General features: G+C 45.6%; 14 protein-coding genes, 1 long non-coding RNA gene and 1 pseudogene across 49 annotated transcripts; 9 read left to right on the forward strand and 7 right to left on the reverse strand.

The window, feature by feature from the left end:
* The first annotated feature begins 10,955 nt into the window (after window positions 1-10,955).
* On the forward strand, window positions 10,956-12,016 carry Sdhaf1 (succinate dehydrogenase complex assembly factor 1). The gene has a single exon (XM_004858956.4). The coding sequence runs from the start codon at window positions 11,077-11,079 to the stop codon at window positions 11,431-11,433; it is 357 nt and encodes a 118-aa protein (XP_004859013.1). The 5' UTR covers window positions 10,956-11,076; the 3' UTR covers window positions 11,434-12,016.
* An 8,583-nt stretch (window positions 12,017-20,599) lies between these two features.
* On the reverse strand, window positions 20,600-24,377 carry Syne4 (spectrin repeat containing nuclear envelope family member 4). 3 transcript variants are annotated; one of them, XM_087191309.1, is made up of 8 exons: window positions 24,240-24,377; window positions 23,936-24,074; window positions 23,182-23,325; window positions 22,824-23,018; window positions 22,501-22,749; window positions 21,672-21,743; window positions 20,914-20,972; window positions 20,600-20,821 (listed from the first exon to the last, which is right to left on the reverse strand). In XM_087191309.1, exons 1-8 carry the CDS (start codon window positions 24,365-24,367, stop codon window positions 20,638-20,640), a joined length of 1,170 nt encoding a protein of 389 aa, XP_087047435.1. In that variant the 5' UTR covers window positions 24,368-24,377; the 3' UTR covers window positions 20,600-20,637. The 3 variants fall into 3 exon arrangements, with proteins under 3 accessions (XP_087047435.1, XP_087047437.1, XP_087047436.1); XM_087191311.1 differs by having other exon boundaries at window positions 21,672-21,769; window positions 22,479-22,749; XM_087191310.1 differs by lacking the exon at window positions 23,182-23,325.
* A 524-nt stretch (window positions 24,378-24,901) lies between these two features.
* On the reverse strand, window positions 24,902-30,515 carry Alkbh6 (alkB homolog 6, nucleotide demethylase). Of its 17 annotated transcripts, none has more exons than XM_087191340.1 (7): window positions 30,258-30,515; window positions 29,400-29,478; window positions 29,032-29,100; window positions 27,304-27,364; window positions 26,800-26,951; window positions 26,461-26,577; window positions 24,902-25,422 (listed from the first exon to the last, which is right to left on the reverse strand). In XM_087191340.1, the coding sequence occupies exons 2-7, from the start codon at window positions 29,451-29,453 to the stop codon at window positions 25,159-25,161; spliced, it is 717 nt and encodes a 238-aa protein (XP_087047466.1). In that variant the 5' UTR covers window positions 29,454-29,478; window positions 30,258-30,515; the 3' UTR covers window positions 24,902-25,158. The 17 variants fall into 17 exon arrangements, with proteins under 17 accessions (XP_087047466.1, XP_087047460.1, XP_004859024.1 ...); XM_087191334.1 differs by having other exon boundaries at window positions 29,376-29,478; XM_004858967.4 differs by having other exon boundaries at window positions 30,187-30,289.
* A 136-nt stretch (window positions 30,516-30,651) lies between these two features.
* Window positions 30,652-45,089, reverse strand: Clip3 (CAP-Gly domain containing linker protein 3). Of its 2 annotated transcripts, none has more exons than XM_087191244.1 (14): window positions 44,924-45,089; window positions 44,391-44,616; window positions 41,202-41,341; window positions 41,023-41,116; window positions 40,484-40,645; window positions 39,936-40,054; window positions 38,684-38,920; window positions 35,317-35,452; window positions 35,065-35,193; window positions 33,682-33,825; window positions 33,490-33,613; window positions 33,222-33,286; window positions 32,663-32,735; window positions 30,652-32,206 (listed from the first exon to the last, which is right to left on the reverse strand). In XM_087191244.1, the coding sequence occupies exons 2-14, from the start codon at window positions 44,554-44,556 to the stop codon at window positions 32,152-32,154; spliced, it is 1,644 nt and encodes a 547-aa protein (XP_087047370.1). In that variant the 5' UTR covers window positions 44,557-44,616; window positions 44,924-45,089; the 3' UTR covers window positions 30,652-32,151. The 2 variants fall into 2 exon arrangements, with proteins under 2 accessions (XP_087047370.1, XP_004859026.1); XM_004858969.4 differs by having other exon boundaries at window positions 44,391-44,569; window positions 44,924-45,082.
* LOC110344708 (uncharacterized) lies at window positions 35,360-38,067 on the forward strand. Its single transcript, XR_002387448.2, has 3 exons — window positions 35,360-35,485; window positions 36,589-36,653; window positions 37,722-38,067. It is a non-coding gene; the product is annotated as an uncharacterized LOC110344708 (long non-coding RNA).
* A 169-nt stretch (window positions 45,090-45,258) lies between the features above and the next one.
* On the reverse strand, window positions 45,259-60,635 carry Thap8 (THAP domain containing 8). 3 transcript variants are annotated; one of them, XM_087191331.1, is made up of 4 exons: window positions 60,393-60,635; window positions 49,886-50,081; window positions 49,011-49,406; window positions 45,259-47,722 (listed from the first exon to the last, which is right to left on the reverse strand). In XM_087191331.1, the coding sequence occupies exons 1-4, from the start codon at window positions 60,461-60,463 to the stop codon at window positions 47,582-47,584; spliced, it is 804 nt and encodes a 267-aa protein (XP_087047457.1). In that variant the 5' UTR covers window positions 60,464-60,635; the 3' UTR covers window positions 45,259-47,581. The 3 variants fall into 3 exon arrangements, with proteins under 3 accessions (XP_087047457.1, XP_004859027.1, XP_021095197.1); XM_004858970.4 differs by lacking the exon at window positions 60,393-60,635 and adding an exon at window positions 58,691-58,940; XM_021239538.2 differs by lacking the exon at window positions 60,393-60,635 and adding an exon at window positions 58,705-58,934.
* On the forward strand, window positions 59,331-101,795 carry Wdr62 (WD repeat domain 62). 2 transcript variants are annotated; one of them, XM_013077385.3, is made up of 31 exons: window positions 59,331-59,665; window positions 62,521-62,612; window positions 63,774-63,836; window positions 69,382-69,439; window positions 69,659-69,829; window positions 70,860-70,997; window positions 71,354-71,536; window positions 72,397-72,557; window positions 74,346-74,535; window positions 78,799-78,936; window positions 79,551-79,729; window positions 81,115-81,206; window positions 82,593-82,718; window positions 84,708-84,775; window positions 84,857-84,978; window positions 85,603-85,678; window positions 86,910-87,021; window positions 87,110-87,173; window positions 87,730-87,858; window positions 88,875-89,005; window positions 91,776-91,828; window positions 95,365-95,583; window positions 97,471-97,598; window positions 97,936-98,039; window positions 98,744-98,878; window positions 99,188-99,299; window positions 99,421-99,562; window positions 99,643-99,703; window positions 99,848-100,534; window positions 101,258-101,397; window positions 101,488-101,795. In XM_013077385.3, exons 1-31 carry the CDS (start codon window positions 59,489-59,491, stop codon window positions 101,749-101,751), a joined length of 4,515 nt encoding a protein of 1,504 aa, XP_012932839.1. In that variant the 5' UTR covers window positions 59,331-59,488; the 3' UTR covers window positions 101,752-101,795. The 2 variants fall into 2 exon arrangements, with proteins under 2 accessions (XP_012932839.1, XP_021095083.1); XM_021239424.2 differs by having other exon boundaries at window positions 74,361-74,535.
* A 151-nt stretch (window positions 101,796-101,946) lies between these two features.
* Window positions 101,947-109,345, forward strand: Ovol3 (ovo like zinc finger 3). Its single transcript, XM_021239547.2, has 4 exons — window positions 101,947-107,282; window positions 107,362-107,426; window positions 108,381-108,582; window positions 109,087-109,345. The coding sequence occupies exons 1-4, from the start codon at window positions 107,189-107,191 to the stop codon at window positions 109,293-109,295; spliced, it is 570 nt and encodes a 189-aa protein (XP_021095206.1). The 5' UTR covers window positions 101,947-107,188; the 3' UTR covers window positions 109,296-109,345.
* On the reverse strand, window positions 109,344-110,832 carry Polr2i (RNA polymerase II subunit I). 2 transcript variants are annotated; one of them, XM_004858973.3, is made up of 6 exons: window positions 110,643-110,832; window positions 110,514-110,568; window positions 109,989-110,062; window positions 109,835-109,909; window positions 109,679-109,730; window positions 109,344-109,450 (listed from the first exon to the last, which is right to left on the reverse strand). In XM_004858973.3, exons 1-6 carry the CDS (start codon window positions 110,699-110,701, stop codon window positions 109,388-109,390), a joined length of 378 nt encoding a protein of 125 aa, XP_004859030.1. In that variant the 5' UTR covers window positions 110,702-110,832; the 3' UTR covers window positions 109,344-109,387. The 2 variants fall into 2 exon arrangements, with proteins under 2 accessions (XP_004859030.1, XP_012932908.1); XM_013077454.3 differs by having other exon boundaries at window positions 110,514-110,594; window positions 110,643-110,781.
* Window positions 110,833-110,969: 137 nt separating this feature from the next.
* Tbcb (tubulin folding cofactor B) lies at window positions 110,970-119,587 on the forward strand. Of its 4 annotated transcripts, none has more exons than XM_021239539.2 (6): window positions 110,970-111,217; window positions 111,862-111,940; window positions 115,537-115,633; window positions 116,483-116,674; window positions 119,098-119,170; window positions 119,307-119,587. In XM_021239539.2, the coding sequence occupies exons 1-6, from the start codon at window positions 110,970-110,972 to the stop codon at window positions 119,419-119,421; spliced, it is 804 nt and encodes a 267-aa protein (XP_021095198.1). In that variant the 3' UTR covers window positions 119,422-119,587. The 4 variants fall into 4 exon arrangements, with proteins under 4 accessions (XP_021095198.1, XP_021095199.1, XP_021095201.1 ...); XM_021239542.2 differs by having other exon boundaries at window positions 111,028-111,217; window positions 111,862-112,005; XM_004858974.4 differs by lacking the exon at window positions 110,970-111,217 and adding an exon at window positions 111,277-111,482 and having other exon boundaries at window positions 111,862-112,005.
* An 11,923-nt stretch (window positions 119,588-131,510) lies between these two features.
* On the forward strand, window positions 131,511-163,993 carry Capns1 (calpain small subunit 1). 5 transcript variants are annotated; one of them, XM_087191327.1, is made up of 12 exons: window positions 132,786-132,950; window positions 133,616-133,696; window positions 134,005-134,208; window positions 135,290-135,323; window positions 135,615-135,704; window positions 135,851-135,908; window positions 136,006-136,070; window positions 137,865-137,933; window positions 138,036-138,114; window positions 138,251-138,367; window positions 139,430-139,488; window positions 139,615-140,129. In XM_087191327.1, the coding sequence occupies exons 3-12, from the start codon at window positions 134,015-134,017 to the stop codon at window positions 139,639-139,641; spliced, it is 792 nt and encodes a 263-aa protein (XP_087047453.1). In that variant the 5' UTR covers window positions 132,786-132,950; window positions 133,616-133,696; window positions 134,005-134,014; the 3' UTR covers window positions 139,642-140,129. The 5 variants fall into 5 exon arrangements, with proteins under 5 accessions (XP_021095202.1, XP_087047451.1, XP_004859034.2 ...); XM_087191326.1 differs by having other exon boundaries at window positions 132,788-132,950; window positions 133,620-133,696; XM_021239543.2 differs by lacking the exons at window positions 132,786-132,950; window positions 133,616-133,696 and adding an exon at window positions 131,511-131,659.
* On the reverse strand, window positions 141,389-143,092 carry Cox7a1 (cytochrome c oxidase subunit 7A1). 2 transcript variants are annotated; one of them, XM_004858978.4, is made up of 4 exons: window positions 142,932-143,092; window positions 141,957-142,043; window positions 141,758-141,842; window positions 141,389-141,514 (listed from the first exon to the last, which is right to left on the reverse strand). In XM_004858978.4, exons 1-4 carry the CDS (start codon window positions 142,944-142,946, stop codon window positions 141,459-141,461), a joined length of 243 nt encoding a protein of 80 aa, XP_004859035.1. In that variant the 5' UTR covers window positions 142,947-143,092; the 3' UTR covers window positions 141,389-141,458. The 2 variants fall into 2 exon arrangements, with proteins under 2 accessions (XP_004859035.1, XP_087047477.1); XM_087191351.1 differs by having other exon boundaries at window positions 141,389-141,665.
* On the reverse strand, window positions 147,079-194,588 carry Znf565 (zinc finger protein 565). Of its 3 annotated transcripts, XM_087191286.1 has the most exons (7): window positions 194,440-194,588; window positions 194,174-194,285; window positions 177,870-177,940; window positions 173,974-174,061; window positions 167,410-167,536; window positions 166,666-166,761; window positions 147,079-161,243 (listed from the first exon to the last, which is right to left on the reverse strand). In XM_087191286.1, the coding sequence occupies exons 4-7, from the start codon at window positions 173,989-173,991 to the stop codon at window positions 159,976-159,978; spliced, it is 1,509 nt and encodes a 502-aa protein (XP_087047412.1). In that variant the 5' UTR covers window positions 173,992-174,061; window positions 177,870-177,940; window positions 194,174-194,285; window positions 194,440-194,588; the 3' UTR covers window positions 147,079-159,975. The 3 variants fall into 3 exon arrangements, with proteins under 3 accessions (XP_087047412.1, XP_087047413.1, XP_087047411.1); XM_087191287.1 differs by lacking the exons at window positions 173,974-174,061; window positions 194,440-194,588 and having other exon boundaries at window positions 194,174-194,375; XM_087191285.1 differs by lacking the exons at window positions 177,870-177,940; window positions 194,174-194,285; window positions 194,440-194,588 and having other exon boundaries at window positions 173,974-177,093.
* Window positions 187,895-193,762, forward strand: LOC147824008 (uncharacterized). The gene is made up of 3 exons (XM_087190849.1): window positions 187,895-187,900; window positions 190,571-191,700; window positions 192,193-193,762. The coding sequence occupies exons 1-3, from the start codon at window positions 187,895-187,897 to the stop codon at window positions 192,332-192,334; spliced, it is 1,278 nt and encodes a 425-aa protein (XP_087046975.1). The 3' UTR covers window positions 192,335-193,762.
* A 25,509-nt stretch (window positions 194,589-220,097) lies between the features above and the next one.
* On the forward strand, window positions 220,098-222,320 carry Znf146 (zinc finger protein 146). The gene has a single exon (XM_087191328.1). The coding sequence runs from the start codon at window positions 220,098-220,100 to the stop codon at window positions 220,974-220,976; it is 879 nt and encodes a 292-aa protein (XP_087047454.1). The 3' UTR covers window positions 220,977-222,320.
* Window positions 222,321-222,665: 345 nt separating this feature from the next.
* LOC147824009 (DNA replication complex GINS protein SLD5 pseudogene) lies at window positions 222,666-238,278 on the forward strand (annotated as a pseudogene). Its single transcript, XR_015443102.1, has one exon. The product of XR_015443102.1 is annotated as a DNA replication complex GINS protein SLD5 pseudogene (transcript).
* Window positions 238,279-241,266: the final 2,988 nt, after the last annotated feature.

Consider the following 241,266-nt stretch of genomic DNA (forward strand, 5'->3'; position numbering starts at 1 on the left):
CCAGAGAAGGAGTCAGAACCCCTGACTCCTTACATAGTACCCAAGGTCACCTCTCCATGTCCTACCCAGACACACCCAGAAATGTGTTTTACTAATTAATCCACTAGGAGGCTTCCAAGCCAATCAAGTTGACACAGTTAAGTTTTAACCACCACTCCCACTGTGAATGCCCCAGTTCCCCTACTGCCTGGTTGGTTTTTGTAGCACAGCTCATCCCAACCTTGAGCCCTTCAACCTGGATTTGATCCCATTTCTATGGGCACATGGTTGCTCCAAGGCTTTTACCCTCTCAGCCAGTGGCTTGAGGCTGGACATGAACCCAAGAGACCTCCAACTACATCTAGGTCAGATTCCCAAGGCCCCACACAGGCCCAGTATCCTTCATTGTTCCCAATACTCCCAGGTAACTTGTAGTGAGCTCTTTCCCATGGATGCCCCCTTTATTAATTCTCCTCCTGGCCCTCAAAGATGCCCACTTCAATTTTCTAGTGGCCCCATTCTTCCTCACCAGTGCCTACTGACCTCCCCTTCCCACTGATTTGCTTCTTGAGCGCCCCCCCCAACTCTCCACTTGCCTGTTATTAACCATCACTGAGATTCTAATTACCCTTCCACTGACCTTCTATTGAGTCTTCAGTGATCATCCTATAAACTCCCTGACAGAATCCCCTTTGACCCACAGGCTCAAGCTAATTGAATTTTCCATTTCCCCCCACAGATCCTATCACTGGTGTATTGATTGCCCATTAACCCCATTTACTGTCCTTTGGACACCCCCCGCCCCGCCACTGCCATTGATTTGTACTGAGCAGTCTGTTGACCTTCCCTGTGATTTAGTGGTTGGCCCATTAGTGTCCCCATTTACCCTTCTGGGCATCTTTCTACTGAGCTGTCCTACCATCCACTGATCCTCCCTTTGAACTTCCTATTGTTCTTGACTCCTTCACTGCTTTCCTAGGCCTTTCTATGACCCCCATAATTGAGTCCTTCTTTGACCATTTTCTTACCCACTGAACTTTCCAAAGTGTGTCCCATTAATCCACTGACCCACCGCCCATTGCCACATAAAGCCTTGATCCTTGGTGATCCTTGGACTTGTCACATGTTCCAAGCTTCTTCCATTTTCTACCACTTCCTCCATTTGCCAACTTATTGATCCTCCTATAATAGTCAGAGACCACCCTCGAGACAAAGGGCAGGTGCACTCCTGGGTCCTTAACCTGTTACCCATTAAAAGCATGGTTAGTGTTTTCTTCTGAGGCAGTTAAGGACTTAAAAGCTGCTTTTGCTTAAAAAAAAAAAAGACAGTGACTCACTTGGGCCCAATGAGTAACTAAAAGTAGAACAAAGCTTGACCCTCATTTTGTCTGTCTTCCTTACTACCTTAAAACTTTGGGTCAGATCTCTGCTCAGCTCTACATATAGACATGTTAATCATTTAGAGTGTCTGCCTAAAAACTGGCCATACAAGGTTGATACATTTACATAACCTATCTCATTCTTCCTCAAGAAAGAGAACCTCAGAGTAAGAGATTTACAGGAACACCCGAGTACTAGTGGGCATACAGAAGCCTCTAGTCATTGCCCTGACCCCCATAGTCATCTTGGATTCCAGCAGAGCCTCTGCAAAATTGAGACTCCTGTGCGCCCACACAGGAGCAATCATCTCATGATGACTAGGCTGCCCCTCAAGCAATGGGACTTCTCTGGAGCCACCTTGCAAACCCAGAGCTGAGAATGATCACCCAGACCCTAGGACACCCCAGCAAAGCCATAAAAGCTGCTGCCTTCCCTTTGTTGATGGGTCAGTCTGATCTCCATCAGAGTTGTGTGTAGGGGACAGGGGAAGGGGACGTTACCAGAACCTCTGCAGTGAGTCCTGGTCTCCTGCGAGCCACAGCAGCACACGACGAATTACAGGAAAGGTAGAAAAATGAGACTGAGAAGAAGCAAGCTGAGCTCTTGGTCTGATCAGTGCTGCTCTGGGCAGCAAAGACAAAGCCCCCACCTTACCACACCTTTTATTCAGTACATCGGGAGAAACAAATGTAACAAATGACTTGCAGAGCGTTCAATAGTTCACATTGGGATAAACAAGGTGTAACGGAAGGCTTGCAGAGAGTTCAGTACATCTCTGGCAAACAAGATGTTAATCAGTCCAAGAACAATGAGGAACTGAGCAGATGTTTGTTCTCCCAGGGTGTTTCTTGTCCTGGAGAATCACAGCATCACTGGATCACTGAAGTCTCAGTTGTGACCAGAGGCCAAACTGGAGTTATTCTGTAGCTGCCCTAGAATTATGTAGCATTGCTCCCAACAGTTGTGTTCCCTTTAGCTCCTCAAACAGAAGTCCCTGTTCCATTTTCTCTTACTTTCTACTCTGCCCAGTGAATCAGCCTGTGCCTCTCACTAACATGTCCTGAAATTACATCAAGGACCTGCCCCGGCCAAGTTGAGGTCCCCATCTCCTCTTCAAAAGGACGTCCTTAAGCTCATCTAATGACATTCACAGTGTTCCCTCACTGAACTTCCACTGACCTCACATGAACTATGACTACTCAATACCCCATTAATCCCCTCTACACTAAATCTTTTCCTGACTCTCCACTGAGCTTCAACTGAGCTCTCCATTACCATATATAATGACCACCCCCATTAACCAACCTCCGATGTCTCCCTGATCCCTCTTCTGATCCTTTCTGCTGACCCTTCCATGCTAAATCGGTAAGTTGCTCAGGCTGGATTGGAATTTGCAATCTTCCTGCCTCAGCCTCCCAGAGTGCACCCTCTTCCCCTGATATTCTCTCCACCTGAAGGTAGACAGAATTTAGGATCTGCATCCATCTCTAGTGGCAGCTGCCTCTCTGCCTATCTCTGGGTGCCAGCTCTGTGAGGAGCAGACCTCCACCTCTCCTGATCTGGGACAGCTGGGACAGCCCATCATGTGTGACATTACCAAGGCCCTCCAGGGGACTGTGTGGACTCTGCAGCCTCAGCAGCACCAATCACTTCCTTGCCTGAGGCCTGGAAGGTGCCAGGTTGCCTATCTGGGCCTGGTCTGTTGGCCCCTCTGCTCCAGATATTGCCTGGTGGCCTTGTCTGCCCAATTCACAGGGGACACACTGCTGGTTGCTGACTATAGCTGCCCTGGAGTCATGTTACACAAAACCAGACCCTGGCTATGTTCCTCAACTAGTGCCTGGATGACATGTACTGCCATTGCTGCGTCCACCGACCCTTTTCCTAAGCTCTGGTCTCCTACGCTGTTGTTTGTCAGACCCTGGACATAACCTTCAACCCTGGAGAACGTCTGACTTCCACCTTGAGTGTGTGAGGCTGCCAGATAGAGATCAGAAGAGCAGCCAGGGTCCAAATGTGGCTGAACCAACTAGAGCAGTTTGGCCCTAGGCAGGAGGGTACAGAAAGGGCATGGTTGGCCCTGGAGGGACCTAGAACCAGGCTTGGAGTGGCCAGACTTGGAGAGGCAGCAGTTGAATTAACACAGTCTTCAGCAGGACAGGATGGGGCATATCCGTAACTCCTCCACTCTGGGAGGCTGAGGCTGGAGGACTGCACATTCTAGTCCAGCCTGAGCAGCTTACTGATTTACCAAGACTGTTTCAAAATTTTAAAAAATTTAAAAAGGAGCTGGGGAAGCAGCTCAGTGCAAAAGCTCTGGGTTTTATCCCCACTGTCTGTTGGTCTCCTCCTGCCTGTCTCTAGCTACAGTTCTCTGTGTTCCTGGTTCTCTTCCCAGCACACCCGTACCCCATGTTGCTCTCCCCACCCCAGCTCTGCCTCCCCCAGATGCCCATCCGCATCTCGCCAGCACTGCCCTCTCGGTCCCTCGCCATCTGTGACACCGCCCCCCCCCGTCTCTCCATCTCTGCCCACCCCAGCGTCGCGGTGCCCGCTGTACCCGCACTCCGCCGAGCGCAGCGCTGCGCGGGTGGCAGCCACTGCTGTGAAGGCGGCGAGTGTGACCGGGATTGCGTGCTGAGCCTCACCGCCGGCGAGATTGAGGCCGAGGGCGGCTGCTTCCGCGTGGGCGGATGCCGACCGCTGGGCTCCGTCTGCTACCCTGGGCCTGGCCGCCTACGCCGCTGCCGCTGCGGCCAGAGTTAGGGTGGGGATACCGTGACCCGCGCGGGCGCCGGCGCAGGTGCAGCCTCGGAGAAGACGGAGTCGCTGCCTGACGGCCGCGCGCTCTCACTGCCCAAGGGACCTTGGATCTTGTAGGTTCCCTCAGCCTGGCCCTACAGCCTGGCGGTGGTCCACGACGGGTCAGGGCCGCTCGGTCTGCACCTCAACCTTGCTGAGGGCATGAGCTGCAGCTCGACTGTTCTGTCAGCCTCGTAACAGATCACTCACGACCTCTGGACAACGGCCAGGCCCTGACCTTTTCCTAGTTTCCTGTGTGTAAAATGAGCGTGTCTGTCGCCAGCGTTTATAAGATGATGCAAGTATATGACAAAGTAGAAAAGGATCTGGGAGTACTACAAGGGCTAAAGAGTAGCTGTTAGTGTCTGTATTCTCATGTACTATAGAGGATTGCAGAATATATCACTCAAGAATCTTTCAAATTGGGAGCAGTGGCACAGCCCTGCAATCCCAGAGCTCTGGGAGGCTGAGGCAGGAGGATTAAAAGCTTGAGGCCAGCTCAGGCAATTGATTTAGTAAGACTGTGTCTTAAAATAAAAAATACAAGAAAAGGGCTAGGCATGTAGCTCAGTGTGAAAGTCCTGAGTTCAGTCACTAGTACTGCCACCAGAAAAAAAAAGACCAAAAAAAAAAAAAAATATATATATATATATATATATATATATATATATATCAGTAGTTACATTTCAGGCACCATCTCATTTAATCCTTTCAGCAACTGTATCACTGAGCTAATTCTGCAGAACAACCTCAGAATCTTAGGGACTTACTCCAACCAGTCTGTCTATGAGTTGACTGGCACTTGACTGATTTTGGTTGGGGCTGCAAAGGACTTACCATATGCCCAGCATTGTTCCAAGCACTTGTTAATTCATCTAATTCTCCCAACAGCCCTATGAGGTAGATATTCTTATCCTCCCATTCTACCCACAGATAAACTGAAGTTCGGAAAAGCTAAGTCCTTCCCCCAAGTGTCACTGCTCATTTGTGGCACAATAAGGAGTGTTATGGTTTAGATCTAAAATATCCCTGCAAAGTCTTATGTGTTCAGAAGTGGGGTTTTTGGAAGGTGATTGACTCACGGAGGTGCTATACTTACCAGTGTATTAATCCATTGATGAGTTCATAACCGAATGTGCTTTTAGGAGGTGGGGCCTGGTCAAAAGAGGTGGGTCACTGGGGCTGTGACCTGAAAGGGTGTATTCTTGTCCTTGGCTCCTCCCTTCTCTATCTCCCTCTGTTTTCTAGCTGCCATCAGCTGAGCAGCTTTCCTCCACCATGCCTTTCCACCATGCCATTATTGCCTTATAGCCAGCCCACCATTCATAGACTGAACCCTCTGAAACCATGAACCAAACAAACTTCTCCTTCTTTAAGTTGTGAGTATGGGGTATTTTGTCCCAGAAACAGGAAAGTGACTAATATATGGTGGTAAATCCATGTTGCCAGGAGGGATGGGAGCAGGATCAAGGTTCTCAGCCCCAGTCCTGACTCTTCTCTTCCTCAGCAGGTGGATGGTAAACTCTGCCAGCTGCCCAGGGCTGGGGTCACAATGGGGGTCCCTGTGTGGCCAAGCACACAGCCTGTGGCTGCATGTCATAAATGACTAGGGTAGCCAGATGCACCTATCTGTGCCTTCCACCCTCTGAGGCCAGCTAGCAGGGCTCTATGACCACTTTGGTGGGAAAATTGGCCCACCTGACCTGCCTCTGGACACCAGGTCCTGGCCCAAGCCCCTGTTCACTACCCCCTCCCGGCCCACTGTCCCACCCTGACCATGGCTTTACCATTGGCTAAAGCTGTCCAGAAACTTCCAGGCTCCCAAGCTGTGTAGACTTCTACAGGTACCAAACTGTCAGGAGCAATGCTACATAATTTCAGGGAAAAATCATTTGGTTAGCCTAGTTCTCTTGCCTACAGCCCAGCTACAGAATAACTCCAGTTTGGCCTATGGTCACAACTGAGACTTCAGTGATCCAGTGATGCTGTGATTCTCCAGGACAAGAAACATCCTGGGAGTTGAAAACACCCTGGGAGGAACAAACATCTGCTCAGTTCCTCATTGTTCTTGGACTGATTAACATCTTGTTTGCCGGAGATGTACTGAACTCTCTGCAAGCCTTCAGTTACACCTTGTTTATCCCAATGTGAACTGTTGAACTCTCTGCAAGTCATTTGTTACATTTGTTTCTCCTGATGTACTGAATAAAAGGTGTGGTAAGCTGGGGGCTTTGTCTTTGCTGCCCTGAGCAGCACTGATCAGACCCAAAGCTCAGCTTCTTCTCAGTCTCATTTTTCTACCTTTCCTGTAATTTGCCGTGTGCTGCCATGGCTCACAGGAGACCAGGACTCACTGCAGAGGTTCTGGTAACATCCCCTTCCCCTGTCCCCTACACCAAACAACCCCTTTGGCCACTGCCTGGGTCATACCAGCCCTAAGCCTATCCTTAGTTTTTGGAATTTTTTTGGTATCAGGATCAAACTCGGGTCCTTGCGCTTGGGAGGCAAGCAGCGGAACCACTGAGCTAAATCCCCGGCCCAAGCCTATCCTTAGGACACAGCTACGGAATATATGTCATCCCACAGCCAGCACTTTGGCCTCTATGATGCCTTCACAACCTTTCAGGAGGCCTCAAAACTTTATGATGAATGTCCTGGCTGGGTCTGGAATGCATCCAGGGATGGTTATGAGTTGGTAGCAAGAAGTCCCTCCCCTGATCAGGGTCAGGGCAGAATTCCTAACATAGGTGGAACCGACTGAGAAGAGTGTATAGTATGAGAATTCAAGACAGGGAACTGGAAAAATAGAGAAGTGGGAAGATATTAAGGGGAGCTAGCCTGACTAGGGGCAGAAGGCAATAGGATTAGAAAGGGAAATCTTGCTGGGAGGATACTGGGGATTTAACCCAGGGCCTTCACACTGAGCTACATCCCCAGCCTGTATTTATTTATTTTTTTTGAGATAGAGTCTAAGTCACTAAGTTGCCCAGCCTAGGCTCAAACTTATAATCCTCCTGCCTCAGCCTTCCAGAGTGCTGGGATTACAGGTTTATGCCACCAGACTAGGCTGGAAAGGGAAATCTGAGTACTCACTTTTGCCATCTGCCTACAGCACTGACCTTGCCATCCCAATGTCACTACTTCACCTGACCTGCCCACTTCGATGTCACTATAGCACTTATGCATGAGCTTGTGAGGGGGACTGTATTCTTCCTGCTAATCCCACTCAGTGTGCACGTGACCCCAATCTCACTTCTGATGGCACAGATTGTGTCTCAGGACCACTGTGGCTGCTTCCACAACAATGCTATATCTGCCGCCACCTGCCTCGAAAGCACAAGGTCCCAGTTCGATCTCCAGTACCAAAAAAACCACCAAAACAAAAAAACAATGCTACATCCTAGTGAGGGCTGTGGTAGGAGGAAAATCTATTCCATGTCACCAGAGATTCCCTGAATCATGACAGTATCACTGAGCATTGTCAGTAGTAAATGAAAGAAAATGAAGCCAACTATTTTAAATACAAATGGAATTTATTTAAAACACATAGAATTTAGTAAATTTTACTTATCTGTAAAGTAGAAGCCTTCGGGCATGGCTGGATTCAGGAACTTAGATATGGCACTAGCACTGGGTTTCTTCCATTCTTCATCCCAGCCTTTTTCTTTTTCTGTGTTAGCTTCTATATTAGGTAGGCTCTGGGTCCAAATGCTGTAACAGAGGCTCAAAATTTACATGGCTTACATTTGGCAGAAGTTTATTTCTGTCTCATGAACAGTCCAAGTATAAGCAGTTTGGTTCCTCTGACATAGGGTCCTTTGATCAAGTGGCTCTGCCTCCCAGGTTATATCACCCTCATCTGTTCCCTGACACATCCACATTCAAGCAAGCTGGAAGGGAGGAAAGGGAGGAGAAGGTGGTCAGGCCTCCCTCCCTTCTTTAAAGGCACAATCCAGGAGTGGCACACATCTCTTCCACACACTTGCCAAAGGCCAAAACTTTCTGGAAAAGATGCCATCTGGCTACAAAGGGAGCTGGAAGGTGTATCTTTAGCTGTGTAGCCATGTGTGCAGCTAAAAATTATACTTCTAGGGAAGGAGTGGAGAGTGGCTATTTGAAGGCAGCCTCATTCCCAAAGCACCTGTTTGTAGTGGAGCCTCCCACTGCTCCAGGTTTACCAAGCACAGTTTAGCCTCCCCAGAGAGAAAGCAGTACTTCTTTCTCGAGAGTTTTATCTTATTTTTAGTACCGGAAATCGAACTCAGGGCCTCGAACTTCCCAGGCAGGCACTGTGCCACTGAGCTACATCCCTGGTCCTTTTGAGTTTTAGAAGAAATCCCAGAGCTGATACTCACTGTCCCAATGGAGGGCATTTTTCACCCTTAAACCAATCACAAGGACCAGGAGATAAGATACCCCAATTTATCTCTGATTGGCCAGGTCAGGGGCACATGCCCAAAGCTGGGGGCAGAGGGTGGGTATATCATCCAGGAAACCCATAGCCTGAGAGTGGGGCTAGAAAGGTAAACTGAGTGGCCATTATCAGAAAACCACAGTGGACCCTGGATAGGGGGGACAGTGTGGCCTTTGAGGATTTGTAGCCCATTGTATGCATTGGAAAGTAAATAGACTCTCAGGCTGATTAACATAGCTGTCTGGGAGATTAAGGGCTATTTGGTAGGAAAAACATGGGTAGTTTGTTTGTTTGTTTGTTTTGGTACTGGGGATCAAACTCAGGACCTTGTCATTTCAAGGCAAGCGGCGGAACCACTGAGCTAAATCCCCAGCGCTAACATGGGTGTTTAAACCCCAGAGTGACCCTGGGAATGGAGAGATGGCCACTCCAACAGGAACAGGTCAGAAGAACAGATACATCTGCCCCTGCACTCTACCCCACTGCTGGAGTTGCCAATGCCGGTCATAATCAGAATCTTAAGACTACTTAGACCTGAGAGTGACTCAGATTTTAAAACGAGCCTTAAAATAATCACTACTTAAATATGAATGAATTGCATAAAATAAATTCGATAGCAGTAGATTAAAATATCAGTTGTATCTCACTATACTGTATATCTTATATTAACATACTATGTCACACACTTTTATAAAATAAACAATAGAACATTAAAGCATGTGGAATTGTACCTGGTATATAGTAAGTTCTTAGCAAACAATTACTAGATTATGAAGGCATAGGTGAGAGGGTTGCAACAGATCCTGAAGCCCTCTCTCCCTTTTAAGAAAGTGTTTATTATGGAAAATTTCAAGCATCACAAAAAGAATAGTATTATGAAATCCCATGAACCCACCCATCACAGTTACAAATGTTCCGTCATTCATTATTAAGATCTTATTCCTCTAGCAAAGAACTGAGCATGTATTTCATCTGCTAGAGATTTACAGTGATTCCCCACAGCTTTTTTTTTTAGACAAGGTCTTGTTCTGTAATTCAGCTGGCCTAGAACTCACTACGTAGCCCAGGCTGGCCGCGAACTTGCAGTGATCCTCATGCCTCACCCTCCCAAGTGCTGGGATTACAGGTGTGCACTACCATTTCTGCCTCCCCCAACCTTTCTTGACTCCCACACTCCAACCCTAATCCCCACCCTAAACCAGCTGCTCCTTGTTACCTGAGAACAAATGCCCAGTTCTGCTGTCCACCATGTGTGTTGAGATGTGGTTAGATGCTGACAGAGGGCTTTGGAGTTATCCAGCAGTCCCCTTTGCTCTAGGCACCAATGGGACCCCAGAGGGCCATATCCCTGTGGTCCTCCCAGGCAGTACTAGGACATCTCCAGGCAGCCTGGAGACTACCGGGAACCTGTGGCTGATGATTTGAAGCGTGGCCCGAAGGGTACCCAGCTAGTCAGCATGCTCAGAATGTGTAAGGGACTCTGAATTTTAACAACTGGTAAGGACTCTCCTCCTGCTGCCCCAGGACTCCACTCCCACCTGCAGAGGGTGCAGCCAATCCAAATCCTTGAGCCACATGCCACCTTTGGGGGCTTGGTGCCCTCACCCTCGATCTGCTTATCTTCCCTGTAGCACAGAGAAGGGTGGCCAACTGGCCAACATTTCACTCTATGACCCTCTCCTGTGTGTCCCCAGGGCTGGCACTCTCCTCAGGTGGTTTTAATACATGATAAACATAGGCTTGTAGCCAGGCACCGTGGCATGTGCCTGCAGTCCTAGCATTCAGAAGGCTGAAGCAGGAGGATCGCAAGTTCAAGGCCAGCCTGGGCAACATAGCAAGATCTTGTCTCCTTAACAAACAAAACAAGATCTGGGCATAGTGGTCCATGCCTATAATGTCAACTCTGTGGGAGGCTGAGGGTGGAGGATCGCAAATTCGAGCCCAGCCTGCACAACTGAGCAAATCTGTCTCTCTCCCTCTCTCCCTCTCAAAAAAAAAAGGGGGACTGGGGATGTAGTTCAGTGTGAAGGCCCTGGGTTCACACCCCAATAACCCCCCAAAAAGTGCCTGACCTGTCCTGTCTCCCATTGTCCTCGCACTCTTGGGGACACAGGGCCCGAACTTCTAGCTTTCTCCTCCCAAGACCCAGAAGTTAGGTCAAGATTGACAGTCTCCTCCAACCCAAGGCCTAAAAGCTCGAGCGGCAATCAGCTCCCACTCCCCTACCCCACTCAGGACCCAGTGGCGTGAGTCTACCAGGACTGCCGACTACTCAAGGGTACAGACCGTCCCTTTCCGGTGGACCGGGTCGCAGCGACTCCGACGTCCGTGACGCAAGTGCAGCGACGACCAATCGGAAGTGGCAACGTTGGATGGCTGGAGGCGGGGCTTTTGAAAGGCGCGGGGCGGAAGTGGCTGTTGCATTTTGGCTGCCACAACTGCGCGGCGGTGCAGCAACCTGCGGGACGTCTGCTACGCCTGCCCGCGGCCCAGCTGCTGCCATGACCCGGCCCAGCCGGCTGCAGAAACAAATTCTGAGCCTGTACCGCGAGCTGCTGCGCGCCGGGCGCGGGAAGCCGGGCGCCGAGGCGCGGGTGCGGGCCGAGTTCCGGCAGCACGCTAGTCTCCCGCGCTCCGACGTTCTTCGCATCGAGTATCTGTACCGCCGCGGGCGGCGGCAGCTCCAGCTGCTGCGTTCCGGCCACGCCACGGCCATGGGTGCCTTCGTGCGTCCGCGAAGCCAGACTGAGGAGCCCGGAGGCGCGGCTGCCCCGGGGACCCCGCTTGACGATTGTGATGGTCCTGGGAACCCACACAACGGTATGGGGACACCGGAGACCCGACCCGATGTACAGTGACGGGCAGAAGAGCTCACTCGGTGACCCAGGAGCTCCCGCTTGACAGTTTGGGGAGGACCGGGACCTCATCCTCCGCACGTTGTGGGGACAGCCACGTGGTGCACGGGAAGAGATGCCCGACCTTTCCTAAGTATAGTGACAGGTCAGACCCCGCCCCTCCTCCGCCGCAAGGGCTTAGAGCGGCCTGGGAGGCCAGTAAGGCTTGACAGTGTCAAGCTGAGATCTACTTACCCAAAGGCATGAGGAGCCCAGACTTCCCCCACACCATGGCCAGAGAGAGCTTGACATCCTTCTCTTGACCTCTGAAAACACCCACCCCGGATTCTCAAGGACTGCTCCTTGCTGTATTTAACTCTAAGAAGAGCAGACTTGATGAATGGTGAGAGGCCTGGAATCCCCATTGGAAGCCCCCCTCCATCCATTTGACATCAGGACCATGAAGAGGGCATTAGGAATCTGTCACCCCAGGTGACCGATAAAGACTCCCTGCTTCATGATCCTAAGGGGCAGCCCTGCCTCCTGGGCTCCTTCCCTTTCCATTGAACAAAGGGAATAAAATTGAGGCCGTGCTTATTTCTCTGTTGATGGTCTGAAAGATTTTATGTATTTGAGGAGTTTTAAAGACACACACTGAGAAGTGGCCCTCTGAGAGATAATGGATGTAGAGAGCTTTTTTTCCTCTGGAGCCCTTCCTTGGGCAGATCAATGGAGAAGACCCACCCTAGCTTTAACCCAAAGAGACCCCACTTGTTTATTGGGGAGAAATGAGGTAGGAGAGGAAAGGATGGAGCTGGTGACCCCTGAGGCAATAGTAAGGGATCTCAAAACTCTCCACCTTCCTCAATGCTGACAGGAATTTCAGCCCCAGCTACACACTGGGAGTTTTGTCAGTAAGGCCCAGGGGCATGGAGCAGAGAGGTGGACCCACAGACCGTCCTCATATTAATCTTCCCTGATTGACAGAGTACTGCATTTTTATATTTGGACCCTCGTTAGTAAAGTACATGGAAAACAGATAAATCTTGGTAGATACAGTTTGGGGGAGTAAAGGAGCCCAGACCTTGGACTGAATGAAGGACAGACAGAAAAACATGGTCACTGCCCTAATCCCAGTAAAGGACCCAGGCACCCAAATAAGACTGAGATGCAGGATCCCAGGTGGGGCCTAGAGGGCTCCAGAGCAGAAGGCTGTGGCACTGCTAGCATGTGGTATCTCTTCCAGCTTTGTTTTTAGTCCTCACCATGGGACTTCAATGACTTCTCCATCTCTGCCTGTTTTTTCATCAAGGTCACCCTGGTTTTGTTGTCATTCTTGTTTGTTGTGCTGGACTCTTGCACATTCGAGGCAAGCTTTCTACAGCCCCAAGGTGGTCCTGTTAATCCTACCCTGCCTCCATCTCAAATTAAGGCTGAAGGGCCGGGGATTTAGCTCGGTGTTTCTGGCACCTGCCTTGCAAGCGCAAGGTCCTGAGTTTGATCCCCGGTACTAAAAAAAAAAATCAAATTAAGCCTGAAGACCTGAAAGTGGCTAACAGGGTTCTACTCATCCAGCCCCATTGTCTCCCAACTTTATCTCCCACTGCTCCCTCACTTCTGGCTCCATGATCTCTAATAAGCTTCAGGATGGGAGCTTCTGCTAGTGCTGCAGGCAGTGAGCAAGTCAGAAGTCACTCCATTGTTACAGAGCAGTGGGGTTTGCCAGGTAGGGAAGATGGGGGAAGGAATGCCTGTGTTGAGGGAGGAGGTATGGTGTGCAGTGAATGGTGGTTAGGGCGTGGACCTCAGAACTAGAGTGCCAGGTGGAATCCCAGCTTGGCACTGGCTGATCACATGATCATGGCCAAATATAATTTAACCTCTTTATGCCTCTCTGTGTCTCGGTGTCCTTATCAATAAAACTGGCATTATAATAATGCCGCCAGTGTGGCTGTTACAATGGTCCAGTGAATTAATTAATTACACGTTGTGGCAGCAAGTGATGACACTCCCTTGGCCATAGTCTTCCTGTCCACTTGAGTTCAATCTCAGCCACAGAAGCTGGTTCCCAGGAGGCTGCCAGCTTCCTGCCCTGAGCCCTGCCTTCTGTACTGGGTGCCTTTCCAGGCCTGCCTCTTGTCTGGAGGGACAGTCACAACAGATATTCTACAAGGTTCCTCAGAGGTCCCCCTGCCATTGGGCCCCAGTTGCCCACAACGGTTACCACTCCATGAATACTTCTTTGGACCACCCTTTGCCCTTCCTTATTCCCTACTAGTACCTTCTGGGATCCCAAATAAACCTCATCCGAGTCAGCTCAGCGAGTGCTTCTGAGTAAAGCACAGGACTTGGCTGGTCTCGGAGATGTCTGCTGCTCTGTTCTTTCACTCTGCTGAGGCCCATGATCAACATTTCTTCACACCTTCTACTTGTCTTTTTTTTTCACTTTAAAAGAAATTCCAAGTTTCAAAGATTTGACAAGTTCTGTAGATTATCTATTAAACAAGAATTTCAGGTGGATGTGGAGGTGCGGATAATCCTAGCACTTGGGAGGCTGAGGCAGGAGGATCACAAGTTCAAGCACAGCTTAGTTAACTGAGCAAGACCCTGTCTCAAAATTAGGGCCAGAGGCCAGGGATTTAGATCAGTGGTTCCGATGCCTGCCTAGAAAGCACATGGTCCCGAGTTCGATCCCCAGTACCAAAAAAAAAAAAGACTCTCAGGCAAGTGTGATTACATGCCTATCATCCCAGCACTTTGGAGGCCAAGGCAGGAGGATAGCATGCTCGAGACCAGCCTGGGGTATCTAGAAGATTAAAGGCCAACCTGAAATAGATAGCAAAATGTTAACAATTGGTGAATCTGGTATATAGGGTATATAGGAATTTATTGTAATAGTCTCAAAAACAAATCCAAGCATCTCTTAATCTAAGAAAATTGCTATAAAGGGCATAGAGGAATTGGAATAAATATTTTGTTTTGTTTTTGCAGCACTGCAAATCATTGAATGCAAGGCCTCAGCACATGCTAGGCAAGAGCTTTACCACAGAGCTCCACCCTAACCCTCGGATTGAAGTAATTTGGAATATGCAGTGTGAGTTAATAATAGAATTGAATTGCTGAGCCTAGTGGCACACACCTGTAATCCCAACAATCGGGAGGCTGAAGCAGGAGAATTGCCCTGAGTTCGAGACCAGCCTGGGCTACATAGTGAATTCAAGGCCAGCCTGGACTACCTAGCAAAACCCTGTCTCAAAAACAACAAAAAGAATAGAATTGTGTTGTTAAATTTTCTGATTTTTTTTCTTTTGATTTTTTGAGACAGGGTCTTGCTATATAGTTCAGGCTAGCCTTGAACTCACAATGTAACTGGCCTCAAACTCACTACGATCCTTCTGGCTCAGCCTCCCAAGTGCTGGGATTACAGGAGTGTACCACTACACCCAGCACATTTTCTGATTTTTATAACTATGCTAATTGTAAAAGAGAATGCCTTTGTTTTGGTTTGTTCTGTTTGTGGCTCTGGGAGTCAAAATCAGGCACTTGCACTTGTAAGCACTGTACCACTGAGCTACACATTCAGCCCACTTTGATTTGTTTTTTCCTGGTGCTGGGGATCAAACGCACAACCTTGCACTTGCCAGGCAGGCACATCGCCACTGAGCTAAATCCCTGGCTAAGCCCACCTTGATTTTAAGACAAACATACTGAAATATTGAGGCATAAAGAGACATTGGGTCTGAAGCCTACTCTCAAAGGTATCCAATACATATACACATATATAAATAGAGTGTGATTGGTAAAGCAAATGGTATAGTGTTGACAATTGGTGAATCTGTTATATATGGGAATTTGTTATAATAGTCTTAAACGTTGTAATTTGAAACAAAACATGTTACAAAAATAAAAAGTCATATATGTTGGCGCAAGCCTGTAATCCCAGAACTCTGGGAGGCTGAGGCAGGAGGATCACAAATTTGAGCTCAGCCTGGACAACTGAGCAACTTAGGGAGACCCTGTCTCAAAACAAAGGGGAGAGAGTGCTGGAGATGTAGCTCAGTGCAGTGGCCCTGGGTTCAATCCCATTACTGCAAAAGAAAATTTAAAAATCCAGTGGTTGTATAGGTTGAATATTCCTTACTTGAAATGCTTGGAACCTGAATGTTTTGGATTTTGCACTATTGGTATATATGTAATGAGATATCATGGAGTGGGGCCCCAGTCTACACATGAACTTTATCCTTTTTTTTTGGTACCGGAGATCAAACTCAGGACCTTGGGCTTTCAAGGCAAGTGGCGGAACCAATGAGCTAAATCCTCAGCCCTTATTTATCCTTCATATACACATAGCATGAAGATAACTATACAATATTTTTTAACAACTTTGAGCAAGGCATGGTGGGATTCACTTGTAGTAGTCCCAGCTACTCTACAGGCTGAGGCAGGACGGTCACTTGAGTCCAGGAATTCTAGGCCAGCTGTGGTGACCTAATGACACCCTTTCTCAAAGATTAATAAATTTAAATTTTTTCAGGGGCTGAGGATTTAGCTCAGTCATTCTGCCGCCTGCCTCACAAGCGTTTCCAAGGTCCTGAGTTCGATCCCTGGTACCAAAAATAAATTTTCCCCCACTAAACAAAGTTTTATGGTATGGAATTTTCTACTTGTGGCATCATGTCAGTGCTCAGAAGGTTTCAATTTTGGAGCATTTCAGATTTCAGGTTTCCAGATTAGTCATCATCAACTTTGGGCACCAGAGATCACACATGGCACAGTATTGTAAATGTGAAGCTGTTATTTTCTGAGACTTTATAAAATTCCTGTGCATGGCTGCTTCTTCACAGATTTTGTAATTAGTGAAATAAAATTGCTGCTTTTTTTGGCTTTTGAAAAAAATAACATCTGCTCTCCTTTATAGATTCTGACCCCCAGAATCAAGAATAACAACAAAAAAAGAATAACAATTTACTAGCTGGGCATGGTAATGTATTCCTATTATCCCAGCACTCTGGGAGGCTGAGGCAGGAGAATTGTAAATTCAAGCCCAAGCCTGATGTTATTTAGCGTAACATTGTCAAAATTTAAAAAAATTTTTGGGCTGGGGATTTAGCTCAGTGGTTCTGCCACCTGCCTCAAAAGCGCAAGGACCCAAGTTTGATCCCTGATACCAAAAAAAAAAATGTTTTATTTTAAAGGCTGAGGGTTTAGCTCAGTGACAGAGTGCCCTGGGTCCAATCCTCAGTGCCAATATAAATAAAATAATTAAATATATGTATATTTTAAATATTTAAAATAAAAATATATGTGTTAGTTTTTAAAACAGTCATGATCTTCTGGAAATGTACCATGAATTGTTTGTTGGTAAAAGGATATAATATTTTTTTTCTTGGTGCCGGGGATCAAACTCGGGTCCTTGCACTTGCAAAGCAGGCGGCGGCGGGAACCACTGAGCTAAATCCCCAGTCCAGGATATAACATTTAGAGTTGGCTTTGAAGTAATCTAGGGAGTGGGAAGTGGGCGCTTGGCAGAGTGAGATGGGGTTGGCCCTGAATTGATAATGGCTGGAGCTGTGATGAGTCCAAGAGGAGTTGTGATGCTGTTCCCTCTTTTGTGTAAGTTCAACAGTTACCAGAATGAAAGTTGAAAAAACTTCAGTGATGCCCCTTTCATACAGACGTGTCCTCACTGTGCCCATGGGACTGCACGTGATCTAACCCTGCGACCCCTCTCCCTTCTTCTCCCACTTCCTTTCAGCACCACTTGCACCCACACTGGCCTCAGGTGCAGTCACGTTGCTGCCTCAGGGCCTTTGTGCTTGCTCCTCCCTCTGCCTGGAATGCTCTTATTCAAGGCCTGCCCTGTCCAATACATTTCAAATTTGACTAGGCAATTGAGGAATTTTTTTTTTTCTTTTTGGCATAGTACTAGGGGTTGAACATAGGGCCTTCTCACTGAGCTGCATTCCCAGCCCTCTTAATTTTTTTTTTATTTTGAGAGAGGGGCTCACTAAATCACTAACTTGCCCAGGCTAGGTTCAAACTTGTGATCCTCCTGCTTCAGCCTCCTAGATTGCTGGGATTACAGGCATGTGCCACCACACTTGGCTTGAATTTTTAATTTTATAATTTGTCATTGTTGTTTTGAGACAAGATCTCACTATGTAATTTAGGGTGGTTTTGAACTCACTGTGTTGCCCAGGCAGGCCTTGAACTTGCAGGAATCCTCCTGCCTCTGCCTCCTGAATACTGCGATCACAATCATGCACCACCATACGGAGCTTAATTTTGTATATTTAAAATAATTTAATTTTTTTTTTTTTTGTACCGGGGATCAGACTCCGGAGCTTGCACTTTCGAGGCAGGTGGCGGCACCACTGAGCTAAATCCCCGGCCCCCTAAAAACACTTAAATTTTAAAGACAATTGGAGTCGGGGATTTAGCTCAGTGGTTTTGCCGCCTGCTGCGCAAGCACAAGGACTTGAGTTGGATCCCCGGTACCAAAAAACAAAACTTTTAAATACAACTAGTGTAAAATATTTTTTCTGTCATGCGACTTTATTGTTTGGGTAGAATAACATATCATTTTTTCTGCTGAAATTTTAGTGCCCAAACTGAGGTGTTATTAAGTGTGAAATATATACCAGATTTCAAAGACTTAGTGAGAAAAAGAGATTGTAAAATATCTTTTTCTTCTTTTTTTTTTTGGTATCAGGGATTGAACTCGGGACCTTGCACCTGTAAGGCAGGCAATGGAACCACTGAGCTAAATCCTCGGCCCAGTATCTCATTATTTTTATTTGTTTGTTTGTTTGATTTTGGTACCGGGGATCAAACTCAGGACCTTGCACTTGTAAGGCAGGCGCGGTGCCACTGAGCCAAACCCCTCCCATCTCGTTATTTTTATATTTACTATATATTAAAGTGATATTTTGGACATACTGTGTAAAATAAAATCTGCTATTAAAATTAAGTTCACCTGGGGCCAGGAATTTAGCTCAGTGGTTTCGACACCTGCTGCACAAGTGCAAGGATCCAAGTTCGATCCCCGGTACCAAAAAAAAAAATTAAGTTCACCTATTTCTATTGTTTTAGTCTGACTACTTGCAAATTTGAAGTTGCATTGTGGCTCACATATTTTTATGGGCCAGCACTGCATTGGGCATCCATGTGGCATGGTTCTTTACTACAGTCTGCTATAAAAGCATAATTATAATGACACAACTATCTCTCTGATGCCTTCTTTCACTGCAATAAATTGTACTCCTTAAAATATATAAATGAAATAAAGATAAATTGTCCCCCTATTCCTTGGCCTATTTTTTTCTCCATACTCACCACCACCTGACCTACTATACTTGTGTAATTTTACTTGCTTAATTTATTGTCAGTCTCTCTCAATAGAATGCAGCTCTACAAGGACAAGGATTTTAATCTGTCTAGTTCACTGGTCATGTCTTTACCAGGGCCTGGTTCATAGTGGTCAGTATCTGTTAAATTGTAGAATGAGTGGATGAATGAATGAATGACAGATTTGCTCCATGACTGGGTCTATATTGCTGGAGCTCCACCAGCCCTATTCACTGGCCATGCCAGGGATGCCATACCCCCTCCTTGGTTGGGGGCAGAGACATGGCCTGGCATTTAGAACAGGACAGATCTGGTTTGCATTCTGACTTTTCCCTAAATCTAGAGTCTCTCCTAGAACTCCTACTTTGCCCCACACCCTCAGTATCCATTCCCCTGCTTCGGGTAACAATTCTCAGATTTTCTTTGTAGGCTCACCCCACACCCACTTTCAGTCTGCATGGTTCATGAGGGGCTGACTGTGGCCCTAGTGAAGGTGGACCTGGTGGCCCATGCCAGAGGAGCTAGACTTAGGACTTTTTTGTTTTTAGGTGCTCAAGTTCAAACCCAGGGCTTTGTGCATACTAAGAAAGTGGACTTAACCACTGAGCCACACTCCAAGCCTCTGCCTGGAGGTTTTCAGGGGCACTCTGGCCATCACCAGGATAAGAACAAAGCCAAAATAAAAGAACTGAGAGCTGGGCATGGTAGCACATCCATGTTATCCCAGCACTTGGGAGACTAAGGCAAGAGGATCACTGCAAGTTTGAGGCCAGCCTGGGCTACACACTGAGTTCAAGGCCAGTCTGAACTATACAGTGAGACTTAATCCAAAGAAAAAACAAACCCTGAGAGATGGAGACATCATCTAAGTCTCTGATATAGCTGTGCCTGTTTTCCCGAGCTTTTCAATTACCCACAAAAATAAACTCCCATCTCTGTTTACAGTCAGTGAAGGCTGGGCTTCAGTCAGTTGCTCTATATGTGGCCTCAGCCCATGACTTCTCCTGGAGCCTAACTCAGTGGGTGGACCATTGAGCAGATGTGAGAATTCAAGGAGCAGGCACCTGTGTAAAACGTACATCCAGAAGACCAGCACAGGGTTCCTGCCTCTGTTCTTCACTCTAATTCTGTTCCCACATCTTTTCTCCATGCCTTTAGCTTTGAGGAGCCTGGACTCCAGGATCAAACACTGACAATTCATCCCAGTGTTGTCAGACCCCAGGAAGAGGGGTCTCATAGTCCTGAGTGAATGATGGCCCCCCTGGACAGCCCCCGCCCCATCAGAGAATGTTTGATCAGAGGTCTTGTGTGGACACAAGTCAGGGTCTATAGCAGGTGCTGTTGGCAGCTCACCCATGTCACCTGCTCCCTCCTTACACCTGCATCCAGCCTCCTGTTTTGAGCACCTGTGCTTCTTCCTGAGGGTCGGGCCTTTATGGGAAGGACAGGCCAGAAATGCTGGAGAGTCCAAGTCTCCAGAAAGAGTCCTCATCAGTGAGATGACAGCTGATAAATAAATGCCACAACTTCTTCACCCCTTGAGTGGTACAATTTCCAGTGTGTTCCACACAGTTTCCCAGTGAGATGGCAACCCAATTACCCATCCACTAACTCACCCAATGTTGGCTTTCTCCCTTCCCCAGCTTACTCCACCCGACTCCTCCTAATATCACCTTTCAAGTCAGCTCCTCAATTTGAATGTCCATGTCAGGGTCTGGGAGACTCCAACCCAAGCCCAAGCTCTGCTCAAGACAAGGTGTCTGTAGAGGGGGATGTCTGGACACATAGGGGCTGTATCCCAGGTTCTGAGGACTCAAGCACCCAACATCCTCACACATCCTTTGACAGTGACCATTTATTACTCATGTCTGGGCTGGGTACTCAGATTGGGGGGGGACCGTTGACATAGCTGAGCAGCAGGTAGGGTGTCCTGGCCAATCTAGCATGAGAGCAGCAGGGGCTCCCTGACATGGGCAGGAGCAATGTGGCACCCACCAGGAGAAGGAAGAGGAGGAGGAGGACAAGGAGGAAGGTCCTGGGCCTTCTGAATGCAGGAGTGGGGACCCTGAGAAGAGAATTGCCATATCAAATATGCAAGTGGGGCGTGCCATGAGCCTTGTCCCCCACACTCCTAGACCCATACTCCAAGCATCTCACCCATCATCAACCTCCCGCATCATGTCCTGGAGACTTGGAGACATTTGCCTCTTCTTGTCCTGAGGGGAAATGGCAGCCCACAGCAGAATAGATGGAAGTATAGATGTTACTACTTACAAGACTAGTCTTATTTCTCCTTTCCTGGCATTTCTGCTATCCTCAGGGCCCCACAAGGACTTAGGACATCTCCAAGTGTGTCGTAAATCTGTTTGTGCAATATGATCCCCCTTTTCCTGATAACACTGGTGCAGTTTGGGAGGGGGCAGCAGTCATGCCTTCCTACATACAGACCTGCAGGTTCATGCAAAGTTGACTCATTTCTCCTATGTTCATAATTGGGCATGGGACCCAGATGTGGCCAATCAGAAGGCCCTGACTAGTTCAGCGTATAGCCCATGACCCAAGCCAGGGAGGTGGAGTCAGCACTGGGACCTTTGCTGCTGCCAATAGGCCAAGGGCACTGTCCTTCCCCCTGGGGTGGACAAACCAATTGGAAGTGAGCGTGTATATGTGCTGCTGAAGCGAGTACAGGAAGTGAATGTGTAGCTGTGCTGATAAGCAGGCCACCTAGGGGAAGAGGAGCTCAAGAGAAGGAGGGACTGAGCTCTGTTAGCATCTGTGGTCCTGAACTCAGCAGAGCTGGGACCTTCAGTTATGGGGGGCGGTCCCTTTTTTGTTTGTGTCAGTCTTTCAGGTTGGGATTCTGGCACTCAGCATCAAGGACCCCAAATGCTACACCTGGCTGAGGACCGGCTCACCTGAGGTTTCCGGAGCAGAGAGCAGTGACCTCCTAAGTGTTCCTGGTGGCTGAGCCCTGGCACAAGCATGTCCTGTGAGGAGAGGGAGGTATTCAATTCTTGGAGAGCCAGTGACAAAGAGTGACATGGTTGTGGAAGAGCCACAAAGGGGAGTGTCATAAGGGTGGCTCTGTCTCAGAGGAGCCAAAGAAACCAAGAGGGGAGAGACATTATTTATTCATTTGCTCAACAAATATTTAATGAGTATCTATTACATACCAGGCACAGTTGTAGGTTTGAGGGCATAATGGGGATGGAAACAGGCAAAATCTTGGCCTCTGTGAAGTTTATATCCTAGCCAGAGAGGCCAAAAATTAATAAATGTACCATGTCAAGCTATGGTAAGTCTGTCAGGAAATCCAGCCAGAAAATAAGGAGTGCTGATTGGGGACCAGAGCAGGCCTCTCTGAAGTGACACATGAAGAGAGATGAAATGAGATGAAGTGAGCTGAGCGTGCACCTGGGGGCCCCGAGATGGCAGTGCCATTGGTGTGTTTGCCAAAGGGCCTGGAGTATGGCTGCGGCCAAGAAGGTGAGGGGCAGAATGAGAGGAAATGAGGTTGAGGATGCAGCTAGAGACAAATGGAGAGTGGAAAAAGTGAGCTAGAGGAGTCCCCAGAGACAGAGACAGATGATGGAAGTAGAGAAATCATGGAGACATCAAGAGAGACGTAGAAGGAGAGACAGAGCCACCAAGACCTTGAACGACAAGGATCCCGCTAGAAGGCACATAGAAGTGCCCTGCTGTCGCCTGGCTGAGTGGAGGACCCTCAAAGGGAACTGCTCTCACCTCAAGGCCTTGTCTCCTGCCCAGGGGGGCCCCCTGGCCACACAATTCACAGGGAGTCCCTGGTGCCCAGGCTGTCTTTTGCCCCAAGGTCCCAAGGTCCCCAACATCTGCCGCTGGGTCCCACTCCAACTCTGCAGGAGACGGGAGGTTACTGGGTGCCCAGGACCCCCAGACTCCACCAGGTCCTGGCCCCTCCGAGTCCTCTTCGATCTCCAAGTCCTGGTCCAACGTGTTGGCCTTCGAGAACACCTGAGTCAGAAGGCAGAGGTCATGGGAGTTGGGGGACTGGTGTCTGGGTTGGGGACCACCAGGGCGAGCCATACCAAGCTATAGTTGACCAGCTGGGCTTGCAGCTGCCAGAGCTGTCTGAAGATGGTATTTCGGTGGGCTCTGAGGGCCCTCAGGATCTGCTCCAGAGATGCCCAGGCCCTGGGCTCAATTCGCTGTGCCAACCCCTCACCGAACGCTAGCAGTGCATCCACACGTTCTGCTGCCCCTCGTAGCTCTGCCTGTAAGGCCTGGGACACATGGTTGGACGTCATACACACACACCAACACCAGAGACCTACAACCTGGAGTCCCCTGTTTCCAATCAGAGACCTAGAACATGTAATAAGCCCACTTCCCACCCGACTCCTGGGACCCTGCCCCTACACCACAACCTGGCCTCCCACTGCCCACCTGCAGCTGGGCCATCCCCCTCTGGGCCAGTGACCAGGGCCTGAGGCTTTGCTCCAGGTCCTGTAGTCGGAGGCCCAGGCCCAACAGGCAGAGCTGCAGGCTGTCATGCTCAGCCTCCATCACTTTGTGGCCAGAGACAGGGTGCTGGGGAACACAGGGAACAGAAACAGGGCCAGTGGGTCAATCAAGACACTGCCTCCAATCCCATCGCCACCCTTCTGCAAGCTATGGGCTTCTGGATGCTTCTCTGCAGCAGAGTCCATCCATCTGTGGCCTGCACCAGGGCTGCTCCCATTAGGGGCTTCTCACTTGAGAGCTGGGGACATCTAATTCAAGGACTATGGGTTTTCAAGTCTCCTGGAAATTTGGCTATGTGAGGCATGGGGCCTGGACGGGGAGGTGTGATAGAACTGGGTACCTCCAAGAAGAATGGGATTGCACCACAACCAATTATTAGCACTTTTTTTTTTGGTACCAGGGATTGAACTTGGGACCTTGCTCTGCAAGGCAGGGGGCAGAACCACTGAGCTAAATCCCCAGCCCATGGACCAATTATTAAATACCTCTTTCTTAGTTGGTAAAATACTAAAATATTTTCGTACAGACTGGCAAAGAAAACTTTTCCAGATGCTCCCCCTTCCACTGATGCCCAACACCTTTCCAGAATCATCCCCTCATCCCAAGGGTAGAGGCCACATTCTGGGAAACAGAAAAGAGGCAGGGCTGGTACAAGGGTCTGGTCACCTTGGCTCACCTCATAGTGTTTGCTTCCAGCTGGTTCCTCATGGAAAGCGGGTGCTGATGTTCTGGGGGCACTGGCAGCAGGCTCAGTGCCCCTCAGCGCACCCTGGAAGTACTCAGAAGGGTCCAAGGAGTCCTGAGCCTGCTCTGGCCTACAGGTAAGGGATATTGGCTGGCTCCTGGGTGAGCCACTGTGCCTTACTTTCCACCCCACCCTAACCCCATCCGCATGAGATCACAGCACCTCCTACCCTCAAATGGCCCCAACCTCCACCACCACCCTCTGGGGATCAACTTGCGGAAGCCCCAGTCCCCACCTGATTGTCTCCTCTCCCAGCGCAGGGCAGATGGTGCATTCGGCAACATCCAACTCCCTAGGGGCTCCTGGGGGATGACTGAAGGGCTCTGAGGGGAGTCGAGGGTCCAGAGATGAGGACAGGGACATAGCTGGGGGACTGGGGACAGAAAGTTTCGGTGAGGACACTCAGTAAGGCCTCTCCCCCAGTCAATGCTGTCCCTCAAACCTCCTCAGCAGACCTCAACCCCAGCCTGAGTCCCAGAGGCAAAGCTGACTCCACCCCTTCCTAGAAGAACCTGCACCCAGGTAACCTGATGCTGAGGTGACAGCAATCACTTAACTCCTTCCCAGCCAGCCAGTAGCTGAACCTTCCAACATCACCCAACCCATCCCAAGAGGATCCATAGAGAAAGCCCCCAGCCCCGACCCTAAGAGCCCTGGATTGTGATCCCCTCAGTGACTCATATCTGACCTCCAAGTTCCACCCATCTACTTAAGGTCCCAAGCACTTTGCTGAGGAGCCCAAGCATCTGTCCCCACTAAGCAGGGCTTAGTGGCCCACACCTATGATCCCAGCGCTCAGGAGGCTGACACGGAGGACTGCCACAAGTTCGAGGTCAGCCTGGACGACATAGTGAGTTCAAGACCAGCATGAACAAACAAACAAATTCTAAAACCAAGTGTGATGGAAAGATATTTTGTTTATTTGGAATGGAGTGGTTCCCATAGTTTCTGGGAAATAAATAACCCAAGGGAGCTGCCTCTGTTCCTGGGTTCCAAGGTTCCAAGATCACAATGACAGGGCTGGGGATTTAGCTCAGCAGTTTTGCGGCCTGCTGTGCAAGCACAAGGACCCAAGTTTGATCCCCGGTACCAAAAAAAAAAAAGATCACAATGACAGCACCCCAGGAATCCCAGCAGGCCCTGACCCCCGTTGGTCACTTGCTGAGCAGGAGGCCGGCACGCAGCACTCGGGGCACACGGCGGATGGTCAGTGAGACCCGAGTGCCACGCACCAGGCAGGCTCCAGGCCTTGCAGACAGGCAGGCAGCTGCATTGGCCGGCAGTGAGGCAGCATCCAGGGCATCTAAGTGGTTGGCTGCAATGCCGTGCAGGAGGTGCGTGTAGGCGGTGCCTCGGAGCACCAGTAGGCTACAGGGCTCCAGCAGCAGTGAGGTGATGGGCCTGGGTGGTGGCCGAGGCTGCGGGGCGGGTTGATGGTCAGTGAGTATCCAGAGGTTGGGGTGGGTGAAAAGACACCAGGCTTCCAGAAGTCAGAGGACAAAGGTCAGCAAGTCCTCAGGGCAAAGGCGGAGGAGAAGGCATGCTCCCAGGGATAGAGACATTGGTGGCTGAGAAGTGAAAAATCTGTGCATTTCCAGACCATGACTGCTGGACAGGGAAGGAAGGGCCAGGGGTTGGCAGTCCCTCGGGAGAGGGCAGGAATAAGGCTGCAGATGGGGACATCAAAGGGTCAGCAGGGTGTGACAGCTGGGAGAGAGATCTGCTGTCCCAGAACACCTGGGCAGACCTGAGTGATGAGGACATGGCTGAGGGTAGGACCAGGTGAGGACAGTGAGGGAGAGGCCAGAGGGAGTGGGATATCCAAGGACATCTGCAGTATGAGGCATGTCAGAGTATCCACGAGCACACAGAGCTAAAGGGGACACCCTGAGGATCAGAGATTAGGGTGAGTATCTGTGAACACAATGATGTCAGAAATGTATGGCATAGAGATAGCTGTCAGTGTATCTAGGAGGTTCCTAAACAAAGTCATGTGACAAGGAGCAAGGAGAATCTGGGTGTCCCACACTGCAGATCACATTACTGCAGTGGCAGGCTATCAGTGTTGGGGTACCCTGTGTAGTGGGCAGTCAGGACATCTGGGAGGATCCTGAGGCATATCTGATGGCAAGAATGTCTGCTGGTATACTGGGGAGCCTGAATGGGTATGTGGACCTTGGGCTGTTGGAACACTGAGGGTGTGGGATCAGGGGGTCTGCGGGATGCCAGGGGCATCCACTCAGCAGGTAGGAATACTGGAGTATCTGTGGATATCATGGCAGTTAGAGCACCCTGCAAGCAGATGTGTTGGGTGTCCAGGAGGAAATGTGTGTGCCCCATAAGGGGAAGGTGTCTAGGTGTCAAGAATACCCCAAAGGCAGGTGGGATTGGGTCATCCTGGAGGATGCAGGATGTTGGAACATCCCAAGGGTTTGGGACAGTGTCTCAGGGCCCACCTGTTCTGTAGCATCATCGTCCTCTGGTTGCCGTGGCTTGTAGAGATCCAGCATGGTGTGGGAGCCCAGGCTGATAGTGCTGACAGTTGGGTAGTACAGTGGTCCATCCTCGTGGGGCTGGAGAGTGGGCACCAGGGCTGGGCAGGGCAGGAGTGTACCTCCCCACCCTCTGGGTCAAAGCAGGGCTCCCAAGCTGGGACAGGGAGATGAATGCTGGGTGGGGTTAAGTGGCCGCTCCATGAGTGGGAGGTGGATATGCATGATGCCCAGTCCCCTGATAGTTGAGAGGTCTGGAAGGAGTTGGTTACTGTAAGAGCTGGGGTGAAGGTATGTGGTTACCATGATGCCCTCCCCAGGCAGATACTGGTTCACGAGGACATGGTTAGCTGGGAGACCCCCAAAAAGGCTGAGGTCAGACACCTTGTCCACGCAGCGCTGGAGCCATGGGGGCAGCCGCTCAAGGACCATCCCACGAGGATGGGGGAGACCACCTGGGGAGTGAAACGGGGTCCTGAGGATACCCCACCAAGAAGCCTGGAGCCCCCATGATGGATATCCCAGTGATTAGAAGCACCCTGACTCCCTGAGTGATGCTCTGACCTTTTGGAGATCACCACTCGAACTTGCAAGGGTTCTCTAACTTCTCCAGACCACTGGACCCTGAGAGATAATTCCCAACTCACCATGATATCTCTAACCTCTCAGGACCTCCACTGACCCCTCAGAACACTCCTGGCCTTGGGACCCTCAGGGACCCCTCCTTTCATGTGTCAAGACCTAGACATGAGCTCTCTAACCAGCTCACATCCCAGAACCACCCATGGCCCAGCCAGGGACACTTACCCCAGTTCTGTAACTTCCTCCCAGACAGCTGGGTCCACTTTGGCTTTGGGGCATTGAAAACCTAGGAGGTGGGGAAGGAATCGTTCCTTTTTCAGGACCATCCCCCTGTGACTCTCCTACCCAGACCAACACAGGGGGCTTTGCCTGGGATAGAAATGAGTTGTCTCAGTTAGGACCATTCTCTGAGGTAGTATGTTCCTAGGATTTTGTCTTTTTTCCTGGAGAGGCCTTTGGCCCCAAAGCCTATAGGTGTCCACTAGGGTTGAGAAAAGGAATGGGCTGAAAAATCATGGTCTGAATCTACTCAGCTCTGGGACCAGCCTAGGCTCTTTCAGTCCAGAAAACAGTCTGCACTCTAATTTCCTGATTCCTGGGCTATCTGGGGACAGCCTGAGTTTTGGAGCCTTCTCGTTCCTATTGCCTAGGGGAGACAGTATGCTAGGTTGAATTATCAGTACAGTAAGGAAAATATTTTGAAAATCCTCCACTGCCAAGATCCCAAGGGTCTAGAATGGGCTCAGTCTAAGAAATCTATACTGTAGTCGATAATCTCATCCTCAGCATGGTTATGGGATTGGCCTGGGATATGTGAATCTAGGGATTCTAAAATATGTAAAATTTTCCATCCAAAAACCCCAGAGTTCTGGAATGGGCTATCTCAGCCCAAAATCCTATGTTCCACGGCTAACTTGTTCCTGGGACTCAAGCTCAAGTGGGTAGTGGGTAACTCCAGCATAGAGAAGATGTGTGCTCTATAACTAAGATTCTGGAGCTGTAAAAGGATAAACCAGTGCAGGGACCCTGAGTTTTGTAAATTCTTCCTTCCCTAAACCTTAAGAATAGAATATTGACTGGGCTATTTAGCACCTGTTAACTTTGTTCCTAGGAGTCTGGGTTTATGCGGAGCTATTGTAGTACAAGGAAGAGTTTACTCTGTAGCATTCATTTCTGGGCTATTTCAGCCTATATTTATAACTTGCTCTAAGACAGGATTTTTTCCAGGTGTGGTGGGACATGCCTGCAATCCCAATACTCTGGGAGGCTGAGGCAGGAGTACTAGGAGTTTGAGCTCAGCCTGGACAATTTAGCGAGACTCTGTTCTTCAAGATAGATAGATAGATTGATAGATAAAAGGCAGCAAGATTTGAGCAAGGCATGATGATACATGCCAGTAATCCCAGCTACTCCAGAGGCCAAGGGGGAGGAATGCAAGTTTGGGGCCAGCCTGGGTAAATTTTGTGGGACCTTATTCAAAATTTTTTTAAAAAGACAGTAATATTGGGTCCTTAATAGAGCATTTTCTGCGGGCAGCTATCTCAGTATAGGGAGTATTCATTCTGTAACTTCTTCATTCCCAAGCCTCTAGGGTTGCACTGGGCTATTTCTGCACAAGGAATCTGATGTAGTAACATCCTTGCTTTAGAGGCTGGACTGGGCTACCTCAGTATCCAGTACCTCAGTACCTCAGTACAGGGAGTCTGAGTTTCACAATAAGTACCTCCTTTCTAAGGAGGTTTGGTTTTCCCTAAGCCCCCTAGAAAAAAGCCCTTTCGGACAGGTCCTAACAGTTCCTCAGAGAGGAACAGGAAGAGTGGAGGATGGGTCCTATGTTACATCCTCCTCTCTGCCAGGTCTTCACTTGCAGCCTTGCGGGTCTCATACAGAGGCTGGGGGTTGGAGAGAAATATGGGAAGAGGGGGAAAGCAGGCTAGAAGGCACTGGGGTCACCTGTCGAAGCAAATATTCCTCCTCTTCTTTGGAGATGAAGTCAGGGACGTAGTAGATTACAGGTGGTGCCTGCAATGGAGAGACACCTCTGAAGATGTGGGTCTTTGACCCACACAGGGACCCTACCATCACTGAGCAACCTTTCTTTCTGTGGAAGGGCTAAAGATGTCCTCAGATGGGACAAGGTCTGAAGTCAAGGAACACATGCTCATTCCAGGGTAGGCTTGAAAGTGGGACTGAACTCTGAGGGTAAAAATGAATTTGGAGGGAGGGGTTAAGTTCTAATCCATGGACCCAGGAGTCAGCCTGCCCACCGCCCCCCACTCTCTGGACCCCATCTTCACCCTGTGTACCCCCATCCTGACAACCTGGTCCACTCTGAATGGTTCCAGGGCTGGCACCCTAGCATCCTGCTCCTCCATTGACAGCAAGTCCTTGCACCCAGTCCTGTGGGGAGAGGAGGACATAACGAAGTCACTAAGCCTCCCACATTGAGGCCCTGATCCAGTCTTTCACCTGATCAAGGGCCAGCAGCCACCCTGTGAAACTCAGCCTCTAAAACCCTCTCAAAGCCACACAATGATCCCCCCCAGGCGCCATGTCCAAACACAAGGAGCACCCAGCACTCCTCCAATACTCTGTCCACTGCATGCTCATCAAACTACGCAGTTGCTCTTTCCCCTCTAAGAGAACATCCTCGGACCCCACACAGGGAACCTTTCTAAAAGCTCTTAGGACTGCACTCCAAAGGCCCATTAGATACCTCATACCCCACTTCAACAGCGCGGCTCTCCGACAACACTCAGAGCCTCACCAACATTCCTCTGGCCTCAGCCCTTTCAGATGCCCCCTTCTGAGCATCCATGTGCCTCCAGTCTGCGCCTTCTTCTCAGACATGTCCACTCTCAGTCTCCTCGGAACCTCCCACTGTGGACCCCCCTCAGACTTACTTTCCCGGGTGGCCCTTCACTCCAGCACCCTCGGACCTGAGCCTGACTCCTCTCAAATCTCAGCTCCTTGAATCCATTAGACACCGATTCTGAATCCTTTAGGGTTCCACGTTGAGCTCCCTCGGACTCCCGTTGAGTTTCCCAGGAGCCCCACTCCCGGCCCTCTTGGACACTCATCTCTGCCCCGATCACCCCCCAAACTGACCGTCCACGGGTATCCCCTCCAATTTCCAGATTTCGACACCCCAACCTCCTTCCAGCCACTTCCGCCCTCACCTGATTGACGCGAGTCTTCAGGCCAATGGAAACGTTCAGAGAGCGTAATGGTTCTCCTTCCAGCCAATCGGCGCTCTCTTTGCTCAAAAATAGCCTGGAATCTCTGGCCTCTGAGCCATTGAAAATTTAATGAAGGCGGGTCTTATAAGGCACAAACCAATCAGGACTCCAGAACCGAACCTGTCCACACAGGCGTAGGCTCGCCTGTGAAGCGCTGGGGAGCCGGCCGCGAGAAGAAAACTGGGGGGTCTGCTAGATGGATTTCCAGCAAACTAGGCCATCCAGTGCCCATGGCGCGAGGAGCCGAGATTGAAGAAAGGCTTCCTTTTCATCCTACCCCAGCAAGAGTACAGAGGCAGAGTCCCCCGTGTCCCCCAAACAATGACGACACAGAGGCCATAGAAACGTCTTTATTGAAGAGGACAGGATCATGCGTAGTTTGGGGACATGCAGTGAAGGGACAGTCGTGAGCTGTCCTTGGTGTTCGGGGGCCCAGGTCTGCCCTAGACCCGCGGGGCCTTCAGGTTCTCCCTCAGGCTGTTGGTCTGGCCCAAGTGCTGTGAGGGGCCAGTGACTCAAATTTGCTGTCTTAGACCTGTGACCAGAAGGTAGATTGAAATGGGGGCTCCAAGACTTGGGATCCCCTCAGGGCCTCGGGGACACTCCATGTATTAGAGATGGAGGCTTTTAAGATTTGGGGTTCCCTTGGGGCGGGGGCTCTTGGGATTTGCGTTTCTTGAGGTCTGTGGACTCAAGACATTGAAATCCTCTAGTTTCTAGGGATGGTAATTCCTGTTTGGGGGTCTCCCGGTGCCTGTGAAAAGGGCTTCAGGTTCTCTGAGAGCCTGGAATACACATCCTGACTGCAGTCTCAAGCACAAGTCCCAAGCACAAGGACCTCATGATTGGGGTTTCCTAGGGGTTGGGGATTTTAAAATTTGGGATTCTCTGGGGATTTGGGGGTCCTGGGAGTTCACAATTTGGGGTCTTCTAGGGGCTGTAGGTCTTGAGGGCACAGGGAAGTTGGGGATATATATAATCTGGGGTGTAGGATCCCCAGAGTCCCAGAATGGGATCTCCTAATTTGGGGTCCCCCAAAAGGGGAAGTCATTACTTAAAAAATAGAGAATTTTCTGGGATCCTGGCCAGCACAGGTTCTGTGGGCCATGTAGGGTGAGCTTCACACAAGGCACTGGGGGTTTGTTGAGGGTGCAGAGGGTAGGAAGAATTGAGGGTCCTGTAATTAGCACTTCCAGGACAATTTTGGTATTTTGGTGTCTGTACATTGGGGGTGACGGTGGGCTGATTAAGGTGGGTCTCTTCTTGAGGGATAAGAACAAGGTCTTTGTTAATGGAGGGAGTCTCTTATAGAAGATCTGGAGTGTAAGGGCTTTGGGGTGACATGAAGTCACATCTTGAGAGCACTGATGTTAAACAGAGATAGAGACATGGTCTGCTACTCCAGAGCTGTTATCTATGTTTATTTCAAGGGCAAGGTGGAAAAGGGATCTTCATTAATGGTGCGGTTCTCATCCCCACTGATGAGTGACTCAAGAATGTCCTGTTATAGAGCATTATGTGGAGAGGATCACCATCATTTGGAGTGTGGAAATCTGTTAATTGGGAGTCTGGTCTGAGAGGCTGGGGACAGGAACTAACCTGAAGGTGCTACTCAGGGAATTTATTTCTGGGTGACGTAAGGTCTGTATTTGGGGGGTTATCTTGGGGGATCTGTTAATAATGGGACCTCAATGATCAAGGGCTGGCTAATGGTGTGTGGGGGGGTCTCTATTCTTGAAGTGTTACTGGGAATCTCTATCTCGGGTGACTGGGAGCTCCTTGTGTCAGGAGATACTAGAGGGGACTCTGTGTCTCTGTCTGGTATTCAGGGCCTTTAAGACTGCATTTCTGCCCTCAGCATCCAGGGAAACCAACAGCAGAAGAGCAACCTGAAAGGAGAACCAGATCATACTGTCACGAGCGTGTAGGGACATCTGACTTCATCACCCTCCCCTCAGCTATCCCTCCATGTTTGGGATTCTGCCTCTCATTGTGCTCTTGTAGGCTTTAAAAAATAAAGATGTTCTAGGCCAGGGATTTAGCTCAGTGGTTTCAGCACCTGCCTTGAAAGCACAAGGTCCCAAGTTCACTCCCCAGTACCAAAAGAAGAAAGAAAAAATAGAGATGTTCTGCTTCCTTTACCTGCTCCTAAAAGCTGAAGTCACTAGAAGTCAGTGTTGGGTCCTACACCCTAAAGACTGTATCTAGATGTGCTTACTGGTCACAACTTTTCCTAACTTCTATTTCTAGCCCCTACTTGAGCTCCAGACTCTCATGTCCAACAGCTCTGTGGATGCTGCTCCCTGAACATTCTGCAGGAGAAGGAACAAGAGTTGGCCACACACCTGGAGATAGAGTTCTCTGATGCAATGTCCTTTGGGGTCCGGACTGTCGTGAAGGTGCGTTTAGGTTGTGTCACTGGAGAGAAGGATAGATTAGCAGGTGAGGGGATGATAAACCCACCTATCCCCTTAATACCTACCCGGACTCCTTGTCATTAATACCTATCCATGTTCCCCGGGTCCCACATTCCCAATGCCCATCTAGACATCTTGTCAGCAGTATCCACCATGTTCCCCAATGCCTACCTGGGTCCCCACATTCCAGTGCTTGCTCAGAGCCTGTTTTTGTTTCCATTTTGTTTTGTTTTGCTGTAATCCAGGGTCTCACACATGCTAGGCAAATGCTCTGCCACTGGTCCACACCCCAAGCTCTCCAGAGTCTTGTTAACTTTCCCATGTCATATAGCACCTATCTTCTTTGGGACCCTGCCTCATCATTTTCTTAGATCTTGTGTCCCCAGCTAAATATCAGAGACTGTCACCAACATACACCTGAGAACCCATGGCCTCTTCCCTCATCCCCACACCTATACTCTTCCCCACATCCCAGCCCCCAACTCACTTGTCACTTGATGCACTTTTTTGGCTCCAACACTGTCCCCAAGGGGATCGGTGGACCCACCAATCCTGAGGAGAAACAGGAGTGGGAAATGTCAGAGCCACAAGAAGCCAGGTCTGGTTGGGAACTGAGCCCTAGGGGCCTAGAGGAAAGAACTAGGGTAGGGCAGCAGTAACCACACTGTCTTGCTAGTCCAAAAGAAGGGGACTATCTGAGGGTGGACTGGGGCTCTGGGTGGCCCCCTGGGTTGGGGGTCAGACTTTGAGCTCACCTCTGAATGCGGGATGCTGGTGCAAAGACCCCATGCCGTGGGGGGCAGGTGAAGTATCGGACACCAAAGACAGAGCCATCATGCTTGCCTGTGGGCTGGTCTAGCTCAATGCCATACCAGTAACCTGCGAGAGAGGGTGTCAGGATGCCTCAAGGCCCTTTCTGCCCACCAGCCTAGAGTCCCCATCCTTACCAGGAGCAAAGTCTGTCTTCCCATAAAAGCGCACAATTCCCTGCTTCTGGCCAGCCACAAGGACTTGGTCTCCAACTTCCGCCTTGGCCCCTTCACGCTGCTGCAGGCTGCCCAGAGATGGAGATGATGGAGACTTCTTCTTGCCTGGGGACAGAAGGTGAGGGGGTTGGACCCCAGGTGCCAACTTTGGGGACTCATACCACTTGCAAGAGCCCAATGTAGTAATATTGTCCTGGCTCCAATCAGAGGAACTTCAAAGCCTTCTCCAGAACTGGGGGAGAGGGAGGGGATATTTGGGTTTTAAGGGAAACTGAATCCCAGATGCCACAGAACTAGGAGGAAGGATTTTAGGACTGAGGGAAACTGAGTCACAGAACTTTAAGAACCCCAAAATCTTCTCTCAAAGCTAAAGGAAAAATTGAGGCAGAAGTCAGGAACCCAGACACTCTCCTTTCAAAATGAAAAAGACAGGGGCCGGGGATTTAGCTCAGTGGCTTCGCCACCTGCTGCGCAAGCACAAGGACCTGAGTTCGATTCCCGTTACCAAAAAAAAAAGAAAAGAAAAAGACAGCCAGCCATGGTGGCAAACACCTGTAATCCCAGCACTGGAGAGGCTGAGGTCGGAGGATCACCCGAGACCTCAAGGGCAGCCTAGACTACATAATAAGATCCTTTCTCAAAAAAGACAAAAAACAGCCGGGAATTTAACTCTGATGCTGGCGCCTGCTTGGCAAGTGCAAGGTCCTGAGTTCAGTCCCTGGTACCGGAAAAAAAAGAAAAAAAAGCAAACTAAAAATAAAATGAAGAGGAAGGGCTGGAGGTGTGGCTCAGTGCCTGCCTAGCATGTACAAAGTCCTGGATGTGATTCTCAGCATGACAAAATAAGTAAAATTAAGGGATTCTAGAAAGGTGGCATGTGCCTGTAGTTCCAGCAGTTGGGAAGCTGAGGCAGGGGTATCATTCGAGCCCAGAAGTTTGAGACTGGTCTAGACAACACAGCGGGACCTCATTTCAAATAGAAATAAGTAAACTAAGGGAGATTTGGGTCTGAGCATGGATCAAGTTGCAGAAGCAAGGAACCCCTGAAATAGGAACCACCAGAAACAGATCCTTCACTAAAATTAGGAAAGACCTTTGAGGCTGAGGGGAACTGCATCATAGCAGGACAGGAATCCACAGGTCCTTCCTTCCAAGAATGGTGGGGGGTGGGGGTGGGGCCGCAACACACTCAAAGGAGAAACTGAGTCACAGGTATCAGGAACACAGGGTTTGTCCTTTACAACTGGAGTTTGGGCCTGAGGAGAAACTGAGTCATGGAAGCTAAGCTACCCACACGATCTCCCCAAAACAGCCTCTTCCCATCCCCTTAAGGGTCCCCCTGACCTTTGTGTTCCCTTCGGCCTTTGCCAGTGACTCGGGAGAAGTCCATTCGGGGAGTCCGGGGCGTAGAGGTGACAGAAGATGGGGGTGCTTCCACTGCCTTGGAGATCTTGGACACGGAGGCAAAGAGACCTGAGGGGACAGAGCTTGGGCTTGGCATTGTCCATGCTTCTGCCCTTGGCCGTGCCCTCATCCCTTGGCCTTCTTCCCCAGACACCGGCATCCCCACCCTCCTGGGCCACAGGTGGGACTGACCCTGCTTGGGAGGGCAGATGAAGTACCGGACACCCCCGACACTGCCATCGTTCTTGCCCTCAGGTTCATCCAGCTCCACGCCCACCCACTGGCCGCTGGCAAATTCCGTGGTTCCACAGAACCGCAGTGTGCCCGTCTGGGGAGACAAGAAAGGATACGGCTCAGAAAGGTACCTTGGGAGGCCATGGTGGACCACTGGCAACAGGCAGCATGGTGGGGTGGATACAGGAGCTTGGGCTCAATTTCAGCTCCATCATTTACTAGCTGTACAGCTTAACCTCTTTGTACCTCAATTTACTCATCTGCAAAGTGGGAACGGGAAATGCCCCACCTTATAGGATTTTTACAGACCTGCCCTGACCAATACAGTAAATGGTCATTAGCCAATTATGAAAATCTGAAATTTCACTAAATTAAAAATTCAGGGACCGGGGATTTAGCTCAGTGGTTCCATCACCTGCTTCGCAAGCGCAAGGTCCTGAGTTTGATCCTGAGTACCAAAAAAAAAAAATTCATTTCCCCAGTCATACTAGCCAAATTTGTTTTGTTTTGTTTTGTTTGGGTTTTTTTGAGACAGGGTCTCACTATGTAGTCCAGGCTGGCCTTGAACTCACTGTGTAGCCCAGGCTGGCCTCGAATTCTCAGCAACCTTCCTGCCTCAGCCTCCAAGTGCTGTGATTACAGGTGTGCAGCACCTCGCCCAGCTCATACTAGTCAAATTTCAAGTGCTGAATAGTTACATGCGCCTTGTGGCTATTGTCTTGGAGCACACAGACCCAGACCCAGGCATGTCCACCATCACAGGAAGGCCTACTGGGAGCCAAGCATGGTAGTGCATGCTGGTTATCTCATCACTTGCAAGGCTGAGGCAGGAAGATTGTGAGTTCAAGGCCAAGTCCAGGTTTAGTGAGTGAACCTAGGCCTTACGCATGCTAACCACATGCTCTACCACTGAGTTACACTCCAAGTGAGACCCTGTCTCAAAGAAAAGGCTGTCCTGGAGGAATTAAAGCCCTCAGAATAAGGCCTGCTGTTAAGTCAGGGAGCAGCAAGTGTGGGCTATTATCATAGTGTATCTTTGATCATGGGACTTCCTGAGCTTCAGTTTCACCTGGAAAATAGGGATGATAGCACCCCACCCCAAGGGTGGTTGTCTGTGGGATGCTTTATTTTTTTGTACTAGAAACTGAACCCAGGGGTACTCTACCACTGAGCTATATCCCCAGGCCTTTTAATTTTTTTAATTTTGAGACATCTCACTATATTGCCCAGGTTGCCTCGAACTTTTGATTCTCCTGCCTCAGCCAGCCAAGTAGCTGGAATTACAGCCATGTGAGGTAGGTGGGGGGGTGGGCTTTTTATTTTGGTGGTAGTGGTGCTAAGGATTGAACCACAGGCCTTTGCCCTAAGCTATATCCCCAGCCCTTTATTTTTTTTGTTTTTTAAAATTTATTTGGTACCGGGCATTGAACTCAGGACCTTGCACTTTCGAGGCAGGTGCTGAAACCACTGAGCTAAATCCCGAGCCCTCAGCCCTTTATTTTTTTTAAATTTTATTTATTTATTTATTTATTTTCGGTACCAGGGATTGAACTCAGGACCTTGCACTTGCATGGCAGGTGCTGGAACCACTGAGCTAAATCCCTGGCCCTGTTCAGCCCTTTATTTTTATTTTATTTTATTTGTTTTTGGTACCGGTGATCAAACCCAGGTCCTTGTGTCAGCCCTTTATTTTTTTATTTTTTTGGTACCGGGGATCGAACTCGGGTCCTTGCGCTTGGGCAGCAGGCAGTGAAACCACTGAGCAAAATCCCCGGCTCAGCCCTTTATTTTTAAAGACAGGGTCTCACTAAGTTGCTAAGTTGCCCAGACTGGGCTGGAATTTGTGATCCTATTGCCTCAGGCTCCCAGAGTGTTGGCATTACAGGTATGCACCACTTGTGGGGACACATTTTAAAAACATGTAAAGATGTTTGGCTCTAGTGAGCCCTCAGTGACTGCAGTTATATCTTTTGTGACACTCCTTTGCCTCCATGACTCAGTTTCTTGTCTTTTTTTTTCCCCCTTGGTGGTACACATTGAACCCAGAGCCTCTTAAATGCTAAGCACATGCTCTACCCAAGTTCCTTGTCTCTAAAATGAGCCAACAGGGGCTGGGTTATAGCTCAGTAGTAGAGTGCTTGTCTAGCATGCATAAAGCCCTGGACTCAATCCCTACAACTGTAAAAACAATAAGAATTAAATGAGCTAATTAATAGTGCTGACTTAGGAGGGTTTGGTGGGGCCTGGAACAGTTGTTGGCCCATAAAGACACTTAAGTGTACACCAGGCTCTGTTCTAAGGGCCTTACATAGTTTACCCCACCACCACCTCGAGATGGGTGCTATCACCATTTCCATTTACAGGTGAAGAAACTTTCCCAGAGAGCTGGGATCACTGACTGGGAAGCAGCAAAGCTGAGATGGACCTGGGCCAGTCGCTGACCCTAAGTGTGAAAACACTGTGATGTGCTGCTTCCCTAAGGGGCAGGGATAGGTATCAGAGATAGGTATTACGTGTCTTCGGACAAAAGGCTTCTTCACCTCTCAGAGGTTCTTATAGTCTTCTGGAGTATAAAATGGGAGGAGTCAACCACCCTTCTTTGAGAATCATCCAGTGGATTTGATTAGATTTTGCACAAAGTTTTCCTGGATTGGGGCTGACACATGCAGAATTCTTGATTAGGAAACAAAATGTGACTTGAATGGTTTCTCACTGTGTAAAAAACAAAATCCAAATTCCTTCCAATGGCCTGCAGGGCTGGTGTGATCCAGTCCCTCTGATCTCTCCACAACACAATCAGAAACAACTCTCCAGTCACAGTGCCGCACTGCTGGGTCTTGGTACTTGTCACTTCCATATCTGTGGAAGATGAGCTCCTTCCTGTCTCAGCTTGGAAATCACCTCCTCAGAGAAGGCTTCCCAGAACACTCCAGCTAAAACCACCCCTGCCTCCAGCACTCTGACCTGTACTGTCCTGGTCAAAGTCCTGACCACTCCAAAAGTGAGATGGGCCTGACCGGAGACCTCGGGACCCTGGGGACCACGGGTGCACAGAGCTGTGCTGATCACTCTGCTTATGTTTTAGCCATGACTACTCTAGGCTGTCACTGTCAGAGGATGGATCTGTTTCCCCTTTGGACCAAAAACTCAGCACAGGGTGGGGCACAAAGGAAGAACTCATAGAACAATTGTTAGATGAAATAAAGTACTGCGTGAGTGACTGTGCGAGGGTGGGCAGACAAAGGGGACAGTGTGTACGCAGTCCCAGGACCCAGCTGGGATGAGGGGGCCGAGCCCCACCCTCTGCCCCACCCCAATTCCTGACCTTCTGGCCATCCAGCAGCACGCGGTCTCCTAGGCGCAGGCCCAGTGCACTGAGCATGAGATTGCCTGGGACGTTGTCATAGTTGGGTAGCGTGACTTTAGGAAGAGCACAAGACAGTGGCACAGCCTCCTCCAGCAGCGTTCGCAGCTCCTTAGCCACCAGCGCTGCTTCTGCCTTGTCCAGGGACATGTCCATAGGGTCTGGGACTACTTCAGCTGGCACCTGTCCTTTTCGATTCTGTAGACCAATGGGAAGAGAGTGGCAGGGACTTAGTGGCAGCACTTCCATGGAGGCCACAAATCTGGGTGAGCAGGGATAGGACCAGGTCATATGGGCCAACAGGAGAAGAAGGGATGGGGCATTAAAGTGTAGACCTCAGGGAAGTCCACTTCTATGACCTGGGCTGGGGCTGTGTCCAGTAATTGAGGGTAGGATCAAGTGGAACCAATAGGGAATGAGGCTGATGTGTAGGTCATGGCCTTGGGGAGGCTGTACCTCTAGACAACCCCAAGCAGATAATGGACCTGCAGTGGGGAGAGGGATGACATTGAGAATAGGCTCCCAACAAGGATTTAGATCAGTGGTTCCACTGCCTGCCTTAAAAGCACAAGGTCCTGAATTCAATCCCCAGTACTAAAAAAAAAAAAAGCAACAGAATAGGCTTCTGTGCTATGCTACGGGGTCAAAGGTCAAACTCTAAGCCAGTGGGGAGTGAGGAGAGGGCAGGGTCTGAGGGGCATAGGCCAAGATCATAGTATTAGGGATGCTGCAGAGTAACTTGTGTTGAGGATGGGATCCAGGAAGGGAAGGCTTAAGGCTCAAGATATACTGAAGGCTTATGGGAGACTCTCATTCTCTACAGTACTTTCCCCATGATCTCAAAATGCTGCTGGTACACAGCCATGGGGTCAGGCAGGGCTGAAAGAAAAGCTATTCCTTGCTGGATGACCCTAGGCAAATCCTTTCATCTTTCTGCCTCAATTTCCCCGTTGTAAAACAGGGGTTATAACAGACTTCACCTGCCACACAATGAACACTAAATAACACCTGTTATTTCATTTGTTGAATGTAAAGATGGTTTTTGTATTTTATAAGTCCAGAAATGCCAAATGGTGCTTGTCCTATGCAGAGACCTGTTGGAGGGAAGTGGAGGAAAGGAGGGAGAGAAGAAGAGAAGGAGAGAGGAAGAAAGGAAGAGAGAGAGGGAAGGAAAGGGGAGGGAAGATAACCAGCTAGCCCAGGACCGCAGTACCCTCAGCGCAGGGTTGGCGCCATGCTCCAGTAGACATTTGGCTGCTCCCAGGCACAGGTTGGAGGCAGCGATGTGCAGGGCTGAGCCATGGTTGAAGTCACTGCAGGTGGAGTTCACTACTGGGAAGTGGGCAAGAGCAGAGTTCTGGGTGAGCCCAAGTGGAAATAACACAGCTCCTCCCTACCCTGCTGGACTAGGGACTGAACCTGGGGCCTTCACACTGAGCTACATCCCCAGCCCTTTTTTATTTCCAGGGTCTTGCCAATTTTCCAGGCTGGACTCAACTTTCGGGACTCCTGTCTTAGCATCCCAAGGTGTTAGGATTACGGGGGTGTGCACCGCTGCATTCTCTCTGAACTCTAAAGAGGCCTCCCCAAGCCCCGGTGGGAGCAGAGTCCTAGCCCCAGCGCACGGCCCCGCCCTCGCCTTCGGCCACGCCCCCTCCCCCATCCTACCCTTCCTCCCTCATCCAGGCCTTGTCCTGCTCACCACTCCCAGTCCTCACCCTTTCACCCAGGTCCTCTTCCTTCCCTCCACAACCTGCTCACCTCGTGGCCGTGCACCCTTTAGCAGCACGCGCACAAGGTCGGGCACGTCGAAATAGGCGGCATAGTGAAGCGCGTTCATGTTGGTCCAGCGGCTGCGCAGGGTCACGTCAGCGCCCAGCGCTAGCAGCTGCTGCGAGAGGCGCACAGCTGCCGCGGGGTCCCCTGTGCGACAGACTAGGTCAGCTTGGAAGGCCTCCTACCCAGCATGCATCCAGCGCCTGGGGAGGGCCTGGGGCCTCCCCAACTACACTTTGGGATCTTATGTTGTAGGTCCCAAGTGGGGGTCTTAGGGACTGAATTCTGAGTGTTTGGGGTTTGTTATTTTTTCTTTCCAGTACTGGAGACTGAATCGTGGGCCTTCACACTGAGCTACATGCCCGGCCCTGTTTTCATTTTTTATTTTGAGACAGTGTCAGTAAGTTGCCCAGGCTGGGCTCAAACTTATGATCCTCCTGCTTCAGCTTCCCAGAGTGCCCAGCTTCTGGATGGTTTTAAGGCTGTGGGGACTGGGGGCTTGGTTTGGGGGCTGGGGCCCTCACCGACTCCGTGAGCACCAGCCTTGCACGCGTAATGGAGTAGTGTCATGTCAGTCAGCCCATCTCGATCATTCACGTGGCATCCTCGACGCAGAATCTGGGAGTACCAGGGTGCAGGAGAGGGTTACCCAAACACGTGGGGGACCACATCCCTCCCTCTCTAGTCTCCGCACTGTTCCTACCTCATTGCCGATGACATCTATCTTGTGCTGGACTTGGGGCACCCACTGGCGCACAATGGCGAACAGCTCCGGGATGGTGGTCTGGGGGTCAAACAGAATCTCCTGGCATGCAGGATCATTGGGATCGAAGAAGGTGAAGGCTGGGAGAGGGAGAGATCCAAGGTCACCCCAGGCAAGCGGACCGCCCTCCCTTCTATCCTGAGCCAGAGGAACTCAAGATCTTTGCCTTTAAGAGCCTATGGCAGGGTCTCAAACTGGTGGCACAGGGGGTATAGTCAGCATTTCCTGTGTACAGATTTCAGAATCACATAAAAATCTATATGACCAGTGTTCCTGGCTGCGCTGGCTATTTCCCTGTCAGAGTATGGACAGTTTAGCCAGATTTCCAGGGGAGAGCAAGGGGAGCCAGAAGTCCAGGTCTTTATGAAAATTCTAAGCTGGGTGTGGTGCCTGTAATTCCACCACTTTGGGAGGCTGAGGCAAGAGGATCACAAAGTCCAGCCCAGCCTGGGCAACTGAGCAAGATCCTGTCTCAAAAACTTAAAAGGGGATGTAGTGGCACCTAGGGATGTAGTTCAGTGCAAAAGACCCTGGGTTCAATCCCCAGTACTGCAATAAATAAATTCTCAGGTTTTGTTTTTTCAAATATTGTACAGTCCATATACAATGCACCCATGAAGGACCAGGATCCAACCTGTGACCACCTGGAGGCACTTCTACCCACGCCCACACCCCCAGACTGATGCATGTTGCTCCCTGTGGCAACGTGCAGGAACTGTGTGTGCTGAGTGAGTGAGCAAATGAATGACTAGATCACACACAGCTCAGGGGACTGCCACATGGAAGATGTCTCTAGAATAAGCCCGCATGCTCCTTTTCAAAGCCCATTCACGTCACAGCCCTCCTTGGCTCAGAGCCCTCCCCTGGCTCCTGTCCTGCTCAGAGAACAGGCCAGAGTCCTCACCGTGGCACACCAGGCCCTGCCCTGCACAACCTATCCCCTCACTACTCTGCACTCTCCCTCTCCCTCCTCCCCTCCAGACGCACTGGCCTCCTTCTGTCCTTCCCATGTGCCAGGCAAAGTCCTGTCTCACTGCACTTGCTGTTTTCCCACCTGGACACTAGCATGAGATATTCACATGGCTTTGCAGGTCCTGGCTCAAATGCCACCTCTTCAGACAAGGCCTCCCCAGACTGCCCCATTGCAACCAGCAGCCCTGCTCTTCCCCATTCCTACCTGTTTCAATTTTCTTATCACAACACGTCACTACTTGAGGCAATGTGTTTATGCCTTCCTCTCTTCCTTTCTCCCTCCTTCTCTTCCTCCTCTTCCCTCCTTTTGTTTTTTTTTTCCTTCTCACCTATCACACTCACTGGGGTGGAAAAATTTTCTATTTTGCTTTGTTCACTCCCTTATTCCCACACAGGGTGGGCACAGCAGCCCCATGCAGTAAGTGCTTAGTTAATCTCTGCTGAATTAATGTACAAATAAAATGAGCACACATGATTTCCTCTTTGAGTCCACCCTAGCCTTCTCTCTGGCCTAGAGCACATTTCCCGATTCCTTCCCATTCTGTGAACAACCCCTGCCCCCTATAAGTAGGACAGACCTTCTGATTTTCCACTGGGCCTCAGGCCCCAGCCACAGTTCCAAAGAGGATTTTCCAATTTCCTGGGGTGGGCACATGGACACACACACATACACCCCAAATAATTTTCTTAGTTTTTTATCATATTGAAATGAACTTATCTCCTGATCCCCCTCTAGTGGATGACACACCCACAGATGGCATCTCTCTTTCCCTTCCTCGTGATGCCAACTGACCTAGTGTGTTTCTAAATCTTACAGCTGCTGGGGACACACACACACACACACTTTTCTCCCTGTCAGACTTAGAATATATTCAAAATCCTCGGTGTGGTCTTCAAGGCCCTTTTAGGTCTGGCCCATGCCAATTCCCACCCCAGCTCTGATCACTTCCTAAAAGTAGCTCCACAGTTTATCTGTTCCAAGCTCAGTTCTGCCTCAGGTCCTTTGTACTTCCCATTTTCTGCCTAGAACACTCTTTCTCCAGCAGTCCTGTGGCTGATTCCTCTTCATGTTTTGGGTCTCGGCTTAAATGCCATCTCATCAAGAAGACCCACCTGACTATTTTATCTCAAGTAGGAGGCCCCACAGCCATTATTACTGTATCTCTACCCTTTCTTTTTTCCACAGCACTCACTCCAATCTAAACTCATCTGATTTATTTATCTATTCATTTATTTAGTCTCTCCTCTCTTGAGCACAGGGATAGTGCCTGGATGGCTCATTTAACTTCCCATCACCCAGCATAGAGCTTGGCACAGCCTAACAGCATTCCATAAAATTGCTTGATAAATGTATAGACACTTCCAGTTTCTCCAAGAGACTGCCTTCAGCTCCTTCCTCACATCCCTTACTCCTGGGGCCGAGGATTTAGCTCAGTGGTTTTGCTGCCTGCTGCTCAAGCGCTAGGACCCAAGTTCGATCCCCAGTACCAAAAACAAACAAACAAACAAAGAAAAGCATCCCTTACTCCTGTAGTCATCTCTCCCAGGACGCCCTTTCCTGACTCTTCCCTCAATGAATCCCAATTTGCTCTCAGATCTCCCCCAAACATTACCTCCTAAGGAAAACCATGTCTGTAAGAGCTCTTGAAGCATCTTGTTCTTGATAAATACAATTCTTTTTTTTTTTCTTTTTGGTACTGGGCATCGAACTCGGGTCCTTGCGCTTGGGAGGCAGGCAGCAGATCCACTGAGCTAAATCCCCAGCCCTTGATAAATGCAATTTTTATAATGTCCTGGAATTATATATTTATATTGTATACTTACTGGTGTGGTTGTTACTTAGACCTGTGAGTTCTCTCGAAGACTACACCTGTATTGCTCTGCTGCTGAGGACCCCACTCCTACTATAAAGGTCCACAGTAGAGTCCAAGAAATGTCTGTTGAATAACTAAATGACTGATACGTCATGAATCAAAGATTAGGATTATTTCAATTTCACTCTCCAATGAGTGAACGAAATAAATGAAAGGTTCTGTAGCCAAGACTCCTCTGGATTGCCTTCTCAATCCCCCGACCATTACCACCAGCAGAGCTCAGCCCACCCTCCCTGGCCACTCAAGTTTCCAGGCCAGATTTCAGGATGGGAACAGTGGTTACCGTAGTCCTTAGGGAGGGGGGCAGGTGCGGAGGGGTGCACAACAGGCTTCTGTCGCCGCTCCTGGGTGGGGCTGGGGGCTTCTGGGACAGGTTCATCCTCTTCCTCCTCTTCTTCCTGCTCCCCTCGGGGCGGAGGGGCCATCGGGGCAGGATCTGTCTTAGTCATGATCCTCGGTGGCCTTGTGGGGGGGGGGTGCAGAGGTGGGGATGGCCTGGCTGGCAAACCCTGGAGGCAGAGGTCTGCTAGACAGGGTGCCCCACAGGCTCGGGGTCGGAGGCCCTAGACGCTCCCAGCGCCAAGTGGCCCCCCTTCCCAGCTATGGATCTTGGACAACCACAGGGACCCCAGCTACCCATCACAGGGACCCCTGATAGGTGGCTAGCGCTTGCCACCTCCCCCAGGCCCAGCACCCCATTCTTCTCCAGCGTCAGGCCCCTCAGTCCTGGCCGCCCCCTCCCGGGGTTTGTTTATCTCGGGATGCAGGATGCTTCGCCCCTCCCCTTCTCAGGGGCCTCCCCTCTTCCCATCTTACCTCGGCTGGACTGGGTTGGAGACCGAGGCTGAGACTGAGGAGACCGCGGGAGTAATGGGGGGTCGGTGTCGGGGGACCCGTCAGGGGAGGAAAGGGAGACAGAGAGACAGAGAGAAGGGGACGCGGCCCAGACGCCGGAGGGGGATGGGGGTGGAGGGCGGGGCGCTGACGGCGCATGCGCCTTGGTGCGACGCGGGGGCAGAGATGCTGGAGGCAGCTCTGGCTAATGAAGGCGCTGGAGGTGCCCAGGGTGGGGTGAGGGAGAGGCGCCGGCCCGGGGAGGGATGTGAGGCACGACGGAGGACAGACAAGCAGAGAGAGGGCAAAAAAAGATCTGTGGTAAAACGAGCAGTTTCTTTATTGTTTTGTTTTTGCAGCACTGGGAATTGATCCCAGGGCTTTCACACTGAGCTACATTCCCAGCCCTTTTTAATTTTTTGAGATAGAGTCTCGATCAGTTTCCTTGGTGGGACTCGAACTTGCAATTCTCTTGACTCAGCCTGGCTCAGTGCTGGGATTACAGGCATGTGTCACTACCCCCCAACTGCTCCAGTCTTTTTATTGACTCCTGCTGTGACAGAGCATGCTCTTGGACCTACAGACCAGGCCAGCAAGGGCAGTGGTGTCGGTGCAGTGTTGATGGATGTTTCCCTTCTCCAGGGCCTCAATCCTAACTCCTTGTGCATGCTCAATCTATAGAAGGGGGCATACAGGAGTGATTTTATATCACCATTATCTTCATCCTAATCATCATCACACAATTTTCACCCTTCACTTACTCAAGCCCAGAGTGGTTAAGCTGCTTGCTCACAGGAACACAGCAAGTAGGTGATTGAGCTAAAATATGAAACCAAACAGCCTGTGGAGTCAGGTTCTCAGCCTCCAGGCCACATAACTGTAGTAGCAGTACCTGGGGGAAAGATCTATCAACAGCCCCTCTGGAACCAGCCCAGAGCCCTGGCGCAGTCTCAGACCTGGGCTGGCTGCTTGCTGTCTGCTCTGCCCCCGGTCACCCCTACCTGGGTAACCACCTTTCTCTTCTCAGCCTTCTAATGGGAAGTCTCCAAAACAGTCCCAGAATTTCAGCCCCCACCCCCTATCTTTCATCTTTTCCTCTTTTTTTTTTTTTTTTGTATTGAGGATCAAGTTCAGGGATGCTGTTCCACTGGGCTACATTCCTAGCCCTTTTTTTTTTTTTTTTGGTACCAGCGACCAAACTCATGACCTTGTACTTGTGAGCCAGGTGCGGTGCCACTGAGCTAAATCCCCGGCCCCCTAGCCCCCTTTTTAAATTTTTGAGACAGGGTCTCACTAAGTTGCCCAGGCACAACTCAAACTTGCAGCCCTTCTGCTTCAGCCTTTCCACAGTGCTGGGATTATAGGGAGCACCACCTTGCCCTGCTCTGTCCTTTATCTTCTCTCACCTGGGCTGTGGCAGTGGCCTCCTCTCTGTTCTCCCTGCTTCCCCACCCACCCCTCTCCAGCCCAGTCTACTCCCAACATTCCAGCCACAGGGGTCTGTTAACACCTGTCACACCAGGCTCCTCCAACTCAGCAGAAGCTGCTTTCTACACTGCACTCCAGGGAAAAGCCAGCGCTCTCAGCCATGGCCCACAAGGCTCTTCATGAACTTGTCCCTGCCACCTCTCCTCTGACTTTTCCTTCCATTCATTCTGGCCATGCTGGCCTCCCTCTTCCTTAACCCAGGGCCTTTGCACTAGCTGTTCCTTCTGCCTGGAAGGTTCTTCCTCCAGACATCTGCATGGTTCCCTTTCTCCCCTTTTTTCAGTGACACCTTCCCTGCTCTCCATATCTAAAGTTGAACCCTACCCCACTCCACTTTTCTTCAGAGCAATGCCACCCTCCTTGCTCTGATGCTCTAGATCAGTGGTGGTGAATCTATAGCACACCCTCTGTTGGCACACAAACCAAGTCTTCCCAGCAGTGAGCATTCAGGTTTAATTGCAGTGTTGGCACTGTGTGATAAATGAGCGGGTTCTGAGTTGCAGTTTGGGCACTCGGTCTCTAGAAGGTTCACCATCTCTTCCCTAGATGGTAGGGCCACTACAGCACTGTTCTTGGAGCACTGGCCATGCTCCCTCTACACCAGCCCCTCATCATCCAGGTTTCTGCTCAAATGCTGCCTCCTTAGACAGCCCTCTCCCTTTCCTCCTCTCAATCATATTTTTATTCAGTCTTTATAACACTTATCAAAGGCTAAAGCTATGTGGTTTATTGGTTTACTAGTTCACCTTTAACTCAAGCAGGATGTGAGTACCACGAGGGCAGGGATGGTTGTTGCTGTTCCACTGCTGTGTCCTCAACTCAGCGGCATGCTTGGCACTGGGTGCCTGGGCTCGTCAGAACCAGGTACAGCACTCCCCAGACACAAGACCCTTGTTCTTCTCTGAGGGGGCTTTCCTGACTGCAAAGATCTGAGGTGCAGATGGCAGGGGCCAGGTAGGTAGGGAGATGAGGGCCAGTGGGGGATTCGGGCCCAGGTCAGTCATGAAGTTAGGGGGACCACTAGGAGTGGGGAGTGGGACCCAGGCACTTGGGAGTGGCACTGGTTCTCGCCAGGCAGTGAGGCTGGAAAATGCCCAAGTTTGAAGCCTCTCTTCTTCTATCTTCTGTCCCTTGACATTGTCCACTTGGTCTCTATCCAATGGGTGCCCCGGTTTCCAGGAGCTCAGGCTTGACATCCGGTGTGGCAGGGGCAGGCCCCTGGGCAAGGACCACAGCAATGTCAGACCCTCCGAAGATGATGGTGAAAGTTCGGGATTCTTCAGGTCTGGGCAGCTGGGCCATCCCAGGAATGAAGTGGTAGAGATGGGGAACACACAGGAGTGGGGAGAGACAGAGGGACAAACAGAAATGATGGCAATCGGGAAAGCCAGGGAGGGAAGGGAGTGCCAGGAAACAGAGCAAAATGTGGGTGAAGAGTTACAGGGAGACAGAAGCAGATATGAGGCCAGAGGCAGTCATGGGAGAGGACAGAATTAGTACAAAGAAATGGGGAGAAAGGTGGGGGGAACACATGGGGAAGAGATTGGGGGCAGACATGGAGAGACAGAGACACTGTCAGCCCAAGGGAGAGCCAAGGCCTGAGCTGGATCTCTGTCCCAGCCCTACTGTCCTTCAGGGTCCCAGAGCACAGTTTCAAAATCCCCAGAAACAACTCACTGCAACTCCAGCTGACTTAACTTCTCTACGAATACAAACGCAGTGCTGTTAGATCTACTGAGCCTTCAGCAAAGACCAGACATTACTTTAAAGCACTGTTGAGGACAAACAAATCCCACTTGTGAGTCATGGCTAATCCACTGGCTGTCAATTTGTGACACCTTAGTACAGAGATACCATGGGGGCACCTTTCTGAACCCCCACCCATGAGTCCAGCGTCCATAGCTCGGGCTCTACCTTGGGAGTTTAAGTGTGGGAAAGGCTTAATCTTTTATTTTCACCCCTACACACACACACACACACACACACATACGCACATGCACACGCACACGGCAGTAAAAAATGTAAGGGCCACAGAGCTTTCAATAGAGCCTGGGAGCCACCAGCAGAGGGACTGCAAACTCAAGCTGTACAGGGGCTGGCAGGAAGCTCCCCTCCTCTGGGACAGGATGTCTGGCTCTGTGCTGTTTACTGGCTCCTTGACTTTGGGCAAGTTACTGGGCTGCTCTGAGCCTGTTTTTCATGTGGAAAATGGGGACAACAGCAGTATCAAGATTAAGTGTGTTTTCAATTATTATTAACTATGTGTCTGGCGCAAAGAGCTCCCTAAATATTATTATGCATAAATGGAGCAGGTCTTACTCGGTTCTGGCCAGTGGTTGCTTGGCACTGGCAGAGTGACTTTTTTTTTCCCTTTCCAGTACCTGGGATGGAACCCAGGGCCTGGTGCATGCTAAGCATGTGCTGTGCCACCAAGCAACATCCTCAGTCCCAGATCCATTTCCCCCCAGAAATACTAGCAGTTTGGAAACCTGGTGAAATGTTGGAATTTGTAAATATTGGGCCTGTTTAAAAGAAGACACTGTGCGGGGTGGGCCGGTCCCAAGCCCCGGGCCACACTCACCACATGCAACGGCACCCGGGCCCAGACCCGCAGGTTCTCCCTGCACAGCTGTTGCGCCAGTTGTTCCAGAGCCCGCAGCTGTGCCTGGTGCCTCTCCTGCCGCAGCTGCAGCCTATGCACACGGCGCTGCAGGGCTTCGAGTGCCGCGCCCAGCCCGGTCCTCGGGTACTGGGAGGCAACTCCGGGCCGCGGCCCCACTGTGGCAGGCGAAAGGGGAAACGGAGTCAAGCACAGGGTGGCCGCGGCTGAAGAGTCCCGGGAGGTGGGCCCCAACACCACTAGGTGCACTGGGCCAGAGGCGGCGGCGGCGGGTTCCCCGGGAGCGGGCACAGCCTCCTGTGTGGGAGGAAGGGGCGATGCGACCGGCTTCTCGGCGCTTCGGGGCCTCCCCAGGCTCTGAAAGACATCAGGTGGGGATCATCAGGGACGAACTCCAAGGGATATTATTTCCGCAGGAACTAAGCGCTGGAGTCAGTCTCTTGGGGGATTTCCCTCAGGTAAGGCCAGAGTTTAGGTAAAAACTTCCCTCTGGAAGAAACAGCTGAGGGGCAGACTCCAAGAGGGACTTCCCAGCTTGGGGTGGTGGTGCACACCTTTGATCCCAAAACCCTAGGAGGCTGAGGCAGGAAGATTGCAAATTCGAGAGAGTCCCACCTAGGCAATTCAGTGACTTAGTGAGAGTCTGTAACCAATCAATCAATCCAAAGGCCTGGGACTGTAGCTCAGTGTAAAGGCCCTGAATTCAGTCCCCAATACCAAGAAAAAGAAAAAAAAAATAGACTACCCTTAGGGGAGAGGAGCTGGGGACCAGAATCCACGAGTCATTTGTCATTTCCCGAGTGGGAAAGGCTGGAAGTTGGACCTTCCACGCTCACCTGAGCCGGCGGCGGCGCCGGGGAGAAGATGGAGGGCACCGCATCGGGCCGCAGGTAGCGCACGCCCCAGCGCCACTGGAAGCAGGAGGGTGTGAAGTGCTCGCTGCATAAATGCTGGTGGCAGCTGGGCACCCAGTGCTCACAACCCATGTGCCGGAGCCAGGACTGCAACCGTGAACCATCCTTCAGGGGGAACCTGCAAGGTACCAGGGCTGCCAGGTCAGTGTCCCCTCCAATGTTCCTGAGGCAACCTACACCTGAGGCTCCTGGTCTCCGAGCCTAGGCCTCTTCTAGGCCAGTAATTGGCCTTACCCCTCCTGGCCCTGGGCTTTCTCCACCTCACAAATCCCATTCTTGGGCTCCACCTTCTAAGCAGCTGACACCCACCCCTCTCCCAGCTCTGCTGCCTTTCTTATCCAGCCTCCTCTTTCCCACTAGGCTCTGGCCTCCTTTCTGGTCCTGCTGCGCACTGCCACTCTCCACCCCTCAGTTTGTTCCTGCACGTGAACCCAAAGGAGCTCTCTATACGATCAGCTGTCTAGAATGTGAGACATCCTGCAGTCAGGTTGAAAAGTGTTTTCCACAACCTGTAACTGGGGTGAGAGTGAGGGTTATACATTTGAGATTTCAGAAACATCAATTCAAAGGCAGGATGGAGCCCAAGGGTGATGTGGACCTTGTTTGCAACAAACCATTCAATAAAAAGCCATTTTAGGGGCCGGGGATTTAGCTCAGTGGGTTCACTGCCTGCTGCGCAAGTGCAAGGATCCAAGTTCGATCCCCGGTAACAAAAAAACCCCAAAAAAAACCCACAAAAAACTAAAAAAAATAAAAAGCCATTTTAAAGTTAGCCATGGCGATGCACACCTGTAATCCTAGCAGTATGGGAGGCTGAGGCAGGAAGACTGCAAGTTCAGGTCCCACCTGGACAACATAGGAAACCCTGTTTCTAAATAAATAGTAAAAAGGGATGAGAATGCAGCCCAGTGCAGACTTTGGGTTCACTCTCTAGTACCCTCCCCGCAAAAAGCTATTTTAAGATAATTGGAGAAAATTGAACATAAATTGGGTATTAGTTATAAGAAGTTTAATTGTGCTAGGTGTGATTATTACACAGTTTGTCCTTCTAAAATAGTCTTTTGCTAGAAAACATTCTGAAATATTTATGAATAAAAGAACTGATACCTGATATTTACTTCAAAATATGTGAGCCAGCGCTTCAGAGGCTGAGGTAGGAGGACTAAGTTCAGCCCAGACTGCACAAGTTAGCCACTTAACAAGTCCCTGTCTCAGAATAAAAAATAAAAAAGGGCCAGGGATGTAGTTTAGTGGGTCGGCCCTGGGTTCAACTCTCAGTACTGAAAAAAGAATGGAAGAAAAAAATTAGATAAAAAGAAAAAGGGCAAAAGACTTGAGCAGATATTTCACTGAAGAAGATACACAAATGGCCGAAAGGATATGAAGAGATGCTCAGTGTCACTAAGCATTAGGGAACTGTAAAACCAAACCATGGTGAAGTAATTCCAACCATTAGAATGGCTACTAGAGAGGGAAAAAAAAGAAAATAACAAGTGTTTGTAAGGAAGTGGAGAAATTGGGAAACTGGAACCTTGTGCAACAATATTGCAGCTCCTCAAAAATTAAAAATAGGATTACTATATGATCCAGCAATTCCACTTCTGTATACACACCTGGAAAAAAAGAAAGCAGGGGCTTGCACACCCATGTTCACAGCAGCTTAATTCATAACAGCCAAAAGGTGGAAATGTCAATTGACAGCTACTTATGGCTTATATATACAATGGAATATTTAAATATTTAGTCTTTAAAAGGAAAGAAATTTTGCTGGGAATGGTGGTACATACCCCTAGTCCTAGCATTCCTGGAAACTGAGGTGGGAGGATCACAAGTTTAAACTCACCTGGGCAACACAGTGGCTTAACCAAACCCCGACTGAAAATTAAAAATCAAAAGGCCTGGGGATACAGCTTAATGTGAAGGCCTTAGGTTTCATCTTCAGTACAAAAAGAGAGAGAGAAAGAGAGAGAAAAGAAAGAAAATCAAAGCAAAGAAAAGCAACAAACAAGCAGGCTGGCTCCTGGTCTATCCATTGGTGGTATTGCAAAAGAAACTGTGAGAGAGGCGGAATAACACCGCCTGAGGACAGGCAGCCTTACAAAAAGAAGGCCCCTAAACTGAAGGGAAAATGTGAAAAGGATACTGCTACTGCATCCTGAGCTCAGGGAAAGCCTGATGTGGGAGGTCATCAAGGCCTATATGATAAAGAAGACGACAAGGAAGATGAAAAGGAGGAGGGAAAAGATGATGGAGACGTTGATGAAAGAGTTCATTCTAGCAGTTTTTCTTGTCTATATAGTATTTAACCCCATCACCACCACTGTACACAACTCACTCCTTTAAAAGAAAAAATTGAAATGTAAGGCTGTGTAGGGTTTGTTTTAAACTGTACAGGTTTTGGGGGTTTGGTTTTGTTTGTATAGTTAACACACTACCAAATGTGCCTTTAGAAAGCCCTGTCCTGAAGGTATTCTCAGTAGTCACTAACTTTGCCTAGTAGAGTACAAGGGTCGTAGACTGACATGGAAATTTACTGTAGTTCTTGGTGCACAGCACAAATTAGTTATATGTGGGGATGGTAGTGTTTTGGTTTTTTTTACCTTCACTTCTCTCTGATGCAGAGTATACAATATTATTGACCTGTTAAGTATCACTCTGTAATTGCCAAAAAAATAGTTACAGCTGTTCTGTTAACATTCTGAATGCTTCTAAGTAAATACAGTTTTTAATTAAAAAGGAATTTTTAAAAAATGAACTGGAAGACTGGGAGTGTATGTAGGTCAGTGGTAGTGCACTTGCCTAGCAATGCCAGGCCCTAGGCTCCATCCCCAGTGCCACATACACACACACAAACATATACACAGACTCATATGCATGCACACAAAGCTGGGTATGGTAGCACATGCCTGTAATCCCAGCACTCTGGGAGGCTAAGGCAGTAGGATCACAATTTTAAACCCAGCTTGGGCAACTTAGGAAGGCTTTGTCTTAAAATAAAAAAGGGCTGGTGATATAGCTCAGTGAGAAGGGCCTGGGTTCATTCTCCAGTGCTGAAAATAAATAAATGTGCTCCACTGTTCCTGTTTCCTGGTGCCACTTGTCCCTAACATTTGTTCTTGCCCTCTTAGATAGTAATACATTCTCCATTTAGACCTGGGCTTGAGGCTACCCAGAATAAAGTCCTCCTTTTGCGCCTCATTTGTAGTTGCCAGTGGCCACATGACTACGTTCTGCCTAATTTGTCCAGTAGCACCTGGTAGAAACTGAGACATTAAATGTTTATCTGAAGATACTGAATCTGGGGACAGTTTGTTTTGTGGCATTAGATATACCCAATCATACACATGGACCTTTATAATGATTTCCATACCTATGACATCATTTAATAGTTTCCATAAAATTAACCAACCTTTAACTATTAAAAAATACCAAAAAAGAGAAACTTTATGCCACAATTGGAAATAGAAAACCAGTATCAATAACATAAATGAAGTTAGCCATAAAAACATCAGAAACCAGCCTGGTGTGATGCCACACAACTTTTTTTTTTTGGGGTACGGGGATTGAACTCAGGCCTTTGCACTTGTGAGGCAGGTGGCAGAACCACTGAGCTAAAGCCCCAGTCCTCGCACACCTTTAATCCAAACACTCTGGGAGGCTGAGGCAGGGGGACTGCAAGTTCAAGTCAGCTTGGGCAACTCTGCAACTTAGCAAGATGCTGTCTCAAAATAAAAAATAGGCCAGGCATGATGGTGGCATTCAGGAGGCTGAGGCAGGAGGATCACCGTCAGTTTGAGGCCAGCCTGAACTATATAGCAAGACCCTGTCTCAAAAATATAAAAAATAGGCTAGGATAGAGTTTAGTGCAAAGGACCCAGGTTAATCCCCAGTACTGCAAAAATAATAAATAATAAACTCTTTAAAAAAAAGTACTCAGAGAGGGCTGGGGATTTAGCTCAGTGATGCCATGCCTGCTTTGCAAGCATTCCATTCCCAGTACCGTAAAAATTAAAAATTAAAAAAGTGGGCTGGGGATTTAGCTCAGTGGTTCCGGTTCAATTCCCGGTACCAAAATAAATAAATAAATAAAAAGTTTAAAAGTGCTAGAGGTATAGCTCAATATGAAGACCTTGGGGTGAGGGGGTGAAAGGGAGGAGGGAGAGAGAAAGAGAAAGGGTGGGATGACAAAGAAAGAAAACCACGGAAAGGATACACAGAGGCAGTAGAAGGCAGGAAAGGAGATGGAATTAAGATTTCTCAGAGAAAAGGCAGAGAGGGCAGGCAGCAGAGAAGGGCTGACTCAGAGAAGAACTATGGCATACAAAGGGCAGAAGCCCAGGCACACAGCCAGGGAGTATGGATGTCGCAGTCCCTCCAGCCTCTATGTCTGGGATCCAAATGTTCTTGCCACCCCATTCTTCTGGACACAAGCGACTCATTCCAGCAGCAGTCCCCATCCCAGGGCCTCCCTAGTAGAGATGGCCAACTCCCTACTCCAATACTTTCTTCTTGTTCCTCACCAACAAAACCCAACTTTGAGGCCACACTGTATCCTGCACTAAAAGATGGTATTTCCCAGGCTCCTCTGTGACTAGGTGGGGGCATGTGACTAAGTTCTGGCCAATGAATGCTTCCAAGTTGTTCGGGAGCATCTGGGATGGTGCCTTAAATGGGAAGAGTGCTCAAATGAAATCACAGCAGCTCAGAGGGTAAAAAAAGGAAAGTGACTCTTAAGAAACCTCTCTTTAATTTGTTCTTGTTCTTTTCTTCTGTTCCTCTGGATGGCAGCATTTATAATGTTCAATATCCCTAAGAATCTACCTTAAGTGGACAGCACATGTTTTTATGAACTATGTTAGTCTTGGTGATCATCTCAACTAGAGCACGGAGTGGCATTCACTGGCAGAGTTTGTCTTTTTCCCTTACCAACATAATTCCAGATTGATTCAGGGCGGTTAAATGTACAGCTAAAAGACCATGTTTCCCAGCTTCTTTTGCTATTAGGGATGACCAGTGGTGAAGATGCTACTATTGGATGGGGTTTCTGGGAAGGCCTTGTAGAGGAGGTGGACTCAGTTTAGAGTTGACACCTTTTTTGCTCTCCCTCCCTTCCCTTTTCTTCCCTCCAGGAATGTAGCACATGGTGGGCAGGTCACTGGTAGCCATCCCAGATGGAAGCACATGATCAGGATGACAAAGCAGAAAGAGTAAACCCTCATCTCTGATGACTGTGGAGGTGCCATACCAGTCGGTGCTGGTCTGCCAACCTCTGTACTTGTCTTATACAAGAGAAACATAAACCCTGTGGTCAGCTGTATTGTTCAAAATGTTTACTCTCCCCTATGAAGATCACACATTTCCACTCTATGGATGGTAGGCTTGCCATGTATCTGCTTTGGCCAAAAGAATGCAAGTGAAAGTGACATGGGTCGCTTCTAAATATAAAATTTACCAACAGTCACTGATTAAGCAGTTCTCTACATTCCCCTCTTCTTCCTCCCCCCACAAGACCAGCAATATTCCAAGTAGGGAATAACTCCTTCAGCCTGAGTCCCCAATTAAAATATTATAGAGCTGGTCTACAAATGATCTGTAAAAGACATAGTATGAGCAAAGAATAAACCTTTGTGGCACTCCGGAAGGCTGAGGCAGGATGACTGCAAGTTCGAGCCAAGTTTGGGCAGTGTAGGGAGACTCTATCTCAAAATAAAAAGGAAGGAGGCATGTTTTTTGGTGTTAAAGCCTTGGGTTCAATCCCTAGTACTACAAAACAACAATAACAACAAACCACAAGCAAACAAAAACCCAAAACTTTTAATGTAGTAAGCCACTGAGATTTGGGGAGTTTGTTCTTGCAGCATGACTTAACCGTACTTAACCATGCTGATTCCTATGGACTTGAAAATTTGTTTAAGTCTTTATTATTCCAGGATGTTGTGACTGCCAGGCAGTTGTAGTTCCTAACTGATAGGCGCCCCCTTATTAGAGATGACTATCACTCGTTCCTGAAAGGGCCTAAAATAGAGCTAATGAATGTTCCCACTGGCTGCCAGGCAGGCTCTCAAGTTATTTCCTGGCAGCCACTTCCCTCCAAATATTTCACCTTGTTTCCCACCTGGCACCCATGCCCTCTCCTGAATCTCTTTTGGAAACACTCCTTCTCGTACTAAGTGGCTAAACTAAGTGGCTTTGCAAGACTGACATAGAGTGGGCCAGATGTGTGTGAGAAACAGCCTGATAGCCATGGGGTGACCAGTGAAGTCATGAACTGTTTGTTTTGTGGTACTTGGAATTAAACCCAGGGCCTCACACATGCCAGGCAAGTGCTCTACCACTGAGCTACATCTGCAGTCTGATTTTTTTAAGTTCCTGATTTTCATAAAGTTATATGGGTTACACAGAGTGTTCTTTATTTCTTCCTTGTACTGAGAATTGAAACCAGAGCCTTCCAATGGAGCTACATTACCAGTCCTTTTTCAAAACCTTTTTATTTTTTAGACTATGTATTGAAGTTGCACAAATTGGACTTGAACTTGCAATCCTCCTGCCTCAGCCTCTTTGAATGCCAGGATTACAAGCACGTGCTACCATACCCAGCTCTACATAATGAGTTTAAAGCCAGCATGAACTGTACAGCAAAATCCTGTGTCAAAACAACAGGGAGTGAGAGCGAGCAAAAGATACATACAGATCCACAGACTGGAGAAAGAATGTGTCCTGGGCCCGTTAAGCTAAGATTAACAAGGAAAGGGGCCAGGAATTTAGCTCAGTGGTCCCACCACCTGCCTTTTTCAAAAGCTCAAGGTCCTGAGTTAGATACCCGGTACCAAAAAAAAGATTAACAAGGAAAAATCTGTAGTCCAAGAAAGTCAGGTTTATTTACCGTAGTGATGTGAACACCAGCGGTACCCTGGGGGGTCTCACTAAACAAAGAAACAAAGTTTTTGGGTTTGGGGTAAGAGTGAAATTTAGGTGAAATCAAAGTAAAGCAGTGTTTACATAAGCTCAAAGTAAATCAAAACAGTATGTAAAGGGATAATATTAGGTCTGGACTGCAAAGTTATGTTTAACACTGGGTCCAGAAACTCTGTATCTAAAGCTTTGAGCCTGGACTGTAAAATGAAGCTGCTCTCTTTTACGTCAGGAACTGGAGCTGGCTTCTCATGAGAGCAATGTCACCATTTTTCAGAGGTATATCGGAGTGTTTACATGCACATGCCAAGTTGCATGAGAAAATTCCAAACTATCTACCAGAATCTTTAATCAAAAAATACTTGCTCAAAACTTGACAGTCAAACCAGTGTCATCAGTGTAGATAAACGATATTGAAGCTATAGAGATCACTGGCCGGGTATTTCATTTTAAAGGCTGGTACCATAATGGCTTTTCCTGTTGTATGAAAAGCTGATGAAAACAACCAAAAAGGCATGCATCAAGACCACTTTGAAAGTTGGGATTGTATTAGTTTTTCTTTTCCTTGGTATTGGAGATCTGTCAGGCAAACAGTTCAGTGGTAGCTGGTAAAATAGCCTGGGTTTCTCAGGAGTTCTTAGCTAATCAGCCTTTGTGAGAAAACAACTGAATCTGAGTTGCCCAGATTGAGGTCAAACTTTGATCAAGCCTCACAGAGTCTGAGGATCATCTAACATGCCTTTAATCATGTTTGCATTAAAAAGAGTTCCAATTAAAAGTGAAAGTTTATGCAATTTAGGGGACAGTCTATGGCATATTTGTAGACCTGGCCTGGTTTGTTCATTGATAAGCAATGACTAGCCTAGTCTAGTCGTGGAGTTAATACATGAAATTTTTACATATCAAAAAAAAAATGAAGCTGCTCTTCTGTGTCAGAGTGACTTAGCTCCTCCAGGCAGAAGTGAGACATTTCATTCCTACTGATATAATTTCAAACAACAAAGTTTCTGAAGGTCTCTGACTTTAGACAACAGTTTCCCAGTAAGAAAGCAGTAGTCACTCAAATATGGGGAGTCCTCCCACTTTACATCTGCAGCATGTCCTTGAAATATTTTTTCCTTTAGCTCTTCCTCTAGGTTTTCCCGTGTCTGTTATTTCTGTCAAATAAATGAGAGATCAGGTTTTTCTTTTTTGATTTTTTGAGACAGGATCTCGAGATGTGGTTCAGGCCACCACTGAACTCACTCGGTATGTAGCCCAGCCTGGCCTTGAACTCACGGTGATTCTCCTGCCTCAGCCTTCCGAGCGCTGGAATTACAGGGGGCGCCACCGCGCCCGATTTAAGACGACAATTTTTTTAAAAAAACAATCTCAGTGAATTGACTTTCTCAAGTGTGAGGAAAAAGAAAGATTGATTCTAAGGGGCATTTAGCCTCAGCAACAGGAAAGATGACGTTAGCAATAGATTTTGGGGGAGACAAGATGAGCAAGCAGCTCAGTACCAGACGTTTAGAGTTCGAGAAGTCTCAAAATTCGTGGAGATGGAGAATGGGTAGTTACATTATAGACTAGACCAACTTCATTTCTCCCTAAACCTTCCTCTTGTGCTCCTTCCGTTCACTATCTGTAGGTATCGGGTACCCTTGCTATTTCAGATATTTGCACCTCTGCATGCAAGCCTTCGCGTACAAGCCTTACCACCTGACTTCCTAAAACCCTAAGGCTGGACCAGGAGCCCAGGCACAGCCGTTTTAATTCTTGGGCCCCGACCTCCCGAGCCCCGAGCCCCGACCCCTGCCCCCCGCTTGCGCTCACTTGTAGAAGCTCACAGGGCGGTTGTCGGAGCCCAGTCGGCCCGCAGTGTTGGAGCAGTTCGGAGCCCTGCAGTACTTAGGCATGGCTATCCAACCCTGTTGAGTTTCGTCCAGTCAGCGGCCGCTCTCGGGTCCTCGCCGCGCTCGGCCGAATCCCGCCCCGCCCGGCCGCCAGCCAGCTCTCCGCCTGCTTCACGTGACATTCTGTGTCTTCTCACGTGACGGGGAGCGCGGAGGGCGCCTGCGTAGTAGGTGCCACTCGTGTTTCCACAGCTACGCCCCCGTCACGTGGCGAGTACATCTGCACAAAGCCAGCTCTTCGTCACCCTAACCTTCATCACGTGTTGGGGGAAAGTGGCCTGAGAAAGAGCCTGCGCCATCCAAGTTCACTGATCTTTCAGTCTCTTTCGGCTACACCTTACGTCTACATCCAGGCGATTGCCATGGCGCGCGTGGCACCAAACAGCACAGCAAGGAGACTGTGGCCTTAGCCTCGTAAAGATTAAAACCTTGTATATTTCAGTCAAAAGGAAAACACTGGACAAGAAAGCTCAGGACACGTGATCAAGCGTCAACTAGACTAAGACCCCACCCTGCCTGACACTCCGCTCCGTCTCTGAGCTCCCATTGGTCAAGGGCGCCGCCCGGCACCTCCGCCATTGGCCAAATGAGCGGCCCGCGGCATCAAATGAGCGTTAGCGCCGGCGTTCCCGCGGCCATTCGCTATTGTAGTTGGTCTTGGCAGCTGCGGCAGTTAAGGAGCGTAACGGTCTAACAGTCGCGGGTCTCCGGAGCCACAATGGCGGCCTTAGGGTTCGGAAGCTACGTGCGGAACGATGCAGTCGAGAAGCTGCCATCTGTCATGGCGGGAGTTCCAGCGCGGAAAACCCAGTCCCCCCCGCCCTCCGCCCCACCACTCTGCCTCCGGCGGCGGACGCGACTCTGGGCGGCGCCGGAGGACACCGTGCAGAACCGGGTGAGAAGCGTCTCGCCCTGCCTATCCCATTCCAAGCTTTACTGGGCCGTCCCTGGTCCCGCCCTCACATCTTTGGCCCTGCCTGGCAGCCCCCAGCTAGTACCTTCACGTTTCTTTGGAGCCCCGCCCCGTCGCAGAGGCCCCCGCCCCTGGCTGGGCTCCTCCCATTTCCCCGCCTCCTCTTTCCTTGGGTACTGCTGCTCCACATTCCTGGCTCACCCTAAGCTTTGGAGCTTTCACTGGTTTCTAGCACTTGCCAAGCGTTTTGCTTCTGTAGCTATCCCCTAGTCCGTCTTCCGGGGTATATCTCAAGCTCCATCCAGTCGCCTTTAGGCGTTTTTCCGGTCCTTCCACTTTTGTTAACCTCGCTCCTGCTAAGTCTTCAGGTCCCTACCTACCTGCGTTCAGTCCGGAGTGTTACCTGCCCCAGATCTTCCTTGGTTCTCAACTGCCTTCTCTCATCTCCCTGCCTTCTCTTTCCTATACCTTCAATAAGGTGGTATTCTTATTCCATTTTGCCACTCAAAACTACGGAGAGGATATGACTACCTATAAAATCTCTGCAACGTTGCCTATATAGTACAGCTTCTCCGTGAGACGGAGGAATGCAGAAGGAAATTATTTTAGAATAGATATTACTACATTCGCACAACAAGAATTTTTAAAACTTATTTCTAACTCCCTAGGCACAAAGTCTATTTTTATAAAATGGAGGTAACAACCTTACCATGGTATTGAAGGGAGATGGAATTGCGACTGTGATCTTCTTGGCCGAGTCCGCATAAAGGGTGGATACATGGTAGCTGCTGCTGGATCTTATACCTGCTTGGTGGGTTTTTGCTGCTTCTGGTTATGTCGCCTGCTCCTGGCTGCAGAGCTCCGGGCAAGTGGCCCTTGCCCACCCCTTTGGCTGTTCCTCCCATGTCCTCGCTCTCACCAAGGTTCAGTCATACTGGCCTGCTATCTGTTTTCCTGAAGCTCCAAGTTCTTTTCTGGCTCCTAGCCTTTGTGTTTGGTGAGTCCTCTGCCTGGATTTTTTGCTCCAGTCTACCTGGTTGTCTTCCTTCCATCCCTCAGATCTCAGCCTGAATATTCCTACCCTGAGAGTCCTGCTTGAATCCCCGTCTAAAGCAGACACCCACCTAAATTTCTCCTCCAATTCCCTTTAGTTCATAGCCCTTATCTTATATTTTTCTGGAAATGCCTTGTGAGCTCTTAAACTGTGTATGTAGGAGAATAACAATAGAAATACAGAGGCACTGTGGTGAACTGGGTAAGAGTACAGCCTCTGGACTCAGGCTGCCTGAGCTTATATATTAATTCTGTCCCTAGCGGAGTTGTGAATTTTTATAGCAAGTTATGAAGTTTTTCTGTGCTTCAGTTTGCCCATCTGTAAAATGAGAATAATGATGTAGAATTCTCTCAGAGTATTTGCTGAGGATTATGTATTCACATATCTGAAGTATTTAGAATAATACCTAGCATATTGCAAGTACTCTATTAGTTTTAGCTAATACTGTTAGTATTATATGTTGAGTAATGTCATTAATTTTCTTTGGCAGCATAACAGAGACCATCTGGCTTGCAAAAGACCCAGTTTAAAAATGTCCAGCTATACTAATGTCCAGTAATACAGGTGGACACATAAAAACATAAATCCCATTGCTTGGCTGTCTGTGTTAGAATCCTGGCACTGCTGCTTCCTAGATGAGTAACCCTCTAGGCCTCTGTTTCCTCATCTGTGAGATGACAGTGATGATGGTGATGATGATGATGACTACAGTATATCTTAAGTTTATTATGAGCATTAAATAAGTGAATAGTTATAGGTATTGGAACAGTGCCTGGCTCCTGGTAAATGTTCAGTAAATGTTAGCTATTGTAGAAATGTTTGTCTTTTAAATCTGAGGCTAGTGACTTATTTGAGGAGGGGTCACTCTGTAATAATTAGAAACTAGTTTGTTTATTTATTTATTTTTGAAACTAGAAATGTGAAAGTACCACAGTTCTGTTAGGCCATACTTTATATAAATGGTTTAATCAACCATGATGGGGTCTGGCCCATTTGACTTTGTTTTGAGAGCTTAAATTTTTAAATGTGATAGTCCTTTTGTTTTTTGTTGACACCTCTAAAACATCCAACCTGTGAGTTTGACAAGGGAGACTATCTGCTTTTGCTCCCTGCTCTGTCTCCTGCAAGGCTCAAAGTGCTGGCTTTGAGCTAGACTGCCTGGGATTGTATCTCCCTTGGAGAACCTGGCCACTCTCTAGGTACTGCATCTTGGGCCTCAGTGTCCTGTCTATAAATAGTGCCTTCTTCCAAGCCTGCCTGGCAAGTGCAAAGTCCTGAGTGCAATTCCCGGTACTGGAAAAAAAATTTTGCCTTCTTCCCTGGGTTACTCTGAGGATTCAAGTCTTTCATCCATATAAAAGTACCCCAAAACTAGTTACCTTCTCACTTCAGCATTCCATCTTCTTGGCATTCCCAGTTTCTTTCCCTGCTTTATTTTTTCCTATTGCTTCTATCATCACATGACATCTAGTTTGCATATTTGATTTGTTCCTTTTCTGTATCTTCTATCCCATCACTACCAGAATGTGAGCTCTAGGAAGGCAGAGATTTTTGTCTGCACCCCCCCACCACCGCCCTCATTCTGTGGCCTGCACCTAGCACTGTGTATTTGCTGAAGGAATGTTGTGAGAGAAGCAAGTGTTAGCTGCTGGTGGATAGCTTAGCTGCTGAAGCTCAGTAAGTGTGTATTGAGTGCAGCAGGAACTACGTGGGAGCCAAGCCAGCTGTGCCATGTCGGGTCTGCTGGGCCAGATGCCTCTGACTTGGGCCTTTTCTTTTGCAGGTGTCACTTGAGAAGGTTCTTGGCATCACAGCCCAGAACAGCAGTGGCCTAACCTGTGACCCTGGCACAGGCCATGTGGCCTACCTGGCAGGGTAAGTACACAGGCGGGCCTCTGCATCTAATCACTGTGGAGGAATTTGGAGCTGAAGTCATTGTGAATCTCTGGGCCTCAGCTTTCCCATCTATATAGAATGTGGATAATGCTACCTATCTCCAGGGGTTATGGAGTGGATTCCTTAGGCCCATGTGTGTCTGCAGCAGCACCTAGCATGTAATGGGCACTATGAAAGCCTTAATCATGACTACAAGTAGGAGATGGCAGCAATTCTGGGAAATTCCATTAAAAACCAAAACTAGTGCTACCTTCTGCCTGGGTAGGGAAGGGGAGGACTAAAGGAGATCCAGAAGCTCTTTATTCCACAGATGAGGCTGGCACTGGTGTAGGTGTCAAAGGACCTCCCAGCAAGGGAGGGCAGACCCATAGTAATTCCAAATGAATGCTATCTGTTACTGAATTTTAGGAAAGCAATCCAGGATAGAAGACATGGGTGGGTTCTTAAATCCAACAAGGATGGATTCACATCCTTGGTCTGTTCCTGACATGCTGGGTGACCTGGGCAAAGAACTTGCCCTCTCTGGGCTTCAGTTTCCTTACCTACAAAATGGGTCTAAAGAGACCTGATTTCACTTGGCAGCTGTAAAGATTTAAAGACATTATGGAGCCAGGCATGGTGGTGCACACCAGTAATCCCAATACTCTAGTGGCTGAAGCAGGAGGATCGCCACAAGCTCAAGGCCAGCCTGAGCTACATAATGAGTTCAAGACCAGCCTGAACTACATAGCAAGATCCCGTCTCAAAAAAAACCAGAATAAATAAAATTTTAAAAAAGAAATACATTGTGAGCATAAGGTTTTTATTATCTTAAGCCAGTGATGGCAAACCTTTTAGAGCTTTTAATGATACAAACAGCCCACTGTGGCACATGTACCATAGGTTCACCACCACTGGCCTAGACCATAGGGCTCAACAGAATAGTTTCCACAAAAAAAGTGTTGGTCTCTATTTAAGAATATATTAATAAAGTTAAGTGCCCTAGAAATCTCAGCTTAAACGTTTGGAAGAGAAAGAGGAGACCAGAGAGAATCTTCTGTTGAGAGGAAGCTTTGTTGACGTGGGCTCTTCTGTTGGAATAGGATTATCCCTGAACCAACATGCTCCCCAGCTGAGGCACATTTTCCTCTTTCTCCCTAGCTGTGTGGTGGTCATTTTGAACCCCAAGGAGAACAAGCAGCAGCACATCTTGAATACTGCCAGGTAGGCTGGGGCCAGGCCATGAGGTAGGGAGGGGGGACCAGGGTCCTGGTACATCCCTCTTCCTCACAGAGCCTAAAGGTGCTCATGGGTAGGTGATCACTCATTCACTACTCCATCGGCTCAGCCACATTCACCTAGTGTCCACTCTGCTTGGTGCTGTTCCAGGTGCTGGCGACATGGCAGTGAACATAAGAGACAAGAATTGTTCATTAGAGCTGACAGCCTGGTGTGGGCTATAAACCAGCTGGCAGATTACTAGCTGATGTTGCTCAGACCCGTGAAGGGAGTTATGGGGGACATGTTAGGGCAGTGAATGCAGGAAAGGCTCCCCAAATCAGACCTGACGGCAGTGAGGGGGTGATTAATGTGAAGGCAAGGGAGAACACCCCAACCAGGAAGATCACCAAGGCAAAGATCCTGCAGTGGTGAGGAGCAGCTGTAGACCCTAATGCTGGGAGCAGGGATGCAGGCAGGAGAGGTAAGGCTGGAGAAGCAGAAGCTGTGTTACGTGGGCCTCATGGACCTTGGGAGGGGGCTGGACATCATACTGAATGCAAAGAAAAACACTGGAAGAAGTTTATAGGCCAGAGAGATGCTTTCAACCACCACCCCAGCCCTCCTGCACACCTTATCTCTCCATAAAATTTACTCCTTTCTCAAATGCTATCTAATTTCCCTGTTCCGGGTGTTTGCTGTCTCTCTCTTCCACAATGTGATCTTTCTGAAGGCAGGGACTTCCTCTCAGTTCTTTTTTTTCCTTATTACTGAGGATTGAACTCAGGGCCTTTGCACTGAGTTAAATTCCCCAGCCCTTACTTACTTATTTATTTTTTGACACAGGGTCTGACACAGGTTTTAAAATTTTTATTTTTGAGATAGCGTCTCCCTAAGTTGCCCATCCTGGCCTCAAACATGGGATCTTTCTTTCTCAGCCTCCAAGAGTGCTGGGATTAAAGTGTGAGTCACCATGCCCAGCTTGATTTGGGTTTTAGAAAGATCCCTCCAGGGGCCGAGGATTTAGTTCAGTGGTACCACTCCTGCCTCACAAGTACAAGGTCCTGAGATCCCTGGTACTGCAAAAAAAAAAAAAAAGCTGTTCTAGAAAGATCCCTCCATAGGGGAATGGGATAAAATAAAATTAAAAGAAAGAAAGAAAGATTCCTGTAGCAGGGTATGGTAGCACACTCCTGTAATCCCAGACAGGATTGCCATGAGTTCCACGCTAGCTTGAGCTACATGGTAAGTTCAAGGCCATCCTTGAAATGCACAATGAGAGCCTGTCTCCAAAACCAAAAAACAACAAGAAAATAAAAGAAATACCTCCAGCAACAGGTTTCTTAGGGAAAGCCTTTTGCCCTGAGCAGGTGGCCTCTGCCTTGGGGCAGACTGATCACTGCCATTTTGAGGATATAGTTCCAAAAGGGCTCCCCACGTCACTCCTTGACATAGGTCAAGCTCAGCTCCTTTGGGTCCAGGTAAACAGATGAGGTGAGGATTTTCTGTCTCCCTTGTGGTCCCTATGGCATGGTCCTTAAGCTATGGCAGGCCCTGGTATATGGTGGAGATGGATTCTGTTCTGGCTTTTTGTTTGTTTTATTTTGTTTTTTGGTTTTTTGAGACAGGGTCTTGCTTTGTGTTTTTGGTTTTTTGGTTTTTTTGGTACGGGGGATCCAACTCGGAACCTTGCACTTGCGAGGCAGGTGGCAGAACCACTGAGCTAAATCCCCAGCCCTAGGGTCTCAATTTGTAGTTCAGGCTGGCCCTGAACTCACAGTGATCCTCCTGCCTGTGCCTCCAAGAGTCCTGGGATTATGGCATCCACCACCACGCCCAGCCCTTGTTTTGGCTTTGTGGGACCCTCAGCTCCTAATTATGGGTTCTGTCATTAGTGATGAGGGCAGAGCTGGCTGAAATATTTACTGTGTGATCTTAGGTGAAATATTACTTTCTAAGCCATAACCTCCTCTGCAAGTAAAATTGTCATTTCCATTTGTGAAAGTGTCCTAAAGACAATAATCACAAACCAGACATCCACAGATCTCTGTATTGCCTGATACAATATGTGTCTTCTCTTTTTTTGTTTCTTTTGTTTTTATTTTTTGTTTGTTTGCTTTTGGTAGTAGGCAGCAAACTTACGACCTTGCACTTGCCAGGCAGGCATAGTGCCACTGAGCTAAATCCCCAGCCCTGTTTCTTTTGTTTTTGTGGTACTGGGAATTGAACCCAGGGACTTTGCACTGAGCTGCATCCTCAGCCTTTTTTCTTTTTTCTTTTTTTTTTTTTTTTTTTTAAGGAGGAAAGTTTTATTTAGCTCTGTTTTTGAGACAGAGATTTTCTAAGTTACTCTGTTGTCCAGGTTGGGCTCAAATTTGTGATCTTTCTGCCTCAGCCTCCCACAGTGCTGGCATTACAGGCATGTGACATCATACCCAACTAAAATTTTTTTACAAAAAAATAAATGTCCCTCTTATTTTGAAAAAATGGGAAATCCTGGCCACTGGTACCCACGTTCCTCTGTGGCAGTGATGGACTCGAGTTTGGTAGTACTTGTCAGATACCTCTTGGGCAATCTCTCTTGTCTGAGTTTCCTCCCTAATTCCTGTAAGCAGTGCAGGGCATGGAGGTGGCCACTTTCAGCTTCTGGTGGGACTCTTTGAGGCAATGGTGTGGCCAGTGAGGAGATTTTCCCCTTGAGCACATATTAAATTCATGTGATCCTGGGCCTTAACCCCAGGGAGGGTTGAATTCATTGATGTAGAATGAGACCTGGCATTGGCAATTTTTAAAGTTGATATCAGAATAATCCCAGCATTACAAGAATAGTAAAAAGAGCACCTATATATCTTTCCTCTTATTTCCTACATATTAATATTTACCACATTTCCTTTGTCATTCTCTATCAATGTATGTATTTTTCTGAACTGGTTGAGAATAAGTTGCAGACATGGTACCTCTGTCTGAATATTTCAGTGTGAATTTCCTACAAAATCATTAGGACATGATCCTTCAAAATTAAAATACATCCATCAATATCAGGAAATTCAAACTGATACAGTGCTACCATGTACTCTTCATATGACTCCATTCAAGTTTCAACATTTGTTCCAAGACTGTCCTTTACAGCTGAAGGATTCTGCCCAGAAATCACACATTGCATTCAATTGTCCCTTCAGCCTCTTTCAGGCTGAAGCAATTCCTCCATCTTTTTTCAACTTTCATAATCGTGACACTTTCAGGAACCACATATCAAGTATTTTGTGGAATATCCCAGCATTTGGGTTGTCTGCTCTTGCCTCACAGTAGATTCAGGTTCTGTATCTTTGGCAGGAACACTTCAGGAGAGCTGTTAGGTGGTGCCTGCTGGACTTCATCAGAGCCTCTCTTTTCCCCTTTGTGATTAGTAAATGTCTTGGAGGAATCTTCTCTGAGACAGTGCACATATCTTCCTGTTCCTCACCACATTCCACTCAGCTAGTTGTAGCATGGTGTGGCCATATGTCAAGAGTTTTCCAGGGAATTCTGATGTGTAGCCAGGACTGAAAACCTACAAGTCAGAAAGTTGCCACCTGGTTAGTTGACCTTGGGCAGAGGCTTCCTTGTGTGGAGGGCTTCACATCTGCAGAATTAACTAATAAGCCCGAACTCCACAGAGCATGCCCATGGAATCAGTGTTGTGATGACCACACAACATTTGCCAGAGAGCCAGGTGCAGGCTCAGGGCATGCAACAGGGAAGGAGTGACTATAATCAATGAAAACCATCAGACGTGGTGGCTCATGCCTGTAATCCCAGGACTTGGGAGGCTGAGGCAGGAGGATCACTAAGAGTTCAAGGCCAGGGCCGGGGATTTAGCGCAGTGGTTCCAGTGCCTGCCTTGCAAGCGCAAGGTCCCGAGTTTGATCCCCGGCACCAAAAAAAAAAAAAAAAAAAAAAAAAGAGTTCAAGGGCAGCCTGGGCAACATAGTGAATTTAAGGCCAGGCTAAACTGCATAGCGAGACCCTGTCTCAAAAAAACAAACAACAGAAAAAAAGAAAAAAACAATAAAAACCCCACAACAAACATGGCTAACAACACAAGGGTATGCTTTTCTCCCACATAAGAATTCTGGAGATGTGCAGCTTAAGGGCTGTGTCTCTCTAAGTTTAGGGATCAGCCATGCCTAATGATGCATGCCTATAATCCCAACCCTCAGGAGGTTGAGGCAGAAGGATCACCTGGAGTTCAAGGCCAGCCTAGACTACATAGCAAGACCCTGTCTCAAAAAGAAAATTTTCAAGTTATTAGGGACTTCACTCCTTTTGTCTTTCTATTCTGCCACACTTAATTGTAAGGCTTCTGTTCCTGAGATCACCTCAAGGCTCAAAATAGAGTTCTGGCTGTCCTATTGGGTTTTTTTTGGGGGGGGTTGGTACTGGGGATCGAACTCAGGTCCCTGCACTTGCGCAGCAGGTGACAAAACCACTGAGCTAAATCCCCAGCCCTGGCTGTCCTGTTCTTGTTGCAGAAAGAGTGTGGGTTGGGAGCTGGGCAAGGGGTTCCCACTGAGAAACCTCCGTGGAAGTCCCACGCAGCCCATCAGTTTTCTGCTCCTAGACTAGACCAAGTCATGTAGCTATACCTGTGTAGCTACAAGAGAGGCAAGGGAATGTACTCCAGTTGGGGATGTTGGCATCCCAGTTCTCAGTGGGGTTATGTCAGTGAGGAAGGAAGGCAATCAGATACAGGGTAGGCAGCTGTATGTGATGTCTGCTGCTGTAAGGAGTGGAGAGAAGGCACCAAAGGGTGGATGCCATGATAAATGTTTCAGGCTTGTCAGAGACTCACTTAAAAACATTGTCTTAGTTATCTGCATGCTGATTTACTAACTCATATGAAGGAAACAATTAGTGGACTGTTAAGAAACAAAGAGGGGATAGCTCAGTGGTAGAGTATTTGCCTAGCATGTGCAAGGCCTCTACACCACAAAAAGAAAAAAGAAAAAGAGGAAGAGAGGAGAGGGAAAAAATATATAAAGTCTGGGAATGGGAAGTCTTGCTTCGAGGAAACATGCCAACTATTCTGGTCATTCACTCCTTGTGCAGGAATATCATCAGAGGGAAACATCTCAGTTGTTTGTGGGTTTTGCAGAACACTTTAGCATGGTGTGTTTAAACTGTGGGTTTAGAAGATGAGCATGTGCTGCAGGCTTCTCGATGTTCATGCTGCTCCTTTAGTTAGGCCAGGTTCATACCATTGCTTGTGTGTGGATTTTTCAGGATTATAGAGTAGGGTTTTAGGGAGCCCACTCTGCAGAGTGAAGAAAGCAGTGTCCCTGAACAGTGTACAACCCATTTGGATTTGATATTTCAGGGAAAGGACCTTTGCTTTTACCTCATTTCCCCAAATGCCGTGTTGGGCACACAGGCCCCACTGTTTGTATGCAGCTGCTCATCATACTCACCTCTCTTGGCCCCTTCCTAAGCCTGGGAGCCAGCAGTGGGCAGAGTGCTGAGAGCATTACCGCCCTTGGTAGACCCAGTGATCAATTCTTTTTTTTGTTCCCAGGAAGTCTCTGAGTGCTCTGGCCTTCTCCCCTGATGGGAAGTACATAGTGACAGGGGAGGTGAGTCATATGACTGAGCAGGTGGAGAGGGCCTTGGGGCCATTCCTTCTGCTCCCCAGCAGGAGGAAAATGACTACCTCCTGGGCCAGAAAGGTCCAGGGCAGATGGGGGAGGTGGCTTTTGGGGACAGCCTGTGGCAGTGACAGCTTCAGCTCTGACAGCCTGTCTAGCCCTGCCTGGTACAGAGCTCAGCAACATTAATGGCCTCACTTTCCCTAGAACGGGCACAGGCCAGCTGTGCGCATCTGGGATGTAGAGGAGAAAAGTCAGGTGGCAGAGATGCTGGGCCACAAGTATGGAGTAGCCTGTGTGGCTTTCTCACCCAATATGAAGCACATCGTGTCCATGGGCTACCAGCATGACATGGTCCTCAGCGTCTGGGACTGGAAGGTAAGAGCCTCTAGTGGGCCTGTGGGCAGGAAGCCAGTTGCCAAGGCATCTAGAGTCTCAGGCTTTGGGGGAACTGAACAAAACAATTTGGTAAAGTGCTCATTCAGCTAGCAGGTATTTATTGAATAGCTACTACTTCCTTCTGCTCTCCCACACGTATTTTGAGGTTTCTGTTCCTGAGATCACCTCCTGGCCCAAGGATTTCTAACTGTCATGTCCTCGTTTCAAGAGAGCAGGTGGGAAGCAGGGCACATTTCTTTTGGGGCCCATGACAAGATCTCAACTATGGAGTTACTGGAATAATAATAATAATTATTATCATTATTTTGGTACCGGGGATTGAACTTGGGACCTTGCGCTTGCGAGGCAGGCGGCAGAACCACTGAGCTAAATCCCCAGCCCTGGAATTATTTTTATATTGAAGAGCTATGACCTTGGAAAGATGACTTCTCTGTGTTTCCTCACCTCTAAAATGGATATAACAGAATCTGCCTCCTTGAGTTGTAGGACTTCAGTAGTTTCCACACACCAGATGGCTAGGCTGTGGAACAGCTTGGGGAGGACTTGGAGTCACAGAAGTGGCTACCAAGTCCTATTATGTGTGTCCACCCATGATCTATTATGTGATCTTGTACACATGCTGTCCCCCCTCACCCTGGCAGAATGGTGGAGAAGTGCCTTCCTCGTAGGGGTATTGAGAAGATTCCATGGGTTACCCTGAGAAGGGCTCAGAGGAGGGCCCAGAGCACGAGCCCCAGCTGTGACTGTCCCCAACACCAGGGCTCCAGAGCTTGGACCTTTGGAGAGAGTTCTAGAACTTACTCTCACCTAGGGACCTCTCTAAGCCTCAGTTTCTTCTAGAGGTTAGGAATGGCAAGAATCATACATCAGTTTCTCTAGAGAGCACCTCACTACAGGGTCAAAGGAAAACCCAACTCAGAGGGGAGGAGAGCAGGGAGACATGGGGCTGAGGGACAAGGAGTCTGGTGCATGGGTGCTGGTATGAGCTGCTCTGCACCCATTCTTCCAGAAAGACATCGTGGTGGCCTCTAACAAGGTATCATGCAAGGTCATTGCCCTCTCCTTTTCTGAGGACAGCAGCTATTTTGTCACTGTTGGGAACCGGCATGTGAGGTTCTGGTTCTTGGAAGTCTGCACTGAAGCAAAGGTGAGTTTCAGTCCACTTCAGCCAGGCCCTAGGGGAGTCACCAGTAGTAGCAGCATGGGTTCCTGTTTCTATGAAAGACATGGTGGTGGTGGTCACCGAGGTCATCTGGCCTTTCAGGGTTCCAGGTGCTGACTGGCAGGACCTGCAGGACATGTATACCACAGAGCCAGACCTCGTTCTTCAGCCACTTCCAATCCTTCTGCCCAGAAATCTGTGTTCTGTTTTTCCTTTCCCTCTCCCCAACTTGGAATACATTAGAGTCCTCCTCTTTAGCTTTGTCAATGAGGGCCCCGTTGTGGCCCTGCTGGGGGCTAGGCCATGTGGACAGTATCTCACTGTGTCCTCCTATGGCTCAGGTGACAGGCACAGTGCCCCTAGTGGGGCGCTCAGGCATCCTGGGTGAGCTGCACAACAACATCTTCTGTGGCGTGGCATGTGGCCGGGGCCAGATGGCAGGCAACACCTTCTGTGTGTCCTACTCGGGTCTCCTCTGCCAGTTCAACGAGAAGAGGGTGCTGGAGAAGTGGATCGACCTGAAGGTACCCCGCCCTCTGTGCCGGCAGTTGAGAGCTACTCTTTCCACCTGATGCATCTCCAGGGATGCTCAGCAGTGCCCCTGCTGCAGCTTTTCCCCACTAGTTCTGTGTGTGTGAGGCTCCAGGAGTGTAACTTTTCCTTTCTGAGCCTCAATTTCTTTGTAAAATGGGAATACAGCTCTCTCACAGTTGGTAAGACATGAGATGATATATGTGAGGCCTTTGGCACAATGCCTGCCCTCTGAAATGGAGTTAAAATTACAATTATTTCCCATCACTATTTGGGCTAGTTCATATTTCCTTTCATCATGGAGCTTTCTCCACTAGTCAGCTATTGTAGGACTGCTTTTTTTTTTGAGATATGGTCTCGATATGCAGTTCAGCTGGCTTGAACTCATAGTGATGCTCCTGTCTCAGCTTTCTGAGTGCTGGAACTATAGGTGTGCACCACCATACCCAGCTCTAGGCTGCTTTAGAGTATTCATCTTTATGAAATTGTTTTTAAGCAATAGGGAAAAAAATGTAAGCCTAAACTTTAACCCAGTTACTACAGGTAACCTATCTGAAGTTGCAGTGTACTGAACAGTTACTTTCTACACACCACTGAGTTCCTCTGTAGACAGCAATGACTGCTCTGTCCCAATTTGTGCCTCTGCCTGCCTGCTGGCACATCTCCTTCAGTGGTGACTGTATGCTATGCCCTAATTTCAAAGACCTTAAAATGTGCCAAAATGGGCATTTTAGACCCATGGAACCATGGAAGTCTTCCCTGGAGTGCCAAGGCTGCTGTCAGTCCCTGTGTCCCCAGGCCAGGCTGCATGAAGCACCTGGTTCACTTGGGTCTATCCCTTCTGTTCCCACAGGTCTCCCTGTCTTCCTGCCTCTGTGTTAGTGAGGAGCTCATCTTCTGCGGCTGCACAGATGGAATAGTTCGCATCTTCCAGGCCCACAGCCTGCAATACCTCGCCAATCTGCCCAAGCCACACCACCTTGGAGTAGACGTGGCCCAGGGCCTAGAATCCAGGTACCACCCAGGGCAAGGGGAGGGGAAGGAAAAGGGAAGCCATCCATCCACGCTTCCAGATTCATCTGATCCGTCTGCCTGACCATCCTACCAATACTAGTGATTGCTCTCAGCCCTGGAAAAATACTCTCAGCTACAGAGAATAAAGAAAAACATTCTGCCTTTCCAGGGCGAGAAGTGAGGCTAGAGGGTGGAGGTGAGTGGTAGAGGACCAGACACAAAGAAATAAACTAAATCACTTCAGGTAATGCTAAGTGCTGTGAAAAAGAGGGGCCGGGGATTTAGCTCAGTGGTGCCGCTGCCTGCCTCGCAAGCGCAAGGTCCTGAGTTCGAGCCCCAGTACAAAAAAAAAGAAATGTTGTTAACATTTATTAAGCAGATAATAACTGTTGTCTCTAGGTTAAAAGTGGGAAGACAAAGCAACGAGATCTCTGCCACCAGAAAGCTTACAAGGGAGTGAGGGAGCTGCATACTACACAAGTGCACGAGCAAGTTAATACCAGATAGCCATAGCGCTTGGTGAAAGAAAGCAAGGCTTTGGGAGGGAACGCCAGGCTGTGTTAATTCAATGTCTGTTGAGGAGGAGCCGGTTGCATAGAGAGCTGGGCCCTAACAGCTGTGTAAAGGCCTTAGGGGGGCAACACACTGGGCATAGCATGTTACAGGAATAGTGAAGGCTGTGTGACCAGAACCTAGCATGCTGGGGGAAGATGGCAAGAGATGAGACCCCAGCATTGATAGAGGCCAGTGGGAGGACCCTGCAGTCTGTTCTGAGGCCAATGGGCAGCCTCTGGGGTTACATGATGAGGCTTTGCATGGTAGATCCCTTGGCTACCGTATCCAGAGTACAGGGAAGAGCCAAACTGGCTTATCCCCTTTGTTGTAAGTCTGTTTGATGGACTCTGGGCGGGGTACCTAACTAGAACATGCTGGAGACCTGGGGCTTCCTGCTTGTGTATTATTGGACACCAGCTCCTGAGTTCCTTCTCCAAGACAGAGCCTAAAGGGAATGACTGGGTGTCATGAAAGAAAAAGGATAGGTGAGTAACCCATAGGCCATGGCACATTGCAGTAGCTAGGCTTCCCAGCTCTGCCACCTTCTGTTGTGCACTGTGTGGCTTAGGGCAGGTCAGTGTACCTCCCTATGCTTTGGTTTCCTCATCTGTAAAACACAGTACTCTTACAGTTGTGAGAATTTAGTGCAGCTAAGATTCTTAGCCTGGTTCACAGTAAGTGCTCAGTAAACTGTAAGAAACCTTTGTAGGAACACCCCAGGCCAGGGGACCGCTCACCAGCCTCCTCTGACAAGTTTTAATCACACATTGGTGAGAAGGAGAGGGGAAGCTTATGGTACATGCCCATTTTCTGACTTATGATCAGAAAAAAACCAGGATGAAAACCTGGTTTGAGTAGAATGAGGGCAGAGGAATGTCAATAGGAATCAAAAACTCAAGCTGTATCCTCCAGGGTATAGTTTTATCTTACTTTTTTCTCTTTTACTTGGCCCAAACTTGCTTTGCAGAGCCAGTTTCTCTCTCACTCTTTACTTTTACTTTTTCAAACAAACTTTGCCACTGCAAAAAAACCCAACACCTTAAATCACTCTCAAAAAACAGACACAAACAGACAGTTTGCAGCCTCTGTTAGAGCTAAAGCAAAAGAACGAGGATGAGGAAGTGAGATCCCACCAATACTATAAGGGAGGGCATCACCTGGCAAGAGGCAGAGGTGGCTGTCACTACTCACAGTGACAGTGCTGATGGTTGATGACCCACATCGCCTTGTTAGCTTTCTCTACCACAGGAAGGTGGATGCAGTCTACCCAGATACAGTGGCCCTGACCTTGGACCCTGTCCACCAGTGGCTGTCCTGCATATATCGGGACCACAGCATCTACCTCTGGGATGTCAAGGACATCAACAAAGTGGACAAGATGTGGTCAGAGCTCTTCCACAGCTCCTACGTCTGGAATGTGGAGGTGAGCACCCCCCTCCCCTTGCCCTTCCTCACTCCCCACTTGGGGGCTTGACTAGTGGAATCATGCATAGAGTTTGAGGTACCCATTGACCTGTTCCTTCAGAAGATACCCATTGACTCCCACAGTGTGATAGGCCCTCGTGGAGCTGCTAGGGACACAGCTGAGAAGGAAACAGACAAGAAGTCCTGCCCTCAAGCTCCCATGTGGGTGGGAGAATAAATGGGATGCATCAGTATATAACATGCCAGGTGGCAATACCTCTCTGAAGAAAGATGGAGCAGAGTAGGGCAGAGGGGATCAAGATGATATTCAGGAGGGAAGAGTGGTTAGTCAGGCCTCTCTGAGGCTGTGACATTTGAGTGAGGTGTGTGACTAGTGGAGAGAACAGCAGGAGTAAAGGTTTTATGGCAGGAACATGGTGAAGAAAAAAGTATATTCTACTCTTTTTTTTGGCTGAAAATTCTTCCCTACCAGGAATGTTGTCCTAATGAAATTATGTTTTCAGGGGCCCAATTCAGAATTGTAAGAAAGAACATTACTGGAAATCTAACTCAGATCCTTGTGTTTGCCAGGCAGGCGCGGCACTACATCCCCAGCCCGATGAACGTTATTCTTTCGAATAGGCATTATTCAACTCTTTGATGCTGCCTAAATCCATCTGCCTTTGTGGGTCCAGTGTTTTTGTTGATGCCATTTTTTTACATGTAGAAAGAATTTTTTTAAAAAGAATATTTTAAAAGAACTTCTATATTTGAAAAATTTTTAAATTTGGAAGTAAGGGTGAGATATTGAGGATGAAGTGAGAATCTTTGTTGATCACTCCCCATACCCCAATCCTGCTGCCTCTCACACTCACCCACTGTTATCAGTTTAACTTTTTTTTTCAGTACCGGGGACTGAACCCTGGGCCTTTGCACTAAGCTACATACCCTGTTCTTTCTTTTTTATATTTTGAGACAGGGTTTTGCTAAGTCACTAAGTTACTCAGGCTGGATTAGCATTTGCATTCTTCCTGCCTCACCTTCCCAGAGTGCTAGGATCAGAGGCATGTACCATGACAACTGGCTTTTTTTCCCCTTGAGGTGGGATCTCGCTATGTTGCCCAGGCTGGCCATGAACTCATGATCTTCCCACCTCGGCCTCCCAAGTTGCTCACATTATCAGCATGCACCATCACACCTGGCTGTGATGTTTTTGATGAGTGACTTTTTAGTGTCCTTCATTATCACTTATAATAGTTTTTCGTATAAAGTCTAATACTAGTGTAGACATCTCAGGACCCTTTTAGTTACTATTTGTATAGAGTATCTTCCATAAGTATCCCTGGCCTTCATTGCTTTTTTTTTTTTTTTTTGTAGATTTCAAATCTATTTTTGTAGTGGGAGATTACAATTAATAACTTACGTTTATGACAAATAATATTCACTTTATATTTATGACAAATAATACTTAGATTCAATAATATATAAACATTCTATTCTCTCCTTTGTTTTGAGACAGGATCTTGCTATATAGTTCAAGGTGACCTTGAACTCACCATGGAGCCCAGGCTGGCCTCTAACTCATGGCAATCCTCCTCTTTCAGCCTCCAGAGTGAGTGCTGGGACTACTCAGGCAGCTGAGGGGGAAAGATCACTTGAGCCTAGGAGTTCAAGACCAGTCTGGGCAACATAGTAAGACCCTGTCTCCAAAAAACCCCAGAAAACAGGGCCAGGGATTTAGCTCAGTGGCGCCGCACCTGCCTCGAAAGCGCAAGGTCCTGAGTTTGATCCCCGGTACCAAAAAAACAAAAAAACAAACAAACAAAAAAGAACATGTTGGGCATGGTGGTACATGCCTATAATCCCAGCACTTGGGACACTGAAGCAGGAGGACTGCCACAAATTCAAGGCCAGCCTGGGCTACATAAGTGAGGTCAAAGCTAGCCTGAACTACATAGTGAGACCCAGTCTAAAAAAAACAAAAGTGAGAAGTTTTCAGATTTATGAAGATACATTCTTTCTGCTTCTTCCTCCTTTTGGAGATTTCCATAATGCATATGCTGGTACTCTTGATGATATTCCATGGGTCCCTAATCCCTGAGATTCTGTTCACTTTTTGTCACACATTTTTCTTTTTATTCTTCACACTATGTAATTTCAGTTGACCTATCTTTTTTTTTTTTTTTTTTTGGTACCGGGGATCGAACTCAGGACCTTGCGCTTGCAAGGCAGGCACAATTGACCTATCTTTAAATTCACTGATTATTTCTTCAGCTTTAAATCTCCTGTTGAACCCTAGCGAATTTGTCAGTTTAGTTTTCTGACATTGCAGCTCCAGATTTCTGTTTAGTTCTTCTTTATAATTTCCCTTTTTATTGATGCTACATATACTTGGTGAGACATCATTCTTCTGGTTTCCTTTAATTCTGTCCACAACTTCCTTTACTTCTCTCAGCATATTTAAGATAATTGATTTACAGTGTTTGTCTAAAAATCCAATCTGAGCCTCTTCGGTCACAGTTTCAGTTAATGTCTTTTGTCCTGTAAGTGGGCCATGCTTTCTTCTTTGTTACATGTCTGCTCATTTTTGTTGTTGTTGTTGTTGAAAACTGAGTATTCTACATATTATAATGTGATAAACCCTGGAAATCAGATTCTCTTCCTTCCCCATTGTTTATTTTGGATGATTGTTGGGGGTTGTTTTTTAGTGACTTTCCTAAACTATTTTTGTAAAGACTATATTTTTTATCATGTCTTGTTACTGAAGTTTTTGTTAAGTTTTTCTTATGGTTGGCTAGTGATTTGACAGATTTCTTTAAATGCCAAAATTAAACAGCTTTATTTATTATCATTTTCACTCCTCTGGTGTAAGTTCTTCATTAGATCCCGAAGTTCTGAAAAAAAGTTGATATGGACAGTTTTTGCCAGTTTAATAGGTGAGCAGAGTTTTCTACTCTGCCATATGCCAAGATATTACTTGACACTCATTTGTCTTTCATTTTATTTTATTTATTTTATTTATTTTCCGGTACCGGGGATCGAACTCAGGACCTTGCACTTGTGAGGCAGGTGCAGTGCCACTGAGCTAAATCCCAAGCCTATTTGTCTTTCACCTTAAAAGAAACTATATGGGGGCCCGGGATTTAGCTCAGTGGTTCTGCCGCCTGCCTTGCAGGCGCAAGGTCCCGAGTTCAAGCCCTAGTACCAAAAAAAAAGAAACTATATGTATTTAATCCTCACCTTCTTATGTTGGCATCACTCTTATCATTTTTATTGTCTGAAGCTCTTTCTGTAGTAGATTTTCCAGGATCAGTTCATAAGAACAATATTTCCTAATTTATCTTTTTTGCTTGAAAATCACTTTTTTTTTCTGGATAGAAAATGCTAGCCTTACATTTTCTTTCCTTACCTATCTTAAATATGTTTCTCCATTTTTTTATGTGCTCCATGATTTTTTTACTGAGCTGCCCATTTTACTTCAAAATTTATTTGTGGGGCCTTTTAAGGCCTGGGATGGACTGGATAATAAATGGGAGCATTCTATATCTTTTTTTTGTTGGGAGGGTTTACTGGGAATTGAACCCAAGTAGTTCTGAGCTCCATTCCCAGCCCACTTCCCCCTCTTTTTTTTTTGAGACAGTCTTGCTGAATTGCCGTCTTAATTATTTTTCTCTTGTTGCTGAGACAAAATACCCAGCACATCAAAGTTAAAGGAGGAAAGGTTTATCTAGCTCAGTTTATAGAGGTTTCAGTCCAAAATCGGCTGATTCCAAGGCAGGGTGGCATGGCAGATAGGTATAGCAGAGGAGAAACAGCGCATAGCAGGCAGAAAGTAGCAAAACAAGACCCGACCACAGCTCTTTCTCTATGTCATATCCAGGCTACTTAGAGCAAGTAGAACTCACACCCTTAATCCTTAGTGCCCTGATCCTAGCATTGCACCATGAGTCAATTCCAGTGTCACACACTCTAGATCCAGCCACCTTTAAAAAAGCCCCGCCTATCACTGTATGAAGCTTTGGGGGGACATCTGGATACAAGCCATAACAGTTGCCCAGGCTAGCCTCAAACTAACAGTCCTCCTGTCTCAACTTCCCAGATAGCTGGGATGACAGGTATGTGCCACCATGCCTGGCTCTTGTTTATTTTTAACATAGAAGGTGTTGCACAACACCTTTGTCTTCAGCTACCTTTTTTCACCAAATTATAAAGCATGTCATTGTGCTGTCATTGAGGTAGTCATAATGTATCACCCTTTGTCTTGTTTTTTTGGGAACTGTAGGTATATCCTGAGTTTGAAGATGAGAGAGCTTGTTTGCCATCAGGATCTTTTCTGACTTGTTCCTCAGACAACACTATTCGCTTCTGGAACATGGACAGCAGCTCTGATTCTCACTGGCAGAAAAACGTCTTCAGCAATGTGAGTACTTTTATTGTGATCTGTATTTTAGAAGGAATGAAGTCCCCTTGAAACCACCATACAGGGGCAAGAAGGAAAGAGGTCACTGTGGCTAGAACAAAAAAGACTCTTAATGCAGGATGTGCCGCTTCACCACTCCTCCCACCCTTTCTTTTGCACTGTGTTAGACATGTGATATTTGGCTGCACACAATAGAAAAACTCAAAAGAAGATGAATTTTGGTTTTCTGACTCATAAAAGGAATCTGAAAGTAATTGGTACAGGCAATTTTGGCAGCTCCAGAAAGCCCTTTGAGACCCAAAGGACTTCTATTGCTCAACTTTGTCTTTTGAGAGAGTAGTTCTCATCTTCATGATCTAGTATGGTTACTGGATTCCCACCTGTCATACCTGAGTTCCAAGTAGCAGGATTTGAGGAAAGGCAGCAGAAGGGTTCTTATTTGCTGTACAATTTATTCATGTAGCCTCATCTAGCTACAGGGGAGACTGGAAAACACAGGTTTTGAGACTTCCAGCTCAAAACCAGAATTGTGTCGCTAAGGAAGAAGGGATGACTGGCTACAGGGAGGCACAGAATTCCTCCCAATGCTGACCTCAGCCCTTTCCTTCCTGCAGACCCTGCTGAAGGTAGTGTATGTGGAGAATGACATCCAGCACCTGCAGGACACGTCACACTTCCCAGACTGGGGTGGTGAAAACGGCATGCCCACAGATGTGAAAGCTGGGGTGCGAGTCATGCAGGTCAGTCCTGATGGCCAGCACTTGGCCTCAGGTGACCGAAGTGGAAATCTGAGGCAAGTGAGGCCTGGCCATGCCTAGTGTATATCTCCTGCTAGGTGTGGTGGTACACATTAGTCATGCCAGCACCCAGGAGGCTGGGGCAGGAGAATCGCAAATTCAAAGCCAAGCGTGGGCTACAGAGCGAGACCGTATTGTGCAAATAAGTGAATAACATGTACACTTCACAGCTCCAGTGGGAAGGAGCCTGGTCTTGGCACCTCCAGCTGCCCACTGGAAATGAGAAGCTGTGAGTAGCAGTCCAAGAACCAGCCACCTCTGGAAATTTAAGCCAGAAGGGGCTTCCTTTGGGGCTGAGATCTGTGTAAATACAGGACCTCAGCAGCTGCATCATGCAGACATTGCCTACTTAGTGAGTGGGCAAGCAAACTGGTACCAGTGCTAAAATGTCAGTGCCAGCTGCAGGGGTTTCTGAGGGCTTGAGAGAGGGTCCAAGAGGGTGGGACATTTGGGGAATTGTTTAGCCACCCTGCCAAGGTTTTTCAGTATGATAGGTGCTGACAGAGCATGAGCCCTGTCATAGACCATGTTTAAGATAATGGATGACACCGGTGACCATCTCAGTGTTGGAACTATTGGGAAATGAAGTAGATTGGGGATAACTAGAAAGCATGTGCTCCATAAAGGGCCAGCCACCCTGTGGCACCCAAGGTTCCAAGTTGTCCTGTTGTCCCTTGTCCAAGAAGAGCAAAAAGTGCAGAGGGTTTTTTTTTCTGTAAAATTCTGATTTTTAAATCCTGGCAACTGTTGTTTTATCCATTATTCCATGAGACGGAGTAATAATGTGTGAGCTGGTTGCTTCCTTGACAGGGTCCTGCTAGGAATGGCAAGCAGAAGCAAGAACTAAGGTGGTCTAGATTTTTCCCCTGTGGGTGCTAGTCTGATCACCATGTGTATTAATACCTTTCCTATAAGTACGGTTTTAACTCCGCTTTTTAGATGGCCAGAAAGCTGGGCTAAAATCACACAAGTAGACAGTAAAAACTGTGGGATGACTTGTTGACTGATTTCATTTGAAGTGAATGTCTAGATTTGAGACTCATTAGGAATAAGAATCCTACCTTTGACCATGACCTCAGACCCCAGGCCCTTTCCCCCTCAGGGACCACCTGTGATATAGCCCTGCACATCTTCCCCCAGGGGAATGTCCTTGAGCCCGTGAACCACAAGGAGCTGGTACCTGCTGAGGTCTCCCTGCCTCCCTGCTGCTCCCTTTCGTTGGCAGGCTTCATGAGAAAGTGTGGCTGAGCATCTCTGGACTTGTTCGCACAATAGGGAGTTCCAGTATTGCCTTCCTAGTTGTTCTGACCTTTCATAGAAAAGCCTGGCACAGGATTTGAGGGCTGTGGTCAGGTTACAGTGGATACTGTGTGTCTCCCAGGATCCACGAGCTACACTTCATGGATGAGCTGGTCAAGGTGGAGGCCCACGATGCTGAGGTGCTCTGCCTGGAGTACTCCAAGCCTGAGACTGGTGAGCCACAGAAGGGGGTGATTTGGGTCTGGTGGGACTATGGATGATAGCTTGGGGACCTGTGTTTAGTAAGGGCCCCTGTCGCTGGACCCTGGGACCAAGGTGACTGGGACTCCCACAAAGCAAGTGTCTGCAGGCAAAGCTGAGCTCAGCTTGCTTCTGCTGGGCCCAGCACCCCAAGCTGTTCCCAAGCTAAAGAGGTAAGTGAATGTCTGGATGAGCTCATCCTCTGCTGGAGAAAGGTAACTGACTGTAAGGCATTATTTTGAAAAAGTTTGAAGCCTGGAGAAAAGTTGCAAAAATATAAGGATCCTGTGCTTACCCTGCACCCAGATCCTTTATGTTTTTCCTTTGAAACCCAGTTAATCCTGTGACTGGGTGTGTGACTCTGCTTCCTTCCCACTCCTCTGTGCACACATGTTCACATGCACATGCCACTCTCAGACACTTCCTGGAGCATTTCCTATGAAAGAGGACATCATTCACAGGACTAAACCACATTTGTCAATCTGGGGGTTTCACTGCAATACTATGCTGTCATCTCTCCTGTGATCCTTATTCAAATGTTGCCAGTTGTGCTGATACTGTCCTTTATAGTGCCTTTGTTTACCCAATCCTGGTTTACACATGTAGCTGTCATGGCTCTTTCGTTGATATTATTCTGGAACATTTCCACAGTCTTAATGGGCCTTTTTGACTTTGGCTTTCTGCAGAATACAGACTAGTCATTTTGTAGAATTTCCCTCAATTTGGTTTGTCTGTTTTCCTCATGATTTGGCTCAGATGGTACATCTCTGGCGGGAATCCAATGTAGGTAGTTATGTCTTAATATGTTACATGATTTTTCCCAATGTCTTCTTTTATTCTTCCATCCCATACCCTCTTCCCCCAAATTCTCTTTCATCTGCTGTGACTTTTATACCATTCCTGAGCTTCTCACCAACTCAGGTTGTGTTGCTAGCCCTCAGCCATACCAGGTGACCAGAGCAGGTGCTACGGGGGTGGGGAAGCAGTAGGAAGGTGTGGTGGTAGGAGTAGCTGTCGTTAGAGCCTACATGAGGCCTGGGTGGTCAGAGCTTAGAGAGTAGGGGGCAGGGTTTTGAGTGAGGCTGAGAGGGTGCCAGTTTCACAGAGCGTGCCAAGAAGATGCACTCTACCCAACATCTGCTATGTCCTCCCTGGGACTGGTGGTGAGGGGTGGAGTCTGTGAGGAAAGACCACCCAGAACTAAGAGTGTGGCCCTTCCTGGGTTTGGGGAAAGTTAGCTACAGCTCTGGAACCCAAGACCTTTTCTCCAAGGACTGGACAGCTCAATCACAGTCCTTCTGGAAGACTGAGACATCCAGACAGGCTTTAAGAACCCAAGTTCATTCTTTCCACCCACAGGACTGACTTTGCTGGCCTCGGCCAGCCGGGACCGACTGATCCATGTGCTGAATGTGGAGAAGAACTACCACCTGGAGCAGACCCTGGATGACCACTCGTCCTCCATCACAGCTATCAAGTTTGCTGGTGAGCCCTTCCATCCAGCTTCCTGTGCCTTTAATGGACTCTCCCTCTAGCTCCGTAGTAGAGGAGAGGCAAGCTCCAGATTTAGGTTAGCTAGAGTCAAAAACCAAAGTTTTAGATTTTTTTGTTTATGAAAATTAATGTCTATAGATTTTCTTTACACCATGTGTAGTGGTATACTCCTGTAGCCCCCACTACTCTGGAAGCAGAGGCAAGAGTGTCTCTTGAAGTTTGAAGCTAGGGGCCAGGGATTTAGCTTAGTGGTTCCGCCACCTGTCTCAAAAGTGCAAGGTCCTGAGTTCAATCCCTGGTACCAAAAAAAAAAACCAAGAAGTTTGAGGCCAGCTTAAGCAACATAGTGAGACGACCATCTCAAAAAACAAAACAAAGCAAATCAGTTAAAATAAACAAAATATTTTCCATTTTTGTCTCCTAATAAAACCTATAGTAGCCAGGCACAGTGGTACAAGCCTAGTCCCAGAACTTCTGAGACTGAGGCAGGAGGATCACAAGTTTGAATCCCACTTGGGCAACTCAACAAGACCCTGTCTTAAAACAAAAAATAGCCCAGGGATTTAGCTCAGTGATTCCACTGCCTGCCTTGCAAGCGCAAGGTCCCGAGTTTGATCCGGGTACCAATAAAAATAAAAAGGACTGGAGATGTAACTGAGTGCAGCAGAAGATTATTTAGATAATCTTGTGAACGAGAATGTGTTGATGTTCCTTGGTCTCTCCACTTTCTGCCTTGCTTAGCTGAGGGGTAGGGAGCTGGGCAGAGACACAGTGGTAGGTTTGGATGAAGATCTCACAAAGGCCTTTGGTCTGCCAAAACTCCTCAGACAGCCCATCTATGTGGGATGAGACATAGGGTAATAAACGGGTAAATCTATCAGCTTGACCAGCAGGGGACTTACCTCTAGTGAACAGTCTAGATCCCAAGAGGAAATGACTGCCTGCGGAGGTAGCCAGGAGTCAGGCCTTACAGCCCGCTGGTAAAGGGCATGGCCCTGTCCTAGAGCTCCCAGTCAGTTTGAGAGGGCAAAGATCCTAAGCCAGGCTCCTGGGTGCCCTACATAGCCAGTCAGAATGCAGCAGAAGCTACCTAACCAAGGAAAAATTCAGTGTTATAACCATCTTCTGTGAAATATATATCCAAACTGGCAAACACAATATCTGTCATTTACAGCCTGTTACCATGACTGTCCCCATCAAAGTCACAGTTGGTAACTGTGAACTGGGACAGATACACTGCTGTTTATGGCCAGAGACTGCTCTGGTTGCTCATGGTCGAATGGTGGTAAATGCTTGGATTCAGCACCAGCAGGTTTAGAAACAGGGCCTGACCAGGAGCTTGCAGGTCCTTTCTGGGTCCCTTCCAGGTCACACTTCTCCCCCCACAGGGCTCACTCTCTTCTGCACTCGTGGTGACTCCTGTTGAATAGCATCTAGTTCTTGTATGTCGGGTCCTGACTCTCGAATGTGCTGTCATGAACAAACAGCGTCTCTTGTACCAAGACTCCAACTATTTCCTGTTTGTTCAGCTCTTACTCTAAAAAGACAGGAGAATAATAAAAGTGAGGCCATTCACAATGTGTGACTGTATAGGGAGGGACAGTTCTTAGGCCCATTGTACAGACAGGAAGCTAAGGCTGAAGGGAGACCCGAGTTTGGAGCACAACATGGAGCAGCTGTGACCCTGGGACCAGAGAATGCTGGTGCTCATTCGTGGCCCTGGCCTGGCTCTGTGCACCTTGAGATGAGGACTCTGTACCTCTGAGCCCCTGTGGTCATGAGTGTGCATTCAGGAAGATGAGATGAGGCACACACATGACACCTAGTCCAGGATTCATGGGAATGTCCCAATTCTTCCTGGTGGCAGGCACTTCCTGGCCTGCCTTCACTTGTCCCTGCTTGTGGAGTTCCTTAGCTAGGGTTCCTATCCATGTGGCCCAGCCCTGGCTCACCCAGGCCTCACCCCTCTTCCTCCCCCAGGCAACAGAGACATCCAGATGATCAGTTGTGGGGCCGACAAGAGCATCTACTTCCGAAGTGCCCAGCAGGTAGGGTAGGGTGGCCTCCTAGGGAAGTGGAGTCTGGAGCTTGTCAGGGGTGTCCTCTGAAGGTCTTGCCTGCCCTGGCAGACCTCGGATGGACTCCACTTTGTCCGTACCCATCATGTGGCAGAGAAAACCACCCTGTATGACATGGACATTGACATCACACAGAAGTATGTGGCTGTGGCCTGCCAGGACCGAAATGTGAGGTGAGGAGTTCGCCTGCTTGTGTGGTTCCTGAGAGGCTGGATGTAAGGAACACAGGAAGTGTCTCTTAGAAGCCAGGCTCTTCCAGGCTTAGCCACCAAGCACACAGAGGGCTTCCTTCTTGCTCTCCCAGCGGCCTTTGTGGGATGACTGAGAAGTACTGACAGCTTAGAAGCTCACTCATTCACCCACCTATCCTGGGCCCCTATCTGCTCTGGACAGTACTGGGTTCAAAGGAGTGGCCAGAGCAGCCCATGTTCTCCTTCATGGAGTTCACAATCTGATGGAAGGAGGACACCCACCTCACCTGTGACAGTGACAAAGCAGAAAGGTTAGAAATGGGGTAGGGGACACCAACTCCATCAAACAGGGAGCTCGGGGAGATGTATTGTCACTCCCTTCATGGCTTCTTCAAATTAGGGGTGGCACTAAGCTTGGTGTGTAGAGGGGCGTAGACAGTAACTCCTAATACACAGCCTTCATAACTTTAACTTTGATGGGTTTCACTCCAGGCATCAGAAGGGCATAATAGATAGCAGTGGTTTCTAGGTGAGAAGACAGCAGGAGCTAGGGGAAGGGGCCTGGGCAGGGCCCTCCTTATGCCCCACATTGTGCTCCATCCCCAGGGTCTACAACACGGTGAATGGGAAGCAGAAGAAGTGCTACAAGGGCTCCCGTGGTGATGAAGGGTCCTTGCTGAAGGTGAAGAATGGGGGCCCCTGGGAATTATCTCAAACAGGCACCCCACACAGGGTCCTGTCTGCTGCCCCAATGGGCCACACAAGACCTGTGTCCTTGGTACTTAATCAGTGTGATATGCTGGCCAATACCCACTCAAGCCTGATTAGCCAAGGATGCTTTCATGGGGGGATCCATGTTTGCTGAGCCCTTCCCCAAGAGGGGGTGCTTCAGTGGGGTTCAGTTTGCATGGCAACAGGGTGTACTGGGAAGAAGCAGAGAGGTAAAGACTCCTCTCCTGGCTTGTCTTGCTCCAGAAAGCCACAGAGTGGGCACTTCTCAGAGGCTCGGGCCTAGAAGAGTTGCTGTGAGTTCAGGTTCTACTATCTGCCTTGGGCTGCTGTGTGACCTTGAATAGGCACCAACTCTTGACCTGTTTCATCACTTGAAAAATGCAAATAAAAACAGCCGCTAAGCCTGGGATGGTTACAGGCACATTATTACAGGCAGGAGGGTTACACGTTCAAGCCTAGCCTGGGCAACTTAGCAAGACCCTGTCTCAAAGGAAAAATAATAAAAAGGCTGGGGCTTAGCTCAGTGTGAAGGCCTTGGATTCAGTCCCTAGTACTACAAAAAAGGCAGCCTCTGTCCTCAGTTGTTCTGTGGAGGAATTAAGCTTATTCATGTGCGTTGCTTAGCCCAGGGCCTGGCTGCTATTATTACTGCATGGTGGTTATTAATATCTTCACCTGCTAAGTGGGCGCAGGAGTGCTTCCTGCCAAGCTGTGTGTTTATTGGTTAGTTTTTTTGTTTTGGTTTGGTTTTTGGTTTTTTGAGACAGGGTCTCACTATGTAATTAAGGCTAGCCTTGAACTCACTATGGATCTCAGGCTGGCCTCAAATACTTCTGCCTCAGCCTCCTGAGTGCTGGGATTACAGGCATGCACAACCACACCTAGCCATTTTTGTTGGTTTTTTTGAGACACAGTCTGGCTATGTAGTTCAGGCTGTCTTTAAACTCACTATATAACCCAAGATGGCCTTGAACTTGTAGAAATCTTCCTGCCTCAGCCTCCTGAGTCTGGGATTAGACACACACACCACCACACCTGGCGTACCAAGCTGTGTGTTGTGAGGGCTCCCTGGACGACTGCACCAAGCATCTGGCATGGGTCATCAGTCAATGAGGATGAGGTGTTTGGCCCAGGCCTCACAGACAGGATGAAGCAAAGTGACAGGGTTTTCTTTCCGGCAGGTCCACGTGGACCCCTCAGGCACCTTCCTGGCCACGAGCTGCTCTGACAAAAGCATCTCAGTGATCGACTTTTACTCAGGCGAGTGCGTTGCCAAGATGTTTGGCCACTCAGGTGGGTGTGCCTTGCTGCCTGGACCACCCTTCCAGCCACCCACAACCTCTGCCTCAGAGGCCAAGGCACCTTCTCTGTTTGCTTGCAGAAATCATCACCAGCATGAAGTTCACCTATGACTGTCGTCACCTGATCACAGTGTCTGGAGACAGGTCTGGACACTGCCACTGGCTGGGCCACCCTCCAGGAGTGGAGTGGGTGGGATACATATCACAGGGAGAGTGAGGCTCAGAGACCAGCAGCACTGTGATCACAGCCTGTCCACCTGGAGAGCACTTTGGAGATTTCCACCCTAATCCTGCCATGTGCAATGCCATCCCAGCTCTCTCGTTTATTTTTTGTTACCCTAAGCCTCATTTTATTCTCTAAAAGAGAGATGACACCATCTACCTTAAAAGCTGTGTGACAAGAATTGAATGGGATGATGCCTGTGGACTCTTATGGTTGGTGGCCGAGGAAGCCCCTTCCCTGGCTCTCTTTGATTTACCACATTCCTGCCCTGAAGCTCCCAGATCTTGGTTTTCTGGAAAGCATGGGCCCAGAGCAGATGTAAATCTGACAAAGTCCCAAGCCCTTGCGCTGAGCTGATTGGGTGCGCAGGAGATGAAGAAACCTGGGTGGAGAACCAGGTGGCTCTGGGATCAGATGTGGCAGTGTCTCACCTTTTCAGTCTCCTCTCCCCTCCCCATCTCTCCTTGACCTCTGCAGCTGTGTGTTCATCTGGCACCTGGGCCCTGAGATCACCACTTGCATGAAGCAGCACTTGCTGGAGATTGATCACCAGGAGCAGCAGCGGCGGCAGCAGCCTAAGGACAAGAAGTGGTCCAGCCACTCCAGGTTCTGGTGACCTTTCCATCCTCCAGGGTCCCCATGAGGAGTGATGCTACCACATGACCAGGGCCAGGACAGCCTGGTGGGGGAGATGGACTTTGACACAGTCGCAGTGACACATAGAAGGGCTTCACAGCACAGGGACAGCATGCTTGGTGACCTCTGAGCACTGTGATGAGAAAGCCCCAGGGTACTGAGCCAGCAGTGGGGAGGGATGGGTGGCCAGGGAGGAAACTGGAGGGGAAGGTCCAGTGGAGCTGTGTCATCTTACTCTCTAAGAGAAAGTTATTCCTTCACTTAATTTGAGTCCCCTAAGTATAATTCTTTAGTTTTTGTGCTACATATGAGCTTTATTTGGACCAAACTCAGGTTCAAGTTTTTTATTGGAGGTGTTAGTTTGGGAGTGCTCATCTGAATGGGAGGGATTTTGAGTTTTCCTCTCTACTGGCTCTACTCCCTGTCTGTCCCTGTCCTCCAGGAGGCTTTTGTCATTTCTTCACACAGGCTCCCAGGCTTCTGTGGTGACCAGGCACTGACATGGGCCACCTTCCTGAAGTAGTGTTGGAAGTGTCACAGACCTGCAGCAAGGGAGTGGCAGTGCCCTTTGGTACCTAGTTTTGAGGCTCACACCCTTCCATGGGGCTGTGAGCCAGATCTTGGCTCTAGGGTCTGCTTTGTTGAACATGCTTGAGTTTCCACACTGAAGGAAACAAAATCTTGTTGCTCCCTCTTGAAGGTAACCTGGCTGCACAGGACTGCAGCCTCATTGTCTATGTTTTTCTCTATCCTGTAGCTATGCCTTGGAGAGTCTTGGTTCTTGTCAAGCCCAGCCTTTGCCTCATCCCCTTTGCTGGGGTGATAGGTTTTTAGCAGGGGAGTGTAATGCAAGAGGCCTCCCGGCCCCATCTTGATTGGAAGCCGCGAATATGTTCCTGTGGAGCTTGGCACAGGGTCTGGCCCTAAGCAGGTCCTCCCCTCACCTTGTTTCCCTGTACTTCTCTCCACCCCCTTCCTGGCTTTAGGCAAGAGACATATGCATCCATGCCCAGCGAGATTCACTCCCTGAGCCCTGGAGAGCAGTCAGAGGATGAGATGGAGGAGTGTGAACCAGAAGAGCTGCTGAAGACACCATCTAAAGAGAGCTTGGATCCAGGTTGGGAAAGGCAACCTATTTGAACTCCATCCTCATGGGGAGTCATTGCTGAGTCTTGCACACTGCTTTGTTTTGAGGGCCTGGCACATATTAAAGCTCAGTAGTCAGGCCCTGGCACATATTGAGGCTCAATAATCGTTATCAGTCAAGACTTCTTCAGTGTAATAGCAACTAGGTCATTGCCATAAGCTGGACAGAGAATTTTTTTGGTGCATATAACTGAAAATTCAAGGTTGGCTTCTGGCATGGTTGGATCCAGGCATTCAGATCATGGTAAGATATTTTTATCTTGCTGCCGCTTTTGTTCATATTAGCATACTCTCAGGCAGATTCTCCCTCTACTAGGGTAAAAGATGCCCCCAGTAGGTACAGGTTTGTGAAACTGAGCAAAAAGGAGAGTAGGCTTTCCTCATAGCTCAGGAACAGTTCTAAAGTGTGAATCAAGATCCATTTTTGAGCCAATCTATGGTTGGCCAGGCCTGAGTCATGTGATCACCCCTGAGGGCAGATCCTTTAGTCAACTCTACTCAAACCACCTGACTGAAAGTGAGGGGTTAAAAGGAATGGGAGAGGGCCGGGGATTTAGTTCAGTGGTTCCACCGTCTGCCTTGCAAGCACAGGGTCCCAAATTCAATCCTCAGTACCAAAAAGAAAAAAAAAGGGATGGGAGACCAATAAATATCTGCCTCTCTGCATAGCCCCTCATGGTTGCACCATGGCTACATAAGTTCCAAGCATCAGAGACATGGTTGAAAAGGTGAGACATAATCCCTCTTGAAATTCTCCTTGAGAGGGGAAACTCTTTCCCAGAAGCCCTGGCAGGCTTCTTTGTCCCCTTGGCCATGATGCCTCCAGCTGTGAGAGGCAGCAGCAATGTGAGAATTCAAGCTTAGAAACTCAGACACCTCACACCCAATTCACCTTCCTCTCTGGATTAATCACATTTACTAGTTTGGTATGAGCCCTTTCTCTGAACATGAATGTACCTGTGTACATAGCCACAGGCAATACATATTACACCTATAAATTGTGTTATACTACAGATATTATTCTCTATCATTTTCCTCTCTAAAGTATCTTATCCAAGTGAGGATAGTGTCACATGCTGTGGTCCCAGGCTGAGGCAGGAGGATCACAAGTTTGAGCCCATCCTAGGCAATTTAATAAGACCCTGACTCAGAATAATTAACACGTTCCTGCTGGCTTGAACAACTGGTAGTACATGCACGACTGCCTCATGGGGTGGCTTGTACCACTGGTGGTACAATGGATCTAATCACTCTTATTGGTCTTTTTACTAATTAGTAAGATGCCACCCAATGGGACAGCTATGCATATACACCAGTGGTTCAAACCACTCGGCAGCAAAACATGTAAATTTCAGCCCCATCAAGAACATGTTAAAGGGCGCAGGGATGTAGCTTAGTGCTCCTGGTTCAATCCTCAGTCGTACAAAATAAAGTATCTCATCCACTGGTACATTGGTGGGTACAAAGCAGAAGCAGCCCTTTTTAACCAGCATTGTGGTAGAATTAAATGTTTCCCCTCCAGGTGACCATTTAGGTTTTTCTGATTTCACGCCCCCCTTTTTTTTTTTTTTGCTTAAATTCTTTTATTGTTTCATTTTAGTTATACAGTACGTTTACATTTATCATTGGGTGCTTGTACCTGTACATGATGTATCTTGGTTCTTATTTTTTTCCCCATTCCCTGTGCGCCCTTCCCTATTTACACAGACTGTTTCCATTTTTTTCTTTTCTCATAATTTTTCCTTTCCCTTCTTTCCTTTCCCCTTCCCTTCCCACTTCCCCTTCCCCTTTGGACCTTTTCTTCCTATTTCACATTATCAATTATTCATTTTAATCATTATTTACACTTTCAGTTTCTCAGACCAGAGAAACTATTCGGTATTTACACATGTGTGTCCTATTTATTTCACTTAAGAGTATGGCCTCAATATGCATCCATTTAGCTATAAATGTCTCTAGTTTCTCGTTCTTTATGGCTGAATAGTACTCCATTTTATTAAAAAACCACATCTTCTTTATCCAGTCTCCAGTTGATGGGCACTTGGGCTGTTTCCAAGCTTTAGCTATTACCAACTGTGCCACTATAAACATGGGTGAGCATATATCGCTGTTCACACCCTGTTGTGCAGGAGGCTCTGCCATGATCCTGAGCCTCCTCCTCAGGCACTTGGAAATGTGCTTCTCCTTTCCCCGGGACGGAGGTTGAAGAGTGGCTCCCTGGGTTTGGATTGGAATCTTTGCGTGTGTGTGTGTGTGTGTGTGTGTGTGTGTGTGTGTTACTGGTGATAGAACATAGGGCCTCAACTATGTCCCTGAGTCCCCATGCCCCCTTTTTGAGATATGATCTGGCTAAGTTGCTCAGGCTGGGCTCAAACTTATGATCCTCCTGCTTGAGCCTCTTAGCCTCCCAGAGTTCTGGTATTATAGCCATAAACCAATATGCCAGCTAGAACATTTCTTATTTTAAAAGAGGACTCTAAAAAGAGCTAACCCCACCCAGCATTCTTTTAGGCCCTCCACATTCCCACACTTTTATTGCCAACATTTGGTTGTATGAACCCTTTTAATCTTAGTTTTGTAAGTAAAACACTGTATGCCATTGTTTAACATTGCATTTCCCTGACAGTGAGTGAGCATCTGTCGTTCCTGGGTGGCCTCTTTGGAAAATGCCATTTGTCTGTGTGGCCCATTTGTCTCTTGAATGTCTGTCCTCTATTCATGGATGCCATGTGTCTCTCCAGATCCTCAGTGCCTGCTGACCAACGGCAAGCTGCCACTCTGGGCCAAGCGGCTGGTGAGTCTTCCAAGGGCTGGCAAGGGAGGGTCCTTCCCATCCTCTTCCTCTTCCTGGGAACCTTCTTCCCTTTCCATGTCTTTCCTTTCCCTGGAGAAGTTCATTGCCCTCTAGTCCCAGCTCATATCACCCTTGGTTCACACAGCCCTCTGCCCAGCATTGTTCTACCCGTTGGAAATAAAACACTGAGCCAGGGAAACATTCACCCTTTACAGGCTCACTTGCTAGTATAGGAGAGAGACAATATCCACTTTAAATAAATAAGTTGTATAGTATGTTAGAAACTGATAAGGAAGAAAAGCATTGGGAAGGCAGATAAAAAGTGTTGGCCATGGTAATTTAGGGTAAACAGAAAAGGGAGCACTGGTTAGATATATTTGAGCAGAGTAGATGGAAGTGAGATACAAAGATACAGGGGAAGAAAAATGTTTCAGGCAGAACAGTCTACAAGTGCCTTCCATGAGGCAGGATTGTGCCTCACATGATCAAGGAAGTGCATGCAGCAGAGATGCCTGGCTTGGGGTGAATGAAGGACTCAGAGAGGAAACAGACCAGATAGCTGGGGATGTGGCTTTGGTGAGGCCCCTGTATACTCCCTGTGGGCCTGCTCCACTTCTTCCCATAGCACTGAGAGACATGGAGTCAAGGGAGGGCTGGGGCCCAACTTGGTTGTGGACAATCCTGCAGCTGCGCATGGGAACCAGGCTGCGACGAGCAAGGGTCGAGGAGGGAAGAGAGATTGGGAGCTGGGCCAGGAGGAAGAAATGGTTGGATTCTAGATGGATTTCAGAGGTGGAGCCAGTCACTGGGATGGGAGGAAAAGAAGGGCCCCAAGATGACATTAATGTGACATTAATGATAACCAACTTGGGCAAGGAGCAGGGTAGGAACTGGTGGGTTAGAAGCCAGCAGCAAAGTGTAGACCCTAAACTTTATTGTTACTCGCTCAACACAAAACTGAGAGTTTAAAACTGTTTGAAATCCAGCCAGGCGTGGTGGTTACATGCCCATCATCCCAGCCCTTGTGGGGCTGAGGCAGGAGTATCACTGCAAGTTCAAGGCCAGCCTGGGCTATAATGTGAGACCTTGTCTCAAAAAAAGTAAAAAAAAATTGTTTGAAATCTAAATGTGCTGTTGTTCATGATCAGTATTTTCTAGGCTCTGGGTGACAGAAGTCACCCAGCAGCATTTGGGACAGCAGGAGAGGCATTTGAGTCACTGCCCAGGGCCTCCTGGGCCCTCTTGCCTCGCTTTCTCCATCCCCCTGCTGTCCTCTGACACTGCCAGCAGGGATGTTGCGGCACCGGTGTTTAATCATCCTCTGGCTCATGTGTACTCACAAACAGCGCAGGTTCATGCATCTCTGTAGGACTCAGTTTACCTCATACACAAACAAGTTCAGTTTGTTTTTTGATACAACTGTCAAATAACTCAACCATTGTGCATAATTCAGAGAATTTATTCAGTTCCTATGTGTAGCAAGCTAAGTATTTATGTATAACCTAAAACAAAAATAAGAGTGTGTTTTATCAAAAATGAGTGTGTAGGGCCAGGGATGTAGCTCAGCGACATCCACACCTGCCTGGCAAGTGCAAGGTCCTGAGTTCAATTCCTGGTACCAAAAAAAAAAATGAGATGAGTGTATGCATCTCATGCATGTGACATCAGATCCACCCTCCACAGGATGTAGGGACCGGTGTCCTGTAAGGAGACGGATGTTGGGATCTGGTGGGTCAGCATGGAGAGTGAGAGGCCCTGCCTGGGGCTGGAGAAAGGAGCCAATGCCACAGGTGCGGCAGGTCTCCTTCCTTCCGTCTTTAGGAGGTGGTGTTAGGAGCCTCCACCTCGGCCCTGCTGAGGCACAAGTTGCCTTTTGGGCCTGTGTCTGATACACACCAGAGTCCTGCCTGTCCACTGCTAGATGGAACCTGCAATCTCTCCCCCTTAAAATCAGCTTCTGCATGTGAGAAGCAAACTTGTGGGCCAGTGTCCTGGGTCATGCTATGGCACTTGAAAAATAATTCCAGAGTTCCCTGGGAAACCAGTCCCAGGGTTCCTATCATCTGGAATTTCTACCTGGATTGGTGGGGGAGGTTTTTGTTTTGTTTTGGGGGGGGGTACCAGGGATCGAACTTGGGTCCTTGCGCTTCTGAGGCAGGCAGTGGAACTACTGAGCTAAATCCCTGGCCCTAGGGGGAGGTTGTTTTTTGAGACAGGGTCTCACTATGTTTTGCATGCTGGCCTTGAACTCACTATGTAGCACAGGCTGGCCTCAAACTCTTAGTGTCCCAAGTGCTGGGATTACAGGTGTACACAATCATGCCTGGCTTCTACCTGGATTCTAACTTTATTGGGGACCTAAATATTGATTGGCTAGCCCTAAGGATACCCTGGCATAATCATATCTTTTCTGGTGATGACAACATAAAGTTCTATCAGGGTATGTCAGTGTTCTGCACTGGTTAAAATTTGAGATTTTGAAATAAAACATTGGTCATATTCATGCCTCCAAAAAAAAAAAAAAAGCCAACAGCAGAATTCAAAACTCTGGGTTTAAGAGTTTATTTTAGGAACAATGTCATTCCTCAAGTCAAGGGCTAAATGACACTGCCTGGCTATGCTCAGTCCAGCCCCAGGCTGCTCCTTGTCAGCACGTGTTATAGTTAGAATGACATTCAACAAATATTTATAGCATACTTGTCTGCTTTAAGCCTTTGACTTGTATGCACACACTTAATTTTCACTGAGGTAGAGGCTTTTCTTATTCTCGATTCACAGATAGGGCTGTTGAAGCCCAGAGAGATTAAGTAACTAGTCAGGGGTCACGCATCTGGGCCTTAGAAGATGTGAGATTGGCCAACTGTGGTGGTGCATCCCTGTAATCCCAGTACCCTGGGGCACTGAGGCAAGAGAATTACAGTTTCTAGCCCAGCTTGGTCAACTTAGTGAGATCCTGTCTCTAAAAAATAACAATGTCCTGGGGAATAGTTCAGTGGGAAGCTCCTGGGTTCAACTCCCAGTGCCAAAAGGGGAAAAAACACACACACAAAAAGATGTGAGATTAATGATTGGCCCTAGGCAGGAGGCCTCCAGAGCCCACGTTCTGAAACAGCTACCAATCTGCCATTTTGGCAGGAGGCAGCAGTACCTCCTGTGGGGCTGTGGAGAAGTACCTGTGTTTTGGGTGTGTTTGGACAGCAAAGCTAACAATTTACAGATAAAATTGTGTGTGGAGTGTAAGGGATAGAGTAAGAGAAAAGAAGGATAATGCCAAAGTTTGGGGCCTAAAGAACTGGAAAGAATAATCAAGGCAGGGAGGCTTTAGGAGAGCAGGTTGGGGAAATCAGGAGTGGGGTTTTCAGCATGTTAAATTTGGAATAGCTACTAAACATGTGGAGATACAGCACAGCTGGAGGTGTATTATGTGTCTGAAAGTGTTTAAAGCCAGGATACTGGGTGAGGTCCGTGCACTGTCCATGGCCCTCCTTAGAGCTGGTAAGCACTTGGCTAACTGCCTGATCATCCCGTCCCTCAAGCTAGGAGATGATGATGTGGCGGATGGTGCAGCCTTCCACACCAAGCGCAGCTACCAGCCACATGGCCGCTGGGCAGAGCGGGCGGACCAGGAGCCCCTCAAGACCATCCTGGATGCCCAGGACCTCGATTGCTACTTTACCCCCATGAAGCCTAAGAATCTGGAGGACTCCAGTCTGGACACAGTAGAGCCACAAAGCCTGGTGGGCCTGCTCAGTGAGGTACGTCCTGCCCACCCAGCCTGGCCTGCAGCCCTGCACCCACCATAACTGTCCACCCAGGACTTGCTTGGGTCCTTGGCACTCTTGTTTGAAAAACAGGGCTGACTGTCCCATTCTAGGGGTGTGGAGAGGGTGACGGGAGATGGTGGAGGTTAGGAGGGTGAACTGCGGGCCTGGAGTACAGTGGACTGCCCAGGGCAGATACAGTCTTTGGGAATGGGCTGCTTGCAAATTAGGATCTTGGGCTCTTAAAAAAGGAAACCCAGAAACTCGGGCCTGAGAACAGGACTGCTTCTAAATGGGGGGCATTTGAGGCATTCGAGGTAGAGGCCTGGCTTAATCCCTCCCTGGCTATGTGACCTGGCATAAGGGGTTTGCTTCCCTGGAACTTGATTTCCCAAAATATGATCATAACAAGGTCCTCTACCTCAGAGGACTTTTATTTTTGTTTTTGGAAATTGGGTCTCACTATGTAGGCCATCCTGACTTTGAACTTGCTATGTACCCCAGGCTGGCCTCAAAATCCTCCTGCCTCAGCCTCCCAAGAGCAGGGATTATAGGCATGTGCCACCAGGCCCAGCTCTGTGTGTGTGTGTGTGTGTGTGTGTGTGTGACAGACAGAGAGACTAGGGATAGAACACTCAGGGGCTCTATACCAGTGAGCTACATCCTCAGCCCTTTTTAGTTTTTATTTTGAGACAGAGTCTCACTAAGTTGCCCAAACTGGCCTTGAACTTGCAATCCTCCTGCCTCAGCCTCCTGAGAATCTGGCAGAGGACTTTTATATGAATCCTGTGCTAAAACAGGGTCTGAGCCCTTAGAGGTACCCAAGCAACTTTAATTCTTACTCTATTTTTTTTCTAAAAAATTCTTTTTTATTCTAATATATAATTTTTTGTTATTGTGATATACATATAATAGTGTGCATAGATCTTAGTTATATATTATGATGAATTACCTGTGTAATTCATGTATACCCATAACCCTATTCAAAATACAGAGCATTTTTTTGTTTGTTTGTTTTGGTACCGGGGATCGACCTTGGGTCCTTCTGCTTGTGAGGCAGGTGGTGGAACCACTGAGCTAAATCCCTGGCCCCTTGTAGTTTTTTTTGTTTTGTTTTGTTTTTTGTTTTTTGTTTTTTGTTTTTTGTGAATACAGAGCATTTTTTACCTCCTGGAAGACCCCTTGTAACCCCAGTACTCCCACCACCCGAGGAAACCAGTATGCTGACTTCTCACTGTTAACCAGCTTTCCTGGTTTTGTTTTATTTGTGATACTGGGGATTGAACCTAGGACCTTCACACTGACCTGCATTCCCAGATTTTTTTTTTTTTTTTGAGACAAGGTCTTATTATGGAGTTCAGGCTGACCTTGAACTCACTTTGTAGATGAAGTTGGCCCCAAACTCAGTGATCCTTCTGCTATCTCTCAAGTGCTGGGATTACAGACATGTGCCATACTCCCTGCTTTTCTTTTCTTTTTTTTTAATCTTGAGACTGTCTCACTAACTTGCTAAATTTCCCAGCCTGGGCTCAAACTTGTGATCCTCCTGCTTCAGCCTCCCAGAGTGCTGGGATTACAGGTGTGAGCCACCATATCCAACTGAGCTTCCCTGTTCTTCTGTTCTTGAATGTCATATAAATAGATTCTAGGGGTTGGGCCTCTTGGCATGTTTGGAGCCATATCTATTCCTTATCTGTGCAGGAAGCAACAATGCAGGGGGAGCACAGAGGGAGCAGACAGCTGGCTCAGGCCCTGCTCAGTGTCCAGTCATGGGGCTGCCAGTACCACTCCTGTACCTGTGCCACTGTTCATGTAACAGCCAGCAGCGGTGAGGGCCTGGGTGCCATAACTGCCTCAGATGGCTCTGCTCTTTGCCCCTAGTCTGAGAGTCCCCAGGACGATGGCTGTGGGTGCCCCTCCTTCCTGCCCCTTCAGAGGGAGTCATCTGAGGCCAGCGAGCTTGTCATCTACACCCCGGAGGCAGAAGTAACAGTCACAGGGCCAGACAGGTGGGTGCCCTATGTACCAAGGAAGCCTCAATTGTAAAGAAGAAGCCCCTTCTGATAGGATACCCTGGAAGAACTGCTCTCTGCTCACCCAGCGGGCCTGTGGGTGTGGGAACAGGTGAGGCCCAGATGGGGCAGGAGCCAAGCCCTGTGGCCTCAGCTGCAGCCTCGGTTTCCTTCGTCCGATGGGATTCAGGGAGCCCAAGGGAAGGAAGCATTTGGAGAAGTCAGGAGAAGCCACGGCATTTGTCCCAGCAGAAACACAGTATGGTGCCAAAGGGCTTGGCATGGAGGCCAATTGTTATTCTCCAGTGTGATACCATCACTCTTGGCATTGCAGCAAGTACTGTGAGAAGGAGGTGGAAGCAGGCCCTGGAGACCAGCAAGGGGACTCCTATCTCAGGCTGTCCTCCATCAGTTCAAAGAATCCAAGCCCACCTGAGGGTGAGTGACGGGCAGAGAGGGACCCTGTGATGGTCTGTTTATTCAGCCAGGTCCCGCTGACAGTGACCTTGACCTAGTCCACCTGAAGCCCAGAGTGCTGAGAAACAGACATAGTTTCTGCTGTTACCTGAGGATTCTGAGCCCCTAGGCACGAGGCAAGAGCCCAGCTCTGCCACCTCCTTGATGTGTAACTGGCTGGTCAACAAAAATAGGTAGTACTGCCATCACCCCTGCTGTCCACATACGGACACAAAGCCTAGAGCAGCAGAGTCAAATGCCCTGGCTTACCCAGTAAGGCCCCCGGGGGGCTTCTGACTCATCTTGTCTCCTTCAGACTTGGAGTCAGAGGCCAGCTTGGAGGGCAGCTTTACCACCATCCCCTCATCCCTTTCATGGCTTAACCCTAGGCTTGCCATGCCCATGCCCCACAAGCCAGGAAAGCTAGGCACATGGGAAGGGCAGTGCAGGGGCCTGGCCAAGGGCTGGTCACAGTATATAATAACCCCTAGCCCATCAGCCCTGAGCCTTTTCCTTGCATGGAAGTCGGGAGCCTTTCTTTCTCAGACTGGTGGCAACAGGGTGTGTGCCAAGTGTGAGTCCAGGGTGTGAGTCTGCCATTCTCCTTTGGCAAGTGGCAGCTGCCATGACTCATGGTGTTGACAGCTTCTGTGTGTCCTACCCCTCCCTGCCGCCACCTCTCCCAGGATGCCCAGGCGCAGTAGAAGAGTCATCCAAGCCTGAAGCGCCCAGCTTGACCAAAGGCTCCCTGCCCCAGACCCCTGAGCAAGAGAAGTTTCTCCGCCACCACTTTGAGACACTTACTGACACCCATCCTGAAGGTAGGGCCCAGCTTTGTGCCAAACCTGCCTGGGCTGTCCATCTGGTGCTGGGCAACATGGGTGTCCCTGGAATAGAGCTGCCCCTGGTGGGGCAGGTGACAGCCAGAGGGGGGCAGAGGAGCAGACCCCCTCTCTTATGGACTGGGCCACACAGTTCTACCTCTCCCTGCTCAGTTCCTGCTGGTAGTATGTGTGTGGTGCCTGCTGGTGGAGGTTTCTGGGGACCCACTGGCTGGCCTGTAGGTCTGCCTGGACCTGGGGATGGTTGGCTGAGGGGATTCTCGGGGCCATGTGGACCTCTCCCTGTAGAGCTCTTCCACGGGACCCTGGGAGATGTGAAGGTCCCTGAGGCTGAGGACTTTTTCAATCCCCGGCTGAGCATCTCCACGCAGTTCCTCTCTCGCCTCCAGAAGACATCCAGGTAGAAGTAGTAATCTCTCCCCTCTCAGCTCACTGTGCCCTGATCCCCTGCAGAGCTGTGACCCTCAGGAACCAGGGCAGGCTGTGTGAGTGCCCCTCTCTCACCAGGCTTCCTCCCTCAGGTTCACCCATGCCTTCCCTCCTTGGCTACCCCTGCAGCTGGTGAAGTCTCCCGAGGTCAAGTCCACAGGCCGAGGGGGAAGCCAGCCCAGAGCAGAGCCCCTGAGAGCAGGTACTGGATACACCTCCCCAGACGAGACCAACGTGAGTATTGGGGTCACCTCCTCGGGGCACAAGGCTGAGAGCCAGGGAGCCTTGTCCTCACCTCAGAGCTGTGCTTTCAGGTCCTCTCTAGGGGAAAAGCTGAGGAGCCCCTGGCAACCCTGGAGGCGTGGTGCCCACTGAGTGAGTGCCCCAGTCCCAGATAAACAGTCCTGGGTACTCAGCTGAACAGTGGGAGGTGGCCATTCTGCCTGCAGCCCCTGGGGCAGGGCCCTGTCCCTGAGCTCTGTGACAAGTGTCAGCATGATCCATCTGTTTCCTTTACAGCCTCTCGCCTAACAGGCCTGGCACCTTGTATCCCCTCTTCCACCATGCTGCCAACAAACAGGAAGTCTCTGATACCCACATCTGGAGTATCCACCCCAGGCCTACCTCATGGTGTCTGTGCCTCCTCCACCTGTTCCTACATGGAGACCACCGTGTGCCCCAGGGGCAAGATGCCACCCAGTGTCTCCCATGGGGACAGTGAAGGCCCTGTCATGACTGAGTTGGCGAGGCCCCTCCACGTGCCCTCATCCATGGGGGAGCTAGCCTCCCAGGGCCAGGAGCTCCCGGCCATCACTACCACTACCATGGGGACACTCAGTTCTATCAATGAGGGCCAAGAGTGTGTCCTGCCCTCCTTGGGCAACCACGAGGCCCGAGCCAGCCTGAGACTGACCCTGTCTAGTGTGAATGACAGGCTTCTCCTGCCCGCATCCCTGCTGGAGCCACCCACCACACGTGTCTGGTCCCAGGAGCCTGTGAACACCCAGCCTAATGTCACAGTCACAGCAGCCAGCTTCCTCACCCCTCGCCCTGCGGATGTGACCACCCTGGGATGCCACAACTCTGCCTTTCTCCCAAAGCTCCCAGTCCCCTCACCGCTCACCCCACCTGCCCACCCCCACAGTCCCCGGCTTCCAGAAGACAGGCCTGGAAGTAGCACCATCTCCGCCCTGGAGCTCTCCCCTGGTGAGTACCACCCTTGGGGCAAGGTGCTCATCCCAGTGCTAGTTGGCTCAACTCCTGAGCTGGGCCCTTGAACTAGCCACAGGGACTGTGGCCTTCATCTACTGGTTCATTTACTTAAATACTTAATGAGCATTTGATCTGTGGAGGGCTTGGTTCCATGCTCTGGGGACATGGGACGTGGTGGGGAACAAGGCATCAGAGAACTGACATCTGAATTCGGGGAGATCAGACAAAACCTATAAGGAAAGTGTCAAATATATCATAAAGTGATATGTGCTAAGGAGAGAAATAAGAGAAGGGGTTGGGCAGTGAGAAGGGCGGTGATGGCCAGGGATTTAGCTCAGTGGTTCCACCACCTGCCTTGACAGTGCAAGCTCCAGAGTTCGATCCCCGGTACCTCCCCAAAAAACAAAAAAAAACACATTGAAATAGCTTTGGCCAGGAATTTAGCTCAGTGGTTCCAGTGCCTGCCTCGCAAGCACAAGGTCCCGAGTTCAATCCCCGGTACAAAAAAAAAAAAAAGGAAAGGAAAGAGAAGGGCGGTGATGAGAAAAGGCCTCAAGGAGAAAGTCACATTTAGCAGAAACCGACAAGGGGGAGAGAAGGGAGCCAGGGAAGAGTTCTGGACAGAAAGACATGGCTCCAATCAGCCCACCATGTGGCCCTCTCAGCCCAGCTAGAAAGTGCAGTCAGTGTCTTGCCCCTTCCCTCCTCTGCCCCCAGGTGCACCCCATCTGACCAACAGCAGTCCTGGCCACTGGGGGGAGCCCAGGCCACCCACCCCGCCTGAGCTGAGCATTGTGGGGAGTGTCCTGCACAAGCTGCAGACTGCCTTCCAGGAAGCCCTTGACCTTTACCACATGGTGAGCTAATAAACCCAAGGTCAAGGAGGGCTGTGGGGCTCTGGGACTGCCTGGCCTGGCTGGCCCCTGACAGGTTCACACCCCTTGCAGTTGGTCTCCAGCAGCCGGATGAGCACAGAGCAGCAGCAGGCACAGACAGAGCTGACTTCTACCTTCCTGTGGATCTACAGCCAGCTGGAGGCCAATGACTTGCCGATCGGGACTGATGTGCCCCCATCTCAGACCCTACGTAGCCTGGGTCCCCCATCTCCACCACCCCTGTGCCCCCTGGCCAGTCCAGACCTACATGCCCTCCTAGAACACTACTCGGAGCTGCTGGTCCAGGCTGTCCACAGGAAGGCGCGGGGGAACTGAAGAAATAGGTATTTTAAGCAAATAAACTGACAGCTTGAGTAGTTCCTGATGCCCATCCTGTCCATCCACAGAGCCCTTCAGATGAATGCAAGGAGGGAGGGTAGAGGCCATGCTTGGGAGACTAGCTTGGGAGGGACTCACATTCACTCCATGCCAGGTCCTGTTCCAGGATTCTGGGAACAGAGAACATGGGGCCGGAAATAATGGCCTCCAACATCACTTCTCCCCAGCCCAAGTGTGGTCCTTTCCCAAGAATGCCCAGCTGAATTCCTACTGATGCTCAAAAGCCCATGGAGTTGCTGTCATTACCTTGTACCCAATCGTGGCCACCAGTAGCTGCATTGCTATAACACTGGCTTATGTGCATGGGCCAGGCCCACACTGGATACTGCAAGGTTCAGGCTTGTCATGGAGGGCTGATTGCAACAGGGGAAACTAGACAAACAGGCTCATCCCTCAGATAATCCCAGCAGCAGACCTGGATCAGCTTTCATCCTGTGAGCTGCCAGCTTTGGTACCAGCTCCCCATGCAATAGGCAGCTGGCTACGTGGTATGTCTGCTACTCCTGATCACAGATGCCCCTGCCTTTCCAAGTCCCTATAAAAAGGCAGCCAGGTGTGGTGGCACATGCCTGTAATCCCAGTACTTGGGAGGCTGAGGCAGGAGGATCTCTGCAAGTTCCAGGCCAGCCTGAACTATAAAGCAAGACCCTGTCTCAAAAAAAAATAAAAAGGAAGTCAGGACCCACCCACCCACCCCACCCCACCCCTAAAAAAAAGGAAGCCAGCAGGGGAGGACCGTCTCCTAACGTACAGTCCCCCCATGTGACTTACCTGTCCTTGTGATCATCGACCATCAGAAACAGGCTCAGAGATGCAGTTTCTTGCCATGGTCCCTGACTGAGACTCAAACTTCAGTTTGCCAGTGGTAGAGCAGGATGCTTCAACATAAAGATGGAGCTCTCTGCTGTCATAACATATGACACACATCAGGACCAGTCATGCAGTTGTTCAGAGACTCCTGCCAGCCCCCAGGTCCCCATCACTGTTGTGCACCTTAGGGGAGAGAGGAACAGGGCAGGCAAAGCATCTGCCATCATGGCACTCACCATCCAGAAAGCAGCAGAGACACAGAAATTAGAGCCACAGCTGGGTAACTAGGTATGCCATAGGGTTCCCTGTGCTGATTGAAGGTTCCCAGAAGGCCTTCCCTCGGGGACAGCTGAGCTGAAGCTTAGAGAACATTTTGGGAACACATCAGATAGAACGGCCAAAGCAAAGGCCCTGGGGGAGATCAAACACGATCTATGTAAAGCAGCAGCAAACCCAGGATGTCTGGAATGCGGTGACCAAGAGAGGGCAGGAGATGAGGTAGGAGTAATGGGGGGTCCACTGGGCAGGATCTTGTTGCATCAAAGACATTTAAGCCAGGAAACATTTCTTCCCCAAGTAAAATCCCTGTTCATGGTCTGGGGATAGGTCCAATATTGCCTGCTTCTCAGGGCCCAGAACTTGTAGTAGGCCTGACCTCTGCTAGAGGCTCCCTCCAAGCCCACAGACCACCCAACATCCCCAGAGCAAGGTTTAGTGTTCACAGACCCAGGAGACCACCTCAGACCTCTGTCCTTCATAGAATTACCTGTCCTTCCAACATATATCATAGTAAAGGTTTCCATTCCAAGTAATAAACGCCTAGCTTACAGGAGTTCAAATTGTAGAGATACTTGTTCCTCAATTATGCCATCACGGTCCTGGCCTCTTCCTCTCTCCCAAGTCACTTTTGCCTTCCAGCTTAGGACCTCACATTTGCAACATGGCTGCCGTAGCATCCAGCATTACATCTTCATTCAACCAGGAGCAAAGGCATGAAGTACAGATACCAGGGTAGCAGGAAAGAAGTACAAATTCTTCCCTAGAGGCCTCCTGTTATGGCTTATATCTAGATGTCCCCACAAAGCTTCTTGTACCTACTCTTCTGGCTTCTTGTTCCCCCTTTGCACCTTGTGCTTGGGGGACTGTACCAGCCCTTGTGGCTTCCCTGGTTCCTGCCTGCTCATAGATGCTCATAGGTGGGGCTTTTGGGAGGTGACAAGATCATGGGTTACGGGTTTATAGTTGGGTGCGATGCTGGGAGGTGAAGGCTGTTGGAAGGTGTGTCACTGTGGGCATAGCTTGAATATATATAGATCTCTATATATCCCTCCTGCCTTGAGCACTTGCTGGGTGAGCTCTTTCTCCTGCTGTGCCACCCTGCCTTGGAGCCAGCCGACTGGTCTGACACCTCTGCAAACTGTGAGCTAAAACAAACCTCTCCCCTTTAAGTTGTGGGTGTTGGGTATTATATCTCAGCAATGAGGGAAGACTTCCATATAGACCAGTCACAGGCACCAGGCACTAGGAATGGAGATTGCATCCCTTTACTCTGACTATCCTTTCCTGGGCATGCTGCTGCTGAAACAAAATTGGGTTCTCAGCAAGAGGGGAGGACAACCTAGCATTTAGAGAGGATCCAGCATGTCTGCTACTCCCCTCTTCCCAGTGCCACACTTTTTTTTGTTTTGTTTTTTGTTTTTTGGAGACAAGGTCACTATATATTTCAGGCTGGCCTTGAACTCACTATTGTAGTCCAGGCTGGCCTCAAACTCGAAGCCATCTTCCTGCCCCAACCTCCCAAGGGCTGGAATTACAGGTGTGCCCCACCATGCCCAGTTCCAAGTATTATGCTTTTAAGCCCTAGAAGAATTAGACTGTCTTCCAACAAACCATATGATTAGGAAATCACTGCTGGGGGTGGACTGTGTGTGCATACAGCTTGTGAATTGCCAGGGTCACAGCAGGAAGATGATGGATGGCATGCTCATGTCAGATATTCCAAAGAGGGTTAACAAAGGAATCCTTTAGCCAGCTGGGTGTGGTAGCTGATGCCTGTAATCCCAGCACTTGTGATTCAGGGCCAGCCTGAGCTACATAGTGAATTCAAGCCCAGCAGGAACTACATAGCAAGACCCTGTCTCAAAAGACCGAACCAAAGCAGCATGCGGGGACCAGGGAAGCCATAAGGGCTGGTACAGTCTCCCAGGACTGCTACCAGAGGGGAGCTCATACTACCCCTAAGCACAAGGTGCAAAGAGGGAACAAGAAGCCAAAAGCTATAGGCCTGGAAATTCCACAGGTGGGAGCTGAGGGAGCCAGCATCCTGACCTTACTCTCCATCTTCAGCAGTGGCCCCCATTTCCAGGGCCTACAGGAAGCCAAAGCACTTGGAAGCCCAGGTGAAAGCAGTCCACCAGTCAACAGTAATCGGACCTAGTTGCCCCAGGAGACATGATGGTGGACACAGGCCACCTTCAAAGGAATACAAGATGGGGCCAGGGATTTAGCTCAGTGGTTTCGCCGCCTGCTCTGCAGGCGCAAGGTCCCGAGTTCCATCCCTGGTACCAAAAGAAAAAAAAAAATGGAATACAAGATTGCTCTCCCCCATCTGTGTGCTAGCTCATCCTTCACTGCTCTGGCCCTGTGCCCCACATTGACCCTGATGTCCCTTTAACAGGAACTATTACAACTCCCAGATACTGAGCTGCCAGACCAGCAGCAGGCACACTGGTTGTGGCCACATGAAATTCAGCAGTTGTGAGATGGAGACATGGCTTAAAGCCCAATTTCACAGGCAAATCAGCTGAGGCCTGTGGCTTGCCAAGGCAACTAACCCTAGAGGCTTTTTTTTCTCCTTTGGTGGTACTCAGGATTGAACCAGAGTCTTTGCACTGACCTATATCCCCAGCCCCTATTTATTTATTTATTCATTTATTGCAGACAGGTTCTCACTACATTGCCCAGGCTGGCCTTGCACTTGTGATCCTCCTACCTCGGCCTCCCAGAGTGCTGGGATTATAGCCATGCACGACTACACCTGGCACCCTCAACACTTTCTAATCCCCACCTCTAATGCCATTTATGTGTGCCCCTGCTAGATCCCCTGCTAAGCACTCTCTGCATGTGATCTATGGGGATCTTCAATACAAACCATAACAGGGAGACTTCTTAGTTCCATTTTTCAGGTGAAACTGTAGCTCAGTGAGAAGTGACTTACCCCAAGTCCTACTGAGATACAATGCTAAAGCTCGGTGTGGACAGCCACCCTTGCTTCCCCAAATGATCAGCAAGACTAACTGTTGTGAAGAAATACTCCTTTACCAGGTGTGATGGCACATTCCTTCAATCCCAGCACTCTAGGAGGCTGAGGTGGGAGGATCACAAATTCCAGCCCAGCCTGGGCAATTTAGCAACTTAGCAGTACAATTTCAAGACAAAAAAGAGGGAGGGCCTGGGAATGCAGGTCATTGTGAAGGCTCTGGGTTTAAGCCTCAGCACCGAAAATAACAAAAAACTATTACCATCAAGCCTTTGTACTCAATGTTCCCTCTGCCTGGAACACTCTCCTCCACCTCCTTTTCAGGGGTCATATCCAATCCTTGAACCCCTTTGCTGGATCAGGAGCCTCTTCCGGCCACCAGAGTCCCTCAGGTTTCTTGATCATTCTGGACTGTAACTGCTGTTTCCTCCATGGACTTAAAATAGTCATTTTCAGGGCTGAGCTAGAGTTGGAGCTCAGAAAACTGCTGGGTAAATGATAGAAAGTAACTGCATGGAGAGAGTTCAAAATTCTTAACCCCTAGTTCAGAGGTCAGACAAGGACCAATCTAGAGCAGAACCAGCCAGATTGCTGGGGAAGGGTCCCGGGAGCCCCTGTCTGATGATCCCCTTTGGTTTCCAGACTGCGGGAAGTGGTGTCTCAGGCAGTCACGAGAGGCTGGACTGTTAACAAACCAGTTTTAAAATATGTGATCAGCATGACTAGTGCTTTTGACAGCTTTGGGCATCTGAGGATCAGAGGTAGACGCTTACCTGGAGGTGCGCAGCCTAGATCCTTTTGCCCTTAACTGTCCACTCTGTTGTCCTCCCTACATCCTCTGGAACAGAACAATCAGAGCTGCTCCCTCTCCACTTCCTCAGACAGCTGCTGTGATTTGAATAACCAAGTATGCCAACCCATGTCCGGTGGTGACTGATTTGCCTGGCAAACAGATCCTCAGGTCTTTCTCCCTGCCAATGCTGGAGCCATGTTTCTTTTGTCCACAAACCCAAGAGTTGCCTAGATTCTTGTCCCCCTCCTTGACCCCCACTGGGGGTCCTAGTGCTTGTGGGTCCCTGGAGGCTGCAGAGTTCCAAATTCAAGACTCTGACCTTAGAGGAACAGGATGAACAGCAGGCCCAGCTTAGTTCCCTGAGCTCCTCAAAGAATTTGCATGAAGAGAACAAGGCTCCTACATGGGTTCCCCCTCCCTTCCCACCTGGGACAGTTGTCCTAGGTGTGAGGTCTGAAAGCAGGTGGAAGAGCCAACTCTGTGTGCGGAACCATCTCACCACTGCTGAGGTGATGCCCCGTGTCTTTCTGGTCAGGAGTCGGCGTCCACAGCCACCCAACTGGGGCCACTTGCCTGACCAGCTCCGGGGAGATGCCTATATCCCAGGTGGGCCCCCCACTGGGCATGGAGGTATGGGGCAGGGAAGAGGCAAGGAAGGTACCACCTGTCTGACTTCTCTCTGCAGACTGCAGCAGCCTGGCAGGACCACGAGCACACCAGTCTTCCGGCCTCAGGGACCCTTGGGCAGCGGTGAGTCTACAGCTGGCCCCCAAGAGCAGGCTGTTTCATCCCTGCCCAATCGAAGCCCTGGGACCTGTTTCTCTCAGCTAGGAATGCCTTTCCTTCTCTTGCAGTGAGCTCACAGGTTTCAGATCCCACATTCCCAGGGTAGGCAGCTGTAGGCCCTGCCCCATTATGTCCAATGGGGTACAGCAGGATTCCAGCCAACAAGTGGATGGTGATCTGCTTTAACATTGGACAAGGTGACAGAAGCAGGCTGGGGAGTGAGGGATAGGAAACCTCTCAGAAGGGCTATTTCCACTGTGTGTGCATTGGAAGAACAAAGGCACTAGCTGGAATGAGAAATGCTCAAGGTTATTTCAGTCATTTATTGAGAACCAGGCACTATTCTGGGTACTGGATGTTTACAGGATGTAAGACTAAAATCACTCTTTTATAGAGCTTATTCCTAGAAGGGGCTGGAGGCATAGAAAATGAAATTAGGAGAGTGTGTTAAGAAAGTGTTGGAGGGGCCGGGTATTTAGCTCAGTGGTTCCACCGTCTGCCTCGAAAGTGCAATGTCCTGAGTTTGATCCCCGGCACCAAAAAAAAAAAGTGTTGGAGGGTAGCACTTGCTATGGCACACACTTGTAATCCCACCCCACCACTTGGGAGGCTAAGGCAGGAGAATCACCAGGAATTCAAGGCCAGCCTAGGCTACATAGTGAGTTCAAGGTCTACATGAACTGCATAGCAAGAACCTGGTCTCAAAAAACAAAACCATAACAAAGAGACCTGGGGTTTTTCAAGGGGAAGACCTTGGGGAGAGGGTAGCAAGTGCACACATTAGTCACAGGCTTGTTTTCCTGGTCCTCCCTATCTATGGATACTCTTTATTTAAACACAGAGGAAGAACAGTTTGCAAAGTAACAAAGACTAGGCAGGGTCCAGTGGGAGGAGCTAATTCCTGGATCCCTCTGCCAGGCCACACAGGGAACCCTGGCATCTGCTCCCAGGAGCCCTGGGACACTCGGCTGCCCTCTCTGCCCCAAGGCCTTCCCGCTGCAGCGCATGCTAACCCGGCACCTCAAGTGCCACAGCCCAGCACGCCGCCACGTGTGCCACTGCTGTGGCAAGGGCTTTCACGATGCCTTCGATCTCAAGCGCCACATGAGGACTCACACTGGTGAGCTGTGGCAGGGACAGAGGGGGCTGCCGGGCGCCAGGCAGGGATGGTGCTAAAATGAAATGGAGGAAGGTGCCCAGAAGACAGTTGCCAGTGTGTATATGGGGCAGGGATGCAGCCAACGGGAGGCCTGAGATATGGTCTGCCTCACACTCCAGCAGGAGGGTATAGCACAACACCAAGGTAGGGGCCAGGCAAGAGTGCTGGTTCAGAATTCATTCTCAGGGTCAAGGATGCTAAGGATCATCTCCTTCCCTGCCCCTCTTCCAAGAGGAAGAAAATTCCTGAGGAAGGAAATTCCTGATGAAGGATAGTAGAGATACAGGGGTCTGGCCCATGTCTGCATTCTGTGGGAGTAGCAGGTGATGGATCATAAAAAGAAAAGTCTGATGAACTTGAACAGGAACAGGAAATGTTCACTGCTGGAAAGCAAGGTGAGGAGTCTTTAGTCCAGAAGCCATTGCTCTCTCCGTCCTGCCCCTTCTCTGCACCTTATTTTCGCAGGAATCCGGCCATTCCGATGCGAAGCTTGTGGGAAAGCTTTCACACAGCGCTGCTCCCTTGAAGCACATCTTGCAAAAGTGCACGGGCAGCCTGCTAGCTATGCTTATCGGGAGCGTCGAGAGAAGCTGCATGTATGTGAGGACTGTGGCTTCACCAGCTCACGCCCAGATGCCTATGCACAGCACCGCAACCTGCATCGTGCTACTTGAGACAGTACACCAGCATCCTACCCATGAGGCAAATAAATACAAGAAACATGCGCATAGAACCTGGCATTTATTACAAGCGGAGGAGGGATGGGTCACTCGGTCCAGCGGTGGCCGCAGTGTGGGGCAGTGCATACATAGTACAGGCGCATGGCGTCCTGCCAAAAAAGATACAGGGTCAGACAAGGTCTGGACCCAAGGGACAGAACAGTATGGGACCCTCCACCCACTGGGACCTCACTCCAAAAGAACAATCAAGGGATCTTTCCCAGTAGGTAAGGGTTTAGCTCAGGATTTGGGAAAGGTTGGTTCATCCCAATACGCTATTGGTATTCCCATCTCCTGGGAAGGGCAAGCTCTACCTAAGAAGCTATCCTGGGACCCACCTCAGCACGGGCACTGTGTGACTGGAAGAACACCGCCTCCTTGTGGCCGCACCTGAAGGGGATGGCTCTGTCACTAAGGTCTTGATATACCTTTCCCTCCTCCCTATGCCGGTGAAGATGAACCACCCCCTCTCCCCAAAACAGCTGCTTGCTCACTTCTGGCACGGGTGGTCCTCAGTCCGTGGCAATGTGGGGTCCTGGGACACGTCAGCGATTATCTGGGTCAGTTCGCTGCAGGGATGGGGGTGAATAATTATGCTTACTGAGCCTCCCAACACCCTCTCTCCAAAGCCCTGGTCTCGTCACTCACTCCACTTCGTGCGTGATCTTGTTGACGTAGATGCAGCTGTTGTCTGCTTCCTGCTGGTAATCACAATTTCGGCACTACGAGAGTGGCAGAAAGGGAGTCATTAAGAGATCCCCAGCAAGCCAGGTGTGATAGTGCACGCCTGTAAGCCCAGCACTTGGGAGGCTGAGGCAGGATCACCACGAATTGAAAGGCAGCCTGGGCTACATAGTCTCCTCAAGCCGAGGCTGAACTACATAGCGAGACCCTGTCTTGGAAAACAAAAAAACAAACAAAAGAGATCCCCAGCAGGACTGGAAGGGCAGGCAGGCTGATCCAGGAAAGCGATGGCTGCTGCTGGATGGAGTCTCAAGATTGAGTCACCTTGCTGATAGACAACAGTGCAGGCTCACTCGGGGAATAGCCAGGAGGCGAGAACAGGACACGATGGGAACGAACAGAGTTTGGGTCACATGGGGAAGGGTAGCCACGTAGGGAACTAGTGGACAGGTTAGAGACCGCGGGGTCGCCCCGTGGGCTCGCGCTCACCGCGTACAGCAGAATACGGTTCTCCTTGTCTTCTTTGGGGTACAGCATGTTGTTACTGTGGGAAGAGGTCAGAGATCACCCCTGGAGTCATGCCTTACTTACTTTCCACACCTGTTTCCCTAGCCTTACCATTCCTGGCAGAATCGAATACCCACGAAGCCCGGCTCGTAGGTCCCGTCTGGTTCCATAGCTACGTAATGCCCGCCAAGTCTTCTGCGCTTGCTCCGCCGTGCTACAGGTCGCGGGAAGAGTCAAGACTAGTTCAGCGCCAAAAAGGGGCGGGGCTATGCCCTTGTATCGGCTCTCAGAGGCCTTGTGTTTCGGGTCCCTTCGCACTGAGGTTTGGCTGAATGCTTGCTTCAGTCTTTTGATATCCTATGGTGTTTACTTCCAATTTCTGGAACTCATCTCTCCAGTTTGCAGGATGATGGATCCGGTACAAGAGCCGGGAATATTATGTACAACGTAATCCGCAAGGCGCTAAGAGCAAATACAAGAAGCCATTTAAATGGCCCTCAGGCTATTGCACATGCGCCGAATTTACTCTCCGCGGACCGAGATAACTACTGCCAGTCCTTCCATTTGGCTTCAGTCTTCTCCCGTAAACCCGTAAACCACGAAAGGCCTCTTGGGATTGGCTGGATTTACCCAAGAATTCGGGAGAGCCCGCTTCCGGACCGAGAAAGGACGACGGCGATTGGCAGGTCCTTCTAGCGGGAGCGCGCAGATTGGGCAATCCCTAGAGCAAGGGGGCGGGGCTGATATCCCAGAAGCAGCGGCGGCGGCTGCGGGGCGGGTGTGAGGCGGCTGACAGGCGGCTGACCTGGGCTGCGGGACGCAGCAGGGCGTGGCGAGATGGAGGTTACGGGGATGAAGGCCCCTACGGTGACGGTTTTCATCAGCAGTTCCCTCAATAGTTTCCGCTCTGAAAAGCGGTACAGTCGCAGCCTCACGATCGCTGAGTTCAAGGTGTGGCCGTGGGTGCGGGGTCCGGAGGAGCGGGATAAAGAAGAAATGGGGGGCTTCCCGAATGCAGGGAGGGGCGTGAGAGCGAGGTGGCTGGGCCCGGGATTATCTGAGGTTGCAAGGACCGTGGACCGAACCTCGTGGGTTGGGGCTAGAACGATCCTAAGAGTCCACAGAGTAGAGGTGGAGCCAAGGGGAAAATTCGATGCTCCTTAGAGTAGGGGCCAGAGCAGAGTGAGCAGTGTCCAGAAGGGACAGGTCCTGGTGGGTCGTGAGTGATGGGTCTTTTGGGAAAACTTGGTTGTTGATACAGGGCGTGGAGCCGCAGGACAGAGGATGGGTCCCTGACAGGCTTTCTCCTCATCCTTACCCCTTCCCGCAGTGTAAACTGGAGTTGGTGGTGGGCAGCCCTGCTTCCTGCATGGAACTGGAACTGTATGGTGCTGACGACAAGTTCTACGGCAAGTTGGATCAGGAGGATGCACTGCTGGGCTCCTACCCCGTAGATGATGGCTGCCGCATCCATGTGAGGCCACTCTACCTGGGACCCCACACCTCACTCACTCATTCATTTATTCAGCAGATATTTTGCTGTGCTTTACCCTGTGTGATAACCAGTATAGGCGCTACCTTCATGAAACCCCTTTTCCTAGTCTGTTGTGGTGAGAGATGGGCCCCATCACCAGCCTGTGACCACCTAGAGTGGTATGGGCTGGGAAGGGGAGGGCCTAGGGATTGGAACCACTGAGAAAAGATGCCTGACTCCACCTGGAAGTATCAGAAAGGGCATCTTGTATGAGGCGAACATGATAACCACTACACTACGGAAACTAGAAAGGGCATCTTGCAGGAAGGAACACTTGAGCTGAGACCTAAAAGATGAGCAGAGGACACCCAGGAGAAGAGGTAGGAAGGGCATGACAAGTGGAGGAAAGTACAAGAGAAGGTGTACAAAGCATGAAGTGAGCCATGGTAAGCAGTGAAGCCAGACAGACTGGGAGAAGCCACAACACAGAGGACCTCTGTGTGCATCAGCTCATAGCATTCTTTCTCTCTTCAGATATCTACCCCTCCTCAGTCTACACCAGCCACATTGCTCTTTAGACATCCTAGGTGAGCTGCACCTCAGGGCCCCTACATACACCATATATGTGCTCCACCTGAGTAGTTCTCTTCAACATGTGCAGATATGGCTCACCCCTTCTTTCCAATCTTGACTTAAAACGTCACCTGAGTGACACCTTCACCAACCTGTGTATAAAATTTTAACCTCATCCCTTTTCGTATTTTTTGCTATATTTTAGGCTTTTGTTATCAGTCCTTACCGCCATCTGACATACTCTGGATCGTTAATCATTGGTCTGGTTTGTCATCTGTCTCCCTGAATAGAATGCTAGAAGGGCAGATAGTTTCTTCTTTTTGACTGTCATGTCTCCAACACAATCCTCTGGCTTAGCACAGAGGATACTTGGTGAATCATTGTTGAATGATGAATTGTTTTGTTTTGTTTTTCTGGTATCGGGGATCAAACTCAGGACCTTGTGCTTGCAAGGCAGGCACCGTGCCACTGAGCTAAATCCCTGGCCCTGTTGAATGATGAATTGAATCCATTAAATAAATCTGGGAACGTAGTATAATTATTTCCATTTTTCAGATGAGAAAATTTAGCTTCAGGATGGAATTTACTTTTTTTTTTTTTGCAGTGCTGGGGATTAAACCCAGGGCCTTATGTATGATAGGCAAGCACTGTACTACTGAGCTACATCCCCGAAGGAATTTACTCTCTTTTTTGTTTGTTTGTTTTTTAAGAGTAGGAAAAATTTATTGAAAGAAAGAAAGCTTCTGTCTAAGACAGAAGGGACCAGAAAGTGGGTTGCCCCAAGGAATTTACTTTCTTAAGAATGAACTGTTGCTAGATTTTTTTTTTTTTTGTACTGGGGATTGAACCCAGGGCTTTGCACTGAGCTATGTCCCCAGCCCCCCCCCCTTTTTTTGAGACAAGGTCTCACTAAGTTGCCAAGCAAGACTCCTGAACTTGTGATCCTCTTGCCTCAGCCTGCTGAGTGCTGGGATTACAAGCATGCGCCACCATGTCCAGCTTGTCACTAGAATTTTGAACTTGATCTGTATGACTTCAAGCATTGCCATGCTCGAAGAACTAATTTTTTTCTCTTTCATTTATTCATTAACTGTTGATTGCATCTGTATGGTCCCAGGGGTTTAGTTGTGAGCCACATCTGAGGTTTCTGGTTTAGCTCTGTTCATTGTGTGAGGCAGCGGTAGCCAGATGATCACAGGACCAAATGTAGAGTCAGGAGACGAGGGCCATACATGAGTTCTGGGAGCTAGGAGACTATGGTGGGGTACCTGGCCCATTAGTGAGGTCTGGGAGGGCTTCCTGGAGCAGGTGCTGCTTGAGTAGAGACCTGAAGAATAGAGTTAGTTGAAGAGGGGGACACACCATGTGCAGACACCCTGAGGCAGGCGGGAACACAGTGGATACCAGGGATTGTGGCAGAAGGAGGTAGAAACTGGCGAGAACTCTGAGCCATGAGGACCTTACTGTGATGTATGTATTCACAGGCTCCCTTAGGCTGTGGGTGGGAGAAGCCTGGAGGAAGGAGGAGTGGGGAGACCAGGGAGGGCTGCTGTGATAGTGCAGAGGAGGCGATGAGGCCAGGACTCCGCTGGGCCGAAGACAAAGTTGGGGCTGACAGGAGCGGCCTCATCCTAGGGATGCAAGTGGGTCAGGGCTGGGCAGTGGGTCTGCAGGTCTCATCCAGATGATACAGGTAGAAAAGTCTCTGATGTCCCAGGCCATTCAAGGAAGATGGTCCTGGAGGTGGAACCTGGGGGATTTTTGTGTTTTTCTAGAATTCTTTTTCTGCTTATAAATACCACCTACATTCATTGTTTAAAATAACAACTTCAAACTTATAAAAATCACTGACAGAAAATAAAAATTCTTAGTCATCCTTGTCCTAGAGGTAAGGGCTATTTCCCTTTTGCCATGTATCCCAGTGGTTCAGGCCAAACACCGGGGGTTATCCTTGACCCATTGACCGGGGAATCTCACTTCTTCCGCTCCACTCTATTGCCCCACCCTGGCCCAGACTCCACCCTCTCAGCCTGGACACCCCAGTGCCCTCCTCCCTGGTCTCCCTGCTCCTGGCTCTGGCTCTACAGTCTCTGGCCAGGGGGAGCCTGTGGACCCTTGAGTCACACGGGAGCCCTCTCTGCACCTCACTCCAGGTAAACTCCAACGTCCACACGAGCTGTTGTCTCTGCACTCCCTCCAGCTTGCTCCACCCACACACCTACGCTGGCCTCTGCTGCTCCTGCAGAAGGGTCAGGATGTGCCTGCCTCTGGCCATTACACCTTCTGTCGCTCTCCTTCGGGCCTTGGCTCAGATACCCTGTCCTTTCCTGCCCTGACCACCTCTCCGTGTTCTTTAGCTTCTTCTCTGTTGGGTTTTTCTCCCTAGGCCTTGCCATCACCTGGTGTTTAATAAACAGACCTGTTCATTTGTTTATGGCTGATTTGCCTTAGGGCAGGGGTTGTCTGTTTTTGCACCATGTCCCCAGTGTCCATTTAAGGGCCCAGTGGCACCTTGCGAGAACTCTATGAGCAGTGAGTGGCTGAATATTGGGGTGGCACAGGAGGAGATTCTCCTGGTTCTGGAGAATGGGACCAGCCTAGGAGGAACCAAAGGGCCTTAGAGGGGCCCTGAGAGCTGTGAGCAAGCCTGACCTTCGTTGATGAGGTTCAGTGACTTTAGGGCCATCAGTGATGCTGATGCCAGCATGTGGGAGATGTTGGAGGGTAGACACAGCCTCCAGGGGTTTGGATGGGGGTGAGAAAGGGGAGATGGTCAGTGTGGTTATCTACTCTGCTGAGCTCAGGAGAGGAGAGAGGCCTGGAATAAAGATGGGTGGAGGAATGTGTCTTCTCCTAAATCGGGGAGACCTGAGTCTATAGAACGCTGTAATGTTCAGCTGTATCCCAGTGTCCCAGGCCTCACTGGTTAGACCTTGATCCCCCTGTCCCTCACCACAGGTCATTGACCACAGCGGCGCCCGCCTCGGGGAGTATGAGGATGTGTCCAAGGTGGAAAGATACCAGATATCACAAGAAGCCTATGACCAGAGGCAAGGTAGAGAACACGGGGTGGGAGGGATGGGGTGTGTGGTGCCCAGAGCCAGTGTGTATGGGTGGAGCGGCAGGTGGGACAAGACAGGGGCATCACAGGGTTCTGATGGAGTGGGCAGTGGGCGTAGAGTGTTTGGGAGGATGGAGCAGGGTGGGGTGAGGTTGTTGGTGGGGACAGACGGCATGGGAGAGCCGTTGAGGTAGACATGGCACGTGGAGACGGGGCTGGGAGGTGTGGAGGGTATGGGAAGGCACATGGGGGCTTGGGAAGGTGGAAGGAGGATTGAAGGGAGAGGGTTGGGGGAACAGGTCGAGATGTTGCATGGGGTAGGCAGATGGGGTGTGGGGGCAGAACATGGTATGATACGGACACGGCAGTATGGAATCAGTGCAGGCCTCTGGCTCACATCAGAATGTATGGTGAGTGGCAAAGACGAGGTGCTCCAGGGCCTGGATAAAGGTGAATGGGAGACATATAGGGAAGAGAGACGTATAAGAAGATGGGGAGCTGGGCATGGTGGCACAAACCTATAATCCCAGTACTTGGGAGGCTGAGGCAGGTGGATCACTACCAGTTTGAGGCCAGCCTGGGCTACATAGTGAGTTCAAGGCCAGCCTGAAGTACATAGTGACACCCTGTCTGAAAAAAAAAAAACAACCAGACGATGGGGTCATGTTAAGGATCAGAGCATCCATTAGTTTCTGGACTATAGGGAGGCAAAATCCTGGGGAGAAGCGGGGCTTGGTTGATGGATGGCCCTTTAGGGTAGCAATGACTCCATCAATATTGGCCCCTGTAGTTGGACACGGCCCCAGAGATCAGGTCTCACCCCATTCCTCACCTAACCCACAGACACAGTTCGCTCCTTCATGAAGCGCAGCAAACTTGGCCGATACAATGAAGAGGAGCGGGCACAGCAAGAGGCTGAGGCCGCCCAGCGCCTCATGGAAGAGAAAGCCCTAGCCAGTTCCATCTCTGTGGGCAGCCGCTGCGAGGTGCGGGCGCCTGGGCAGTCCCCTCGCCGGGGCACCGTCATGTATGTAGGTACGTGGCCCACAGGACTGCAGGGTCCCAAGGGTGAAAGGGACACCATTCATTCAGTAGAGTCTCTGAGGTGGCCATTGCCAGGGCCCTGGTCCTCAAAGACATCCCAGTCACATTATCTGACAGTGACAACCTAGGGTGTTGGTGGCAGGAAGTGGGAAGCACAGAGCTACCATTCAACTCAATCATTAAAGTGTATAGTTCAAGCCAGTGAACATCTGTACTCAGGAGACTAAGGCAAGAGGTTTGTAAGTTCAAGACCAACCTCAGTAACAATAGCATGACTTCCTCAGAAAAACCAAAAATAAAAGTGTACAGTTTATTGGTTTTCAGTGTATTCACAGAACCGTACCATTATTGCCACAGTTTCAGAACACTAAACACCATAACCATTAGCAGCTACCTCTCATTTTTTGTTTGTTTGCTTGCTTTTTGAGACAAGGTCTTGCTATGTAGTTCAGGGTCCTTGAACTCACTGTATAGGAACTTGCAGTGATCCTCCTGCCTCGGCCTCCTGAATGCTGGGATTACAGGCATGTGCCACATGCCTGGCTACTTCCCATTTCTGAAACCAATTTCCCCCATCATAAGCAGCCACTAATGTATATTCTTTCCCAATAGGTCTGCCTATTCTGTTTGTTTTGTTTTGTTTTTTTGGTACCGGGGATCGAACTCAGGACCTTGCGCTTTCAAGGCAGGCGACGGAACCACTGAGCTAAATCCCCAGCCCTGTTTTGTTTTGTTTTGAGACAGAGTCTCACTCCATAGTTCAGACTGGCCTTAAACTCATGATAATCTTCCTGCCTTAGCCCCTCAAGTCCTGGGATTATAGCTGTGTGCACACCCAGTGATTTGCATATTCTGGATGTTTCCTGTAAATGGAATCATATAATATATGTTCTTTGTGTCTGGCTGCATTCACTTCACATTTCATCTGTATTGTACATGTATTAGCATTTCAGTATAGCTACATGAGATTATACTGTGTGGGTACACTAGGTTTTATTTATTCATCAGTCATTGGACATTGGAGTCATTTCCACTTCTTTGGCTATTATGAATGATGCTGTCATAAAGTCATAAACATTCTTGTATAATAAGGTTTTGTTTTTTGTTTTTGATAGTTTTGTTTTTGTTTTTTTTTTTTGGTACCAGGGATCAAACTCGGGACCTTGTGCTTGTGAGGCAGGTGCCGGAACCACTGAGCTAAATCCCCAGCCTAGTTTTTGTTTTTTGAGATGGAGTCTGTCATTGTAGTTCAGATTGGCCTTCCACTCAGTATGTAGCCCAGGCTGGCCTGGAACTTAGGGCAATCCTTCTGCCAGGCGTGTGCCCTCTTGCCCAGCTTGTATAATAAGTTTTTAAATGGGTGTTTTCATTTCTTCATACATGGGAGTGGAATTGATGGTTCAGGTGGTAGTCTGTGCTTAACTGTTTTTGTGTGTGTGTGATGTTGGGACTAGAACCCAGGCCCTTGCATGGAGTAGACTAGTGCTGTAGTTCTGAGCCCCTTGCCCAGCCCTGTACTTAGCCTTTTGAGGAACTACCAGCCTGTTTTCCACAGCAGCTGCATGTTACATTCCCACCAGCAGGGTATGAGTCCAATTTCTTCACATCCTGGCCAGCACTTACCTGTCATTTTTCTTACAGTCATTATGATGAATATGAAGTGGAACATCATTTTTTGTTTGTTTGTTTATTTGTTTTGAGATGGGGCCTTGTGTGTTCAGGCTGATCTTGAACTCATGGGCTCCGGTGATCCTCCCATCTCAGCCTCCAGAGTATCTGGCACTATAGACATGCACCCCCATGGCTGTTTTTAATTTGCACTTCTTTGGTGGCTAATGATGTTGAGCATCTTTTTTTTTGTGGTATCAGGGATCGAACTCAGGACCTTGTGCTTGCAAGGCAGGTGCAGCAGGCATCACTGAGCTAAATCCCCAGCCCTGTTGAACATCTTTTTATGTGTCCTTGGCCATTTCTACATCTTCTTTAGAGAAGTCTATTCAGATCTTTTCCCCATTTTCCAATTGGGTTTTTCTTTTTGTTGTTGGTTGTGCATTATTTGGCTAGGAATTCCCTAACAAAATACCACTTAAACAACAGAAATTGATATCTCACAGTTCTGGAAATGGAAGTCCCTTGGCAGGTCTAAGGCCTTCTCTGAGAGTGTAGCAGCACCATCTTCCTTAGGTTTTTACAACAACCTCTCTGGCTGGCAGTACCAAGAGAATAGCGGGGGCAGGGCGGGGAGACCAGCAAAGAGGCCACCATCTTGGTCCCAGCAGGAGTGGGAAAAGGTCCTGGGTGGGACCAATGGAGTACCAAGGAGTGCTTTTGCAGGACAGGCTTCCTACTCAGGCAGCAATGAATATGGGGCAAGCTGTGTCCAGAGGTTTCACTAGGATTTCTCCCCTGGGCAGGACTCACAGATTTCAAGCCTGGCTATTGGATTGGTGTCCGCTATGATGAACCATTAGGGAAAAATGATGGCAGGTAACAAGCATTCCCTCTGTGGTGTGTGTGTTGTGTGTGTATGTACGCATGTGCATGCATGTGTGTGCCTGTGTGCTGCTGGGGTGGCACATGGAATGGGATCCCCTGACCAATGGCCCCTCCACCTGCCCTGCAGTGTGAATGGGAAACGCTACTTCGAATGCCAGGCCAAGTACGGCGCCTTCGTCAAGCCATCACTTGTGACAGTGGGAGATTTCCCAGAGGAAGACTACGGCTTGGATGAGATGTGACACCCAAGAAAGGCCTCTCTGTTCCAGCTCCTAACTCAGCCGCTCATTGCCCCTGCCTCTGTGTGCCCGTGGCCATCTCCTCCTGACCCCTTTTTAATTTTATTCATCTTTCCCTTGCCATTGATTTTTTGAGACTCCAACATTAAATTCTTCAAAAACCTGGGAAGTACAAGAAGAACTCAGTAATTTTAGAAGGAGCTGGAGCAGCTGGGTCAATTAAGGTATAATAGCCTAGGCAAAGTAGAGGGTGGGCAGGTTGAGTATTTGTCCTTTAAGTGGTAGTTTGAGGCACATCAGATTGTTCTTTGTCCTTTTCTACTTAACATAAGGTTCTGCTGCTGTAACAAAGAGGCCCAAAATACTACTGGGTTAAATAAGTTGAAAGCTTAATTCTTTTTCATATAAAGTTTCATGGAATCACCAGGAGCCAATATAGTGACCCCAGTGTGTCAAGGGTTAGTCTCTTTATGTCTCACAGCTCTCCCGTCTTCTCATGATTCCCACCCAATCTGCTCCAACCACCAGAAAGAAAAGGAGGAAGGATAACCTTTGTCTTTAAGGAAGATGTACAACTCAAAACTTGCTAGTTGATTAGCCAGAAGTCTGTCACATGGCCACATGTAGCTGTAAAGGAATCTGGGAAGTTGAGTTTTTATTTTGGGCAGCCTTGTCCTTAGCCAAATATCAGAAGTTCCTGTACTACAGAAGTAGGGAGAAGGGATGTTGAGGCTGAACAAGTACTGTAGTCCAGCCACACTCCCTGTAGGTGGGGGATCTTATCTGTTCGTGTAATATTTTGAAGAAGAAAGAAATCAAAAGACTAGGGTAACATAAAGCCATTCCTCATAGCATTATAGAGCCTGGCAAAGAACACTGTACCTTCAGGTAAGTCACAAAAATGTGCATCCTGTGTATTCTGGGAAGCCTGAATTTCGTCGTGCATGTGTCTACATGTACAGTAATAGTCCTTCCTCAGCTCCTAGAAAGGATTCTTGGTAGGAAGTCTATTTGGGAAACTGCTTAATTGTTGCAATTACTTAATTACAACTTTTAGAGAAGGGGGAAGCAGCAGTGTAAACAACTACATTTAAGAATGAGGTAGCTGGGTATTGTGGTGCATGCCTGTAATTCTAGCACTCAAGAGGCTGAGGTAGGAGGGTCAGGAGTTCAAGGCCAGCCTGGGCTACATAGCAATGCCCTGTCTCAAAAGAATGAGACAAACTGCCTGATTGCTGAGAGATTCTCAAGGGAAGTGCTCACATCCATGTGCAGTCTGATGTTTTGTATTCTTACTCCCACTACAAAGTACATGGACCTGCTTAGATACATGGAATACCCACACACCCACATTCACACACAAACACAGCGAACACTAAAATACACAGCTGCACTCAGACACAAGAGGTCCTCTGCAGAATCAGTGCATGCTGACTCTCATGGGAGAGCCTCACACCCACCCAGACACTCGAGACCAACATTAGATACCCATGAGGGTAGATGTATAGAATACACCTGTGCACCCCCCACCTACACACGGTCAATAAAGTTCACCTACCAAAAAAGAAAAAAGAGTGCATTTAAAAAAGGATGCTGGGAGGGCCAGGGATTTAGCTCAGTGGCACAGCGCCTGCCTGGCAAGAGTGAGGCCCTGAGTTCAATTCCCAGTACCAAAAAATTAAAAAGAAAAAAGGATACCAAGGCTTTGGCCCCCTTGATGTCAGAGTTGTCAAAGTGAGGAAGATGAGAGGAGGTGTCCCAGGCTTCCCAGCCAGCACCTCCTGTATTAGCTTTCAGTCACTGTGACAAATACCTGAGGTAAACAAAAGGGGACAGGAGGCTGCAGTGTAGCTCAGTGATGAGAGTACTTGCCTAGCATGCCTGACGGCCTGGGTTTGATCCCAGCACTGAAAAAAAGAAAAAATGAGAAGGAGGCTTTATTTTGGCTCACAGTCTCAGAGGTTTCTGTCCATGGTCACTTGACCCTGTTGCTTCTGGGCCTGTGGTGGAGCAGCACATCATGGCGGGGAGCCTGTAGTGGAGCAGACCTGTTCACCTCATGGCAGCTGAGAAGTGGAGAAACACGTGAAGACGGCTACGGTCCCAATGTCCTCTTCAAGGGCAGCCCCTAGTGACCTAAGTTCCTGCAGCTAGGCCTCTCCTAAAGGTTGCACCACTCCCAGTAACACCCCAAGTTGGTGACCAAGCCTTCAACATATGAGTGTTTGGGATATATTTAAGATCCAATCTTTATTTATTTAGGGTTTTTTGAGACAGTCTCACTATGTTGTTCAGGCTGGCCTCCAATTTGCAGTGATCCTCCTGCCTCAGCCTCCCAAGTGCTGGGATTACAGGTGTGCACCAATATCCCGGCTAATTCAACCCTTTTGAGAATAAAGAGAACCTTGCTAGATTTCATAAATCTTAAAGCACTGCAGATGGAAAACAGTGAATCCCCAGGCCAGGGGTTTAGTTCAGTGGTTCTGCCGGCTGCCTCACAAGTGCAAGGTCCCAAGTTCAATCCCCAGTATAAAAAAAAAACAAAAAAAACCCCCAAAACAGTGAATGTCCAACACTCTGCTCACATTTTAAAAACTACTTTTTCAGCCTCCCTGTGCATATTAGGTTTGATACTGGGAACACCCATGGCTTGGATACAGCCTTTTGCTTGCATATTAAGGCAAACAAGTGAACGAATAATTACAGAACACTGTTTTGTTGTTTTGGTTATTTTGAGACAGGGTGTCTCACTAGTTCCCAATGCTAGCCTCAAACCAATCCTCTTTCCTCATGTTTGTGATTGATTGACAGGGTCTCCCTATGTAGTCCAGGCTAGCCTTGAACTCACACAATCCTCCTGCCTCAGCCTCCCAAGTACTGGGATTACAGGCATGCTCTACCATGCCCAGAAAGTTTTTTAATGTTATATCCTGTTATTAATAAGGTTGTGGCAGTGGGCAAGGAGGAATAAAATCAGATCAGCCAGGTGAAGGTGCTGGGGAAAGGATCTGTGGCAGGAGTAACACTGGAATACGAATCACTTGAACAAAAATGGACAGATTGAAAGCGCAAGGACCCGAGTTCAATCCCCAGTACCAAAAAAAAAAAAAAAAAAAAAAAAACTGGACAGGACTTTCTAGGCCTGAACTTAATCCCTTTGGTGATTCCTGCTGATCAAAAACCTGATTCCTGTGCTGTACAGAGTTTACACTAATTTTTTTGCCAATTACAAACTTGGGATAACTGAAACCGACTCTGAAGACAGCCCAGATTCAAACACCAGCTCTCCCTGACCAGCCAAGTGACTGAACGTAGGTATTCCTACCCTCTAGGTTTCACCTTTCTTCCTATAAAGTGGGCTGATGGCGCCAGCATGGTGGCATATGAGGTTGAAGCAGGAGGATAGCTGGGAGTTCAAGCCAGCATAGACTACATTGTGAGTTCAAGGCCGGCCTGAACTAAATAGTGAGACCTTGTCTCAAAAAAACCAAACAACAACAACAACAACAAAAAACCAAACACCCGACTGGGGATGTAAGCTCACTGTTAAATCCCTGGGCTTAATCGCTAGTATGGGGGAGGGGGTTATAGTACTCACCCATAGGTAAATGTTTACTCATTATTAGCTGTAGGTACAAATATATATGTGTGTATATATATACAATATTCCAGTTATTGTGCTGGTTTCATTTAATCCTCACAGTGACCCTGCCTCCAGTTTCTTTACTGTTTCCTTTCCCCAACCTATTCCACCCTCTCCGTGGGTTCAACTTCTCTGCAAAGGATTCCCACAGGTCCCCATGACTCCCAAGTGCCCGCAATCTCTATCTCCAGCCTTGGTTATAACTAGCCAGCCGTCACCAGGGGGCAGCAGCGTACAGGTCAGCCCGTATGTGCGCGGGCGCCCAGCGCATTGTGGGTCGCCTGGTCTCACCAATGGTTTAAATTTAGCGAGAGAACTTCATTTCCCAGAAATCTGTGCAATACTTCCACCATATTTGATTATAGCCCCACTCCTGGCGGCACTAGGGGTTGTAGAGTGAGATTTGGCAATGTATCAAGCTAAGGACGGTCTTGCGCAGGCGCGAGCGGCCCTCCGACCTCGCACACGCTTAGTGACCTAGAGGTCCCGCTGGAGCTGACTTTTTGGCCACAGTGGAATAAAAGAGAAGACCTCGCTTGGCCTTAAGTATGGCAAGTCGGCCTCCTTGCCTTCCCGCTTTCACGCATCTCAACCAGTCACTTTCCCTGGTTCCTCCTTAGCCCTCAAGGCGGGTCAAGATGCAAGAAAGACTGTTCTTTTTGAAGGAAAATAAAGGTCCTTCCACGCTTCTTTTTTTCCCAGTCGGTACAGGGCCTTCACGTTGAGCTGCATCCCCAGGAACCCCCCCCCCTTTTAAAATAGGATCTTGCTAAATTACTCAAACTGCGCTCAAATTTGTCATTCTCCTGCCTCAGTTCTCAGAACAAATAATGAGTAAGCATTTACCTGTGAGCCCAGTACTGGCCCCACATTGGGGATCCAGCCCACAGCCTTCACACTGAGCTACATCCCCAGCCCTGGGATTACAGGGCTGTGCCACCATGCCTGACCCATCTTCTCTTTTTCATTCTTCATAGGATTTTTAAAAACTACTTAGCTTAGTGGCACCGCACCTGTCTCGCAAGTGCAAGGTTCTGAGTTCAGTACCAAAACAACAACAACAACAAAAACTACTTACTAAAGGAGTTCAAAATTAGAACAATATAAGGACCTCCTAAATAACCATGACCCAGTTTCTGTAACTTTCAACATATTACAATCTTGTTCTCTGTGGTACTAGGGATTGAACCCAGGGCTTTTGCCCTGAGCTACCTCCCCAGGCCACTTTTTGAGACATGGTTTAGCTAAATAGCCCAGGCTAGCCTCAAATTTTTGATTCTCCTGCCTCAGTCTCCCAGAGTGCTAGGATTACCACACTCAGGTTTGGGTTTTTTTAGTACATTTTGCAATACATAATGATTACATGCCTCATGGGGTACGTGTACATAACACATCTCAATTTCTTTATCATCTCCCCTCCCTTCGTCTCTTAGTCCTCTTCCCTTTTGCAAAAATCTATCTTCCTATTATGTTTTACTTTGCTCTTTATTTATATTTTGTGTTTCTCGTTTAAGAGATCATGTGTGTGTGTGTGTGTGTGTTTTAAGGGTCTCGCTATGTAGTTCAGGCTGCTTTGAACCCACTTATGTAGCCCAGGCTGCTCTGGAACTCACAGTGATACTTCTGCCTCAGACTTCCAAGTGCTGGGATTACAGGCATGCACCCTCACACACAGCTACAGTGTGATATTTAAATTTGTGTATCTGATTTATTTCATTTAACATTATTGTCTCAAGGTACATCTATTTTCTTAGAAATGTCTCATTTATCCTTTACAGCAGAATAATACTCCATTGTATATAAATATATTTTCTTTTTTCTTTTTTCAGTACTGGGGATCAAACTCAGGACCTTGGACTTGCAAGGCAGGTGTGGTGCCACTGAGCTAAATCTCTAGCCCTAAATACATTTTATTTATCCATTCCTCTGTTGATGGACATGTTGTTGGCTTCCAAAATTTAGCTGTTATGAATTGGGCGCTTTAGACATGTGTGTTCACATATCACTGTAATAAGATGTCTTTAACTCTTTTAGGGAAGATACCTAAAAAGAAGAATAGCTGTGTCAAATGGAATGTCTAGTTTTAGGGAGGTTTTTTGGTTTTGTTTTATTTGAAGACTCTCCACACTGATTTCCATAGTGTCCATATTGGTTGTACTAGTTTACATTCTCAACAATGTAAAAGGGTTCCTTTTTCCCCATAGCCTTGCCAACATTTGTCATTTGATTTAATGATGATTGCCATTCTTCCTGGAGTAAAATGGAATCACAGTGTTGTTTTAATTTGTATTTCTGTAATGGCCAGAGATACTGAATACTTTTTTGGGTATTTATTGGCCATTTGTACTTCTAAAAAGTGTTTATTCATTTTAGTCCCACCTTTCCCCCCATTTTTTTGGGGGGGGGCTTTTTTTTTTGTTTTTGCTACCAGGGATTGAACTCAGGACCTCATGGTTGCAAGGCAGGCACTGGAACCACTGGGCTAAGTCCCCGGCCCTTTTTGCCCATTGTTTATTGGATCCTTTATTTAGAGATCATCTTTTTTAAAATTCCTTATATATTTTAGGTGTCAGTCCTCTGTCTGAGGAATAATTTGCAAAAATTTTTTTCCAATTCTGTAGGTTGTCTCTTCATTCTGTTGGTTGTTTCCCTTGCTGTGCAGCTTTTTAATCTGATATGATCCCATTTGTTGATTCTTGGTGCTGTTTCTTCTGCAACTGGGGTTCTGGTTCAGAAATCTCCCATTATTTTAAAGTACATATGAGGCAACATATCATCTCACCTGGAAATGTTCCCATGTAGATCTGTAAAAGATAAAGGATCTACATTACACCTAATTTTTTTTTTTTGTACCGGGGATTGAACTCGGGTCCTTGTGCTTGCGAAGCAGGTGGCGAAACCACTGAGCTAAATCCTCACCCCTACACCTAATTTTTTGAGACATGTTCTCCCTATGTAATTCAGGCTGGCCTTGAATTCACTAAGGAACCCAGGCTGGCCTCCTACTCCTGGTGATCCTCCTGCCTCAGCCTTCTCAGTGCTGAAATTACAGGCCTGCTCCACCATACTAAGCTATTTAATATTTAATATATGATCAATATTCAAGTCTCTCATAACAACTCCCCACAATGAACATAACTGTTATGTAGTCCAAACATTTACTAATAAAAATAAAAATTAAAAAATTTCAGAGATGGAAGTTAAAAACAAACACATAAGAAAAATAAGCATGTTTTCAAAAATTTTAATTCAAGAAACAAAAGTGGGCTGGAGGTATAGGTTAATGGTGGAGGGTTTGCTCTATATGTGTGAGGTTCTGGCATTCATCCCTAGCGCTACATTTAAAAAAAAAAAAAGGATTAAAGACATCATAATTTTTCTGGAAAAAAGTCACTGCTTGTTTCCCAAGTGTCCTTACAGTTCGGTTGTTGAAATCAGAATCCAAGCACTGTCCAGGCACTGCATTCAAGTGGCATCTAATTCTTTTATTCTACAACAGTATTGCTCCCTCTCAGTCTTCCTGGGATCTCCTCAAAGTGCTATTTAATTGGCTGCACCTCTTGATATCCTTTATTTTTACTTTTTTTTTTTTTTTTTTTTTTGAGACAGGATCTCGCTTTGTAAATCAGGCTGGCCTTGAACTCACTTTGTAGCCAAGGGTGGCCTCGAAGTGGCAGTGATCCTCCTGCCTCAGCCTCCCAAGTGCTGAGATTATAGGCGTGGACCACTACTCCTGGCCTCTTAGTGTCGTTTAATGTGGTTTTCTGTCCCCTGTATATTCTGAAGAGTCATGGCTCCAAGATTCAGATTCTTGTTCAGAGGATTCAGATGAGACACATTCTGTCTGGTTGATTTTTTGTGATGTTAAAATCCAGTGTTGGGGCTATTTTCTGCCTGCCATGCCCTGGACTATTTCTCCCCTGCCATGTGCCGCCCTGCCTTGGAGCCAGCCAATTATGGGCTAAAACCTGCACAAACTGTGAGCTAAATAAACTTTTCCTCCTTTAAAAAAAAAAAAAAGATCCAGTGTTGGATTCTTGTGCTGTCAACTTGACTCATCCATTACAAAACCACAGGCAATGTTTAGGAAAGAAGTGTCAGTGTTTTTCTTCCTCTCTTCCTCTGGTCTGCAAAAAATAAGCTTCTTTTTTTTTTCTAAACAAGTGCTGAAGGTCTTCTTTGTTGCTGAACTTAAGAAATAACTCTACTTCAACTTGGTCCTGAAATCACAGCTGACATTCAGACCAAGAGTTCTCAAACTTTTGTGTCTCAAGACGTCTATATATTACTCTTAAAAGTTGTTGAGGGCTTCAAAAAGCTTTTGTTCATGAGACTTATATCTGTAGACACTTCACCACATTGGAAATTTAGGGTGTTAAATAAATATTTATTCCTTTAAAAAATAATATGAGGCAAGCAACATGGGACATGCCTGTAATCCCAGCAGTTGGGAGTCTGAGGCAGGAGGATCCCCCATGAGTCTGAGGCCAGCCTGAGCTATACAGTGAAACTGTTTCCTTAAAAAGAAAGAAAGAAACCACTACATATTAACATTTTTCTGTGAAAAATAATTGTTTTGAAAAAATTAGAAGAGTGAAATTATTTTACATTTTGAAAATCTTTTTTTTTTGGTACTGGGGATTGAACTTGGGTCCTTGCGCTTGCGCAGCAGGCAGCAAAACCACTGAGCTAAATCCCCGGACCTGAAAATCTTTTTAATGTTTGGCTTAAAACAGTTGGAATCTCATATCTGCTTCAGACTACAGGCACATGGCATCAACCTGGATCCTTGTTTTATTTTGAGACAGGATCTTGCTAAATTGCCCAGGCTAGCCTGCTGGGATCATAGGTGTGTACCACCGTACCCAGAAGACCCCAGATCTTAATGGATGGGATATCAAAACTTGGTGGTCAAGTTTTTTAAGCAGCCCTCCCCACCTTGCCACGAAGAACACGTTTTGTTTTATTTTCTGGCACTGGGGATTGAACCCCATGGCCTTGGCAGCACTGAGCTACACCCCTAGCCTTCCCTCTGGCTTTCACCACCTCCTATATACCTGTATCTGTTCAGCTGACAACCAGTGAGTACAGCGGGGTTATGTTGTTGCTTTAGTTGTTTTAGTGCTTGTCTCCCTCCATTTACCTGAAGGGTGTGAGCTCTCTGAGTTTTGTTCACCACTGCATCTCTATCATTGACCCCAGGGGCTGGATTTAGTAGATGCTCAATAAATATTGGTTGAGTGGATGAATGAAAAACAAATGTCTCATAGTGTTGAGATGGTGGACTATCTTAAACACACAAGAAATATATATTTTTTTCTTCAGGCAGGGTCTTGCTTAGTTGCCTACATAGGATGAGAACTTGCCATCCTCCTAAATGCTAGGATTATAGGCATGTGCCACTGTGCCCAGCTGAAAATATTTTTAGGGACATGGAAAATTGCTCAGGCTGTGTTTAAGGGGCACTATAGGTTAGATAGGATTTAATACTAACCCTACAACAGAACTCAAGATCCAGTGTATTAAATAAAATAGTTTTGTTTCTCCCACCCGGGTGTGGTGGTGCATGCCTATAATCCTGGCACTCCAGAGGCTGAGGCAAGAGGATTGAGGTGAGTTTGGGGTGAGGTTGGGCTACATAGTGAGTTCAAGGCCAGCCTGAACTACAGGAAGTCCCCAACATTTGAGTTGTGAACTTTCACAGATATGAACAGATCTCGAATTACAAACATTCCTAGATGCAAACAAATCTTGGAAGTAGCTCACTTGTCTGCTGGACACTGTCACAGTTGTGCTGCTGTGTGGTTACTGTACAGTATGACAGTGTACAGTAGTACAGTGCTCAGTCAGAGCCCAGGATGTCCGGAAACAAGAGGAAAAACAGTGGTGATGTGGAGGGGACTGCTAGGAAGCTCAAAGCAATATATATGGTATATTTGTGTCAGAGGTGTCTAAGACTCACATTGTCGGACTTATGAACATGTTCTCTCAGAACAGAATTCATTTGTAAGCTGGGGACTTACTGAACATAGTGAAATTCTGTCTGAAAAAAAATTTTTTTTCTTTCTTCCATAGCAAGCTAAGCATAACCAATTCAGGCTGGTATTAAGGCTCCATAGCGTCAGGAACTTGGACTGCTTTATCCGTGGCAGTTGGCCTGGCCCATGTGGTCCAGGATGGTTCCCATGACATCCCCGGTCCCGCCAGTGGGAGGAGGAAGCAGAGACTCCCTCTGCTGCTCCTTCAGAGCAAGTTTCAGTGTATGTGCTGCTGAGGCTAGCACTCTTTCAAAGCAAGGTGAACCAAGAAATGAAATCTTAGCCTTACTGTCTAATTTATTCTCTCCTAAGGCCAGAGCTTTTATTTGGGCACTTTCCAGGGCAAAGAGTAGATGTGTAAAATGGAAGGTGGGGAAGAAAAAAAAAAAAAAGAAGGTGGGGGAGTGCCACAACCCCTCAACCCCTCGTGGCTGAAGGGCTCACCAGTGAGAAACAAGGGTGAGAGATTAAGAAAGACAAAGCGATATAGTAAGGTATAGGTGGGGCTCCAACTCCCGATGGGAGGAAAAGACCCCAGGCAAATGCAGCACGTTTATTTATAGTGGTAGAGGTAGGGGAAGTGCAGGGGGAGATAAAAGGGCTGGTTTGTAACTGGAGCTAAGGGCTGCAGGGCATCATGTTTTTGGTTTTTTTTTTTGGTACGGGGGATTGAACTTGGGACCTTGCACTTGCGAGGCAGGCGCCAGAACCACTGAGCTAAATCCCCGGCCCGGGCATCATGTTTGATGTTTCTCTGGCCAATGGGTGGGGAGGAAAACAGTCCTCTTCTTGGCCAGGTCTTGCTCCGAGACACCCTCCTGTCGCCTGTCCTGGGTGGGTGGGGGCCTGCCTCGTCTGCCAGAGGAAGCGAACAGGAGGAAGCGAACAAGATGCATGTACCTCATTCCACGAGGGCCCATGCCTCATCCGCAGGAGGAGCCGAGTTAGACATGGTCATAGCAATCTACTGCACAGTGCTCCCAGCAGGGGAGAGCATGAAAAAAGTAAATAGCACTGAAGGAGGCAAACAAAAAAATCCTCATCTTTGAAGAGCTCAGATTCTAGTGAAGAAGACATAGAAACTGGATTAATAAATAAACCATGTAAACCAGACATGCACCACCACACCTGTTAACTGCAACACTCTGAGCGGCTGAGGCAGGAGGACTGGAAGTTCAACCAAGCCTGGGTAATCTGTGGCTTAGTGAGACCCTGTATCAAAATAAAAAGGGCTGGGATATAGCACTGTTTCTGTTTGAAGACCCTGACTTCAATCCCCAGTACCACAAAACAAGTAAACTATACAATATGCCAGCAGGTGATGAATGAAAAGAGCAGTGTGTGGGGTGGGGATCAAGTCAGAGATCTGAATTGTCTTTCCTGAGATCACTAGATGTATAAATTTGAGCAGCATGAAGCCCCGGGGTAGAGAAGGTCTTGGTAGTGGAGAAGCATTCTTTTTTTTTTTTGGTACCAGGGATCGAACTCCAGTCCTTGCACTTGCAAAGCAGGCAGCGAAATCACTGAGCTAAATCCCTGGCCCTGGAGGAGCATTCTATGTGAGCCAGGAAGGGCTGTAAGGACACTATGTGCTACCCAGCCTCCTTGTCATGTCCAGGTTCAACTGGGAACATCCAGATCAAGCTGCTACTGGGGCTTTGCCCATTCTCAAGGGGGCAGAAGTGAGGGCAGCGTGGTGATAGGACTCATCAGCAGAGACTTGGTGGCTGGGGTGAGATTTTTTGGGGGGGGTACTGGAGACTGAACTCAGGATCTTGTGCTTGTAAGACAGGCACTGTGGCACTGAGCTAAATCCCTGGCTTTTTTTTTTGTTTTATTTTTTGAGGTAGGGTCTCACTATATAGTCCAGGATGACCTTGAACTCATTGCAATTCTGCTGTCTCAGTCTTCCGAGTGCTACTACTATAGACTTGCACTACCACGCTCAACATACAAGCAGGTTTTGTTTTGTTTTGAGACAAGAGTCTCCCTATGTAATGCACACTCATCTCAAATTCTCAGCAATCCTCCTGCCTCAGCCTCCTGAGTGCTGGGATTATAGGCATGCACCACCATGCCAGGCTACAAGCAGTTTTGAGGGCATGAAACTGGCAGCCTCACTGAATCTTGGTTGGTTGTGGAGGCAGGGAGGCCTCCCTAGAAGAGGAGACTTCTGAGCTGACACCCAAAGGCTAAGTAAATACACGATCAGGTAAAAAACAAAAAATAAAAGGGGTGTTCCAGACAGAGGCTACAGCTTGTGCACAGACCTGACAGCAAGTGAGCCTGAGAGGACAGAGAGTTGAAGCTGCTCAGTCTGGCAGGGAGGGTGTGGTAAGAAGGGAATCCAGATGAGTCACCACCAAGAGATTTATCATCAGCCAAGCCCAGGTTCAGACCTGGTCCTGCCACCATCTGTGACCCTAATGTTCACAGCCTCCATTTTCTCTCCTGCTAGATCTTGCTTCATGAACAATACTTGAGTCGAAGTTTCTTGGCCTGGCCCCAGCAAGCCCTGAGGAAGCCTTAGCTACAACTAGTTTTGTCTGCAATGATCTCGGTATGTGAGCTATTATCATATTAATATTATTGAAGAGCCACTGCATGAGGGTGGTGGTTAAGGGTATAGGCTAGGGAGCCTGGCTGCCTGAGTTTAACCTCAGTTCAGTTTACTTTTCTATAAAATGGGGATAATAAATGGCATCTATCCCATCGGGCTGTCATGAGAATAAATTAGCTGATATATTGCAAGTGTTCAGGAGCTGTTTTTGGCATTATTATTTAAAGATGGAGCCCAGAAAAAGGACTGGACACTCACAGGTGGGAGGGCAAATGAAAGGATCCAAAAGTGGCTTGAGCTGTGGTTTCCCTGCCTCCCTCCTCCCTCTTCAGGGACCTTGGGAACAAGTGACTTAGTAATCCCAGCATTCTGAGAGGCAGAGGCAAGATGATTCCAAGGTTGAGCCCAGCCTGGACAGCTTCGAGACCCTGTCATCAATTACTAACTGAAAGAATGAATAAATTTTAAAAAGGGGCTGGGGATGTGGCTCAGTGAGAAGGCCCTGGGTTCAAACCCTGTATTGAAGGAAAAAAACAAAAAAGAGGCCAAAGTCCAAGGACTTTTCCTGTCTCAGGGGCTCTCTTTAGAGACTGGGCGACACTTTAGAGCCATTTAAGAAAAAAAAAAATCTGTCGAGGCCCTGATTCGGCAGGAGGTGCAGGGAAAGGGGTGTGGTGAAAGATGGCACAGGGTGACCTTCGTAGGTCACCAACTGAGACACCAGGTTCGACGGCCACCCGGGCTGCTGCAGGGCCAGACGGGGGCATCTGTCCCTCAAGTTGTGAGCCAAACGAAACTCGCGCCCAGTAGGTGCAGTTTGTCGTGACAAGACCAGAAGGGCGGCTTATTGAGCCCTCTGGGGGCAGACCGAAAATTGCCAATGGTGGCCGGGAGGAACCAGGCCTCTGGACGAAAACTCACACTGTGACCCTGGAGTGTCACCCCAGAGGTCCAAGGCTCCGGGTTCCCTCTCTCAGCTATCTGTTCCAGGAAGATTTAGCATAGCTATTAAACCTGGGCGGGGCTCGAACCTCCTCCGGCGCCGGAAACGTTCAGGGCGGAGCCACTGCGGCCCTACCCGTTACGTAGGGCGAGGCCATGCCGCGCAGGCGAAGTTAGCAGTCCAATGCGGGCTCTAGGACCGCGCGGACGACTGGCGGGCTCCCTGCGGGGTCTCACCCGGAGCTGCAGCCTGAGTCACGGCCCCGCCCTCTGGAGCCGGACGCTGCGGGAGGCCCGGGAGCTACACCGAGAGCCCGACAGCAGGACAGCAGGACGCGCAAGTGAGGCGGTGAGCGCCCGGCCCAGACTTCCCTCGCACCCGCAGCCCCCCAGACCCACCGAGACCCTACAGTCCCGACTTCTGGGATCCTCCGAGATCCAAACCCCCAGGCCTACACGACTCTTGTATCATCTCGGGGACCACTCCCAACCTCCGGTTTTATAATCTAAAATACTGCCTCATAGGTTTGAAACGCACCCTGTAAATTCTTTCTTGGGGCCACGATCCCTAAACCCGTGCCCCTACTTTTAGTGGGAACCCCATTATTCTGGGCTTCGGAGCTTCGAATTTAGATCCGAGCCCACAGATCAGCGGTGACTGATCCCGCTGCTGAGCGTGCCTAAATGCTCAGACCCACATTCAGAACTTCTTAAACCCCGCCCCGGGGCCTCCAGGCCGAGATCTCAGATCTGCGCCCTCAACCTGCCAAAGACCCCTGCGGTCAGTGCTGGGGCTCTGGATCTCAGATTCTAGCGCCTAGACATTGAATACTCTCTTTACACCAATTTGAGACCCCATCTGGAGGACCCCACCGGACCTTGTACCTCCGCTTGCCTCCCTCATTTCCTCCTTGGTACTGGGGATTGAAGCCAAGGGTTTTTGCACTGCGATACAACTCCAGACCTCCCTCCCCCTTTTTCCTTTTTAAAATTCATTTATTTTTATTTTTTAAGACAGAGTCTCACAAAATTGACCAGGCTGGGCTCAAACTTGGGATCCTCCTGCCTCAGCCAACTGAAGTGCTAGGATTACAGGCATGCGCCACCACGCCAGGCTTATACCCCTGTCCTTAACGATGTCTGTGCATGCACTCAATCCAAGGTCCCTAAAACCCGGCGGGTACCTTTTAGTCCCCAAGGGGTTTCAAACCCGATCTTCTGTTCCCGTCCTGCCTATCCTAGCACCTCCTTCTCCCCGAAACCCAAACCCCTAGCCTGAGCATCTGCCTCCACCCCGAGGCCTCAGATTCTTCCTCCACGTCCAGCTGCCGGAAATACATATTTCTGCAGGAGGGAGCGGGCTCAGGGGCGAGGCAGCTATCTGACCTCTTTTCCCCTTTCAGGATCGCAGCCATGTTCCTGGTTAACTCGTTCTTGAAGGGCGGCGGCGGCGGAGGAGGCGGCGGGGGCCTGGGTGGGGGACTGGGGGACGTCATCGGAGGCTTCCTCGGCGGGGGCGGCGGGGGCGGCGGAGGCGGCGGCGGAGGTGGTGGTGGCGGCGGTGGCACAGCCATGCGCATCCTGGGCGGAGTCATTAGCGCCATCAGGTGAGGCGAGGCCTGCCGGGGGGGCGGGTCCAACTAGAATAGAATAGGATTAACCTGGAAACTGACCTGGGAGCCTTAATTGGGCTGGCCCAAGCTGGAAGGGTGGATCCTGTCGTGGTTGATGTTAGATGTGGGGGCGGGGCTCCGCGGGGTGGGGGCGTTGTGAGTTCCAGCGGGTCGAAGAATGGGATGTGGGACCTGAGGGCTAGGTCCGGAGTCAGGGAGGTGGGGTTTAATGCGGCTGGGCACTGGGCGCGCCCTCCCTTGGCTAACTTGAGGACTAATGTTAAAGAGCAAGAGCCAAGGAGTTTGGCGACACTTCGTGAGGCTAGGACTTAAATTAGGGTGTACTAGCTGTTAGTGAGGAGTTGGGGCCAGGAGACACCAAGGCCTAAAGAGGGGAGGGCCAGGGATTTAGCTCAGTGGTTCCGCCGGCTACCTCGAAAGCGCAAGGTCCAGAGTTCGATCTCCGGTACCAAAAAAAAAGAAAAATGAGGACAGGGGAAACAGCTCAGAAGAGTCCAGGCCTGCTTGGGCCTGGCTGGACTGATGGAGAAAAATGCCCGGATGGTGCCAAATTAGCCATGGTCACCAAGCAGTGATCTCTCAAAGAAGTGGGAACTGCTGAAACTCGGGTAGGATGTTGGGAAGACAGATGCTTGGGAAGGGGAATGATGAAATAGGCTTTTTGAGCAGATGGGAACCGGTGAAGATGAGGCCCTGGGAACCTGTGGCAGGGCCTTGATACTGAGTCCTGGAAGGGGGGGACCTGTTGAATCTAGGTGGGATTTCGGGTTGATGTTGAATGGGGCCAAGACGATCCTGACATCTGCCAATGGATGGATGCACCTTAGCAGGAGTAGATTCTACCATGAGGCTGGAAGGGCGGGTAGAGTTGGAGTAGTAGGGGGAGAGATGGGCAATGTGGATGGGATAGAAGAGGACGGGGCGGAGGAAGGGTGGAAGGACCAAGTAAGGAGGGTGGGGGCTGGGATTTGAGGGGTTGGAGTCTGCAGGTCTATTGGCCCTGCCCGTTGGCGGCCCCGCCCCCTGACGCTAACTCCCTCTTGTCTCCTCTTAGCGAGGCAGCTGCGCAGTACAACCCAGAGCCCCCGGTAAGCTCCCCACTACAATACTCGCTGTTCTCTTTCAACCCTTTTCCAGACCCCACCTCTGTTCCTAGAGAATCCTCCCCTTCTTTATGAAGTTCCTCTGCCATTAAGTCCCACCTTTACCATGTCCTTGGCCACTGTTCTCAGCCATGACTCACTTCCTGTTCACTGACTACCCCTTATTCTTCTGATAATCAGGCTGCCTACCCCACCCAGGCTTTGCCACCTAGGGTGCTTGGATGTGGGGAGCCAGAGCCCATTCCCCACACCTGCTGTGAGTTCTGCTCTCTCTAGCCCCCGAGAACCCATTTTTCCAACATCGAGGCCAACGAGAGTGAGGAGGTCCGGCAGTTCCGGCGACTCTTTACCCAGCTGGCTGGAGATGTAAGTAACCTAGAGTCCCTGGCCCTGTCCTAATCCTTCCATTCCTTTCTTCGGTCTGCCTCGGCACGCACATACTTGACCACGACAATCCCAGAGTTCCCATTCTTCAAGCCTATGTCTCTTCTGAGCCACTTTTCTAACTACAGGACATGGAGGTCAGTGCCACAGAACTCATGAACATTCTCAACAAAGTTGTGACCCGACGTGAGTGACTGGGGTCAAGGCCTGGGACAAGTACCAAGACCTGGGGGCTGGAGTGGCTGTGATCTCTAGCCTCTGACCTTCATCCTGTGCCCCACAGACCCTGATCTAAAAACCGATGGTTTTGCCCTGGACACGTGTCGAAGCATGGTGGCTGTGATGGATGTATCCTTTTGGGGGCAGGCTGGGAGAGGCCCTGGGTGAAGAGGGGATTTTCTGAGAGTATGTTCTGGATGGCCAGGGTACAGCTTTTATATCCAAAGTCATGGACGTGCATACATCAGAACACACACTTACCTACAGACATGTGACAAATAACAGCTAGCATTTAGGTTAATGAACTGAAGCTTCACAGATTTTTGATGGACAGACAATTTTTATACTACTTTTGATTTTTTTACTTTTTGAAACGGTCTTACTTTGTAGTTCAGGCTGGCCTTGAACTCACTGTGTAGCCCAGGCTGGCCTCGAACTTGCAGTGATCCTCCTACCTCAGCCTCCCAAGTGCTGTGGAACACAGGTGTGCACCATCATGCCTGGCCTCAGTACCATTAAAAAAAGTAATTCAGGTAAGGGATTTTAGTTCAGTGGTGCTGCACCTGCCTCACAAGTGCAAGGTCTTGAATTTGATCCCTGGTATCAAAAAAAAAAAAGTAGTAACTAGCAGTATAGGAATTTGGACCCACGTCTTTTGGGCTTAGGATTCAAGCTTATAAAATCCACAAGCACATGAATATACATACAGTACCCAGGAACACACGTGTGCTTGCATGAGGGCCAGTTTTTAGTCAATCTTGGATATATGACACCTAGCGTATAGGCAGTACAGGCTCACACATATATGTACATGTCATGTGATCAGACATGTATTGCATAGGGTAAGTAATCCTAGCTCTACTCAGCCAGGCTACTGACGGCTGTGTCTCAATTTTCTTGTCTAAAATGGGTCATGTGATAATGGTGACAGTGAAATGGAGCTGTATATAAAAGGTTTACCACAGTTTATGGCACATAGTAAGTAATCTGTACACAGTAACTGTTATTGTGATTTTACTCAGGTTTTTCATCTTGCAATCTGTTTTTTTCTTGAGGAATAATCCTAGAGGGGTAGTGTCCTGAGGGCTCAGTGGGAAAGTGAAGTGCCTGGGAGCTTAGCACAGTTATTTTGTTTTTTGGTTTTGGGTTTTTTTTTTGGTACTGGGGATCAAACTCAGGACCTTGTGCTTTTGAGGCAGGTGCAGTGCCACTGAGCTAAATTCCTGGCCCCAGTTATTTAATTTTTATCACAAACCCAGCATGTACTTTCTATCACTTTATTCCTTTGGAATTTTAAGACACTGGTTTTTTACACACCCTAACATTTATGGTACTGAGTTGCTGTTAAGGATTTTATAAATGAGAACTTACCAATTCTTTTCAGGTGAGGGCCTTGTAGTTTGGAGAAGTACAATATGATCTCCTATGGTTATATTTGAAGAGAATTTTTGTTTAGAAATATATGTAGATAGCCAAATGTGCCACACGCATATAATCCTAGCACTGGGGAGGCTGCAGCAGGAGGATTGCTGTGAGCTTGAGGCCAGCCTGGACATAGCAGGACCCTGTCTCAAAAAACCAAAAAGGAAAAAATGTGGATAAAACAAAAAATAAAACCATAACTCAGGTGTCAGGATTGGAGTATTGAATAGGAGATGGCATTTTAGCCCAGGTTGCCTGATTTGCCATATTGTCATCTGCCTAGTTCATTACAGTGCACACATCTGTCACATTGTTCTTTTATTTTTATTTTTTATGTGATTTTTTTGGGGGGTGTGGGGGGATACCAAGAATTGAACTTAGGACCTTGTGCTTGCCAGGCAGGCATGGCACCACTGAGCTAAACCCCAGGCCCAATTTTTTTTTTAATGTTTATGATACATAATAATTACATTCATTTTATTCTTAATGACTTCCTGCCAGAGCGACACCACAGGCAAGCTGGGCTTTGAGGAGTTCAAGTACTTGTGGAACAATATCAAAAAGTGGCAGGTATATAGCAGCCTCTGAAACTCCTTGCACTCAGACCCCCAAGCCATGGAGACCCCGTGCTCCATGGTGCTCAGTTGGACACTGTCCTCTCCATCCGCATAGGCCATATACAAACGGTTTGACATTGACCGATCTGGGACCATCTGCAGCAGTGAACTCCCAGGGGCCTTTGAGGCAGCAGGTGGGTCTGGCAGGGACCTGGTATGTGTGTGTTGGGCAAGGGATGATGCAACTGCATTGGCCTGAGCCTGAATCCTGGGAATGAGAGTAGATTGGGCTATGTGGCCTTCACACCTAAGGGGCTAAACCATTCCCAGGGTTCCACCTGAATGAACATCTCTATAACATGATCATCCGGCGCTACTCTGACGAGGGAGGGAACATGGACTTCGACAACTTCATCAGCTGCTTGGTCAGGCTGGATGCCATGTTCCGTGAGTGACACCCCAGCTCTCCCCTTGGGTGGGGATTTGTTCTACCTCCACTAGCCAAGGTCTCTAAGCCTGACCTTGAGATGGGCAAGGCTAGGGGCGCAGCAGTGACCGAAATGGCTCCAGTTCCTACCCTCATGGAGCTCACAGTTGGGGCTGTCTATTGACAGTCACCTAGACTCATGTGGCCAGCATCTGGGAGCCTGAGGGAAGCCCAGGGGCCTTTTCGGACACAGGAGGCAACTGATACCACCCAGGGGACCAGGGAGGGCTCTGAGGGTAAGGACCCATGCAAGTATCGACCTGAAAGACAAACAGGAGTAAACCCAGTGAAAGGGCAGGGAAGAAAGTTGTGGGCCAAGAAACTGGCCCATGGAAAGGCCTAAAAGGAAAGAGAAGACTGTGCTTTTGGGGCTTTTTGTTGGACTCTTACTTCTAAGAGGGCTGAAGAGGGGTGGGATGAGGAGGCAGAGGACTGGGAGGCTCAGTAGGGACCAGGTCATGCGGGCTTTGTTTTGTGTGGTGCTTGAGATTGCTAGGGCCTTGCATGTGGTAACTAAACATGAATTCTATCACTGAGCTATATCCCAGCCCCAGTGAAGGCTTTTTTCTTTTTTGGTACAGGGGATTAAATGTGAGAGTACTCTACCACTGAGCTACACTCCCAGCCCTTTTTATTTTTTATTTGGAGAAAAGAGCTTGCTAAGTTAAGTTGCCCAGGCTGGCCTTGAACTTTTGATCTTCCTGCTTCAGTCTCTTGAGTAGCTGGGGTTTCAGTCATGTACCACAGCACCCAGCCCCATGAGGACATTTATAAGCATTAATGTTCTGAACCCTTAAGACATCCCTGAGGGCTTTAGTGCAAAGGCCCTGTGTTCAATTCTTAGTACCAAAAAAAAATTAATAATTAAAATAAAATAATTAATATATGGAGAGCACTTTACACAGTGGTTGGCGTGTAGTAAATACTCAATGAAGTCCTAGCTATTATTATTTTGTGTATATTATTATCCTAAAAGCCAGCAACCCCCCTCCTCCCCACTAAAACCTTCCTTTCTCCTCTAGGTGCCTTCAAATCTCTTGATAAAGATGGCACAGGACAAATCCAGGTGAACATCCAAGAGGTAAGAAACCCCATCCTCAGGTGTGGGTGATCAGCTCTGAGGTCCCCCTCCCTCGATCCTATATCTGGGCGAAGCATCTGCCACTCAGGCCTTCCCTGCTCCTCACTCTGTGCCTCCTTCTTCCAGTGGCTGCAGCTGACTATGTATTCTTGATCGAGACTCCAAGCTGCGCCTTGCTGTAGGAGCCAACATGGACCCATCCTCCCAGGGCCCATCTGTCTGCAGTCACATATGCATAGGTCCTATTCCCACAGGCCTTTTTTCCCCCAGCCCTTGGCACCCAGCTTCTCAGTCAGCAGCCGGGTCCCCACATGCCCCAACATGCCATGCCCTGAGTTACCCTGGCTCTATGACATCCTCATATGCTCTGCCCAAGGGTCACCACACCCATCTCACACCCTCTCCATTACCTTTCTCTGTACCTGTACCAAGCCCACTACTTGTGTTGCTTCCGTGCCCCAAGGGCCATCTCAGTTCTGGAGGATCACTCAAGTCCCTGGCATACTCATTCACAGTTACCACCCAGGCAGCCAAATAAACTCCAGTCATTAGGCCCACATATCTCTGTGCCTTTGCCTGTACTCTGCTCCCAGCGGGCCAGGCCCAGGAGGAAATAAATGTGCCCCAGTTGCTGCTCCCTATGGGATCTGCCTTCTGTTCTGAGAGGTGAGGGGTGGCTTGGGCTCTGGGGAAGTAGTGAGGGTCCTGGAGAGTGGGTGGGGTTAATGCCTGTCTTGGGGCTGGATCTGGATGTCTCACATTCCTTCTCTCCTCTACATCTTTTTTTTCTTACACTGGGTTCCACTCAGCTATAGCCTGGTTCTTGCTGAGATCCCTGGTTCTTGCTGATTTCAGGTGCTGTAGCCAAATCCCAGTCTGGTAGGAGATCTCAATGACCCCTGCCTCTATCTCCCAGGGCGTCCCCACCGTGGGGTGTGTGTGTGTGTGTGTGTGTGTGTGTGTGTGTGTGTGTGTGTGTGTGATACTGGGAATTGAACCTAGAGGCACTCTACCACTGAGTTACATCCCTAGACATTTTAATTTTTTTTTAATTTTGAGACAGGGTCTCACTAAGTTGACCTGGTGGGACATTTGAACTTGCAGTCCTCCAGCCTCAGTTTCCCTCGGTGCTGGGATTTTAGGTGTGTACCACTGCACCTGATCTATCTATCTTTCTTTCTCTCTCTCTCTCTCTCTCTCTTTTTCTTTCTTTCTTTTTTCTTTTCTCTTCTTTTCTTTCTTTTGCAGTACTGGGCATGAGGGTACACACCTGTAACACCTATAATCCCAGCACTCTGGAGGGTGAGGCAGGAGGATTACTGTGAGTCTAAGGCTAGCCTGAACTACATAGCTAGATCCCATCTCAAAAAAAGAATGGGATTGACCCCATGGTCTGCATACTGAGCTACATCCCCATTACCCCCCAAAATGGGATTGAATCCAGGGTCTTCATGCTGAACTGCATCTCCAATCTTTTTATTTTGAGACAATCTTGCTAAGTTGCCTGGCCTGGGCTGGAATTTGCAGTCCTCCTGCCTCAGCCTCCTAGAGTGCATGTCCATCCTCTCTAGCTTCAGTCTTTGAACCAATCTGTCCTTACTTGGCTCTGCTTCTGTTGTGTCCTGGACCAGGCTCAGCATTCTCCTCCCCTCTTGGGCCTCTGCAGAGGGAAGGGCTGCCCTCCTGGGATATAAGGCACTGTCTCACTTACGGACACCACTCCAGGTCCTCAGGCCCCAAGTTTGAGGCAGCCCAGGGCTTGGAGTCTTCAGTGCAGTGCTGAGTAGCCTAGGAGTAGCCCTGGGGCTACTTGAGGGACTAAGGGCTAGGGCAGCAGACATCCCTGGCTGGCAGGAAGATGGGCTGGGACGAGCACACACACACAGACACCAGAGCTGGCTGGGTTCCCAAGAAGCCTGCACGTTTATTGGTGTTTGTCCACGTCCCCCAGTCCTCTGGGCTTCTTGGTCTCACTTCTTGTGGGGGAAGGAGGCCCAGCCAAGGCAGTACAAGCTGTAGGCAGTGCCTAGGAAGGGAGTGAGGGTCAGGGAATGAGACCTCAACCCCCTCCTTCCGGTCCCAGCCTCTTCTTAGGCTTTTAAGACCCTCTGCAGTTTCCCATCAACAGCCTGGATCCCAGTCCAATTCAGGCACCAGCTCCCTTCCAAACAGGACTCCTGGCGGGATACCCCCCCCCATTCATTGATTAGGACCTGCAACCTAAACCCTGAGTAGGTCACGGCCAGCCTTGTCCCCACCAAGCACTCACCCCCCAGAGTCAGCGCCATGGTCAGTCGGTACAGGACGTTGTCGGTGGTCCCGCCCTTCAGGTGCACAGGGAGGTCATTGTTCTCCTGGGTGTGGGGTGTCGGTTAGGGAAGGGGTGCTCACTGCTCTGCAGACAGCATCCCAGGATCCCTTAGAGGCCACGCCCTCTCCTTGGAGGCCCCGCCCCCCTCCTAGCTCACCTGGAAGAGTTTCTGCTTCTCAGCCACCCGGTTCTGGAAGCGGTGCCGGGAGCTGGAGCTGAAGGACCGAATCAGCGCTTGGGAGACCTTCGGGGATAGGAGGGGAGGGGTTGCTGGCGCCCAGAGGGGTGACCCCCAGTGGGCCCGGCGGGCGGGGGTGGGAGTGATCCTTCTGTTTGAAGCCGGGACGTGGGGGTCCCAACTGGGGAGGGTCTCAAAGGCAAGGTCGGAACTGCTGGCGAGGGCGAGGGCGAGGGTGATGACGGGGAGGGCCCTCCTGTCAAGAAGAGTGCCGGCCCGGTGTGGTGGCGCGCACCCTTTGTCACAGCACCAGGAAGGGCGAAGCAAGAGGATCCCAGGTTGGAGGCCACACTGGGCAATTTAATGAGACCTTATCTCAAAATAAAAAGGGTAATTCCAGCACTCAGGAGGCCGAGGCAAGAGGATTACTGCGAGTTCGAGGCCAGCCTGACCCACAGAGCAAGACCCTGTCTCAAAAAACCACAAATAAATATAAAAAGGGTTGGGGAGGCCGGGGATTTAGCTCAGTAGTTCCGTCGCCTGCCTCGCAAACGCAAGGCCCCGAGTTCGATCGCTGGTACCCCCCCCCCCCCAAAAGGGGTTGGGGATGTAGCTCAATGTGAAGGCCTAGAGTTCAACCTCTAGTTACACACACATCACAAACATACAGGCACGCGCTCCCCTCCTGGATAGGGGTAGGGTTCCCAGTGAAGTTAGAGAAACTCTGGCTGAAGGGAGCAGGTTTAAACCCGCGGCTCTGGGGCCCCTTGGTGGGCCAGCAGTCCCCGAAGCTTGGGGTTGGGGGAGGGGGGGGTCCCAGGCTGCTCAGCAGGGAGCCCCAGATCCTGAAGGGGGCTCACGTTCCTAGGCCCCCGATCCCGCAAGTCAGGAGTCCCGTGTTAGGGTGAGGGCTTCTGGGTTGGGGGCCCTGGTCCGGCCCGCAGGGGCCCTCACCAGTAGGGCCCTCATCCTGTCTTCAGCGGGCGGCGGGCGGCAGCTGGAGTCACCTCCCCTCTCCGCCAAGGACGGACACACTGCCCTCCCTCCGGGGAATCCCAAGCCACGCCCGCCACGCACCACAGCTGCGGAACGTGGCGGGGATGGGGGGGAGGGAGTCGGGTGCGTCCAATGCGGCGCCGGGACACGGTGACCCGGTCCCGCGCGGGTGCGGCTGCCCTCGTCTCGCAGCTCTGTCGGCCCAAGCGGAGAGAACCGCAGTACTAGGGAGTGCGCGTCCTTCCGGGATCTCTCCCTACCGGGCTAGTATTGGAGAGCGCGAGTAGAGGGTAGGGGCAAAGTTAAACCAGGGTTCGAACTCCTTGTTCTATCTGGAGTGATTGCATCTGAGCCTTATTTCCGTATTGTGTTTGAGACACAGTCTGGCTACGTTGTTCAGGATGGCCTTGAACTCACTATGTAGCTCAGGTTGGCTCCGGAGTTCCTCCTGCCTCAGCCTCCTTAGTGCTAGGATGACAGATGTGCATCACCTCGGCCAGCTCTTATTTCCATCTTTGCAACCGAAGGTGATATTAGGACCTTCCTCAGAGGTTTGTTTTGAGCATAACTGATCTATCGCAGTAATTGCAGAGAAAAAGCAAGGGATATTATATCTCGAGTTAAAGTTCATATATTATGAATTTGAGGCAAGGCTGGGCTCCATAGTGAATTCAAGGCCAGCCTGAACTACATATCAAGACCCTGTCTCAAAAAAAAAAAAAAAACCTAAAACAAACAATAACAACAAAACACCAAACAAAAATAGCTGGACAGCCCATCGTGGTGTACGCCTGTGATCCCAGAATTCAGGAGGCTGAGGCAGCAGGATTGCCATGAGTTCAAGCCCAGCCTGAACTACACAGTGAAACTTTGTCTCAAAAAACCAAAAGAAAAAAAAAAACCAAAAGAATGGCAAATGCTTCGTTCCTGAGTTTGAACCCTGGTACGAAAAAAAAAAAACAACCCTAAAGAAGAAAGAGAGAGAGAGAGAGAGAGAGAGAGAGAGAGAGAGAGAGACAGAATTGTTCCCCAGCTGGACAACTAGGTGCTTTAGCAAGACCTGTCTCAAAAATAAATAAAATTTTTTCGTTGTTCTCCATTCAGCTTTTTTTTTTTTTTTGGTACCAGGGATCAAACTCGGAACCACTAAGCTAAATCTCCAGCCCCAGACTTTTTTTTTTTTTTTCTTGAGACAGGGTCTCACTGTTTTGTGAGTGGCTGAGATTAAAGGCACGGGCCACCACACGCTGGCTCTCTCCCTTTCTAATTGGTGTATTTTAAAGTGAATTCCAACATCATATCTTATATTTGAGTATGTAGCCCTCCGAAAGGCAGGCAGGTCTGACTGAGCATGTCTTGTGATCAGACATGCAAACTAGGCAGTGGGAGAGAATGTGGACACAGCAAGCAATGGCTGGCCCTTTCTGAACGGTGGAGTCTTCTTTTTCCTGAGGTTAGGCTGTTAATGTCAATGCTTAAGGTAAAAACAGTGTAGATTTTTGTTATTGTTTTTATTTTGTTTTTTTGAGACAGGGTCTCACTATGTAGTTCAGGCTGGCTTTGAACTCACTGTGGACCCTAGGCTGGCCTCCAACTCACATCGAGCCTCCTGCCTCAGCCTCCCAAAGTGCTGGGATTACAGGGATGTGCCATCATGCCTGGCAAAAATAGTGTAGTTAAAACCTCCCATATTTTCAGATGGCCTCATATTGGGTTTTCTTTTTTTGTTTGTTTTGCTTCTGCAGTGCTGGGGATTGAGCCCTGGGCCTAGTGCATTCTAAGCAAGCCCTCTGTCACCAAGCTACATCCCAGCCCAAACACTGGAACATACTGGGAACTAGGACATTATCTTTCTTTATGTAAACGTAGCCCTCTTCTTCCATCGTTAAACAGTTCACTGTGGCTTTGGCTAAACACCAGTGTTAGGTTTGTGTTCAGGGAACATGTTGTATGAAAAACTCACTCATCCAGGTAAGAGATGGGAATCAAGTGTTGGTACCTAGAAAATGATATCCTAAAACAGGGACCTTGGCAATTGAGAAAACCACAGAAACAGCAAGATCTCTCTTTTATCGGTCTCCAGCCTTTCCAGGTGAAGTGTGGTTATAAGGGAATTCTCTGACCTACCTTGCCTGAGCTAGGTCATGAGAACCTCATTCAAACCTGGGTGTGATGGTGAACAACTGTAATCCCAGCACTCTGGGAGACCTAGGCAGGAAGATTACAAATTCAAGCCTAGCTGAGAAATTTAGTAATTTAGAGAGACCCTGCTTCAAAATTTAAAAATTGGGGGGAGGGGGGCTGGAGATATAGCTCAGTGTGAAGGCCCTAGGTTCAATCCACACTACACCTCCCTTCCAAATTGAGAGAGGGCCTACCCTATTTCTAGCCTAGGAAGAATCTAAACAAACAGGCCTTGCTGGTGACCCCCTTTTTACCCCCAGTTCACCACCTTTAGATCATACACTTTGTGTCTAATCATACTTCTACATGTCTGTCTTTGCTTCAGTGAACCTTAGCATGCATTTGAACAGTTTGTGTGGCTCCTTAGGTCTTCATTTCTGAAGCCTCCCGTGTTACATAAAACATGAATACATTTTGAGGTCCTTTTTCTTGTTAGTCTATTTTGTTATGGGGTATCAGCATGTTCCATGCTGAGAAGTACAGAGAAAGAGGTTCAAGACCTGTCTTCCAGTGGCTAACAGGATCTTGTAGTTTTGAGAAAAGGAAAACAAAGGCAAGGGTTGGGAGTTTACATAATTGGGGTTTTGCATAACTGGCAATATAGGCAACCCTGCCCGAGCCTCATCTGGTGAACTTTTCCTCAGGGCTGGTTCTGCCAGGCTCTGGGAGAGCCATCATTGCTTAAGGTGGCCATTCTGGTCCTATCTTAAGGGAGCAGCCTTGTTCCCTGATGGGGTAATTGCTCTGGCTCCGAGACGGTCTGTACTGCTCAGCTGCTGCAGGTTTGGGACAATGGCTGGAGACTTCTTGGCATCACTTCAAAGGGACATTGTAAAAGCTGGCAACTGGGTGACACTGCAAATCCTGAAAATTACATTGTTACTCTTTTGTTGATGTCCTTAATCTTGAAGGGGGATGAGACAGATGAGGTAAATTTAGGGCTATTAAACCTTGTATCACTATTTTTTAGGCAGACACTCCCTGAGTGAATTTTTTTTTTCCAGTACCAGGGATTGAACTCAATTAAGATCTTGCATTTTCAAGGCAGGCAAGGTGCCACTGAGCTAAACCCCTAGCCCACTCCCTGAGTGATTAACATGCCTGCGTGCAGAGCTGACCCAAAGCTTTATGTAATAAAATGAAGGCAGAAATGCCCAGCTTCATCCTGCTTTTAGTGATCCAGCTTCTAAGACCATGTTACATTTTGACTTTTTCCTATTCCCCCACCTCCACCCACTACCATCAACACACATATACTTGGTTCTTCACCCTGGACAATAGTGTAAGCTGCTCTATTCAGCTGTGTGTTGACTTTAGACTCGGTTGTATCCACGGCGTCTGGCATATGGGTGAACTTGATAAATATTTATTAAAGGAAATATATTCTAAATGTTTCTGACTTAGTCACTCCCACCTCTTTAATAAAATAGGAATTCTGTGGTTCTTTTAGCTTCTAGCCATCACCGAGATCTTTCTATACATCCCCATTAGTGTCTGGCTACACATAAGCCACTCACCTATTGCTAGCTAGCCATTTATTGATTGCTTGTACTGGGAACTGAACTCAAGGTGTTAGTACTGAGCTACATCCCCAACCTTTTTGTTGTTTCAATTTTGAATCAGGGTCTCCCAAAAATGCTAAGTTGCCTAGTATATTAGTTACTTTCTTGTTGCTAGGACAAAACACATGACACCTGCAATTTAAAGGAGGAGAAGTTTATTTTGGCTCAAGATTGTGGTGATTTCAGTGCACGGTGGGATAGCTTCGAGGCAGAAATGGCATGGAGAAAGGGCATGGCAGGGGAGAGCTGCTCAACCCAAGGCTGCCAGGCAGCAAAGAGAAAGAAGGGAGGAGCCAGGGACAAAAATACACCTTTCCAGGTCCACATCTTTTAAAAAATATTTATTTATTTATACCCACTTCTTTTCTTTCTTTTTATTTATTTATTTATTATTTTTGGTACCAGGGATCAAACTCAGGACCTTGAGCTTTTGAGGCAGGCGGCGGAACCACTGAGCTAAATCCCCAGTATCTTTTCTTTCTTTCTTTCTTTCTTTTTTTTTGGTACCAGGGATCAAACTTGGGACCTTGCACTTTCAAGACAGGCGGTGGCACCACTGAGCTAGATCCCTGGCCCTAGACCCACTTCTGACTAGGCTCACCTCTTAATAGCCCATTCTGCTATTACCAATGGATTAATGCACTGTGGGAAGAAAACAGAAATCTATCTAAAGACTGGACCAGAAAGTTTGGTGAGTTAGTTTATTTTTGTTTGCTATACTAAAATATCTAAAGCTAGGTGATTTTCTTTTTGATCTGCAAGTTTATTTCGTACAGCACACATTCACAGAGAGCTGTAACAGCGTTTCAACACCTGTCATCTCTGCAGAAAAATATCAGAACTTCATTTTTAGGGTGATTGTCTCTGCCTTATATATGAAAGCTAGTGTATAAAAATTGTGTTTTTTTCATTTTAATCATTTTCATCATTATATACACTTTCAATTTCTCACACTAGAGATACTATTCGGCATTTACACATGTGTGTCCTATTTATTTCACTTAAGAGGATGGCCTCAATATGCATCCATTTAGCTACAAATGACTCTAGTTTCCCGTTCTTTATGGCTGAGTAGTACTCCATTTTATTAAAAAACCACATTTTCTTTATCCAGTTTCCAGTTGATGGGCACTTGGGCTGTTTCCAATCCTTAGCTATTACAAATTGTGCCGCTATAAACATAGGTGCACATATATCGCTGTGGTATGATTCTTTTAATTCTTTGGGGAAGATACCCAGCAGGGGAATAGCTGGGTCAAATGGGACCTCTAGCCCTAGTTCTTTGAGGTATCTCCATACTGACTTCCACAGTGGCTGCACCAGTCTGCACTCCCACCAACAATGGAGAAGGGTTCCTTTCTCCCCACACCCCCACCAGCATTTGTTATTGGTTGATTTCTTGATAGCCGCCATTCTTTGTGGGGTGAGGTGGAATCTCAGTGTTGTTTTCATCTGCATCTCTCAAATGACCAGTGATGTTGAACATTTTTCCATATATTTGTTGGCTGTTTTTACTTCTTTGTCTGAGAAATGTCTGTTCATTTCTGATGCCCATTTTTGAATTGGGTCTTTGAATTTGGAGGGTCTGATTTTCAAAAATTCTTTATATATTCTAGATAGTAGCCCTTTGTCTGCTGCTAAAAATTTCTTCCCATATTGTAGATTGTCTCTTAGCTCTGTTGGTGGTTTCTCTTGCAGTGCAGAAGCTTTTTAATAAGATGAAGTCTCAGTTGTTGATTCTTTGTGCTAGTTCCCGTGCTACTGAAGTTTTGTTCATAAAGTCTTTTCCTATGCCAATGTCATTGAGAGTTGTACCTAACTTATCTTCCAGCAAGTTTACTGTTTCTGTCTTGATATTTAGCTTTTTAATCCACTTCAATCTTAGTTTAGTGCACGATGATAGGTATAGGTCTAGTTTTAATCTTTGGCAGATTGAAATCCAGTTTTTCCAACACCATTTATTGAACAGGCTATCTTTTCTCCAATGAGGGAGATTGGCTCCTTCGTCAAAGATGAGGTGGCCGAGTACGTCTGGAGTTGTTTCTGCATCTTCTAATCTATTCCACTGATCTGCGGGTCTGTTTCTTTGCCAGTACCATGCTGTTTTTATCACAGTAGCTTTGTAGTATAGTTTCAAGTTGGGGATTGTGATACCCCCAGCCATGTCTCTGTTGCCCAGAATTGCTTTTGCTATTCTAGGTTTCTTCTGCTTTCAAATGAATTTTTGGATTGTTTTCTCTAATTCTGTGAAGTATATTATTGGAATTTCAATCAGTATTGCATTACATCTATATAGTAGTTTTGGAAGTATGGCCATTTTCACTATATTGATTCAATAGTTTTTAAACTTAAGGCATCCTGCCCTAATCTATAACAAAGCTACAGTACTCAAGGCAGCAAACAATGAAGGATTAGAAAGAATAATTATCTCCTTTTTCAAATCCAAGACTGGTGGCCAGAAGGAATAACTGGTCTACTTCAAGCTCTGTGAGTCAACACTATGAAACTCATTAGCATTAGGACAAAGAATCTGCATTATTCCAGCTTTATGGAATCATATGCCTGGTGTGTGCATGCATGTGTGTGTGTGTGTGTGTGTGTGTTATGTATGTGTGTGTACAGACATGCATATGGTTCTCACGGGGACTGAGGAGTAATGCTGCCCCCGTACTCACTTGCAGCCAGTGCTGAGAAAAGCGAGCACATTTTGGTAACATGTACTAATCTTGAGTGCATGCTGAAGGACGACAGGACTGAGGACAACAGACAGGAAAAGGTGATAAATGTTCAGCATTTAGGGGAATTCAACACCACCAGGAGACAGCAGCTAAGTACTGAAGCTAGGTGATTTTTAAAGAATAGAAGTTGCCAGGTGTCCAGCCTGAGCAATCAAGCAACTTAGTGAGACTTGTCTCAAAAAAAAAAAAAAGGTGCCTTCTCAGCAGAACAGCTGCATAATGCTGTGCAAAGTGCAAGATTCCTTGTTCAAACAGCAGAAAAATATTAATAGAAATACTAAGGTGGAAAAGTTTTTCCTTCTGTGATCTCTTTCAACTTGTCATGGTGTTTACTTTTTGTTTTGCTCTTTGTGGTACTAGGGATTCAACTCAGGCCTTCTCACATGCTAGGCAAGTGAGAGCTACATTCCTGACCCTTCCTAACTTTTTCTCTTTTTTTTGAGACAAGGTCTTGCTAAGGAAGTTGTCCAAATTGGCCTCGAAGTTGTGTCTGCCTCAGCCTCTCAAGTAGCCTGGATTATAGATGCATGTCTCTGTGCCCAGCTTGTGGTGATATTTTAAACCAGCTATTTAATGCTGGGCTCCCTAGGGCAAAGGATACTCCTGGGTGAATACAGTCACTAAACTGTGTGTGTACCCCGACACTTCCCCACCAGCCACTAGACCAGCTTGCAGTTCCCTGCCCAAAGGAAAGGTCAAACCAGGCACCCTCCTTACCTGGTGTGGGTGCCCTGGATAATGCAAGCTCTGTGCCCAAGAGGGATTGGGACCTGGATCCAAGGTAGGCAAGACATTGACCCCTGCTAGGCCATCTGTCCAGTGTGCCATGGTGTGCAACCTGGGGAGGAGGTAGCTGTTGCCAGCCCTGCCCTGTCCTTCCCTGGCATAAAAGGCCATGGAGCGTTAAGTGCAACACCCCAATCCTCCCTGTACCCACACCTAGGCTCCTGGGAGGCATAACAAGCATCCAAGCCCCTGTCTCAGGGTGGCAGAGAGTGGTGGGAGGTGACAGCAGACAGGAGGCTCCCAGCCCCTGGTGCGTGCTCCACTGTACCACAGGCTTCTCTTACAAAACACAAACGCAAAGATAATGTTATCAAAAGTTTCAAGCTGGCAGCTGCAGAGCATTGCACCCTGAATGTGGGGCCCCTCATGCTTCTGGGCTGTTCCCCAGAGTGCCTCACAGAACACCTAAAAATCCTCCTGCTAGGAGGAAAGCTGTTGTTCTGAATGTGAGGTAAGCTGTTCTGAATGTGCCCCTGGTGGGATGAAGTTCAGAACCTCTGTAGCACTGACTTAGGGTCAAGAAGCCCAAATCAAGAAGCAGCCAGTCAGGTGCAGTACCACATGCCCATAATCCCAGCACTCAAGGAGGCTGAGGCAGGAGGATTGCAAATTCCAGTCCAACCTGGGTAACTCAGTGTGATGCTATCTCAAAACAGAAAGTAAAAGTAGGGCTGGAGATGTAGCTCACTGTGAAGACCCTGGGTTCAATCCCCAGTACCAGGAGGAGAAGAAAGACAAGAAAACAAAACAAAGAGCTGCTATGGCCATTGTGAAGGTCTTGGGAATGGTTTTGTCACTTTGCAGACAAATAGGCTGATATCCAGCATAAAGAGCTTTGCTGTCCTGTACTAACATGAAGATTTAGCTGCTATAACAAAAAGATGTCCAAATATTGTGGCATAAAGGACATAGAACTTCTGTATTAGTCAATCTCAATATGAGGATTTTATTTGGATCTTGACATAAACAAACAGTAAAAAAATTTTTTTTGACAATTGGAAATTTGAATCATGATTGACTTATTTCAACATTTTATTATGAAAATTATCAAACATAGAAAACATGAAGAAATTCATCAGGTGTGGTGGCACACACCTACAATCCCAGCACTTGGGAGGCTGAGGCAGGAGAATCAATGAGTTCGAGGCCAGCCTGGGCTCCATTGTGAGGTCAGGGACAGCATAAAATACATAATGAGACCTTGTCTCAAAAAAAAAAAAAAAAGAAAGTGAAAAACTCTTAAATATTTGTATACCTAACACCTAGATTTTACAATAAATATTTTGCTATATTTGTTTTATCATATATTTAGCCACCTATGTATGCCCTAATTCATCCATCAATCCCTATTATCTTTCAAAGTAAATCAGAGATATCACAGTATTTCAGAATGTGCTATCATCACCTACACTGCCTGGATATTGGATTTTATTGAATAATCCTTAATTTTTATATGTGACATTTTAATTGTAGTGGTTTTGAAAGTCATATATTAGGAATACATATTCAAATATTTGCGGTGGAATGGCATAATGTATAGTGTATTTAGTTATCTTTTTTTTGTATCGGGGATCAAACTCGGGACCTTGCGCTTGCGAGGCAGGCGCCGGAACCACTGAGCTAAATCCCCAGCCCTATTAGTTATCTTTTGCAAGTAACAAATGACTTCAAAGTGTAGCAGCTCAAAACAGTAAATATTTGTTATCTCTCAGTTTCTGTATGTCGTGAATCTGGGGATGGTTTACCTCTGCCAGTCACACAGCTCCGGGCGTGAAGTCAGCCGGAAGTTGCTTGTCGTGGGAGGCAACAGGATCCAGAACTGCGCTTTGGTGTTACTCTGCTGCCACCTACTGGCAGACAAAACCTGGATCTTCTCACACCGTGCTGGAAATGGAGCTAGCAGCTCCCCCCTCCCCTCCCCCTCTCCCTCTTCCTGTCTCTCTCTCTTTCTCTGTCAGACATGGTCTCACTATATAGTTCAGTCTGGCCTTGAACTCACTAAGGAGCTCAGGCTGGCCTTGAACTGGAGACAATTCTTCTGCCGCAGCCTCCCAAGTGCTGGGATTGCAGGCATGCACCACCACACCTGGCTCTTTCCTTCCTTCCTTTCTCTTCTTTCTTTATTCATTCTTCTTTTTCCTTCCTTTATTGTCTTTTTCTCTATTTTTTCCCTCTTCCTTTTCCTTTCTCCTCTTTCTCCTTTTACTGTCCTTTCTCTTTCCCTCCATCCTTTCTTCCTTTTCTTTTTTTCAATTTTTTAAGAGAAGGTCTTGCTAATTGAACTTCAGATCCTCCTGCCTCCACCTCCAAAGCTACCTGCGATTATAGGAGTGCACCACTATGCCCAGCTTGAAAACTTCTTTTTTTGGAGACAGGGTCTTGCTAAGTCGTTCAGGCTGGTTTTGAATTCATTATGTAGCCCAGACTGGTCTCAAATTTGCAACAGTCCTGCCCCAGCCTCCTGAGTGCCGCGATTACAGGTGTGTGCCACCGTGTTTGACTCAAAATTGGTTCTTTTTTGGGGGGGCGGAGCGGGAATCGAACTTGGATCCTTCCGCTTGTGAGGCAGGTGGTGGAACCACTAAACTAAATCCCCAGCCCCATCAAAATTGGTTCTTTTAGGTAAGAAAAACATGGCCGTCACAAAATTAAATGAACAAAGGATCTGAGCATACAATTAATTTATATAATCAACAAATACTTACTGATCACCTTTATTGTAGGCACTATGCTGAAAGGAATATCAAAGTCAACAAATATGTGAAAAAGTAGCTATCTAGTTTAATCATGATCAAAAGAATGCAATTTAAGGGCCTGGGATTTAGTTCAGTGGCACAACACCTGCCTGGCAAGTGCAAGGTCCTGAGTTCCATCCCCCGTACCAAAAAAAAATTTTTTTTTTAAATGCAATTTAAAACAAAAGTGATTTTTCCATTTTTCACCTACATTCAAAATAAATGTGTTCTCCATGGCTGGAAGAACGTGGCTCTTGGGATCTCTTCTTCCATCAGTAGATACGCAAGTGCGTACCCTTCCGAAGGCATTTCAGCAATGTCTATAAAATGGCTTAAAATGTATAAACACTTTTAAATATGGCCAACCAGAAGCAGGGACGGGAAACCTGTTTGTAGTTTCTAAATATTATTTGGGAAAGTAACAAAATACTAAAAGGAAACAGCGCTCCTTGGAACACGACTACGTCAGGATGGGAGGTAGAAAATGAACCAGATGAGCTTGGAACATTCTGGGGCAGAGGGAAAGCAAATGAGCAGAGCTTCGGGGTCCTATCCAAAGAATCGGGAGCCAACTGGAAAAGGGTCCCACGCAGCAACCATGGGGACTACTTGAGCATCACAGAGGGTGCTACTTAAATGAATCTAAACATATTAAATATCACCCCCCCACACACACACAGAGCTACCATGACAGCTAGGGAACCAACTCATTATTTTGAAAACCAATAAATAAGCATCTATCCTGCCTTTCATTACTGTAACATCTATACTGCCTTTCATTACTGGAACCAACTCATAATTTTGAAAACCAATAAATAAGCATCTATCCTGCCTTTCATTACTGTAACAATGGATAACCATACAGTAGTTGAAGGGAAGATTTTTTTAAATAAAAATATTCTAGTAGCTGGGTGTGGTGGTCTATACCTGTAATTCCAGCTCTGTGGGAAGCTGAGGTGGGAGGACTGCAAGCCTGAGCCTAACTTTAGCAATTTAGTGGCTTAAGAAAAATAAATACATGAATGTACAGTGGTAGAGGGCTAACCTAGCATGTGTTCAATCTCTAGTGCCACAAAACAAACAAAAACAAGTAGTTGCAGGGTTAAAAAAAAAAAGAACGAGGGCCGGGGATTTAGCTCAGTGGTTTCGCCGCTTGGTGCACAAGCGCAAGGACCTGAGTTCGATCCCGGGTACCAAAAAAAAAAAAAAAGAACGAGGGAGGATGCATGGATTGAGGTTTAAGTGACCTGGCAATTAACTATAATTCATAGAGATTACTGATTTTTTTAAACTGACATGCATGAAACAAATTTGAACACTATCAGATACGTGATGTCATTAAGGCACTATTATCAATCATTTTAAGGACTGAAATACTTTTTTAAAGTTCTGATGTGTTTTAGCAATTAATGCTAAAATATGGATGTAATGATAGCTTTCTGGTATTTACTTAAAAAGTAATGGAAGTGAGGGAAATGGGTGGAAATGTAGCCAAAACAAAATTGGTCATGAGTTGATAAATTATTAAAACCTGGAATTGGGTCCACTAGGGTTTACTATAAGATTCTGTACATTTTTGTATATGTTCAACTTTTTTTTTCAGTACTGGGATTGAACCCAAGGAGTGCTGACGTACATCCTCAGCCTTTTTTATTTTAGTTTTTAAAACTTTTGCGACAGGATCTTGCTAAACTGTTCAGACTGGTCTCTAATTAGCCTCAGCCTCTCAAATAGCTGAGAGTACAGGTATGTACCACCACACCACCCTCAATGTTTTGTTTTTGGTACTAGGGATCAAACTCAGGATCTTGTGCTTGCAAGGCAGGTGCTGGAATATTTTTGTTTTTTTGAGACAGGATCTCTCTATGCACTCTATGGAGTTCAGGCTGGCCTCAAACTTGCAGCCATCCTCCTGCCTCAGCCTCCTGAAAGCTAGGATTACAGGTGTGCAGCACCACACCTGGCAGTCTCAACGTTTTTCAAAAGTTTTTATTACCTTTTTTTGTTTGTTTTTTGAGACAGGGTCTCACTATGTAATTCAGGCTGGCCTTGAACTCACTATGTAGCCCAGGCTGGATGTACTCATGGGCAATACTCCTGCCTCAGCCTCCCCGAGTGCTGAGATTACAGGCATGTGCCACCACGCCCAGCTTTTTTTTTTTCCCCTAGTACTGGGGATCGAACTCAGGACCTTGTGCCTTTGAGGCAGGCTCAGTGCCGCTGAGCTAAATCCCTGGCCCCTAGTTGTTGTTCTTGTTTTTAAAAGTATATACATTTTTTTAAGAGTAGGAAAAATTTCTCGAGAAAGATAGCTTCTAAGAAGGAAAGTAGGTTGCCCTCCAAAGTATATACATTTTGATCTACCATTTCCATTTGTAAGAATTCATTTTAAACCAAGTGCGGGGGTGCAAGCCTGTCATCCCAGCAGGTGGACTGCTGAGAGTTCAAGACCAGCCTGGTCTCCATAGTGAGTTCAAGGCCAGCTTGAATTACATAGTGAGACCCTGTCTCAAATTAAAAAAAAAAAAGAATTCCTCTTAAAGATATATCACACATACAAATTAATTTATGTGCAAGGGAGATGTATTTATTATAAGATTATTTGAAAGAGTAACAAATAATAAAAATAACCTAAATTATTAGGGTTAAATTATGGAACACACATAATGGAATAGTTAAGTGTTTGTTAAAAAAAGAAAGCAGTGGCCCAGGGATTTATCTCAGTGGTTCCGGCACTTGCCTCGAAAGCCCAAGGTCCCAAGTTCAATGCCCGGTACCAAAAAAAAAAAAAGAAAGGAGTGAAGCAGCTATATATGTATTGATATGGTATAATATTGAAGATGTGTGGCTAAGGGAAAAGAGTAAGGTATAAAATGTTACTATCATGGGAGCCGGAGATTTAGCTCAGTGATTCTGCCGCCTGCCTTCCAAGCGCAAGGTCCCGAGTTCGATCCCTGGTAAGTTGCTATCATGGTATAAAAAGTTTTAATAAAGAGTTTGTTACATGTCTATGCTTATGAAAAATAAAAATTAGGAAATATATAACAATAACATGGTATCTGTTATTGGCCCATAATTTTAAATTTTTTATCCCATGCATATCCTTTAATTATTCAAGTGACAATTTTTAATGTCATAGCTTTGAGCTCCTTTAATGATACTCTCATTTTTGGTGCCAGGGATTGAATCCAGGGCACTGTGCATGCTAGGCAAGCATTCTACCTCAACTGTACATTTTAATCATTGAATAACTTAAAAATATGACATACAGAAGATTGCTTTCTAATCCTTTGTAAGCAATGGCACGTGCAGAAAATGCAGGGGATTTTAGCAAACACTCAGGCTGTCTGATAAGAGGCTGGCATCAAAGTGCATCTGCCTCACGCTCTCCCTGGCTACTCCCAGGGATGAGGTGATCAGTTTCTTGATTTTCCTCAGATTCATTCACAAACCCTGATCCAGATGTCACTGGAGTTCAATTAAGGATACTTTTATCCTTACTGTGACCTTCTAGAGTTACAATACCAACATTCTGAAAACGTGAGTTAATCTAAAGCAGGTGATGTTTCAGACATCTAATTTAAAATTAGCTTTTTAAACTGGATATGGTGGTGCACACCTGTAATCCCAGCACTCTGGAGGCTGAGGCAGGAGGACTGCCACAAGTTTGAGGCCAGCCTGGGCTACATATTGAGTTCAAGGCCATCCTGAACTACATAGCATGAACCTGTCTCAAAAACAAACTGAAAAAAATCCAACCTGTTTATAGAGTATTGGCTTAAAAAGTCAGGAATTTTATTTATATCTTCATAAATGATAATAATCTGGTTTTTTGCATTACATAAAATGTAGTTCTTTTTTTTTTTTTTTTTTTTTTGGTACTGGGGATTGAACTTAGGTTCTTGTGCTTGCGCAGCAGGTGGCAAAACCACTGAGCTAAATCCCCAGCCCACAGAAGATGTAGTTCTTAATTTTTCTTTATAAAAAACATTTTTCTTGATTTTTTTTTCTTAATCAGTATTTAGCCTTGAAAATAAACTGGCAAGGGCCAGGGATTTAGCTCAGTGGTTCCAGCGCCTGACTCAAAAGCACAAGGTCCCAAGTTTGATCCCCGGTACCAAAAAAAAAACAACAAAAAAAACTGGCAAGCTTCCTTTAAGGATTATCTGTTTCCTGAACTTTTTAGGTTAAAGTGTTTTCTGTTGGGGATGGTAGTTAATGCCTGTAATCTCAGCACTCTGGGAGGCTGAGGCAGGAAGATTCCAAGTCTGAGCCCAGCTGGGACAACTCAGTGAGAACCTAACTCAACATAAAAAAATTTTAAAAAGGGGTGGGGATGTAGCCCAATGTGAGACCCTGGGTTCAATCCCCAGTACCATAACAAAAAAAATTTTTTTCTTCTTTTTGTTTTGTTTTGTGGTGCTGGGGATCATGAATGCTTGCTAAGCACTCTACCACTGAGGTATATACTTATGTCCTAAAATGTTTTCTTTAAAAGGAAAGAGTTTTGATGAATTTTTATGTTCTTCCATGATCACTGATTTGCCCATTCCACATCTTGAACCAATTTTTTTGTAAAAATCTGTTCTCTAACTTTTCAAATACATCAAAGTTATACATAGTAAATTATTTTTTTAAAAGTCTTCATCTTCATCCTATTCATCTTATTTATTTGATACCAGGGATGGAACTCAGGACCTTGCACTTGTGAGGCAGGTGTGGTGCCACTGAGCTAAATCCCTGACCTTTTTTTTTTTCGTACCAGGGATCAAACTCTGGTCCTTGCACTTGCAACTTTCGGGGCTGCAGCAGAACCACTGAGCTAAATCCCCAACCCCTTGTTTGTTTATGAGGTTTTTTTTTTTTTGGTATCAGGGATTGAACTCAGGTCCTTGTGCTTGCACAGCAGGCGGCCAAACCACTGAGCTAAATCCCTGGCACCCCCTTGTTTGGTTGTTTGAGACAGGGTCTTGCTATGTAGCCCAGGCTGGCCTCAAATTTGAGGTGATCTTCCTGCTTCAGCCTCCTGAGAGCTGGGATTACAGGTGTGCACCACCACACCTGGCTCCTAGTCATATTTTTTAGATGACATTTATAAATACTCTATCCTATTACATTGTTAAATAAACAACTTTCACATTAAGGTTACTATTTTGTTTTACCAAAAAAAAAAAAAAATGGAAAAAGCAAGACAAAAGTACACTCTAGAGCACATGGGATGGGCTAGCATGAGGAAAAGCCATGATAACTTTTTTTTTTTTGGTGTTTTGAGACAGTCTCACTATGTAGCTCAGTCTGGCTTTGAACTCACTATGGAGCCTAGGCTGACCTTGAACTGAGAGCAATTTTTAATCATTCTTACCGCTAATTTGGTTTAGTTGTTAATTCTTTTCTCTTAATTAATCATTCATTCAATATGCTCAGTATGACTGGGAATGACTAGGTGCTAGAGATCTATGCTTGGTGATAAAGCCCATACCTTTAATTCTTGGATTCTTATAAGAGTACAGCTTTGGTACTGGGGTTTTTTTTGTTTGTTTGCTTTTTTTTTTTTTTCAGCATCAGGGATCGAACTCAGGACCTTGTGCCTGCAAGGCAGGTGTGAAGCCATTGAGCTAAATCCCCAGCCGAACTGGTATTTAATATGTAGAATTTATTATCATTTATTTCTAGTTTGTAGTTTGGTTTTTTAAAATTTTGAGACAGGATCTAAGTTGCCCAAACTGGCTTTGAATTTGGTGATCCTCCTGCCTCAGCCTCCTGAGTGCTGGGATTACAGGTGTCCACTATCACACTTAGCTGGATGAAGGCCTCTTTGTGATAATTATGGCCTTATAACTGCTTTTTGGAATGAATTATAATAACACTGGTTATGAAGGCTTTTTAAATACTTAATATATTCATAAGGTCCTCCTTTTACATTAACTCAATAACAGCAATACTAATAAAATTAATGATACGAGCTAGTATTTATTGCGCACATATATGTTGCAGATTTATGTTTAAAGGCTTTATAAAAAACATTTGAAGGCCAGGGATTTAGCTCAGTAGCATTACGCCTGCCTGGCAAGTGCAAGGTCCAGAGTTCGATCTCAGTACTGAGGGGGAAAAAAAAAAAGAATGAAGAAACTCTAGGGCCGGGGATGTAGCTCAGCAGTTCTTCACCTGAGTTCGATCCCCGGTACAGAGGAAAAAAAAATTTGATGGCTAGGGATGTAGTTCAGTGGCGCCATGCCTGCGTGGCAAATGCAAAGTCATGAGTTTGATCCCCGATACCAAAAGAAAAAAAAATTTGATTTAGTCTTTATGAAAACTCTCTATTAGGTAAACATAATTATCATTACTTAAAAATAAGTGGGAAAAAAAGTAAATGAGAGGGCTGGGGATCTAGCTCAGTGGTTCCGCTGGCTGCCTTGCAAGCACAAGGACTAGAGTTTGATCCCAGTACCAAGAAAAAAAAAAACTAAATGAGGGATAGAGAGATTGCAAAACTTCCCTAAGGCTATACAGTCAGTAAACAATGGAAATGATAAGACAATGTTGAGAAAGGTCTATGCCATGGAAAAAGGCACATTCACAATTTTTTTTTTTTGAGGCGAAGTCTTGGTATGTTGCTCAGCCTGGTTTTGAATTCCTGGGCTCAAGTGAGCCTCCTGTCTCAGCTTCCCAAGTAGCTGGGACTACAGGTGCTACCACTGCATAGGTCACTTTCTATTTGGAATTCTTAGAAATTTAGCATATTTTGAATGCTAACACAAGGGTGTTCTGTATTCTTATTAACTTTTTAAAGCAAATGTTTTCTGATGCTTAGTAAGCAGTAAGACAAAAAGAACTCCCACATTTACTGAATTTTCTTCTGTTATGAGTTCTCTAATGTTCCACAATAGAAGTGACAAATAAAGATTTTCTGACATTAATTACATCGATAATGAACTAATATTGAGCCAGGTGTGAGCTCACATAGAGGTTTCTCTATGTCCCTCACATCCAAGGCTTGCTAACTGGTATGGATTCTGTAGTGTTCAATGAGCTGAGAGCCAAGGACAAAGGCCTGCCCACACTCCCTACATTCATAAGGCTTGATCCCAGGATGGATTCTCTGATGTTCAGTAAGCTGTGAACTACGGATGAAGGCCATCCCACATTCCCTACATTCGTAAGGCTTCTCACAGGTGTGAATTCGCTGATGGTGGGTCAACTGTGAAACACGAATAAAAGCTTTCCCACATTCCTTACATTCGTAAGGCTTGTCTCCTGTATGAATCCTCTGATGCTGAATGAGGTATGAACTGCGACTAAAGGCCTTCCTGCAGTCCTTGCATTCATAGGGTCTGTCACCTGTATGAACTCTCTGGTGTCGAGTAAGCTGTGCATGCTGTCTGAAGGCCTTCCCACACTCCTTACATTCATAGGGCTTCTCCCCGGAATGGATTCTTTGATGCCGAGTCACTTCTGAGCTGTGAATAAAGCCCTTTCCACATTCCTTACATTCATAGGGCTTCTCACCAGTGTGGATTCGCTGATGGACAGTCAGCTGCGAGTGCTGTCTAAAGGCTTTCCCGCACTCTTTACACTGGTAGGGTCTAGCACCTGTGTGAATTCTGCGATGAACAGTAAGCTGTGAGCCTCGGATAAAAGCCTTCCCACAGTCTTTACACACGTAGGGTTTCTCACCTGTATGAGTTCTTTGATGCAGAATAAGTTGTGAATGCTGCCTGAAGGTCTTTCCACATTCTTTACATTCATAGGGTTTGACACCAGTATGAAGCCTCTGGTGCAGAATAAGTTCCGAGGTACGACCGAAGGCCTTCCCGCATTCCTTACAGCCGTAAGGTTTCTCACCTGTATGAATTCGCTGATGTTGAACAAGGTGTGAGGCACGGCTAAAGGCCTTCCCACATCCCTTACATTCAAAGGGCTTCTCACCAGTATGCGTTTTCTGATGTTGACTAAGGTGTGAGCCACGGTGAAACACTTTCCCACATTCACTGCATTCAATCATTTTCTCGCTGGTCCGGCTGTGCTGATGGGGAGTGAGGGATCTGTGATGCTCGAAACTGGGCATGTTTTCGTAGGTGATTTCTACTTGCTTGAAATAGCATTCCTGATTTACTTGTCTCTCAAATTGGCCTTTGCATTCCCAGTCACCTCTAAAACTGGAGCCATCAAGATCACAGTTTTTAAGGCTTTCCATTACTTCCCAATGGAAAGACTTTATTTCAAAAATATCTTTTTGTGGAAATGTCTTACATCTGGACTCTAAGCCTGAAAAATACAAGAGAAAAGTAAACATAAGCTGTTTTCACAAAAAGAACTAGTATGTGTTATGTACATATACCATCTCCTCACGATGAATGCAACCATATGTACTTCAAACATGTACAATAAAAATAAAAATTAAAAAAGAAAAAAATAAGCTGCTCTCTTCTATGAAAAATAAAAAATTCTACAGTAAAATGGGTAGAACAGAATGAAAACAATAACCATAAAAAGTGAATAGCTTATATAAGTCTCAAATATTAGCCAATTTATCAAAAGCACATGAAAGCACAAATATGGTATGAGCTTACATGGTGCCAGAGGGAGCAAGATAAAATAATTAAGCCAGGTTCTCCATTTGATATGGATCAGAATCATTCAAGAAGCACATTAACCATACGATGTCCAAGCATTGCCTCAGACTGAATCAAAAGCTAGAGGAGTAGGCCCAAAGTGTGAGTGTGTGTGCGTGTGTGTGTGTGTGTGTGTGTGTGTATTTATTTTATATATTTTTAAGTCTCTCTGTGGTGCTGGGGACTGAACCTAGGGCCTCATACATATGCATATTTTAAAACTGAGCTTAAATTCACATAATATAAAATTTCCCATTTAAACCATTTCGAAAGGCACAATTCAGTGGCTTGTAGTACATTCCCACTCTGTAGTTTGAGAACACTTCATCACCCCCACATAGAACCCTACAGAGAGAGAGAGAAAGAGAGAGAGAGAGACAGAAGGAGAAAGAGAGAAAGAGAGAGAGAGAAAGAGAGAGAGACAGAGGGAGAAAGAGAGAGAGAGAGATAAAAAAGAGAGAGAAAAAGTCACTCCCATTCTCTATTCCCTCCATCCCTGGGCAGCTACTAATGATTAGGCAGAGAGCCACTGATTCTGTCTTTATGCCTTTGTCTATTCTGGACATTTCACATAGATAAAGGATCTCTGCTTTTTTTTTTTATTTGTATGTTTGATTTTTAAGATGGGGTCTTCCTATGTTGCCTAGGCACGATTCTCCTGTCTCAGCCTCCCAAGTGAGTAGGATCACAGGTGTACGCCACTATGCCCAATTTGAGGCAATCTCTGTAACATGTCCCACCATGTGATATTGAGGCCAAACAAAATAAAAATCTCTGCCTGGACTTCTCACTGCCTTCCCACTGGGCTGAGAGTACACTCCAAATGCACTGCCGTGGCTCACAATGCTCTTGGCAAAGTGGGTCCCTGCTGTCTTTCTTGACAATGTCTCAACTACAAACAATCCATTTTCATGATGAGCACTCTCCTCTCTCCTACCTTTGTACCAAACCACAGGCTTCCTTTGAGCATCTAGAATAAACGTAGGCTTTTCCCAGCTCAGATTGCTCAATAGGTCCTGTGCTCTCTGCATGCTCTTTTCTCATCCTTCAGGTCTCAGATGAAAACTCACTTTCAAAAAAGCTCTCAGCTTGCTAACCCTAAGCATATACATTTATTCTCTTTCACACAGCTGTGCCCTGTTTCTACAACACTTTTATCAGCTATAATTATATTTCCATGTATTTATCTGTTGATCTATTTGCTTTTTGCTACTGAATTTCCCCAAAGGCAGAAACAACACCTTTCTCAATAGTGACTGTAATAAACTCTTAGAATAGATTTTTGGTAATGGATTTGGGGATGAATAAATATTGGATTCCAGTTAGACAGACCAGTGGAACACAATAAAAAGGACAGACAGAAATAGATTGAAGTTTACTGAAATTGAATATACTATAAAGGCAGTATCTCAAAGGGATAAACAGTTTGTATAATAAATAATATCAGGATAACTAGACAGTCATTTGAAAAAAGAAAAATCAGAGTCCATATATTATGACACCATATACCAGAATAAAATTCAAATAGGTGTTTTTCCCTCCAATTTTCAAGCTGAACAAATAATGCAGGGGATGGGAGTGTAGCTCAGTGGTAGAGTGTGTGCTTAGTTATCGTGGGTGAAGCCCTGACTTCAATCCCAGTACCAGAACAAAAATAAAAATCCCCAAAGACACTATAGATCCCCTGAACTTACTAAGTACAAATTTGTATCTAAAGCACAACATCTCCCCGATCCACCTCCTCTCCCCACCCAAATCCTGGTAATTACCATTCTCCTCTCTCTTTCAATGAGTTTGACCTTTTTAGATTTCACATATAATTGAGATCATATGGTATTGTCTTTCTGTGTCTGGCTTATTTCACTTAACATAATGCCTTCCAGATTTGCCCAAGTGTGAGAAACAATAGCTGTCTTTTCTTTCTTTCTTTCTTTTTCTTTTCTTTGCAGTACCGGGGATCGAACTCAGGACCTTGTGCTTGCCAGATAGTTGCTGCGCCACTGAGCTACATCCCTGGCCCCCAAGCTCTGTCTTTTCTATCAAACAAGAGTGCCTCCATTTTGGACTCTAGTCCACTCTAGGTGGCTCCACCCAAATGCACCAAGTTTGAGAAATGCCTGCTCAGTTTAGACTCTGGGAACACAGCTAACAGTCAAGGACTTTCAGTGCCCCATACCTCAATGCTCCCCTCCCTTAACAACCCTGCCCAGCAACACTTTGTGCTGCTTAAACTAGCCAATTGGGATAGATTGTGAACCTTCAACCCAACCAAGGGAAAAAGGTCAGCTGCTTCTCCTGTGTTAGGGATAAAAGGGGCAAACCACCTTTGTCCTGCGTACCTGCTACCTCATTGCTGGGGTGTGTTTGTGCCCTTTGGCAAAAGTAAAAAACCTTGTTGAGATTTCTTGGTGTCTGAGTGCTTCATTATCTGCACCAACAAATTGAGTCTGGGGGCTTATTTCCAACACGTTATCGCAAATGACAGGGACTTCCTTCTTTTTAAAGGCTGAACAGAAATACACTGTTGTGTATTTGGTATATACCACATTTTCTTTATCCATCTATTGATAGGTTGTTGTTTTTTTTTGAGACAGGGTCTCACTATGTAGTTCAGGCTGGCCTTGAACTCACCATGTAGCTCAGGCTGGCCTTGAACTGGCCACAATCCTCCTGCCTCAGCTCCTGAGTGCTGGGATGACAGGCATGTGCCACCATGCTCAACAGAAAATGAAATTTAAAGATACTATTTCATATCATTCTTCAATAAAAGGAAGCAGGTCTCCTCTGAGGAATGGTTAATATCAGGGCTGAAGCAGGAAAAATACACAGTAAGACTGGAATAAGAACTATGTGCACTGCTGTATGCTTGTAATTACAGCTATTTGAGAGGCTGAGGCAGGAAGATCCCAAGTTCAAGGACACTCTGGGAAATTTATTGAGATTCCATCTCAAAAAAAGATGGGGGAGATGCCAGTGGTAGAGCACTTGCCTAGGACGCATGAGATTCTGGGTTCCATCTCCAGGACTGCAAAAAAAAGGAAGGGAGGCTGCAATACGGTGTGGTATCATAAAATATGGAAGAACATATAAAAGAATGAGGGCAGGGCTAGAGTTGTAGCTGTCATAGAATGCTTGCCTAGCATGTGCAAGACCCTGATTCTGTAGGGAAAAAAAAAGGCATGCTGAGTGAGCCCAGGAGCCAACCCGAAGGAATTCTCCTTGGTTAATGTTTGAAGAATTTGAACAATGAAATAATTAAAGTACTGACTTCAATCCACAGACTAAAATAAATATCCCTGAGCCCACAAATGAATGAATAAATAATAAATGAATGGAGGGAATAAGAACAGCTCTTTGTAATTCTTTGTAAAGAATTTCAATTAATAAATGGTAATAGGAATAAGGGACACAAAAAAATTAAGCAAACAGCACAGTAATAGCTTGTACATGCAAATAATTCCAGCACTCTGGGATGCTGCGGCAAGAGGATCTCAAGTTCAAACTCAGCTTGGGAAACTTAGCAATTCAGCAAGACCATACCTCAAAATAAATAATTTACAAAGGGCCGCAGATGTATACTCAGGGCAAAGGCCCTCGGTTCAATCTTCAGGGGCGGGGGAGAGAGAGAGAGAGAGGAGACAGAGAGAGAGAGAGAGAGGCAGACAGAGACAGAGAGCAGAGAGGGATAGAGAGACAGACAGATAAAATACAAATCAAAATCACTTGATGGAAAAATGTTAATAAAACATAAGGAAAACAAATAGCTGGAAATGAAAAGAATGAGTAATACAAAACTATAAAACAAAATGATCGAAGAATGGACATATTAACTTTAACAACAAATGAGAATGAATTGAATTCCCTTTTTCCAAGTCTAGGAATCTCAGATTGATTCAAAAGGAAACTAACAAGGGCTGGGGATTTAGCTCAGTTGGTTTTGCCATGTGCTGCGCAAGCACAAGGACCTGAGTTCGATCCCGAGTACCGAGAAAAAAAAAGGAAACTAACAGAATCCTGGCTACAATGTACATACTTTACACTTGATCTTAGCCAAAAGGCTGAAAAGTGATACAATGTACATACTTTAAACAAACCGGTAATAATACTAGCAGAGCTACTAAATGGCAGAAGTCAGGATTTGAATATAGACAGCGGAGCTCCAGAGTCTATGCCCTCAATCCTACACAACCATACTTCTCAAAAGTTGAGACTATAGGAATAAATAAACTGCTAAATTAAATTTCTTTCCTTCATTTCCCTCTTTTTTTCTCTTCTCTGCCTTTTCCTTTCTTCCTTTCTCTCTTGTATTGCTTTTTCTTTTTCTTTCTTTTTTTTTTTTTTTTTTCCAGTAACAGGGATCAAACTCAGGACCTTGTGCTTGTGAGGCAAGCACGGTGCCACTGCTCTACATCCCCGGTCTTCTTCCTTTCTCTTTTTTTCTTCCCTTCCTTTCCCCTTTCTCTTTTCTTCCTCTCCTTCTCTCTTCCTTCCTTTTCCCTTTCTCTCTTTTTCATTCTTCCTCCCTTCCTTCCCTTTCCCTTTTTCCTCTCTTGCTTGCTTGCTGTACTGGGGATTGAAACCAGAGCCTTCACACTGAACTACCTTGGAGCCATCTTTTTTATTTTTTTATTTTGAGATAGGGTCTCATTAAGTCCCTAAATTGCCAGGTTGGGCTCAAACATGTGATTCTCTTGGCTCAGCCTCCCTGAGTGCTAAGATAACAGGCGTGTGCCACTGTGTCCACCAGTTTTAAGACAACAATTTTTTCTAAGGCATGAAGATACTTGGAAAAAAAAAGGATTCTGAGTACATGCAAAAAGATAGCCACTGGGGAAGAAAAGGGCACACTGCTTTTTGAAATGGGAAGGAATCATGAGAAAGAACAGAGAGGAACTAAACAGAGAGGGAAAGGTTCCCTTGGGAGCTGATCCTCTGCTGTTTACAGCTTCAGGTATCTCTTCTTTCCACAGCAAGGCTGTGAGGGGAGCTGCCTGACAAAAGCTCAAGCTACAGCCATCAGTTGACTCACTCACTGTTATCCCCACGTCCTCTCCCATGGGATCAGCCCTACTCACCTTGATACCAAGGTCCTGTCATGTCATTTGTAACCATCCATGGCTCTTTTCCTTGCTCCAATAAGGAGATGACATCAGGCTTCGAAATGGAAAGTCCTGTTTAAAGGAAAAGAAATGGGACGTGATCATACTGTTCCAAATTCAAACCCAGTCCTTTGGTCACCAAGGAATCAGGGTGATGATAAGGAGGAAGGAGTGAAGGCTGGACAAAAGATGGGAAGGAGGGTGGAGGTGACCAGTGGAACTACTCATTCCCAACTCTACAAAGGACGAACAATAATCTTGGTACGGAGGATGGAAGTTCATTCAGAAACTTGTAAGTTGCCTAGAAATTCCAGAAGGCTAGTCCTAAATGACATGGAGTAGATAACTATGGAGATTACACTGCTTTAATCCTCTCCTTCCCTTCCAATCCCTTCCTTGGATGGCCCTGCTCCACACTGGGTTTTCTGCCCAAGACAGCCAGCCTGTAGGGACTGTGGCACCCTGCCCCATGGCTTGCTATTGGCTTGGCAGAAGGAAAGCGTCAGCATGTGAGCAGGAGGTGGGGGGAGTGCAGGGCATCTCTGACTCTGTCCCTTCCCCTTTAGACACTGGAGTTCTGAAAGTCACCTCAGCATCTCCTCTGGTGGCACTGCTTCCTCTCTTCACTCCTTCAGGCCAGAGGCAGAAACAGCCAACTCCCAGCACTGTAGTTCCTGGTGCCTCATTTTCCATCTGTCCCTGAGTGATCATTAGCCTTACCTAATGTGACCAAGTGACTGAAGTTCTCCAAAGTCACATCTTTGTATAAGTCCCTCTGGGAAGGTTCCAGATACTTCCATTCTTCCTGAGAGAACTCAATGGCCACATCCCTGAATGTTATCAATCCCTGAAACAATAAACCCGTACATTAATAAAAAGTAAAGGCTTTTCATTTTTAAACTTTTTTTCTCTTTTTTTATGAAACCACAAGTACTAGGAAAGTAGGCAAATGTTTTACTGATCTAAATCCCCAGTCCCTGCTTCCCCCCTTGACACAGGCCCATGCTAAATTGCCCATGCAGGCCTCTAATTTGTGATCCTCCTGTCTCAGCCTCCTGAGTAGCTGGGATTACAGGCATGTACCATCACCCATGGCTTTTTTACTGTGAAATATTTCAAAATACACAAAAGCACAGACAATAATTACGATTCCTATGAACCCATTACTCTCCATCAACAAGTAACAAGATTTTTGCATATTTTGTTTTTTAAATTTCTTTCCATCTTTTATCACTAGTTTTTTTTTTTCCCCCAGTACTGGGAACCTTGTGCTTTCGAGGCAGGAGTGATACCACAGAGCTAAATCCCCAGCTATCACTAGTGTGTTTTAAGGCAAATCTCGCATATCAAATATCACTAATACTTTACCCACAAATACTTTAGTATAAGGGCCGAGAATTTAGCTCAGTGGCGCTGTGCCTGCCTTACAACCACAAGGTCCTGATTCGATCCCTGGTACTGGGAAAAAAAACCCCAAAATAAAAAACTTTGCTATTAAATAGGTACAGACTTTTTTTCCAGAGGCACCACATTGCATGCTTAGCATGTGTAAGGCATTGAGTTTGATCCTTAGCACCACAGAATAAATAAGCCAAAGTTTAAAAACCATAACCTGAATATCAGTCATACTTAATAAAATTAACAATAATTTCCTAATAGGTCAGCTTTAAATTCAAATTCTCCCAGTTTTTTCAAAAGGGACTTATTTGTAGCCAGGTGTGATGGTGCACGCCTGTAATCCCAGCATTTGGGAGGCTTAGGCAGGAGGATCACTGTGAGTTCAAAGCCAGCCTGGGCTACAGAGAATTCAAGGCCAGTTTGAACTATATAGCAATACCCTGTCTCAAACAAAACAAACAAACAAAAAAATGACTTATTTTTTAATTGCACATATTTATGGGTACAGTGTGGTCATTAGATATATGCCTACAATGATCAAAGCAGGGTGATGAACATTTGAGATCTTTAAACATTTATCATTTCTTTGAGTTAAGACCTTTAGATTCCTCTAGTCTTTTACAAAATATACATTTTTGTAAACTATAGCTACTCCACAGTGCTATAGAATACTAGAATTTGTTCCTCCTATCTAACTGCATTTTGTTGTTCCTATCTAATCTCCTCTTGTCCTCCCTCCCTTCCTTCTTCCTAGCCTCAGACAACTACTATTCTACTCTCTACTTTTACGAAATCAACATTTTTAGCTTTCACATGAGGGAGAACATGTGGCATTTGTCTTTCTGGGCCTAGCTTATTTCACTTAATATCATATTCTCCAGTTCCATCCTTTTTTGTTTGTTTGTTTTATTGGTACCAGGGATCAAACTTGGGTCCTTGTGTTTGTGAGGGATGCGGTGTTTGTTTTTTGAGACAGGGTCTCACTATGCAGCTCAGGATGGCCTTGAACTCACTATGTAGCCAAGACTAGTCTCAAACTCACAGGGATTCTTCTGCCTCAGCCTCCTGAGGGCTGGGATCACAGGCATGTGTCACCATGCCTGGCAGTTCCATCCATTTTGCCACAGTCAAAAGAGATTTTTTAAATAGCTGTCCTGTTCAAATCAGGAGTCAAACAAAATTCATACATGGTGCTTTGTTGATAGGTCTCCCAAAATCTCTAACAAGCCTTAAATTTTTTTTTTAAATGATCTGCACTTATTTATTAAAGAAATATTTGATGAAATGGAATTTCCCACATTCTGTATTTGGCTGAGTGCATCCTCACAATATAATATGTTGCCTTCCATAGTTTCTATGAAATAATAGTTAGACACAGAGCCCTGATTTCCATTTTCGGGGGGTGGTCAGGATATGTCACACATGGTGTATGTGTGTTACATCCTGCAGTATCCACAAGGACTAGCTGCACCCTTTTCCTTTTCAGATGGGGTTCTTGCTAAGCTACCCAGGCTGGCCTCAAACTCATGATCTTCCCACCTCAGCTTCCTTAGTAGCTGAGATTACAGGTGTGTGCCACCATGCCTGGCTGGTGGTTGTCCCCCCTTTTTTTTTTTTGGGTACCAGGGATCGAAGTCAGGACCTTGTGCTTGTGAGGCAGGTGCCGGAACCACTGAGCTAAATCCCCAGCCCCTGGTTGTCCCATTTTTAATGGGCTTAAAATTGATGAATAGGTTCAAGTTTTGACAACCTGATCCATCCAGAAAAATATAAGATGAGGAGATAAAGAAGAGCATTGTGGGAAGGAGATGATAATGCAAGCTAGGGCTGCACACCTACTCTTAGAAGGATGTACAATATGTACATTTATGTGACTAGAAGCCTGCATCTCTTGAACATTCCCATGGCTACAGATAAAACCTCCCTCACTCAACATTATATTTTCCAACAAATGTCTCAAATTCTTTATAGCCAAGTAGTATTCCATTATATGTAAATACTACATTTTAAACCAGCTATGTAAGTTTAAATACCATATGGTATCTCTCATTTGAGTGACGAAAAGTACAAACAAAGAAAATGATAAAGGATGGACCAGGGGATGGGTCTCTTGCAATAGGAAAGTAGTCCAAGGGAACAGGAGGTGAGAAGAAGGGTCAGGGGAAAGGAGAGGAATAAAGATGTGGCATGTACAGGACTGTAATAACCCCAATTAATATAAACACTATATGCCATAACATGAGCTAAGACAAATAATATCAACCAATATGAAAAAGGGGATAGGGGAACTTGAAGAGGAGGGAAGTTGGGGAGGGAAGGGAAAGGGTATTAAAAAAAACCAACAAGCTGTACTATGTACATATAACCACTCCCCAAGATCACTACAAACTGCATGAATTGCAAACGTACTAATAAAAATTTTTAAAAAATTAAAAAACCTTGCTGGGGATTTAGCTCAGTGGTTCCGCTGCCTGCCTCGCAAGTGCAAGGACCCAAGTTCGATCCCCGGTACCAAAAAAAAAAAAAAAAAAAAAAAAAAAATTAAAAAACCTTCTTCATAGAGCAAGATTCTATTTTTCACATGTCTGAGAATAAGCAAAATCTAGCTAATCTTGCACAGCAAACAAGGGCCAGGAAAATAATGTCTTTAAAAATGAGCTCCTTTTAGCACTTCTCCCTTGAAATATTAAGAATCCAAAATATCTTACAATTAAATGTGTTTCTTGTACGCAGCATATTGTCGGATCTTGGTTCTTGATCCATTCTGCCAGTCTGTTTCTTTTGATTGGTGAATGGAGACCATTAACATTGATGGTTGTAACTGACATGTATTGCCTTATCTCTGTCATGTTATTTTCCTGCTGTTGGCTTCCTTCTTTCCTTTTCTGTTTAATTTCTTGCCTTGCCTGATGGATTCATTCTGTTGGGGTTCATGGAGTTTGAGTCCTTATTGTCTTTTGCTAGAATATCCTTCAGAACACTTTAGAGTGCTGGTTTGGTGGTCATGAATTTCTTCAGGTGTTCTTTGTCATGGAAGTATCTTATTTCTGCAACAATTTTGAAGGATAGTTTTGCAGGGTACATCTGTCTGGGTTGGAGGGTTTTTTTCCTTTAGGGAAATACTTCACTCTAAGCTCTCCTTTATTTGAGAGTTTGTGTTGAGAAGTCTGCTGTGATTCTGATGGCCTTTCCTTTATAGGTGATTTGTTTCTTTTCTCTAACAACTTTTAATATTCTGTCCTTGTGTTGAATTTCTGGAATCTTGACTATTATATGTCATGGGGAAGATTTTTTTTGATCATGGCTAATTGGAGTCCTATATGCCTCCTCACTTATCTGTATATCAAATTCTTTTTCCCTGTTTGGGAAGTTTTCTGCCATTACTTCTGAGAACAAGTTCTTTGAGACCAGCCTAGACAATTTGGCAACTTGGTGAGACCCTGTCCCCCCCAAAAATCAAGAGGGACTGGGGATATAGTTCAACGTAAAGGTCCCGGGTCCAATCCCCAGTATTACAAAATAAACAAAAGAGGTGTAAAATCTTTCCATTTTAGTGTACTTGTTAATATTTATATTCCTTCAGTGTCTGTTTTCCCTTGTTCCTGAAATAAGAAACCTGATGTAGGATGTACCTGAATTACAGGAATGTGGCCCACCACAAACACATATTGCTCAACCTCCAAATGGACCATTTTGTTGTTATTCATCTCTTATAAACTGCCTTGCAAGGCTGAAGTACATTCTACAATTAAAGTTCCCAATCATAGCCCCCACTCAAAAGGCCTCCTAAAACAGATGATACTACCATAGAGTAAGACCAAGACAAACTATAGTTCCTGACAGTTGAAAAGTTTCAGATTTGGAGCATTCTGGATTTCAGATTATAAAAACTGTGGATGCTTTACTGGTAAAGTCTATGCAAAGTCTGAAAAATTCTAAAATGTGAAACACTCCTGGTCCCAACCATTTCAGATAAGGGATACTCAACTGTACCTGATATAGAAAGAATGCTTTACAATATATAAAAGAATGCTTATGATTCAACAATAAGACAATAAAAATAGAAATTTACTCAAAGAAGATATCCAAATGGCCAAGAAGCCATGAGATCAGCCGTGTTCAGGGTAGCATGGCCATAGACATCGTACTGGAAGCCATGAAAAGATAATCAACATAACTAATCATTGAAGCCTTTTTTTTTTTTGTTCCAGGGATCGAACTCAGGACCTTGCACTTGCGCGACAGGCGCCAGAACCACTGAGCTAAATCCCAGGCCCAACATAACTAATCATTAGGGAAATGCAAATCAAAACCACAATGAGATGATACTTCACATCTATTAGGATGGCTATTACCCAAAAAACAATAATAAGGGTTTTTTTTTGTTTGTTTAGGTTTTTTTTTTTTTGTACCAGGGATCGAACTCGGGTCCTTGCACTTGCAGGGCAGGCAGCAGAACCACTAAGCTAAATCTCTGGCCCAACAATAATAAGTTTTAATGCAGATGTAGAGAAATTAGAAACCTCTTATGTTGCTGATGGGAACACACATAGTGCAGACACTAGAAAATTAGCAGTTCCTCAAAATGTTAAACACAGAGTTACCACATAATTTAGCAATTCCACTCCTAAATACAGAGAAATGAAAATATATGTCCCGGCTTTTTTGCGGAAGAGGTGGGGCTGGCGGCGAAGGCGCTGAACACGGAAGCGCTCGCCTGCAGCGCGGGCTCTGCGCGAGGAAAGGAGGACCTCGGGTTTCCTTCTGCTGGGAGCTCAGGGGCTGGGCAGTCGGGCTTGGGGCCCACTGGTGAGGGGCAGCGGGGCTTCTCTGAGACCGAGGAGGAGGCGGCGTCTGATAATCGCCAGAATGGGAGTGAATGGCTTGTGGCAAATTTTGGAGCCTGTGAAGCAACACGTCCACCGCCGGAGTCTTAGTGGGCAAACCATTGCGGTTGACCTGAGTGTCTGCGTGTGTGAGGCACAGTCTGTTAGGAAAATGGTGGGGACTGTTACGAAGCCCCACCTCAGGTATAGTAAAAGTGCTTAGCATATACCTGTGACTAAAACAGCCTTGGTTTTTGTCCGGGTTTTATTTCTTGTGTCACTGGAGAGATTTTAAAACCTGATTAACATGTCTAACTCTGATGGCCCACAGACTCTTTGAGCTCCAGACTCGTGTCTACTTTTACCTAGCACATCCTCGAGGATGCTCTGATTACTAAAAGGCAGATCTTTAGGAGCCACTAGCTCACTGTTTTACCTCTCCTTTGCATCCAGTCCATCAGTAGATCTTGGCAGTTCTCCTTGCAGAACATACTTCATGTTCACAAACTTTTCTCAGTGTCCAGAAACACCACCTCAGCCTATGCCAACCTCATCTCTCGCCTGTGCTGCTGAAACCACACCGGTAGTTTCCTTTCCTCGTTCTTAGGGTTCTTCTCCAAACCATTCTCCTTCTGGCCATGATGATGGTCATAAATCTCCCATGCACAAAAGTGCTCCTTTGTCCCCTCTTACTTAGAATTAACTCACTGTTTGTCCTGTGTAATTTCTGGGTACTTTGTCTATCACACCATGTTTTTGCTGCTAATACATTATACATCAGTGATTTATATATTTCAGGAACTTATTTTTTCGTGTCTTCCATTTAATGCAAATGGATATAAGACTGGTGTTTGTCATCGAGGGGGAACCAGCAAAGCTGAAAGCTGGTGTCATGAGCAAAAGGAATCAGATGCGGTACGGGCCTTCTGGGAAAACATGGTCTCAGAGAACAGGAAGGTCACGTTTTAAGTTGGTCTTACGAGAGTGCCTTGAAATGCTGGAGTGCTTAGGCGTACCCTGGGTGCAAGCAGCAGAGGAAACTGAGGCCATGTGTGCTCACCTCAATTTCGCTGGCCATGTTGACGGCTGCCTCACGAACGACGGAGATGCTTTGCTCTATGAGGCCCAGACAGTGTACAGAAATTTCACTATGAATGCAAAGGACCCACATGTTGACTGTTATACCATGTCATCTATCAAGAATAAACTAGGCTTGGACAGAGATGCTCTGGTTGGATTAGCCATACTTCTTGGATGTGATTACCTTCCAAAGGTGTTCTGGCTTGTATTTAGATGTCCCCCAAGTGTGTAACACTGGGATTAAGGGTGCCCCACCCTGGGTGTGTGTGGATCAATCAATAGGCGTACACCCTGGATGGACTATAGAGGGACAGAAAGAAGGTGTTTCTGCTGCTTCTTCGCTGCTGCCTGCTACTCCCTGGTTGCTGCTTTGCTACCTTCTGCCCACTATAAACTGTTTCTTCTCTGCCATGCTGACTATGGAATGAGACCTTTACAAACTGAGCTGAAGTAAACCTTTCATTTTTACCTTTGGGTGTTAGGTATTTTATCTCAGCAGTGAGAAAAGTAACTAAGAAAAAATTTGATACAGAAATGAGGTTGCTGTAAGTGTACCTGACCATGTGGTTCAGGAGCCTTTGGAATTGGCTTGTGGGAAGAATTTGGAAAGAATTTTCATACCACCTGAAGAAACAGCCCTGGAATGCTTTAAGCTGTACTTGATGGGAGATTCTAGTCAGCTCAGAAGACCAGAATGCTGATAGAAATGCTGCCAATAAAGACCAATCTTAGAAGGTTTCTGCTGGGAATGAGGACTGCATTGGCTGTTGGACTCCACATCATGTATGTCATGCTTTGGCAAAAAATTTGTCTGCGTTTTGCTCATGTCCAGAGACTTTGCCTGGAACTGAGACTAAAGCCAGCATACTAATTAATCTGCCAGAAGAAATTTCAAGGCAGTCTAATGTTTAGGTGGTGGCATGGCCACTATTGGGGGCTTTTAATCAGATTTATGTTGAGAATCAAGAGCAAAGAGCCCAGCAGAATGATTTAAAATGTTGTGAGTTTTGCCAGAAAGGAAGTTCTGGTAAAGCTGCAGACTGCAAAGATGGAGAAGAGGAGAACTTGATTGTTGAGAAGGAATGGGAATAGAAAAGGTAGCCTGAAGACATCACAAGAACCAGCAGGACTCTGGCTTTTGCAACCTCAAAATTACAAATGTGAAAGACTTTGCTTTGAGAAGAAAGCCCCAGAGCACCATGTTCCAGAATGGCAGTGGCCTAGGGAAGTTCTTCCTCAGGATTTGGTTCCTAGTGCTCAGTAATCCAAGCACTCATTTCTACAGCCAAGAAAGAAGGAAGCCTGGCTACTGCTTCAGCTGGCAGCAGACTTCGGTATCAACCACTTGGTGCTGCTTTTAGGTGCATGCAGAATGTAAGAGTGGTGGGATGAGTTAGGCTTCCCCTCAGATTTCAGAAGAAGACCTCGGAGGCCAGTGTGTGAAACTGAGTGTGAAGCTGAAGGTATAGTGGAAACTTCAACAGGTGGGAGAAGCCAGGAACACAGATCATTGAGGAAATCTGCAAGGAATGAGCAAAGCTGCCCAAAGAGACTAGCCATGGTAGCTACAACCACCGGAAGTGTTGGAGGGGGCAGAGCCCCTCAAGCCCTTTGGAGTTCACAACTTGGCACAGATTGCATGGGATACTGGACAATGGAACTACCAGATTTAATGTTTGCTGGATTAATCCTTGCTGGATTTTGGTCTTGCTTTGTTCCCATTCCTTTTTATCCCCCTCTTTGTACCTTTTGGAATAGAAATGTCTATCCTGTGCCATTGTATGTTGAAGTGTTAACTTTCTTTTCATTTATGTTGGGGTGTGCAGCTAAGAGTTTGCCTTCACGACCTCGGGACCCTGTCTTCAGGCCTGCCTGTCTGCAGTGGGCTGATTTGGTGTTTTCAACGTGACTCAAGTTGACTTTCTTTGACTTGGTTGTCTTTCTTATCATTCCATAACATATTTATGAAATAGGAAGAAAAGGCCTAAAGGAGTAGGGGAAGTGGGAGGGGTAGGGGAAAGGAAAGAAGGGAAAAGAAAAAAATATGAGAAAAGGAAAAAATGGAAACAAAGTCTTTGTAAATATTAAAGGGTGGAGGGGGTGAAGGGAGGGCAGGGGAAGGGGAAAAATAAGAACCAAGATACATCATGTACAGGTACAAGATCCCAATGATGTGATGAATGTAACTGTATTGTATACCTAAAATGTACCAATAAACTTAATGGGGAAAAAAAAAAAGAAAAAAAGAAAATATATGTCCCCACCAAAAATGTACATGTATTCATGATAGTCAAAAAGTAAAAACAACCCACATGCCCAAGACTGATTAAGTGAATGAACATTCTGTATATATGGAGTTGTAGAATATTATTCAGTATAAAAGTGGAGTATTAATACATGCTACAACATGAATGAAGCTTGAAAACATTATGCTAAATGAATGAAGCCAGACACAAAAGGCTACATACTTTATGATTCCATTCATATGAAAAGTCAAAAGAAACAAATCTATAGAGACAGAAAGTAAATTAGTATGACCAGTGGAAGAGACTAGGGATTGGGAGTGACTGCTAAATGAACTGGATTTTTTTTGGGGGGTGATGAAAATGTTCTAAAACAGTGCTGATTGATATACAACTCTGAATATACTAAAACTCACTAAACTGTATACTTTTTTGTGTTTGGTTGTGGACACCAGGGGCATTCTACATACTCAGCCCTTTTTATATCTTTCTTTTTTTTCTTTTCTTTTTTTTTTGGTACTGGGGATCGAACTCGGGACCTTGCACTTGCGAGGCAGGTGCCAGAACCACTGAGCTAAATCCCTGGCCCTGTTTTTTTTATTTTCAAACAGGGTCTCACTAAGTTGCCCCGCATGGCCCTGAACTTTCTTTTTATTTTTATTTCTTGGTACCAGGGATTGAACTCGAGACCTTGTGCTTGCCAGGCAGGCAGTGGAACCACTGAGCTAAATCCTCGGCCCTGCCCTGAACTTTCAATCTTCCTGTCTCAGTCTCAGAAGCTGGGATTGCAGGGTTGTGCCACTTACATGGATGAATTTCAGTATGTGACTTTCATATACAATAATAAAAGTGTTGCAAAAAAGGAATTGAGGATCCCAAATAATTTTTTTTTTCTTTTTTGTGGTACTGGGGGTTTAAACTCAAAGCCTCATGGATGCTAGTAAATTGATCTACCACTAAGATATAGGAGCTATATCCCCAACCCCTAAAGAACTTTTGTTAATGCTGGTGATATTAAAATAGAAGAAGGTTGCCAGGCATGGTGGCATATCTGTAATCTCAGCACTTGGGAGGCTGAGGCAGGAGGATCACTGAAAGTTTGAGACTAGCCTGAACTACTTAGCAAGATCCTGTCTCAAAAAAACAACAACAAAAAAGGTCAATGAAGAAGATCAAACTATCTCATCTTTAGGTCGGGCTTGGTGGTGGATACCTATGATCCCACCACTCAGAAGGCTGAGGCAGGAGGATCACTGCAAGTTCGAGACCAATCTGGGCTATATAGTGCATTCAAAGCCAGCTTGAACTACATAGCAAGACTTGTCTCAAAAAACAGACAAAAACCATCTCATCTTTAGGCTCCTTAAACTATGGATGTCTGATAAAGGAGGCTTTTCCTCTTTCTCTCGAGAAAATATTTCTATTCCACTGATGTTCTGGTAAAAGTATTACATGCTTATGTGAATGATATTGGGGAAAAGAAGGCACTGAGGAAAGTAGGTCACAATCACTTGTTTTCTAGAACAGAGGAATTTCAAGCAGGTTACAGATGTTTCAGGATAAAGAACACAAATGTTCATATGATCTGGAGGGAAGACAGATTTTTCTAAGGATAGAAGAAATTTCAACTCACATGGGCCATGGCTTTTGAAATTATTTGACCTCTGCTTTTTCTGAATTCTTCTCTTGGACAAGTGCAAGGATCTGAAAAAGCAAAATAGAGGGAGATGAGTAAATTTCTGCTAAACTGAACTTGCCTCAGCACTCCCAAGCACTCTACTAAAGCCTCCAGTCCCATATGGAGTCAGCAAAGAGAAGCAAGAAAACCACATTAATATAGGCATCTTGCGTGCATCCCAGCACATCCAGACAAGTGTGAAATAACTATACTTGTACTGTACTTGCTTTGCTTGCCCTCCTATTGTCCTACAATATAAGAATATTAAGGATTAGAGTTAATGAAACCCAGCCCCTTACTAAACACTAGAGAACCCTAAAGCAGCAAGATGATTTCCAGGCAGATGTGCCCCAGCATTGACACAGAACCCAAGCATGTCAGAGGATGGGGTAATGCCTGAGATAGCCCAACTTTTTTTGTAGTATTGAGGATTGCACTCACACTAGGCAACTGCTTTACCACTAAGCTATACGGTCAGCCCTACCTATGTATCCATATCTATGTATCCATCCACCTATCCATCTATCCACCCATCTACCTACCCACTTACCTACCTATTTATATTTTGAGATAGGGTCTAAGTGGCCTGGGCTGGCCACAAACTTCTGATTCTCCTGCCTCAGCCTCCTGAGAAACTGGGATTACAGGCATATGTCACGACCCCTGGCTAGTCTATCATATTGATGCTAATCTAAACTTCACATGGGGCTTAGATGCTCCCACCTACTCCAAGTTGCAAAAAAATGCTTGTGTGGTTTTTTTTAAGTTGTTTGAGAAAGGGTCTCACTATGTAATTCAGGCTGGCCTTGAACTCACTGTGTAGCCCAGGCTGAGCTCAGATTTGCAGTGATCCTCCTGGCTCAGTCTCCTGAGTTCTGAGATTATAGCTGTGTGCCACCTGCCCCGTAGCAAGGAGGATTATAATGCATTTTTACCCCTTAAGAATAAGGACAGCGTCACTAGGCTAGGACCACAGAACACAGGTATAGGCCAAATGTAAATAATGTCTATGGCTTCAGGAAAAACCTCTCGAGTACCTCAGTAGTTCTACTTCCTCCTTCCAAGCCCCAAATGGGGCGATTCTACCTACTCTATGGGCTCTATTAAAGCCTTCAGCCCCACATGAAATCACCAGACGAAGCAAGAAAACCACAGTAATACAGGTATCTTACATGCATACCAGCACATCCAGAATACTGACCTCATTGGGAAATTAATTTCTAGACCCTTCTTGGCTCAGCACTCCAAATTTCCTGTCTAAGCCCTCCCTATTGCTCTCCTGTAGAACATTACTTCTTCAGTATGGCTGTGCTGGGTCTGGAGTCCTGTGAATGGCCTATTTCTCAAGGTAATGAAAATCCAGTGTTTATGGTGCAAACCTATAATCCCAGCACTGGGGAGGCTGAGGCAGGAGAATCACTACAAGTTCGAAGCCAGCCTGGGCTACATAGTGAGTTCAAAAGCAGCTTGAACTACATGGCAAAAACCTGTCTTGAAAAAGAAGAAAAAACAAAAAACAAAGAAAATCTAGTGTTTTTAAGAAAGGTACCGGGCCAGGGATTTAGCTCAGTGGTTCTGTTGCTTGCCTTGCAAGCACAAGGTCCTGAGTTCGATCTCTGGTACAAAAAAAAAAAAAAGAAGAAAAGAAAGGTTCTAAAGCTGATGCTAATTAGTGGTGTAAGGTACTTTCCATGCTCAGGGCTGTTCAGAAGGAAGTCTAATTTAATCACTAGGGTAGCGTCAAGGAAAATTTCTTGTAAGATGGGTTCTAAAAAAAATCAGAGAAATTTAATAGACAAGAAAAAGAACAAAGAACATTGAACAGAGTAAGATGCAGTGGGAAAAACAGTACACCAAAAAGTATATGTTGTATTTGGAGAAGAGAGAATAATTCAGAATGCCTTGTGTAGTTGGGTGAAGGGCTTAAACCAGTGCTGTCTAAAAGAACTTCCTGCAACAGTGGAAATCTTTACCACTGAGCTATAAATATAGTAGCCACTAGCCCCATGTGAGTTACTGCGGCTAGTATGACTAAGGAGCTGAACTTTTTACATAATTTTAATTAATCTTAATGTAATTAGCTGTAGAATTTAGAGGAAGACAATGCTAGGCTGACTTCTGGGGTTGGAAAATAAAGGCACATGAATGAAGTACCTATGAAGGAAAGGACCAGTGGGTCTCATTAACACTGTATTTTCCACACAACATTAACAAAAAAAGGTCTGGCTGAGGCCCTTGGTCAAAATAACAAAGTCAGAGGGCTGGAGATTTAGCACAGGGGTTTCGCCGCCTGCTGTACAAGTGCAAGGACCTGAGTTCAATCCCCAGTATCAAAAAAAAAAAAAAAGACAAAGTCAGAGGAAGCTTCAGAAATAGCAGACCCGAGTTTTCTATTTCCAACTCTACATGTCTCAAAGGAATTTTTCTCAAACCCACAATGTGAAATCAAAGGCAGATTATGAATTATAGGAGGAGGTGATGTTGACCCAACAAAAACATATTCTTCTAGATCTCTAACATTAGAACTTTGTGCAATTCCTTGTAAGCAAAATTTAGCTATCTATATACCACCTAGTAAAGCTTAGCTACATCCTTAAATTTTCTCTGTCTCTGAATTCACACCCCCCCCCCCCCCCGTACCAAGAATTAAACTCAGGACCTTGCACTTGCCAGGCAGGTGTGGCACCACTGAGCCCTTAAATTCAAATTCTTTAGAGCCCATACATCCCCACTATACAAGGCCTGGGCTAAGGGGATGAGAAAAGTTGGCCAAGTTGCGGGAGTTGGACAGATACAGCTATAGCTAGCTCCATCTTAACATTAGTAATTTATTTCTGAAAAGGCAATCATTCTGAGTAAAAACCTTGACCAAGAGCCTTTTCTAACATTTAAAATGTAAAAAATACAATGCATCATATTTCAATACAAAGCTCCCAAATGATTTATAACACAATGAAATACAATAAAACACCTACATATAAGCTAGGTGCACACCTGTAATCCCAGCACTCTATGAGGCTGACAGGAGGATCACAAGTTTGTGCTCAGCATGGGCAACTCAGAATGAAAATTTCTGAAAAACAACACTTTCTTATCACTAAACAATTATTATGATAATAGTTTCTTTGTGCATAATAACATGGTCTCTATTAGAGCCATGAATAGCTGCAGATCCCTTTTGTTGATATTCAAATTTATGCTTTTATGAAAATATTTACATTATTGTGATATTTTAGGAGTTGCATTTAGGATGTTACTTGAAACCTTTCCTATATGTCCTGCATGCCATTTAAACAAAATGTACCAAATCTTCTGGATGTAAACAAAGTTTTCCAGGATAAATGTCAGCCCAAAATGAATATATTGAGACATATGTATATTCTTAAGCAATATTCAGTATTTTGAGTTAGCTAAGAACAGACTGATTAAATAACATATTTCTATATTGTGGTAATTTTGAGAACTCATACATTTAGGAGTAATTTAATAGTAAATAGAAAGTGTTCAAGATACGGTGAAAACAGAGCAGGTTACAAAACAGCTGGTCATCACCTAGTTCTATTTCTAAATACATAAATATAAGACTACATAAAATACAAAAATATAGAATATAAGCAATATAGACATAATCAGATGGAAAACAGGAAATTTTGCTCTTAAAGATTATTTTGGTTTGGGCCAGGGATTTAGCTCAGTGGTGCTGCCGCCTGCCTTGAAAGTGAAAAGACCCAAGTTCCACACCAAAACAAACAAACAAACAGATTACTTTTGGTTTTTCTGGGTGGTGATCATAAATTTTCTTATTTTTACTTATTTTTTCAATAACTATGCATTGATTTTTTTTTTTTTTGGTACCAGGGATCGAACTCAGGACCTTGTGCTTGCAAGGCAGGCGGCGGCACCACTGAGCTAAATCCCCGGCCCTGCATTGATTTTTGTTTGTTTGTTTTTGGTACCAGGGATTGAACTCAGGTCCTTGTGCTCTGCATTGATATTTATATATTTCTAAATTCTGTTAAATATAAGCCATTTCCAGATTGAGAAAGAAAAAGAAAATACCTGGTTTTTTTCTTAAAATCCTCCTTTGAACATGAAATAATAGCTCAGCGTATTATAAAACCAGTTGTATTTTCTTAGAATAGCTTTTGTATAGGTGATTCTTCCTTTAATCTCTTCTTGCCAGAGGAGTTTCTGTGTTTCTGTACCTGCCCTATTTTCTCCAGTATTCTCCAAACACCTAATAATTTTGTTCCGCTAGTCATACTTTGGAAAACTGATTAGAGTAAAAACTGCAAGGGATATAGGATACTCAACAAAATCACGTCCACAGAATTCTTATGGACTCAGTTTAGCTTAGAGATGACAATGACTGCTCTGGTCATACAAATAATCTCCCTCTTTTGAATGCTCACAGCATATCATCAGGGTAAACTAGTGCCATTTATTATTCTTTACACTGGAGGTTTGTGCAGGTTTTTCTCCCCTATTATACTATTTACAATTTAAAAACAGAGAATGTGAATTTTTTAAAAAATTGGGGAAGAGGTTTGAAACTGGGTCTTGCTATATAGTTTAACAGGCTGCCTTAAACTCACTATGTAGCCCAGGCTAGTCTCAAACTCACAATGATCCCCGTTTCAGCCTCCTGAGTGCTGGGATTACAGGGCATGGAAAAAATGTGAGCTTTTTTAAAAAAATTTTTTATTTTTTAAGAATGTGAACTTTTAAAAACATTTTGTTTCTCCAAGTTCTAGGATTTTTACATCTTTGTAAGTTATTATAAAATATATAATGGCTGACTCAATAATTCATTTCTGAGTACGTATCCTACACTTGATCTTGGGCTGGATATTCAGCTCAGTGGTTCCAGTGCCTGCCTCACAAGCTCAAGGTCCTGAGTTCAATGCCCGGTACAGGAGGGGAAAAAAAAACACCTACACTTGATCTTAGCCAAAAGGCCAGGAAGCAATGTCTGAGTTCTTATCCTAAGGAATTCATTATAAAAATAGGAAAAGTTGTATACCACGCAATATTTTTGGGACTATTTCACTAAAAATATAAGTACTCTTTATTAGGTTAATAAAATGAATAAATGAAGGTACATTGTGCTGATAGACTATTATACAGTGATTTTAAAATATAAAACTACTATAGTCAATTCATTATTGAATGAGGATGGTTCTTGGCCTTTGGGCTAAGATCAAATGTATTACTGAATGAGGAAGGCTTACAGAATTTATACAAAAGTGATATCATTCAACAAAATCCTACAGAAAAATGTTTAAAATATAGCTATCAAGGGGCCGGGGATTTAGCTCAGTGGTTTCACCACCTGCTGCGCAAGCCCAAGGACCCGAGTTCGATCTCCAGTACCAAAAAAAATATATATATAGCTATCAAAATAGTAAAAATACGTATCTCTAGATAGAGGTGTTACATTTTTGGAAGCTTCTATATTTTTGTATTAAAATTGTGTATTTATAATAAAATTCATGACAGCACTGTTTCCATTTAAATAAAAATAAAAAACCAGATTTTTAGATAGTATTTATTTTCTTGGCAGTGGAAAAATTATGAGCGAGTGAGATAAGTCTATGCTATAGATGAGAATGAAAAAGGAAGTTATTGTGATTGAAACAATACTAAAGGTTCTTTACCAGGCCTTCAAACGTTGATTCATTTTCTCTGCTACATTTTGATGAGATTCAATATCAAAAATGTTATTTGAATGACTAATTTGCAAGTACATACAAATTCCAGATGAAATAAGACAGTGTTTGCAAAGCAGAAAGCATGTTATTAGATACACTGTGGGTGTCTTTTCCATTTAATCACTTAATGCAAAATGTTTTGGATGAGATTTTTTTTTGCAAAGTAATGAATGCTTTAGTCATCATTTTGAATGTTCTGCTATAGCAAAAGCATTTTCATTGTTCTGGTTGACTCTCTGTAAGTATATTTTGTATGAGCTACATAATTCTAACATATGACTGAAATATATATAATGGCATCTTCCTCTTCAATTTCCCTATTGTTGGGCACAAATTTTGGACAATATCTCAAAGGTATTACTGTCTTTCATTTTAGACCAATGGTCCCAATCATTCTAGACTAATGGCCCCAAATTTTCAGGGGTTGTGAATCTCTTTGAAAAATCATGAAATCATAAATCTCTTTCCAGAAAAAAATCAAATTAGTAAATAGCTATACAAAGTATGCATAAATCCCATAGATATTTATAAACTCATATTCAAAACAGCATTATTTACAATAGCTAAAAGGTAGAAGCAACCCAAGTATCTATCCACAGATGAATGAATAATCAAAATGGGGCACATACATAGAGAACTGGGCAACCTTAAAAAGGAAGAACAGGGCCGGGGATTTAACTCAGTGGCACCATGCCTGCCTTGCAAGTGCAAGGTCCTGAGTTCAATCCCTGATACCAATGATACCAAAAAAAAAAAAAAAAGACAGCCAGGTGTGGTAGTGCACACCTATAATCCCAGCACTCTGGGAGGCTGAGGCAGGAGGATCATGGGTTAGAGAAGCCTGGGTAACTTAGTGAGACCTTGTCTCAAAATTTAAAAATTTATTTTGGGGGCAGGTTGAGACAGGGTCTTGCTGTGTAGTTCAGGATGGCTTTGACCTCACTGTGCAGTCCAGGCTGGCCTCAAACTTGCAGCAATCCTCCCGCCTCAGCCTCCAGAGTGCTGGGATTATACAAGTGCGCCGCAACATCCAGCCCACAAAATAAAAAATTTTTTAAAGGGCTGAGGATGTAGCTAAGTGCAAAGGCCTTGGATTCAATCCCTAGTACTTGGGGAAAAAATGGATGGATATAATGCTATAACATGGATGAATGATGAAGATCAGCCAGTCACAGAAGGGACAAATTAATTCTACCTGTGTGAGGTAACTAGAGTAGTCAAATTCACAGAAATAGAAAGAAGAATGGTGATTGCCAGCAGCTGTAGGGAGAGGGCAATGGGGAATTATTGTTTAATGGTTGCAGTTTCAGTTCCATAAAAAAATTCTGGAGTTGGATGGTGGAGACAGCTGCACAATAATATGAATGTACTTAATGGCACTGAACTGTGCAAGTGAAAAGTTAAAATTGTAAATTTTATGTAATATACACTTTGCCACAATTTTTTAAATGGGCAAAGAATTTGAATACATTTCTCCAAAGAAGATATACAAATGGCCAATAAGCACATGAAAAAAATTGTTCAGGGCCAGGGATTTAGCTCAGTGGTTCTGGCGCCTGCCTCACAAGTGCAAGGTCCAGAGTTTGATCCCCAGTATCAAAAAATAAAAAAAAATGTTCAGTATCACTAGTCATTAGAGCAATGCCATTTGACACGCATTAGGTGGCTATTACTAAAAAATCAAAATAACAAGCATTGGCAGGATGTGGAGAAATTAAAACCCTCCTACATTCCTGGTGGGAATATAAAAGGAAGTAGTTGATGTGAAAAACAGTTCAGTGGTTTCTTAAGAATTTAAAAGATTTTAAAAGTTCTGGAAATGGATACTGGTGATGGAAGCAAAACACTGTGAATGTACCTAATGCTACTATACACTTAAAAATGGTTAAAATGGCTGGGCATGGTGGCACACATTTGTAATCCCAGCACTTGGGAAACTGAGGCAGGGGCCTGGATTACATAGTGAGTTCAAGACCAGCCTGAACATAGTGACACCTTGTCTAAAAAAAAAAAAAAAAGGATTAAAATGATAAATTTTATGTTATGTATATTTAACCACACAACAAAAAACCTGCTGGCCAGGGATTTAGCTCAGTGGTGCCGCTCCTGCCTGGGCAAGTTCGAGGTCTTGAGTTTGATTCCTGATACAAAACAAACAGAGCAGGGGATTTAGCTCAGTGGTTCCGCAGCCTGCCTTGCAAGTGCCAGGTCCTAAGTTTGATCCCTGGTACCAAAAAAACACAAAACAAACAAACAAACAAAACCCCAAAACAAAACAAAAACCCCCTGCCAAATCCCAAGGTCACCCTAAAAAACTGAGGTCACTACTATCCAGGGCCAGAGTGTGTAACTTCACACTGAACTGCAGAACTTCACGGTTTCTGCAGGGGTCAGAGCATGGGAGTCCTAGGCACCTCACACTGGGACATGTGCTGTACAATGTGTCTGTCACACAAACCTAAGTGCATATCCTCTCCTGAGACACATAAGAACACAACCATACAGTCACAGACACCTCCACACCATTACAGTCACAAGCACACACCAAGAAGACATACACAGTCACACAATCCACTAACCACCTTGTCACACAGCCATTCCCCCACAATCACGTGCTCTTCACACCAACACCCCAAAATGCCCTACACAGTCACAATCACACAACCACTCAGGGGGCACAAACATAATCACAGTAATGAAGCCACTCAACACCTGTATACACAATAGTACACAGTGTCACACAGTCACAATCTCCCTCCTCTCCAAGGGAGACAACAGGGATACACCATGCAGTGTCACAACACAGTTGTGGGACCAAAATGACTCCATTTTGGAGCCGTCTCCTTTGTTCTCTCAAATTTGTGCTTAAACTAGGAATTCACCACTTGAAATTCCTGAGTTTATTACCCAACCACCTGTGTACCCGGGGAGAGAGCGTTCCAGGCACACTATCTGTAGGATAAGCAGTTAATGAGCTGACTGTCCACACAAGATAGATGCGGCCATTAGTGGGTCTGCTAACGATCAGTATGTAACAACCGGCCGTTAATCTTTGCCCCTTTTCTCCCTCACAAAAATCTATACGTAACCCCCTTAACCCCCCCTAAGCCTAACCAATCAAAACCCTACACTTCATATGTATTTAGTATTAACCAATCACCTGGCTACTAACAACCAAAGCTTGTTGTATACTCAATAAAAACCCTGCTAGTTTTGAGGCTCGGGGCTCTCAATCTCGATCCGCTGCGTCGGTGACAATTGAGAGTCCCTGCTTAAGCTTGAATAAACGACCCTTGTGTGCTTACATCGGAAACGGTCTCCTGGTGGTCTCTGGGACTTCACAATCTGGGCACAACATTTGGGGGCTCGTCCGGGATCCCAAGACCTTCAGGACTCCCGTACCGGAGGGTCAATGCCGGCTGGTGAGTGTTTTTTGTGTTTGTAAAGTCTGGGCCTATTTTCTGGGAAGGTCGGCAGACGGTCTAGGCGGACGCGCTGCAAGGGCCGCCGACCCGGGATCCTGGAAGACGTTCCGGATTCCGCTGGTGGGGACGGAGTGCCCCAAGAGTACGAGTCAGTGAGACTCCTGGAGGGACGGTGCGGGTCGCTCCCGCGGCACGGCACGAGGCCGTCGTCCCATTTGCATTGCCTCCGATCAGGCGGAGGACGGTTTTGTCTCTCGTGTTTCTTTCTGTTGTGTTTGTCTGTGTGTTGTACTGACTTGGACTGAGACGATGGGACAGACTGTGACTACCCCTCTTTCCCTCCTGAAAGATCATTTCAAGGAAGTTAGGGAGAGCGCTCGTAACCTAAGTTTAAAAATTAAAAAGGCTAAGTTCATCACCCTCTGTAGCTCGGAGTGGCCCACCCTTGGGTCAGGATGGCCCCCCGAGGAAACTTTTGATTTGCAAATTATACGCAGAGTTCGTAAAGCCATCCTTCATCCCGACCAGGTACCCTACATTGCCATTTGGGAATTTCTGATCTCTAACCCACCCCCATGGGTTAAGCCTTTTTTGCCTTCACAGCAGCAGCAACCGGAGTTAATCCTGACGGCCAATGAAAAGGCTCCTAAAAAGCGCGCGGATGAAAAACAAACCGAAACCAAGCCAACCGCGCCACTTTACCCTGTCCTCCAGGGAGGGACCGAAGAAGATCTTATATTTCCTCCCCCCTATTCCCTCCCCTTTCTTCCGCCACAGCAGGCTGGAGGAGGTGACCCAGTCCCAGCCGGGACTAGGGAGCCCGCCCGGGGCGCCGCCGACAACCATGATGGTCCCGCCCAAAATACTCGTCACCGGCGCGCCGCCTCGCCGGCAGGACCGGCAGACTCAACTGTCTGCCCGCTGCGAGCAATAGGGCCCCCTGATGAACATAGAAACCAGCCTCATCATTACTGGCCCTTTGCTACCAGTGATCTTTATAATTGGCGCCGACAACACGCCAATTTTTCTGATAACCCTAGAGATTTGATTAACCTGTTAGAAACTGTTTTGTTTACCCATCAGCCCACTTGGGATGACTGTCAATAGCTTCTGCAGGTCCTGTTCACCACTGAGGAACGAGAGAGGATCCAGAATGAGGCCAGGAAATTGGTTCCTGGTGACAATGGTCAACCCACCACCAATGCTGACACTATCAACACTTCTTTTCCTCTGTCCCAACCCAACTGGGACTTCAACACGGCAGAAGGTAAGGAGAGGCTTTGGGTCTATCGCCAGGCTCTATTAAAAGGTCTGAAAGCAGCAGCGAGGAAGCCTACAAATTTGGCTAAGGTAGGGGATATACAACAAAAGTTAGATGAAAGCCCTGCTGCTTTCCTAGAAAGAATTCAGGAAGCTTTTCGTAGGTACACTCCTATGGACCCAGAAGCAATTGAGACAAAGGCAGCTGTAATAATACATTTTGTCAACCAGGCGGTGCCAGACATTAAGAGAAAGTTACAGAAAGTAGATAGGTTAGGAGAAAAGAGTATTCAGGACTTAGTGGCAGTGGCAGAGAAAGTGTATAACAATAGAGAAACCACAGAGGAGAAACGAGAAAAAGCTGATGACCGCCAGACCCGAAACTTAGCTCGGATCTTTCTGGCTGCCACTGCGGGAGAACAGAAGGAACGTGAACGTAGACTAAGAAAGATTGTGGTGGAAGGAGAAAACAAAGAGAGACGCAGAGAGCGCCCCCAGTTGGGGAAAAATCAATGTGCTCATTGCAAAGAGTATGGACACTGGGCCAGAGACTGTCCCAAAAAGAAACAACAGGAAGGACGCCCCAAGGCCCCTATCCTGGCTATGGATGAATTAAATGATTAGGGGGGACGGGGTTCGGCACCCCTCCCCGAGCCCAGGGTAACCCTAAAAGTGGAGGGGAGACCTATCGAGTTCCTAGTGGATACAGGGGCTCAACATTTGGTCCTACTTAAACCATGTGGCCATGTTTCTGATAAGACCTCCTGGGTTCAAGGAGCTACAGGCATGAAAAAGTATTCATGGACAACCCAAAAAACAGTAGACTTGGGAGTGGGCCAAGTAACCCACTCATTTATGATTATACCAGACTGCCCCTACCCCTTATTGGGAAGAGACTTACTGACTAAATTAGGGGCTCAAATTCATTTCCAACCCGGGGGCACAAAAGTCCTTAATCAGGAGGGAAGGCCCATTCAGGTACTAACCATAAACCTAGAAGATGAATATCTGCTACATCAGAAAAGGGCCCCTCCTGATCCTGACATGGAACAATGGCTCACCATGTTCCCACAAGCATGGGCAGAGACTGGAGGCATGGGGTTAGCTGCACACAGAGCACCAGTGTTCGTGGAAATAAAACCTGGGGCAGATCCTGTACAAGTTCGCCAATATCCTATGTCCCTAGAGGCCCAGAAGGGAATAACTCCACACATCAGGAGGTTGCTTGCTCAGGGGATCCTTAGGCCTTGTCAATCAGCCTGGAACACCCCCTTGTTGCCAGTTCGAAAACCTCATTCTAATGACTATCGGCCAGTGCAGGATCTCCGGGAAGTGAACAAGAGGGTTATGGACATCCACCCCACAGTGCCTAATCCATACACCCTTTTGAGTTCACTTACCCCGAGCCACCGATGGTACACAGTCTTGGATCTCAAAGATGCTTTTTTTAGCCTTCCGCTAGCACCCAAAAGCCAACACATCTTTACATTTGAATGGAGTGACCCAGAACAAGGCCTCAACGGACAGCTGACATGGACCCGATTACCCCAAGGATTCAAAAACTCTCCCACCGTCTTCGACGAGGCCCTACATGAAGACCTGGGTGAGTTTCGCCTCCAGAACCCCCAACTAACTCTGTTACAATATGTAGATGACCTCCTCATAGCAGCTGAAACGCGGAAAGACTGCCTAAGTGGAATCAAGAGACTCTTGATAGTCATAGGAGAACTGGGGTACCGGGCGTCCGCCAAAAAGGCCCAGATCTGCAAACCCGAGGTAAGCTACTTGGGGTACATGCTTAGGGAAGGACAGAGATGGCTGTCGGATGCTAGAAAAGAGACAGTTCTTAAGATACCCACACCAGATTCTCCTCGAAAAGTCAGAGAGTTCTTGGGATCGGCGGGCTTCTGCCGCCTATGGATACCGGGGTTCGCAGAGCTCGCAAGGCCCCTTTACGAGGCAACCAAAGACAATCAGGCTTTTCAATGGACAGAAAAGCTACAAAAATCTTTCGATCAAATTAAAACAGCCTTGCTGACGGCACCAGCCTTGGGCTTGCCCGATATTACTAAGCCATTCCACCTTTACATTGATGAAAACAAAGGAGTCGCTAAGGGCGTCCTGGTCCAGCATCTAGGGCCATGGCGCCGCCCAGTGGCGTACCTATCAAAAAGACTTGATCCAGTTGCATCAGGATGGCCCCCGTGTCTAAGAATGATTGCAGCAGTGGCTCTAATGGTCAAAGATGCTGACAAGTTAGACATTAGGCCAAGAACTGTGTGTGACCACCCCTCACGCTATTGAGGGAGTCCTAAAACAGCCTCCGGATCGATGGCTCAGTAATGCTCGCCTGACCCACTACCAGAGCTTACTCCTAAATCCAACCCAAGTTGTCTTTCAGGCCCCGGCTGCTTTGAACCCAGCCACACTGTTGCCAGACCCGAACTTGGAGGCTCCGCTTCACGACTGCACAGACATCCTAGCCCAGGTACATGGAATTCGAGCAGATCTGAGTGACCAACCATGGCCAGATACAGATGATACCTGGTACACTGATGGGAACAGTTTTGTTCGTGATGGCCGCAGGTATGCAGGAACAGCAGTGGTGACAGAGACTGAGGTCATTTGGGCAGAACCATTGCCCACCGGGACCTCAGCACAACGGGCGGAGCTCATAGCTCTGACCAAGACATTGACTCTAGGACGGGGCCAAAAGTTAAATATATACACAGATAGCCGGTATGCCTTTGCCACTGCACACGTCCATGGGGCCATCTACAAAGAAAGGGGACTCCTGACAGCTGAAGGAAAGACTATTAAAAACAAAGAGGAGATCCTTGCCCTCTTAACAGCCCTCTGGCTACCTAAAAAATTAGCCATTATCCATTGCCCAGGACACCAAAAAGGCGACACTCCAATTGCCAGAGGAAATAATTTAGCTGACCAGACAGCCCGAGAAATAGCCTTAAAGATTAATCTGACACTGGCCACTCAGCTGCCCGATCCGGGAAGTGCAGCCCTACCAAAAAAACCCCAGTACACTGAAGAAGATTTAAATTGGATAAAACAATTACCTATGCCTCAGTGCCTCAACGGGTGGTGGAAATCTTCTGATTGTAAAGTCATCTTGCCTAAAGCGCTGGGAGAACAAGTTCTCTCCAAGGTGCACCGGACCACCCACATGGGCACTCGAAAAATGCAAGATCTCCTGAGACATGCTGAAATTAAGATCCGTGATGCTAATTCTAAAATTGAACATATTGTTGCTACCTGCAAAGCCTGTCAATTGACAAATGCCACCCACAATAGGGCCAACCCAGGAAATAGGCTGAGGAAAAGCCGACCTGGAGCCTATTGGGAATTGGACTTCACCGAGGTAAAACCTGAAAGGTATGGTTATAAATACTTGTTAGTTTTTGTAGACACTTTTTCAGGATGGACAGAAGCGTTTCCTACCAAACATGAAACAGCGCGAAGTGTGACTAAGAAACTGCTAGAAGACATCCTGCCAAGGTATGGTTTTCCAGTAATGCTAGGATCAGATAATGGACCCGCCTTTATTTCCAAGGTGAGTCAAACCCTAGCACAGATATTGGGGACGGATTGGAAATTACATTGTGCATACAGACCCCAAAGTTCAGGACAGGTAGAGAGGATGAATAGAACATTAAAAGAGACCTTAACTAAATTAACCTTAGAGACTGGCGGTGACTGGGTGACTCTCCTTCCCTTCGCCCTCTATAGGGTACACAATTCACCCTATAAGATGGGATTAACTCCCTTTGAAATCATGTTTGGAATTCCCCCTCCCATTATTCCCAACCTTCAATCAAATGTGCTTGTTAAATTTGATGACCAAAAGTTGTTACTTTCTTTAAAAAGCCTCCAAAGTGTGCACGAGGATATCTGGCCTAAATTAGAAGCCTTATATCAAACTGGACTGCCTCCCAAGCCCCATCGCTATCGACCAGGAGACTGGGTCTTCGTCCGGAGACACCAACAAAAGGACCTTGAGCCCCGTTGAAAAGGACCCTACGTCACAGTCCTGACCACGCCCACCACTCTCAAGGTCGACGGGATTGCCTTGTGGGTGCACTACACCCACGTTCGCCTTGCAGATCCTCACGCTGTCCTAGAGGACTTCGTTCCATCATGGCAGGTGTCCAAAGACCAAGACAATCCCCTCAAACTCAAGCTGCATCGTCGACGGTCATGATTGTGGTAACTGTACTTTTGACACCGATTTTAGGAGGACAGAACCCACATGCTCCCCTAAATTTGACCTGGATGATCATCAATACCGCCACAGGTGACATTATTAACAGCTCGTCCAAAGTGAGCCCACCATTAACCTGGTGGCCTGCTCTAGAGTTTGATCTCTGTCGGCTAGCCACTGGCAGCTGGGATATCGGACACTGGAGCCTAGAGTCACGGGGAAGGCCTGAATGTGGGGAAACAAAAAAGGGGTGTACCCTCCCCCCGGTCAATTCACAAACACTGGGTTACAACCATGTAATTCGCAGGGCAATATTACGAGACACCCCCTTCTACAGGGAGGACTCTGCGTTGCCTTAGGTGAAAAATGTTGCTTCTATGTAGATCATTCAGGAGTGGTCAAAGAGTCCATGGCTAAAGTTAGGGAGGGCATCGCCAAACGTAAGCGAGAAAGAGAACTATCTCAAAACTGGTTCGAATCTTGGTTTAATTCTTCCCCTTGGCTAACTACCCTAATCTCTACCCTGCTAGGCCCCTTGCTTATCGTGTTACTACTGTTGACCTTTAGACCTTGTATACTCAATAGACTAGTTTCGTTCATCAAAAAACAAATTAACGCTGTTCAGTTAATGGTGCTCAGGTCCCAATACCAGCCAATTCCTACCGACTTGATAAAATTAACCCCCAGAGGCCCATGATTGGCCCTCTATAGCATCATGAGAAGGGGGGAATGTGGGACCAAAATGACTCCATTTTGGAGCCGTCTCCTTTGTTCTCTCAAATTTGTGCTTAAACTAGGAATTCACCACTTGAAATTCCTGAGTTTATTACCCAACCACCTGTGTACCCGGGGAGAGAGCGTTCCAGGCACACTATCTGTAGGATAAGCAGTTAATGAGCTGACTGTCCACACAAGATAGATGCGGCCATTAGTGGGTCTGCTAACGATCAGTATGTAACAACCGGCCGTTAATCTTTGCCCCTTTTCTCCCTCACAAAAATCTATACGTAACCCCCTTAACCCCCCCTAAGCCTAACCAATCAAAACCCTACACTTCATATGTATTTAGTATTAACCAATCACCTGGCTACTAACAACCAAAGCTTGTTGTATACTCAATAAAAACCCTGCTAGTTTTGAGGCTCGGGGCTCTCAATCTCGATCCGCTGCGTCGGTGACAATTGAGAGTCCCTGCTTAAGCTTGAATAAACGACCCTTGTGTGCTTACATCGGAAACGGTCTCCTGGTGGTCTCTGGGACTTCACAATCTGGGCACAACACAGTCACATGCACATGACAATTGCACACAAGGCTACGGTGTCACACAACTCATACAGACACCCACACCAGTCACAAAGTCAAACTGTACTCATATTTCCAGGAGCACGAAGGGCAGGCACATATAAACAGGGGCACACTCGGTATCACCTCCGCAAGCAACACACACACTGTTTACACAAAACCACCAGCCACACACCTTGGAGACAAGTGATTAAAACCGCACAATCACAGGCATCCATATGTACTCATAGAGCCACAATCAAGGACACTTTTAGAATCACGAATCCTTGGCCCCGCCCGCCTGCTCCCAAGGAATTGAGACTCTGGACACGCCCCGTCTCCGCCCCAGATTCCCAGACCCCTCACCTTCTGCCTCCACTGGTCTCGTCAGGGTTCTTGCAAAGCGACCGATCTCGCCACGACGTCAAGAGAGCTGTAACGTTGGGCCGCTGTGAAGTCTGGGAAACGTAGTCCAGAGCTACAACAGCCACGGACAAGATGGCGTGTTCTTACCTCTGAGTCTGGGATTGGCCTGTTTTGAGACCGCGCCTGGGAGACCTCAAAGAGGGAGTCCCCACTCCAAACATTCTAGTGGGCTCGAGCTCATTTGAGTCCAAGGAAAGACCACTCACCGTAAGACCCCCAAACTCACAGGAGGAGGCTGCCAAGTTTGCGTGGGGGGAGGGGGAGCTAGAACTGTCCGCAGTGCCTTAAGGGAAATGTAGTCCAAGGCCAGAAAGCAGCGTTGCTGGTAGTACTGTAGCGGGTAATCACTTCCTGGCCTAGGCCTGGCTGGTTACGGGGAGCACGCTGAGCCGCATCGCAGAGACTTCTGGGAGTGCTCACTCGCCCACCCCCATATTGCGCAGGCGCAGCGCACCGAGTGGACATTTTGGTCTTTGTCCGCGGGCCCGTACGGCCTCTCGGTCCACGTGGCGCGAAAGTAGGAGGTGGGATCTGGGTGTTTTGGGTCGGTCGGGCCGGGGAGGTTGAAGGGGAGGATTCTTGATTTGTAGGGGCGCGGCGCGTGGGTGGGGAGTGGGTTTAAAAGCCTCTGGCCTACTATGGGGCGGAGGTGGGGGCCTCTGAGGAGGGTTGGAGCGTGAGTGACCCTGACTTTGACCGCAAAGTTTGACCCATTCTTTGGAATTGTTGAGCGAATGTGAAACGGTATAAGGTTATGTGTGGTTGCGCCTGAGGAGGAGATGTGGAGACCAATATTGAGGTACCGTATAACGTATGAGCCGCATTTCCCTTGTCGAAAGTGCTGATAATTATAACGGTGCCATCTTACAGAGTATTTTACTTGGAAGATCGGAAGGGGGAAAAAGCTAAGTATTGAATAAATTTTAAAAGATTTTTATGTAAAAACTCCTTTGTTTTTGACTGGGTTAGAATGCAAACACCCTTATTTTTTAAAAAAAATATTTCAAAGGTTTTTTTGTTATGGGATGCCTGCTTCCTGCCTTAAATCTCCTGATCTTTTAGTTATTTAAAAAAGGGGTGCTGTCGTAAATAATGTTTCTTTTTGAGAAGCAGTATCACTAAGCGGAAAGCCCAGCATTAGAGAAAAGGGCTTTAGGTTAGAAATAGTTAAATTCATTTTTTTAAAAAAAGAAAATTTGGTTGTTGACAGCATTTATCTGGGTCAGGACTAAATATGCAAACTCCTTAGTGAGTCGAAGTGTTCTTAGTGCATGAATTTTATAACATAATGGAGAGAACTACTTTTATTTGCATGCTTGGTTTTTCTAAAGACATCATCTTCAGTCCTGTTTCACAAAGCTTTGCATAATAAAGAGTTAAGTAGTGGGATACCAAGTGAAGATCTACAAATCAACAGCCTCAAATTTACAAACAGCAGGCAGTTAGAAGATAAAATTGAAGAAAAATACTATTTACAATAGCAATAAAAAGAAATTTAAGAAATGTACAAAAGTATTCGAGAAAAATCTTTGAAATACTAAGTGGTGTAAATAAAATACCGTGGTACATAAAGAATTGTACCAAAGAATGAATGCTAATAAAAGAATCGACTAAATTTTTTTTTTTTTTTTGGAACTAGATAAGGTGATTTTATTAACATGGAAAAATAAACTAGTAGCAGTAGCCAGTAAGCATATGAAAAAGAAAGCAATTACTCTTCCAACTGTTACTTTGTGATGATGTGTATCTGTAATCACTATACTGGGGAGACTGTGGCAAGAGGGGTCATCACAGTTCTAGGGCTGCCTGAGCTATACAGAGACCTTGTCTCAAAATAGCAAAATAAATAAATACAAAACCTCAGAAATAAAAATAGTATTGGTATTGGCATAAGCAAAGCCTATGAAGGGAAACTTGATAAGACAGTATTAGTGATAATTACAGCTGCTTTAACTCAACACTTAATGCTACAAATGTATCTACATTGACATGAAATAATATAGATACAAGATTGCTTATGGTAGCAATATTTGGCATAGAAAAATACTGGAAGCTTGGGGTTGTGGTGCAGGCTTGTAATCCCAGCCACTTGGGAGGCAGAGGCAGGAATATGGTAACTTTGAGGCTAGTTTGGCAATTTAGTGAGAATCTGTCTAAAAATAAAATTAAAAACAACAAGAGAGATTGTATATCTCAATGACAGAGCAAACCTAGGGCCCTGGGTTCAATCGCAGCACCAAACAGGAAAAAGAAACAATTCATGCCCATCAGTAATAGATTGGGTCAATATCTGTGGGTATAGCTAGGTAGTATAGTAATATGCAGCTGTTAAAAAGAACGAGGAAGAAGCTTTCTATATACCAATAATGAAATAACTACAAAAATTTATTAAGTGTAAAAAAGTACAAAATGTAAAGTATACATATTTAAAGTAAGAAAATGGATTATAGCTGGGTGTAGTAGCATGCACCTGTCTGGGAGACTGAGGCAGGAGGATTTGAGTCCAGCTTGGATATTTAGCAAGACCCTATAAAAAAATAAGAGGATGGGGATGTACCTCAATAAGAAGGCTCTGAGTTCAATCTTGAGTACCATCAAAGAAAAAAGAAGGGGTCTGGGGATATAGCTCAGTGGCACCTTGCCTGCTTGACAAGCACAAGATCCTGAGTTTGATTCCTGGTACCAAAAGAGAAAAAAGAAAAAAAAAGGGAAAAGAAGAGGGGTTATAGTATCTTTGTTTTCATTAACTCAGGAAATACATAATCTCTTTTTTTGACAAGGTCTCAATATGTAGTCCAGATTGGCCTTGAACCCACAATCTTCTTGCCCCAGCCTCCTGAGAGCTGGAATTATAGATTCATCCCACTTAAGAAACCTTTTAATGTAGTTTTGGGAATAGAAGAGTATTGGGAGAGAGAGAGGGCAAAAACAAGTACCTCTTCGTGTTTTTTTTTTAACTTTATGACTAGTACATGTTTTACAGTTAGTTTTTTAAAAGGGGGAGATAGGGCTGGGTGTAGTGCTGCAGGCCTATAATCCCAGCACTGTGGAGGCTGAGACAGGAAGAGTCCAAGAGTTTTAGTATATGTGCTGCCGAAGCAGGCAAGCAGATTGCCAAGAGTTTGAGGCCAGCCTGAGGTGAGACCTTGTCTCAAAAAACAAACAAAAAGGAGATAGGTTACAGAGCCATACTTCCTGTGTTAACTCTTTCAACTGCCACTTTAATGTCACAGTGACCTTAGGCAGGTACTTAAATCTTGTGCCTCAGTTTCTCATCTAGCCATACACAGGTAAAAGGATCTTTATTCACAAAGTGGTTGTGTGGATGGAGTTAATGTATATATTGCCTATTTAGTAAGTACTTGATAAATATTTGTTTTACAGTGCTGGAGTTCGATTCCAGGGCCTCACACATACTATGCAAGGCATCTACCTCTGAGCTGCATGCCCATCCTGCTAGGCCATTTTAAGCCTTGAGTCCATATTAGTATTTCTTTTTTTTTTTTAATTTTTTTGGTACTGGGGATTGAACTCTGGTCCTTGCGCTTGTGCAGCAGGCAGCGGAAACCACTGAGCTAAATCCCTGGCTCCTTATTAGTATTTCTAATTCAGTTTAAATGGTTTACTATTTTTATCTAATTTCTTAGCTCCTTATTGTTTATATTTAAAATTTTGAAACAAGTTAGTATTACTTAACTTTCCTGCATTAAAGAATGGTTTCAAAATAATACTGTATTGATAGAAACTATAAACACTGTATTGTCTTAAAATTTTCTTTAACATATGTATAATATGTTTAGCATTTTTTGTCCTTCCAGTGCATCTCACTAAAGATGTATATCAAAGTTCTCTGTTCAAAAGTTACTTGAAGTCCTTTACCTGAGAATTAAGTGACCAAGTTATTATCAATTTGTTTTCAACTTAAGGGACTCCTTTGTCCCCTCCCCCTTATCAGGATTGAACCAGGGCTTTTGCACTGAAATACATCAACTATATTTTGCTTTTTTATTTTTAGATAGGATGTCACTAAATTGAGCCCAGGCTGGGCTCAAACTTGCAGGGTTTTTTTGCCTCAGCCTTCCAGAGTGCTGGGATTACAGGCATGTGCCACACCTGCCAAGACACTACTTTTTTAAAAATGAACTTGATAGGGGCCGGAGATTTAGCTCAGTTTCACCGCCTGCTTCACAAGCACAAGGACCAGAGTTTGATCCCCGATACCAAAAAAAAAAAAAAAAAGAACTTGATTACTTTTTATAAAGCAAGTAATGTAAACTACATCTCACAGAAATACCTCATTCTGCTTCTCTCTTGTAATCACATTCTTTGTCTGATATAAGTATAGTTTATTGGAGTTCTTGTTTACCATTCAGCTGGTTGGTTGGCCCCTGGAATATTTATTGTTTGTTCCTGTTTCCACCCTCTTTACATAAAGGATAATATATCATATTCACCTTTCTGTACATTTACTTTCTTCACTTAACATGCCCTAAAGATGTCCCTTTTGAGCACTTTTTTTTTTTAGCTACTGTGTATGTAAGGTGCCATTGTGTTAGATGTACTGTAGTCCCCCTATTGAACATTTGGGTTGTTTCCAATCTTTTCTTTTTTTTTTTTTGGTACCGGGGATCGAACTCGGGACCTTGCACTTACGAGGCAGGCGGCGGAACCACTGAGCTAAATCCCCGGCCCTGTTTCCAGTCTTTTGCTGTCATTAAAAATACATGATGGGGTTCCTCCAAAGAGAAAGTGGAGACATCAATTCAACTTGTTAAGTAGCTTCTTGACTCATACAGAAAAGAATTTTAGGATGCCTCAGCGAGGGGCATAGAAAGGTTTTATTCATCATTATTAAAGAAATACACTGATAAAAGAATGCTGGCCCTCAAGAGAGGCTCCTTTTGGTTTGGAGCTAAGAATATTTGTTTTTAGGTGATGGAGGTAGGAAATGTGTGAATTTATAGAAATGGGTCAGTTTGCACGTGAAAGGCCATATCCATTTACAGGAGAAAAAGCACTGGCCCAGTCAGTTGTGTTTTTTGTTTTTTTGGGTTTTTTGGTACTGGGGATTGAACGCCGAACTTTGGACTTTGCACTTGTACCTTGTACTTGCAAGGCAGGCGCTGGAACCACTAAGCTAAATCCCCAGCTCAGTTGTGTTTTTTAAGATGAGTGACTAAAATGTTTTTCCTAAAGACATTCTTTGAACTCTTTGAATCTGATTCTCTATTGGTTGCTGCCCTTTACCTTATCAACTAAGTTAATTTATGAACTTAATAGTGTCTTTAAGAGGTGCGATGTGATGGGCCTGAAGTGGGGGGGGGAGGCCCAGGGAGTGAAGATAATGGATAATCTTGACTAACTTTGTGTCTTGAAGTTGCAATATTTTTAAGACACTTTGCCTCATTTCCTTTCTACCTACCATTATTTCCTCTATCCTGCTTCCTTACTGAATAATTTATCTGTGTCATTTTGTACTTAAGCAGGAATATCTCTAAAGTAGATTTCTCCAAGTGGAATTGGCCGGTGGGTAAGTACTAACACTCCCACTAGCAATGTGCAGGAGCTCTTTTTCCCCGTAACTTTAACATCAGACTGTAGTGTTGAATATTTGATTTTTTTTTTTAACCAAAGGCATAAAAAAGAATTGCTTGATTGTAGGTTTAATTTACAATGCAAGGGTCATATATGTTCGTCTGAGAACTGTTTATGTATATCCTTTTCAGGGATGGTGATGTAGCTCAGTGGTGCTGAGCCTGCCTGGCAAGCACAAGGTCCTAAATTTGATTCCTGGTACCAGAAAAAAACCCTCAACAAATATATATCCTTTCCCTCATTTTTCCATAGAGTGTCTTCTAAGAATTGTCATATTTTAAAAGATCTATGTGAGGCTGGGGATTTAGCTCAGTGGTTTCGCTGCCTGCTGTGCAAGCCAAAGGATCTGAGTTCAATCCCCGGCACCAAAAAAAAAAAAAAAAAAAAGATCTGTGTGAAATGACTTGCAGCCCCACCTCCACGTCCCAGATTTTCATTTGTTTTGACACTATTTGCAGTAGTTGCTTTCTTTTCTAAACCATTCAGAATCTGAAAAGTTTTGTTTTTATATAGTTAGATATTATTCTTTTCATGTATGATCATAGTCAGAAAGCTTTTTCCACTCCAGGTTTTACCCATGTTTTCAAATTCTTACAAGGCTGTCATTTACATAGGCTTTCTTTTCTTTCTCTGTTCTCTTTCCTTCCCTACTTCTTTTTCTTCGTTTTTTTCTTTCACTATTCTCTCTCTCTCTCTCTCTCTCTCTCTCTCTCTCGTTCATTCAGCAGTGCTGTGGATGGAACCTAAGGCCATGCCCACACTAGGCAAGTGCTACTACTGTGTTAAATCCCCAGCCTAGGTTTCATATTTGGATTTATATTTTTGATCCATTTAGAGTTATCCTACCCAGGCGTGGTGGCATGTGCCTGTATAATTGCAGCACTCAGGAGAACGGGGCAGGAGGATTGCCATGAGTTTGAGGCCTACTGGGGCTACATAGTGAGTTTAAAGCCAGCCTGAACTACATAGCAAGATTCTGTCTCAAAAAAACCGAAAAAAAAAAAGAATTGTCCCTATCAGACCAGGCTTATCTTTTTTCCAGTTGGTTATCTAGTTCTTCCAACACCATTTTTTAAAGGTTTTATCTTTACTTTTTTAAGATGCCACTTGCTAAATTCTCATTTATTTAGTCTGGTTTTGGACTTTATATTTTTATCTATTTATCAGCTGACATTCGTTTTTTAAATTATTAAACCTTAAAATTATGTTTTAATATCTGGTATAGCTGATATTACTGCTTATTCTTTTCAGAGTTTTCTTTGGCTATTCTTAATTGTTTGCTTTTTTGTACTAGGGATTGAATCCAGAGCTTTCATATTCACACTGAGTTATCCCCAGACATTTTTATTTTATTTTATTTTTATTTTAAACATTCCCTAAATTGCTCGACCAGGCCTCCCAGAACATAGGGATTACAGGTTTGTGCTATCATGCCTGGCTTTATTTTTCTATGTAAACTTTTGGATCAGCTTATCTGGTTCCAGAAAACAAAAATTTCCTATTGAGATTGTATTAAATTTGTAAAATAATTTAGGGGAAAGGGATATCTTTATGATGTTAAATATTCTTATCCATGTACATACTTTCTTTTAGTTTTTTATTTTGAAACAGTGTCTCACTATGTTGCCCAGTGTCTCACTATGTTTGGCCCTGAACTCAGAATCCTCCTGCCTCAGCCTCCCCAGTAGCTAGAATAACATTCAAATTTCCTTCTGATTCCTCTGGAGTATTATCAAATTTCCTTCATACAAGTTTTAAATACTTCTCACAAAGTTATTAACTTTATTTCCAGTTCAACTTTCTCTATAGATTTTTTTTTTCTTTTCTTGTACCAGGGATTGAACTCGGGGTCCTTGCACTTTCTCAGCAGGCGGCAGAACCACTGAGCTAAATCCCCAGCCCCTATTTGTAACTATTATAAATGATAATTGAGCAGGAGTCACCCCTGTAATTTGACTAATAGACTTGCCTCCATTGTTTAGATATTCCATAAAATGCTGGCTTTTTGGTTAGTTACATACATTATGATTAGTCATATAGATACAGATTGTCTGTGCTGGCTGGGTATCTGGAGCTATCAGTAGAAACAAAAAGCTTCAAGATTAAGATTATTTCTATGCCTGAGATGTTAAAGGAAAAAAAAACCCAAAGGCTGTGATTCTGCAATCTTTAAAGAATTAACTAGAAGCCAGGCGTGGTGGTGCACACATGTAATCTCAGCATTCAGGAGGCTGGGGGAGGAGTATTGCTGTGAGTTTGAGGCCAGCCTGAACTTACGTTGTGAGACCCTGTCTCAACCCCCTGTTCCAAATCAACTGGAATAAAAATAAGGTGCCAGATAAAACATTCATTCTTACTCTTCTGCTTTCTATCCATTCTCTCCTTTTAGGCAACTGAAAATTTGTTTCTCTTTTGTGTTCTTTTCATTCCTTCTTTCTTAGAATTTTTGTGGTAAATTGATTTTGTTACACTGATTGTTTTCATATGCTTTGTGGTATTTTTCAAATGAATTTACTTGGCCAGGGATTTAGCTCAGTGGTTCTGCTGCCTGCTGCGCAAGCGCAAGGACCCAAGTTCGATCCCCGGTACTGAAAAAAAAAAAAGTCTGCTTCAAATGAGTTTACTTAACTGTTGAGAAATTATCCTGCCCATTTTCACTGCTTTTTGCACAGTATCATGAATGACATTATTTGTATTATATTTGTTTGAGAATGGCTTTCCTAGATAAGCACCAGGAAAAAAAGAGGCATAGTCGCATTCTTTGTTTCATACTTCACCTGCCTTCTCGAGGGTTCCAGCAAAGGACTCCTCCTTTTGTGACTTGTTGACCTTCATTTTTCACCTCATTTAGCATCCAGAATGTTTGTGTTCACTTACAGAAGTTGCTAACTTTGGTATCTCTAGAACTTATTCCCAAGTACTTCTCAAACCACACTTCTTGCTTCCTCCATAGTCCTTTTCTCTGTAATCTGGGTCTCCATTCTGCTTTTCATCAGTTCCCAGTTCTCTTCTTTTTTTGAGACAGGATCTCTCTATGTAGTTCAGGTTGGCTTTAAACTCACTGTGTAGCCCAGGCTGGCCTTGAATTCATGGCGATCCTCCTGCCTCGGCCTTCCAAATGCTGACATCATAGGTGTGCACCACCATGCTCAGCCCCTGTTCCCATTCTGTAAGAAAATATTAACTGTAGACTTCAGAACTCTTAGAAGTCCTTAGAAGCCTCCTTTGCATTCCTACTTCCTCCTGAGGCGTCTATGCAACTTCCTGTTTAGTTCTATTTGAGTCTGATTAGATAGTTTGGAATTTTTTCCTGTCCCTGATTTTGTTGCTCATTAGTAAACTGAGTTACAGTTTTCACTTTGCGGTTTTCACAGAGGGAGGGGCCCCTCATCCTGAGAATGGTTATTTGCTAGTTAATTCTCAGATCTTGTACTTCAAGGACTTCTGGCTATTCCTACTTTTTTGGTTCCTGCGCAACTTGTATTTTGTGAGTTTTGGGCCATATTTAGAATTAACTTTTTTCCTACTGGTTTCACTAAAGATACACTTTAAATTGGCTGGATCCCAAACAAAGCACATTATTTTTTATACAATTTATGTGGTTTTTAGGAGAAGCATTTTAACCATTTGAAACTGAACACCAGCTGTGCTTCTATGAAGCCTTTCCTAGGTTTCTTGGTGTTGGCATTGCTAGGGTTCTGTCCTTGACTACCTTCTTCACATACTGTGTATATTCTGTTAGCAGTCATAGTAACATTCTGTTTCTTTAGCCACAGTGATAATTCTGATAACTGGCAAATTTCACTCTTGGCCTATTCTGAACTCCTGATATCCAGCTGCCTGCGTGTTTCTTAGAAACCTGATACTCTGCATATCCAGAATATCAAATTTGATATCCCTTGTATTGGTTGTCTCCAGCTAACTTACCATCTCATGTTTCCCTCTGTGTACATTATTTAGTAAAGTTCTGAGCCTTCTATATCTGCCATACCTAGGTACCCAGTTACGAATTGGCGACAGAGCTTTTTCAGAATACATAATAAATGATGTGTGTGTGTTTTAATAGTAACTTTTTTGTGATTTTGTTTTTTTGTGTGCCTTTAATTTTATAAAACACTTGGTATGATATAAGAGAATTTCCATGTACCATTTATTCAGAATCACCAGTCATTTTGCATTTTGTTTTTGATTTGCTTTTTTCATTTCTTTTGTTTTTTCTTGGTACCAGGGATTGAACTCTGGACCTTTTGCTTTTGAGGCAGACAGCGGAACCACTGAGCTAAATCCCTGGCTCCTTTTTTCATTTCTTTTTCTCCAAATACATGAATGTCAAATTGTTTTCTGAACATTTGAGGCTAAGTTACAAATAACACTCCTTTTATAAGAACTTCAACTTGAATCTTCTGTGAACAAAGACATTGTTTCATGTACATAGTAGAGTGATCAAAATCAGAAAATTTGACATTGATCCGTTAAGTCAAACTCACATTCAGATTTTTATCAGTTGTTCCAGTAGTGTCCTTAAGTTGATTTTTTAAAATGTTTTTGAGGCCAGGGATTTAGCTCAGTGGTTCTGCCGCCTGCCTCACAAGTACAAGGCCCTGAGTTCAATTCCTGGCACCAAAAAAAAATGTTTTTGAACAAGTGGATGAACATATATTCATAGGAAGTTTTTAATCCTGAATACTGTCACAAAAACTTAACTACACACAATAGCCTTGTGGCTTACTTCTAGAAGATAGGCACCTGTTGCTGTAGTCAAAGATAAGGAGTATTTGTGCTGGCCAGGGGTTTAGCTTAGTGGTTCTGCCGCCTGCCTCGAAAGCACAAAGTCCCGAGTTCGATCTCCAGTAGCAAAAAAAAAAAAAAAATCAGAAGTATTTGTGCAGGAGTAAGGGCAATAGTAAAAATTTGCTTGGGAACCTGGGTAGAAGTATGGTGCTAGAGAAAAATAGCAACCAGTCATATGAGAAATGAGCAGATTTCCTATGTAAGTAAAATTCTGAAAGTAATTCTCCCTTTCCCTATTTCTGGATGTATGGAGAGTTAAATAGCTCAGTGAATATGACTTTAAAATTTAGGATTCATAATATCCTAGGTTCCCAGGACATGGTAGCACACGCCTGTAATCCTAGCATCTGGGAGGCTGAGGCAGGAGGATCACCATGAGTTCTAGGCCAGCCTGAACTATGTAGCAGGACCCTGTCTCAAGAAAAAAGTTCTAGGTCTTTTGTGTACACACTTATGTGCTTTAATCACAAGGTAAAAAAATCATTACTTTTTTCTCTTTCACAGGGCCACTTCCTTGCGCATCTCTGAGAAGTGCACCTTCCTCATCCTTCAGAAGGTTCAGGGGCCCCAGGGCTCATCCTGAATTCTCGAATGGTATTTTGGTCACAGCAGTAACAGTCTAGTGCTGTGTCATTTTCCCCAGTAGCAGGTTTCAAAGAGACCAAACTGGATATGGTCTTCCATTGAAGAAGACAAACTGGATGGTGGAGAAAGAGTCTGTCTAGGTGAGTGAATGATAGCCAGGCTGGTAGAGATGTTTAGTTAACATTGATATCTCTAAAATGCTTTTGGGGACATTTCCTTATAGGCCCTTGTCTTGGGATATCACTTGTTATGAATTTCACAAGTACCCCAGTGACAGTTCCAGATGTGATTTATTTCTGTTTCAGTACTCTACTTTTTTTTTTTCCTTTGGTACTGGAGATTGAACCTAGGGAGGGCTAAGCTATATCTCCAGCTCTTTGCCCATTAGGTTTTTTGTGTGTGTTTTAGGGGTGTTTGGGGCTTTTTGGTGGAGGGGGTCAGAGTTTCCCTATGTAGTTGAGGCTGGCCTCAGACTCACAGTGATCCTTCTGCCTGAGCCTCCTGGATGCTAGGATTACAGGCATACACTACCACACCCAGCTCTTTGCCCTTTGAGACAGGGTTTTGCTGATTCGCTCAGGCACTTGTTGCAGACTTCCCTCTTCCCGCCTTAGCCTTCCAAGTAGCTGGGATTATAGACCTGAGCCACCATGCCCAGGCAGTACTACTGTACTTCTTTCATCTGATTTTGAAGGACTGTGTGCCCCTCTTATCTCTGTCTTGATGTTAGCACTTCATACTTTATTTTTACTACTCTTGTGATGGTTTTCTTTCAGTCTCATATCCAGTTTCATATCTCCTTATATGTATAGTCACCTTGTCCATTATCTTTTATAGGTCTTAAATCTTCGTATCATCTGATACTTAGGTTCCTGTTTATTACTTGGTATTTTGTCTTACACTTTCAGTGGTTAAGTGCCTCAGAATTATATTTTATATTTGCCTTCTTACCCACCTCCCCTTCATAGATTAACCCACCACTCTTTTTTTTTGTACTGGGGATTGAACTCGGGACCTTTCACTTGTGAGGCAGGTGGTGGAACCATTGAGCTAAATCCCCAGCCCTACCTACCACTCTTTGTTTGCCCCCAGTACCTCTTTCATTGCTGCCTTTCTGCCACTTTTTGTGAATGTCTGTGTTAGGAAGAAACAAAGATATGAACACACCAGTGAGGACAGGTTTGTTTAGAACAAACCCGAGAGAGACCATCCTGCCACTTAGACCAGACCTGTAAGATCTTAGACCAGTGTAAGGTCTTTTATAGGGCAAGAGAATAAAGGAGGCTGTGAAAGGAGGTCAAAATGGAACTTTCAAGGGGGAAAGCAAGGAACAAAGCTTGAGAAAGTGCAGAGAATGGTGGTTGCCGGGCAAGAGCAGGGCTGAAGAACAATGGGAGTTAGGAGGTTAAGCCATATCTTTAGCAGGTGTGAAAACAGGAGGATGGAAAGAGGCTTAAAGTGGTCTCTGGTCAGCCTATGATGGTGGCAGTTGGACTCCTTCAGTATATATGAGTGTTTCTTATTTAGTACATGAACTCAGATATTTTTGAGTATCAAGATACAGAGCAAAAAGTCTCCTCTTAGCTCTGACCCTTATAGTCCTTTCCAGAGATAGTCACTTCTAAGAGTGTCTCACATATCCATTTTTAGGTTGTATATGAATAAACCAATATATATTTTATATTTTTGTCACAAATATACTGTATCTATATGAGCCCTCCTCTCACCTTGTCATGTAAATAGTGCTATGATACATACCCTGTTGTGTATGTAATTTTTTCCTTAGAATTCTCTGTCAGTACATTATTAAATTTGTCTCTTAACTGATGGACATTTAGGTTGCTTCTAGGCTTGTGTAATTGAAGACATAAGTGTGAATACTTGCTTATGTTGATTTGCAGAGACACAGACAAGACTATATAGTAATTTACTCTTAAGTGAAAAATGTGATTGAAACAGGCGTATTGCTGTCAAAAGTAACCAATTTACATTTCTACCACTAGGTAGTTATTGAATGCTAGGAATTAGTTACTATTTCATGTACTAAAGAAATGTCAGTGATCAAGACAGTCAAAAATTTCTCCTAGAGGGCTGGGGATTTAGCTCAGTGGTTCCGCTGCCTGCCTCGCAAGCACAAGGACCTGAGTTCGATCCCCGGTACCAAAAAAAAAAAAATTTCTCCTAGAAGCTGTGTTGCAGTTGGGGAAGACAGACTGTGAATAATAAGTAAAAAACATGTCCCATCAAATAATGACAAAAGTACTATGGGAAAAAAGCAAGAAAAACTGCTGAAGTGAGGGCCAGTTGGAGATGTAATTTAATTTTAGTGTTTTTGGGGGAGTCAGTGGTGGGAATTAAACCCAGGGCCTTGATCATGCTCTAACACTGAGCTATACCCTCCAGCCTATGAGGTTGTGATTTAAAGTAAGTTGGTCAAGGAAAGGTCTCACTGAGAAAGTGATATTTGATAAAAGATCTGAAGAGTATGAGGATGGGCCGGGGATTTAGTCATGTCTCCACCTGCCTCGAAAGTGCAAGGTCCTGAGTTTGATCCTCGGTACCACCAAAAAAAAAAAAAAAAAAAAGTGGGGTGAAAAATGCAATGTTTGGGGAAGACTACCTAGGAGGAATAAAATGTATTAAAAACCCTAGTGTAGGAGCTTGCTGTCATGTTCAAGAAATAGTGATCAGGGTAGTGGGATGACACAGTGAGCAAAAGGGAATAAAGACTAGATTTGGTTAAGTCACAGGCTAAATTATTGGCTTTGGCCTTTATTCTGATTTGGAAGACCATCAGGAATAACTGGTCTGCTATATAGAGAATAACATACATAGAGGGCCAAGGATAGATATTGAAAAATCATTGATGACTCCCAGGTTTGGGTTTAAATAATTGGAAGAAAATGGATTGCTATTTACTGGGATAGCAGGTCTATAGGAATTAAGGGAGAGGTAATTGTGACCTCATGTGCCCTGCTGTTCTGTTAGACCACTTTTTTCAAGGACTGTCGGTAGATTTCCTTGTTCAGCCTGAAGTTCTCTACCATTCAGGAGTGCCAAGTAGTCTGTCAAGTCTCCTTCAACAAGCCCATATTCCTGGCTTCCATTGTTGCAGACAAGGAGCTGTGATTTCCTCTTGAGGCTGTGCTTTGAGTTTTGGGAGTGCATTTGTACTTGAGGGCCCTTAGAAACAGCCATGACAGGGCCGGGGATTTAGCTCAGTGGTTTCACTGCCTGCTGTGAAAATGCAAGGACCCGAGTTCTATCCCTGATACCAAAAAAAAAAAAGAATTACAGCTATTTCCTACTCTTACCAACAGTTTTTTTCTTCCTTCACAGACAAAAAGTGGGCATAGTTATCCTCTACCATTTTAGAAGACAGGATCTATTTGTTATATTGGAATCAACTCTCTTGGAATGCTCGCTCACTTCTTGTTTGATTGGTGTTTTGATGACCTGTGAGGTTGTATTATCTAAGTTGTTTGCTCATCTTTTGCTTTGTCTTTCTTTACCTGAATCCATTCTTATTGGAGGTGGCGCCTAGAACTCTAGGTTCTGCTTTTCTTCTTTCCTGGAAAGGACTCATCCATTCTAAAGTTAGAATGAATTTTTTTTTTTCCCGGAACTGGATATCAAACTTAGGACCTTGCACTTGCCAGGCAGGCACAGCACCACTGAGCGAAATCCTTGGCCCTAGAATGAATTTTTTATAATGTCAATTCTTTTGTTATCTCCAGCCTTTCTGCCTTGCCTGCCATAATTTTACCAGTTAATGTGACAAATAGCTGTCTGACTGATTTTCTCCTTGTGTCAGAAATCATAACAGTTTTACTTGCTATGGTTTCAGTTTTCCATAGTCAACTATGTTCTGAATATACAGTATTAATAAAAAATTTTAGTAATTCATAAATTTAATTGTGAGTAGTATGATGAAATCTCATTCTGTACTGCAATGTGAATCATCATTTTGTTCATTGTGTCCATAATATATACACACCCACCTTTTGGCAGCTCAGAGAGAGTCCATATTCGCAAAACTGCTGAGTGTGGTGGTATATGCCTATAAACCTAGCACTGGGGAGGCTGAGGCAGGATCACTGTGACATCAAGGCCAGACTGGACTGCATCGTGAGTTCAAGACCATCCTGAATTACATAATGAGACCCTGTCTCAAACCCCCTCCCAAAGGACCTTTATATTCACAAAACATTTATTACTGTATGTTATAATTGTTTTATTTTGTTGTTAACCTTTTACTATGCATAAATTAAACTATCATAGGTTTTATATGTATATATGAAAAAGATATATATATATATATATATATATATATATATATATATGAAAAAATACGTATGGGATTTGGTACTATTTGGTACTATTCATGGTTTCAGGCATCCACTAGGAATCTTGCAACTTATCTCCTGAGGAAAAAGACTACTATAGTGTTCTACCGAAATTAGAAATTTTGCCAGGTATGGTGATTACATGTAATCCTACCATTCAGAAGGCTGAGGCAGGAGGATTGCCCTGAGTTCAAGCCAGCCTGAACTACATAATGAGTTTATCTGAAAAAAACCACACACACACACACACACACACACACACACACACATACACACACAAAACCAAATTAGAAATTTCATATCTTTGTTTCCAGGTCCAGAGATCACATAAACCAGTTTTATATTGCGTCTAGGTTACTTTTCTCATAGTCCTATGATACTGTCAGTCAAACCTTTAAAAAGAATTCAGTCTATGCAAAAAGAATATATGAACCATATGGATATAAATGTGAACAAATTTCTTTCCCTCTATAAAATTCCCCCCTTCTTTTTTGGGGGGAGTCTGGTAATGGCGATAGAACCCAAGGCTATCTTTCTCATGAGCTACATCTTCAGCCTTGTTTTTTTTTGGACAGGAAGGAACTTGCCAAGTTGCCCAGACTGGGCTCAAATTTGGGATCCTTTGGCTCAGCCTCCCAGAGTGCTGGGCATTACAGATGTGCATCACCACACCCCAGCCTAATCCTTGCCTTTGATTATGAAGTGCTGTAATCCAGGTCTTACTGATCATTTAAATTTGAATTCAATTTCATTAAAATGTTCTTATTAATTCTGCCTTTTTTGATAAGCCCCCGATTGTTCATACTACTTCATAATTTATTTTGCCCGTCTTTATATTTTAGTGTCTAGAATCTATACCCTAACATTTTGAAGGGAAGGCTTAAGTTTTATTCTTCCTATAGGCAGTTTTTTGAGTACACATGAGATGATTAATCTGTGAATAACTTGTAGAAAGATTGTTGCTTAGTTCTCCCTTTTTTTTTTTTCTAGTACTAGGGATTGAACACAAGGCCTCACACAGGCTAAATAAGCACTCTACCGCTGAGCTGCATCCCTACCCAGCCCTTTAAAAATTTTGAGAGTCTTGCTAAACGGCCCAGGTTGGCCTAGAACTTGTGATACTCCTGCCTCGGCCCCAAGTGCTGGGATTACAGCATGTGTTGCTGTACCTGCCTTTTTTTTTTTTTTTTTCCCCAGTGTTCAGTCAAGGTTCAAGGTTCAGACTTTGCATTTGGGTTTTGTCTTTTCTTAAAATCTAAACTTTGTACTCTCCCTTTCCTCATCTCCCCCTCACACCATTCTCCCCTTGATATTGTCCTCAGGATGTTTTAAATGTATGCTGTCAGTCATTCAAAAAGAAAGAAAAAAGAGAGCCATTGGTGCAGTCCAGAATTTCAGGTTATGGTTTGGATGTTAAAAGACTTTACTGTATACAAATTTGGGTTTAAAAACATTTCAGGTAAACACTTTAGAAGAAGTGAACGTGATTGTGAATAGAAATTTAGAGAAAGGGATTTATTTTTTGGTACCAGGGATCGAACTCAGGTCCTTGGGCTTGTGTAGCAGGCAGCGAAACCACTGAGCTAAATCCCCAGCTAGAGAAAGGGATTTAGAAGAGACACACTTAGAGGAGTCTTGGTTTGGGTTTTTTTTTTATTTTTGGTACCAGGGATCGAACTCAGGACCTTGCACTTGCGAGGCAGGCGGTGGAACCACTGAGCTAAATCCCTGGCCCAGAGAAGTCTTAATAACATATTTGTGGAACTCCTTCTAGGAGGCTCTGTAAATCCTACAAAGGTTAAAAGCTCGGAGGGGATCAGGCTAGGCACACTCAAGGAAGGACATGAGAAACATGACATGCAGATTCATAGATTATATACTTTGCATGCTTGGCAGGCTCTTATGCCTGTGTATTTGTTTAACCTTCTGCTGAGAATACTTTATCTCCAGATACTGTAAGGGTAATTCTGTTTTTTTCATTCTGATGTAGTTCCTAACTTAGCACCGTATCTAAAATTGGAACTAAATTTTTTCCATAGCACTTAGAATTTACTATCAGACCATCTGCTTGTTATCTTTTGTCTATTAGAATGTAAGCTTGATGAGGGCAGGGGATTTTGCCATGTCATTTAACACTGTTCCTAAAGTATAGACCTGTACCGTGCACATAGTAAGGAAACAAAAAAGTATTTGTTCAGTTGATACTGAGAAATATTTTGAGCATCTCTTCTCAAACATTTTGGTCTCTGGTCTTAACTTTATTTTTATTTATTTATTTATTTTTAATTTTTTGGTACCGGGGATCGAACTCGGGTCCTTGCGCTTGCGAGACAGGTAGCGAAACCACTGAGCTAAATCCCCGGCCCATTGTTTTTATTTTTTTAAACTTTTTTTTTTAAAGAGCTTTATTGAGATTTAGTATAACAAAAGGTACCTGTTAAAGTATACAATTTAGTGGGTTTTAGGATATTTGCAAAATTACTGCAACCTTTACCACTATCTAGATCATTTCATTCCCACAAAAAAGAAACCCTGCACTCATTAGAAGTCAAATATGTGTGTGTGTGTGTATTTGTTTTGTTTCTGAGATAGAGTATGTAGTGCAGGCTGACCTCAAACTCATGGTGATCCTCCTGTCTCAGCCTCCGAAGGGCTGGGAATAGGTGTGCACCACCATGCCTGGCAGAAGTTAAGTTTATATTTTTGAAAGTTGATTAACCCAAAGAGTTTTGGTTTGGTTTGTAGGGGATATGATAATATTTATGTTATGTAAACATAACATTTCTAAATTAAGATAACTTTCAAAAATAAAAAAATGAGAACAGTGAAATGGTTTTACAGATTTTTTAGTATCTTCACTATCTTGTTTAAGAGGAGAAAGCTGGAATCTTTTTTCTGGTACCAGGGATCATACTCAGGACTTTGTGCTTGGGAGGCAGGTGTGGTACCACTGAGCCTACATCCCTGGCCCCTCAGACAGCTGGAATCTTACTGTAGTAATGTCATTTTGATTGAATTACATGGAAAACACTTGGATTCACACACTTCTCACTTTTCTATGTGGCTATGAAAGGAATAAGTTTTGGGGATTTGTCGTGGTATAGAGGGTTGAACACTGGACTTTGCACTGAGTAACATCCTTAGCCTTTTTAAAAAAAACAAAGTGTCACTTACGTTGCTAAATTACCCAGGCTGGGTTTGAACTGCCTCAGCCCCTCAAGGTACCAGGATTGTAGGCATGTGCCACCACATCTAGCTGCAAGAAATATTTTAATAGCCTTTTCAAATGATTTTAAATGTTCTTTTGGTACTGTAACACCGGACAAGTGCTAGTTTTTAAAACTGATACATGGAATTTGAAAATGTAGCTCAAAAGAAATTTTGTGGGGGGTTGAGACAGGGCTTCTCTATGTAGTTCAGGCTGGCCTTGAACTCACTGTGGAACCCAGACTGGACTTGAATTCGTGGAGATCCTCCTGCCTCAGCTTCCTGAGTGCTCTGACACTACAGGCATGCACCACTGAGCCTGGCTAAAAAAAATTTTTTTAAGCTAGTTGTGGTAGTCCACATCTGTAATCCCAGCAGTCTGGAGGCTGAGGCAGGAGGACTGCAAGTTCCAGTTCACCCTGGACAACTTAACAACTTGGTGACACCCTATCTTAAAATAAGAAAGAGCTGGGGTTGTAACTCAGTGCAAAGGCCTGGCTGGGTTCAATCCTTCTCGTTATCACTTTTTTTTTTAACTGTACTTTTTTGCATAGCACCCATTGGTCTGTCTTAAATTTTTTTTTTTTAGAGTAGGAAAAATTTATTGAGAGAAAGATAGCTTCTATCTAAGAGAGACAGAAGGGGGGCCAGAAAATGAGTTGTCCCCTGTCTTAAATTTTTTAAAAATCCATGGCAGACCTGGGCATGGTGGTGCACACCTGTAATCCCAGCACTTGGGAGCCTGAAGCAGGATTGCCATGAATTCTTGGCTAGCCTGGGCTACATAATGAGTTCAAGATCAGCCTGAACAATATAGTCTAAACTGACAAAAAAAATCCACGGGAGTAAGAAGTTCTGTTGTAGTATGGTGACTACAGATGATAATATCTTTTTTTTTTTTTTGGTACTGGGGATTAAACTTTGTGCCACTGAGCTAAATCCCAGGCCCTATACTATATATTTCTAAAAGCTAGAAAAAAGGATTTTCAGTGTTTTGCCATGAAAAATAACAAAAGTTTAAGGAGATAGACATGTTTAACCTTATTTATTTTTGTGGTTCTAGAATTAAATTCATGGTCCTCATACATGCTACACAAGTGTTCTGCCAATGAGCCATGTCCCCAGTACCTTAAATGATTCAAACATTACACAGTATACAAGTATCAAAATATTACATAGGGCTGGAGATTTAGCTCAGTGATTCTGCTGCCTGCCTCAAGCACAAGGTCCCGAGTTCGATTTCCGGTACCAAAAAAAAGTATTACATGAAACCTTTAAGTATGTATAATTTTTATGTTTCTATATATCATTTAGAAAGAACATTTACTTAACATTTATTAAATCACTCATTATTTATTTGAAAAACATTGGTTCATTGAGTTATGAGCTTTCAGAGGTTGACACATTTTTATGAAAACTTATTTTGTTGTTGATTTATTTTGTTTTGGTTTTTTTTGGTATCGGGGATTGAACTCAGGACCTTGCACTTGTGAGTCAAGCATGGTGCCTCTGAGCTAAATCCCTGGCCATGAAAACTTTTTTTGAGACAGGGTCTCACTATGTAGTTTAGGCTGACCTCCTGTCTCAGCCTCCTGAGTGCTAACGTTAGAGGTGTGCACCATTATGCCTATCATATATGTTAATATCAGCAGTTTTCCTGAGTGTTGGGATTACAGGGTATGCTGCTATACCTAGCTGAAAAATTTTTTTAAACATTTTTTTTTAACATTTATTGGTACATTTTAGGTACATAGGGAATTTGCACCTGTACATGATATATCTTGCCTCTTTTTTTGGTACTTGGGATCGAACTCCAGTCCTTGCACTTGCAAGTTAGATGACAGAACCACTGAGGTAAATCCTTGGCCCCTGCCTCTTATTTTTTTCCCATTCCCCCCTTTCCTCCCTATATACAAAAGCTTTGTTTCCATTTTTTCCTTCTATTTTTACTTTTTTTTCTGTCCCTTCCTTTCTTCCTTTTCCTCTCCCTCCTCCCTTGTTCCCCTTCTCATTTATACATTTTCTTCCCATGAAAATTCTTTTTAAATTTGGAAGCTGCCAATTATATGATAGAGGATACTGATTTTCTGAAATTATAATTTTTGCTAAAAATCTTAAATTTTATCATTGGCAGTGTATTACATCAGTTGTTTTCCTTGAAATGATTAGCTCACTTCATTCTATCTGAAGAATGAAATAATACCCAAGTCTGAGATTCTCCAAATAATATTGGTGTGAAAACTGGCAAGCTAAATGATTGCCCACATAAAGGGATTTATTCAGTAGAAATGTAAAGAAGTATAGTGTGGGAGAGAGGGAGGAAGCGGGGGAGAAAGGAGGAGGAGAAGAAGAGAAAAAAAAGATGCATTGTGATCCAGAGCTGGGTATATTTATGGGGCTTGGAGGTGACCAAGATGGATGTGTGGTCCTACTCTCTATTGTCAGGTCACTCATCTGGCAGTCCATGTTAGACTGCAAACAGTTTACATAAGCTTGAAGTAGAGATATGCTGCCCACTCACAACTGCTGCTTTCTTCTTTTATACAAGGTCTCACTATGTAGTTCAGGCTGGCCTGGGACTCTCAGTGATCCTCCTGCCTCAGCCTTCTGAATGGTGGGATTACATGTAATCCACCATACCTGGCAAAATTTCTAATTTCAATAGAATATTGTAGTAGTCTTTTTCCTCAGGAGATAAGTTGCAAGATTCCTAGTGGATGCTCGAAACGATGAATAGTACCAAATAGTACCAAATCCCAGTGTACAAAAGAAGTTTACACATTTTAAAATTTTTTCATAGAATATTTGTCACTCTTTGTTTGCTTGCCTGGTTTTCTATATTTCACACATATTCCTTTGTAATTTCCTCAGAGTAGTAAAAGCCCTCTCAATACTAGTTTCTACATAGTCAAGTGTATTGACAAATCTCCATTTTTTTTTCCCCTGGAGATTGTACTGGAATTTTTGTATATTTGCTGCCAAAGCGAGCACAGTACTAGAATTTTTGTCCTGCTCTGTCTGGACTGGCTGTACTCTGACCTCATAGTCAGGTTTTTCTCTTGTAGCTTTTTATTGCTATTATGTTATAAACTGTCTTTACTGTTTTCCTAGTTGTATCTTCTTGGGATCTTGGATCTTGTTGCCTTTTCTATTAATTTTGATGGTTGGCATTTTCCAGTAGCATCCTGAGAAAAAAGTGTATTTAGAGGTGAAATGTTTGAGCATTTGTGTATCTGAAAAACCTCTTTTGTCTTTGTTTTGTTTTTCTTTTATTGTGTTTTTGGTACTGGGGATGGAACTCAGGACCTTGTGCTTGCAAGGCAAGTGGCAGTACCATTGAGCTAAATCCCTGGCCCTTGCTTTTGTTTTTAAGAAAAGATCTCACCATGTAGCTCAGGCTGGCCTCTGACAGGTGTGTGCCACCATGCCCTGCCTGAGAAGCACCTTTATTAGAATGTCCGTTAGTTTGCTAGATTAGGATTAGAATTTTTCTCTCAAAATTTTGTCTTCTAGTTTCTTATGTTTCTTTTGAGAAATTTGATGCCATTCAGAGCCCTATTTTATTCAGTGATACATAATTAATTTCTTTCTGAAAATATAACCTCTTTTTCCTTGTGAAATGTTACGGTATTGCGCTTAGGTATGGGTCTTAATATATAAGTACCAAATGGGCCCTTTCTGTTTGGAGAATTAGGACTTTAGAAGCAGTTTTTTTGTTCTTTGAATAAATTTCCTGTAGTTAGTTGTTTGCCTTTTTCTGAGACTTTTTTTTTTCTAGTACTGGAGATTGAACCCAGAGCCTTTGCACTGAGCTACATCTCCAGCCTTTATCACTTTTTTGTTCGTTTTTTGAGACAGGGTTCTACTATGTAGCCCAGGGTGGCCTCAAACTCATGGCAGTCCTCCTGCCTCAGCCTCACGAGTCCTAGGAACACACACCCAGCCCTTTTTATCACTTTTTGTATTTCAAGACAGTCTTGCTAATTTCCCCAACTGGGCTTGAACTTGGAATCCCTCCTGCCTTAGCCTTCAGCTCTCTGAGACTCAGTTGTTGCATTTCCTTGTTTATTCTGTGCATTTGTTATGAAAACTTCCACCAGGAAATGCCACTTGCCACTAGTGATGGTATTGATTGCATCACAATGTCTGCTGGCCATCCCTAAGTTTGCTAGAGTTAGGTAATGTAAAAAAAATTTTTTTTGGAGTAAAGACCCTGTTCTTGGTAGATAGTAATATAGTCTACCCTGAGCTGGGGATTTAGCTCAGTGGTGCTGCCGCCTGCCCCGTAATATAGCCTACCCCAACTTATCCATTCCTGCATAGTCTTAATTACTATTGAAACTTCTTATGCTTTTTACCCAAAAGATCCTATTACTTTTTCACTGGTAAAATATCTTCTCCTAATTTTGTGATTGATACTAGGTTTTGTTTTGGAGACCTGGTTTCTCTGTGTAATCCAGGCTAACCTTGGAACTTGCTGTGTCATTTAGGCTGGCCTTGCAGTTAAGATCCTTCTGCCTTGACCTCTTGAGGGCTAGAATTATGGGCATGTACTGTCATGCCTTGCCACCTCCTTTTCCTCTCCCTCCTTCTCCCCCTCCTCCTCCTCTTCCTCTCCTCCTTTCTCCTCCTCTTCCCCTCCTTCCCCCTCCCTCTTTCCCTCTCTCCATCTGTTGTCCCCACCCATCTGTGTCTCTGTCTCTGTGTCTGTCTTTGTCCCCTTAAGATTGAGCCCACAGTCTTTGCACTCAGTTGCATTTGCAGCCCTTTCTTATTTTGAGACAATGTTTTGCTAACTTGCCCAGGCTGGGCTCAAATGTGCCATCTTCCTGCCTCAGCCTTCCCCAGTGTGGGGATTATGGGCATGTGCCACCATGCCCAACTTTCTCTATATTTTCATCTGCCTTCCATTTTAGTGGAGTTCCTCAAATGTATGTGGAATATTTGCTGCACTGTCATTTTAAAATGGCTCACCAAAGGTGGTTATGCACTCTTACCTGGAAAGCTTCAGTGGATGAAAGTAAAATGCCTTATGAACCAATGGTCCCTTCCCTGAAAAAAGGTTACACTGCCTTACTCTAGTGAACTCAGCCATGATCTGGTCCTGTTTTGGCCAGTGAAATTTAAGTACAATTAATGGTTACCTTGGGGGAGCATCCTACGTTTAACATAGGCTTTCTTTAGAAAAGGATCCTTTTATATCCTGCTCATAGGTATGTGTACCTCATGTGCACATTTTTTTGGCCTTCGCTACAAAATGGTGATTGATTTCAGTATAGCCACTCTTCCTTGTCTTCTCATATGCTGGATATCCTAAGTATGGAGATTCTTAGCATGAGTAAGGTTAAATTTTGTGACAAGGAGCATAAGTTATGATCTGGGTGCATTTCACCCAACCTTACACTACTTCATATGAAGTAGTAGTCAACTCTTTTTTTATTGGGAGGGTATGAATGCAGTTGTTCCTTATATCATTTTTTCCAGCTATTATCTCCAGTCCTTATTTTGAGATAGTTGATTCCCTTCGTTTCCTTTTTCTGATTTTTTTTTTTTTGGTTACCAGGGATCGAACTCGGGTCCTTGTACTTGCGTGCGCAGCAGACGGTGAAACCACTGAGCTAAATCCCCGGCCCCATGATTTTTTTGTGTGTGTGTGTGCGATCAGCTTGGTTGACATTGGCATCTTTTACAGAGTCTTAACATGAAGTGAACTTCAAATAATGTTCTGCTGTACATTGAAAATCTTCCAGTTTATTTCAATAAGAAACATTGGTGTGTATCTTTCTGATATGTCCTTTTTTTTGAGTTTGTCTTTTAATGAGTCTTGGCTAGGTGCTAGGAATTGAACCCAGGGCCTTTAACCTGAGCTGTATCTCCTGCCATTCATTCATTCATTTATTTGCAGTGCTAGGGATTCAATCCAGATCCTTCATACTGTACATCTCCAGCCCTTTTATATTTTTTATTTTGAGACAACTAAGTTACTGAATTTCCCAGGCTGGTTTCAAACTCAGTGATCTTCCTGCATCAGCCTCTCAGAGAGCTGGGATTGCAGGCATGTACAACCATGCCTGGCTTACTTTTTATTTTGAGACAAGGTCTCACTAATAGTTCAGATTGGCCTTGAACTCACTAAGTATCCCAGGCTGGCCTCAAACTAGTAAGGATCCTCCTGCCTTGGCCTCCTGACCTGAGTGCTGGGATTATATAGGCCTGCACCACCCATGCCTGGCTTGGGTTCAAATTTAAGATCCTCCTGCATCAGCCACCCAGAGTGCTAAGATTATAGGTGTGTGCCACCAAACCCAGGAGTGGACTTTCTCATTTGTAATATTAATCTAAGCTTTGTAGACCTACAAGTGTTAAGTTTTAACCCAAATTCCTCTACAAGGGTTTTCTTCTCAAAATTTAGTTGGAGATAAAAAAAAAATTTAGTTGGAGATAGCAGTCATATCTAAAATCTGAGACTTTATTTCAAGTAATGGGGAAATTTACTGATAATAGTAATGATGGCCTAAAGGTAATAATTACTGTTTACCATGTGGTACTTACAGTTTTGAGTAGTTTTATACATTAATTCCTTTAAATGATAATTCTTTGTATTCTATTTTAGGATAAACCTGAGAAGATAATGAGCAGATGAGAAACATCAAGACTTTGGAGGCAAGTTATATCCATCTCCAGTGAATACTGACTGGGGAAAAAACAGTGAACATAAGAAAATTAGAAAAATCCTTCCTTTTCTCACAGACCTTATTTCTCTTCGGGCACACATTTTTGAAATTTTCACTTCAAAAGACAATTTAGGCTTAATTATGAGGAAAGCTGTGTAGAAAAGAATCATTAATTTTATTAATTTGAAAATCCTCTACCAGAGCTAATTCCTTGTGGTAATAGTCTCTTGTAAATCAGAGTATTCCCCATTGGAGAAAAACTGTATGAATTTACTGAATGTGGGCAAACATTTATACACCTGCATCATCTCATGGAACCAAGAAGTCATGCTGAAGAGACACCCTGTACTTCTAAGGAATATTAAAAAGCCATTAGCTAGATGACAGATCTCATTGAGCAACAGAAAATTCATACTGGAGAGAAACCAGTGAGTATAGCATAACCTCATTGAATATTAGCATTTTATACTGGAGAGATAGCTTTGGCTACGTGTGATAAAATTGTCTCAGACTTTATCCTTTATTCTACATTTGAGAGGTCATACACAAAAGAAGCCTTATAAATGTAAGAAATGTGGAAATATCTTCAGCCAAAAGTAAATCCTCATTCATCAAAAAATTCATACTGGAAAGAAATCTTGTGAATGTGGGAAAGCTTCCATTCCGATGTCACACCTCAGCCAGCAGAGAAATTGTAGCGGGGGAAACCCCTTTGCCTGTAAGGTATGTGGGAAAATCTTCAGCCACAAATCCAATCTCACTGAGCATGAGCTTTTTCATACTAGAGAGAAACCTTTTGAATGTAATGAATGTGGGAAAGCCTTTAGCCAAAAGCAGTATGTCATTAAACATCAGAACACCCATACTGGAGAGAAGCTTTTTGAATGTAATGATTGTGGAAAGTCCTTCAGCCAGAAAGAAAACCTCCTTACCCATCAGAAAATTCACACTGGAGAGAAACCTTTCGAGTGCAAAGATTGTGGGAAAGCTTTCATTCAGAAGTCAAACCTCATCAGACACCAGAGAACTCACACGGGAGAGAAGCCCTTCATATGTAAGCAGTGTGGGAAAACCTTTAGTGGCAAATCAAATCTTACTGAGCATGAGAAAATTCATATTGGAGAGAAACCCTTTAAATGTAATGAATGTGGGACAGCTTTTGGCCAGAAGAAGTACCTCATAAAGCATCAAAACATTCACACTGGAGAGAAACCCTATGAATGTAATGAATGTGGAAAAGCCTTCTCTCAGCGAACATCACTTATTGTGCATGTGAGAATTCATTCAGGTGATAAACCTTATGAATGCAATGTATGTGGAAAAGCCTTCTCTCAGAGTTCATCTCTCACTGTGCATGTGAGAAGCCATACCGGTGAGAAGCCCTATGGTTGTAACGAATGTGGGAAAGCTTTCTCACAGTTCTCAACCCTAGCCCTGCATTTGAGAATACACACAGGTAAGAAGCCTTATCAATGTAGTGAATGTGGGAAAGCTTTCAGTCAGAAGTCACACCATATTAGACACCAGAAAATTCATACTCATTAAAAAACATGTGACTATCTTCAAAATGGGAAAATGTGCACCAGGAATTTGTATCTCACAGTACATCTGAAATATTTTGAAGCAAAGCACTGCAGGTGAGGTGAACTTTAACAAATGCTAAAACTTACGGGATACCAACTAGCGCATACTGAAGAAAAAGATTTTTGTATGATGAAAAGACTGCCTGACCAAGAAAACTGTAGCAGAGGTAATAATTAACTTTAAATGCATTTCCCTAAAATTGGGTACAGAAAATAGAGGCCTGTTACTGCTCTTGGCATAAGTCTGGAGATCTTCACCAATATAAGAAAATAAGGTATAAGTATTAGGAAGAAATAAAAACATATGATCATCTACAAATAAGCCTTTGTGACAACGATTCAGCAGAGCAGAAGATTCCAGAAAGAGACCTATGCATTTATTCGAATTTGGAATATGTAAGAGATGGCATTAGGAGATGAAGAAATAATAAGACTTGAAAAAATTATTTGGAGGTAATTTGTTCTCCAAGGGTGGAGAATGGACCATAGATTACACAGGATAGTAAAACCCACAGGGATTGAAGAAAAATATAAAAAGCCAGTATACTAAAAATGGTTATGAGCTTGAGAGTAGGAAAACATTCCTTATAACAAATTCAAGAATACATATTAGTTTTACTTGTATGTATGCTCAGGAAATAATGTAGTAGCCAGGTAATGGAAACAATTTAAATCTCCATCTGGAACAAAATGGAAAATTCTTAAGATAGAATACTACACATCTGTAAAAATGGAACACATGTTAATGGAAATATCTAAAAGTTGAGAAGGAAAAATGTTGCAGAATGATGCATATAGTACAATGACTTTTTGTAAATTTGAGTTATGTTTCCTTGATGAAGTTCAATACTTTATATTGCTAATGCATATACATACATATGTAAATGTTTTTGAAATCAGTTGGAAGGATACAGACCAAACTCTTGATGGTGGCCTGTGAAGAGTGGAGAAGGGAAGGGAATGAGTGGGGGTGGGGGTGGGGAGGGGCTTAATCTTTTTATATAAATATCCATTTCTCTTAAAAGCTGCAAGTAAATATATGAAGATACTAATTCTGCATTGTGGTATATGGATATCTTGTCTTATTTTTTGTACTTTTCTGTATTTTTAAAGTTTCACAAAATTAAAAGAATAGGGTGATGATGGGAATTGTGTACTTGTAGAAGTCACATACTGAATTAATTCCCAGTCAAATACTAAACTTTTTATAGAAATTATTTCTAAAAATTTATCAACAGTGAGTGGATGGACTTACTCTATGTAATATGAAATTATCTATTTTATTAAAATTAAAAGTGACACCATACTCCAAATTTGTTTTGTTTTGACAGGTTATAGTGTGTGCTATATTATCTGTGTCTTCACATTTTTTAACATTTTGCAAAATACCACTTGGGCTTAGAAATTCATTTTTTACATTTTTGGTACTTGTGGTTGAATTCAGGGCCTTGTACATGCTAGGCAAGTGCCCTACCACTGAGCTATATCCCAAGCCCTTTTATATTTTTGTTTTTGAGACACATTCACTAGGTTCCCCTGGCTGGCCTTGTACTTGTGATCCTCCTGCCTCCGCCTCCTGAGTGTGGAGATTACAGGTGTGCACCACTGTGCCTGCTTTTTTTTTTTTTTTGGGGTACCAGGGATTGTTGCAGTGCCCTGAGCTAAATCCCAGGCCCTACCTGGTTAATTTTTAAAGAACTTTTCATTCAAGATTTATTAAATAAGGATTGATTTTTGGAATGTTAAATTTTACTATCCTGTGAATTGAACTAAACATTTTTCCTAATTTTATTTTTCAAAAGAACACTTAAAGTTCCTGACCTTCCACAGTTTAGTGCCTTAGATGCAAATACCTAGATCTCAGTCTGTATTTTTGAGGTAGGATTTCATTAGCCAAAGTGGGCCTTGAATTTGCCAGCCTCTCCCATGCTGGGAACAGACGTGCTGTGCTCTGTCTAGCACACCCACTTTAGATTCCACTCTTAACCTGTATTTCTTTCCTCCCATTACTTCAATAGACAAAGCTTTGTTTTATAGAGGGTGGGGTGGTTCACAATGAGAAATGGCTCTGACCTGGACAGTTCTGTTGTGTAAACTAATCTTTGAGGATTAAAAAAAAAAACACAACTAAAACTGGTAATTTTACTGAAGAGTAAAAGTGAATACAACTGCATTGAGGTTGATTTCCAAACCTTCAAAAATAAATTCATTAGTTAATGCAATTACAGTATCATCCTTTTTGAAGGAATGACTACAGATTAATACTTAAATATCTAGATGAATTTTTGTCACCCCACCACCACCACTGGGGTTTGAATCCAGGGCTCTGCACTGAGGTACAGCTCCAGTTTTACTTCTTTTTTTATATATACATACATAAAACTTGAAAATTTGATGGCTCATCCTCCCAGAATGCTGGGTCTATAGGTACCTTTGTTTTTTGTAATAAGAATCCCTTTTTCTCTGCATGACGTGAATATATATATATACACATATATACATAATTTTTATTCACATTTAAAGGTATTCTCTTTATGAGACAAAAGCTACTTATAGGAAGACCTGTCTCTGCAGTTTTGCAGTTAATCATGATTTTTGTCATTTAAATCAGTAACTTGCCATTTAGCTCAACTTTTTAACCCTAGAGTGTTTATCCAAATTAGTGACTCTTAAGCCTAGAGGGTTTGTGAGGTAATGTGTGTAACTCTTTTCTGATCCACTAAGTCAAAAGTACTGAGGATGTGCATTTTTAATTTCCAAGGGACTGTGCTATTGTGCCAGGGACCCATTTTAAAAACTCAATCTAACCATCCTAGTATACATCCGTAGTTTTACATTTTGTATCTAGAAAATGAGAGGTAACTTTATATCTTTAGAGGGATAGTTAAAACTAAAGCCAAATTACAACATAGCCATTTCAGTGCAATAGGTGGAAATGCACTTAACCTACAGATTATGAGTATCAACAAATGCTGCCCTTTTGAAATCTTGAGTGTTCTACTGTGTAGTGGGAAAACAGTTAAATTTTTATTTTGTTTATAAATAATATGAAAACGATGTCATTGAGCATGGACTATACGATTGTATTGTAAAATGCTATTGAGAAGAACCTGGTTTTTTGGCGGGGGCGGTTAAGTGCTAGAGATTGACTTCCCTAGTTTTATTTTATTTTTTTGAGTTTTACTAAATTGCCTAGGTTTGATTTGTGCTTTCAGTTCTGCCCTGGTCTCCCAGACTGCTAGGATTACAGGCCTGTGCCACTATGGCTGGTTTGGATTTTATTTATTTATTTTAATTTATTTGAGACAGTGTTGATATGTAATTCAGGCTGGGTTTGAATTTGTAGTGACCCTCCTGCCTTAGTCTCCTGAATGCTGGGATAATAGACTAGCTAGACATAGACCATTAAATCTACAGACTACCTAGATACAAAGATTTTATTTTTATTTTGGTACTGGGGATCAAACTTGGGACCTTGCACTTAGGAGGCAGGCACCAGAACCACTGAGCTAAATCCCCAGCCCAAGATTTTATTTTGGAGTTTGTTTTTTTGGTACCAGGGATTGAACTCAGGCCCTTGAGCTATCGAGGCAGGCGTCGGATCCACTGAGCTAAATCCCCAGCCCTTGTTTTTGATAAGGTCTAGCTATGTAATTCAGGCTGTCCTTGAACTCACAGTGTAGTCCAGGCAGGCCTCAAACTCATGACGATCCTGCCTCAGCCTCAAGTGCTGGAATTACAGGCGTGCATCACCACATTGCCTGGCAGATTTTTCTCCTTAAGTGCACTGAGAATTCACCAGAATGGATATAAGCATGATGATATGACTGACATTGGGAGATCACATCATACTTCACGAAGAGTGGGTAAAGAACCCAGCAGAGGGCCAGGGATCCCCAGTACCAAAAGAAAAAAAAAACGAGTAGAAGCAGAGAGTCCATTTAAGAGGCCGAGGAAGCATTGAGGCAAGGTGAAAAAGAGATGTAACATTGAAGATGGTTGAAAATGAGTATTTTAGGGGTGAGCTGACATGAGTTGCCAAAATGAATAATGACACTGTATTGTATCAAGGACAAGGTTAAACCTTTTAAGCGGGCATGTCATTTAATACAGTGTTGGAGCAGATTGGGAGGGAATAGACAGTTGGTTTGGATTTGAGAGGTTTGACACCAAGTGGAAAATGGAAGAGATTCAGTTACTTTGGGATTACATGAAAACCAGGAGATAAGATGAGGTCACTTAGGGAAAGTATACTTCTGGTAGAAAAAGTGAAATAGAAACCACATAATTTAATAGAAATCTAGAATGTTAATCCCATGAATTAAATTGTCTCAACTTTTCAGTTAAAGTCAAAAGATTTTTATTTCTATGTATGTATGTATGTATTTTGAGACAGGGTCTTGCTATGTATTCTAGGCTGATCTTGAATTCGCTCTGTACCCTAGACTGGCCTCAAACTCAGGTCAATCTTCCTGTACTTCCAAGTACTGGGATTACAGGAATGCGATACCATGTCCAGTTGAAGTCAAAGATTGTAAAATGGTTTTCTTTTGGTTTTGTTTAATGGTTATAAACTATTTAAATGCAATACATCTTAAAAGTGGAGACAACAAAAAAAGAGGTCAACCAAATAATATCCAAGAAAAACCTATCAGACAAAATAGTCTTTAAGGCAAACATTACTACAGGCTAGAGAATAGTAAAATTTTTCGTTCATCAGACACATGTAATGATTTTAATCTTGGGCATTCCTAAGAAAGGCAGCCTGTAGGCTGCAGCATCTGGAAACCAGCTGTGGTGAGACCTGCTCAGGAACATGCCTTGCTGCACAGGCTGGCTGCAGAGGCAGGATGGTTGCCTTACCTTGGGGCTGTCTCCACTGTACACCAAGCCTTTCTGGTAGAGACCTTGGTCCTGTCTTTCTTGAGAAGACCACCAAAGGCCACTAGTGCTCAGGGTGGAGTGTTGAGGGTGCAGCTGCTGTGGACTGATGCAGAAGACATTTAGTGGCCACATCAGGCCACTCCTTAGCCCTGTGACTGAAGTGGAGAGGTGGTAGGGCTGCCAACTGACTCAGGATCTTCTTAGTTTATTTCTGGGTATTCCTATTTATATTTGTATACAAAACAGCTGAGGACACCAGCAAGATATTTCCCCAGTATTAAAGTTTCTGACTACATTTCAAATGGTAAGGAATTGAGGCAGAAAGAATCTAGGTATAGTTTTTTGGTGGCTCCCTCTTTATTCAGTATACCACCCCATAGCTTTTCCAGTTCTGAAACTCACTGAATGTTGCACATGTTTAGGAGTGTATTAGAAGGGACACTCCCAAAGAGGAGAAGGAAATTTCAGCAGAAGGTTCCTAACTACATTTTTTTTTGGAACTGTGGATTGAACTCAGGACCTTGTGCTTGTGAGGCAGGCGCGGCACCACTGAGCTAAATTCCTGGCCCCTAAGTACATTCTTTAAAGAATGGAGCCATGCCTGGTGATGCACACCTGTAGTACCAGCACTCTGAGAAGCTGAGGCAGGAAGGAGGATGGCAATTTGAGCTCAAGCTAGGCAACTTAGCAATTTAGCAAACTCTCAAAATGGGGGGAAAAAAATTTTTTTTAATGGCTGGGAATGTGCAGAGGCCCTGGGTTCAATCCTCAGTACTTCCCATCACATTTGGAATGGAAACATGCAGTAGCGATGACTGAAATAGTGAATTAACCTGTTTCTTAAGTTACTCCGTTTCTTATTTTAAAAGTGCAAAATTAGCCCAGCATGGTGGAGGGCTAAGGCAGCATGATCTCAAATTCCAGCCCAGTCTGGGGAATTTAGCAAGACTCTGTCTCAAAACAAAAAGGGCTGGTGATGCAGCTCGGTGTGAATGAGTTGGGTTCAATACCCAGTTTGACCTCTGACCAAATGCAAAGTTTCCTATTTATTTACTTAGGTGTTTTGAGACAGGATCTGACTATGTAGTCCGGACTAGCCTTGAACTCACTGTCCATGTAGCCCAAGGCTGGCCTCAAACTCTGTGGTCCTCCTGCCTCAGCTTCTCAAGTGCTGGGATCACAGGTGTGTGCCACTACGCCCAGCTACTTTTCTTTTTTAAAGGGTGAAAATATGTCAAAACTAGATAATGGTTTTAGGGTTGGTATATAATATTTCTAATAACAGTGTTTATTGGCATTTGTGGAGCTATCTCTTATGAATTAGGTGATAAATTTAAAACTTATGTAATATAGAAAATGTTCATCTTGGGCCGGGGATTTAGCTCAGTGGTGCCGCCACCTGCCTCAAAAGTGCAAGGTTCTGAGTTCAATCCCCAGTACCAAAAAAAAAAAGTTCGTCTAAATTTTAAATTTTTATTTCTAGAAGTACTTCCAAATACAAATATGTGTTTGCTAGACACATTATATATCAACTAAAAATGGATTGTATCACAGTCTTAGAACTGTGCTGTCCATATTAGCATCTTTCCTTTTGCCTTTTCCTCTCCCTGAACTGTCTACTATAATTCTCAGTTATGTAATCAAAATATATTCATCAGGATGGGGGTGTAGCTCAGTGGAGGAGTGCTTGGGTAGCATGTGAGACCATGGGTTTGACCCCCTGCACCACAAAAACAACAAAACAAAAAATACTATTCTAAAAACTTTATAATGTGTCAATATTCACATTAAATCAGGCAGGGGATTTAGCTCAGTGATTCCACCGCCTGCCTTGCAAGTGGAAGGACCCGAGTTTGATCCGCAGTACCAAAAAAAAAAAAAATCACATTTAATCTATGAAATATAGTCAATCATTTTCATTTTACAGATGAAACAATTTACATAGTTGGTAATCAGTTATTCTCAAATCATTATTAATGTACCTTTCAGAATAAATGAATAAATGAGAAGCTAATCATCTATTTCAATATCTTATAAATTAACAAACTGGGGCCAATAAAATGAAACAATTTGACTTAGGAACTACACTTAACAATAAATATGGGAAGGGGCCAAATCAAGCAAGTTTTCTTTTTTTGAGACACACTATGTAGTGAGGCTGGCCCCGAACTCGCTGTCTAGCCCAGGCTGGCCTCTAATTCAAGGCAGTCCTCCCTGCCTCAGCCTCCAAAATGCAGGGATAACGTGTGCACCAAAGTTCCCTGCCCCAAAACGGAATTTTAACAACAGCTCAGTAAGTTTTCACAAGACTGAGCAAAATTCCATCAAGATTTTAAAACCAGAGACTCAAACCACACACACACACACACACGCACACAGTCAAACTTCTGATTAAAGACAGTGGAAAAATACTAAAAGCAATGAGGAACCCCCCCCCCTTTAATAGGGAGAAAACAATTGGAATGGCAGATTTCTCATCAGAAAGCCTGATGGCCAGAAAGAAGTGTCGTGTCCCCCCGCCCCTTCCCCCCCGTTTCTTTTCAATACTGGGGGTTAAACCCAGGGGCTTCACTAGCGCTTTATTTTTTGAGACAGGTTCTGGCTCAACTGCTAAATTGGCTCAGCTAGGCTCAAATTTGCCATCTTCCTGCCTCAGTCTCCCAAAGACCTGGGATTACCGGTGTGAGTCACTTGTTTCTCTCTTCTTGAATCATTAGGAGTTGGAAAACTTTTGCAACTATTTTGATTTTATGACAGATGATCTCAGACATGGAGCCTCCCTCGCTGGCTCCTACAGGGGTAATGCATTAATATTTACATAGAGTCACAAAAGTGTAACACTGAGGATTCCAACTCTTCTTTGAATCTCTTTGGCAGCTGCTTCTCCACTGCTGGTGATTGTAGCCTCAGATTAAAGCTGCAGGCTAACCCTCCAACTGGCGCTGCCCATCCCATCCCTCCCGTTCCGTGCAAGGGGACGTCTTTGTGTCTCAGGGTCTTCCAACTCTCCCCTAGAGAATGAGAATTGACCGTAGTCACGAAAGAGGTTCAAGTCGTGCATTCTAATTTTTTTTAAAATGCAGTGAATGTTTAAATTTTTAAAAAAATTTACAATAAAAGACATTGCCATTAATCCTCTTCAAAATATTTCTTCTCATCCCAACATTCTTGCCACTTTCTGAAGCAGTTATGGAAGTCCTCTATCATGGCTGCCTTGATATCCTGAATCATTTCAAAAGGTTTCAAAAGATTTGGGGAAGAGCCAGAATCGCACGGTCCCAGATCCAGTAAATAAGGTGTATGGGAACATACTGCAGTGTTTTTATTTGACAGAAATTGCCATAAACGTTTGTTCAATGAGGTATGCTTAAAAAATACAGTGAATGGGCCGGGGATTTAGCTCAGTGGTTCTGCCGCCTGCCTTGCAAGCTCAAGGACCCGAGTTCGATCCCTGGTACCCCCCCCCAATATAGTGAACGTTTAAATAAAAGAATTACTGTAAGACATATTGCCATTAACTCCCCTCAAAATAATATTCCTTCTCACTTTAATCACACCTTTTCCATCGTTCTTGGCAATGTGTATTTTACAGTAATGGTTTCCTAAAATTTAATCATTCATCCAATTCTTTGATCACGCCGTGTATTAGGGCTGGCGTGCTCTCAAACTGTGCACTGCCAGACTTGACTACTGTATGTTTCAGCATCCACCCCATCCCTGGTGATGGCCTGCCCTGGACTACGTTTCCCAGGATCCACTGAGTACCAGGTGAGGTTCTGGTCTGGACTACATTTCATCGGATTCATCGTGTCCATTTGTGCCAGCTTTCTGTAGACTACATTTCCCAGGATCTCCCTTGTCTGAAAGCTACTGCCTGCCCCAAATTGTTCTTTGGCTGTCTCTCCTGCCAGTGACTTAAAGGTGTTGTAAGGACTTTAGCAGCTCCTCCAGTTGCCTGGCCTATAACTGCTACCCGCCTTCGTGCTGGCCTTGAGTGTCTGGCACTGGGATACATTTCCCAGAGGTCTCTGGGGCCCAGTATGTAAATTCCTCAAAAAACCCCCCTAGAAATTCCATTCAATCCAGCTGTTCCCCTTCTAGGTATCTTCCTGAAAGAGTTAAAGACATGCTATTACAGTGATAAATGCATATCAATGTTTATAATAACACAACTCATACTGGCTAAATCTTGGAAATAGCCCATATGTCCATCAACAGATGAACTGTTAAAATGTATTTACACAAAATGGAGTACTACTCTGCCATGAAGAAGGATAAATGAGTCACTTGTAAGAAAATGGATGCATCTTGACACCATGTTAAGTGAAAGAAATCAGACACACATGTTTAAATATCACATGATTTCTTTTATATGAGAAACCCATGAAGAGCAAAGTAAAAAATAGATAATAGGAAGCAGGGAGATAGATTTTTCTTAAATGGAAAGAAGATCAAGAGATGGGGGTGGAGAGGAGGAAAAGGGGATGAAAAAAGTAATTAAGTTGTTATGTACATGTACTAACTCCACATGAGGAATGTAAACATTATGTACTGCAAACATGTACTTGTTTTTTTTTTTTTTTTTTTGGTACCGGGGGTTGAACTCGGGACCTTGCGCTTGCAAGGCAGGTGCCAGAGCCACTGAGCTAAATCCCCGGCCCACAAACATGTACTAGTAAAAAATAAAAAATTAAAAAATGTGTTGGGTTATTATTTGATTAACACTGCTTTCTTTGCGATCACCCCATTTATTATTGGCATTAGCTTACTGTCTGTCAGTTTCCTAATGCTTAGATCCTTTCCACTTAATTTTTTGTCTTCCAAATAGAAGCAGTTTTTGTTGCTTTTTTTTTTTTTTTTTTTTTTGGTACCAGGGATCGAACTCGGGTCCTTGCGCTCACGCAGCAGGTGGCGAAACCACTGAGCTTAATCTCCGGCCCTAGAAGCAGTTTTATTGATTAAAGTTATAAAAACAAAAAATTACCAGTAGCTCTGCTAATATTTTGATTGACATATTTCCCAATTTTTTTGTGTTCAGTTTTAAAGAATGGGGTTATCGCAATCCAAATGACTTCAAGTTTAGAAGTGAGGAAAAAAACCAAAAGGTAAGGTAGGCTGCAGCTAAATGTGCAAAAATTGAAACTTCTATACAATCTCCTTTCCCAAGGAAATTAAAATGAGAACAGGTTGTTGAAAAACATTTGCAGTAAAAATCTTGAGCATTGGGCTGGGGATTTAGCTCAGTGGTTCTGGCACCTGCCTTCCAAGCACAAGGTCCCAAGTTCGATCCCCAGTACCAAAAAAAAAATCATGAGCATAAGAAAACAGAATAGTTAAGTAAACTGGTGTAGCCATTTAGGAAAGTTTTAAGCTTTTTTATATATCATGTATGGGTTATCTATTTTATTTTTTTTGGTACTGGAGATCGAACTCAGGACCTTGTGCTTGTGAGGCAGGCATGGCACCACTGAGCTAAATCCTCGGCCCATGTATGGGTTGTTCATGATGAAAAACATGGAATTTTTAATGAAAAGGACATAATTGTATGTATAGTGTGGTCACATCTGTAGTGTATTTATGGAGAGCAGACTAAGGAGAAGTAGCTACATCTGTTTTTTTTTTTTTTTAATCACTTTATTTTCCTTTTTTTTAACAGTACTGGGATTGATCCCAGGGCCTTTGCACTGAGCTACATATCCAGCCCTTTTTTTATAATGTTGAGTCAGAATCTCACTAAACTGCCCAGACTGGGCTCAGACATGTGATCTTTCTGCCTCAGCCTCCCAGAGTGCTGGGATTACAGGTGAACACCATAATGCCCAGCTATCTTAAGTTATAACTACCCTCTTCTTTCCTTTCCTTTTCCTTCTCTTCCATTCCTTCTTCCTTCCTTCCTTTCTTTCCTACTTTCTTTTCCTTCCCTTCTCCCTCTTTCTTCCTCTCCTTTCCTATTTCTCACTTCCTCCTTTCCTCTCTGTTTTCCTTTTTTTTTTTTTTGCCTGCCTTCTTCAATATCTTCTTCATTAAAGAGTACTCTATCTACCACAATTTGTTTGGTTAAAGCTTATCGAAAGCCATTTATGTTTCTACATTTTTTTGATTTGCCTTTGAGGAGCATTCTTTCTTTGTTTCTTTGAGACATGGTCTCATTATATAGTTCAGGCTGGTCCTGGCCTCACTATGTAGCCCAGGTTGGCCTTGAACTTGAAGCAATCCTCCTGCCTTAGAGTGCTGGGATAATAGGCATGTGCTACTGTGCGTGACTTCAAAGAGGAACATTTTTCTGCGTACAAGTTTGTACTCCAAAAATTATTTCTTTTGGGGGCCTGGCATGGTGGCTCATGCCTGTAATCCCAGCATTCAGAAGGCTGAGGTGGGAGGATTGCTACAGGCTTGAGGCCAGCCTGGGGGACATGGTGAGTTCAAGGCCAGCCTGAACTACATAGTGAGACCATGTCTCCAAAAAAAATTCTTTTTCTTTTGAATATACATCTAGAAATGAAACTTCCTGCCAGCTGTGGTGGTGCATGCTTGTAATCCCAGCACTCAGGAGGCTGAGGCAGGAGGATCACTGAGATCTAGACCAGCCTGGACTACATAGTGAGACCCTGTCTCAAAAAAAAAAAAAAAAAAAGAAAGAAACAAATGAAACTTCCAGATATAATTAAATGCTTATCATATGAAAACCTTTCCTTGAGGAGCTAGATAAAAGACAGGGTGCTTATCCTTAGGTTACAAATAAGCAAGTGCAAGGCAATATAAAGACTTAAGTCCACTTGACAAATGCTGATGACATTAGGTGGCCATTTAAGGGTGAGATTTTATTGTGACCACTGCAACCACCGTTATGTCTAAACGATGCAGATCCCTTGAGAATTCTGTGAATGGGAATCCATTTCCTCAAGGTTGCTCTCTGCCCTACTGATTTTAATCTAATCATGGGGTGTCAGAAATGATGGAGTAAAATGATTCTGTGTCTGTTGGAGGGACATTGAGACAAGCAGAACAAGTACAGGTATGTAATGAACCCATCTGTCCTATGAGCTGAAGGAAGCAGCAATGGGGCTGCATTTGTATGTGTGACACAAATGGCTTTTACTTGTTCTTTTCTGGGTAGGGCTCTGATACTGGGGAAAGATAGAAAACCAGAACCTGTTAGCCATTTGCCGTTAAAGGGGAAAAAAATGCAACAAAAAATTAGAACAAAATAGTTTTGGGAAGAGAATCTCTTTTTCCTTTAGCTGCTCTTTGGAGAAGGACTTGCATATTCAAATGTATTTTTCTTCTAATCTGGTCTTGAGATCTTTCTCAGGGAAGAGGTTATAAAAGAGCCCTGCCCTAGTGGGGCTCCAGATTTGGTCATGGTATACTTTATGGTGTACTTTTCATGGATACTTAATTACCCTGGCAGATGGCCTAATGCTTACATGTCTGACCCATGCCAGGTTTCTCTCACACGAAGCTATACTGGCAGACATGCTTGTAGCTCTTGTCTGACCCGTGTCCAGTTTATTCATAACAAAGTAGCTGCAGTCAAGTACAGCCCTGGCTAGGGAGGAAGTAAAGTTCAGGTGCATCAGTCAGGTGAGAAACAGAAGGGGCAGCAAAGCAAAACACAGGAAATAACAGAAGCAGTGTATTTCAGATCCCAGAGAAAAGATGGCAGCACACATCACAGGTCAGTGGGGAGTAGGAGCCTCTGAGACAAGCATGCAGCCAGAGGAGCAGAAAGGGAGACGGGGAAGCCTCTGGGCCAAAGTCTTTAGTGGGGTCCAAGGTGAAGCAAATTTTCTGCACAGAGTTCTGATTGGTGGGTTTAGAGAAAGCGGATGCTATAATTGAGAAATGATTACTGTAGCACATCTGTGTGGCCCATCTGGGATGTGAGGTCAATTGAATGAGTCAGATAGGTTCTGTTTGACTATACTCTAACAAGGTGACCATCAGTAGATGGTTATATAAGGTGGATGTCCAGGTCAACTATATGGAGAGTCAGAAGGAGGTGGAGAATTAGTTAAAGGTGAGTAAGACCTGCTTCCAGTATCAGAAAGTTACACCTATATTAAAAATGGATGCTGGGCTGGGGATTTAGCTCAGTGGTTCCGCTGCCTGCCTCGAAAGCGCAAAGTTTCGAGTTTGATCCCCAGATGGAAGAGGACCAATAGAGGGAAAAGGGAAGTAAGAATTAAAATGAGCTGGGAGTGGTGGTGCATGCCTGTAATCCCAGCACTTGGGAGACTGAGACAGAGGATCACTATGAGTTTGAGGCCAGCCTGGGCTACATAGTGTGTTCAAGACCAGCTTGAACTACATAATGAGACCCTGTCTCAAACAAACAAAAATAAATTTAAAATGTTTCAATTTTTATTATTACATGTTTCCTATACATCATGATTACATTAACTATGGAGATTAGTACATGCACGTAACACATCTTAATTCTTTTGTTTGTTTGTTTTGAGACAGGGTTTCACTTTGTAGTTCAGGCTGGCCCTGAAATCACTATGTAACCCAGGCTACCCTCGAACTTGGGGCAATCCTCCTGTTGGTGTCTCCCAAGTGCTGGGATTACAGGCATGCACCACCACTCCCAGCTCATTTTAATTCTTACTTCCCTTTTCCCTCTATTGGTCCTCTTCCATTTACAAAACATCTACTTTCTTGTTTCCTATTAACTTTTAGTTTGCTCTTTACTTATAATTTCAGTTTCTCAATAAGACCAATTGTGATATTTAAGCTTGTGTCTGATTTATTTCACTTAACATTATGGTCTTAAGGTGCATCCATTTTCCTACAAATGACTCAAGTTTATCCTTTCTGGCAGAGTGATATTCTATTGTGTATAGATACCACATTTCCTTTATTCATTCACCTGTTGATGGGCTGTTGCTAAGATTTAGATAAATTGTGCTGCTATAAACATGGGCATGCATGTATCCCTGTAATATGATGTCTTTAACTCTTTTGGGAAGATACCTACAAGGGAAATAGCTGAGTCAAGTGGAATTTTTATGTTTAGTTTTTTGAGGAGTCTACACACTGATTTTCATAGTGGTCGTATTAATTTATGAAGGGCCCTAGTTAGCAAGACAGACTCCATATTGCTGCTGAACGACCCACCTGCCTGGCCCTTAGATGAACTCAAAAGGAGGAAGCTTAGAAACCTCCTCCCCTTAGAGTCTCTTAGAAACAACAATTACAAATGTTCTAACAGCAGGATGTTCCGCTGCTGTACCTTTTGCTTGCTTTACTAGTTCTATCCCATAGGTGGGCCTAGAAACTGCTGGCCTCAAAGGTGTATAAAATATGTTAATCTCCCCCCAGTTGAGGCTCGAGTCCGAGTCCGATGCTCGGCTTGGGTCCTGGCCGGTAATAAACTCCTGTGTGGATTTAATATCCGTCTCTGGTTGGTTCTCTCTCACTGGGTGTAACAGTTTATATTCCCACCAACAATGTAGAAGAGTTCCTTTACCCCTGGAGACTCACCAGCATTTGCTAGTATTTGATTTTGTTTTTGTGTCAGGGTCTCGCTATATAATTCAGGCTGGCCTCGAAGTCACAGGAATCCTCCTGCCTCAGTCTCCCAAAAAGCTGGGATTACAGGCAAGCACCACAACATCCAGCTTAATTTCTTGATGATAGACATTCTTTCTGGAGTAAGAAGGAATCTGTGTTGTTTTAGTTGACATTTCTCTAATGGCCAGCAATGTTGAAAGTTTTTTTCATGTATTTAATGGCCATTTTTACTTTTTCTGAAAAGTGTCTATTCACCTCAGTTGCACATTTTTTGACTGGATCTTTTATTTGGGGGAGTTTAATTTTTTAAACATTCTTCATATATTGTAGATATTAGTCCTCTGAGAATGGCTGGCAAAAAAAAATTTTTTTTTCCCATTCTGTAGGTCATCTCTTTACTCTGTTGGTTGTTTCCTTTGCTGTGCAGAAGTTTGTAATTTGATATGATCGCATTTGTTGATTCTTGGTACTATTTCCTGTGCCATTAAGATTCTTTTCAGAAAGTCCTTGCCGAGGTGGGTCCCGGGAGGTTCTGGCAAGGTTCGTTCCGGGAGCGCTGCTCTATCAGCGTGCTCCTTGGAGAGCCGGCAGCTTTTGGTCTCTCGGGAACGGCTGTGGGACGGGTGACAGTGTCCCTGCCCGGACCGCCCTCGCCACCGTCGCGCCTCGTGGCTCCGGGAGGTCGGCCCCTGTTTAGTTCTCCCGCATTCCAAGTGCCTGGGTGAGGGAGGCCCGGCGGGACAGGGCACTGTGACTCCGCTACCGAGCGGTACCGGGCCCAGAACACGGGCGCTGTCCACACTGTAACAGAGAGGAATTAGCCGCTGAGGTGAGGGAAGACCGAAGAGTGAGCATTGCCAATGTGGTGGGCGCCCAGTCAGGATGCATGCAGTGTACGCAGCCAGAGGGAGGCCTCTGAAAAATTGAAATTTGACTTCAGCCAGAGGGAGGAGGCAGAACACTGAAAAGTCAGCCTAGAAGATGACGGAGGAGCTGGACCTCATGGGACAGGACTCTGATGCTGGGAGTGAGGAGGTGGTCCTGACGCCTGCAGAGCTCATTGAGAGCCTGGAGCAGGCCTGGATGAATGAAAAGTTTGCCCCCGAGCTGTTAGAAAGCAAGCCTGAAATTGTAGAATGTGTCATGGAACAGCTAGATCATACGGAAGAAAAATATCCAACGAGCTAAAAAGGATCTGAAGGTCAGTATCCATCGAATGGAGATGGAGAGGATCCACTATGTCCTCAGCAGCTACTTTCGGTGTCGACTCATGAAGATAGAGAAGTTTGCCCCTCATCTCCTTGAGAAAGAGAAAACACGCCCTGAGGGGGAGCCTTCCAGCCTCTCTCCAGGGGAGTTTGCCTTCGCCAACGAGTACATACATGGCTCACACAGAGACCTATCTGAAGAATGTCGCCTTAAAGCACATGCCTCCAAACTTAAAAAAGGTGGACCTCTTGAGGGCAGTTCCCAAACCAGGCCTAGATTCATATGTATTTCTGAGAGTGAAAGAACGACAAGAAAACATACTGGTGGAACCCGAAGCAGATGAGCAGGACTATGCGATTGACTTGGAGGAGGGCTCACCGGAACTGATCCGATACAGAACCATTGCACCTCTCGTTGCTTCTGGAGCAGTACAGCTGATTTGAAACTAGAAATAAACAAGTGTGAAGACATGGACTCAGAGGAAATATCAGAAGTGCTTCCTCTCATTTGGGGCCTAAAACAATAATGAAGCTGTTCTCCGGGCAGCAGACGGCTCAGCGATGCTACGGATCAGTTAGTTGGGCACTGGAAAGGAATCAAGGCAGGATCTCTCTGTTCATGCTGCGCATCAGGCAAATAAAGATTCTCTCTGTGAAAAAAAAAAAGTCTTTGCCTACACTTACATCTTCAAGAGTTTGAGGTATTTTATCTTACAGCAGATTGTTTCTGTTTTAACATTTAGAGCTTTGATCCATGTTTAATTTTTAAAATTAAAAAAATTTTTTTTTAAAGTTTTTTGAGGGCCGGGGATTTAGCTCAGTGGTTTCAATGCCTGCTACGCAAGCACAAGGACCCGAGTTCAATCCATGGTACCAAAAAAAAAAAAAAAAGTTTTTTGAGACAGGATCTCGTTGTGTAGTCCAGGCTGGCCTCTAACTCATAACAATCCTCTTGAATCAGCCTTAGTGCTAGGATTTGCAGTCATATGCCACCACAGGCAGCTCCCAGCTCATTTATTAAACATACACCTCCAGTGTGGTTTTGGCCCCTTTGTCAAAGATCATACAGCTGAATGTGCATGGAGTTGTTTCTGCATCTTGTATTCTGTTCCACTGATCTACATGTCTGTTTTTGTGTAAGTACCATACTGTTTTTTTATCACTATAGGTTTGTGATATAACTTCAAATCCAGGATTGTGATGCCTCCTGCTTTGTTCTTGTTCCCCAGGATTGCTTTTGCTATTCTGGATCTCTTCTGACTGTATATGAATTTTAGGATTGTTTTCTCTAGTTCTGTGAGGAATGCTGTTTTTTTTTTGTTTGTTTTTTGTTTTGGTACTGGGGATTGAACTCAGGACCTTGTGCTTGTGAGGCAGGTGGCAGAACCACTGAGCTAAATTCCCAGCCCTGCTGTTGGTATTTTGATTGGGATCATACAGGGGTTTTTTGGTGGGTTTTTTTTTTTGGTACCAAAGGATTAAACTCAGGACCTTGAGCTTTCCAGGCAGATGCTATGCTGCTGAACTAAATCTGTGGCTCGATGCACTGTATTTTTTAATCATACCTCGTACACTGAGTTTCCATCTCATCCCAGTCAGACTAGCTATCATCAAGAACACAAAAAAACATAGGTAGGTGTGGTGACAAACTCTTGTAATTCCAGCACTTGGGAGGCTGAGGATGCGAGTTCCTTACCAGTCTGGGCTACACAGTGAGTTCAAGGTCAGGCTGAATTACAAAGCAAGACCCTGTCCTCCCCCCATCAAATCAATCAATCAATCAATCAATCACTATATTACTATATATCAAATGCTGGCAAGAATGCACAGGAGAAGCGGGGGCTGACAACCCTTCTACATTGCTGGAGGGAATGTAAATTAGTACAGTCACTGTGGAAGTCAGAAGGGAGGTTTCTTAAGAAACTAACATTAGGTGTGGTGTGGTGTTACAGCATGCCTGTAATTCCAGCAGCTGAGGCAAGAAGGTGCATGGCAAGTTTGAGTCTTGCCTAGGCAACTTAATGAGACCCTCTGACAAAATTTTAAAACGGCTGAGGATGTAGCTCAGTGAGAAGACCCTGGGTTCAATGCCTAGTTCCAAAAAAGAGAAAAAAACAAAAACCCAAAACCTAAAAACAGAACTACCATATGACTTACATCCATGTTTACTGCAGCATAATTCACAATAGCCAAGATATGGAAACAGCTGAGGTTCGTATCAGTAGATGAATGGATAAACAAAATGTGGTTTGTGTACACAATGGAGCATTATTTGTCCATACAGTATGAAATTTTGTCATGTGCAGGTAAACAGATGGAACTGGAGATCATGTTAAGTGAGATAAGCCACATTCAGAAAGATAAGTATTGGATGCTTTCTCTAATATTGGAATCTTTAAAAAAAAAAAGCATGAAAGTAGAAGTGAGATTAACATTAATCAAAAAAGGAATAAGGAGTTTATGTGAGGCTAATGGGATGGAAATAACTAAAATGTATTATAAACATATATGAAAATATCACACTGAAACTCAGTATTTTGCAAAATTAACAGGTACCAACACAAATTTTTTTTTTTGGTACTGGGGATCAAACTTGGGTCCTTGTGCTTGCGAGGCAGGTGTGGTGCCACTGAGCTAAATCCCCAGCCCCAACACAAATGTATTTTTAAAAGATAAGTGATGGCAGGTGTTTAAAAATTTAAATTTTGTACATTTCAATTGAAAATGTAAAATGGTGAAGGTGCTGTATAAAACATATAGTTCCTTAGAAAAATCTATACTATATGATGCAGCCATGTAGTTTCGTAAGAAACGGTTTCATAAAGTGTCCATGTGAAGTACATCTTAAAACTTTCCGCATAAATATGGAGATGTCCAATGATTAGTATACAAATATTTTTACAACCTGTTTATATTACCTATATTGGGAGTTGTCTTAGAAAAATATAGTTGGTTATATCTGAGCTCATACTGTTTTTTTTTTTTGGTACCGGGGATCAAACTAAGGACCTTGGGCTTACGAGGTAGGCACGGTGCCACTGAGCTAAATCCCTGGCCCTTTTTTGAGACAGGATATCACTGTGTAGTTTAGGTTGGCCTTGAATTCACTATGTAGCCCAGAATGAGCTTGAACTCATGGCAATCCTGCCTCAGCCTTCTGGGTGCTAGGATTAAAAGGATGTGCCACCACATCCAACTTTAAAGTGCATCTATTTTTAAAACTCCATCAGTACATCATACTTCCTAGCTCTTCATATTAAAGTTCTATAGGGCCAGGGATTTAGGTCAGTGGTTCTGGCGCCTGCCTCACAAGTGCAAGGTCCCGAGTTCGATTCCCGGTACAAAAAACAAAAACAAAATAAAGTTCTATAAAACAAGACTGTATGTTCTATGTATAAAGATAAGAACACATATAGTACAATGTCCTATTATTAACAGAATATGGCTATTTAATGACAAAATAAGTAAGTCAGGAGGCAGGATGGTACATGTGAAGATGTAATGGATATTTCATTTTGGTAGCAGGGACTGAATCGGGAAAAGCAGAAACAAGTGCAAGTAGATTGTCCAAGAGGACTGAACTCAATATCCCCAAGATCTTTAGTGGGCTGATGCTAAAACATGTTAGGTCATCTTCACCAATACTGTGCACCTAGGAAAAGGGAGGTTTGGATCCCAGCTCATGAGTATAATCCTTTTGTTAGTTACCACTGTTAGCATATAACAATACTTATTAATCTATAAATTACTTATGAAGTAATCTCTAAGCATATAACAATACTTATTAATCTATAAATTACTTATGAAGTAATCTCTAAGCTTTCCTAGTTCTGAGTGTAAGTCTTCTCCCTTTTTTTTTTGGTTTGGTACTCGGGATCAAACTTGGGACCTTGAGTTTGCGAGGCAGGCAGCAGAACCACTGAGCTAAATCCCCAGCAACTAGAAGTCTTGTTCTACTTATTTTACTCTAATATGTTCATTCTTCCTATAGTCTTAAAACCAACCAGATACTTTTATAAATACAAATTATGAATTACCATTAAATTTTATGAAGTTCTGTCCAAATAAGGCACTATTTTAACACAAGAGCCTTTCAAGTTTAAATTCTTACAGTTCTGCCCACTTCTATTGCTCTGAAATTATCTGCAATTTATGACTGACTAGCATGTTTCCATTTACTATAAATTGGCAATTACTGTCCTTTTCTCTTTTTGGTATCAGGGATTGAACTCAGGACCTTGTGCTTGCAAGGCAGGTGTGGTGCCACTGAGTTAAATCCCTAGCCCTTTGGTCCCTTTCTGTAGGCCAGAGGGCCTGGTTTTGTTTTGTTTTTTAGAGAAGATCTGGCCATGTAGTTCAGGCTGGCCTTGAATTTGTGGCAATCCTCCTGCCTCAGCCTCCCAAGTGATGGGATTACAGGCATGTGGCACCATGCCTGGATCCTGTTTAATTTTTTTGATGTCAGATGCTTGAACCATGAAATGTCTTCCTGCTTATCAGATGTTCAGAAATCTCAGGGTTTTTTTTTTAAAGACCTATTTAAAATATATGAATTTTATTAATTTCATACATGTAGTAAACATTGGCTATAAGTAATCTTTCCCAGGAAGGGTCTATAGTAACATGGTTCAAGTTGCTGTTAAG

Source organism: Heterocephalus glaber, unplaced genomic scaffold (genome assembly GCF_053883595.1).
Source record: "Heterocephalus glaber isolate CG9 unplaced genomic scaffold, H.glaber_assembly_v1.0 deba00001561, whole genome shotgun sequence".
NCBI classification, from domain to species: domain Eukaryota; kingdom Metazoa; phylum Chordata; class Mammalia; order Rodentia; family Bathyergidae; genus Heterocephalus; species Heterocephalus glaber.

Bases quoted from the DNA above. Each gene is read 5' to 3' on its own strand.
- Sdhaf1 (XM_004858956.4), top strand. From the start codon at position 11,077: ATGACCCGGCCCAGCCGGCTGCAGAAACAAATTCTGAGCCTGTACCGC.
- Syne4 (XM_087191311.1), bottom strand. From the start codon at position 24,367: ATGTCCCTGTCCTCATCTCTGGACCCTCGACTCCCCTCAGAGCCCTTC. The intron at 24,075-24,239 runs GTGGGGACTGGG...CCTTACCTGTAG, and splicing joins CTGGGAGAGGAGACAATCAG to GCCAGAGCAGGCTCAGGACT. The intron at 23,019-23,181 runs GTGGGCAGTGGG...CATGTGTCCCAG, and splicing joins GGGGGATGGCCCAGCTGCAG to GCCTTACAGGCAGAGCTACG.
- Alkbh6 (XM_087191334.1), bottom strand. From the start codon at position 29,453: ATGGAGGAGCAGGATGCTAGGGTGCCAGCCCTGGAACCATTCAGAGTG. The intron at 26,578-26,799 runs GTAACCACATAC...CCCACTCTCCAG, and splicing joins TGCCTGGGGAGGGCATCATG to CCCCACGAGGATGGACCACT. The intron at 25,423-26,460 runs GTGGGCCCTGAG...CCCGCCCCGCAG, and splicing joins ACGATGATGCTACAGAACAG to CCTCGGCCACCACCCAGGCC.
- Clip3 (XM_087191244.1), bottom strand. From the start codon at position 44,556: ATGACTAAGACAGATCCTGCCCCGATGGCCCCTCCGCCCCGAGGGGAG. The intron at 41,342-44,390 runs GTAACCACTGTT...TCCCTCTCCCAG, and splicing joins CCCCCTCCCTAAGGACTACG to CCTTCACCTTCTTCGATCCC. The intron at 41,117-41,201 runs GTAGGAACAGTG...TGGTACTCCCAG, and splicing joins TAGATGTCATCGGCAATGAG to ATTCTGCGTCGAGGATGCCA.
- Thap8 (XM_004858970.4), bottom strand. From the start codon at position 58,773: ATGCCTAAGTACTGCAGGGCTCCGAACTGCTCCAACACTGCGGGCCGA. The intron at 50,082-58,690 runs GTGAGCGCAAGC...GGTACCTTGCAG, and splicing joins CGCCCTGTGAGCTTCTACAA to GTTCCCCCTGAAGGATGGTT. The intron at 47,723-49,010 runs GTGAGTGTGGCC...GGGATGGCCCAG, and splicing joins CCCGGGTGCCGTTGCATGTG to CTGCCCAGACCTGAAGAATC.
- Wdr62 (XM_013077385.3), top strand. From the start codon at position 59,489: ATGGCGGCCTTAGGGTTCGGAAGCTACGTGCGGAACGATGCAGTCGAG. The intron at 84,776-84,856 runs GTAGGGTAGGGT...CTGCCCTGGCAG, and splicing joins ACTTCCGAAGTGCCCAGCAG to ACCTCGGATGGACTCCACTT. The intron at 101,398-101,487 runs GTGAGCTAATAA...CACCCCTTGCAG, and splicing joins CCCTTGACCTTTACCACATG to TTGGTCTCCAGCAGCCGGAT.
- Ovol3 (XM_021239547.2), top strand. From the start codon at position 107,189: ATGCCCCGTGTCTTTCTGGTCAGGAGTCGGCGTCCACAGCCACCCAAC. The intron at 107,283-107,361 runs GTGGGCCCCCCA...TTCTCTCTGCAG, and splicing joins GGGAGATGCCTATATCCCAG to ACTGCAGCAGCCTGGCAGGA. The intron at 107,427-108,380 runs GTGAGTCTACAG...TCCCTCTGCCAG, and splicing joins TCAGGGACCCTTGGGCAGCG to GCCACACAGGGAACCCTGGC.
- Polr2i (XM_004858973.3), bottom strand. From the start codon at position 110,701: ATGGAACCAGACGGGACCTACGAGCCGGGCTTCGTGGGTATTCGATTC. The intron at 109,910-109,988 runs GTGAGTGACGAG...CCATCCCTGCAG, and splicing joins AAGATCACGCACGAAGTGGA to CGAACTGACCCAGATAATCG. The intron at 109,451-109,678 runs GTGGGTCCCAGG...CTTTTTTGGCAG, and splicing joins CACACAGTGCCCGTGCTGAG to GACGCCATGCGCCTGTACTA.
- Tbcb (XM_021239539.2), top strand. From the start codon at position 110,970: ATGTACAACGTAATCCGCAAGGCGCTAAGAGCAAATACAAGAAGCCAT. The intron at 115,634-116,482 runs GTAGAGAACACG...CCTAACCCACAG, and splicing joins AGCCTATGACCAGAGGCAAG to ACACAGTTCGCTCCTTCATG. The intron at 119,171-119,306 runs GTAACAAGCATT...CCTGCCCTGCAG, and splicing joins TTAGGGAAAAATGATGGCAG to TGTGAATGGGAAACGCTACT.
- Capns1 (XM_087191325.1), top strand. From the start codon at position 134,015: ATGTTCCTGGTTAACTCGTTCTTGAAGGGCGGCGGCGGCGGAGGAGGC. The intron at 135,324-135,614 runs GTAAGCTCCCCA...TGCTCTCTCTAG, and splicing joins AGTACAACCCAGAGCCCCCG to CCCCCGAGAACCCATTTTTC. The intron at 135,705-135,850 runs GTAAGTAACCTA...TTCTAACTACAG, and splicing joins TTACCCAGCTGGCTGGAGAT to GACATGGAGGTCAGTGCCAC.
- Cox7a1 (XM_004858978.4), bottom strand. The intron at 141,843-141,956 runs GTGAGCTAGGAG...CCCCACACCCAG, and splicing joins AGAAGCAGAAACTCTTCCAG to GAGAACAATGACCTCCCTGT. The intron at 141,515-141,757 runs GTGAGTGCTTGG...CTCCCTTCCTAG, and splicing joins CATGGCGCTGACTCTGGGGG to GCACTGCCTACAGCTTGTAC.
- Znf565 (XM_087191285.1), bottom strand. From the start codon at position 174,084: ATGTGGGTCCTTTGCATTCATAGTGAAATTTCTGTACACTGTCTGGGC. The intron at 166,762-167,409 runs GTAAGGCTAATG...TCCTTTAAACAG, and splicing joins CAGTCACTTGGTCACATTAG to GACTTTCCATTTCGAAGCCT. The intron at 161,244-166,665 runs GTGAGTAGGGCT...TGTATTTTTCAG, and splicing joins GACAGGACCTTGGTATCAAG to GCTTAGAGTCCAGATGTAAG.
- LOC147824008 (XM_087190849.1), top strand. The intron at 191,701-192,192 runs GTATGGTTATAA...TTCTTTAAAAAG, and splicing joins ACCGAGGTAAAACCTGAAAG to CCTCCAAAGTGTGCACGAGG.
- Znf146 (XM_087191328.1), top strand. From the start codon at position 220,098: ATGTCACACCTCAGCCAGCAGAGAAATTGTAGCGGGGGAAACCCCTTT.